At 38.8% G+C, this 288358-nt stretch overlaps 2 protein-coding genes, 1 long non-coding RNA gene and 2 pseudogenes across 6 annotated transcripts; 3 read left to right on the top strand and 2 right to left on the bottom strand.

Moving 5' to 3' along the window:
- The first annotated feature begins 38516 nt into the window (after positions 1 to 38516).
- On the top strand, positions 38517 to 52269 carry NFIL3 (nuclear factor, interleukin 3 regulated). Of its 2 annotated transcripts, none has more exons than XM_057549001.1 (2): positions 38517 to 38760; positions 50401 to 52269. In XM_057549001.1, exon 2 carries the CDS (start codon positions 50580 to 50582, stop codon positions 51966 to 51968), a length of 1389 nt encoding a protein of 462 aa, XP_057404984.1. In that variant the 5' UTR covers positions 38517 to 38760; positions 50401 to 50579; the 3' UTR covers positions 51969 to 52269. The 2 variants fall into 2 exon arrangements, with proteins under 2 accessions (XP_057404984.1, XP_007193486.2); XM_007193424.3 differs by lacking the exon at positions 38517 to 38760 and adding an exon at positions 40270 to 40408.
- Positions 52270 to 102686: 50417 nt separating this feature from the next.
- On the top strand, positions 102687 to 266289 carry AUH (AU RNA binding methylglutaconyl-CoA hydratase). Of its 3 annotated transcripts, none has more exons than XM_007193421.3 (10): positions 102687 to 102980; positions 122017 to 122084; positions 122196 to 122283; positions 158948 to 159034; positions 187762 to 187854; positions 189531 to 189587; positions 254034 to 254221; positions 257573 to 257623; positions 259322 to 259369; positions 263612 to 266289. In XM_007193421.3, exons 1-10 carry the CDS (start codon positions 102719 to 102721, stop codon positions 263687 to 263689), a joined length of 1020 nt encoding a protein of 339 aa, XP_007193483.2. In that variant the 5' UTR covers positions 102687 to 102718; the 3' UTR covers positions 263690 to 266289. The 3 variants fall into 3 exon arrangements, with proteins under 3 accessions (XP_007193483.2, XP_057404710.1, XP_007193485.2); XM_057548727.1 differs by having other exon boundaries at positions 263588 to 266289; XM_007193423.2 differs by lacking the exons at positions 122017 to 122084; positions 122196 to 122283.
- Positions 152176 to 152266, bottom strand: LOC114235460 (small nucleolar RNA SNORA70; annotated as a pseudogene).
- Positions 152277 to 152395, bottom strand: LOC114235462 (small nucleolar RNA SNORA70; annotated as a pseudogene).
- A 15227-nt stretch (positions 266290 to 281516) lies between the features above and the next one.
- On the top strand, positions 281517 to 284682 carry LOC103014063 (uncharacterized). The gene is made up of 3 exons (XR_452079.2): positions 281517 to 281580; positions 282213 to 282418; positions 284160 to 284682. It is a non-coding gene; the product is annotated as an uncharacterized LOC103014063 (long non-coding RNA).
- Positions 284683 to 288358: the final 3676 nt, after the last annotated feature.

Raw genomic sequence — 288358 nt, 5'->3', positions numbered from 1 at the left:
ATCCATTGATATAAAAGAGGTATTAACATCCCCTACAATTACTGTACTGCTGTCTATTTCTTCTGTTAGTTCTATTAATATTTGCTTTATATATTTAGGTGTTCCTCTGTTGGGTGCATAAATGATTAAAAATGTTATATGCTCTTGTTGGATTGACCCCTTTATCATTATGTAATGACCTTCTTTGTCTTTTGTTACAGTCTGTGTTTTCAAGTCTATTGTGGTTGATATGAAAATTGCTACCCCAGGTTTCTTTCCTTTTCCATCCCTTCATCCTCAGTCTATGTGTGTCTTTAGATCTGAGCTGAGTCTCTTATAAACAGCATATATATGGGTCTTGATTTTTTTATCCATTCAGCTGTGTTACACCTTTTGATTGCAGCATTTAGTCCACTTACATTTAAAGTAATTATTGGGATGCCTTCAAGATGGTGGAGGAGTAAGACGTGGAGATCACCTTCCTCCTCACAAATACAACAGAAATACATGTACAAGTGGAACAACTCCTACAGAACACCTACTGAATGCTGGCAGAAGACCACAGACCTCCCAAAAGACAAGAAACTCCCCATATACCTGGGTAGGGCAAAAGCAAAAAGGAAAAACAGACACAAAAGAATAGGGATGGGACTTGCACCTGGGGGAGGGAACTGTGAAAGAGGAAAAGTTTCCACACACTAGGAAGCCCCTTCACTGGTGCAGACAGGAGGTGGGCAGGGGGAATCTTCGGAGCCATGAAGGAGAGCACAGCAACAGGGGCGCAGAGGGCAAAGCAGAGAGATTCCCACACAGAGGATCAGTGCCTACCAGCACTCACCAGCCTGAGAGACTTGTCTGCTCACCTGCTAGGGTGGGTGGGGTCTGGGATCTGAGGCTTGGGTTTTGGGGGTCAGATCCCAGGGAGAGGACTGGGGTTGGCTGCATGAACACAGCCTGAAAGGGGCTAGTGAACCACAGCTAGCTGGGAAGGAGTCCAGGAAAAACTCTGGACTTGCCTAAGAGGCAAGAGACAATTGTTTCAGGATGTGCAAGGAGAGGGGATTCAGAGCACTGCCTAAATGAGCTCCAGAGATGGGCACGAGCTGCAGCTACCAGTGCGGACCCCATAGACAAGCATGAAATGCTAAGGCTGCTGCTACAGCCACCAAGAAGCCTGTGTGCAAGCACAGGTCACCATCCACACTTCCCTCCTGGGAGCCTGTGCAGCCCACCACTGCCAGGGTCCCGTGATACAGGGAAAACTTCCCTGGGAGAACACACGGCATGCCTCAGGCTGTTGCAATATCATGCCAGCCTCTGCCGCCTGCAGGCTCGACCCACATTCTGTATCCCTCCAACCCCCAGCCTGAGTGAGCCAGTCACCTAATCAGGTGCTACTTTAACCCCGTCCTGTCTGAGCAAAGAACAGATGCCCTCAGGCAACCTACATGCAGAGGTAGGGCCAAATCCAAAGCTGAATCCCAGGAGTTATGTGAACAAAGAAGAGAAAGGGAAATTTCTCCCAACAGCCTTAGGAGCAGCAGATTAAATCTCCACAATCAACTGGATGTACCCTGCATCTGTGGAATACCTGAATAGTCAATGAATCATCCCAAACTTGAGGCGGTGGAATTTAAGAGCAACTGTAGACTTGGGGTTTGCTTTCTGCATCTAAATTGTTTCTGGTTTTATGTTTATCTTAGTTTAGTATTTAGAGCTTATTATCATTGGTAGATTTGTTTATTGATTTGGTTGCTCTCTTCCTATTTTAATTTTATATATATATATTTTTTTCCTTTTTCTCTTTTTGTGAGTGTGTATGTGTATGCCTCTTTGTGTGATTTTGTCTGTATAGCTTTGGTTTTGCCATTTGTCCCAGGGTTCTGACTGTCTGGTTTTCTTTGTTTTGTTTTTATTTAAGTATAGTTTTTAGCACTTGTTATCACTGGAGGATTTGGTTTGTGTTTCATTGTTTTCTTCTTTCTTTGTCTCTTTTTTTATTTTAACTTTTTTATTTTTAATTTTTTTCTATATTAATACCTTTGTTTGATTTTACTTATTATTATTTTTTCTTTCTTTCTCTTCCTTTTCTTCTGAGCCGTGTGGCTGACAAGGTCTTGGTCCTCTGGCCGGGTGTCAGGCCTCAGCCTCTGAGGTGGGAGAGCCGAGTTCAGGACATTGGTCCACCAGAAACCTCCTGGCTGCATGTAATATCAAACAGCAAAAGTTCTTGCAGAGATCTCCATCTCAATGCTAACACTAAGCTCCACTCAACAACCAGCAAGATACAGTGCTGTGCTGGACATCCTATGCCAAACAACTAGCAAAACAGGAACACCAACCCACCTATTAGCAGAGAGCCTTCCTAAAATCATAATAAGTTCACAGACACACCAAAACACACCACCAGACGTGGTCCTGCCCACCAGAAAGACAAGATACAGCCTCATCCAGCAGAACACAAGCACCAGTCCCCTCCACCAGGAAGCCTACACAGTCCACTGAATCAACCTTATCCACAGGGAACAGACACCAAAAACAACAGGAACTACGAACCTGCAGCCTAAAAAGGGAGACCCCAAACACAGTAAGTTAAGCAAAATGAGAAGACAGAGAAATACACAGCAGGTGAAGGAGCAAGGTAAAAAACCCCCCAGACCAAACAAATGAAGAGGAAATAGGCAGTCTACCTGAAAAAGAATTCAGAGTAATTATACTAAAGATGATCCAAAGTAATTATAGAAAGATGATCCAAAACCCAGCCATAGAATGGAGAAAATACAAGAAATGTTTAACAAAGACCTAGAAGAACTAAAGAGCAAACAAACAGTGATGAACAATGCAATAAATGAAACTAAAAATTCTCTAGAAGAAATCAGTAGCAGAATAACTGAGGCAGAAGAACAGATAAGTGACCTGGAAGATAGAAAAGTGGAAATAACTACCACAGAGCAGAATAAAGAAAAAAGAATGAAAAGAATTGAGGACAGTCTCAGAGACCTCTGGGACAACATTAAACGCAGCAACACTCAAATTTTAGGGGTCCCAGAAGAAGAAGAGAAAAAGAAAGGGACTGAGAAAATATTTGAAGAGATTGTAGTTGAAAACTTCACTAATATGAGTAAGGACATAGTCAATAATGTCCAGGAAGTGCAGAGAGTCCCATACAGCATAAATCCAAGGAGAAACACGTCAAGACACATGTTAATCAAACTATCAAAAATTAAATACAAAGAAAAAATATTAAAAGCAGCAAGAGAAAATCAACAAATAACATACAAGGGAATCCCCATAAGTTTAACAGCTGATCGTTCAGCAGAAACTCTGCAAGCCAGAAGGCAGTGGTAGGACATATTTAAAGTGATGAAAGGAAAAAACCTACAACCAAGATTACTCTACCCAGCAAGGATCTCATTCAGATTCAACAGAGAAATTAAAACCTTTACAGACAAGCAAAAGTTAAGAGAATTCAGCACCATCAAACCAGCTCTACAACAAATGTTAAAGGAACTTCTCTAGGCAGGAAACACAAGAGAAGGGAAACACCTCCAAAAACAATTAAGAAAATGATAATAAGAATATACATATTGATAGTAACCTTAAATGTAAATGGATTAAATACTCCAACCAAAAGACATAGACTGGCTGAATGGATACAAAAACAAGACCTGTATATATGCTGTCTACAAGAGACCCACTTCAGACCTAGGGACATGTACAGACTGAAAGTGAGGGAATGGAAAAAGATACTCCATGCAAATTGAAATCAGAAGAAAGTTGGAGTAGCAATTCTCATATCAGACAAAATAGACTTTAAAATAAAGACTATTATAAGAGACAAAGAAGGACACTACATAATGATCAAGGGATCAATCCAAGAAGAAGATAAAACAATTGTGAATATTTATGCATCCAACATAGGAGCACCTCAACACATAAGAGAATTGGTAAGACCCATAAAAGGGGAAATTTGACAGTGACACGATAATATTAGGAGACTTTAACACTCCACTTTCACCAATGGACAGATCATCCAAAATGAAAATAAATAAGGAAACACAAGCTTTAAATGACACATTAAACAAAACGGACTTAATTGATATTTATAGGACATCCCATACAAAAACAACAGAATACACTTTCATCTCAGGTGCTCATGGAACATTATCTAGGATAGATCATATATTGGGTCACAAATCAAGCCTTGGTAAATTTAAGAAAATTGAAATCATATCAAGTATGCTTTCTGACCACAACACTTTGGGAATAGGTATCAATTACAGGAAAAAATCTGTAAAAAATACAAACACATGGTGGCTAAACAATACACTACTTAATAACCAAGAGATCACTGAGGAAATAAAAGAGGAAGTTAAAAAATACCTAGAAACAAAAGACAATGAAAACATGATGAGCCAAAACCTATGGGATGCAGCAAAAGCAGTTCTAAGAGGGAACTTTATAGCAATACAATCCTACCTCAAGAAACAAGAAACATCTCTAATAAACAACCTAACCTTACACCTAAAGCAACTAGAGAAGGAAGAAGAAGGACAACAACAAAAACCCCAACGTTAAGAGAAGGAAAGAAATGATAAAGATCAGATCAGAAATAAATGAAAAAGACATGAAGGAAACGATAACAAAGGTCATAAAACTAAAGGCTGATTCTCTGAGAAGATAAACAAAATTGATAAACCATTAGCTGGACTCATCAAGAAAAAAAGGGAGAAGACTAAATCAATAGAATTAAAAATGAAAAAGGAGAAGTAACAACTGACACTGTAGAAATACAAAGGACCATGAGAGGTTACTCCAAGCAACTATATGTCAATAAAATGGACAACCTGGAAGAAATGGGCAAATTCTTAGAAAAGCACAACGTTCTGGGCCAAAATCAAGAAGAAATAGTAAATATAAACAGACCAATTGCTAGTACTGAAATTGAGACTGTGATTAAAAATCTTCCAACAAACAAAGCCCAGGACCAGACGGCTTCACAGGCGAATTCTATCAAACATTTAGAGAAGAGCTAACACCTATCTTTCTCAAAGTCTTCCAAAATATAGCAGAGGGAGGAGCACTCCCAAACTCATTCTATGAGGCCACCATCACCCTGATACCAAAACCAGACAAAGATGTCACAAAGAAGGAAAACTACAGGCAATATCACTGATGAGCATAGACGGAAAAATCCTCAACAAAATACTAGCAAACAGGATCCAACAGCACATTAAAAGGATGATACACCATGATCAAGTGGGGTTTATCCCAGGATTGCAAGGATTCTTCAATAAACGCAAATCAGTAAATGTGATAAACCGTATTAACAAACTGAAGGAGAAAAACCATATGATCATCTCAATAGATGCAGAAAAAGCTTTTGACAAAATTCAACACCCATTTATGATAAAAACCCTCCAGAAAGTAGGCATAGAGGGAACTTACCTCAACATAATAAAGGCATTTATGACAAAACCACAGCCAACATTGTTCTCAATGTTGAAAAATTGAAACCATTTCCACTAAGATCAGGAACAAGACAAGGTTGCCCACTCTTACCAATATTATTCAACATAGTTTGGAAGTTTTAGCCACAACAATCAGAGAAGAAAAAGAAATAAAGGATTCCAAATCAGAAAAGAATAAGTAAAGCTGTTACTGTTTGCAGATGACATGATACTATACATAGAGAATCCAAAGATGCTACCAGAAAACTACTAAAGCTAATCAATGAATATGGTAAAGTAGCAGGATACAAAATTAATGCACAGGAAAATCTTGCATTCCTATACACTAATGATGAAAAGTCTGAAAGAGAAATTATGGAAACACTCCCATTTACCACTGCAACAAAAAGAATAAATTACCTAGGAATAAACCTACCTAAGGAGACAAAACACCTGTATGCAGAACACTATAAGACACTGATGAAAGAAATTAAAGATGATACAAACAGCTGGAGAGATATACCATGTTCTTGGATTGCAGGAAGCAACATTGTGAAAATGACTCTACTACCCAAAGCAATCTACAGATTCAATGCAATCCCTATCAAACTACCAATGGCATTTTTCACAGAAATAGAACAAAAAATTTCACAATTTGTATGGAAACAGAAAACATCCCGAGTAGCCAAAGCAATCTTGAGAAAGAAAAATGGAGCTGGAGGAATCAGACACCCTGACTTCAGACTATACTATAAAGCTACAGTAATCTAGCCAGTATGGTACTGACACAAAAAAAGATATATAGATCAATGGAACAGAATAGAAAGCCCAGAAATAAACCCATGCATATATCGGCACCTTATTTTTGATAAAGGAGGCAAGAATATACAACGAAGAAAAGACAGCCTCTTCAGTAAGTGGTTCTGGGAAAACAGGACAGCTACATGTAAAAGAATGAAATTAGAACAGTCCCTAACACCATACACAAAAATAAACTCAAAATGGATTAAACACCTAAATGTAAGGCCAGACACTATAAAACTCTTAGAGGAAAACCTAGGTAGAGCACTCCATGACATAAATCACAGCAAGATCCTTTTTGACCCACCTCCTAGAGAAATGGAAATAAAAACAAAAATAAACCAGTGGGACCTAATGAAACTTAAAAGCTTTTGCACAGCAAAGGAAACCATAAACAAAACGAAAAGAAAACCCTCAGAATGGGAGAAAATATTTTCAAATGAAGCAACTGACAAAGTATTAATCTCCAAAATTTACAAGCAGCTCATGCAGCTTAATATCAAAAAAACAAACAATGCAATCCAAAAATGGGCAGAAAACCTAAATAGACATTTCTCTGAAGAAGATATACAGATTGCCAACAAACACATGAAAGGATGCTCAACATCACGAATCATTAGAGAAATGCAAGTCAAAACTACAATGAGGTATCACCTCACACCAGTCAGAATGGCCATCATCAAAAAATCTACGGACAATAAATGCTGGAGAGAGTGTGGAGAAAAGGGAACTCTCTTGCACTGTTGGTGGGAATGTAAATTGATACAACCACTATGGAGAACAGTATGGAGGTTCCTTAAAAAAGTAAAAATAGAACTACTATATGACCCAGCAATCCCACTACTGGGCATATACCTTGAGAAAACCATAATTCAAAAAGAGTCATGTACCACAATGTTCATTGCAGCACTATTTATAATAGCCAGGACCTGGAAGCAACCTAAGTGTCCATCAACAGATGAATGGATAAAGAAGATGTGGCACATATATACAATGGAATATTACTGAGCCATAAAAAGAAATGAAATTGAGTTATTTGTAGTGAGGTGGATGGACCTAGAGACTGTCATACAGAGTGAAGTAATTCAGAAAGAGAAAAATAAATACTGTATGCTAACACATATATATGAAATCTAAGAAAAAAAAGAAAAAAAATCTAAAAAACCTGGGGGCAGGACAGGAATAAAGACGCAGATGTAGAGAATGGACTTGAGGACTCAGGGATGGGCAAGAGTAAGCTGGGACGAAGTGAGAGAGTGGCCTGTGCATATATACACTACCAAATGTAAAATAGATAGCTAGTGGGATGCAGCCGCATAGCACAGGGAGGTCAGCTCGGTGCTTTGTGACCACCTAGAGGGGTGGGATAGGGAGGATGGGAGGGAGATGCAAGAGGGAGGAGATATGGGGATGTATGTATATGTATAGCTGATTCACTTTGTTATACAGCAGAAACTAACACACCATTGTAAAGCAATTATACTCCAATAAAGATGTTAAAAATAAATAAATAAGCAAATAAAGTAATTATTGATACGTATATACTTATTGCCATTTTGTTAATTGTTTGTTGGTTGTTTTTATAGTTCTCTGTTTCTTTGTTTTTCTCTTGGACCCTTCCTTTGTGGTTTCATGGATTCCTTTAGTGTTATGTTAGGATTCCTCTTTATTTTTTGTGTGTCCATTATAGGTGTTTGAATTGTGGTTGTCATGAGTTTTATGTATATATTGACCCATATATATAGCCATCTATTTTTTTTTAATTAATTAATTTATTTATTCATTTACTTTTGGCTGCATTGGGTCTTCATTGCTGCCCGCAAGCTTTTCTCTAACTGTAGTGAGCTGGGCTACTGTTCATTGCAGTGCTTGGGCTTCTCATTGCAGTGGCTTCTCTTTTTGTGGAGGATGGGCTCTATGGTGCACAGGCTTCAGTAGTTGTCGCCCATGGGCTCTAGAGCGCAGGCTCCGTAGTTGTGGCACATGGGCTTGGTTGCTCCACAGCATGTGGGATCTTCCCAGACCAGTGCTCGAACCAATGTCCCCTGCATTGTCAGGAGGATTCTCAACCACTGTGCCACCAAGGAAGCCCTAGCCATCTATTTTAAGCTGATAGTCACTTAAGTTCAAAGGCATTCTAAAAGCACTACATTTTTACTCCGCCCCCCACATTTTATGTTTTTGATGCCATATTTTACATATTTTTATTCTGTGTATACAGAGTTACAGTTGATTGTACCCTTTTACCTTTTAACCTTCATACTAGATTTTTAAATGACTGATCCACTGCCATTACCATATATTTGCCTTTACCAGCAAGATTTTTCTTTTATATATTTCCTTGTTTCTAAGTGTGGCCTTTTTTGCTTAAAGAAGACCTTTTAATATTTCTTGTAAGGCCAGTTCAGTGGTGATGATCTCCTTTAGTTTCTGCTTGGCTAGAAGACTCATTTCTCCCTCAATTCTGAATGATAACATTTCCAGATAGAATATTCCAGGTTGTAAGTTTTTTTCCTTTAGCACTTTAAATATATTCTGCAGCTTCCTTCTGGCCTGTAAAATTTCCTCTGAAAAATCAGCTGATAATCTTATAGGGTTTCCCTTGTATGAGATTAGCTGTCTTTCTCTTGCTGCCTTTATGATTCTCTCTTTATTTTTAACTTTCCCCATTTTAATTACAATATATCTTGGTGTGGCTCTTTTTAGGCTCATCTTGTTTAGGACTCTCTGTGCTTCCTGTTCCTGATGTCTATTTCCTTTCATGGGTTAGGGAAGCTTTCAGTCATTAATTCTTCAAATAAGTTTTCTGTCTCTCTATTCTCTTTCTGGGACCCCTATAATGTGAATGTTAGTATGCCTGATGTTGTCCCAGAGACTCCTTAAATTTTCAGTTTAAAAATGTCTTTCTTCCTATCCTTCTGATAGAGTGATTTTTACTACTCTATCTTCCAGATCACCTATCTGCTCTTCTCTATCATCTTATCTGCTGCTTATCTCCTCTAGTATATTTTTTATTTCAGTGATTGTATACTTCAGTTCTGGTTGATTTTTCTTATTTTCTAAATCTTTGTTGAAGTTCTCACTGAGTTCCTCTTTTCTTCTCCTGAGTTTAGTGAGCATCCTTATGACCATTTCTTTGAATTCTTCATCAGGTAAATAAATTCCATTTCATTAGGGTTTTTTCTTGATTTTTTGTTGTTGTTGTTGTTCTTTCATTTGAAACATATTCCCCTATTTTGCTTGACTTTCCATTTTTATTTCTATGAATTAGGTGAAACAGCTACATCTCCTGATCTTGAAGGAGTGGACTTGTGTGGAACATTCCCTGTGTAGGCTACCTGCACATGGCAACTCTGTCAGACTGGCTGAGCTGGCATTGGCATGGGCCAGGAGCAATCCCTGGGGAGCACTGCGCCCAAGGCCACCTTGGCAGGGTGGCTGGAGCTGTAGTGAGTCCTAGCCAGGGGCAGTCCCTGCAGAATGCCACACTGAGGCTGCCTTGGAGGGGTAGCTGGAGTTAGAGTGGACTCAGTCTGGGGGGAGTCCTGGGGGAACTCAAACAATGGCACTCACCAGTGCCTCCAACTCCAAAGAAGGCTCTAGCAATGTCCTGCCTGTTTGGCAGAAGTTCTAAGGTTAGTAAATGGATTTCCTTCCTGTAGAGTCAAGATGCCCTATAAACTGCTGGGATATTCTTTTGCTGTGGCCCCAGGCAGGCAAGTGTGTGCTAGGACCTCTCAGCTATAACCCTCTCTCCTGCAGGCTGCTGCATCAGGGGTTGTGTTCCTGTGGATACTGTGTTTCTCTTTTTCCTACCCATTTCTATGTGGACCTTCTGAGTACAGTAGGTCCTACAGTTAGCCCTCAGGTCTTCTTCAGGGAAAATTGCTCTATATGTAGGTATAGATTTGTTGTGACTGTGGAAGAAAATGAGCTCAGGTTCTTCCTACTTGCCAGTTATCTTGGACCCCTCTTGAATTCTGATGTTTCTTATGGAAGTTTTTAGAAAGTAAAATTTGATTATTATTTTGGAGGTAAATGAATTATGGTCCTCTGTAGAAAATGTATGGATCTTCTATAAAACCAAAACACCATGGTTCTATCATAGGATTTCTTCAGAGACAAAGACCCTGTGTTTTGTAAACAAACAAACAAAACAAAAAACCAGCAAATGCTGTTGGGATAAAAAGACTTCCTAAAATATGTTGTTCATTGAATAGAAATAATGCTTCTTTTCCAACTGTCTTGTTTGCTTGTACTTAAGAAGCATAAGTTATGAGTTATTTTAATTATTCTATTCTTTAATTGTATTCCTCAAGGCTCATTTACTTGAGATCTCTTTTCCACAGCTAAAGCTAATGTTTAATTCTACTGAATAAACAAAACAAGCGATGAGATACTACAATCTATAAAGATAAATCTCAAGTCAATATAGACTGTCCTCATTTTATAACTACTTATAATGGTTTAATTCTATCAGTTCTCTTAATTAGATATCTACCAATACAAAATTCACTCTATTCCTATGTTTTAATTTCATAGAAAAATTTAGATTAATATGTGTAATAATTAATTGCTTTAGTGTACTGTCAGAAATGTCCCTGCTTTAAAACATAGTTTCAAACAGTCAAAAAGATTTATTTGTATGACCACATGAGAAAAATGTCAAGTTGCAAGGATTTAAGAACAAGTTTTGAAGTATCTAGGCAAAAATCAAGTTTGTATCTCTCCAAAATTATTTTTTGTTAATAATTCATTATATATAAAAAGGGGTGCTAGGCTATAAAACCTGATGAATGCATTCTGATTTGTTTATGGTGCTGTTATGGGCAGAATTGTATTATTCTCTAAATTCATATGTTGCAATCCAGCACCTCAGAATGTGACCATATTTGGAGATAAGGGTTTTACAGAGGTGATTAAGTTGTATGCAGTCATTAGGGTGAGCCCTAATCCAATATGACTGATGTCCTACTAAGAGGAAGTTTGGACACAGACATGTACAGGGAGAACACAATGTGAAAACACAAGAAGATAGCCATCTACAAGCCAAGGAGGGAGGCTTAGAGCAGATCCTCCTACACAGCCCTCAGAAGGAATTAAACTTTCCAACTCTTTGATCACAGATGTCTAACCTCATAGAACTGTGAGAAAATAAATTTCTGTTGTATATGCCATCTAGTATCTACTTCTTTGATGAGGCAGCCCTAGCAAACTAATACAGGTGTTAATTCCAGTTCTTGTTCTTATAGCCAATAAATATCTCTTGAGCTTATCAAGGACTGTGAATAGTCTATGATTTACTCTACTTGCAAGCTAACAAGCTAGTCTTTTAGTGTTTCTTGGCTGCCAGCAGAAGGCATGAGATTCCTGGGTCAGAGACAAGGACTTCATTACCAATGGCAAAAGCAGTGGGTGTACACGGGTTCCCTATTCCCTCCACATCACACAGGGCCAACACAAAGGGTTCATGATGAATGCCTGTAAGTACAATGAGTTGTGTTATAGGACAGGAGCACACAGAGCTTAGGTGAGTCATCACTATTACAGTAAGTGGAAAGAGACCTCCTCTTTGTCTGGGAAGAGATACTACCTCATCTCTCAGGATTACTCACTGCAAACAACTCTGAGAAGTGGCCCACATAAAGAGTGGTCAAGGCCTTATATCCTTGGCATACTCAGCAAGAACATGCAAAGATACTCAGGGTCAATTGTGGCTTGCCTCTCCAACAGAGTTATTATGTGTCAGGCACAATGCTGGAGGCTCTAGTTGTGGAGACCAACAAACTAAAAGATAACTCCAATATGGAACATTAGGTGCTATGATAAGTGTCAAAGTACATGGAAATGTGGAATTCTTTAAAAGTTGGGGGGGAGACTACCTGGTTTTATATAAGGTAGTCAGAGTGTGTTTTCTAGAGAATTTGATAGCTTAACTGATTCTTAAAGGATCAATAAGAATTCTGTATGTGAAGAGATAGAGAAGAAGAATGATAGGCAGTTCTAAGCAGCATAAAAAATTAAAGCAAAGGCCAGGAGGTGAAAAAAGGATTGGTGCAATTGGAAATATGCAACATTTAATATATCTGGAAGGTAACAAGTGAGGGGCTGTGCCATTAGATGCAAGGACTGATCTAAATTATCAAGGGGAAAGAAGGACGGTGTTACATATGGGAGGACGGTAGAGAGTATGGATGGACTCGAGGGATTTTCTGGGGATGCCTGATAACTCCTGACTTTTCTTTTCCAATGGTATAGAAAAGAAAGTCTGAAAGTCTATAAAAGCAGGACCACCAAAGGCTCAGATCTTTCAGAGATGACTGTTTTCATCCACCCACAGGATTAACTGAGGGATGACAAGAGAAAGGGCATAAGAATTTTAGGAATCGCTTACTAGATTTGCTTATTAGAACTTTGGAATGGTTGCAAAAGCAATGATCATAAAAGTTTCCTGTATTTTCTTCCTTATGCTTCAAGCATAAATAAAATTGTTTTAGATAAATTTTCTATTTTTTTCTTTTAAACCATTAAGAAGAGTTTTTTTTTCTTTTATTGAGATATAATTGACAATGTATAAGTTTAAGGTATAATTACTTGACTTACATATATTGTGGTATTTTTCTCTTTTTCAATCTTCTTTCTCCAACTTACAAAGGACATGTTGGTGCTCTGTTTAGTCCTTAGATTTCAGAAAACAGAGACGTGGTCATTTTAGAAATAGGGCAGAAATGGTCATTATCTAGAGATCCTGTATTTGGAGCTGCATGCAGAAAAAGATGACTTTGGAGAGACAACAGATGTGTGTGCTTGTGTGTGTGTGTGTGTGTGTGTGTGTGTGTGTGTGTGTGTTTAATGAGGGAGAACTGCACTATATTAGGAAGAAGCATTTTTTAAGAAGCATTTTGTAAAAATGTAAAGAGGGTATATTGAGAAGTCAAGGGATGGACCGTGGATATGTAGATAATATGTCCATTCTTTTTGGCCACCTGGTATCTGAGAGTCATTCCAATGTTTGGGGAATCTACCATCTTTTGATACAGACCACTACTTTCACTCCTAAAGCCAAAAGTGCCAGACACTTACTTCCCAACTCTCCTTGTAGTATAGATCACTTGCATGTGACCTATACACTGTTAGTCAAATGTACTGTTTTCCCCCCACCCCACTCCAATTTCTTGGTTGTAAACTGGCAGTAAAAATAATTGGGTACTACTTAGACTCTGTTCTCGTGAAGGTGTTAACAGTGGCATCAGTTGTGATTTTAGCAGTGGCATCCATGTTCGAGGATCAGAAATGTTAGTGATGCAAACAGAGGTATCTGTGCCCAGATTCAATGGCAATTCTAGTTGTTGACTGGGCATTGATTCTGGCTCTGTGGCTGCTAAGATGCACGGTTGTTCTCCAATCTTGCTGTAGAACCTGTGAGATATTGAAAGTCTTTTCACTAAAATCCTTCCGACTCAGATTAACCAGAGTTGGTTTCCCTGGCCAGCAGCTCAGAACCCTCACTGACATAGTAGGTGAGGGAAGAGTCACGGCTGAGAGTTAGGTACCCAGTGGCTCATGCAAGCTGGTAGATGGTGGTCCCCTTATTTGAGATAAGTACATAGGAATTGCTGCAGGTTTAAGTAGGGGTGATGATGAGATTAATTTTGGACAAGTTGAGTATGAGTTGTCTTAGAGACATCCAAATGGATATGTCCAGTAGGCACTGGATATGCCAATCTCATCCATGTGAGAGAGATTTGAACTGGACAAAGATTTGGATTCACCAGCATATAAAGGGCAAAGTGGAGCCTGGCAAGTGTATGAACTCTCCAGGGTAAGTGTATAGAATGAGGAGAGGGCCTAGGAATTCTATGACTAGATGATGGACCCTGCAAGAAAGATGCAAAGGTCAATGAACACTAAGATTGTGTGAGGGCACAGAAGCCAAGGCTCACCTGTGTTGAGCATCACCGACTGGACATCCAGTGGGAAGATGATGAGATGTGTGCCTGGATATGTACTGCTAACCCTGACAGGAACACTCTCAGAGAAATGGTGAGGCTGAAGGTAGCAGGCAGCGGAATGGGGCGAAAGGGATCCCACCCACAGAACTGCAGGACATCAGGGCAACCTACAGCAAGGATGGCAGGTAGATTCCTGAAGCTGCTCTTTCAGTCATGTGATTCTGTTCCTTTTTTATTGAAGTGAGTAGGAGGTGAGAAACCTAACCAGATTATAATCACCTGTTTCAAGAAGCTTGGGTGTGAAGGTAGGAGAGATATAGGAAAGGGGATGAAGAGAGAGTGTACGGTTGAGGGAGGATTAGTTCAAAATACGGGAGAAAATACGGTGACAAATTCATTCTGGTTTTCACACGGACAGTCCCATGAGCCCAGGAAACCCTCTCATTCTGCAGTAAACAGGATGGTTGGCCATTCTAAATTCAGGTGCTAGTGACATCTGGTTAATATTGAATGCTGGAGGCAGGAGCACCCAGTTACCAAGCAAGGTCCTGGGGGGATGAGGGGGATTGAGACAGAGCTCAAGAGGACAGCTTAGACAGGAGAAGCACCTCTTCCTTGGTGATGGAGAAACAGAAAGGAGTGTGTGTATTAGGGTAATGCTGCAGCGCTGGAAAGTGGTAGGAAATGGAGGGAGTTTATTCATCTTTTCTCTGTGAGATTGCAAGACATGAGGTCATTTCCTGGATCTGAGCAGGGAGGTGATGAGGAAGGAGGTCTGAGGAAAGCAGAAAAGGTTTGCAGTCATCTCCTGACAGGAGAGAATAAGAACTTTTAGGGACCCACCTGAAGTTGGATTTGATGATATATGGTCATTCTTCTTAAGTTTTCTTTTCTCCTTCCCTAGACTCCAGGAAAATGCCGAGAGGTGGATAAGTTTCTAAAGGTGTTAACCCTCCAAGACAAAGGAGATGAGAGCAGAATCATCCAAGGATGAAATATTTCAGCAAACTTAGTGGCGAGAGGAAACGTGCTTGCAGAGTGGAGTTGGCTACCCCACAGGTGTCCATAGAAGGGAGTTCAGTGAAAAGGGACTCAGTTTCCCTTTGCAGATGCCAGGAGACTCGGGATCAACAATAGGCATGTGGGGGTGAAGTAGGGAGCTATTGGCTGACAGTATTGGTTGCAAGTCTGGATATAAAGTCATTTTTATTCTTCAGGCTTCTCCCTGCCCCATCACCAGGATGCCTGAAGGATTCTTCTCTGGAGAAACTAAAAGAAAGACTTTCATATCTTCATATGTGCTGTACCTTGTGTGTCTTACCAGGTATAAGCCCCATTTCTACAAAGGAAATTTGGTGTGCTACTACACAAAAAAAATAGAAATAGGAATGGGATCTGGGCAGAAAACACCCATCTATCACTGGGGGGGGGGGGTGATATTTAAGCTAAACCTAAAGAAAGAGAAGGAGAAAGCCATACAAAGTATTGGGTAGAATGTTCCAGGCAGAGGGAACAGCATATGCAAAGGCCCTGGGGTGGGAAAGAGATTAAAATATTTTAAAAACTGAAGGAAGACAAGTGCTACTGGTGCCTAAGGACCAAGAAGAAAAGTGTGAGATGAATTTGAGAGACAGAAGGGACCAGGGTTTTGTAGACCCTTGTGGATCATAGTTAGAGTGTGGTTTCTTTCCTGAGTATGAAGAGAAGCCACTGAAGCAGGACTGACCAGAGCCTATTTTTTATTCTGTATGGAGTTAGGTTGTTGTGAAGATGAAGGTGGCTTGGACCAAGGTGATGGCAGTGAGGACAGAAGGACATGGTTAGATACAAGATGCGTTTTGGAGGCCCTCCTGCTATACTTTGGTTCCTCTAGAATCTGTCATTACCCAATAGCCAGGAGGATCTCCTTAAACTGTTAATCAGGTAATGTTTGTTGAATGAATGAAGGTCTGATATACAGGTGCTTTACTGATCAGAAAATTAAGCAAAAATACCATAATATGTTTTATTTAATGTCATAAGCACTCAATACAGAATTTATATATGAGGCAACTGAAGCCCAGAGAGGTCAAGCGATTTGCCTGAGGCCACACAGCTGGTAAGTGGCACAGCGGCTCCAGATGCATGCTCTCAATCAATACTCTGCTGCCTCTCTTCAGATACTGGGTTCAGCCATTTTGACAAATTTAAAATAAATGATTTTTTGATATAAATGGCTCATACAACTCAATAACAATAAAACAAACAACCCAATTGAAAAATGGTCAGAAGACCTAAATAGACATTTCTCCAAAGAAGACATACAGATGGCCAACAGGCACATGAAAAGATGCTCAACATTGCTTATTATTAGAGAAATGCAAATCAAAACTACAATGAGGTACCACCTCTCACTGGTCAGAATGGCCATCATTAAAAAGTCTACAAATAACAAATGCTGGAGAGAGTGTGGAGAAAAGGGAACCCCCTTGCCCTGTTGGTGGGAATGTAAGTTGGCACAGCCACTGTGGAGAACAGTATGGAGGTTCCTCAAAAAACTAAAAATAGAGTTGCCATATGATCCAGCAATCCCACTCCTGGGCATATCCAGACAAAATCATAATTCAATAAAGATACATGCACCCCAATGTAAATAGCAGCACTATTTACAATAGCCAAGACATAGAAAAAACCTAAATGTACATTGATAAATGGATGAATGGATAAAGAAGATGTGGTAAATATATACAATGGAATACTACTCAGCCATAAAAAAGAATGAAATAATGCCATTTGCAGCAACATGGATGGACCTAGAGATTATTACATTAAGTGAAATAAGTCAGAAAGGGAAAGACAAATACCATATGATATCTCTTATACATGGAAACTAAAATATGACACAAGTGAACATAGCTATGAAACAGAAATAGACTCACAGACATAGAGAACAGATTTGTGGTTGCCAAGAGGGAGGGGGATGAGCGAGGGATGGATTGGGAGTTTCGGATTAGCAGATGCAAACTGTTACATAGAGACTGGATAAACAGCAAGGTCCTATTGTATAGCACAGGGAACTATATTCAATATCCTGTGATAAACCAAATTGGAAAAGAATGTGAAAAAGAATGAATATATATGTATAACTGAATCACTTTGCTGTACAGCAGAAATTAACACGTTGGAAATCAACTATACTTCAATAAAATAAATTTAAAAATAAAATAAAATGATTTTTTATAAAACTGAAACATATTGGATATTGAATCATTTGTAAGAAAGAACCAAAGAATGGGTTTATAGAAGAGGCTGGGTTGAGAACAAAGGTTCAAGTACAAAATTTCAAAGGAAATTTTTAAGCAATGTAACATCTATGATTGTATTCAGGAAATTACAGCAATAGGCCAATTACAACAGCTTGCAGGGGCAAGCAACAAGCCAAGATAAGGTGACTAAGTTTAAGCAAAAAAAAAAAAAAAAAAAAAAAAAAATATATATATATATATATATATATATATATGCAAATTGGGCAAGCAAGAGGCAGACAATAAGTGCCAGAGGCAGTAACTACAGGTGTTAATCAGGAGAGAAATCCTGTACACAGCCTGCCTCAAGGCTGCCTGGCAGATGCTGGTCTTGCAGACAAGACAACTTGGCAAGGAAAGTTAATCACCCTAAGCCAGGAGCAGCAGTTTCTCTGGGGGATGGTGCAAAGGTGTAATGCAACTTTAAAATGCCAAAGCACTCTTTGATTCTAGTTTTAGAATTCAGAAATATGGCCTCAGGAAATAATGCAATTCCTTCCATTGAGACTCAGGACCAATGAGGCATGAGCCCCAGTTTCCACATCTGTCAACAAGTGGGCTCTAAGTTCCTTTTGGCTTTAATGGGGATCAGTCACCTTGCTGCCCTGCTTATATGTCAAATGACTGAATTGGGAGTTTGCTTGTTTACAGATCTTCATTTTTTAAAAACACAAGTCTTTTTGAGATATATGTCTTTTGTCAAATGATGTTAAATCTTGAAGTACATATAATAAAAAGTGAAAGTTTTGCCCACATTTGTAGCCCAGAAATGACCACCATGAACAACTGGAAGTGCCTCCCTCAAGAGTTTCTGCATACATAATACACGTGTTTTATCTTTAGAAACAAGTGGGATCATGTTACCTATACAGATCTATTTGACTTACTACAGTATTGCCATCTTTCAATATCAATATAAATAGAGCTACTTCTTTTTAATAGCTGCTAAGTAGCCCGTTGTATGAATGTATCATCATTTATTTAACTAATGACCTGCTTTCGGGCATTAAAAATTGTTTCCAATTTTTCCTTGTATGAAAATCGCTACAGTCAATATCCTTGCATCATGCGTCTTTGCTCATTTATGTGATTATTTCTGTTGGACAGAGTCTGAGAAGTGTGTTGCTAGTTCTGTGAGACAATTTCTAGGAAGTGTATTGTAGGTTAAAAGGTGGGGACCTTCTAATAGCTGATACATACTGCCAAAATTCGCTTTTAAAGTTTATATCCATCTGTACTAGATTCCCCTAACACTCCTCCCAACAATGGATATTATTGCACTCCATCGTTGCCAGTGGATAAGTATAAAATTTTCATTTTAATGTTATTTTCTTCATTATTAATGAAGTTACTCATGTTTCCACATGCTTCAAAGTTATTTGCATTTGATTTTTTCAAAAACGAGTTATTCATATCTTTTGCCTATTTTACTGTTGGATGTTGATCTTTTTCTTTGGCTGTATAAGAACTCAACATATTAAAAATATTAACCCTTTAACTAGAATAAGAGTTATAAATATTTCCCCAACTTTTTACTTTTAACTTTGTTTAGGGTGTCCTTTATCAAATAAAACTGCTTGATTTTCACTTAATTAAATATGTTTATCTTTTGGGTTTCATGTGTGCCCTACCACAAGATTATAAACCTTTTCTCCCATATTTTGTTTTAGTAATTTTATGTGTAATTGTACACTTCAATCTTCAATCACATGAGAATATTTTTATGTTTGGAACAAGGTGAGGGAATGACCAATGATCCCAATATGGTGCACTTTCCCATTATGAGTAGATACTTTGAATCAATTCTCTCAACCACCATGTATCTGGCTTCTATTTGGGGAGATTGGAATGCTAAAGAAAACAGTTCCTAGACTCCCTTGAAACTGAGGTTCTGGAAGCAAACTCTTTTCCATCATTTAGATGCACTCATGAGAGATTTTGGAAGGCAGAAGAGAGTCATCTTCCTACCGCTCTTGAATGTTTCCATTATCAAGGGAGCTCAGGAAATGTGAGGCTTTCTTGCATCAGTGCTCCAGGGTCTATCTACTAGCTTCCTGGGAATCAAAAAGCAATGTGATAAGGACAGCTTCTTAATGTGACTTCTTATTCCCAAACCAAGCTTTGGACACCATGGTCCAGTTTCCTGAATGTGAGAGGCAGTTGCAAAGGCAAGGCTTCCTGTCTCTGGCACAGCTTCGGTGGCAATGTCTAAGTTAGCTACAGTGGCTCCCATTGAATCAGTCCTGTTTCTGCTGAGTCATTCCAGGAGATCCAGCCTTAAAAATACTCCTGTAGCCCTCCCAACAGTGTTGTAAATATCTAATGTCCTATATTAAGTCACCTTCTGTCCAAAATACCAAGAGCAACTTCTGTTTCCTGAACTCAACCCTGACTGGTATGGTCTTTGATTTAAATGATCTTATTTATCGTATATGGTTTTACATTTAGATGTGAATCTATTTCTTAAAGTTCAGTTGCATTTCATTGATCAATTTGTCTTCCAATGATGTCACATTGTTTTAATTAGTACAGCTCTAATATCTGATTTAATAAATCAGATAAGTTCACCACATTTCTTCTTCTATTTCCAAGTCTATTCAGTTATTTTGGAATATTTATCCATCCAATGGAAAATGAGAATAAACTTTTCAAGTTTCTCAAAATATCCACTGGAATTTTGATTAAGTGGGGTTAGATTTACTGGCTAATTTGGAGATAATTGTCATCGTTATAATATTGACTCTTTTAATCCAGAAATGTGTTCAGTCTTTTCACTTATACGTCTTCTATCACACCATTATTCAGTGTTTAGTTTTCTTTATATAGATCAGCTTGTACCTTTCTGTTAGATGTAGTATTAATTATTTAATTGCTTTTTATTATGAATAAGACACTTTTCCCAATTATATTTTGAATATATTTAAATATAATATTTTAAAATGTAATAAAAAGAGTAACATTTATTAAATACTTTCTAGGAACCAGAAATGTTATTTGTTATGTTTTACATGTCATTCAGATACAAATGAAAAAATCTGTAGTTCACAAAATAGTCACCCATTAGCTTAAACAAATCCAGATTTGTTTTTCTCATGCTCAGGAAGCCCAGATGTGGGTAAACAGTTTCTGACATTGACCTTTTCCCTCAAGGTCAAATGAGTGACACAGTATCAGTGTTTCATCCATTTTTAAAAAGGCAGGAGGAAAGGAAAATAGGAGACACCTGTGGCTTCTTCCACCTCTTTGACCAGAATGGTGTCAAATAGCCACCCTACCTCCAAGGAAGTCTGTGAAAGTATGTGACACTTGCAAATCCCAAAGTAGACAAGGACTAGCTGGATGAGCTTGGAATTGCGTGTTGAGTGAGGAAAAAAAACTCCCACTCATGATATCCTCAGCAAAACCTCTGAGGGTAGCAGGATCGTCATCCTATGTTTACAGCTGAGGAAACCGAAGCACAAAGAGTCTTAGCAATTTGCCCGGGATCATGCAGCAGTGAGTGGCAGAGCGCATGCTTTTAGCCACTCTATTATAAATGTCCCCTTATATAGGAAAACCATCGTTTTTAAATACTAATATTTTGTCCAGCTACCTTGCTGAACTCTCCTTTTATTTCTACAAAGTTTAGTTTTCCTACCTACTTTAGGTAAACGGACATATTGAATCATAGCTTTCTTGTAATTGTGAGAATACCTTTTCTTCCTGTTTCATTGCTCATTGTTGTTGTCAAATAATAATGGTTATTCTTGTTTATTTTTCTATTTAAAGGGAAGATTTTATTGTTTCACTGTTAAGTGATTAAAGTTGTCCTGAAAAAGAATACTCTTCAAATAATCAATAGTAAAAATAGATATTTTTCAGTGACAAGAAATCTTTTCTAGTCGATACTTTAAAATGTTTTCCTTTTATCACAAGCATCCATATTTCTGACTAGTCTCCAGTAAACAAATGCATATCATACCCAAAAAGAGTGCTGGAGAGGACTTGTCGGACACTTTCCAGGCAAACCTCATGCTTTTTTTTTTTTTTTTTTTTCCAGCTCTGCTTACTTACAGCAGCATTATCTCCTGACAAGAAACGAAACAACATTGCTGGGTTATATAGGAGAGGACACTTCTAGTCCTGTAAGAGGTAGGAAAACTGGATACCAATTTCTCTGCAAGACTTAAATCATTGTTATTCTCTGTTTGCTACTTTCAGTGAGGTATATATTATCAGGAAACCTATCTTTGAGAATATTGCTGCATTTTATATCTTCTACAGTCTCTGGTAGAGAGAAAAAATGGGCTGTCTGGGTCTGGGTTTCTGAGAAATTGGAGCCTGAAGACTTTCTTGGGAGGTACAACCCTAGTACTGCAAGACTGGGGGAGGGGGGAAGAAAGGGATGCGGAGAAGCAGGGAAAGTAATAGGCGGTGATGTGTTACCAAGCTGGCTAGAGTCTCCCCAAGGAAACCCCGCCCTTGCTCAGTGATGCGGAGCAGCGTGCCGCGAAGCGTTGTGGGTTGCATGCCATCGCCTGCCTCTCACCGCTCAGAATTCACCATACGGTGCACCAACTCCCCTGCACTTTGGGGTTGTGTTATCTGCCCCACAGGCAGCCTCTGGGAAGAGCAGGTTTCGGCTTCTATGTTTGTCTGAGTTCCTAAGTGATGGAGCCCAGGCGCCTTTGGGACCTGCAGACCTGGTGCATGGAAGAAGCCAGCCACGCCCCCACGGGGGGCGGAGACAGTTGGTGGGTGGGAGAGAGAAAGGTCCCCCAGACAGGGCCTCTCCACGTGGCAAGCAGCCAAGGCTGGGGTACCTGAGGCGGAGGTAATCCAGAAGGAGCCCACACGGGGGCTTGTAGAGTGGCTGTTTTTCTAAGGGGAGTGGATATCTTCTTGTACTTTAGGTGAAAAGTCCTATGTGGCCCAAGTCAAGGGGCAGCATGAGTCCTTTGGGAACCACCCACAGATGGCCAGGAGCAAACAGGTCAAGGTACAGCACATCCCAAGTAAGAACATTGCCTGGAGGCAGAAGCCAGGTGGGCCTCGGCTTTGGTTAACCCTTTCAAGTCCAGTTCCTCACCGTACAGTCTCAGGCTTGGCTGTGTCCCCACGTGAGGTGAAGGCATATATTGTGTAACTGCACAGGATGGCGGGTTTCCCACGTGGCACTGAGCTCTTGGGCAGTCTAACGGGGGCAGCCTGAGTCTGACTCCTGGTCTCAACACCTCTCACCTCTGCACGGGTGAAATACCTTAAAACGGGTGACACCTGCCAAGCAGTGTGGGCACACTGTGTTGCCTTAGGGGACTCTGTTATTATTGTGGCCTTGAGAGGGACAGAAAAACTTGTATGACATTCACAAAGCATGGCACTGGGTGACTGGCATCTTGTAATGCACCATACACGTTAGTTCCTGCCTAGGTTTGGGACCTCTTTGAAGAATTTTCAGCTCTGGGACAGTAAACCAACTCATGCACCAAGATTTCACCCTCACAAGGACAAACCTCTTGATGAATTCAGGAAGCTCTGGGGAGGCGTAAATCCCTAGGGGGACCTCCTCCCTGCCCTAATGGTGGTGCCTGCACTCGCCCTCCAGAAACCACACAGCTTCCTTCCCTGGAGCAAAACAGGAGTGTCTCAGGGGAGACCCCACGTAGGAGGGAGGCCTCAAAACCCCAGGGTGCCTGACATCTGGCACTCCCTGGTCATCGGGGAGGACCACGCTCACCTGGCCACACTCCATGGGTCTCTGCCCCCGTGCTCCGTTCCTGCTGCGGGCAATGACTTGGGGAGGCCTGTCTCCTCCAGGTCCACTGTGTCATCTTCCTTGTCCCCATTTTTCCATGCCTTGCCACCTCAGCTCTCTATACCTGAATGAAGAACCCGTTTCTAGATTTCTCCCATCCGAGTTGACCCTGCTTGCCACTCCCAGCTGGCCCTGCCTAGTGCAGAGCTCTAAGCAAACGCCCATCCCTTTGTTTCCTTCAGAACTGCAGGTCTGGATGCCTGAGAGCCGAGAGGGGCTCTCCAGGGAGCAGTGAGGCCTGAGCGTTGTCTGCCACATTTGGGTAAGAAAGCCAGGGTGTAAACCAGAGCCCTGTGGCTTGGCATCCTAGGACACATCTTTATGTGTCTGCGTGTCTGAAGTTACTTCTATCCTGACCAATGCTAGTGGTCTGTATGCCAGGCACTGCACTCAGGGTTTTCCATCAATCCCCTCACTTCCTCCTGTCAACAACGTTACGATCAAGTACAATGTCACTATCGTACTACTTTCTAGATGAGAAAACTGAGGCACTGGGGTTTCACATGACTTGTTCAGGATTGCCCAGCATAAGGCAGAGACTTGTGGAATCCAGGGCTGTCGAGCTCTGGAAACCAGGTTTTCGACCACTTCCCCACACTGATTCTTCATGTGTGACATTTTGCACAAAAATGTGTGTAAAACGTTGTGTCACTTTTGTATAGACCTTGTTTCCCGAGCCATCTATGCTCCTGCCTGCCTGAATAACGCAGAAACCTTGTTGGTGTGGCCACTCGGGGTTCCCTGGGCCTGAGACTGGTCTGCCTTCCTCTCCTGCTCTCCCGCTGCCAGACTGCACACAACCCAGGCTCCCATCACGTTCTTCATGGCCTCGCAGCTCCCTTGGCCTCCCTGGATCACCTACCTCTGGGCCTTTGATAGACAAGTCCTTCCATTCAGTAATCTGACCTGTCTGTCAAACGCCCACCCATCTTTACAAACTTTGGTCATATTCCTCCTCTCTCAGGAAGCGTTACCATCTCCCTTCAGTGGGATGTGGGCTTCTCTCCTTGCAACTGCCTTGGCACATGGTCTGGACTTTCGAATGACAGTTATACGTTGTGATGCTTTTTAAGGTTTTTTTTTTTTTTTAATTGAATAGTACATTTATTTATTTATTTATTTATTCATTCGTTCTTGGCTGTGTTGGGTCTTCGTTTCTGTGCGAGGGCTTTCTCTAGTTGTGGCAAGCGGGGGCCACTCTTCATCGCGGTGTGCGGGCCTCTCACTATCGCGGTCTCTCTTGTTGCGGAGCACAGGCTCCAGACGTGCAGGCTCAGTAGCTGTGGCTCACGGTCCCATTTGCTCCATGGCATGTGTGATCTTCCCAGACCAGGGCTCGAACCCGTGTCCCCTGCATTAGCAGGCAGACTCTCAACCACTGAGCCACCAGGGAAACCCCGTTGTGATGCTTTTGGTGTGATGCTTCTAACCTTCCCACTGACCTCTAAGGCTCAATTCCTGGCCCCTGGTCAGGTAATGTGCTTTAAGTGGAGGAGTGCATGTTGACAGTAGTGAGAATTTATTGTTCTTGAGAAGTATATAATCGGTCGAGATAAAACCTAATGATCTGAGGGCACTGTGTTATTAACTACTGCTACAGTAAAGTTGTGTTACAACCCCTCCCCCCAAAAAATAAAATAAATGGAGGAGTGAGTGAATGAGCTCGTAGTCTAAGACAGGCACAGGACCTCACTCACCTTTTCCAGGAATGCCTCAATAAATGATGCTTAATTAATGGAAGAACTAATGAACTTCTGTCCCTATCCACCTCTGGTGTGCTCTCTTCAAGATGTAGGCAATCACTTGTTCAAGTGAATTGAATGAAGGACTGACTGTTCCTCAGAATTAATTGTCCATATTCAATTAATAGGAACCCACACCCTGCACACACACACTCAACAGTCACGGAGTCCCACATGTACATACATACACATCTTTGGTTGATGATACCGTTTCCCTGATGCAGGCTGATTTTGATTGGGTTAATAATAATCATACCTAATATGTATCACTACCTCATATTGGACACTTTCCTAAGCAGTTAGCAGATCTTAGCTCAGTTTATCCTCAGAACAACTTGTTGAGATTGATACTATTATTATCAATGGTTGCCAGAAGGAGAAACTGAGGCAGAATGCAGTTAAGGAAAGTATCTTGCCCCAGCCATACAGCTTGTGAGTGGTGGAGCTGGGACTCAGACACACCCATGTCTGCTCCTTACCACTGGTCTGGCTCGTCTGGGTGACTGTGTGACTGGCTGAGAGCCTGCTTTCCTGTCATCCTGACAGGTCACTGACAAGGCAAAACCCTCCACAAATGTGTGTGCACTGCTTGAGAAGATTCTCACACTGCAGGAGCTGAGCTATCATCTTAAGCACTTCTGCTCGGAGTCTATTAAACTGGAAGTTTCTCAGAAGACCAGAAATGTGGTCAAGCACCCAATTTCCGGGCTTCTAGTGCATTTACCGCACTGATAACATTCATTTTAACCTCTTGCTGAAACAAACCTCACCTGCAGAAGACAATTTTTGCCTCTAAATCCATCACTGTGTACATTTCACAGTGCAATTTCCTCTGGTGCACGCATGTGACAGTTAGGCAAAGTGAAGGTTATGGGTGAGCCAGCATTAACCTGGGGCTGCTTCTCTGTAAATGCCAAATTTGCAGGGTTCCCTTTCTGCACTGCATGGCTGTGTCCTGTGCTGAAGAATCACCCCATTGCAATGCCAGAAGGAATGCTATAGAGAATCTGTTTCAACTCCCTTGGGTCTCAGATGAAGGAACAAGGTTCATAGAGATGGAATGCTTCCCTCAGTGAGTCTGGGGTAAGGAATTCACTAGAATCCCATCCTCCTGAATTGCAGCCTTAGCTCTTCCCAGTGAACTACCCTGTGCATGACTTTGCAGAAATGTTTAGATAAGGTTTGCCTCAGTGGCTGAAGCTGCATTGCAATGTGGACGTGTCATCTCTTATTCTTAGTAAAATGACTTTTGTTAGAACACATTTCACAATTTTATATTTCACACTCTCGTAACTCTGCTAACTGTGTCCCAGTCGCCAGCTAACTGCTGCCACATGCTTGCTCCATCACTGGAGGTTTTGCAATGAACACAATTAGCTGCTTCCCAAGTCTTGACCACTTTTAGCATATTCCCCTGCCTATCATCCACTTTTTTGTCAGTTTCCTTTATTTTGACACCTTTACTCACATATACCATTTAATCTGAATGAACAAAAATGTTAATTGACGTGTGCCATCTGTGGTGGCTGAATTTAAAGACATGTTTCAATTTTTGTAATGGTGTACTTGCAACATTCTCTCTTCGTTTGCAAAATCACTTATTTCTGGTCTTTTCCTGAGTCTTTTTGGAAATGCTTTGAAATGTATTCAGACCATCCGCTGCTTTTGTCTGGGGAAATCATGTAGTCGGTGTAGAGATCCAATTTCTTTCTTAGCTTGAGCAAGCGCCATTTAATAGGACACATTTCAACTTGCCATACTATAAAGGCTGTACTTTTTGGGGAGTGTTATTTGACCATTTTCTATTACCCAATTTCCCACAAAAACTAGTTTTTGAAAAATAAGGCCAAGCATACTAATGGAACCATGTGGCAGAAGCTGGGGGACTCTTGCTGAGGCTGGAAGACAGAGTGGAAATTTTGAACACTCACAATATCTGGGTTGTGGCTGGGCCAGGTAGGGGGCGAGAGAAAACAGGGGGTGGAAATTTGGTAGAGGAAAGAATCCAAAGGAGTAATGGGGATTTGATGATTGAGGAAAGGTCAAAGGAAAAAAATAAGAATGAATCAAATAAATCAAAAGAAAATGCAAAAAGAAAAAAATGCAGAAAGAATAAAGTTCAATAACAGTGGGCGGATAAAAAGGGAAGGAGTAGAGCAAGGCTAAGAACTAGAAATAACATGAAGTGTAGAAATAAAACAAAGTACATGGGGGAAAGAAAGAAATACCATTCCAGGAAGTTTCTGCCCAAACACTCAATGACTCATTAGGTCAAAGCCAAAACACCAGCATAAATCACAAACTGATGGGTGGGGGCAGGCCTCCCATGGGTGACCAGCCTCGACAATCGCTGCCACACTCACATTTTAAAGCCTCAGTGCAAAAAGAAAACAGAGAGACCTTCCAGATTGTGGAGAAGTAAGACGTGGAGATCACCCTCCTCCCCACAAACATCAGAAATACATCTACATGTGGAACACCTCCTACAGAACACCTACTGAACGCTGGCAGAAGACCTCAGACCTCCCAAAAGGCAAGAAACTCCCCACGTACCTGGGTAGGGCAAAAGAAAAAAGAAAAAAACAGAGACAAAAGAATAGGGATGGAGCCTGCACTTACGGGAGGGAGGTGTGAAGGAGGAAAGGTGCCCACACACTATGAAGCCCCTTCATGGGCGGAGACAGGAGGGGTGGCGGGGGGGAAGCTTCGGAGCCACAGAGGAGAGCACAGCAACAGGGGTGCGGAGGGCAAAGCGGAGAGATTCCCGCACAGAGAATCCGTGCCGACCAGCACTCACCAGCCCGAGAGGCTTGTCTGCTCACCCGCTGGGGCGGATGGGGGCTGGGAGCTGAAGCTCGGGCTTCGGAGGTCAGATCCCAGGGAGAGGACTGGGGTTGGCGGCGTGAACACAGCCTGAAGGGGGCTAGTGCACCACAGCTAGTTGGGAGGGAGCCCGGGAAAAAGCCTGGAACTGCCTAAGAGGCAAGAGACCATTGTTTTTGGGTGTGCAAGGAGAGGGGATTCAGAGCACCGCCTAAACAAGCTTCAAGAGGGGCGTGAGCCACGGCTATCAGCACAGACACCAGAGATGGGCATGAAACACTAAGGCTGCTGCTGCAGCCACCAAGAAGCCTGTGTGCAAGCACAGGTCACTATCCACACCTCCCCTCCCGAGAGCCTGTGCAGCCCGCTACTGCCAGGGTCCCGTGATCCAGGGACAACTTCCCCAGGAGAACACAAGGCGCGCCTCAGGCTGTTGCAATGTCACGCCGGCCTCTGCGGCCCCAGGCTGGCCCCACATTCCATACCCCTCCCTACCCCCAGCCTGAGTGAGCCAGAGCCCCCTAATCAGCTGCTACTTTAACCCCATCCTGTCTGAGTGAAGAACAGATGCCCTCAGGTGACCTACACTCAGAGGCGGGGCCAAATCCAAAGCTGAACCCCAGGAGCTGTGCGAACAAAGAAGAGAAAGGGAAATTTCTTCCAGCAGCCTCAGGAGCAGTGGATTAAATCTCCATAATCAACTTGATGTACCCTGCATCTCTGGAATACCTGAATAGACAACAATCATCCCAAAATTGAGGCAGTGGACTTTGGGAACAATTGTAGACTTGGGGTTTGATTTCTGCATCTAATTTGTTTCTGGTTTTATGTTTATCTTAGTTTAGTATTTAGAGTTTATTATCACTGGTGTATTTGTTTCTTGATTTGGTTGCTCTCTTCCTTTTTTTTCTTATATATAGATATATATATATTTTCATTTTTCTCTTTTTGTGAGTATGTATGTGTATGCTTCTTTGTGTGAATTTGTCTGTATAGCTTTGCTTTTACCATTTGTCCTAGAGTCCTGTCTGTCCATTTATTTTTTTTCTTTGTATAGTTTTTAGCTCTTGTTATCACTGGTGGATTTGATTTTTGGTTTGATTGCTCTCATCTTTCTTTTTTTCATTCTTTTTTATTATGTTAAAATTGTCTTATTTTTAATAATTAAAAAATTTTTTTATTTTAATAACTTTTTAATTTAATTTCATTTTATTTTACTTTATGTTTTTCTTTCCTTCTTTCTTTTCTCTTTCTTTCTTTCTCTTTCTCTCTCTCTCTCTCTCTCTTTCTTTCTTTCTTTCTTTCTCATTCTTTTTCTCTCCCTTTTCTGCAGCTGTGTGGCTGACAGGGTCTTGGTGCTCCGGCTGGGTGTCAAGCCTGTGCCTCTGAGGTGGGAGAGCGGAGTTCAGGATATAGGTCCACCAGAGGCCTCCCAGCTCCACATAATATCAAATGGTGAACAACTCTCCCAGAGAGCTCCATCTCAACGCTAAGACCCAGCTCCACTCCATGACCAGCAAGCTACAGTGCTGGACAACCTAGGCCAAACAATTAGCAAGACAGGAACACAACCCCACCCATTAGCAGAGAGGCTGCCTAAAATCATAATAAGGTCAAGGACACCCAAAACACACCACTGGATGCGGTCCTGCCCACCAGAAAGACAAGATCCAGACTCATCCACCACAGCACAGGCACCAGTCCCCTCCACCAGGAAGCCTACACAACCCACTGAACCAACCCTAGTCACTGGGGGCAGACATCAAAAACAACGGGAACGAGGCTTCCCTGGTGGCGCAGTGGTTGAGAATCTGCCTGCCAATGCAGGGGACACGGGTTCGAGCCCTGGTCTGGGAAGATCCCACATACCGCAGAGCAACTGGGCCAGTGAGCCAAAATTGCTGAGCCTGCGCATCTGGAGCCTGTGCTCCGCAACAAGAGAAGCCGTGATAATGAGAGGCCCGCACACTGCGATGAAGAGTGGCCCCCACTTGCCGCAACTAGAGAAAGCCCTCACACAGAAACGAAGACCAACACAGACATAAATAAATAAATAATTAATAAATTTAAAAAAAAAAACAACAACGGGAACTATGAACCTGCAGTCTGCAAAAAGGAGACCCCAAACACAGTAAGTTAAGCAAAATGAGAAGACAGAGAAACACACAGCAGATGAAGGAGCAAGGTAAAAACCCACCAGACCAAACAAATGAAGAGGAAATAGGCAGTCTACCTGAAAAAGAATTCAGAGTAATGATAGTAAAGATGATACAAAATCTTGGAAATAGAGTGGAGGAAATGCAAAAAACTTTTAACAAGGACCTAGAAGAACTAAAGAGCAAACAAACAGTGATGAACAACACAATAAATGAAATTTAAAATTCTCTAGAAGGAATCAATAGCACAATAACTGAGGCAGAAGAATGGATACGTGACCTGGAAGATAAAATAGTGGAAATAACTACCATAGAGCAGAATAAAGAAAAAAGAATGAAAAGAATTGAGGACAGTCTCAGAGACCTCTGGGACAACATTAAACGCACCAACGTTCAAATTATAGGGGTCCCAGAAGAAGAAGAGAATAAAAAGGAGACTGAGAAAATATTTTAAAAGATTATAGTTGAAAACTTCCCTAATATGGGAAAGGAAATAGTCAATCAAGTCCAGGAAGCACAGAGAGTCCCATACAGGATAAATCCAAGGAGAAACACACCACAACACATGTTAGTCAAACTATCAAAAAATAAATACAAGGAAAAAATATTAAAAGCAGCAAGGGAAAAACAACAAATAACATACAAGGGAATCCCCATAAGGTTACAGCTGATCTTTCAGCAGAAACTCTGCAAGACAGAAGGGAGTGGCAGGACATATTTAAAGTGATGAAAGGGAAAAAACCAACAACGAATATTACTCTACCCAGCAAAGATCTCATTCAGATTCGACAGAGAAATTAAAACCTTTACAGACAAGCAAAAGCTAAGAGAATTCAGCACCACCAAACCAGCTTTACAACAAATGCTAAAGGAACTTCTCTAGGCAGGAAACACAAGAGAAGGAAAAGACCTACAATAACACACGCAAAACAATTAAGAAAATGGTAATAGGAACATACATACCGATAACTATCTTAAATGTAAATGGATTAAATGCTCCAACCAAAAGACATAGACTAACTGAATGGAAACAAAAACAAGACCCGTACATATGCTGTCTACAAGAGACCCACTTCAGACCTAGGGACACATACAGATTGAAAGTGAAGGGATGGAAAAAGATATTCCATGCAAATGGAAATCAAAAGAAAGCTGGAGTAGAAATTCTCATATCAGACAAAATAGACTTTAAAATAAAGACTATTACAAGAGACAAAGAAAGACACTACATAATGATCAAGGGATCAGTCCAAGAAGAAGATATAACAATTGTAAATATTTATGCACCCAACATAGGAGCACCTCAATACATAAGGCAAATGCCAACAGCCATAAAAGGGGAAATCAACAGTAATACAAAAATAATAGTAGGGGACTTTAACACCCCACTTTCACTAATGGACAGATCATCCAAAATGAAAATAAATAAGAAAACATAAGCTTTAAATGACCAATTAAACAAGATGTACTTAATTGATATTTATGGGACATTCCATCCAAAAACAATAGAATACACTTTCGTCTCAAGTGCTCATGGAACATTATCCAGGATAGATCATATCTTGGGTCACAAATCAAGCCTTGGTAAATTTAAGAAAATTGAAATTGTATCAAGTATCTATTCTGACCACAATGCTATGGGACTAGATATCAATTACAGGAAAAAATCTGTAAAAAATACAAACACATGGAGGCTAAACAATACACTACTAAATAACCAAGAGATCACTAAAGAAATCAAAGAGGAAGTTAAAAAATACCTAGAAACAAAAGACAATGAAAACATGATGAGCCAAAACCTATGGGATGCAGCAAAAGCAGTTCAAAGAGGGAAGTTTATAGCAATACAATCCTACCTCAAGAAACAAGAAACATCTCAAATAAACAACCTAAACTTGCACCTAAAGAAATTGGAGAAAGAACAACAAAAACCCCCCAATGTTAGCAGAAGGAAATAAATCATAAAGATCAGAGCAGAAGTAAATGGAAAAGAAATGTTGGAAACAATAACAAAGATCAATAAGACTAAAAACTGGATCTTTGCGAAGACAAACAAAATTGATAAACCATTAGCCAGACTCATCAAGAAAAAAAGGGAGAAGACTCAGATCAATAGAATCAGAAATTAAAAAAGGAGAAGTAACAACTGACACTACAGAAATACAAAGGATCATGAGAGATCACTACAAGCAACTCTATGCCAATAAAATGGACAACCTGGAAGAAATGGACAAATTCTTAGAAAAGCATAACGTGCTGACACAGAACCAGGAAGAAATAGAAAATATAAACAGACCAATCAAAACCACTGTAAATGAGACTGTGATTAAAAATCTTCCAACAAACAAAAGCTCAAGACCAGATGGCTTCACAGATGAATTCTATCAAACAGTTAGAGAAGAGCTAACACTTATCCTTCTCAAACTCTTCCAAGATATAGCAGAGGGAGGAACACTCCCAAATTCATTCTATGAGGCCACCATCACCCTGATACCAAAATCAGACAAAGATGTCACCAAAGAAGAAAACTACAGGCCAATATCACTGATGAACATAGATGCAAAAATCCTCAACAAAATACTAGCAAACAGAATCCAATAGCACATTAAAAGGATCATACACCATGATCAAGTGGGATTTATCCCAGGAATGCAAGGATTCTTCCATATACGTAAATCAATCAATGTGATAAACCATATTAACAAACTGAAGGAGAAAAACCATATGATCATCTCAATAGATGCAGAAAAAGCTTTTGACAAAATTCAACACCCATTTTTGATTAAAAAAACCCTCCAGAAAGTAGGCAAAGAGGGAACTTTCCTCAACATAATAAAGGCCATATATGACAAACCCACAGCAAACATCATTCTCAGTGGTGAAAAACTGAAACCATTCCTTTAAGATCAGGAACAAGACAAAGTTGTCCTCTCTCACCACTATTATTCAACATACTTTTGGAAGTTTTAGCCACAGCAATCAGAGAAGAAAAAGAAATAAAAGGAATCCAAATCAGAAAAGAAGAAGTAAAACAGTCACTCTTTGCAGATGATACAATACTATACATAGAGAATCCTAAAGACGCTACCAGAAAACTACTAGACCTAATCAATGAATTTGGTAAAGTAGCAGGATACAATATTAATGCACAGAAATCTCTTGCATTCCTATACACTAATGATGAAAAATCTGAAAGAGAAATTAAGGAAACACTCCCATTTACCATTGCAACAAAAAGAAGAAAATACATAGAAATAAACCTACCTAAGGAAACAAAAGACCTGTATGAAGAAAACTATAAGACACTCATGAAAGAAATTAAAGATGATACAAACAGATGGAGAGATATACCATGTTTTTGGATTGGAAGAATCAACATTGTGAAAAGGACTATACTACCCAAAGCAATTTACAGATTCAGTGCAATCCCTTTCAAACTACCAATGGCATTTTTCACAGAACTAGAACAAAAAATTTCACAATTTGTATGGAAACACAAAAGACCCCGAATAGCCAAAGCAATCTTGAGAAAGAAAAACCGAGCTGGAGGAATCAGGCTACCTGACTTCAGACTATACTACAAAGGTACAGTAATCAAGACAGTATGGTACTGGCACAGAAACAGAAATATAAATCAATGGAACAGGATAGAAAGCCCAGAGATAAACCCACGCACATATGGTAACCTTATTTTTGATAAAGGAGGCAAGAATATACAGTGGAGAAAAGACAGCCTCTTCAATAAGTGGTGCTGGGAAAACTGGACAGCTACATGTAAAAGAATGAAATTAGAACACTCCCTAACACCACACACAAAAAATAGACTCAAAATGGATTAAAGACCTAAATGTAAGGCCAGATACTTTAAAACTCTTAGAGGAAAACATAGGCAGAACACTCTGCCTTATGTCTCATTTATGACATAAATCACAGCAAGATCCTTTTTGATCCACCTCCTAGAGAAATGGAAATAAAAACAAAAATAAACAAATGGAACCTAATGAAACTTAAAAGGTTTTGCACAGCAAAGGAAAACATAAACAAGACAAAAAGACAGCCCTCAGAATGGGAGAAAATATTTGCAAATGAATCAACTGACAAAGGATTAATCTCCGAAATATAAAGTAGCTCATGCAGCTCAATATCCAAAAAACAAACAACCCCATCCAAAAATGGGCAAGACCTAAATAGACATTTCTCCAAAGAAGATATACAGATTGCCAACAAACACATGAATGGATGTTCAACAGCACTAATCATTAGAGAAATGCAAATCAAAAATACAATGAGGTATTACCTCACACTGGTCAGAACGGCCATCATCAAAAAAATCTATAAACAATAAACGCTGGAGAGGGTGTGGAGAAAAGGGGACCCTCTTGCACTGTTGGTGGGAAAGTAAATTGATACAGCCACTATGGAGAACAGTATGGAGGTTCCTCAAAAAACTAAAAATAGAACTACCATACGACCCAGCAATCCCACTACTGGGCATATACCCTGAGAAAACCATAATTCAAAAAGGGTCATGTACCAAAATGTTCATTGCAGTACTGTTTACAATAGCCAGGACATGGAAGCAACCTATGTGTCCATCAACAGATGAATGGATAAAGAAGATGTGGCACATATATACAATGGAATATTACTCAGCCATAAAAAGAAACAAAATTGAGTTACGTGTAGTGAGGTGGATGGACCTAGAGACTGTCATACAGAGTGAAGTAAGTCAGAAAGAGAAAAACAAATACCGTATGCTAACACATATATATGGAATCTAAAAAAAATGCTTCTGAAGAACCTAGGGGCAGGATAGGAATAAAGACACAGATGTAGAGAATGGACTGGAGGACACGCGGAGGGGGAAGGGTAAGCTGGGACGAAGTGAGAGAGTAGCACTGACATATATACACTACCAAATGTAAAATAGATAGCTAGTGGGAAGCAGCCGCATAGCACAGGGAGATCAGCTTGGTGCTTTGTGACCACCTAGAGGGGTGGGATAGGGAGGGTGGGAGGGAGACGCAAGAGGGAGGAGATATGGGGATGTATGTGTATGTATAGCTGATTCACTTTGTTATAAAGCAGAAACTAACACACCATTTTTAAGCAATTATACTCCAATAGAGATGTAAAAATAAATAAATAAATAAACAAACAAACAAATAAATAAATAAATAAATAAATATAACCTATGGGTTCCTAGAAATTTTGTCACCTTCTGTCCGTGAAATTTAATAAAAGGACAGAAGAGCCTCAAAAACCACAGTGCAGTGGAAAGACAAGGGTCATAGACACAGGGGCCCTGATGCTGCCCCTGGGGCCCCAGTGGTCACCAAAGGACTTTCAGTTGTGGAAAGTTTTCTGCAAAGAAATCCAGAAGCCACTATCTAGAACCCATGAGGTGGAGCTGTCCAATCTGGATCACTAGGTAGGGAGCCCGCCTTTCAGCCTCCAATGCCTCTCTTCCCCGGGGCATTGCTGCAGAACTGCTCCATCAGAGGGCAGACTGAGGGCAGACTCCATCTCCCTTAGATGGGGCATTTTCTCTCTCTCTGCCACAGTTCACATTTAGCGAAACTGAATTCTCATTAGATATCCCAGTTTGCAGCTACCCCTGCCTGAAGAGGCCCAGGGTAAAAACTTCTGGATAAATGTGTCCTCTTAGGTATTTTCTCCCTTGAAACATCTGCAGTCGTAGGGTGCTTCCCATCTCAAGAAGGAGAGGCCACATTCTTAGTCATTCCTCTCTCAAGTTATTGGTGTTATATTTACTTAATCAGAAAGCGTGTTGGTAGTGTAGTCAGGTAAGGCTGAATGTGGTTGATTGTCTTCTGCCAGAAGTTTCCATCACGGTCCTGACCTTCTCTTCCCTCATCCCTCCCCCACAGCACTGAGAGGAGCTGAGGGTAAGGAAGTTTTGACTTCATAACTTCAACCAGACCCCTCTTCCTCCTCCTCCCAGGGACGTGTAGCAACCCTGCTCTACACTCAGGCCCATGCTGATGTCTTACTGGAAGCCTCCCCAACCTGAGTAATTTGTTTCCTGTTTCAGGCTTTATGCTCCATTTACTCATATTAATCTGCAAGTGCTTGCCTAGTCTGTGAATGTTCTAGGATATAACATTGGACACATCACCTCTTGAGTCATGCAGACAGATCCATCGTCGTTTTGTTTGGTGGTTTCCTAATCACCAGGAGGAGCTAAAGAGTTATTTTCTAAGTTGGTATCACAGATGTCTTTTACACCTCACCTGATTTCCAAGTTAGATGGCAGTTTAAAATGATGCACAAATATGATAGAGGCACAATCTAGAATACCCTCAAGTAATTAGAGGAGCATCAGGTTTCAAAATTCAGCATAAAGAACCAGTTTCCAGGTTCAGAGAATTCCTCCACTATCACCAACTGGGGTGACTCCAAGCATGTTACCTACCTTTCTTGAATTTCTAAGTTGTTTTCTATAAAGCCATTTACTACTCATTCTACAACAGCTCTGGAATTCTATGAAATTATTTAAAAAGCAGAACAATGTGGAGACTATCTTTCGGGGGGGTATGCTCTGGGTGGCTCTGGATTTCTAGGAACTAGCTGCATTTCTAACCCTGAAAAGGTAACTGACATGCATATGGTTTTAATTTCATCTAAGAGAGATTTTCAAAGCTATAATGGGCATTGTGAGGATTTGGAAAAAAGGAAATGTATTAGTAAAAGTGAGAAAAGTGGAAAATATAAACCAAAATCAGGATTCATTTTCATCAAGGGAGTCAACTCTTTGGAATAAATGTCTAATAGAGGTGACTGACTCAAAAGCCATACAGAGATGTGCTTCTTGAATTGGCAAGCATCTGGAAAGGTGGATTTGGGAAAGACGCTAAAACTCATATTGCATGTCTACGTTTTCAGAGCCCTGTTGATAAATCTACACTTTATCAGATGAATTGTGAACATGGGTGTGTTCTGAACCACAACATTGTCCTTGGAGAACAGTTTGAAATGTGAAGCCTTCCAGAAACCTGATACGTGATAAGCATGTTTAAGCATCAGTCTTTGGGTACTTATAATTCTGTAATATGAGAATGGGGAAGATAGAAAAGAGACAAATTAGCAAGCATATTTTCTATTGATGATGTACTTCGGTGATGGTAACTGGGGGAGGGGGGTGTTCACTCTACTTTGGTGTTTAGTTCAAATTTTTCTTTTTTAAAAAAGTGTATTTTTATCATAGGAAAAAGAAGTGGAAAGTCATGGAAGGCATTCAGCCCAGCTCCCGCCTAGTCCAAGCAGAGCAGGAGGTCCTTCTGCACCTGCCACATTCTCTGTTTGGGCAAGTCTGTGCGTCACTGTCAGGAATATGGCTCCTTTAGCAAAGGCAGGCACTGCCGCTTTAGCTGTAAATGCGCCATGTGTGTGCCACGTGCCTTCACAGTCTTTAGCGCTATGATTTAAGTCGCCGCGAGGTGCCCTTTCTCCCATTTCTTTAGGTCTCTTACGTAGCCCGGGAATTTGGGGGAGAAGACAACCACATCCAGTTAGAGGGAGAAATGACAGACTTGCTCCTAGCTTCGAGATTAAGAAAAGAGATCCTGAGCGGCCGTCTCAAACCCCAGCAGCAAACGCCAGCGGGCGTTACCAGCTGGGCGAACCCCGCGGACCCGCACCCCGGGCAGCCACTCTCGGCGTGGCCGAGGAACGAGGTGGGTGGGTGCCGATGGACCTCAGCCAGCTTGGTTTGCCAGTCGTCTTACGCAACAACTTTGCAGCCATCATCTTCGTCCTAATAGTGGAGGGGGCGGTGTTCGTGCGTCGCGCTTTCTCCCCTCCATCCGCCCCCTCTCTCCGGGCAGTCGCGCTCTCAGGGGAGACGCGCCGGGCTTTGTAATCTCTGCCTACGCAGCACCGCGGGGCTCGGAACGGCCGCCCGGCCCTCTCCCCTCTGCTGCTCGCCCCGGCTTCTGGCCGTTCGCCAGCGCCCCCGCCTCCCCTCTCGCCCACCCCAAGGAGGAGGGGTCCTCCCGGAGTGTGAGGGGAGGGGGAAGGCGGAGGTCCCTGCCACGCCCGGGCCGCGGCAGCCTGCGGCCCTCGGCCCGGCACTCGGTCGGCAACAGGTAGCTTGGCCGGCTGCGCGCTCGGGGAGACGAAACGCGCGCCTCTGCGAGTGAGCGAGGGTCGCTGGGCTCAGAGAGGCACCTCGGTGACCGAGAGGGCGAAGGAGGCGGTGAGGGGAGCGGGAGAGTGAGGCGGGGGTCTCGGGCCCCTCCCCATGCTCGCTCCGGTCGAGACGGCCGCTCCGGCCGTTGCGCAATCCTGGAGCGGGGCGCAGAGCGCCGGGCGCTGGGCGTCCTGGCGCTCGGGCGGCGGCGGTGGCAGCGGCCGGGAAGGGACGCGGGCTGCCGGTGGCGCTGCCGGGATGGGGAGTGGGTGGGGGCGGGACGAGGGCGGGGCCTCGGAGAGCCTGCCTCCGCTGGCCGCGGCCATTGGCGGCGGGCTGGGGGCGGGTGCGGGCTCGGCGATTGGGGCCGGGGCCGCCCGTCACGGCGGGCTGGCGGTCGGCGACGTAGCACCGCGCTCGGAACTGACCTACTAACACACATCTCCCGGCGCGGCCACGGCGCCCGCGGACCCGGCGCGCCGCCCGCCTCCCGCGCCGCGCCCTCGCCTCCGCCTGCCGCCCCGGAGGCCCGGCCGGACCCTGATCCCCGAACGCCGCCGGCTTCGCTCACGGCCCCCGTTCTTTCTCCCCGCCACCCCAGCTCGCCGCCCTGAGAGCAGGAACACGGTAAGCGCTCCGCCCACCGCCGGCCCGGGCCCGGCGCCCCGCTCCCCGCCCGCTCCCGGGGCGCGCGGCCGGCTGGCGCGGGGCGCGGGCCAGGCTGTGCGCGGGGTTCGGCTGTGCGCGGGGCTGGCTGGCGGCTGCGAGTGTGCGCGGGGCATTCATTACATAAACTTTTGCTGCCTTGTCAGGAGGGGACTCGCCACCTTAAGGTGGCTGCTTTGATTGCAGCGCCCTCGCTCCGGCACGTAGTCCGGGCTGGCTTGCGCTCCCCCCGCTGCTGTTGCATAATGTCTCCTGATTTCAGGAAAATTGATGTTTTGATAGAGAAGAGCGCCGGGGAGGCTGAGCCGAGGCTGAGCCTTCTCGTGGGGAAGGGCAGCGCTCTTTCCTTTCTCGTCCCTTCTGCGGGGCTGGCGGCGCGGAGAGGAGGGGAGCTGAGTAATGGGGAAGAGTCTTGATTTTCTCGTTGAGAAAGAGCGTCGGTAGCGTGAATGGTGACGGCATTCGGAGAATGCCTGCGCTGCGTTTGTTTGTGTCCGGGGCTGAGTCTGCACAGACGTTTTCCACCCTGTTTGTCGTCAGCGTGTTTTACCAGCGCTCGGGGAGGTTGTGGGATTTGTACTTGCATACATTGCATAATCTGCCCACAGTGAAATATTGGCAAGGATTACGGGCTGATGTGGGAATGTGCGCGTACGTGTGCAATGATTTGGTAATTTTAGCGCCGCGTTGGATATTGGATCGTTACTTACCTGTATACTTACGTCCCAAATAAAAAAGATGTATTTTTAAACACTCCTACAAAACATAAAAGGAAGAATTCCTCGGTTTGTATTCTGATCTTGGATACTACCCGAGCTCGTCCCTTAGGTGTTCTGAGCTATTATCTTTAAACCTGGGACGAACCATTGTGACGTTCACCTCCCCACCTTCCTAATTTTAATGCATCCCATTCGATCAGCCCTTTTTCTCACCTTATTGTCATTGCTTTTTCAGACACAAGACAGATCACATAATAGTTTCCTGGAAATGTTGTATTATGTAACGGACGAATTTGCTGGCAGTGAGCACAGGAAGAGGGAGCTAATTACGTGATTTTATAATCTTGCTACAAAGAAAGTAGGACGATCTCAGCCTTTTAAAATGTCACTGTAACAGTTTTTTTTTTTTAAAGGATATTTTAAACAGGAAAGTAGACAACTGGGTAAGCATTGAGTTTGCTCATGCAGCCGAATGTGTGTCTTTTGCCCTAAATGAAATGTGCGTTCTTCTAAATTTAGCCCTATCACATTTTAACAATTGTGGCCTCACAGCGCTATTTCTGGCGTTTTCTCCAGGGCTGTGTGCAAATACAAGTTCAAGGCCATTTGCTGTAGTTTTAACTCCACGCCTTCGGAGACCTTTGATAAGATTGTATTTTTAGGAAGGCATTTCGCAGAGCCCGGTGACTTGCTGGATGCCGACTCCCATTTATCTTTTTAAAGGACACTTTAGGAAAGTGCTGTTCCCTGAGAACAGCAGGGGATGGCCGAGTGTCATCTTCTGGTCTTGGCTTTTGTAAATAACAGCAGTGAATGGGGTCACAGTATTTGTTTAACATCGTATTTTTATTTTCTCCAGACCAGATATGATTTATGGGAAACAGATATAGGTTAGTAGATTGTATTTTTTTGGTGGATATCCTAGTTTTATTCGTGTGAGGATTATATATAATGAATATATAATGTACCCAGATTTTAAATTTCTCCCTGGACTCTTACGTAGTGTGTATGTGAGTATATGTATATGATGGTGTGTGTATGTCAGATTTGTTTTCCCCTAATGTAATATTAAAATAACTAAAAATCAGGGTTGTGGACGGTTTTTCGGTGGGAGGGGGGCAGAGGAGGGGACGTAGTACAGAGATTCACCTCTGGAACAAATTTATCACCCCAAGTAATTGAAGTCGCTTTCCAAGAAGCTAATATTGCTCCAGGCCCTGAATGTCAGACCCCGACCTACTTTGGAGCGCAGGCCGGGAGCCCCGGGCCTGCAGGGGGCCGCGTAGCGCCACCTTCCGATCGCGACCTCAGGGGTGCTCCCTTGCCACCCGGCCCGCCCCTGCCTCCTGCGGGCCCCTGGGGTCTGGGGGCGATGTGGGGGTGGCGGGCGCGGACCTCGGTTAGCAGCAGGGAGCGCCCTTGGGCGGCGCTTGGACGGGGGCTGCAAGGCGGCCTGTGCTGCTCCTCCTCGCCCCCTCCTCACATTCCTTTGTTCTGGCGCGGGGGTCCTGGCGGCGCCAAGGCCCCGCTGCGCCGCCCACCCGGCGGGGGCGGGTCCTGGGGAGGCGCGGGGTGGGGGGGGGCGCGGAGGGACCGCCCGGGACCCGAGAGTGCGATGCGCTCTGGGTTCGCTTGGGCAGGAGGAGGGAGGGGGAGGACGGGAGGGCAGCCGGAGCAGCGGGAGGGGAGCCAGGAGAGCGGGAGGGACAGGAGGGACCCAGGGCGAGGCCGCTCCGCAGCTCCAGGGGCCTGCCTTATTGCTTTTTGCGCGCTGAGCTTCTGAGCACCGCAGGAACCTTTGTTCGGGGAGGCTTCATTGTATGTCGGAGCCGAGGGCTTCTGATTCTCGTGAAGTGAAAAAGACCTAAGAAAACCTCCAGATGTCAACAGACCACAAAAATTGGGGGGAGGGGCGGTCCAGTGTTGGTGGTGGTGACGAGGAGAACCCCATCTTGACTGTAGCCAGCCGAGTAGATGTATTTTTTTTTTTTTTGTAACCTTTATGTGGTCAAAGGCTAGAGTAGAGAGAACTCAAATCCCCCGAGTTCAAAATTTTAAAAAATCAAAACACTTGTGTGGATGCCGCTGTCCTGCTATATACGACTATAGTACTTTCATCCTGGCAATAAGTCTTCTGAGGCTGTGCTCATGCAATAAATCGCAGTGAATTCAGGGCAGCGTCACAGATGTTCTCTGAAAGCGCATCAGCGCAGAGCTTGTTGAAAAGTTGGCTTCTGTGGGATCAAATCCTACACCCGATCCCTAATGGTTTCTCTCTTAAGTTTCAGGCCAGTCAGTAGTTAGGAAACAGTGAAGTGCTAAATAAGAACACAGGCTGTGGGCTCAGAAGAGCTGGGTCCCAGGCCCCAGCCTGTGATCTTGGGCACTGCCCTGATTTCCATAGGCCTCCAGGGTAAACTGAGGGAATAAAACCTGTTTAGCTGGGCGGTTGTGGGGAGCTCAGTAAATGCTTCCTGTATAAGTGACCAGGAACTATATATATATATATATATATATATATATATATATATACACACACACACATATATATATACATATACATATTTTAATAAAGGTATTCACCTTCATTTTTCACTGCCTAAGTCTCTGTGCAATAAGGAATAAAGTTGGAACTAAGCCTATAGTTAATGATTCTTCTTGGGACTTCCGTGATAGTCCAGTGGTTAAGACTTCACCTTCCAATCCAGGAGGTGCAGGTTCCATCCCTGGCCAGGGAGCTAAGATCCCACATGCCTCGGGGCCAAAAAACCAAAACACAAAACAGAAGCAATATTGTAACAAATTCAATAAAGACTTTAAAAATGGTCCACATCAAAAAAATGTTTAAAAAAAAAGATTCTTCTTGAAATACTGTACTTTTTTGTTCTAATAATGATTAATTTTTTTCTCAAAACTATTTGCCATTACGTTTGATGGTAATTTTAGTTTGAAGGGAATTCCTGACAGGATTGCAGAACCTCAGACTACCCAAGTCATTCATTGGGTTAATGTTTGGGGGAATTGTTTAAAGGAACAGGGAGAGGTGAGTTGATGGTAGCAGGAATGGTGTAAAAAGTGCCAAACAGCTGCCTTTTTTCAGTTCCCTTTACCTCTCTGTGATGGTTTTCCTGGTCCTGGATAATCTCTGCATCTAAAAATCTAGTCTGAGATCAGAGGCTGGTTAGACCTCACAGATGAGCTATGTTGGGAGGGAGTGTGTGCAGCCTGTATGGTTAAAACGGTAGGACATGCCCCAACTGCTGATGGTTGGCCCTTTTGACTAACACAGAAGTAAATTTCGTTTGGTTTACCCTTACACTTGCAACATAGGGCAGTGCTTCACTAAGAATTACGAGAGGCAAAAATTAGGCCTAGAACTAATCATCATCATTGTTTCCTTGATGCTGCTCATTCTTCAGAAATGAGATGAAGAGCTAATATTTGCTAAACATGTACCCTGCCTGTGCCAGGCACTGTGTTGACTGTTCTGTTATCGTCCCCATTTTAGACATGAGGAAGTGGAGGCCAAGAGAAATTGATTAGCAGCCCAGGCCAGGAGCCTGAAAAGGGGATTGGGGGTGGGGGTGGGGTGACCCTCTGTCTCTGTCCCTTCCCTGAGTGTGAGTGCAAGCTCACTGGAGTTTTTGAAACAATTTCCTTTTCTGTGTTAAAGACTTATCTTTGCGAAGTGCAATTATAACATCACTATGATGCAACAAGCTGAAAATTAAAACCCTTTGTTCAGGCCCTTTCCCATGTTGAGCAATGTGCCTGACTCACCAGCTGAGTGGATATTTCTAGTTGACCTTGCTTTGGTCCATAGAGTCCGTTCTGAGACGTGAATGTGATTGCAGCATGGAATGGAAAAGGTGCAGTCATATTGCCGAGGCTTTATTTTTACCCTAGTAAAATCACACATACTTCATTATTTCCATTGTAATCCAGATGGCATTGATGCTGTTCAAAGTTGTTTATTTTTAATTTGTATTAAGGAATGAGAGCACACTTGGGATTCAGTTCAAAATATGACAGAAACAATGTAATTGAAGTTTCCTTTAATATTCATTTCTTGTTTTTGTAAGGTATGCCTGTATTTCACAGGGTTAACACATTGTTTGATATCCTGTTATTTTTCTAAATTATATTTGAGTTGATTTTTATCCAGATTGGACTTGTATAAGAATGTCGAAAGACATTGACCTTTGATCACAGACATTACATAAGAGTTTTCCAGTTTCAAAATGAGCTTGTATTGCCACCCCCCCCAATTATCTCTCAAATTTCATTACAAATACCTTTGTTGTAGTTAAAAAATTACTGTTTCTCATATGGTTTTAATTAGAGTATGCTAGCTTGTTTTTATGGTAAGAAAGTTTAGTAGGGATTTACTAGATGCCTTTCATAATAATCTGTGCTTTGAGGACTCATTTTCATTGGAAGCAGAATGATGTTTATAAGCCTTTTAGTTATCAGAACATGGTGTCTTTTATTAATTAACTTTCTAGGGATCTAAAGCTGGAGTTAAGTAGCCTTCAAATAAACACTAAAAATAAACATTTAAAATAATTTATTCTATTCATGAGGCACATAATAGATGACATTTGTAATCGTCTGCTCACTGGGAAGGAAAGTGAACAAGAAATTAAAAAGTCAAGCTGAGGAAAATTGGAATGATTCTTCAGTATAATTAGGGACATTCAAAACCTTGCCCTACCATACCATTTCCTCAACCAACTCTGCATGCACCCCATTTTTCCCATCATTATCCCATGTTGCATGTAGTCTGGTATTACTTACCTGTTGCAGAATTTCCTATAACTGGGTAACTTCATAATTACCCATGTCCCTTAAGATTTCAAATTAGTTGCTAGACTGATAAATTATCTTTTTGAAACTTTCAAGAAAACAAATGGTCCCCATTTTGAAGTGAATGCAGAATTTTTCATAAGGCATTAGTATTTCATCACCCCCATCCTCCCAGTTCCCCTCCCTCAAGCCTTGAAGTTGTTTGGATGTGTTAGCATCTATGCGTTTGCCCTGAGCAGTCTTCAGAATATTTTCATTGAGAGTTAGATTACAAACAGTAGCCTCTTTTTATAAAAGAACGTCAGGTCGGGGCTTCCCTGGTGGCACAGTGGTTGAGAATCTGCCTGCCAGTGCAGGGGACACGGGTTCGAGCCCTGGTCTGGGAGGATCCCACATACCGCGGAGCAACTAGGCCCGTGAGCCACAACTACTGAGCCTGCGCGTCTGGAGCCTGTGCTCCGCAACAAGAGAGGCCACAACAGTGAGAGCCCCGCGCGCCGCGATGAAGAGTGGCCCCCGCTTGCTGCAACTAGAGAAAGCCCTCGCACAGAAACGAAGACCCAACACAGCCAAAAATAAGAATAAATAAATAAATAAATAAATAAATAAATAAAATAATAATAATTTAAAAAGTCAGGTCATACTATTTCATATTTCAATCCCTTAAATTATATCAATGCTATAATAAAATGCAGTGTTGTCATCATATTTATTAAGTTTAAATCTAATTTTCAAGTAGTCCTTTGTTGAGGATGAAAGGGCAAGAAACTTGAAATATTTTCATTTATCATAAACTTGCTCTGGTTTTGACACATTCATTTGCAGAAGTACCCAAATAGAAAAAGTAGGCCAGTTTGTTGCTATGATAGGATAGATTTTGGCAAAGTGTGAAAGTCTGTTTATGTGTGTGTTCATAGCTTGATCAACTATACATTTCTCTCGGACTTCAGAGTCTGTGTTACTAGATACAGAATTATATTATTAATGGTAGGCACTTCACTGGCACTTAAAGAGGTTTAACATAGTTTTCTTAATTTAAAAAGCATTTTATTTTTCAGCCTGATTAGAAAATCCTCATGCAACTTCAGTGTTTCCTTAGTTTTTTTCATCCCCCACTCCCCCCTAGATTTTATTTTCATACATGAAAAGAAGTAAAGCATTTTATTGAAACAATCATGTCATAGATTTTACCCACAGGAAGAAAATGTAGGTTAGCATTTGCTAGTATTACTAGTTTAAAGAGCTGTGAATTGATTCATTAACTTTATTTTGTCACTAAAATGGCACTTATCTCAAAAATGAGCAACTGCCTCTTAGTAGAGAGATGGTTTGTAGTTGAACATAAAAGAATTTTTTTCTTTAATGGTATCTATACTATACCTCTGAGGGTGTAAACAGTACCTTCAGAGAGTAGAGGGAAAATGAGGTAGTTCTATGAAAATATTTCCAAATCATTGGGCACATCAAATAGTATTTCATCTTGTATTGGCAGAATGTTAAAATCAAAGTATAAAATAGAAGCAATTTGCAATCTCTTTAAAGAGATAATAAGGAATTTTTCTCATAGATTTTAGCGTCTAAGCTATTAGTAAGATTTTAGATGCTTGAAACAAAATGTTTCTCCTCTTCTTGTTTTGTAACAAGTTTGAATTGTCCACCAAGATTTCTCTGAGAGATGTGTTGGCAGCCAGAGAAGATACAGGTCTGTCATTGTAAACATAAGTCATAAGGTCCCTCCTCAAAAAGAAATTTGGGCTAGAATTTGTGTTGTAAAGCTTTATTCTTTTAGAGAATTTTCTAAACCAAATTTAGCTTAATTAAAAACAATATTTAGGTCATCTGACTTAAATAGACTTTAAAATCTGGGTTTATGGAACATAACTCCTGCCTGTAGAAATAGTGTGATGTACTACGAAAAAGCATGAATTAGCAATGGTACATCCGAGTTAGGTGTGGGAAAATATGTCATTAGAATGTGATGACTCCTCCTCTTAAAATTTCTCCTTTTATTTGTGTTTTTGAGAAGCACCCATATTATCTAATGCGTGTAATGAAGCTGATCGTGCTGAACACACCAGCATCATAGAATTGTCATTTAGTGTCAGTTACTCACCAGAAAGGAAACTAGTGGTGACTGATGTAACACAGCGTTAGTGGTGATCTGAAAACATGAGGCAGAGGTGAAATGACTGTTAAATTAATCATAAGGGAGAACACTGGAATCTGAAATAAAGTCATTAGTTAGTTGAGCATAAAAACTGATGTCTTTAGAAGGCATTGTAAACCACCTTTCCATTCACTTTAATTTAAATTTATTGTTGAAGGGCACAAATAGATTCTTTGCCCTCAACATCTCTGCCCTCTAGTGCCGCATGGTCTTGGGAAAGTCACTCAGTCTCTCTGTGTTTTAACTGCCCTCTCCCACCATGTTGAAAATGGATACATTTTGGTTGTGTACCAAAAAATCACAGGTGACAATGCTAATAGCTATAATTTTTTTCCTTCTAATTATTTCAGCATGTAGGTTTGCCCGGAGATTAAAATTTTAGCAGAGATATGAAAATTTAGAATGTTTTCTCAATTCATTAAATACTTGCAAGCTGTACAACAACTCTGTGGAAGCCGGAAAAAAGTTCCAGATGGTACCTTTGTTGTCTTAAAGAAGTTCTGGCAGCATCTAATAGTGCTTTACTGCCCCCAAAGTCACTTAGTAAATGGGGATATATTACCCAGAAACGAGAGTAACACAGAAAGGAACTGTATGTAAATGAGATGCATTGCAGGGATACACACCAGAACAACCCTCTGGGAGTACAGGAATTGGTGCTGTTAGAGGAATTGGACTGGGGTCAGGGCTGTCCTGGAATCTTAGCTGTGCCGCTTAACTAGCTGTGTGACACTGGGCAAGTTGCTTAACTTCTCTGAGCCTTAGTTTTCTCATCTGAAAGTGGTTATTATGAGGGCAGTGAAATAATGACAGGCCAGGCTCACAGTGCCTGTTGCATAGTCAGTGTTGAGTAAATGGCACCTGTTATAATTGTTTTTATTATCACCATACAAAGAAAAAAGCAGTGCGGCTAGAAACAATGTGATATGTGCACCAACCCCCCATGATGGCGGTGCTCCTAGCACACCCCTGGATGAGCGCTGTATTCACAAGCCTGTCTCCCACCAAAGACTAAGGGGTCCCTTGGCTCTTGGGAGTTTGATTCTTCCTTCCCTCTTTATGTGCCCACAGTCTTGCTCAGTGCCAGGTATATAGTAGGTGCTCCATATGTGTTGAATAAATCAAGTAATGAATAAGAGAAGCTCTCTGTTACTAAGTTAAATATCTTTTTTAGAATTTATGTAATATCAGATTTAAAAGAATGTATCAACAAAGTGTTTTTGGTGCAAAGCTCTCTTACATAAGGTAAATGAGTGACTGTCAATCAGATGTTGAGCACCTAATAGGTTCAGTTTGTTGCTAGGATACAAATATATTAATTTGCACCCTGAACTAATTTGCCGTCTAGTTGGACATACAAAACAAACATGTAGGAAGATACACATTGTACAAAATCAGCACCTCTCTCTACAGTTTCTCGCACTGCTGATAAACTCTTTTCAACACTGCAAGGTTATTTGATAAATAATATTACAGAAAATATCCTAATGTCGTTATGGGGTGATTTGCTGGTGGAATCATAGAGGCAGTTAATATGTGCACATGTAGGAAGAATCCAGATTCTAGTACAAATAGTGAAATTCAAATAGGAAGAAGATTAACTGAAAAGAAATGAGATTTTTCTGCAGGTTTTGAATGTACCAACAAAGTCGTAGAGATGACGAAGTGGACATACAGTACTTAGACACCCAGAAGAAATGGGTTAAGAGATCTTAGGACATTTTTGTTAAATGGAAGTAGTGTTATTTTCTCTATGCAGTGTGGCAAGGGCTGCCTGCCCGCCCTCACTCACACTGGGCTCAGCGCGATTCTTTGGACCAGGAGATTGAAAAGAGTCCCAACTCACTCAATGTAGGTTTGAAATGATGAAACTATATGAAATGATGAAAGAATGAAAAGTTTAGGAAGAGTAACTAACACAGAATGGTGGGGCATTTCAAAAGCACAACTGTAAAAACTCATAGGTGAGGTGAAATGTAAAAGGAATGTAATTTTTTTTTTCCAAGGAAGGGACAAATTAAAAAATGCATGGAAGAGTCTCAAGTGGAGAAAATACTCAGAATAATAGTGTGCAAGGAACTGCATAATGTTTTAAAAAACAGTAGTATCTGGGGATACAGTGGAGATTTAAAAACCATCTTGGAAAAGTTCAATGTAATTATCTTCCTGGAACTGGAATTTTTACTCTGCTTCAACATTCATTTGATTTCAGGGGGGAAGACTTAACTGAATTAGGGACTACAAATTCTTGACAGGAGGGAAGAATCCATTCAGTATATTGAGGGAAAAGGGGTTTTCATATCAGAACAAGAAACCTAACTTGAAATATAGGAAGCAGTGTTGTTTACTAAGTGATAACTAGGAAGCTCCCCTTTCTACACCATCACGGCCTGCTGTGGCAGACTCATTGCCTTCATTTCCCATTAAAGCTATATTTTCAAAAACAAACGGAAGCTCGGTATTTGTAATCACAAGTTTTGCTAAGTTGCAACTCACTGTTTCTATTGGCTCAATTTGATGGACAGAAACATGGCATTAAACCTTATTCTTGATGATCCTGAAATTATTACATCATTCCTTCTATTTCTTCTGGAAAAGACACAGGAAGCTGGCCGTCTTTTCCAGCTGATAAAATTAAACGTCATTAGTCATTATAAAACTATGCACAAGAAAGAAAGACATAAAACAAAAACATTAAATCTTTTTTAATAGGGCAGGAAGAGTGCCATATACAGATAGTGCCGAATGAACAGTTGTCTTACCATATCTCCTTTATGAAAGTATTACCTACTGGAAAATTAAGCAGAGAAGCCCTGTCCAGGAAGACAGATCCAAAATGACCACGAGAAGATTGTTATTGGAACTTAATATGGATTTATTATCTCCTGTCAGGCCAAGTTCAGATTATAAATATGTCATCAGTGGAAAAGGAAGCTAGTTGATGGTTCTATTTTTGAGTTCTTATATTTTGTTTGAAACTAATTAGTAAAATGGAAAGCAATTCTTTCCATAATTACATTCTCTTGGTTTAAAATAATTTTAAGTTTCAAGAAGGCAATGTACTTTAAAAAAAAAAATCCCTTTGAATAATAAGCATTTATTTTAGTCTGAAGCTACTTTATCAATGAAATCTATTGTGACAGAATTGTCAGGACCAAAAAAAGCACTGTGGATGCTTCAATCTTAAGTGAATGATAAATCAATTTGAAGGAACCAGAAAAAAAAGAACATTTCTAACCTCATAGCACAAATGCGTCAAAAGAGATGGCTTTATTGAAAAGAGTCCTTTTCAGGTGTGCTGAGTCACTTGGCAGAATGACCGTGACATCAGCCATATAAGAGATTAAACAACTACAACTCAGTTGTTTGTGTGGCTTTTATTTTTATTTTTGTGGCAATAAAAATTTAGCTCCATTTATATTTGAGTCCATGTAATTACAGAATTTGTTTACTGACATTAAAGGGGTTTACTTGGAAAAGTTCCTTTTATGAGGTGAGCTTGTTTGCTTGGCAGTGATATAAGTGCTATCTAAAAGTATTCAGAAGCCCCACAAGATGCAAGTACTATTTAAAAACTTACCAACCAGAGGCGATCTGTCATTTCCTTCCTGTAATGTCCTATCCCCACATGCCCCACCCCACCATTTTTTCTCCTGAAACACAGTCTTCCTCTGTTTTTCCCTGGGGCAGATGTGTTTTTTTCTCTCACTGTCCTGGACCACAGGTCTCACTGTGGACTTGTCCTTTACAACTTTGCCGTATAGGTATTTGAGTGCTTATTTTCTTTGCAAGATTGTAAACTCTTTGAAGGGCAGAAATATCAACCCTCAATGCTTCGTGTACTTTCTTGTACATAATTGGTAATAAATATTTACCAAATGGATAACTGTTTTTCTTCATGTATTGCAGGTAACCTAGAAGACCCCTACTCCGTTCAGTGAGAGGAGCCCAAGAGCTTTATCCTGGATGGTAGAACAAAAAGAAGAAGAATATTGATGGATTTTAAACCGCAGTTTTTAAAGCATTTGAGAATACTGAGGAAATAACTTCTTCTCCTGCACCGCATATATAGGTTAAGGTTGTTTCTGATGCAGCTGAGAAAAATGCAGAGCATCAAGAAGGAGCAGGCATCTCTTGATGCTGGTAGCAGCGTGGACAAGATGATGGTGCTTAATTCTGCCTTATCCGAAGTCTCCGAAGACTTGACGACAGGGGAAGAGCTCCTTCTCAATGAAGGAAGTGTGGGGAAAAACAAATCTTCAGCATGTCGGAGGAAACGGGAATTCATTCCCGACGAGAAGAAGGATGCCATGTATTGGGAAAAGAGGCGGAAAAATAACGAAGCTGCCAAGAGGTCTCGGGAGAAGCGTCGACTGAATGACCTGGTTTTGGAGAACAAACTCATTGCACTGGGAGAAGAAAACGCCACTTTAAAAGCTGAACTGCTTTCCCTAAAATTAAAGTTTGGTTTAATTAGCTCGACAGCCTACGCCCAGGAGATTCAGAAACTCAGTAATTCTACAGCTGTGTATTTTCAAGACTATCAGACTTCCAAATCCACCGTGAGCGCCTTTGTGGATGAGCACGAGCCCTCGATGGTGGCCAGCAGTTGCATTTCTGTCATCAAGCACTCTCCACAGAGCTCTCTGTCTGATGTTTCGGAAGTGTCTTCGCTAGAACATTCGCAGGAGGGCCCTGGGCAGAGTGGCTGCAGAAGCCCAGAAAGCAAGTTCCAGGTCATCAAGCAAGAGCCGATGGAACTGGAGAGCTATGCCAGGGAGCCCAGAGATGACCCGGGCGCCTACCGAGCGGCCGTGTATCAGAACTATATGGGGAGTTCTTTTCCTGGCTACTCACACTCTCCCCCTCTGCTGCAGGTCAACCGATCCTCCAGTAACTCTCCAAGGACATCAGAAACCGATGAAGGTGCAGTAGGAAAGTCATCCGATGGAGAAGATGAGCAGCAGGTTCCCAAGGGCCCAATCCACTCTCCCGTCGAACTTCAGCGTGTCCACGCCACAGTGGTTAAGGTTCCAGAAGTGAACTCCTCTGCCTTGCCACACAAGCTTCGGATTAAAGCCAAAGCCATGCAGATAAAAGTGGAAGCCTTCGATCACGAATTTGATGGCACGCAAAAACTTTCTTCGCCTGTTGACATGACGTCTAAGAGACATTTCGAACTTGAGAAGCATAATGCCCCCAATCTGGTACATTCTTCTCTCACTCCCTTTTCAGTGCAAGTGACTAACATTCAAGATTGGTCTCTCAAATCCGAACACTGGCATCAAAAAGAACTTAATGGCAAAACTCAGAATAGTTACAAAACTGGAGTGGTCGAAGTGAAAGACAATGGTTACAAAGTCTCTGACCCAGAGAATTTGTTTTTGAAGCAGGGGATAGCCAACTTGTCTGCAGAGGTGGTCTCACTTAAAAGACTTATAGCCACACACCAAATCTCTGCTTCGGACTCTGGGTAAAATTACTACTGAACAAGCTCTGGGCATTTAGAGATGTCATTTGCAATAGATAGTACATTTTGTATTAGGCTGAATTTTCACTGGACTTGTGATGTCATTTCACTGTAATGTTCACATGTTGACTGTTGGGTGTCTTTCTGTGCACAAATTATTATGAAGATTAGACTGTGTTATCACTCTGCCTTGTGTATAGTCAAATAGTCCATTGCAAAGGCTGTATATATTGAACATTATTTTTGTTGTTCTATTATAAAGTGTGTAAGTTACCAGTTTCAATAAAGGATTGGTGACAAACACAGAACTTCTGCTCCATTGCACTTAATTTTATGGGAAAGAAAGAGCAATTTAAGTTACAAAAGTAGATACTGTATTAAGATATTCTGCATTTTACTTATTTGGGGGAATTTTCTCCCATCTATAAGGGAAAACCAAAACATAAGTTCAACACATAATATTTCTTTTTCTAGTTTGGCCCAGACTATGATAAGTTTGAAAACCTTCCAAAGAGGGAGAGTAGCGAAGAGGGGGTGGGGAATGCATTTTCTTGCATTTGAGACTAGTAATTTACTAAATTACTCCATGGCCATGGTACCTCCCCTATTAATTGCTAATGATAGCTATTGTGGTGAGTATGTTATATTTGGATGCCCTCTTCCTTAGTCATTTTGTCTTATAATTTCAAGGATCTAAGATGTAGCTTGGATGATGTTTAAGATGTTACTCCTTAAAAATAAAGAGTGACATAAGCAATTCCAGACTCACTAGGAACCAAAGAAAAAGTCCAGTTATACTGTGACACTTCTGTTTCACGATGTCAACTGAGGAAATGCTACCGCCTCGCCCTCCCACTCACATGGTTCCCCAAAATGATGGAAAATGTGTTTGAAGCCAAATAAATCTATAACTGTACTAAAAAAGTAAGAGATGGAAGCCTTGGAGCACCATAATTTCGTAGGAATTCCCAGAAAGATGGCTATCAGGTAGGCCTCGATAGGGAGGAAGCTGCAGCCAGGAAAACACAGAGGCCCACATGAGTCACTGGACACAAGCAGAGGGAGGGGAGCCTGAATGGTCAGCAGTGGGGCTGATGGGGAGGCTGCAGCAGAAACAGCTGAATCTCCCGTCCACCAGCCCAGGACGAGGTGAGCAGGAGAAGGGACTGTGGTGGGGCAGATTCAGAGAGGCAGGCTGTGTCCCAGGGCCAACATGTAGAATACAGACCTGTGTGTCCCCTTGTAGCCCACCTACAGCACATCCCTCCTGTGTCCAGCAGTATCTCGTTATTCTTCTTATTTTATTATTGTACCGACTTTATAAAGGAGAATACTGAGACTCTGAGAGGTTAACTTGCCAAAAACTCTCGCAGCGCCCATGGGACCAGGACGAGGCAGGCCAGCCAAGTATTGTCTGACACTTTAGCTTTTCCCCTGATATAATCAAGGGAGATGAGACTAGAGAGTTTCTCTAGCCTGCTGGAAAGAAGGGGGCAATCAGAGGTGTCCAAGCTGTAAGTGCCTTTTCTATGCAAATTAGTGAAAGTGCTATGTAAGCATCTACTCTTGTCTGGCATCATAGCTGTGTAATAACTCTTTTCCATCTTCAAGGGGCAAATATTCCCAAATAAAAACAGCTAACATCTGGGTAGGTCTAAAAAGTTATGCTTGATTTTTTTAAAAAAAATGATAGCTATTGAACTCATTTTTGAAAACTAGAAATTACCTCTCAAAAATGAGAATCATTGGCAGCACCCATTTGCTTTTCGGTGTGTGTGTGTGTGCGTGTGTGCACCCTTTGAGGGGCAGGAACTGGGGCTTGTTTAGGAAGTAGTACAACCATTGGAGTGACATTGTACAGTGTCCACGAACTACTCGCACCAGAAAAATTTAAGAAAAACTTACCAAGGATGTGAAATTATGGGATACTCAAGATTCCAGTGAAGACAGAGAAATAAGAAACAATTCAGAATTATGAGCTATAGTTGAATTAGAAACGTGAACTAGGATGTCTTATGGGAAGGTAAGATAGTTTAAAGACTTTGGCAGCATTTTCTGCAGAGCTAGCTTACACTGATTCTAATGGATGTAAGGAAAAAACAAATTCAAGAACTAATGGAGATAAGTGGTAGCAGTCTTGGCAAAGGAGAACAGGTGACATTAGAAGGTGACAAAGAACATTACTTAAAAAGTCAAGAGGGCGTGCAGCTATCTCCACTGAGCCATCATGTTGGAGATTGCCAAGGCATCATTGCTGTTGTTGAGTATTGATAACGTTACTGGCAGACGAATAGAAGTACTTCATAAAGTAAACTAAATAAGCGAAGTAACCCAGACAGGTATCACTGCCATTTTTCATATCTCCATTTTGTCAGCCTTATCCACTTGAGAAGGAAAAGGTTACTTTGGGGAAAGTGCTTGAATAAAGTCCAAGGTTCTGGAGGTCAAGAATAAGGCCCTTTTGAAAGCGCACAGGAATGAAATCCTGAAGATAGGAAAGGCGGGGAGAGGAGGTCATTCAGTAACAATACACAGCAATTTAACAAAAGGGAAAGGAACAGCAGAAGCCTCAGAATGAATTACTCTTGAAGTGAGCAGATATTTCAATGTAACAAGTCTTTTAAAAAAGTTATTCTAACAGCTGTACCAGATTTCCCAGGAGAGAGAGAACTTTCTTCTTGAGAAAATAGCTTTGGTGCACTATTGGGGTCACAAGGGAAGCCCTAAAAGCAATGGTGTCGGTAGGTACTGGGCACCAAGAGGAAGAGATAGGTTGCTTTGCAGAGAAAGTGAAAGGAGATGGGGTTGGGGAGTGGTTTGCACTTCTCAGGGAGCTACTTTTGAAAGGATGGGGGTAGAGAGAAAAGAGGAAGGAGGGAGGAGAGAGGAGGCCCAGGTACGCCACTGATGAATATGTGTGTTAGAAAAAATGTTAGAAAAAACATTTCTAACGTTTCCTTCTCAAATTGTCAGTAAGTCCTGCTAGGCTCTCAGATGCTTTTGTGAATGGATTTTTGTTTGTTTGCTGGACTTTGTATCTGGATTAGCATTCTGCAGAGCAAGGCAGCTCACCTGGGAGTAGGGGGATGGGGAAGGTTGATGCCCCCAGGAACCTGCAGAATCTAGAAGGGGACTTGGACCTTGACCACCCACGTAACTGAGGCTGGGAGACCACCTTATTGGGATCTCGGGGGTTATGGAGGCCCTGCTAATTATCAATAAATACGATTTGCCTCTAGACACCCAGTTTTCTGCTGCGTTCTATGGAGGAAACATAGCAAAAAGAGACAGTATCTCCTCTTGAAGAGTTTTGAATTTGCTTGCGACGGAAAAACCAAGACACTAAAAGTGGAAACAACCAATAGACATTACCAAGAGGTAGAATGTGTGGGAAAGAGTGTGCCTGTGAGAGAAGGTGGACTGCAGCCACCTCGAGGGCCTGAGGGACATCCCAGCAAGAAAAGAACAGGCTGAAGGGGGAATTAGAACTCGGACCGCCGGGAATAGCTGAGAGCAGGAATCATCATCACCGCCACTGGGGGTGGTGGTGCAGGTATTCTGCATCCCCGGAGAAGTGAATTCATTTAGAAGATTGGTAAGAAATTAAGTTCCAGTCCTGGAATTACCCCTGATTCACTTAGGAGTGGCTGGAGGAAAACGTAATCTCCTAACTGCCCACTGAAAGACAAATTCAAGTGTGAGGTCAGGAGAGCAGGTGGGCGGGGGTGAAGGGAAAGATTTGAGGAAGGCCAGGATGAATGTGGGAGAGGGATTCATGGTCGGTGTGTAAAGGGTGAACAGGAAAGGGTGCTGTGGATAGACACGAGCAGAGATCTCCGAAGCTCCCAGGTTGGGGGCTGGGCTGAAGTCATGCAGAGCTGGGGTGTGGGCTCCCAGAGGTCCACTGGGCAGGTTAGAGTGGACAGTGTGAGCCTTCCCTGCTCCTGAACAGTTGCCGAGGTCACGACCTCACCTGCCGCTCTGAGCCGCCCTTGTGCCCAGCCTGGGCAGGGATTGAAAGTGACAGAGCATTTGCACGCATCTGTATCGCTGGGTTGGAAATGTCCTAAGGGTGCTGCGGAGCCACCAACTTCCACTCACTCTTGAAGTCTGGACTCATAGCTTCTCCCCGCAGGTCCCCTAGTCCTGCCCAGGTGTGCACTGAATTCTCTGGAGAAAGAGGATGGGAGAAAGTTTAGAAAATCTGACAGTGCTGGGAGGAAAAGAAGTAGTGCAGGACAGACAGAGACCCGAGAAAAACAGGAGGTTCTCTGCGAGGCAGTCGGTCCGGACCTGCCAAGAAGAAATGGACCAGGCAGCTCCTGGTAGGAGAAGGGGGCTATGGTCCTGCACTCCAGGAGGTAGTGGCAGTTGGGTGGGACACCAGGAAGCTCAGCAGGGATGGAGTCGGTGAGGTCAGCAGCAGCAGTTTTCCTCCTCAGAACTTATCCAGAACAGCTACATGTAAAAGAATGAAATTAGACCACTCCCTAACACCATACACAAAAATAAACTCAAAATGGATTAAAGACCTAAATGTAAGACTGGACACTATAAAACTCCTAGAGGAAAACATAGAAAGAACACTCCTTGACATAAATCAGAGCAAGATCCTTTTTGACCCAGCTCCTAGAGAAATGGAAATAAAAACAAACAAATGGGACCTAGTGAAACTTAAAAGCTTTTGCACAGCAAAGGAAACCATAAACAAGAAAAAAAAAGACAACCCTCAGAATGGGAGAAAATATTTGCAAACGAAGCAACTGACAAAGGAGTAATCTCCAAAATATACAAGCAGCTCATGCAACTCAATATCAAAAAAACAAACAACCCAATCCAAAAATGGGCAGAAAACCTAAAGAGACATTTCTCCAAAGAAGATATACAGATTGCCAACAAACACAGGAAAGGATGCTCAACATCGCTAATGATTAGAGAAATGCAAATCAAAACTACAATGAGGTATCACCTCACACTGGTCCGAATGACCATCATCAAAAAGTTTACAAACAATAAATACTGGAGAGGGTGTGGAGAAAGGGGAACCCTCTTGCACTGTTGGTGGGAATGTAAATTGATACAGCCACTATGGGGAACAATATGGAGGTTCCTTAAAAAACTAAAAATGGAATTACCATATGACCCAGCAATCCCACTACTGGGCATATACTCAGAGAAAAGCACATTCAAAAAACACATGCACCCCAATGTTCATTGCAGCATTATTTACAATAGCCAGGTCATGGAAGCAACCTAAATGCCCACTGACAGACAAATGGATAAAGAAGATGTGGTACAGGTGTACAATGGAATATTACTCAGCCATATAAAGGAACGAAATTGGGTCATTTGTAGAGACGTGGATGGACCTAGAGACTGTCATACAGAGTGAAGTAAGTCAGAATGAGAAAAACAAATATCGTATATTAACGCATATATGTGGAATCTAGAAAAATAGTACAGATGAACCGGTTTGCAAGGCAGAAATAGAGACACAGATGTAGAGAACAAACGTATGGACACCAAGGGGAGAAAGTGGGGGAGGGGTGGGATGAATTGGGAGACTGGGATTGACATTTATACACTAATATGTATACAATAGATAACTAATAAAAAATTTTTTTTTAAAAAGAACTTACCCAGAACTCCTAAGCTGCCACACCACCAGCCTTTTCCAGCAGGCAGTCATAAAATCGCTTCTTTTTTCTCCTACAATCTTAAAATCACATCACCAAACGATATGACAAATACAAGTCAGAAATTTAGCTGAAAAGCTCTGACATGACCACATATATCATCAGCACTTTCTGGATGCTTCACCAGTAATGAATTGACCCAACCAGGGTTACTGAGAAGGTGGATTGCAATGAATCTATTCTTGGTCTTGTATAAAGTAGGATAAATGTCACAATACATTATGTTTTGCTTCTTTGATTTGTAGTTGCTTTTGTATTGTAGGCCAAGTGGCATCTGGGATCACATCTACATCACCGCTGAGAGAAATTGTGATAATTATTTAGATAATTCAAGTGAAAGGATTCTGAATTTTTTGTTATTGTAAATGAATGTCTTCTTCAAAAATCAAGATAATTGCCTTTCCATGAATATGCAAATTAGGCCTAAAGCTTGCAAAACACACAGAAAACTCATTTTCCTCAGGGAGGAGGAATCATTTTAGCACCTCCTTAGAGTCATGCAATAAAGCAGAAATGAGGACAGTGTCACTCTTGTGTTCATTGAGTTTGAAAGTAAATTAACCTCAGGCCAGAATGTTCTGTGATGGAGAAAAGTGTAATGTAATAACCGATGAAAGCAATAAACAATGGCTAAGCAGAAGGAAATACAAGCAATTACTAGAAACTACTACTTTTTGTTTGTCACTGCCTACCATTTTTGCCAAGTTCTCTGATGCCTAAGTAACGTGAATAGGGTGCCAAAATTGAACTCTGCCTTAAAAATACAGTAATATGTATTTATGATGAAGGCATAATAGAGAACTAATAATAGGTCATTTTCCTGAGTATGCCTTTGTAAGAACTCAGGGTGTGCTTTAAACATATAAAATTATGGTGTGTGCCAAGCTAAAAGCACAAGCAGAATTTCCTCTGCACCCTCCTTTCTCATCCCCACCTCATCCTTCCCCACTCCCACCAAGACTGGAGAACAAGGTGATGAGGAAACCAGGGTTCAGTAACAGAAGATGCCAAAGCTCCATTCAGAGGCATTTTCTGCCTGTATTGACCGGAATTGTTTTGCCTCAGGAAATGTGGCTGGCCAGAGTAAGGATATGGGTGCTCTGGGCTTCCACACAACGCCATCAGTATTATCTGTACTTCTGAGAGCTCTTACTGTGTCCATCATAGAAATGTGGAGTTAACCTGCTGTACAGAACCAATAGGATTTAAGGATATCTATATCTATTTCTCTATCTATCTATCTATCTATCGAGAGAGATTGATTGAGACTTATTATGAGGAATTGGCTCATGAAATCATGGGGCCTGAGAAGTCCCACAGTCTGCTGTCTGCAAGCTTCAGACCCAGGAAAGCCAAGCCAGTTGTGTTGAATATAACCATCTGTTCCCAAGGCCTGAGAACCAGGAGAGCTGGTGAGGCAAATCCCAGTCCGAGGGCAGAAGAAAAGATGAGATGTCCCAGATCAAGCAATAAGGCAGAGAGAGAGAGAGAGAGAAAGAGAGAATTCTCCCTCTACCTTTTGCTCTAGTCAGGATCTCAGATTGGATGAGACCCATCCACACTGGGAAAGGCAATCTGCTCTACTCAGTTCACTGATTCAAATGTTAACCTCATCTGGAGATACCCTCAGAGACACAGTCAGAATTATGTTTAATCTGGGCACCCTGTGGCCAGTCAGTTGACACATAAAACTGACTATCACACCTGCCCAAGCTCACAGAATTGGCAGGTTGGGGAGCCAGGATGTGATTTCAGGAGCCATGTTCCTAACTGTGGTGCACACTGCCTTATATTCCAACTAGTCGTGCTTTATTATTTATTTATTTATTTATTTATTCATTTATTTATTTATGGCTGTGTTGGGTCTTCGTTTCTGTGCGAGGACTTTCTCTAGTTGCGGCAAGCGGGGGCCACTCTTCATCGCGGTGCACGGGCCCGAACCCATGTCCCCTGCATTGGCAGGCACATTCTCAACCACTGCGCCACCAGGGAAGCCCGCTAGTGGTGCTTTAAAAGGCAGAAAGAAGAAAGAGAGACTTCCCGGTGGTCCAGTGGTTAAGACTCTGTGCTTCCACTGCAGGGGGGCATGTGTTCAATCCCTGGTTGGGGAATCTAAGATCCTGCATGCTGCAGGGTATGACCAAAAAATTAAAAAAATTAAAAAAGAAAAAAAGAAAGAAAGAAAGAAGAAAAAAAACATAATAAATATTTTACCCCCTTGGTTTAGGGCTATTTGCCTCATATTTGTGTGGTACTACAACTGTCCCTTAACTTCCAACTCTTCTTTGTATATATATATATATATATATATATATATATATATATATATATATATAATTATACATATTACATATATATATATATATATATATATATATATATATATATACCTCATGCCCACTGCTGCAGATTGATCTCCACTCGCTTTTTAAAAACCTCAGTAGGCCCTCTCATTAACAAATAGTAAACGTCAAACTCTATTTGGCCCTCAACATTTTGGCCAATACTAATTTTCCAGGTTTATCTCCTAGTACCTGTGAATTTCAAACTGTGGGTTGCAACCATAATGGATTGTACCATTAATTTAATAGAAACTAGTCAACTTTTCAAAGGAAGGAATAGACAACATAACAATACAGCATATGTATAAGTGTAGCACTGGTTTTGTGAAACAGATATCCTTATAGGTTTCCATTCATGCTGTAAAATAGATCTCATTATAGGTCAAGTTAAAGCATTGTGAAGCCATGCCTTTGTACCACTGCTGTCAGCTATTCTTCCTGGAGCCCTGGGTCCCATGAAGAGGCTCGGGGCCCATGGGAGGCAAGGGAAGGGGAACAAGGCGACTAGGCCCCTTTAAGTAGTACACCGCTCCTCTTTCTCCTGGTGCTGAGCTTCTGCCTCATAAAACGGTCTGCTCTTCCTTCTTCTGTCGAATTTCTATAGCACTTATCTGCCCTGGTGTCAGTCACATCAAGTCTTATATTATTTATCTTTTCTCCAGCTGAAACAGGTGACCGCCATCGAAGTAGCATTATTCAAAATAAATTCTGATACAAGAAAATTAGAACTAAGTTTTCAAGACGATCACTTTTATCAATTAGATAATACCTATGATGTGCTATTACTGCTGTTACTGATTTTTCCATCTAAAAATTAGGTCTCATGTTGTACACTTAAAACTAATATAATATATCAATTATATCAATATCTCAATAAAAAATAAATTTTATTTTAAAAAAGATAAAAATTAATTCTTTGATATTGTACCCCTTAAGGAAAACTTGAGTAAATTAAGTAAACCGATCAGGCTCTGAAAATGCAAAACAAAACTGTTCTAGTACTGGGATGGCCAAAAAGTTCGTTCAGGTTTTTCCAGAAGATGTTAGGAAAAACCCGAACGAACTTTTTGGCCAACCCAATATTTTAGACCAGAGATTTCTGTTTATCTCATAGTCTTAGCTTTAAAAAAAAGTACATCCGTCCATCCATTTATCTATCTGTCTATCCATCCATCTGTCAATCCAATTCCGAGACACACACAAGCACACACACACACACACACACACACACACACTCAGAATGCATGTACTAGAGTCAGTTAAAACATTAAATGATAGTGAAGCTTAATGTAACTTATTTTGGACAAATAAAAGTAAAAAGAAATTCCATTATTTTCCCTGCATCACAGAGGATAATCTTGTAATATCCTGAGAATTATTACCCCACTTAAAGACCACTGCTCTGCGTGAGGGGGCACAGAGGTAGAGGGATAATAGCTCTTCATTTACTTGATGAATCAATTGGGAGTATCTTTTTAATTTTGTTTAAGGTATATTTTAGGACCTCAGTTCAAAACTCTTCGACGTTCTGAATTTTAAAGATATACACCCATCCCTATTTATTCTTCCCTCTATTTCTTCTCACTAGCCGGGATTTTAGGAGGTAATATAGCCTTATAAATATTTTAAAAGTTTGAACTATTTTGGATGCCTATACTATATTTTGGAATTGAAGCTGAGTTTCATAAGGTGCCTAAGACTGGTCTGTTAGTAAAGTGAGCAAGAGAGTCATGGGCCTGCCTGAGTCTCTCCCAGGGGTCAGGGAAAGGCTGCATCACTGAGTGAAATTTAATGAGGCAGTGGGAACTACATAAAGTCGGGCTTTGAATCCATCAGGAGTCGTGTTTATTCAAGGTACTGGACACCCAATTATGGAATAAAAGGCCAAAGAATATAAGGACCCCTTTAAAAGCTGTAAGTCCTCTGAGGGCTGATGTTCAAATAGGCTTTGGGAAAATAATCACCTATTAAAGATTTTTGCGGGGAGCATCTCTGAACTAATCTCTTAAAGAATACCATCTGGTCTCTGCACTTAGAGCTTCTGTAAAATGACAACTGACCCCAAAGTCATTCTCTTTTGCTATGTTCTGCTTTGGGTTCCAGCAGCCTTCCCAATAATTATAAGATATTTGTAAGATTCACCATCTGTTACTGTTCACTATATGTTAGGCTTCTGATGTCATAAAAATACTAGTTACTTTAAATAGTACAGTTTTAAACTTCCTATCCCCATTTGTGACTGTTTACTAAGGAATCCTTATTAAGCCATTAAGTAAGTATGATCATTTATTATTACATATTTGTTTTTCTATAAATGAGAGCAGCTTGTCTGTAATGGTAACAGAATCTTCAGGAACATCTGCTTTGGAGTTAACTTCTAATAGGCCTCACGTGTAACAATCTGTTCTTCATGTACGGGACTCAATCACTGCTTGAGTCCCTGAGAAAAGATGGCACCAAATCGACTACTGCTGCTTCAGTTTATACTATTTTTAAGTCACTTTATTTTTGGCTATAGATAGTCTCTTCTTGAAACATACAAGTTATAAGAATTCCCCAAAATTCCGTTTCTATAGTAAGGCTAAACTATTAAATTAGGGTAGACATATATAGTAAATTCAAAGGATGCATTTTTTGTGACTATTTGAGGTAATCTTGCCTCCTTGAGGAATTCCCACAAGGAATCAGCGGACCAGAAATCTAAATTAAAGTAATCTTTTATAACATACAGGACAAATATCTGCAGAACTTTTGTTGTGTGATTAACTGAAGTAGCAATTCATTTGCAAGCAATTTTACACACGGTTTAACTTCTGGTTTAACGTCTTAAAATACAAGTGTGATCAAGCCAGTATTCTGGTTTCTTGCTGTGTAGACTAAGCTTTGCTACTCAAAGTGTGGTCGAGGCTCCTGCAGCAAGGACCTGACATAGAAGCTTCTAGAACCACAGACTCTCAGGCCCCACCCAGAATTAGAATCTGCATTCTAACAAGATCCTCAGGTGATTCACGTATCCCCATTAAAGTTTGAGAAGTGTGATCTGTAGGGTGACCCCCCCAAACTCAGTCTTGGTGAAATGAGTGAAAAATGGAGAATACAGTGTGTTTTTCATAAAGCTAAATGTATTCAACTTTTTTTTTAGTAGAAATATGACTCGCCTATATTCTTGGTGTTGCTCCTTGTATAAAATGATGTTGAATTTCAGACGATAGAAGCTTGGTTTTTACTTAGTAAAATAAAAATTCAACGATCTTATGACAGATTTCCATTAACTCTTTACCTCGTAAGAGATGTGCAACAATCTTGAGAACCTCTGCTATATGGGGTGAAGGCCAAACTCCCTCACGTGCATAGAAGGCTCTTAGAATTGTCACCCCTCCCCGACACCCCCCCCCCCACCATTGTCCTCCAGTCTATTCTCCAGCCACCATGTTCTGGGCTCCAACTCACACAACTCTCAACTCCCCAAGTGAAGTTTCTGCTGGAAACCTGACCTCCACCTAACAAGCTCCTTCACTTTCTTTAAGCTCAGAACAAATTCCACCACACCTGTGAAGTCATCCTCAATGGTGTTGCTACAATGCTTTACTCACACTGTTATTGTAGTACTTTTCACACTGTATAAAATATTGCTCATTTAGGTGTCTATCTACACATCTATAGACTGCGTGCTCCTCAAAAGCAGACACCATGTTCTCTCCATCACTGTCTCCTCAGCTCCTAAGAAAGACTGACACACACACGTGCTCAATATGCATTTGCTGGGTGGCTTTGACGTACTTGGAAATAAGCCCCATTTGAGACAGTTATCATTAAATATTCCATTTGACAGGAAGAAAATGGTTAATGGAAAGGCTACAGGTCCAGGAGAACAAGCCTCTAAATCTGGTCTCTGTTTGCCCCTCACTTGTTATGTGACTTTGGTTGAATCATTTAATCCCTTTGTGCCTCAGTTTCCTTATTTGTAAGGCAAGAATACCTGCTTTAACTCGCTTCACTGAATTATCCCGACAGGGAAAAGCAAAGAATTATGAAAGAGTTTTTAAAAGTTAAAGGCTAATTCATCCCAATTCATCTTGGGATTGACATATATACACTATTGATACTATGTATAAAATAGATAACTAATGAGAACCTACTGTATAGCACAGGGAACCCTACTCACTGCTCTGTGGTGACCATTAAATGGGAAGGAAATCCAAAAAGAGGGGATATATGTATACATATTGCTGATTCCCTTTGCTGTACAGTAGAAACTAACACAATATTGTAAAGCAACTATACGCCAATAAAAAATTTTTTAAAAATGTTAAAAGCTAAAACATTAAACAAACACATAGTTAGATGTAAGTATGAAGCAGTACTCTTTCTTTTATCATCCCACTAGGATGAAGACATACCAAAGTTGAACTCACAGAAACAGAGTAGAAAAGTGGTTGCCTGGGCTGGAGGGTTGGGGGAAATAGAGAAAAGCTGGGAAAAGGGAACATACTTTCAGTTATAAGATGAATAAGGTCTGAGGATCTAATGAGTAATGTGGCAACTGTAGTTAATAATACTGTATTGTATAATTTTTTAATTTGCTAAGAGAGTAGAACTTAAGTGTTCTCACCAAAAAAAAAAAAAAAAGGTACATATGAAAGGTGATGGATGTGTTAATTAACTCGATGGTGGGAGTCCTTTCACAATGTATATGAATATCAAATCATCATATTGTATACGTTAAATATATTACTATTTTATTTATCAATTATACCTCAATAAAGCTGGGAAAAAAAGAATAGAAATATACCACATATGAATATTAAGTAATTGTACTAGTTTGTTAGGGCAGGCTGCACAACAAATACCACAGACTGAGTGGCCTAAACAACAGAAAGTTATTCTCTCACAGTTTGGAGGCTGGAAGTCTGAGTCAAGGTACAGACGAGGTTGGTTTCTTCTGAGGCCCTTCTCCTTGGCTTGTGGATGGCGTCTTCCCCCTGTGTCTTTACATGATCCTCTCTGTACATGTCTGTGTCCTAATTTCCTTTTCAGGTAAGGAAACCAGTCATATTGGATTAGGACCCACCCTAATAACCTCATTTTTACTTTATTACCTCTGTAAAGGCCCTATCTCCAAACACAGTCACATTCTCAGGTATGGGAGTTAGAACTTCAACTTATGCATTTTGGGACCATTCAGCCCATAAGTGACGTATTTAACTTTGCATAGTAAGAACTTGGTGGAGTTTTAATAAAGCTAAGGTATCGCCTATGTCGTTTATCCACTCCACAAATCCAGCCAATTGTTGGAGTTTCTAATTTTTTTCCAACAGTAGGTCATTTCAGAAATGCAGGCAATGTTAAATTAACAATGGTGAACCAAGGCAGTTCATCCTTGGTAAACGGGACTTGATTTTAACATGACTCAAATGTATGGGTTTTCACAATGTTTTTAAAGTTATAAAAATATAAGTTAAATATAGTATAGAAGTATAGAAAGAAAATGTTAAGGCTTCCCTCCACTAATAGGATCCTCCTAAGGTGACTGATGTTAAGTTTGTATTTTTTCATATTAAAAATGCTTCTATATGAAAATTTACACTAAAACAGATGCACATATGGAGATTCCATATGGAGGTATTTTCACACCCATTTCACTTTTATCAGTAACCCATCATAGTATCCCAGTTTCATAATGTAATTTCAGTGTAATTCATTTAATGGCTCAACATTACACAACACCTTTCAGTGGGGGGGGGGGGGGGGGGAGGGGCAAATAATGTGCCTTCCACTTGCCAGTAACAGCAGGAAACCCCAGCACTCAATTCCTTTCTTGTGTAGACTTTTGCCCATTGGCCTCCCAATGCCTATTTCCATTCCCTTCCCTCTTGCCATCCTCAAAATATAGAGTCAGTAACATAAGAGATGCTCACTTTTCTAGACTCCCTTGCAGCTAGGGGTGGAGATGTGACCCGATTTGTCAGTGAAATGTAAGAGAAGTCACTTATACTGCTGAGAGTGATCTGTTTCTCCTCCTGAGAAAAGGGAAGGTGCCCACAAATGCTCTTCCCTGTCATTAGATAAAGTCTCGTGAGGCTATCAGGCCCAGAGGGAGGGCCAAGAAAACCACAGTCATGCTCTGACATCCAAAAGAAGAATTCCCCAGCAATTGCACTATGTTGAAATTAGGAATGTCTGTTCATTAAAATACACCAGGTGAATGTACTGTCAATCCACAGGGGGGGAAGCTTTCTATCAGCACATACAACCAACAAGACAGTCATAGAATGTATTAAAAACTTCTGCAAATCTATAAGAAAAAGGACAGGCTTCACAAAAGAGGATATCCAATTGGCTCAAGTTCTTAGTTATCTGAGAAATGCAAATTAAAACCACAATGAGACACACTATACACCCACCAGAATGGCTAAAATTTTAAAGCTGAAAATACCAAGTATGGTCAAAGATATGGAGCAAGCGAAACGTTCATACATTGTTGGTAGGACTGTAAATTGGTACAATCACTTTGAAAATGACTTGTCAGTAGCTGCTAAAGATGGGCATATACATACCTTATGACCAGCAATTGTGCTCCTAGATACATCCCCAATATAAATGAAGATATCATCCACAAAAAAAACCCTGTACATGAATACATAGCAACACAACTCACAACATCTAAAAACTGAAAATAACCCAAATATCCCTCAATGGTGGAACAGATCAATTAATCCCAGTATATTCATACAGTGAAGACACATGAACAACCTGGATGAAACTTACAAATATAATATTGCACAAAAGAAACCAGACTTAAAAAAATACATACTGTGTATTTCCATTTACATACAGTTTTTTTGAAAGGGGCAAAACTACTCTATGGTGTTAGAAGTCAGGAGAGTGGTGGTGGACTTTGGGGAGGAAGGAGAGGTAGCACCTGGGAGAAGAAATGAGGAGGGCTTCTGGGATGTTGACAAAGCTCTGTTTCCTGACCTGGGTAGGTTCACTTTGTGAAGACTGATGGACTGTGCACTTATGACTCTGCACTTTCCTATACACTTGTTATACTTCAACTAACAAAGTTTATTGATAAAGACACTACACTGAAAAACAGAGGAGGGAAAGTTTGTGCCCCAAGAAAATATTTAAACTTGCCCTGTAAGAAATGAGGAGCTGGTAAAGATTTTTCAGCAGAAGAGTGATGTGATTAGGCCGTAAGAGCCCGTAGGATAAACCAGAGTGGTGGTGAAGGGGAAGAGATCGGTAGGGAGACACATGAGGAGCAATACTGTAGGAAAGAGAAAAAGGGTGCTGTACCTGGCAGGAGGTGGCAAGCACAGCCTCCTATGGGTGAAGCTGGATTTGCTGTCTTTGCTTCTTGATGTTACCACTCTCTTGTTCTCTTTACATCCCAGCTTTTTAACAACCAGAAATGTTTACGTTTCTATCAAAGGAATGCCAATCGAGCAACACAACAAAGAAGCAAATATAAACCTCCCATAGTCAAGTGATCAAACAGCAGCAGCAGAGTGAGGCAGGGTGAAGTTATGAGCCTCCTAATGTGACCCAAGAGCAAGTACCCAGATGACAGCACTGCCATAGGATTCTTGCCTAAGTACGCAGCCTGAACCTCACCCTCAGGAAATAACCAGTGGAAACTGAAATCCAGACATTCTACAGGACAACTGGCCTGCTGGACTCCTTAAAAAAAGTCAACGTTCTAAATTAAAAGAGACTGAAGAGGCATCACCAAGTGCAATGTGTGAATTTTAAATAGGAAAAAGCTATGGATGACATGCTCAGAAATTCTAAGTATATATGATCTTTTGGAATAGTTATTAGGTTTGAGGTGTGATATTGGATACATATATGGAGACAGAAGAATTTCCTCACTCTTAAGGAATGCATGTTTAAACATTTAGCGGTAAGTGTCATGATGTCTATAATTTACTTTGAAAAACAAATTCAAACAACTGGTGAATATACCTTTTACCAGTTAACGAACTGGTAAAAGGTATACTTTTACCAGTTAACAAACTGGTAAAAGGTATATTCAGGTGTTTGTTGTACTTTTCTTTCAACTTTATTCAGGTGTTGGTTGTACTCTTCTTTTAACTTTTCTGTAGATTTTAAATTTTTCAAAAGAGAATTAGAAAGAAGAATCTCGAAGTACCATATGATTAAAAATAAAACTTAGTTTAAGAAATAAATATGGTTTAGAAACAATATGGGCCATAACACCCTATTTGAGAAATATTTCACAGGGCCAAATATATGACTGAGTTCCACGTTCTGATCAGTTAATGAAGCAAAATGTAGAGAAATGGGGTATAAAACCAGAGAAGGTAAGAGATGGCAAGTAAATGGATAAAAGCGGAGGAGAGAAGGTGAGAACAGATCCCAAATGCATGTACAGAGGCACAGGGCTCTCACGCTAAGCGAGAAGGAGACAGTACCGTACTCTGGAAAACTACCACTGAAAATGTTTAGTGATCAGAAGCAGCACAGTTCAGGAGCTCAGGCACCAGCTCTGGGATTCACTGGCTATAGAACTGTGGGCACGTTTCTTCCCTTTAATTTTTCCAGTTTCCTTTTCTTTATCAAAAATGAGGATTAAAATACAAACATCCATAGGTTGCTGAGAGAGGTACATCAAACACTTAGCAAAGTACCCTGAATCATAAGTGTGTAACAGTCACTGCTGTTATGATCACAGATATATTTTACAAAGTTAGGCAGAAATGGGTACTCTGGAGTTACGGCTCCATGCAAGCTATATCAAATGAGGGTAATAGCCTGCCTGGTGGGAGAGGCAGCCTGGAGAAATCATAATCAAAAGGGGGGTATTCGAGGAAAGTACAACCTTGGTAATCAAACAGGTCTGGGATACAATTCTAGCTCCGTCACTTTTTACTTATGTGTCTTTGGGTAACTTATTTCATCTTTCAAAGTCTCAGTTTTCTTGTGGGGTGCCTAAGAAGTTAAAATAATGAATGCCCTGAATAAATGGTAGCAACTTTTATTAAAATCTGAACAAATATGTGTAAAACATTCTTCATGATGTTATATTGTTTTAAAAAAGATTGATTGAACTGAATTAAGTAAGAATTTTTACCTTCATATATAAACAGCAAAGATGTTTTATTTGTGGGGGAAAAGACATAGATAAAGTAGATGACCTCTGTCTCAAAATTTTTTATTTAAAACAAAAACTGACCAGCTCTCCATTAGATTTTAGATAAGAAAGATGCTGAAAAGATAAGAAAATGCATCTGCATGTTACCGCATCCCTTTGACATCCTGATCACCTTTCTCTTCAGTTTGGGTTTTTTTTTAGCCTTCTCTTCAGTTTGCTATATTTTAGATGAAGTGAGGTAACACATAGTCATCCAGGTATGGCTGCTCCTTGGCATGATTACGTTCTATCTTGTGCCTAATACCTTCTTTTTTTTCAAGAAGGAACTTAGGAGGTCAACAAGGGCACCCACATAAAGCACAGTAGAGAAGACCGGCGAGTTTCTGGAGAAGAACACCACTCCAAACACCAGAAGAGACTGAGGACTACCACGGCCAACCTCAGCGCTTTCCTCTGCCGTGACTTCTGGAGATCTCTCCCCACTTGGGATGCCATGTTGGCAGAACGGAGGAGATGGTAATCCAAGAGGCTAAGAAGGACTGTTCAGATTATTGGATTCGGCTAATTTTTTTTCTAGTTTTTGAAAATAGAGTATTTTTTAGAGCAGTTTTTCAGAGCAGCTACATCACAGCAAAGTTTAGCAGAAAGTACAGAGAGTTTTCCCATATACCCTCTGACCCCACACAGCACAGGTTCCCATACTATCAACATTCCCTATCAGAGAGGTACATTTGTTACAATGAGTGAACCTATATGAACACATCATTATCAACCAAAGTCTGTAGTTTACCTTAGGGCTTATTCTTGGTTTTGTACATTCTGTGGGTTTGAACTAATGTCTAATGACATGTATCCGCCATTATAGTACCATACAAAATAGTTTCAATCCCCTAAAAATCCTCTGTGCTCTGCCTATTCATTGTTCCCTATCCCTTAACCCCTGAAAACCACTGATCTTTTTACTGTCTCTATAGTTTTGTGGATCAGGCTAAATTTAACATGGAGTAGATATTTGGTTACTTTTTTTCGCTGCTAATAAGTAGAAAGAAGCTTGAGAGAAACACCGGAGTAGTTATACACAATTGGAAGGAGCTATTCTTGGAAAGATCTGAGTTACAAAGTGAGTTCAGTTTTTCAATGTTGCTACATGGTTTTGAACAAGTTGAAGGTGGGGAGGCCACTGTATTAGCCTAGTGGTCAGGTATACTGAGCGTGGTGGTTAATATTATTGTCAACTTGACTGAATCATAGGGCACCCAGGTATTCGGCTAAACGTTATTTCTGGGTGTATCTGTGAGGGTGCCTTTGGATGAGATTAATATTTGTATCAGAGGACTAAGTAAAGCAGATTGCCCTCCCCAATGCAGGTGGGCCTCAGCCAATCCATTGAGGGCCTGAATAGAACAAAAAGGAGGAGGAAGGGAGAATCTGCTCTCTGCCTGACTACCTAAGCTGGGGTTGTTCTACTGTCTTCAGAATGGGAATTGTACCATCAGCTTCTCTGATTCTCAGGCCTTTGGACTCGGACTGGAATTTATACCACTGGCTTTGCTGGGTCTTCAACTTGCAGACAGCCTATCTTGGGGCTTCTCAGCCTCCATAATTGCGTGGGTCAATTCTTATAATAAATCTCTATCTCCCTCCATATGTGTGTGTATATGTGTGTATATATATACGTATACTTCCTATTGGTTCTGTTTCTGTTTCTCCAGAGAATCCTGACTAATACACCGAAATGTGTGACTTACCAGTGCAAAGGCTGCAGTTAAAGCCACGGATGTGGATAATATCTGCCCAAGAGGGTATGTCAGGAACAAAGAGACAGCACCTAGGTCAGCACCCTGAGGTGCCCACTCAGCATCAGGAGGAAGTCTGTAAATAACACTAGAAGGAGAGGCCAGAGCGGGAGGAGCAAAACCAAGAGGCCTGGGTGTCACAAAAGCCAGAGCACAGCCACATGAGAAAACTGGACAGAGAGGCATTTAAAATAGAATTTAGATCTTTCCCCTTGCTGACTTGAGACTTTCAAACAGCGAGTTCTCTACTTTGACTTGCTTAATTTTCAGCAAATAAATAAATACAGCTTCTCTGTATTTCTTTGAAATGTCACTCCCTGGGAGAGTTGAAAATGGAAATGAATATTGCACCTTAAATCGTTTTCCTGTGAGGCTTAGTGGGGAACTGACATGGTGCCAAAACATCACTGTGCAGATTTCTTTTTGGAAAGGGCGCAACGCAGCACTCAGTGGAAGGACCTGGCTGTGATCTGCGTTAGCATCGCTGAGAGTGGGCAACCAGAGAGTGGCTCCTCCTTTGGTGGAACAATATGAACTTTATGCTATTACTTGGGAGGTGTCCTCGTCCAAAATGGTTAACCTGAGTTGAATGAAGCCTTTCTACTTACCATCTGGTTTATGGATAAATACAGGTAAGGGAGAAAGGGAAGTGACTCCACAGGAAACAAACAGATGAAATCAGGAGGTGGGACCTTCTACAGTACAACTATATCCAGTACACAGGACACAGTATAACTGTGGGCACAGGAGGGGACTATGTTTTATTAAGAGAGATTATTCTAGACATAATAATGCAATGTACAGTCCTTAACTGGATCCTAGTGTGTACCCAAAAAGGCAGGTTTTGAGATCATTGGAAAACTTAACTATGAATTGATATTGGAGATACTGGGGAGTTATTAATTTTGTTAGGTATGATAATAATTATGTGATTATAAAGTGAAAGCTTAATTTTAAAAAAAATGCATACTGAAGTATTTAGAGGTGACTTGCCATAATGACTATAATTCACATTGTAATACTGTAGAAAAAATGGGGAGATGTCCTTATTCTCTAGAATATTTAGGGGCAAATGCTATGTCTATAGCTTACATTAAAATATTCCAACCTGCTCCCTACAAATTAGTAAAGCAAATAGAGCAGAATCAGACAGCACTAATGTTCACCAATATCTGGTTGCCCCTACTTTCTAATGCTTGGAGAATTACACTCCCCCACGTTCTTGAAGCTAATATATTAGTGGCCAAGTTATTAGATCTGGCAGATGGAAAGTGTGCAGAAGTAATGAGGTACTTCAGAGGCAAATATTAATCACCTGTATCGACTCTCCAGACTGCTCTTAGCCTGTGTCACAGCAAACCCAGAAGCCTCTTGTTTTAATGCTGGTATCATAACATTATGGAGTCTCTGTCAACCTGGGCCCCCAAGTGATGCCTAAATGAAGTACAAAGCCCCGATCTTCCCACCAACCTATGTTGAACATATAGCAGAATGTGCTTTAAAGGCCACTGTAAACCCACTGTGGTTGTTTGTTACTAAAGTATAAGGTAGCCTTTTCTGACTCTTACAGTTAACAAGTATTAAAACTAAGTGATGGGTGTATTTTATTACTCTCTCTACTTTTCTGAAATTTTTTACAATAAAAAGTCTAAATAATAATTTTCTTTGAAAATGAGTGTCTATCGCTGGCATTAGTTCTTTTGAGATTTTTGCTTATTCACGCCTTGCTTTGTGATGCTGGAGCCAACTCCATAGTCAGAGTAAATATTTTGGTAAATTGGAAAGAGTCAGGACCACATACTGCTTCTCAAATTTATTCTGATTGACAAGAATCAGATTCTTTAGATTTCAGTTTCCTTCCTTATAAACTAAAGGGCTTAGGCAATTCCTTGGTTGTCCAGTGGTTAGGACTCCGTGCTTCCACTTCAGGTGGCACAGGTTCGATCCCTGGTTGGGGGAACTGAGATCTGAGATCCTGCAAGCAGACAGGTACAGCAAAAAAAAAAAAAAAAAAGAATGAAGAGTTTAGACAAGACAGCCCCTAAGGTACTTTCCATTTACAAAATGGCATGACTAAACAATTTATGTACTTAATACCAATTATTTTTAAGTGGATATACACATATATACATGTATTATTCACAGTTGATTTTAAAGCTATTTCCTTTTCCTTGAACTTAAATTTCATTCTTGATCGTATTAACTTTATTTCTTGTGTAGATGCACTGCTTAAGGAACAAAGTTTTAAGAAACTTAGGGGGAGGAGAGCAAGTAAATTCTGTTTTACCATCTCAAGACATTGGCCAGAAATAATAGGCCATATGAAGAACCAGTGCCTACAAAGCACTCAAAGAGGCACAGAGCCAGAGGGGAGAACTCAGTACATGGTACACTTAGAGAGATAAGGCTATTTAAAGCTCTTATTCTTTTTTTTTTTTTAACATCTTTATTGGAGTATAGTTGCTTTACAATGGTGTGTTAGTTTCTGCTTTGTAACAAAGTGAATCAGCTATACATATATACACATCCCCATATGTCCTCCCTCTTGTGTCTCCCTCCCACCCTCCCTATCCCACCCCTCTAGGTGGTCACAAAGCACCGAGCTGATCTCCCTGTGCTATGTGGCTGCTTCCCACTAGCTATCTGTTTTACATTTGGTAGTGTATATATGCACATGCCACTCTCTCCCTTTGGCCCAGCTTACCTTCCCCTTCCCCGTGTCCTCAAGTCCATTCTCTACATCTGCATCTTTATTCCTGTCCTGCCCCTAGGTTCTTCAGAACCTTTTTTTTTTTTTTTTTTTTTTAGATTCCATATATATGTGTTAGCATACGGTATTTGTTTTTCTCTTTCTAACTTACTTCACTCTGTATGACAGACTCTAGGTCCATCCACCTCACTACAAATAACTCAATTTCATTTCTTTTTATGGTGGAGTAATATTCCATTGCATATATGTGCCACATCTTCTTTATCCATTCATCTGTCGATGGACACTTAGGTTGCTTCCATGTCCTGGCTATTGTAAGTAGAACTGCAATGAACATTGTGGTACATGACTCTTTTTGAATTATGGTTTTCTCAGGGTATATGCCCAGTAGTGGGATTGCTGGGTCGTATGGTAGTTCTATTTTTAGTTTTTTAAGGAACCTCCATATTGTTCTCCATAGTGGCTGTATCAATTTACATTCCCACCAACAGTGCAAGAGGGTTCCCTTTTCTCCACACCCTCTCCAGCATTTATTGTTTGTAGATTTTTTTGATGATGGCCATTCTGACTGGTGTGAGGTGATACCTCACTGTAGTTTTGATTTGCATTTCTCTAATGATTAGTGATGCTGAAAGCTCTTATTCTTAAGAAGAAAGCTGGAGCTATTTTAAATGTCAAAATAAGGACTTGAATGCTATTTTCAGGCAATAAATGAAATACTTGAACAGAAATAGCAATCAATAAAATACCTCAGTGGAATAATATGATTTGATAAGACTCTGTGGTGACTAAGGGCCAGAGGTTGGAAGCAAACACTTCCCATCATCACTCCTCTGGTCTCTACGTGGAGAGAGCTCCCTGGGATGACACACCCGGCCTCTCTCACCTCCCCACTCTTTCCTTCGCCCCAGGGAAGAGGAGGAACCCACCTGATGGTCATTTGGGAAGAAGAAACTAAGGGTTTGTGTCTTAGCCCCATCCTTTTCTGTCTCTCTTTAGGATCTACCTATATGAGAAGTGTGCTTTCTCTGCTTCTAAGTTCCTTGAGTGTTAGGGGACCAGGTTTCCCCCAAAGATGGGGAGGCAAATAGTTATAACAGCCAACCAGTTGTCCAGTACTGACAGGTAAGTAGGTCTCATTCTGGAGCCCAGCACTGGCAAGCCTATTGGGTTGCAGATGGAAAGCCATATTTGCTAATAGCCCTAACAGTGATCTGTAACAGAGGAAAACCCGAGGTAACACGAACATGGACATTGACTCCCTACCCCCTGCCCCATGTCTCAACAGGTGGGGCTGCGGGCAATGTAGTGCAATGTGCACTTTTGTATTGTTTGTTAATATTCAATGATGCTATAGAAGACAAGAAAATAAATGGAGAGGGGGAAAGAAGTAAGGTAGACAAGTAAGTAAAGATGTAAGACATAAGTATAGACAAGTAGCTAGTAAGCAAGTAGAGTGGAAGATATTGGCAAACTTCCTAGGATATGTAGATAACGAGAAGAAGTTCCCAAGCAGAGTCTGTGTGTACTAAACACAGATAGAGAAGGAATGGAAAGACTCAGAGAAACCTAAAATTCATGACTATAAATATCCATGAGGGCCTGAGGCATGAAAGATTCATGAGGTTTTATAGCTTTATAGCTCTATGTGTCCTCCGTCTAAGAAATGCAACTAAAACCTGTAGCTGCTCAGCAAACTAACTGGCAAACAGTAATGGGGACAGACATCCTTGTCCCACTGGCCACAGCCACCTTCTCTGATTGCACCTCCTTGCTCAACTCTCGATTCCAGTCCTCTAGCATCACAACAGGAACACTGACACCACAGAGACAGACAGGCAACATGAACATTGTGTCAGCAGGATTCAGAGTATGGCCTTCCCAACTTGTTTGCTCCTTACCCCGAGTCCGTTAACTAACCCTCTATCTTCCCCCTTGCTTCTCCCTGTGTGTTTTAAACTGACTCAATAAACGAAGTGCTTGGAGTAGTTACATTTGGCACCTTCTGTGCCAGGACCTCTGGGACCACTTGGCTGGTAGTATCCAGTTGGCAATGAATATGGGATGACTCTCCGTGAAGTTAACCAGCTCACACTGGAGAAATGTTCTCTGAAATTAAAGCAATACTTAAGAGGAAAACATTATGATCGAGCAAAATCACTTCTGCAAAACCTGAAAACACTGCTCATGATCCATCACTCATCAGAAAAGTGAGGAACTTATACCAGATCAGAATTAAATGAATAAAGAATTTAGTCAAATCTTAAGCAACATACTGAATTAGCAGAGTGAAAGAAACAAATTCTACTCCAAGGCAAGCCATCACTATAGTTTTTGTCGTTTCAAGGATGTCTTACGAGTGGAATCACACCATATTTAACCTCTTGAGCCAGGCTACTTTCACTCAGCATAATGCCTTTGAGATCGACCCCAGTCCTCTGTGTATCAGTCATGTGTTTCTTCTCATCGCTGAGCACAATTCCATGGTATGTTTGTACCACAGTCTGTTTATCCACTCACTTACTGAAAGACACTTAGGTCGTTTCCAGTTTTTGGCTATTACAGGTAAAGCTTTGTGCAAGTTTTGGTGTGAAAAGAAGTGTTTATTTTCCTAGGGTAAAAAACCAGGAGTGAGGTTGCCAACCAAGAGTGGGAAGTATGTGTTTAACTATACGAGAAACTGTCAAACCCTTTTCCACAGCAGCTGCACCATTCTGCGTCCCCAGCAATGTCTGAGGGTTCCAGTTGCTCTGTATCCTCACCAGCGCTTAGTGGTGTCAGTATTTTTTATTTCAATTATTCTAATAGGTATATAGTAGTTCCTTCTTATTCTTTTTCTCTCTTTCTTGGGAAACTTTGGAGATCCATTGGTCATCAAAAAAAAACTCTTTCATTTATTACATACCTGGAAGAAAAAGAATGGAAAGGGACTGAGGGAAAAAAATCCAAACAAGTGGGGCTTACCTGGTGGTCCAGTGGTAAAGAATCTGCCTTCCAATGCAGGGGACACAGGTTCAATCCCTGGTCAGGGAACTAAGATTCCACGTGCTGCGGGGCAATAAGTCTGTGCGCCGCATTTACTGAGCCCACGGGCCTCAACTAGAGAGAGGCCTGCGAGCTGGAACAAAGAGAGCCTGCGCTGTAACGAAAGATCCTGCATGCTGCAACGAAGATCCCGAGTGCCGCAATTAAGATCTGACACAGCCAAAAAAAAAAAAAAAAAAAAATTCAAACAACCAAAACAGCAATAAAAATTTCAGACATCATCAGAAGAAGGGGTTTGGTACCGGATGTTATACAATAAAAATAAAAATAAAGGCTCTTCCACTCTGACAAGAAGACCACACAAAGCCAACAGTACATTCAGATGTTGGAGATATATATCTAACCTCTGGCCACCCCTCTGTTATGGGAAGATCCAGGAAACTTGAACCTCACAACAGCAAGATGGCCTTTGAATGAGCTAAGCAAGCCCTTCACCCCCACCAGTCCCTTCCCTTGAGTTGGAAGACACTATGCTTGATGACCATGTTTTCTTGTCTCGGTTTCACATCAGCAAATAGGCTTTAGGACTAAAAATCTGTCCCGCTCTGAATCTAAATAGACACCAATTTCTCGCATGTGTGCACACTTGCTCTGACAACATATTGGGTGTTAGAACAACCTGAGATGATAACTTGAAACTATCCAAAACACTGACGAATGCTAGTGCAATGGGCTAGATGTACCCCAGTCCAGACTTGTGGGGAGCCAGGCTCTTTACTCACACAAAATTAAGAGGTACATCATAGAGCAGGCCAAACCAGAACCTGGGCCACTGCATTCCTGTGCGAAGCCACGTCCTCCTTGAAAGGGGGCTTGCTGCTGTCTCAAAGAGCTCATAGTGGGAGAGGGGAGGGCCCACTGGGCACCTGGGCCCTCTCTGGCCTGGCTTACTGACGGAAGTGCTGGGCTGATACTCCACGGGGTTGCCTGGAAGGCCCCTGCTCTCCACCCACCACTGAGACCACAGTCAACCAAAGGTTGGGGAAATGTATCAAGTTTGCTCAATTACAAGCTATAACTGAAGATGTAATTGGCAACATATTTACACTTATTTCTAAACAATACCAAGCACTGTCACTATTTGGTCTGCAACGGGCAGACTATAAACTGAGAAGTTGATGGCAATAGGGCAGAGAAGTATAACTAAAAATCACAGCGGTTCCAAGTAATGGTAGGGTAGTCCAATTAACACCTTAAAGGAAATATCTGGAGCCATATAACAGGAAGTAATGGTCAAAGTAACTCAGAGAGTAAGTACACTAATCAGACAAGAACACATTATCTCCAAGAAAATAACAAATTGAGTTCCGAAAGCCTTAGGAAACTCAGGAACAAATTCTTTGATAACAAGAGCAGAACACAGACACATTCCTTTAAATAAGGAAGCTGGTCTACAGCCACACCATCCTGAACACATCCGACCTTGTCTAAACAAGGAAGCTGTATTAACAGCTATCCAAGGAAGTAAGCCCTTCATCCGTCAAGGGAGAAATGAAATTATCAGAGGAGGTAAACTGAGCCAGAGACAGCAGACGGATTACAGACAGATACTATACAGAGTGAAGGAATATTGTCTCACCACCGTGGTTATAAACTCAGGGTTAGCAATTGCTGTCCCACTAGGTCTGCAATGTCAAGGCCACTCCTGCAGGTATCCAGCCATCTCTCTCCAGTAATGGGACCCGCTGACACACAAAAAATGACAGAGACACACTGGACAGTTAAGCTGTCAAGTGCAGGAAGGGACAGAGGATCTGGCTCATGCACTCAGATGAGGTGTCTCCCTCCCCTCCTTTCCAGGCAAGAGGTACATGAAGTTCCTTTGACTCATTTGTCTATGGAGATTTCTTTTTCTTAGAGATTGCTGGTTTTAAATTGAAGTATAGTTGATGCACAATATTATATAAGGTACAGGTGTATAATATAGTGATTCACAATTTTTAAGGTTATACTCCATTAATCGTTATAAAATATTGGGTATATCCCCTGTGTTGTACAATATATCTTGTTGCTTATTTTATACATAATAGTTTGTAGTTCTTAATCCCCTCCCCCTATGTTTCCCCTCCCCCTTTCCCTTTCTGAACCCAACCTCTAATTTGTTCTCCATGTCTGTGAGTCTGTTTTCTTTTTTTAATATTCACTAGTTTGTTGTATTTTGGGCCAATAGAGATTTAAGAAGCACCAATTAAAAACAGGTCAGAGTACAAAAATGAAAAACAAAAATAAAAAATAGGGTGTGTAACAAAATAAACTTCCAAGGTTTGAAGAGTGCTGGTGTTTCAAGATAAGCCATTCTCTAACAAAAGTGGCCAAGAGAGAGCCCATAACAATGACAAATTCATTCCATAACTAGATAAATCAAAAAGCAGAGAAAAAACTTTTAAAAGTTAGTACTATTAAACATAGGTTAAATCGGCTCTAAAATTTGTTCTGTAAATGCAGAAGTTTATAAATGGTACTGAAAATTGCATGAATAATACTCCTATTTTACATGAATCCTTGGACAAATTTATTAGTTTGGCAAATTTGGGTTCAAAAATTGCTGTATATCATATCTCTAATCTTATTATTTTAAACTTTCTAAATTTCCTCTGTTGGTCTTATGGGTCAGATAAATTATTGTTTACAAAAAATATTTTAAGGCATGAAAATATAAACATATGTATTTAACTAAATTAAAGAATAACTGTTGTTTTATAAAAGAATTGGTTCTTATAAACTTCAAATAATAGTGCCAATCATTTTTTTTTTTTAATTTTATTTATTTATTTATGGCTGTGTTGGGTCTTCGTTTCTGTGCGAGGGCTTTCTCTAGTTGTGGCGAGCGGGGGTCACTCTTCATCACGGTGCGTGAGCCTCTCACTATCGCGGCCTCTCTTGTTGCGGAGCACAGGCTCCAGACGTGCAGGCTCAGCAACTGTGGCTCACGGGCCCAGCCGCTCCGCGGCATGTGGGATCCTCCCAGACCAGGGCTTGAACCCGTGTCCCCTGCATTGGCAGGCAGATTCTCAACCACTGCGCCACCAGGGAAGCCCCTAGTGCCAATCATTTTAACTTGGCTATTTCACTTCCACTATCTGTATATGATTTTTAAACGTCATCCTTTTGATTTTTAAAATCAACAATGATTATATTTATACTTTAAATATAATTTTTAAGATATCTTTAAAATTGAAGTATAATTGATTTATAATATTATGTCAGTTTCAGGTGTATCACATAGTGATTCAAAATTTTATAGATTATACTCCATTTATAGTTATTATAAAACATTGACTATATTCACTGTGCTGTGAATATACTATATATCCTTGTAGCTTATTTATTTTATACATAGTAATTTGTACCTCTTGAGCTCCTACCCCTTCCTTGCCCCTCCCCACTTCCCTCTCATGACTGGTAACCACTAGTTTGTTCTCTATATCTGTAAGCTAGTTTCTTTTTTGTCATAGTCCCTAGTTTGTTTAATTTTTTTGGTACCATATATAAGTGATAACACACAGTATTTGTCTTTGTCTGACATATTTTACGAAGTATAAAATAAGTCCATCCATGTTGTTGCAAATGGTAAAATTTCATTCATTTTTATGGCCGAGTAGTATTCCATTGTATATATATACCACACCTTCTTTATCCATTCATCTGTTGATAGACACTAGGGTTGCTTCCATATCTTTGCTATTGTAAATAATGCTGCTATGAACATTGGGGTTCATGTATCTTTTCAAAATAGTGTGTTCATTTTCTTCAAATATGTACCCAGGAGTGGAATTGCTGGATCATATGATAGTTCTATGTTTAGTTTCTTTGAGGAAACTTTATATTGTTTTCCACAGTGGCTGCACAAATTTACATTTCCATCAACAGTGTACAAGGACTCCCTTTTCTCTACATTCTAGCAAGCATTAGCTATTTGTGTTTTGTTTTGTTTTGTTTTTTGATATCAACCATTCTGACACGTGTGAGGTGATATCTCATTGTGGTTTTGATTTGCATTTCTCTTATGATTCGCAATGTCGAGCACCTTTTCATGTGCCTGTTGGCCATCTGTATGTATTCTTTGGAGAAATGTTATTCAGGTCTTCTGCCCATTTTTTAATCAGGTTGTTTGCTTGTTTGATATTGAGTTGTATGAGCTGTTAATATATTTATGTATATTAATATATTTTGGATAATAATCCCTTATCGGTCATATCATTTGCAAATATTTTCCCTCATTCAGTAGGTTATCTTTTCAAGTTATCAATGGTTTCCTTTGCTGTGCAAAACTTTTACGTTTAATTAGGTCCCATTTGTTTATTTTTGCTTTTGTTTCCTTTGCCTTAGGAGACAGATCAAAAAAAAAATTGCTACAGTTTATGTCAAAGAGCGTTCTGCCTTTGTTTCCCTTTAGGAGTTTTGTGGTTTCAGGTCTTACATACAGGTCAGTAATCCATTTTGAGTTTATTTTTGTATATGGTGTGACTAATTTCATTCTTTTACATTATCTGTCCAATTTTCCCAGCACCATTTATTGAAAAGACTGTCTTTTCTCCATTGTATATTCTTTCCTCCTTTATCATAGATTAATTGACCATAAGTGCATGGGTTTATTTCTGGTCTCTCTATTCTGTTTCATTGATCTATATATCTTTTTGTGCTAGTACCATGCTGTTTTGATTACTATAGCTTTGTAGTATAGCCTGAAGTCAGAGAGCATGATACTCCAAGTTTGTTCTTTTTTCTCAAGATTGCTTTGGCAAATTGGGGTCTTTTGTGGTTCCATATAAATTTTAGGATTATTTGTTCTAGTTCTATGAAAAATGACATTAATATTTTGATAGACATTGTACCAAATCCATAGATTGCCTTGGGGAGTAAGTTCATTTAAATAATATTAATTCTGCAAATTCATGAACATGGTATATCTTTTAATCTGTTTGTGTCATCTTCAATCTCTTTCATCAGTGGTTTTCCCAGTACAGGTATTTTGATGCGATTGTATATGGGATTGTTTCCTTAATTTCTCTTTCTGATAGTTCATTGCTAGTGTATAGAAATACAACAGATTTCTGTATATTAATTTTGTATCCTACAGCTTCACTGAATTCATTGATAAACTCCAGTAGTTTTTGGTGACATCTTTAGGATTTACTATGTGTAGTATCATGTCATCTGCAAACAGTGAGAGTTTTACTTCTTTCCTTCCAATTTGGATTCCTTTTATTTCTTTTTCTTGTCTGATTGCCGTGGCTAGGACTTCCAATACTATGTTGAATAAAAGTGGTGAGAGTGGGTATCCTTGTCTTGTGCCTGATCTTAGAGGAAATGCTTTCAGTTTTTTCACCATTGAGTATAATGTTAGCTGTGGGTTTGTCATATATGGCCTTTATTATATTGAGGTATGTTCCCTCTATGGCCACTTACTGAAGAGTTTTTATGATAAATGGATGTTGAATTTTATCAAAAGCTTTTTCTGCCTCTATTGAGATGATCATATGGTTTTTATTCTTCAATGTGTTTATGTGGTGTATCACATTGATTTATTTGCAGATATTGAATCATTCTTGCATCCCTAGGATAAATCCCAGTTGATTGTGGTGCATGATCCTTTTTCTTTTTTTCTTTACATTATTTTGTGTCCCTCATAACTTTTAAAAAGGGCTCTTTTTTTAAAAAATTTATTTATTTTTGGCTGCGTTGGGTCTTTGTTGCAGTGCACGGGCTTCTCACTGTGGTGGCTTCTCTTGTTGTGGAGCACGGGCTCTAGGTGCACGGGCTTCAGTAGTTGTGGCTTGCAGGCTCTAGAGCGCAGGCTCAGTAGTTGTGGCACACGGGCTTAGTTGCTCCGTGGCATGTGGGATCTTCCTGGACCAGGGCTCGAACCAGTGTCCCCTGCATCGGCAGGGGGATTCTTAACCACTGCCCCACCAGGGAAGTCTGCATGATCCTTTTAATGTGTTGTTGGATTCTATTTGCTAATATTTTGTTGAGGATTTTGGCATCTGTGTTCATTAGTGATATTGGCCTGAAATTTCCTTTTTCATGTGATATTTTTGTCTGATTTTGGTATTAGGGTGATGCCGGCTTCATAGAATGAGTTCAGAAGTGTTCCTTCCTCTGCAATTTTTTTAGAATAGTATGAGGACAGGTGTTAACTCTTCTCTAAATATTTGGTAAAATTCACCTGTAAAGCCATCTCGTCTTGGACTTTTGTTTGCTGGGAGTATTTTTGTTTGTTTTTGTTTTTGTTTTTGTTTTATTGCTGGTACAATTTCATTACTGGTAATTGGTCTGTTCATATTTTCTATTTCTTCCTGGTTCAGTCTTGGGCAAGTGTACATTTCTAGGAATTTGTCCATTTCTTCTAGGCTGTCCATTTTACTAACATATAGCTGTTTGTAGTAATCACTCATGATCCTTTGTATTTCTGTGGTGTTAGTTGTAACTTCTACTTTTTCATTTCTGATTTTATTGATTTGGGTCCTCTCCTTTTCTTGATGAGTCTGGCTAAAGTTTTATAAATTTTGTTTATCTTTTTAAAGAATTTAGCTCTTAGTTTCATTGATCTTTTCTATTTTTGTTTTGTCTTTATTTCATTTATTTCTGCTTGGATCTTTATAATTTTTTCCTCCTATTAGCTTTGGGCTTTGTTTGTTCTTTTTCTATTTCATGTAGGGTAAGCTTAGGTTGTTTGAGATTTTTCTTTTTTCCCCAGGTAAGCTTATATAGCTATAAACTTCCCTCTTAGAACTGCTTTTGCTGCATCCCACGGATTTTGGATCATTGTGTTTTTGTTTTCATTTTTATCCAGGTATTTTTTTTTTTAATTTCTTCTTTGATTTCTTCAGTGACCCATTGGTTGTTTAGTAGCATATTTTTTGGTGTCCACATATTTGTGTTTTAATATATAGCAATCTTTATGTGTATATATGTGATTAGTTTAAGCTGCTAATCTCTTAATTTCAAACACATTTTAATAACCCTGCTTTAGTACTCTCCTGCCTTCATGATTACTGTTTTTGACATCACATTTTATATCCATTTGTTTTGTGAATACTTAACTGCTTATTGTGGATATAGATGATTTTACTACTTTTGTCTTTTAACCTTCCTACTAGCTTTGTATGTGGTTGATTTATTACCATTACTGTATATATGCCTTTACTGATGAGCTTTTTCCTTTCCTAATTTTCATGTTTCTGGTTGTGGCCTTTTCTTTTTTGTTTAGAGAAGTCCCTTTAACATTTCTTGTAAAGCTGGTTTGGTGGTGCTGAACTCTCTTAGCTTCTGTTCGCCTGTAAAACTTTTGATCTCTCCATCAAATCTGAATGAGAGCTTTGTCGGGTAAAGTAGTCTTGATTGTAGGCTTTTCCCTTTCAACATTTTAAATATATCATGCTACTCCCTTCTGGCCTGCAGAGTTTCTGCTGAAAAGTCAGCGATAGAATTATGGGAGTTCCTTAGCTTGTAACTTGTTGCTTTCCATTGCTGTTTTTAATATTCTCTTTTTATCTTTAATTTTTTGCCATTTTCATTACAATATGTCTTGGTGTGGTCCTTTTTGTGTTGATCCTGTTTGGAACTCTCTGTGCTTCCTGAACTTGGATGTCTGTTCCCTTTCCCAGGTTAGGGAAGTTTTCAGCTATTATGTCTTCAAATATGTTCTCTGCCTCTTTCTCTCTTCTCCTTCTTGGATCCCTATAATGTGAATGTTAGTACAGCTGATGTTGTCCCAGTGATCTCTGAAATTGTCCTCATTTCTTTTTAGTCTCTGGCCCTCTCACTTGTCTCGTTATGGTTCCTTCTTTATATCTTTAGTTGTAGATTTTTCAGGTAGGTTACAGTCTTTTTCATCAATAGCTGTTCTGTAAATAGTTGTAATTTTGGTGTGCCAGTGAGTAGAGATGAGCTCAGGGTCTTTCTACTCTGCCATCTTAGGAACTCTCCCAATTTTTGAGATCTTTAACTGACTTTAAGATGTGTGACTAATATTAAATTAACTTAATGAATAACATTGTCACCCAAAATCTTTGGTGATTAGACTACATAAATATAGATGGATTATAAAAGTGATCAATCATTCTATAATGCATATTTGTTTTCTGCAAAGCTCCAATTAAGATGGTAAATTTATGTGAAATATATTACCTTTTATACTACACTCATGAAGTTAATTTATTTTAAAAAGCTGAAGTTAAAATTTAAAAATTTTAACTAACTACATATATGTATTTGTGTGTATTTCAACAAGAATGCATATAAAATGTTTTAAACTGAAAAAGCTTATGAATAATAAAGAGAAGAGCAAATAGTTCAGATAAAAATTATTTTGATCTTTGAATATACAGTCTACTCTTTAAAGAAAAAGGAAACAATTTTGTTCTTTGTCTTCTGTGGAGGACACAAACCCACAGCTAACTCTTATCTTCCAAAAAGTCAACCTTCCAAGAAAGTGTTCTCTATTGCTAGCTTTGCACTAAATTTCTTGAATCTTTTTAAACAAAAATATCTCATTTCTAAAAAGCTAAATTAAATAAATAAATAAATAAATAAAAAATAAAAAGCTAAATTTTAAACCTTGGTTTTCTGGCTTAGTAATTTCCTGTCTTTAAAAAATATGACATGTATTCATATCCTACTGTGATTAAATATTTGACCACTTTCTTTTGATAGTTCCTTTCCTTAATCTAAGTCCACAGTTAAAACAAAACTGTCAGATCCAAAAAGAGAAGTCTGATTAATTATGTGGTGATAAAATGTTGTCAATATGTTTTAGTAATTGTTTACTTTTCAGGTTGAATAGAACATACTTGGATTCATGTATAATGATTGAGGCAAAACTGTTCAAAAATTGATGCTTTTATTTAGACACAAAACTCTTGTAATTTGGTAACAACTATAATACATACTTCATGAAAAAATTAAAGGTCCTGGACATTTGTCAATATCCTCATTGATTGCAAGTCTCTTCTCTCTGGATCATTATTGGCTAGATATACCCCAATAGAGGCTTCCACTCTTCTACATTCTGATTTAAATACCATCAACTAATCAGAGCTATTCAGTATTATCACCCACAGGTGGTTTCATAAACTATAGATCAAAAAATGAGTTTTCTAGAACTGGCAAAAAAAAAAACCTCAATAGAAAATGGTACCAGGTAACAAACAGACTTCCTAAGGGACGGTTAGGATTTCTAGTACTCTTTCTATCTAGAAAGAGATGTCATGTGTCTTATGCTTTTTTTTTTTTTTTCTTTTAAAGCTTCCTAGGTAATTCTTATGTTCAGCTATGGCTGAGAACTACTGACACGAAGTGTGAATTGTCTATCAGTTTTGCAAAGTCACCCAATATTGAGAGTAGAAAGACATTCTTAATATTAATAAGTGGTGTTCTGATCTGCTTGGAGCTCTTGAATGTGGGGTCTATCTGTACCTGGGTACTGGAGCCCCGTGTTCTGCTTGCATACATAATGTTGAGATAGTTAGTCATTGCATTTTTTAGGAACAAAGTTTTAGCAGAACTTTCTGAGTAATTCAATTTTATTATGAGAGATCACATTATTAAATTACTTTCAGAAGAATATACTGACCATAGAATTTAGGTTGTCAGACATACTTATAGGTAAACAAATCCGTGATATTAAAACTAAAAAATTAAATTAATTTTTAACTTAAAAATACCTTAAAATGAGAAGTTTGCCCATGCTTGCCTGCTTGAAGTGGTGGTTTTCAGTTTATTTAAATGAGACTCAGAGAAGTTCTTTAACTTGAAATATTGTCATTTAATTAATGGATCCCATTGAAGAATGAAGTATTTAAAATATATGACTAAAGAAATGATGATATAATTATTTATTCTATAAGGATTAGCACAGCAGTAACAGATTAATATTATCTGCTCTACAATTCTAATTGAAAAATCAAATGCTGAATCTTGAGATACTTCTAAAATTAATTAGTAATTTGGGGGATTTTATCCTAGCTCTAAGTAACTTCATGGAAAGCCATAGACCTTATTTTTATTTGTTCAACAAGAAGAACAAATATTATCAAGAATCTAATTTGTATTAGGCATTGTAGTGGCCCTTGGGATACCACGGCCAATAAAGTGTACAAGGCGCTGTTCTCCTGGATCTTACAATGTAGCAGTAATTGGGTGTTGATCCTGGGAGAATACATAAAGGCCACAGACAGTCTTCAAAGTAATTGAGAATTCAGTCCTGGCCTATAGACTTGAAAAAGAAGAGCGCTCAGCCCCAGCTATCAAAATTTGACATGTGGCTCTGGATTACATTTTACCTAATTAAACTTCTGCACCAGTAGCATAACCTCAGTGGTGTGCTTGTTAAAAACACATGTTCTTACTCTCATATTTCCTATGAAACAAGTCAGCTTTCTCTTTGGAGCTGAAAATGTCTTTTGACTCCAAAGGCCAGAAGATTCCAGGGTATTTGCTGGGCTCTGGTAGATTGACTATCACAGAACTGATGTCAGTCACAAGGCGTTCCAGACTCTCCACCCCCTCCCTTAGGATCCACACCCCAAAGCACCTAATACTTGAAGGGGACATCTCTATTGTTCCAAAAAATAATGTGTGTAATATGTATGATATTCTTGGGTCTTTCTCCTTCTCTTTCTCTTTCAATGTGATTAATTTATTACTTCCAGCAAAACTTTGATGATGTCTTCCTTTTCTCCTCAACAACAACCACTGCCATTTTCTTAGAAAAAAGTCAGAGGCTCCACCACGGTGGGTACTCTGGGGCAGCCTCCTGAGTGGTAGCCTTTCACAAATGTAACACATGACAAACTTGTGGGAAAACACAGAATGTCCCACACTGTTGCTGATTATCAGGGATTGATTCTTTTTTTCATGTCTCCCAAGGCCCAATTTAACTTAACTAGGTTTTCTATATTGGAGATACATAATTATCAAATGACTTCAGATGAGATGACATGTACGGTTTTTCTACAGGACACATTTAGAGTAAAGTTGCTGATCAAAACAAAGTCTGTCTCATTTTCTGAATTATTGATAAATTCAGTTGCTTAACATAAACTAAGCATCCCAGGCAACACACTGCCCTTGGTGTGGTGGTTAGAAACAGGAACCTGCATTGAGTGTTGGGGTTGCAGATAAATGTAGCACACTGACTTTTGTGACCTTGGTCCAAAATGGGAATATTCTCATCCCACACTACAGGCTGGCAAACTTTAAATAATTAACTAATGATTTGAAAATGTTTTGTGGTCTACATGAAAGAAACTTCGTTTTGAAAACGAAAATGCTGTAAATATATGCTTCTGTGTTTTGGTTAAAACTCTGAGCCAATAGTCTCCAATTTTTAAAAGATCACACATACCATTAGGAATAGGGTAAAAATTTTAAACATGTAACTTTTTGTGTGTATGTACATATATATATATATATATATATATATACATGTGTGTATGCATACATATAAACATACACAAATAAAAGTTATAGGAAGAGGTAAAAATATAAGCAGAGGTCCTAATGTTTTTTTTCCTACCACAATATATATTCTCTTACACATCATTGTTCAATGCTAAAGTTATTGTATCTTAAAAGTGATAATAACAGCTAAGGTTTATAGAATTTTTATAATATGCTCTTTTATAATGTGCTCTAAGTGCCTTACATATATTATCTCATTTAATCTTCAAACAACTGTAGAGAGCAAATAATATTATTTCTTCCATTTTACATATGAAACTCCATTTCTCAAGGACACACTGCTAAGAGGCATCATTGAGACTGAAATGTATTTAGTTTGAGTCCAGAGACCACACTTTTAATCAATCACCATGCTGTTACCTGCAAACGTGACCTTAGTTTCTGCAACGTCTTTTAAATTTCACTTCATTTTTTTCTTCCCTTACATCTAAAAATTGTCAAATAATAAATTAATATGATTTTTTAAAAATCCTAAGGGTAGAGTATATACAAAAGGAACAGGAAAAGTTTCCCTTCCCTCCTAACTCTATTTTCTAAGTGACTTGCTAAAAGATCTTAGGTGTTCTGATATGAAACATAGGAAGCATTTTTTTTCTCAGAAGTACAATTGAGTCTTTTTTGCCTCTTGTTTGGAATTCTGTTTCTGGTAATGGCAGAATAGCTCATATTGGACCAAATTTCTTACAGATAATAATTGTAACCTCTGGACAAAAACAAACAAACAGCTACTACTACAACAACAACGACAAAACCCACAGAAAAAAACTAAATGAAGGCACTGGAGAGGTAAGAACAGAAAGAAACTGGAGGGGAATTGACACTTAGAAGAAAGGTACAGCACTGGGTTATTCTTCCGCTTTTATGGGTTTCTGCCTAGGGCAAGCCTCAGTTTGTATGGTGGATAAAACTCAGAAACCTGCACATGTACTGGCTGAGGAAGCAGAGGAGAAAGTTTGGGGCAACCACAAAAGCTAAAAGTTAAGGGGCGAAATCTCAGAAAGGAGAGAGTTACAGAGCAGATGCCCCAAATTATCTGTGTAAACACTGCCCAAATCTCTGGCTGGCCTCTGAATGGTGCATGAGCTTGGCAGACTCCAAGCAGCACAGATCAGGCTAAAAGAGCTAACAGGAGATCTCAGCTACCGCCCACGGCAGGAGAGGCAGAGTTTGTGTTCAGACAAGTTAATCGCCTGCTAAAACAAAATAATCAGTGCTATTCAGAGCAACAATAGAATCCAGAGTCTCTATAATATATCACCACAATGTCCAGAATATAATCCAGAATTATTAGATACATGAAGAAACAGAGGAACGTGACCCATACTAAAAGCGGTGCTTCTTAAACATTTTGGTCTGAGGATCTCTTGTACTTTTTAAAATTATTGAGGACCTCAACAGGGTTTTACTATGCATATTATACCTATTGATATTACCTTATTAAAAATCAAAGTTGACATTTTATAAAATTTATTATTTTAAAATTGGATTTATTATTTAATAAATCCAATACATGTCAGCATAAGTAACATATTTTCATGAAAAATAACCATGTTTTCCAAAATAAAAGCAATTAATGAAAAGAGTGGCATTGTTTATATTTTTTCATATCTCTTTAATGTCTGATGATAGAAAAATAACAAGAGTCTCAGGTTTGCTTCTGCATCCAATCTATTGCAATATTATAGTTTGGTTTACATTATGAAGATAATCTGGCCTCACATAGTTGGAGAGATAGAAATATTTTAATAGCCTTCACAGATAATTGTGGATATTCTTTACTACTATACTAAAATTTGACAGATGATAGTTTCTCAAAGGTTTGTTGCAATGTGGAATCTGAAACTATATCATAGTCTGTTAAATTTCATGTTCTATTATATTAAAATCCATTGTTCTATATTGTATTTTTATTGGATATTTAATCCACGCATGATTTTACAACATTAGCTTTGGTCATTTATAAAATCCTGGTTCATTAAGTTATGCAGACCTTTCAAATGTTGACTCATTTCATTGTTCAATATTAAAAACCACAGTCATTAATATCATTACTGATCTCATTAGGCAAGTCTTTAAATATCAGGAAATCTTACACTCATGATGGTAGATACAAGTTTTTAAAAATTCCAATTTTCACTTGAAATTTCAAATTTTACTGTGGGCAATAAATATTGTCAATTTTCTTGAAGTGACAAACTCTCATTCATATTTTAGAAAATACTGAATTCTGAATAACTAGTGTGTCTACTCATTGTCCTTTCAACTAAAAATGGTGTTTCATGAAAGAATCAGCTAGTTCTGCTCACAACTCAACCAACCACACAAGTACTTTTTCGATCTGCTTCATTATGCAGCAAAAGTGATTTATGCATGATTCACATCTTGTTAAAGAGAATATTAAAAAGACATGTATTTAAAGGTTGAGATTTGAAGAAAGTCATAGTTTATCTGGCTTCATCAAGGCAATTCTTAAATAACTAGCCACTAGTACAGCTTGGGTCCACTACCTTGATTTATTCTAAAATGTTAGGAGTTTTACTGACAACTGCTTTTGTACCATCATTGCAAATGTTGACGTATTGAAGAAGGCAAATAACATGTTAGTATCATTAGGAAAATAGTTGTGACCTTTCAAACCCCTAGAAAGCATCTTAGGAACCTTAGGAGTCTGCTAACCATACTTTGAGAACTGCCGCAGAAGAGAAAATATAAACAATGAAGATTGACCTCAAGACCACCCAGATATTTTGATTAGCAGACCATGAGTTTAAAGCAGCTATCAAAAGAATGCTCAAATTTTTAAATGGAAATATGTTCAAAATGAATGATCAAATAAGAAATCTCAGCAATAGAAACTACTCAAAAGAATCAAATGGAAAATTATGGAACTGAAAAATACAATTCTGAAATTAAAAAAATTCACTGGATGGGCTTAATAGCGGATTGGAAAGGAAAGAAGAAAAAGTCAGTAATTGGAAGGTAAATCCATAGAAACTATCAAATCTAAAACACAGAGAAAAAAAGATTAAAGAAAAAGAACAGAGGCACAAGACTTTAGAACTAGGAGACAACATCAAAATGTTTAACAAACTTGTAGCTAGAATCCAAGAAAAAGAGAAAGAGTGAGGCGGAGAGAAGTATATAAGTAAAAAATGGCCCAACATTCAAAGATTATGGAAAGACATAAATTTATAGATTCAAGGTGCTCAGAAAACCCCAAGTATAAATACAAAGAAAGCCAACCTAGGTGCATGATAGTCAAACTGCTAAAAGCAAAAGATAAAGAGAAAATCTTAAAAGCAGTCAGAGAAACATAACATAACACACTATGTACAGGGAACAATAACAAAAGAAAATGGGTTTCTCATCAGAAACATGAAGACCAGAAGATAGAAGAACTACATTTTTAAAATGCTGAAGGAAAAAAAAAATCTCAACCCAGAATTTTATATGCAGTGAAAATGTCCTTGAAAAATGAAGCTGAAATAAAGACATTTTCAGATAAAGGAAAGCTGAAAGTATTCATGACTAGCAAATGTACAGTTTGAGAATTGCCAAATAAGTTCTTTAGGTCAAAGGGAAATGATACCAGGTAGAAATTCTGATTTGCAGGATGGAATGAAGAGTACCAGAAATAATAAATATGGGGGAAAATATAAAAAACTATTTTCCTCTTGATTTCTTTAAAATACATATTGCTGTATAAAGCAAAAATTGTAACAAGTATTGTGTGTTTGTTATGGATGTAATATATATGACAACTATAGCATAAAAGATGAGTAAAGATATAAAGAGACCTATATAGTTGCAATTTTTTTTAACATTTTATTTGGAACAGTACAAAATTAATTCTAAATAGACTATATGAAGAATGTATATTGTAATCCATAGGTAACTGTTCAGGGGGAAAAAGAAGTACAGTTAAAAAGCCAATAGGGAAATTTAAATGGAATTCTAAGAAATTCAGTTAGCCAAAAGAAGGCAGGAAAACAAGACCAGAGGAATAAAATCAGATGCAACAAACAGAAAACAAATAGCCATATGGGAGGCCTAAATCAAACCATATCAATAGTTACAATAAATATAAATGGAGCGGCTTCCCTGGTGGCGCAGTGGTTAAGAATCCACCTGCCAATGCAGGTGACATGGTTTCGAGCCCTGGTACGGGAAGATCCCACATGCCGAGGAGCAACTAAGTCCGTGTGCCACAACTACTGAGCCTGCGTGTTGCAACTACTGAAGCCCGTGCGTCTAGAGCCCGCGCTCTGCAATAAGAGAAGCCACCGCAATGAGAAGCCCATGCATCGCAACGAAGAGTAGCCCCCACTCGCCCCAACTAGAGAAAGGCCACATGCAGCAACAAAGACCCAACACAGCCAAAAATAAATAAATAAAATAAATTAATTAAAAAAATATATAAATGGAGCAAACATTCTACTTGATGTCAGAGATTGTTACAGTAGATTTTAAGAAAGCAAAACTCAACTATTTGCTGTCTACAAGAGACACACCTTAAGTATCTGTCTTTTGTTTATAACATTTGAAGGTATACTTCACCTTCTTACATGGGCAGGAGAATAATAAACCCTATAGATTCCTTGCTCTGCAGCAAAATCCTGACAACCAGCCGAACTGGCTATAGTTAAAAATTAAGACAGAAGTGTGCTTTGCTTGTGGCATCTGTCCACCCCTGTTTGAGTGCTCCCCCAACCCCCACCCAACCAAAAGCCCACTTCCTGTGTTTTGCCTTCTAACTTAAAGCAGTCTATGCTCTGTGCTTCTGCTGGGTGTAGCTTTGTTCCATTCCAGTATCTCCAAGTCCAGGTGTCTGTGAATTACTTAATTTGATAAAATAATTCAAGCTAATGTGTTATTCACTAACAATATATTACTGTTCCATGGCATGGCTATAACAAGGGCAGCCAGTGTCTTAATCATAATAACTAATATTTATTTAGTAATTAGAGAAGGACCACGCTCAGTGCTGAGCACCTCACAGGTGCCATCCCATTTAGTCCTCCCCAGGAACTTTATGAGGCAGACGTTGTAACTGTTAACATTTCCCAATCAGGAAAAATAAGGTGTGTCCCCCCTGCCACATACGCACCCAGTTACATGTTTACAGTTAAAGTGTTAAAAACAGGTTTTAAACTCAGTGTGTCCAATTCTAATATCCAGTCCCTTAAATCTAAGGAATAGTGCTGGCATAATGACAGGCATGAGAAAAGAGACATGGGGGCAAAGTAGCCTTTTCGTCCTTCAAAACTGCCTTAAGTAGCCCCCGCCCCTATCTACACATTGACCATGTAACCAGCATCTTTGTGGGGGAAATGAAAAGGCACTCTGAATGCCGATGATGCAGGTCTTTTATGTAAGTTATCTCATTTATTCTTTGCCACCTGGAAAGGCGGGCTCTTCTTACCCCGGTATGGCAGATGAGAAAATATAAATGTTTTAAACGTTATAAAATAAGGTGTACTGATCCTTGGTTTCAGTCATGAGAGTAACAGATTAAAAAAACAAAACACATATATCAGTTGTGAGTTCATTACTACAAACCTCTGTTTGCTTTGATCACTTCTTACATCAAGCTTGTATTCAGATATCATTAGTATAATGAAAATAACAAGAACAAATGTGATTCAAAAACACTTTCTGAGGGTAGAAAAATCTTCTTCTAACATACTGGAGACTTGGCCTCTGAAAAGCTTGATGGCTAGCCTCACAAATGTGGGGACACCCAGAGGCACTACACAGGGCTCTGAATATACATTACTTGCCTTACAGCCTCTCTGTCCATGAAGAAACCATTATGACCCTGATACGACAGTGCAAAAAGAGCAGCATCACAAAGTCTTGCAAAGTAGTATCTGTTTGGTTGCTTTTTAAATTTTTTTTGTTTGTTTCTGGATAGCCACTAATCAAAAAGATAGATGAACTGCACTGTCATCCGTTGTTTTCCTCTGAAGCTGTTGAAAGCCCTAATGGCCAGGGCTTAGCTAATACCTATTCTTTGAAAGTATTAAGCTATCAGCGCCTCCACTATCACTGCCACCTGCTTAGATATGACAAGGACATTAATGAGGTTAACTAGGTGTCCTGGGGAAAGAAGAGAACTTGAATAGAGAGGTAGGACATTATGACAAAATTCCTTGTGCTGATTTGCACAGGACTCTGCAGCTTACTAGTTTTTTGACCTTCGACAAATTGGTTTACAAGCCAGAGTCCTCCTCTTGAGCTTGCTCTGAGGACGAGAGGGGAGAGCTGCTGGCACTGTTTGAGAAGAAAAACTTGCCCCCTATCCTCTTACTTCAGTGCCTGGGGCCCTGCAAATTAAACTGGCAAAAGACATATCAATAGGAGAAAAAAGGTTTATTTCTATGTGTGTGCATACAGGAACTAACAAAAGAAGTAGCTAGCTCCCTAAATGGTTCAAGTTAGAGGCTTTAGACCTAACTTAGCAGGGGAAAGGGAGGGGACCTCTATGAGAAGAACAAAAAAGTTTCATTAAGAAAGACAAATGGATTTTAAGGAGAACAAACCAAAGATAAGAACATTTTTGATAATGTTGTTTTAAGCAGGTGTGAGTGGTCTTTTCTTCTTCATGGCTGTGAAACTTCCCAAGGAAGGGATTTACAGTATGTTTATCTTGGTCTGTCTCCTGGGAGTAGACCCACCTCCAAGAGGGGATTTATGACAGCCTCATTTCTCAGCAGCTCCTGCTTAGTCAGATAAAGGAAGTTCTTAGAAAGCTTCTTTCTGCATCTGTTGAATCTCAAATATCTTCAGCTTAAAATCAGGAGGCTGGTGTGGAGCTGGGTTAAGGGGACGTAGGTCAGCAGAGCTGGTTACAGGGAACTGAGGAAGAAGAGTCTCTGTTATAGACTCTATTGTGCCTACCCAAATTCATATGTTGAAGCCCTGACCTCTAATGAAACTGTACTTGGATATATGGCCTTTAAAGGGGTAATTAAGATTAATAACATAATAAAAGTGGGGCCCTAATTCAATAGGACTGCTGTCCTTAGAAGAAGAGGCAGAGACGCCAAGGAAGCATACACACAAAGGAGAGGCTGTATGAGGACATAGCTAGAAAATGACCATCTGTAAGCCAAGGAGTGAGGCCTCAGGAGAGACCAAACCTGCTGACACCTTGATCTTGGACTTCGAGCCCAGTTTGTGGTATTTGCTATGGCAGCCCAAGCTGACTAATAAACCTTCTTTAGACTCCTTTACTGATGTAGAAGACAGAATAAACTCCTACCTACTTGAAAAGTGTATAAGGAACAAGGCACAAGAACCCCAAGACCTGAAGAGGATGGGCTAAATCACAGCTTTCCAGTCGCACTCTGACAGAGTGGGAACCCTTTCTACCTGGCTGAGAGGTAAGAGAGAGACACTATAACTTTGAGGGCTAAAAGAGGTAAAGAGCAATGGTGTTGGCCTTCAAATCTTAGAATTTTATGGCCAATTCTCATCCTAGACATGCTCATAGCCAAGCAGAGATTTAGGGCTCAGTGGGGAAGGCACCATTATTCAAATGTTCCCTGGGTTTGTCTGGGGAAACTTGATGGAGGAAGGGAATTTCGAAGGATCTGAGGGGCAGGGTAAGGCAAACGGGTGCTTAGAATAGAAGGCTGGCTGAGAGGCATGGAGTTCTTACAGAAGTGTCAATGACCAGTTGACCAAGGCAGGTTTCCAGCTCAGTCCAGGGCAGCACAGGCTCATTGGCTTTGAATTAGGGTCCAGGTGGACTGTGGCATCGGTCTTCTATTTTGTTTTAATAATTTTTTAAAAATTCTGTAACTGTTTTAGATTTACAGAAAAATCGAGAACATAGGACAGAAAATTCCCATATACCCTACTCCCAGTTTCTCCTATTATTCACATCCTACATTAGTATGGTACATTTGTTACAACCAATGAACCTGCATTGACATGTTATTGTTAATTAAAGTCTATACTTTATTTGGATTCCCTTAATTTTTACCTAATGTTCATTTTCTGTTGCAGGATCCAGCCAGAATCCCACACTACATTTAGCTGTCATGTCTCCTTAGGCTCCTCTTGGCTGTGACAGTTTCTCAGACTTATTTTTGATGATCTTGACAGTTTTAAGAAGTATTGGTTAGGTATTTTCTAGATTGTCCCTCAATTGGGATTTGTCTGATATATTTTGTCATGATTAGAATGTGGTTATGGGTTTTGGGAGGAAGACCATGGAGGGAAGATGCCATTTTCATCACATCATATCAAGAATGCATACTATCAACATGGCTTATCGCTGTTTATGTTAACCTTGATCACTTGGCTGTGGTGGTGTTTGTCAGGTTTCTCCACTGTAAAATTAGTCTTTCTATTCCCCTTTCCATACTGTACCTTTTGGAAGGAAGTTACTACATGCAGCCAACACTTAAGTAGTGGAGAGTAATGCTCTCCCTCCTCGAGGACAGAGTATGTACATAAATTATTTGAAATTCTTTTGCTTGGGTGATATGTCTCTTCTCTCCTTATTTATTTACTTATATCAGTGAGTATTCATGGATATTTATTTTATGCTTTGAGTTATAATCCTATACCCCTTTCTTCCTTCCTTCCTTTTTCCTTCCTTCCTTCCTCTTTCTCTCTCTTTCTTTCTTTCTATCCAGATTTGGCTATTGGCAACATCCTTCAGGCTTATCTTGTATATTTCCTATGCTATCACAGTCCTAGAATCAGCCATTTCAACAGGGACCACTTTTGCTGAAGAATGGTATTAGAAACCAAGATCTGGGCACTAAGTGTGCTCATTGCTACTGGGATGTCATTGCTTCTAAGTCACTCAGCTGAGAGAGCAAGGAAATATATGTGTGTATACTAACCCATGTACATAAACTTTTCTAAATATTTCTATATGTAACCATCTGTATCTTTACTAAGCTAAATATGAGTTTATACTGATGTCTCCAACTCTATTCCCTTATCACATACATCTTTCTAGCACCTCCCCTGGCTTATCTGTATTCTCCCACTCCAAGAATGAGAAACTGGCAGCCGCCATCTGCCATCCATTTACTTAGTTTTTCATTGGCTTAAAAAAAATTCGAAATGTAGTATCATTACTGGCATTATTCCTTTTGATGCTGCAGTTGTCCCAGATTTGGCTGGTGGGATTCCTTTCAAGCTGTGTCCTTTCACTGATGGAGATCCACCAATCTTTGAGCAACTCATCGTTTGCTGGCACAAGAAGATATTCTGGACTGTCCTTGTATTTTCTCTGTCTCAGATATAGAATCAGCCATATCTTCAAGGAGTCCTAATCTACCCCGTCTTTTACTGAGATATAATTCACATACAATTCACCCATTCAAAATGTACAATTCAATGGTTTTTAGTATATTCTCAGAGTTGTGCTACCATCATCACTATTTTAGAACATATTCATCACCCCCAAAAGAAGCCACATATTCTTTAGTTATCACCCCCCAATGGCCCCATCTCTCCCATCCCTAGACAATGATGGCATGTATCTTCAGAGTCTGGTGTGTATGTCTGTGTGTATGAGTGCATATGCCATTGACAATTATGGGGTTGGCAGGGGGAAGAGGCAATATCTGGGAAATCATGATCACACAGAATCTAATGCAGAGGGTGAAATTTCCAAATGAGAGGATAAGAAGGGATTGGCCAAATTCCCCAAAGAAGGGAATGGGGATAAGGATGGGTAGGGTAAAGCCCTGGTGATTATTTGGGAAAAGTAGATAATACAAGGTAATAATTAAGAACTCAGTTTCTGGAGTCAAGTGTTTGAGTCTCAGCTGTGTAACATATAGCTATGTAACTCTCAGTAATTTAAACCCTCAGTTTCCATGTCTATGCAACACCTACTCTCTGCCTCATAGGTCTCAGGAACTCACAGGCACACATGGTTGTAGTTGGCACCTATAAATGTGACCTACATAATCTTGGTGGGGGATAGAGTGTGGTGTCTGGTCAAGGAGACCTCTTCAGGGCAGAATGAAAGAGGGTGTCCTCTGCCATACTTTTTCTCTGGGGACAATGTCCTTGGGAGAGGTTCACTAAAAACCTCCAAGAGTCTGGGGATTAAAAAGAGACCCAAAGAAATTCAGGGGGCTGTTGTTTTAATTTTTATTTTGGGACTAAGCATGAGTAAAACTTTGCATCCTTCTTGAAATGTACTCTGTCCATTCTTTGTACTGTAAATTAAAGTTACAAGTATTTAAAATGCCTATTTAATACTTAAAAAGATTTATAGAAAATTACACAGACAACTATCTTACCATGAACACAATTATATGTATATATTTCTATCATTTTCTGATCATTGTCAATGTGCACAGTTTCTCATAGTTTTATATCATAGAACACGTGGATTACAATTGTTCCCATGTGTCACTGTATATGTAGATCCTCATAGATTTAACATGACTGTAATTGTATACACAATTTCATACACTTGTCTTTTATATTATCGTTCAATTCTGAACATATAATTAGCAATTGCTCCTAGATAGCTTATGTGGAAAGACAGTCTTCAGTTTGTAGTTCCAGCTCTTTCTTGTGAAACTTATCATACTTTAGGGCTGTGAATCTTTACCTTAGGATTCATGAAAGTTTTGGTTTAAAAGTGAAAAATGAAAAGACTCTGTAGCAGGGACTTCCCTGGTGGCGCAGGGTTTGATCCCCACCTGCCAGGGTTCGATCCCTGGTGCGGGAAGATCCCACATGCCACGGAGCAACTAAGCCTGTGTGCCACAACTATTGAGCCTGCGTTCTAGAGCCTGCAAGCCACAATTGCTGAGCCTATGCACCACAACTACTGAAGCCCGCGTGCCTAGAGCCCGTGCTCCGCAACAAGAGAAGCCACCGCAATGAGAAGCCCGCGCACCACAACGAAGAGTAGCCCTCGCTTGCCACAACTAGAGAAAGTCCACACACAGCAATGATGACCCAATGCAGCCAAAAAAAAAAGGAAAAGAAAAAAGACTCTGTAGCGGATTGTGCTCCTGAATATCTGTAATCCCCCTTTTATATAGTAATAGAATTGTAGTTGGGTATATGGCTGCCTAGCACAAGGTTATGTTTTTGGGCCCCCTTTGCTGTGGAGACTGTGTGGTTGCAGGAGGTGAGTAGAAGGAACAGGTGCCTTGATGGAATTGGGTGCTCCCTTCATCTTTTCTGTCTTGCTGGTGGCAGGGAGCAGCCACTCTAGGCCCAGAGCCAGAAGTGAAGTCCCATGTCGAAGATGGTAGAGCCATCTTACCATGTCTGGATGGTTAACCTTCTCTCTTATTTAAGCCATCATATTCATGGGTGGTCCAGCCTTTACTCTGATATACCACTTTCCCATTGATTGTTTCAGGTAAGACAGTTTAAAAATATACCCTCGTTTTGAAAAAGCCCAGAAGTTTTGCTTTGTTCCTCGCCTAGTGTTTGCTAAGCTATTTTTGTCTCTCCACTTGTGGTTGGTCACATGTTGGTAAGTGTTTCATTTTACTGGTGACACCTATGCCCTCCTATGTGTTCTGTGAACAGAGCTGTATTCTAGGAGGAATGGCTCCTGCCACTGGGGGTTGGCTGTATTCCAGGAGCTCAGTGTTGGTCATCCTGTATTGCACACGTTTAATATTACATAGAAGTAAGCATTAGAAAAATGTCAGGATGTGGTAGAATAAAAAGACTGTTAGCTGAGAGCTAGCTGGAGGAAAGATCCCAAATCCTGTAAACCAATGGTAGTAATTGTAGTAGTAATAGAATTCCGCAAACACAAGCCCTACCTTCCTCTCCCAACTGATACTCATTGTTCCCAGATCACATCTTTTACTGAAAAGTAGAAGGAACCAAAGGAAATTAAATTTTATTGGACATCTTAAGATTTATTGAGAGGTTGTGCAAAACAGTGATTAAGAACATGGGGACTGAGGTCAGATATATCAGGGTTCAAATTCCAGCTTCATGACTTATTAGCTGTAGGGTTTGGTAAGTAACTTAATCTCAGTGTCCTCATCTGCAAAACTGAAATAATAATACCAACTTTGAAGTTTTCTGGACATTAAATAACATATCTAAAGCCTGGAATGGATTAAAAAGGAAGTTGATAAATGGTCATTAACATTATCTATTCTGTTCCCATTTCTTGATGTCAAGTGCTTTACATACTTATGCCATCAACCCTATAAAATGGGCATAACGTATTAAAAAACAAAATTTAACTGAGTAAATTTGAAGATCTAATTGGCTTTATGAAATCTAGCAAACCAAGAGCTACTTGGAGAGGTTACACAACAAAGAAGGCTTTTATAGTAAGGAGGGTGGGACAAGGAAAAGAAGTCATCAGCAAAGAAAAAATAAAATTTCATTGCAGTAAAGTAAAAGTTCAGGTGACACTGGCTCCTCATTGGCTGAGCTATGGTGTTTTCTATTGGTTGGGCTTGTTGCTGGGCAAGAAGGAAGTTTTCCTTCCTCCCCTGTGGTAGTAAAGTAGTTGTACTTCCTGTTTGGGAGTGCAGGTTACTTCCTGGGGTAAGTAACTGACCAGCTTCCTGTTGGGGTAATTGTCCTCTTCCTGCTTGGGGTAATTGACAATGAATGGTAGGATGTGAGGGTTCCCTCCATAGGCCTTCCAGACTCCTATTTTACTTGTGGTTTCCTTTTATTAATTTTCACACATACTTATGTTGTCAACCCTATAAAATGGGCATAATCCTTCCCATTCTATAGATGAAGAAATTGAAGTTAAAGAACTTGTGAGGTGAAATAGATATCATACTAGCTGTTTTGCAGATGAAGAAATGGAAGCATGGAGTATTTAAATAACTCACGGATGTCTCAAAGCAAAGCAATTGTGGAGAGACCATCCAAACCCATGTCCGACCTGATATTTGGCAATTCTCTATTAGTTGTCACCCCTGACAAGTTGTCACAGTTATGGTGATATTTGTTACTTGCACTAACTTTCAAGAATCAATTTTCTTCACAGATGGTCATATCCGCATGACTCCTTTCAATAAAGACCAGAGTCACAACTCTTAGGGAAGAAGCAAGTGTCTCTAAGTGGTGTTTTCTCAACTGGCTCTGGGCTCATCAAAACCATAGGCCGTCCTTCTTACTCCGATTTCTAATATAACATAAACAATCTATGATTAGCCTTCTGCAGTTGTCCTAATCAATCACAAGTATTTTCTGAGGTTGTATTATTTCAAATAGTACTGTGTCAAGTGTTCTGTAACTCCTTTATTTGAATTTACAATCTCTTGATGAGCCAACGTAAAGATATCAAAACAATTAGCAACTAATACAAGGGAACAGTAATTAAATAGATATTTAATTAAATAGCTATTGATTAAATAATAAAATATTAAATTAATATTTAATAATTAAATATTTAAACAGTAAATAAATATTGCAATTATTGCAGTAGTTGAACTGTAAATAGAATTCTGAGTTTCTTAGCAGAAAAAGTGAACATGATTATAAGAAAAGGGGAAAGATACAAGAGGAAGCAAAGTTTTTCCTTGTCTTCAACTTCAAGAGATTTCACAAGTGGCACTTTACATAAGATAGAATAAAAGACGCCCTCAACAACGTTCTCACAGGAGACACAGAAATGGAACCCAACTGGCTTTTTGTTTTCATTTTGGATAAAGCTGAGCGTCTAACATTGGAGGAAGTTTTCCTTAATACTCAAAAATGTAATCAGGGCACAACAGCAGAAATTTGTGTGGCAGTGGGAATATTCTCATAGCAGCATGTTTTTCAAACAATATTCCCAAGCATGCCTTTTCTCCGTTGAGATTTGATAAAAGCTAGGTAGGAGAAAATTGTATACAGTGTGCTTTGATGGCCACCTACACTCTAAGTTGATATTCTGCGTTTCTGGTTGAGGGAAGGGCCTCTGTGCTCTAAATCCCACCTCAGCACGAGGTTTGGCTGAGCCTCTTTGTTAAAATGGTGGTTCCTGATTAGGACTAGACTCCAGGACGGGCCGTGCCACCTGCTTGAGTTGGTGGGCTGAGGACCCTTGTTTTTATTGGCTGTTCTCATTCCCTTCCTGAAGTCTGTATGGTAAGCCTCATGTATGTTTATAGGCATGTTTAACCGATAACCCTTGGCCCTTATATATATGAGTAGACCGGAGCCCCACGCAGAGCTGCTACCCTGTCAGCCAAACCTGAGACCAAACATTTTAGTTCACCTTTGCAGCTAACTCATGACCCCAGGGCATGGCCCAGGGAGTGTAGGGAGGCGACTCTCTCCGGGGAGTTCTTATAGAATATGTTCCCCCTACAACATTCCACAGCCTTGGAGAATTACTTTCTCCCTGCCTTTGCTGTACAAGCCATTACACCTCCTGTCAGGCAAGGGAGGCCTGAGAAAGTGGAACGTGGAACGCTCAGTCATCGGTGTTGGGCGGGGCGAGGATTCGGGGGCGGAGCCTGGCGCGAGAGGGAGGCTCTGGGGGCGTGGCCGTGTGGGGCGTGCTGGGGGCGGGGCCTGGGCATGCCCTGCGGCGTGCGGGGGGCTGGCCTGCGCGCGGCGGGGGCGGGGCAGCAGCCGCAGGCCCACGCCGTAAACAGTCAACATGGCGGCGGCGGCGGCAGCGGCACCCGGGGCCTTGGGCACCTTGCAGGCCGGCCGCGCTCGCTTGGTGGCCGCTTGCTGTGCGCGGCTCGGCCCTGGGTGGAGGCTGTCTGGCTCCTGGACGGTCCCGCGGGTCGACCCGGCGATCTGGGCTCGGGGCTGGACACACGCGGCCGTGGGGGCGGCCTGGCGGAGGGGCTACAGCTCTGAGGTGAAGACGGAGGACGAGCTGCGGGTGCGGTATCTGGAGGAGGAGAACCGAGGTGAGGGGCGCGACGCGGGCGGCCGCCGGTCCTAGGAAGGGGTTGCAAGGTCGAGTGTCCGGGCTGACGTCAGTGTCCGCCGAGAGGCTTGGGGGCCCTTCCCCTCCCCCACCCAAGCATTGCAGCTATATAGTGCTCTCCATGCCTAAAGGTGCCCTACGGAGCAGCTTACCTGTAAAAGTGGCCCTACTCGGCGCCGAAGACAGAAATGCGGCTTACGTCCTCATCTCTAGACGAGCCAAGGTCAATAAACCGGGTGTGTGATATTTGCTTCCAGATTTTGTTCTTGCTCTGTGATTGCTTTCTGTCAACTCAGCTATCAGGCAGAGAGTTTTGGAAGCTGCCTTGAGAATGCACCTTATTATTCTGAGTCTTCTTCAGTTTAAAGCGGTGCATCTGGAACAATTATTCCCCTTGCCCATTTTATCTTAGAAAGTTAGTTTTGTGGACTATTTCAGTTCAGCTAGACAATTTTGAGCATTTTTTTGGTCTTCCAATTCCCTTGCTAAGCCCTGGGGGACACAATTGTGGATGATGTTGATCTTGCCCTTGAGCTACCTCCCTGGGAGGAGATAGATGCATTAGCAGTACAATACAGTGGGAGGAAGGGTTGTGTTAGAGGATGTGTGCCAGTCGGTGGGATTGCTGTTAAAGCTCAATTCCTTTCACTTGCCTTGTTGGGAGAAGTTAAATGGATCATGAAAGGTGGAAATAGCAGTTTGCCAGAAGAATAGTCATTGAATTTTGACATGCAGTTATTGAGCACCTATAATCGGTTAAGCAGAAGTGCAAAACGAGTTAAGTCATGATTGCTATCTTTAAGCAGCACCCAGTATAGCGAGGAAGATAGTGGTGATTAAAAGGTTATGCTAACTTTAAAGGCTTGGTGAGAGCAAAGGGCTGTAATACCCCCAAGGGGCATATGATCAGCTATATCTGGGGAGATTGGAAGACTGCAGAAGGGGATTCTGAGGGTTAAGTTAGGGTTTTGCCAGATGAAAAGGGGTCCAAGGCATTCTTTGCAATGGAATGTGACATTAGTGAGGGTTCCTAGGCAAACTTCTCTGTGCTTCAATTTTCTTCTGTGTAAAAATAGGAAAAATAATACCAACTTTGTATGGCTACTGTGGAGATTAGACGAGAGTGTAATATAAATTGCCCACTGAGTATCGATCTAGCTCATAGGGGGTCTTCTGGAGTATGATGAGTTATTTCTTTTATTTGTTTATTATTTCAGACAGACAAGAGCATCGTGAAAGGCATGGCATGGGAACATGTGTGATGTTTTGGGGAAATGGCATAAAGCAAGTGTGGTTGTAGTATGGCATGACAGGCAGAATATTGAGAAATTCAGCTGGAAAGTAGATTGGCACTGGAGTGATTAGAGCCATGAATGCTACCATCTTTTGGGTAAGCTTAGTCTTGCCAGGATTTCAGTTACATTAGATGAACCAGCAGTACATTAGATACAAATGCATTGCAGGTACAGCTAGTAATATGCACCATATTCTGTATTTTTTTGACCTAAATGAATGCACATTGAAAGTAAATTTTTACAAAATGTCTGGAAAGCCCTTCAGTTAGGTTTCAAATGGGTCAAGGAAAAGAAATCAGAATATAAGTCAATTTGATAAATTCAGAATGTTTTCAGTCACTTGAAATGTAAAAATCAGCTATTAGGGAATATGGGTTCTTAAGAAAATTGATCCACTTCCTTTCAGGATTGGCAAGGTGACAACTCAGTTTTGTCTAACATTATATGTGCTTTGCTTTGCTTTGCTTTACTGTCATACCAGCAATAAGCAGTGCAAAGAAAAACATGAGTTCAAGGCTGGTGCAGGTGAAGGAATCTCCCTGGTGCCTTTGCTTATTAGAGGCGAGTCCAAAATTTGGTGCTCTTAGCAGCCTGCAGGGAATATGACAACTCCACTGGGTCAGAGGAGCCCCAGACTGCTCTCTGCCCTGTAGGCCTCTTTAGGCTGGTGGAGGTGGGTAAATGCAGAATACATCGGTACTCACTGGTTGCCTGGGTTCCATACTTGTAATTTGTTGTGGAAGCACAGTTAGACAACCAGCTTTCTTTAGTCGTTATATCTTGCATTGTTGTCCAGCCTACTCAGGGTTTTAGAGCAGCAGTCCCGGTCATGGTTTACAGAGGTCTCTCCTGGTTTCCTGCAGTGGCTGCCTTTATAGGTCAACTGGTCTGCAGTCATTCTCCTTCCCAGTTTGTTCTTTGCACTGGTGCTGGGGTTATTTTTTCAAGGCCAAGCAAGAATCACATCTCTGCTCAGTTAAAAACCTCTAGTGGTCTCTAATGCCTACAAGCCCTCACAGCTGCAGGCCTTTACAGACCATCCGTTTCCCTTCTGCTGCGCCTAAGCTTTACCTCTTCTTGCTCTTATGTGTCTGTGCTTTTGCACACACCTTCTGGAATGACCTCTCCCTTCTCCCTACCAACCTTCTCCCAGTCTTGCAGGCTTCTACTCATAATTGTGACCCATTTTAAAGATCATTTTTGTGAACCTTATACCAACTTCTGGTAGAAGTAGAGCAAACAAGCAAATGCATAATTCAAGTTATTCTTAATGCCTGCTCCTACCTCATCATTCACATCTGGCTTATTATCAGGTCTTCCCAAGTGCCTTTGTAGTCTTTCCATTTTTATCCATGTTCTTCTTTACCAACACTGCTCTTGTCCAAGCCTGTATCATGTCTCAGGTGGCCTGTTGCAGAGGTCAGCTAGCTCATCTTCCTACTACATGCTTTTTTTTTTTTTTTTTTAAAACGGGTTGATTCCTTTCACATTTTCCTCATGTTTTAAAGAATACATTCTTTAATGCCATATATTTTATGGCATGTGAATTCTGTCTCAATAAAGCTATATATTTAGATAGATGTATATATTTTAAAATTTTATTGAGATTAATTCACATACAAAATTAAAAATGTACAGTTGTTTTTAGCATATTTACAGAGTTGTGCAACCATCACCACAATCCAATTTTAGAACATTTTTATCAATCTAGAAAGAAACCCTGTTCTCTTTGGCAGTGTCTCCCCGTTCTCAATACTCCCTCTCCCCCCAGACTAAGACCCATTTATCATCTACTTTCTGTCTCAATAGATTTTTCTACTTTGGACATTTCACATAAAGAAATCATATGTGGTTATTTATGGCTTCTTTAACTTAGCATTTGGCTTTCAAGATTCTATTATGTTGTGGCATGTATCAGTACTTCATTTGTTTTTATGACTGAGTAGTATTCCATTGTTTGGATTTTTTTGTCTGTTCATTATTGATGTACATTTGGATCATTTCCACTTTCTGGATCTTGTGAACAATGCTGCTTAGAACATTCATGTATAAATTTTTATGGACATCCTTCTTTATTTCCACTTAGGAGTGCAATTGCTGGATCATATGGTAGTTGTACTTTTATGATTAACATTTTGAGGAACTGCCAAAGTTTTCCAAGGTGGCTGCAGCATTTTACATTCCCACCAGCAAAGTATAAGGGCTCTAATTTCTTCACATCATGAACAGTACTTGTTTGGTTTTTGATTATACCCATCGGGTGTGTTGGGAAGTGATATCTCATTGTGGCTTTGATTTGGACTTCCCTAATAGTTAAAGATGTTGAGTATCTTTTCATGTGCTTATTGGCCATGTGTATTTCTTCTTTAGAGAAATGTCTTCTCAAATCCTTTTTAATTGGGTTGTTTGTCTTTTTGTTGTTGAATTGTAAGAGTTCTTTATATATTCTGGATGCAAGTCTCTAATCAGATACATGACTTGAATATATTTTCTCCTGTGGATTCTTTTTATTCTTGTTAATTTTGAAGACCCTAGGTTTTTAATTGTGATGTAGTACAATTTATTTGTTTCTTTTGTTGCTGAGCTTTTGGATCATATCTAAGAAAACTGTTGCCTAACCCAGGATCACAAAGATTTATAACTGTTTCCTTCCAACAGTTTTATGGTTTTAGCTCTTCACGTTTGTGTCTGTGATCGATTGTGAGTTAGTTTTTGTGTATGATGTGAGGTAAGAGGTCACCTTCATTCTTTTGCTTTGGATATCCAGTGTACCAGTGCTATTGATGAGACTTATTGTTCACCACAGAATTGTGTTGGCACCCTTGTTGAAAATTAATTGACTGTAAACATAGAGTTTGTTTCTGTACTTTCAGTTCTATTCCATTTATCTACATGTCTGTCTTTATGTCGGTACCATTTCTGAAGAATTTATACCAGAATTTCTAAAGAATTCTCAGTTTTTTCAAGGAATTCAACTGGTATTTTGATAGGAATTGCATTGAATAGGTAGATCAATTTGGGGAATATTGCCTTTTTAACAACGTAAAATTTAACATTCCATGAACATGGAATATCTTTTCATTCAGCAGTATTTTGTAGTTTCCATTGTATAAGTCTTAACACTATTTTTGTTAAATTTATTTCTAGCTCTTTCATTCTTTTTGGATACTATTGTAAATGGAATTGTTTTCTTAGTTTTGTTTTCAGATTGTTCATTGCTAGCGTACAGTAATACAGTTGTTTTTGTATGTTGATCTTGTATCATGCAATTTTCCTGAACTTGATGATTTTTTTTCATAGTTTTTTAGTGGGTTTCTTAATATTTTCTATATAAAGGATCCATGTCATTTGCACACAGAAAAATTTTACTTATTCTTTTCCAATCTGGATGCCTTTTATTTCTTTCTCTTCTGTAATCTCCCCCGTTGGACCCTCTGTACAGTGTAGAATAAAAGTATCAAGAACAGACATCCCAGTCTTTTTCCTGATCTGAGGGGAAGGCATTCAGTCTTTCACCATTAAGTATGTTGTTAGCTATGGGTTTTTTGGTAGGTGTCCTTTATCAGGTTGAAGAAGCCTCTGTTTATTCATAGTTTAAGTGTTTTTATCTGGTTGAATTTTGTCAAATTCTTTTTCTGCATCTATTGAGATGATTGTATGACTTTTCGTGTTGAGCCTATTGATATGATGTATTACGTTAATTGATTTTCAAATATTGAACCAGTCTTTCACACCTGGAATAAATCCCACTTGATTTTGGGATGTAATTATTTTTATACATTGCTGGATTTAATTTGCTAACATTTTGTTGAGGATTTTTGCATTTATGTTTATGAGAAATAGTGGTCTTTAGTTTTCCGTTCCTGTGATGTCTTTGTCTGGTTTTGGTATACAGGTAATGCTGACTTCATAAAATGAGCTAGGACGTGCCCCTTCTGCTTCTATTTTCTGGAAGAGATTGTAGAGAAATTGCATCATTTTTTTCTTTGAATGTTTTGGTAGAATTCACTGGTGAAACCATCTGCATCTGATGCTTTCTGATTTAGAAGCTTATTAATTACTAATTCAGTTTCTTTAATATCAATAGATTTAGCCTATTCAGCTTATCTATTTCTTGTCCTGGTAGCTTGTGCCTTTCTCTTTAATAAAGAACTAACTTTTGATTTGATTGATTTTTCTCTACTGATTTTTCTACTTTCAATTTCATTGATTTCTGCTGATTTTTACTTTTCTTCCCACTTATTTTAATTTAATTTGTTGTTTGTTTTCTAGTTTCTTAAGGTGGAAGCTTAGATCACCAATTGTAGACGTTTCTTAATATGTGCATTCAATGCTGTAACTTTTCCCCAAGCACTGCTTTTGCTGCGTCACATGTATTTTGATAAGTTGTATTTTCAATTTCATATAGTTACAAGTATTTTAAATTTCTCTTGAGATTTCTTCATTTACTTATATTTTACTTAAATACCTTATTTAATCTCTAACTATTTTGAGGTTTTTCAGCTGTCTTTCTGTTATTGATTTCTAGGTTTATTTCCATTGTCATCTAGGAGCATACTTCAGTATGATTTCTTTTTTTTTTTTAATTATTTATTTTATTTATTTTTGGCTGTGTTGGGTCTTCCTTGCTGTGTGCGTGCTTTCTCTAGTTGCGGAGAGCGGAGGCTACTTTTCGTTGTGGTGCGTGGGCTTCTCATTGCGTTGGCTTCTCTTGTTTGGGAACACGGGCTCTAGGCACGCGGGCGTCTGTACTTGTGGCTCGTGGGCTCTAGAGCACAGGCTCAGTAGTTGTGGTGCACGGGCTTCGTTGCTCCTCGGCATGTGGGATCTTCCTGGACCAGGGCTCAAACCCATGTCCCCTGCATTGGCAGGCGGATTCTTAACCATTGCACCACCAGGGAAGCCCTGATTTCTATTTTAAATTTGTTGAGGTGTGTTTTTGGCCCAGAATGTGGTCTGTCATGGTGAATATCAGTATGACCTTGGGAAGAATGAGTAGTCTGCTGTTGTTGGATGCAGTATTCTATATTCAAGTAGATCTAGTATTCAGTTAGATTTAGTTGATTTTCTGTTGGTGTTCAGTTAAGCTATACTCTTAATTGATTTTCTGCCTACTGGATCTATAAGTGATAGAGGTGAGTTGAAATTTGCAACTATGCTAGTGGATTTGTTTATTTCTCCTTGTAATTCTATCAGTTTTTAAATCATGCAATTTGATGCTCTATTGTTAGGTGGATACGCATGGGTTATTATGTTGGAGAAATGACCCCTCCAGCATTATGTAATGCCCCTTTTTCTCCCTGAGACTATTCCTTGTTCTGAGATCTGCTGTCTCTGAAATTAATGTAGCTACTCCAGGTTTTATTAGTGTTAGCATGGTTTATCTTTCTTCATCTCTTCATTTTTAATCAGTCTGTGTCTTTATATTTAAAGTGGATTTTTTGTACACAACTTATAGTTGGGTTTTGTTTTTAATCCACCCTGACAGTATCTGTCTTTTAATTAGTGTACTTTAGACCATTCATACTTAAAGTGATTACTTAAATAGTTGGATTATTATGTATTTGTAACTGTTGTCGGTTACCCTGTTGTTTGCAATATATATTTACAACTAATCCACGCCCGCTTTTTAATAACACTATACTGCTTCATGGTGGTAATGGTATAAATGCATATTCCTATTTCTTTCCTCCCATTCCTTATAACATTGCTGTCATTTATTACCCTTTTCTGTAAGCTACAGTCACCACATACATGGTTGGCATTATTGTTTTGAATAAGTTGTTATCATTTAGATCAATTAGTTATGAGTCTAAAAGAATCTTGAAATTTACTTAGTAGTCTGTTGTTAGCAGTAGTTGGGCTTAATAATTCTGAATATGTTTTCTTTTTATTGTAGGATAGAGTAAATGAAAAAAATGTTGTTCTTGGGAAACAGACTTTTCATTATGGTAGGAGAGAGAAAGTACAAATATGGGATGGGGGAAGGTGAGGAAGAAACCTGTTACCTTGGATTTGAATTAGAGTTATCGGGACAAACTTACAAAAACCATAAGTATATTGTATGTGTACGTGTTTATATTTATTTCCTATTCTGACCATTGAAACAGTCTAAAAGGAATGATACCACAGTAGCAGTGAACATATCTAATGTCCAGATTTTGTTTCTAAAGACTGTTCCCCCACTGAAAGAAGCCAGAGCTCTTTGGAGAAATGTCTGATTTTAGGTCTGGAGCAGGGAAAGTGAAAGGTGAGCCTGGAATATCTTTGTGAGTCAAAAAACAAGGAAGTGTTCAAATACTAAAAGGAACATGTCAGAAGGACATAGAAACATGTTAAATACTAAAAGGAACATGTCAGGATATAACCTTACAAGGACTTTGAACATTAAAAAGTACAGTGATAATGGATTATAGCACCTTGAATAAAGAATCCATGAAGCCATGGTGATTACTCAAGATGGTGGGGTAGGGAAGAAGATGTTTTTATAGAAAAATAGTAGGAATGATAGAAAATCACCATTTTTGAAACCACCAATGTAAAAATAAAGGAATTATCACGGCCGTGTGAGATACAGGCCCTTTATCTTTTTCCAAATGGGTATCCCGTTGTCCCAAAATCACTTATTCATCTTTACCCCACTGATTTGAAGGGCCATTTTTATCATGAGCTAAATTTCCATCTGGTCTTTCTGTTCTGTTTTATGGTCTCTGTAGATGTTACACTTCTACATTATTTTATGATTAAAGCTGTGTTGTGTTTTAGTGTATGGTAGGGCTAGGTATTCCCTCCTTCACCTTTGCTCTTTCTTTTTTTTTTTTTTTTTTTCTTGGTTCTTCCTGCATGGTTATTTTTCCACATGAGTTTTGGAATCTCCATGTATAGTTTCAGAAAAAGGCTTGTTGGTATTTTTATTGACATTGTGTTGGATTTAAAACTAGGGAAATATTTATGATACTGCTTTTTTCCACCTAAAAACATGGTATGTGTTTCCATTTTTGCAATTCTATTTTGTTTTTTTTTTTTAAGGGGAGTTTTAGAAGTGCCCACCAATAGGGTTTGCACATTTATGTTAAGTGTACCCCAGGTCATCCTGTCTCCTGTCTGGTTGTTCATAAAAATGAGATGATTTCTTTCAATATATCTTCTGTGTGTTTGCCTTTCTTCCTCCCTCCCCCCCCCCCCCCCCCCCCTCCCTCTCTCTTTTCTTCCTTGTATATGAAGGCTATTGTATCTGGATATTTAATTTCATGTCTTTTAAATAATGCTCTTTTGTTGCAGTAGTTTTTTATTTGATTGTTTTGGGTTTTCTAGGTTTACAATCATCATCTGTTAATGATTTTCCAAGTTGTTTCTAAAATTTGGGTATTATAAAAATTGCATATCTCTTTTTGTTCATGTGAAGGAGTTCTGGGTTAGTTCATTATGTTTTTATTGTAGGTTCTTACTACTTTTGTAGTATTTTAAGGAACCTGAATTATATATGGTTTATCAAAAGTATTCTGTCAGTGGTTTTCAGTTCTTTGTGTATTACAAGGGATTTGTTAGTAAAAATAGTTAAATTATTGAGGTCTACAGAATTCTAAAGTAACAATATATGCTCATGGTAAAATAAAAAAACAAACAAACAAACAAAAAACACTGTGGAAGGGTGTCATCTCTTCACTTTCAAACCGTTTCATCAAAAGTAAAGACTTTAAACTTATATTTTGAGTCTTTGCTGTGAATGATAATTTTATTCACTTTCTGGTTTGTGTTACCTTTATAATTATTTTTATAGACAGTATCTGGACTTTTTTGGTGTAAGGTCAGAAAATGTTTGCTGTTCTATATCTTTCATCTTCTAACTATACAATTTCTGTCATGTGTAACTTTATATCATCAAAGTTTATGATAGTTACATTTTGTTCTCTTACAGTTGTCCACTGCTGTATCTATAGATTGAATATAAACAGGGTTTATAATATTATTGATAATAGTTATGTTGGTACTGCTTTCAGTATATCTCTAGAAGCAGTCTGCTTTCCATCTCCACTCCACAGCGTGAAGCCTGTGTGCTGTCATCTCTCATCTGGATCTCTGCAGTAGCCTCTTGTTTGGTATCCCCCACTATACTTTTTTTTTTTTTTTCTTTTTTGTAACTGTAGGTGAAATTCACATAATACAAAGTTTACCGTTTTAATTTTTCAAAGTGTACATTCAGTAGTTTTTAGGTTATTCACCATGTTGTACAGCCATCATCACTGTCTTAATTCCAGAACACTTTTATTACTTTCAGAACAAGCCCATACTCTTTAGTCAGTTCCTCCACATTCCCCCTCCCCCCAGTTTCCAGAAACCACTAATTTCCTTTCTGTCTTTACAGGTTTGCCTATACTAGGTATTTCACAGAAGTAGAAACATACAATATGTGGCTTTTTGTGTCTGGGTTCTTTCAGCCTAATGTTTTCAGAGTTCGTCTGTGTTATAGCATGCATCAGCACTTCATTCCTTTTTATGGCTGAATAATATTCCATTGACTGGATATAGCACATTTTGTATTTTTACTTTTTAGATATTATGAGTAATGCTGCTAAATACTTGTGTACAATTATTTGTTTGAGCATAGGTTTTCATTCTTTTGGATAGATATCTAGGAGTAGAATCATTGGGTCATATGGTAATTTTATGTTTAGTGTTTGGAGGAACTACCAAACTGTATGAGAATATGAGAGTATGTATGAGAGCTCCTGTGTCTCCACACCTTGTCAATGCTTGTTTGTTTCCTTTTTTAAATTACAGCCATCTTATTGGGTATGAAGTGACACCTCATTGTGGTTTTGATTTGCATTCCTCTAATAACAAATTATGTTGAGCCTCATTTCATTTATATATCTTCTTTGGAGAAATATCTATTCAACTCCTTTGCCTGTTTTTCAGTTGGGTTGTCTTTTTGTTGTGAATAGTAAGAATTCTGTATATAATCTGAATATAAACCCCATATCAGATGTATGATTTGCAGATATTTTCTGTGGCTTGTTTTTTCACTTCCTTGGTAATTTTGAGGAAGTCTGGTTTATCTGTTTTTTCTTTTGTTGCTTGTCCTTTTGTTGTCGTATTTAGGACACTGTTGCCTAATCCAGGATCATGAAGATTTATACCTTTGCTTCCTTCTAAGAGTGTTATAGTTTTAGCTCTTAGATCCATTTTGAGATAATTTTTGTATGTGGTGCGAGGAAAGGGTCCAACTCCATTCCTTTGTGGCTGAGTGTCTAGTTGTCCCACCACTATTTGTTGAAAAGTCTTGCACCGTTGAATGGTCTTGGTATCCTTGTCAAAAACCAATTGATCATAAATTTTTATTTACTTAGGTCTTCCTTAATTTCTTTCAGTGGTGTTTTATAGTTTTCAGTGTACAGTCTTGAACTTTCTTGATTAAGTTTATTCCTAAGTATTGTCTTTTTTTGGTGTTATTACAAATTGAATTGTTTTCCTAATCTCATTTTTGAAATGTTTATTGATAGTTATAGAAATATAACTGATTTTTATATATTGATATTGTATCATGCAACTTTATTGAGTTCATTTATTAGCTCTAATAGTTTTTGGTGGATTCATTGGGATTTTCTGTGTATAAGATCATGTTATTTGTGAATGGAAATTGTTTTACTTCTTTTTTTTTCCTATCTGGATGCCTTTTATTTCTTTTTCTTGCCTAATTACCCTGGCTAGAACTTCCAGTACAACATTGAATAGAAGTGGTGAAAACAGACATCCTTATCTAGTTATTTATCCTAAGGAGAAGACTTTCAGTCTTTTAACATTAAGTATGATGTTAGTTGTGGGTTTTCTATAAATGCCCATTATTAGGTTGAAGAAGTTTCCTTCTGTTACTAGTTTGTTGAGGTTTTTAAATTATTATTTTTTTAAAAAATCATTTAAAGCATGTTGGATTTTGTCCAGTGTTTCTTCTGCATCAGTTGAGATGATCATGTAGCTTTCAAATGTTTTCTTTTATTCCATTCGTTTGATGTATTACTTTGATTGATTTTTGTGCTGAACCAGCCTTGCATTCCTGGGATAAGTCCCTCTTGGTCATGGCTGCTAGATTTGGCTTGCTAGTATTTTGTTGAGGATTTTTACATCTGTATGCATAAGAGAAATTGGTCTAGTATATTCTAGTATATTCTTGCTTGTTTCTAATCTGTTTTCTGCACTGTGGCCTGAGTGATCTTTTTAAAATGCAAGTTTGAACGTAGAAGTACATTTCCCCAACTTGAAAAAAAGCTATTAGAAATGCATAGCAAACATTATGCTAAATGGTGAAATACTTAGAAACATTTTCATTAAAGGCATTGATAAAGTAAGGGAACTTATTATTTTTGCTAATATTATGTTGGACTTGAAGTCCTAGCTAAAGTAAAACAGCAAGAGAAGGAAATGAAAAATTAACATTGGAGCAGAAAATGTAACTGCCAGTATTTCTAGATAATGATTGTTGTCTTAGAAAATTGAAGAGAACCACTTGTTAAGTCTATTAATATTTCATAAATTTGCCAGGAAAAGTTCATATAAAATAGCACGAAACTTTCCATGTACTCTCTATTTGTGATTAGAAAATATAACTGATATAGAAATAAAAGCATTCACAAGGGGCAACAGATAGCCTTTGGAGATATGCAAGTTGAAAAAGTCTCAAGTCTTTATTGAGGAAAAAACCAAGACCTGAAAACTTGGAGCATTGCACCATGTTATAAAGGGAAAGAGTTAATACTTTAAATATGTCAGTTTCCTAAATATTAAACAACAAATATCCTAACAGTGTATTTTAAATTTCATTGAAAAGAGTTGTGTTTAAGAATATTTAAGACATTTTGAAAAATAATAGCTGGTAGATGTGGTGCTTACTGGACATTAGATAACAAAACATACAATATTGTTATAATAATTAAAGTAGCAGAACATTAGAATAAGAGTGGACCAAGAAATTGACAGTAAAACAGAGTAGAGAGTCCAGAGAGTGATTTTTATAGTTATTTAGTATACAGTTGTTTGATTTTTGAAATCAGAAAGAAAATAGGGTACTATTTTATGAATGGTGCTAGCCGAAAATGTTTATGCATTTTAGAGAAAATAAGACACCTGCGGAGTTGAGAACAGCAGAAATGAAAGTAATCAATGTTAGGAGAAAGTATTAGAGAATTGTTTCAAAACATTAGGGTAGAGAGATCCTTGATTTTATTTTAATTGGTTTAGTTTTCCTTTTTCTTAATTACCTATACAGTTAGTATTGTGACCAATATTTAACATGGTTTGTTTTGAGAACTAGCAGTGCCTTCCTCCACCCCATTTCCCATACTCCAGAAGCAGTTATTTAAAACCCTTTGGCTGATTCTTTGGGGTATATGTTATTTCATTTGAAATAACATACATGTATTTCTACTTCTGTAATTTTCAAATTTAGGTATTACCTATCTATTGACTTTTTGCAATGGAGGGTAAGTGTTTGGCCCCCTTTCACACTCCACCACAAATGTGTCCCTTCTCTTTTGCCCTCATCCTCACTCCATGGTTCTCTGGTAATTTGGCTCTATTTCTAGGTCTAAGTGAATGTTGCCATGTTTTTTTTTAAAATTTTTTTAAAAAAATAGCTTTATTGAGATATAATTCATATACCTTAAAATTCTCCTATTGAAATGTAAAGTTTAATGGCTTTTAGTATATTTACAGAGTTGTGCATCTATCACCACAATCAATTATTGAACATTTTCATTGCTCCGAAAAGAAACTTAACACTTTTTAGCTGTCGCTGCTCAATCCCTCCATCTCTACCAGTCCTTGACAACCACTAATCGACCTTTTTTCTCCCGTCTGATTTGTCTCCTCTCAACATTTCATATAAATGGAATTATAAGGTATGTGCTCCCTTGTGACTGGCTTCTTTCACTCAGCGTGTTTTCAGGGTTCATCCATGTTGTACGTGTATTGATACTTCGTTGTTTTTTTTAGGCCAAATATTACACTGCGTGGATATACTACATTTTGTTTATCTGTTCATCAGCTGATGGATATTTGGGTTGTATCCACCTTTTGAGTATTTTGGATAATGCTGCTCTGATCATTTTGGTGTATTTGTGTGGACGTGTGTTTTCATTGTAAACCCTTTTTAAGGAAGATACTAAGCCCGAAAGTTGCAAAGGCAATAATATACTATATAAAAAGTTAAAACTATGGTGCAAAAAAATACCATAAATAAGTTGAATTTTAAAAGTGAATCATAGGGAAAAGATCTGTTTTATAAATAATGAATTAATGTCTGTAACCTAAAAATTTATTAATTGAGATGCAAAAGACAAGTTTGATAAGATAAGCAAACAATAAGAACAGTTAATTCAGAAAACAAATGACAAATGATTATTAAACTTAGTTAACTCAACTTTGGTTCGTAAGATTAGGTGAAACTTGATACATAATGATGTTATTTTCCCATATATTGTCAGAGATTTATAATATTCAGTGTTGAGTGGTAGACCAGTGATTCTCAATAACATGTTTAATGAGGTCCCCTTACTGACCTGAGATGAAATGTATAGATAATGTAAGCAGCTCACACACATAATTTAAAAAATCTTTAATAAAACAAAAGGAAGGTAATTTATGGCAAAATAACTTATTTAAATATATAATTTTCCTGCTGTGATCATTAAAATATAAATAAGTTAGGATTTAAGAGAAGTAAGAAGACTAGAAGCCATTTCACAAAGTAAGTAGCGGAAAATAAAAAACAGGTGGTATAAGAGGATATTAGAATAAAACCTAGTATTGGGTTAGTAATAACAGACCAAACTTATTTGTATATGATAAGAGACTGAGACAATAGCCTGAACTGAAGAAAGGATAGTATGCCAAGGTAAATTTTCAACTGAGTGGAAGTGGTATTCTCACAAATGAGCCGTGCCTTATTTATTTATTTATTTTGAGTCAAAATCTCTGCTGGGATGCGGGAGAGGGTGGTGACAGAGTAACTTGTAAGATTCAGTTCTCATTGACACCAAGTCAAACGGAAGTTCTCTCTTACCAGTAATATACTTGAAAATGCAGTGAATGTAATTAGACTTAACATAATTTTTTTTTTCTTTGTTTGATGGGTACCATGTAAAACGGAATTTATTATAATTCCTCTAATTTTAGGGCAAAAACCTTGTACTCGAAAAGAGCATATGTATCTGTGTGTAAAGTTATGAGTTTTGTGTGTTCCAGTGTAATAGATCCTATGCTAGTGTGTCTCATACATCTTTTCTAACAAAGTCTGGTGGTTCCACACCAAGCGGTACACAGAATTGCCACAGAAAGTTCTAAATGGCCTGAAGGAGCTGAGTTCCAGTGTCCTAACGTCTGTATTTCTTTATAGATAAGTTAATGTGTATAATGTAAGACTAATTTGTTGGTACAGTTGTGTCTTAGTACAATGTAGAGGTAGTTTAAAAATATATTAGAAGTGATCTTAATTTCAGATTGATTTTGTATATTTTTTGAGAATTAGTGATAATATAAATATTAAAATATGTGGGCAAGGAAGTGTCGTTTTGCAGGTAATACATATAATTGGAGCTCTATTAAGATGTGCTACTGTGAATAAATACGTACTGGTGATTTGGCTGGACAGTATCTGTATTTTTGAGAGTTATCTGTTAAAATTTAAGAATACACATTCTGGGGGCTTCCCTGGTGGCGCAGTGGTTGAGAGTCTGCCTGCCAATGCAGGGGACACGGGTTCGAGCCCTGGTCTGGGAAAATCCCACATGCCGCGGAGCAACTGGGCCCGTGAGCCACAACTACTGAGCCTGCGCGTCTGGAGCCTGTGCTCCGCAACAGGAGAGGCCGCGATAGTGAGAGGCCCGCGCACCGCGATGAAGAGTGGCCCCCGCTTGCCGCGACTAGAGAAAGCCCTCGCACAGAAACGAAGACCCAACACAGCCAAAAATAAATAAATAAATAAATTAATTTAAAAAAAAAGATATTCAGTCTTTAAAAAAAAAAAAAAAAGAATACACATTCTGTTGGACCTAGAAATTCCACTTCTTGATAGCTGTCAGAGAAATATTTATTGTACAGAAAAGAAATCTTCAAGAATGTTGATTGCAGCATTGCAGTATTTTAGGAAAATGCTCATGAAAAGGAAACGAAATAATGGAAATTCATTTCACAGAATATTATGAATTAAAAGGAATGTCTTGATGTAGAAAGATCTTTAAGGCCAAATTAAGTAAATAAAGGAAATATGTATGAAACTATTTACGTAGAACAGCGTCAACAGAAAATACTCTGTGGTCCCATTTATGTAAAATAGCAACAATAAGCAAAACTATAGTCCCAACTCTATTTCTGTATGTAAATATATTTTGTGGAAGGTTACATATCAGCAGATTACTATGGCTACCTCTGGGGAGGAGAATGGAATGGGTCCAGGGAAGGAGGACTTTCACTTGGGGTGTATCACTTCAATTTTGTATGAGCAAAGTGTATTCATATATATATATATTTTTAAGTCCCAGCTGAGTCACTTTGTTCATCTTTCAGTTTTGTGAGCTCTCTAGAGCAGGGTTGATGCTGTAATATGAACTTGTTGAAGATTCACCAAGAATTTTATGATATTTTGTCAAAAGACAGGAAAAGTCTGAAACAGGAATTTAATAACCTTAATAACCTAGCAAACTTGTTTTGGCTAGGCTATGTGATGAGGATGCATGATAATTGAGTTATTGAGAAGTTGTTAATTGTGAAATAAAGTGGGGCAGTTACAAAATGAAAACAATAGGCCCTGCAGAATAAAGTAAGGTTTTATTCCATTTTGGGGTATCAGTAACTTACTGATACATTTGGTGGGACAGTTGTTAGGCACAGGATGATTCGTTTTAAATTACAGAGCTGATTTCCAACTGTTTGAGGTAGAAGTGCTCAAAACATCAGGCCTCAAACATGGGACCAAAACCACTGGAATTAACTATGGTAGAAGCATTTTGATGGCACTTTACAATTTAGTAATAATGTCAACAGTATCCTATCTAGCATCTATTCATTATGGTAACACTTTAATTATTGCATCAAAGTGTTTGCAGAAGGGACAATAATAATTAAATGCTTATGTTGAAAGCTTTTCATATGTTTTACCATATGATCCTCACAACCGTCCCACAGAGTTTGGAACTATTAGTATCTTCACTTAACAGGGTAAGAAACTGAGGGTCAGAGAGGTTAAGTGACTGTCCAGTGTCACATAGCTAGTGGCAGACTGGGATTTCAGTCCCAGCAGTCCGACCTCAGAGCCTGCATTCTTAGCCTGTACCCTTAGAGTTGATAACCAGCTTGGGTGTCTCAAAGGCACTTCAGATTCACTTTAATTCAAAACTGAACTCATGAACCTTATCCCCCGGCACCCTCACCTTGGTGTTTTTTATGGTTCTCTGTCTCATTGAATGTCATCTTCTTTTCATCCAGTTGCTGAAGCCAAAACTTTATTAGACACTCCTAATACCTCCTTTCAATGCATTCAGTCCTCAATCCAGTCAATCATTAACTCATTTTACATTTACCTCTTGAATAGCTCTTGAATCCTTTCACTTCCTTCTACTTCTAACTCAGCTAACCTCAGCCAAACCTATTATCTGTTGACTGGACTGCAGCTTGTGCCTGTACACTTTGGCATGGTCTCCAAATATAGAAACGAATCCTCCCCACTGGTTGTATATGTGTGTTTATACAATACTTAAAACTCTCTCAGTGGTTACTCCTTATTTTTTAACAGGGCCTGTAATGACAATATCTGGCTGGTGCTGACCTCTCCTGTCATTGGGTACTCTTCTCCTCCTTCTGGCATGACTATTTTATGATTTCTCCTATGTTGTTCCTGCCTGTAATCCAGCACCCCCATCTCCCCCAATACTCATCTTCCCAATCTCAACTCAGATAGCACTGTCTTGGATAAGCTTTCCCTGACTATCCCTGTTTGCCCCCAGACCATATCAATTCTGGTTACAAATTACTGTAACACCGTTCAGAGCATGTAAACCATTTTGAATTGTATATTTCTATGATTTTTTTTATTGATGTTTGTCTTTCCTTTTTAGACTATAGTTCCTTGAAGGCTGAGCACCATAATGTGTACTCAGTACATTTGAATGAATTAATATCTAGTCTTAACCACTTGGTTTTCTTCTGAGGAAACTAAAGCATGAACAGTGTAGCACATTCTCATTTTTCCTTCAAGTGTGGAGTTAGATTGCTATTTACTAGCTGAAGGTAGTTACTTAACCTCCTCAAGTCCCAATTATTTTATCTGTTCCACAAGGATAAAAACAGTACCTACCTCTTAGGTTGCTTTGGGGATTACGTAAGTCAATAAATGTAAAGTGCTGGGAACAGTGTTCAGCACATAATAAAGGACTCAATTAGTGGTAGCTGTTGTTATTAGTATTGGGACCTACCCAAGGTCATTCAGCTGTTTAATGCAGAGCCTGCCCTAGAAACCAGTTCTCCTTCATGATTTTCTCCTTACTGATATCATTGGGATTTCTTGTAAATTTATTCTGCTGTGAGCCTAAGTTCGTTGAAAAATGGGTTTGCAGTTTCTTGCATAGAGAAGGCATGAGCACATTTTGTTGTCTTTGGTTTAACCCAATTACAAATAAGGATTACCCCTTTCCCTCTGCCCCTCAACCCCCTCTCCCTCCCCACCTCAATCCGCCCCCCCCCCGCTCCCCCCCCCCCCCCCCCCCCCCCGCACAACCTTGCCCCATCTGGTGGAAGGCATGTTTGTTATACAAGGAAAATTTGAGCTTCCTTGGGGGACAAGAAGGTCGGGTACAAGTTTTAGAGGACTTTGAATATCAAATTAAGGTCTTTGAACTCGGGTATTTTGGAAATAAGAAATAATTAAAGGATTTTAAACAGGGGGTGAATTCTATGCATGGAATTGGTTTTAGAAAATTGATCCGACTACAGCAATTGGAATGGGAGGCTGGATTTAGATGATGCTCTCTGATAAGATTAGGGAAGTTAGGAGGGAGAGCTGGGCTTTGTAGGAGAAAGAATGAACTTCCTGTAGATTCAGGTTGAATTGCTTGTTGGAATTCTAAGTGGAGGTGACTTCAGGTTAAGTACATGGGACAGAGCCAGGAGAGAAACCTAGGATGAAAATACTGAAAGCTATGTAGTAGGACAAAAAGAGTATTAATAGCTGGTGTACTAGCAAAAAAGCTGATCCCACAATGCTTGCCTGTGAGAAGGAATTGTTAGCTATTGTGTACTTCTGTATATATTGAAGATGAAAAACTATATTTTAAATAGTATTCTGTAATTTAGAATTTTCACCAGTAAGCGTGGCCTTGGTGAATCAGTTAGTCTGATTTAATGATGTAAAATTTAGTAAAATGTGGCAGATTACCTTGGTGGTGTTTAAGGAGAGAGGAGTTGAAGGGAACATGCTGTTATAAAGTTCTTCTCTAAAAGGCTGTAGAAAAGTGAATATTAGGCATCAGATTGATTTTATAAATATATATACCACTTCTTCAAAATTATGCTTGAAAAGGAAGGTAAACATGAAAATTAGGATAAAGCTCTTGAAGTGTACCTCAAGGTGGTGTTAGATTCCTAAGTCCCAAGTCAACTAGCTGTGTATACGGGAGTCTGTACCCTGAATACGTCACTAACTCAAATGACTTTTTTTTTTTTCCCCTTAACTAGGAATTGTGGTGCTTGGAATAAACAGAGCTTATGCCAAAAATTCATTGAGTACAAATCTTATAAAAATGGTGAGTGTAAAGATTAAACTATTTGCTTCTAATATTAAGATACAGTGTTGATATCAATCTGAAAATGATTTTTTCCCCCTTTTCCTTCTTACCCTCCCTGTTTCTGTTTAGCTTTCAAAAGCTGTGGATGCTTTAAAATCTGATAAGAAAGTACGGACCATAATAGTCAGAAGTGAAGTCCCAGGCATATTCTGTGCTGGTATGTAAATAGATTAAAATTTTAAAACGAGTCTAATTTTTCCTTAGTAGTAGCCTATTTTCCATTATAAAGTGTTCCGTGGTTTGAATTCCATTAGCAACAATTCCTTTTTGTTTTTTTTACTGTTTTACAAGAAAAAAAAATGCTTTGTCAGTATTAGAAAGAAACCTTTGCAGCGTGTGGAAAAGTTGTTTTGGAAGTTGAACAATAATTTGAGCCATTAAAATATATGTTTGTAGTACATGAATAATATTTATGAAAGATGAGCTGTGCAGGAAGAATCACGTCTCCTGCTCCCAGGTGTGCTTTGTATGAAAAAAATGCTTTAATTGACTAGCAGTAGCTACCCCAGTATGGAATGTTACATATAGACACATGCTTTCTTGTTTGTAGTAGTGCCCACTCAAGTATGTGTCCACAAAGTGTACTTTTAAATTGGTATCTACAGCAGCGAAATGTTTTTTCTGCTTGTACTGTGTTACCAAAAGCCAAAGATTAAGTTGTCTTGCATTTTCCATATTTGCAAATATTTCTAAGTCTTGAGATTGAATGAATCTGTTTCAGTTAGTCAAAAATGTAGATGGTTAAATGATAAAAGATAAAAAATACTGACAACATACAGGATCATTATACTTTACTAATAAGTAAATGAAGGCAGACATTGAGGTGTAAAAAAGTTTTTTTTTCAGTAAAAATATAAATGGGATAATCCATTTGAGATAATCAGACATTTGAGGGAACAACATACAGTATTTTATTCATTCAACAAGTATTTTTTGAGCATTTAGAGTATACCCAGAGCAATGCTGGGACTGGAGGAGTATTTCTAGACAGAATGTTTTTAGTGTCTTCGTTGAGGCTGATGTTCTTCAGTTTCATTGTTAAAGGTCCTCAGGTTTTCCAAGCTTCCAACTCCATAGCTTCCCCCTTAAAATATTGCAAAGTTTTATGGTATTTAGGAACATTCAGTGTAAATGAGTTATATTTTAGCTTTTGATATAGTGTACCATACGTAAAAGGATTAGTTTTAACTTGTTTGGCAGTCAAAGAGAGTAGGATTATTATGCTCAACTGCCTGGGTGATGACAATTTGCAGTACAATCTTCTGCTTTTACATCTGTCCAACTCGAGTAACACTATCCTCCTGGTAGGATTGTTGGAGGCTTGATGTGACAATGTACATAAACACAGTGCAGTAGTCAATAAATTATAGCTGTTAATAGTTTTTATAAGGGCTTTACATATATTTAAACATTTTTTCTTAAACAATATGAAAAACTTACACTGAATTAGAATTCTTGTATCTGTGACCTTAGGATCAGGTGACTGAGTGACTGAGTCTAACTTTGTGACCGATGGCTCTGAGGTCACTGCACTCAGGTCCTCTGAGGGCTGCTGAGGGGCTTATTGGGAAGACGTTGAGTAGTTTGGGAGCTTTTAAGGAAGGCCCAATTATGTGAATGTTTGAGGAGTGATAGTGATAGTGGCAGAATGACGCTTCAGAAAGAAGAGTTGATTATAACTAGCATTACTGTCTTTTTGTTGGTAATGGGTTTTGTAATTATAACACTATAATGACTGGTAGAATTCTTTTTGTTTTACCTGTTGCTTTGCTGCCCATTGGTTTTGTGTCTCCACATTACCGATGTTCTTTGCAAAAGGCTTTAATGCTTTAGCACAGTTTACAACTATCTTTTATAGGTTGCCTTTTTGGGGACATACTAGGTAATATACCAAATGCTTTACCAGATTAACAAGTTAGCCTTGAATAGTTTTTTCCAAGGGCTTATCAAATCTATTTTCTTTGTTCTGTGTGCTTTTGCATGATCAGGATAATTTTTTCCTATGTTTTAACATAAGATTTTTTACCGTATTTTGTCCAAAAATAAAAGTTTGAATTATAGAAAAATTGGGGCAAATCATTTTAGTAACTTAGAGTATATAAATAAAACCATTCTTTCAAATTTCTCTGAAAGGTTTTCTTACGTACATTTGAAACAGGCAGTGTAGTATGTCTGTCTTTATTAATATGTACACGTTAAGTGTATTGTATGTTTAGATACACAGAATCTCTTTACATACTTAAAACGAATATTTAAACTTATTATAGCCTATAAAAATAGTAGTATAAAAATTCTAATTTTTTTCTTTTGACATTTGTTTTCTTTTATCAACATAGATGTCAGTTTCTTTTTTTTTTTTTTTATGCAGCAGGTTCTTATTAGTCATCAATTTTATACACATCAGTGTATACATGTCAATCCCAATCATCCAATTCATCACACTGCCCCCCTCCCCACCCCCCCACCCCCGCCACTTTCCCCCCTTGGTGTCCATACGTTTGTTCTCTACATCTGTGTCTCAATTTCTGCCCTGCAAACTGGTTCATCTGTACCATTTTTCTAGGTTCCACATATATGCATTAATATACGATATTTGTCTCTCTCTTTCTGACTTACTTCACTCTGTATGAGAGTCTCTAGATCCATCCATGTCTCTACAAATGACCCAATTTCATTCCTTTTTATGGCTGAGTAATATTCCATTGTACATATGTACCACATCTTCTTTATCCATTCGTCTGTCAGTGGGCATTTAGGTTGCTTCCATGATCTGGCTATTGTAAATAGTGCTGCAATGAACATTGGGGTGCATGTGTCTTTTTGAATTATTGTTTTCTCTGGGTATATGCCCAATAGTGGGATTGCTGGGTCATGAATACCAGTGATTTTTAATCTTTTGGGGTATAAGGTCTCCTTTTTAAGTTCTTAAAATTTCATGCGCTTACACATTGTAGTGGTCCTATGTTGATTGAGAAGATGTGTAATGTCAAAATGCCACTCTGGTTACAGTAATGTATTTAAATGAATTTTCTTTTACTAACCACAATGATAATCTAGATACAGAAAAATTTGTATCATAGTTATCATGGCTGTAGATGAAGTTTTCTATACATATATGCTTTCAGATACCATGCCATACCCTAGGCATGACTCCAGGTTGGGAATCGATGTTACGTTTTCTTTCTTGTGGGTTCGAACATTGCTTCTGGGTTTTTGGCTTACCTATACTTCTCTTAGAATGCTGAGAAATATCATTTTGATAGTCAAAGCTCATTGTGAAGCACTGGCTACATAGATTATATTAGAGATTGGCCTGAATGTGTGCTGTCTCCCCTGAATACTCTAGAAATTATTTTTTTATTCATTTAAAAATTTTATCTTGTTTCTTACATACACACAAACACACACACAAAGAAAAACTGAAATAATTTTGCTATTTCAAAATATTTTGGAGTCAAAATTTTAATATATTACCTACAATGAAATTATGAAAAAGACCTTTTGACTAGGCTACTGCATTGTATGTAAACGTTTAATCCTAATCATCTGTTTATTTTTGTTCTTTCAGTGTTCTAACACTAAGTAGCAAAGTAGATGTGTATTGTTTTTATCATGAAAATTTTATGAGAAATTACTGAGACGGAGGATTTTTTCTCTTGAAATTCCTGAAATAGAGTATAAACAATTCTTGGTAATTGATTCCTGTGTGTAGAACTCTAAATTGAATGTTTCACTGAATTATACTAGTGTGGGTTTTTTAAAAAGTAAAGGTACTTTTGCTTCTGCTTTTGAGTTCTAGTAAATTATGTTCTGACTAAAAACTTCTCACTAAAATTGTCAATGTGCTTTATTGAATGTTGTGTTGTTCACATGGATGTAGATGTCATGACATGGTTAGATATATGGAGGCCTCTGACAAAGTTATCTAGTCAGTATTGTTTCAGAATCTTAGGTTAAGTTACATTTGTGTATTTGAATGTTAGTCCCTTAGAGAGTTTGATAAGTAAACTGAAAGGATAGATAATCCACAAATTTGTATTAGTTTAGCATAGGGTTCTTTTCTTGGAAATAAAAAAAAAAAAATCTGTGTTATAGAGGTATGAATTACTTGCAGTAAAATGTACCAGTTTTAGTACATATGTAATTGATTAGTTTTGACATGTTTATACCATGATGACAGTTGTGATATAGAACATGTTTATCCCTTAAAAAGCTTTCTTTTTTTGTTTTTAATTGAAGTATAATTGACCTATAATACTATGTTAGGTCCAGGTGCACAACATAGTGATTCATTCTATCTATATACAAAATGATCACCATGATAAGTCTAGTTACCAGTTATTAAATATTATTGACTATATTCCCCATGGTGTACATTTCATCCCTGTGACTCATTCATTTTGTAACTGGAAGTTTATACCTCTTAATCTCCCTCACCTATTTCATTCATCTCCCTACCCTCGTCCCCTTTGGCAACCACTTGTTTGTTTTCTATCTATGACTCTGTTTTTGTTTGGTTATGTTTGTTTATTTGTTTTATAGATTCTACATATAAGTGAAATCATGCAGTATTTGTCTTTCTTTATCTAACTTATTTCACTTAGCATAATGCCCTCTAGGTCTATCCATGTTCTTGCAAATGGCAAGATTTCATTCTTTTTCATGGCTGAGTAATACTCTGCTGAACATATAGGTATATGTATCACATTTTCTTTATCCATTCATTTATCAGTGGACACTTAGGTTGCTTCCATATCTTGGCTGTTGTAAATAATACTGCAATGAACATATGGGTGCATATATCTTTTTGAATTAGTGTTTTTGTTTTCTTTGGAAGGATACCAAGGAGTGAAATTGCTGGATGGTATGATAGCTCTGTTTTTAGTTTTTTGAGGAACGTCCATACTGTTTTTCATAGTGGTTGCATGAATTTATATTCTCACCAGCAGTGCACAAGGGTTCCCTTTTCTCCACATTCTCACCAACACTTGTTATTTGTTTTTTTGTTTTTTTAAAAATAATAGCCATTCTGACAGGTGTGAGGTAATATCTCACTGTGGTTTTGATTTATGTTTCCTTAATCATTAATGATTTCATGAATCTGTTGGCCATCTGTATATCTTTTTGGAAAAATGTCTATTCAGGTTCTCTGCCCATTTTTTAATCAGGGTGTTTGTGTTTTTGATGCTGAGTTGTATGAGTTCTTTGTATATTTTGGATATTAACCCATTATCAGATATATCCTTTGCAAATATATTTTCCCATTCAGTAGTTGGTCTTTTCGTTTTGTTGATAGTTTCCTTCACTGTGCAAAAGCTTTTTAGTTTGATGTAGTATCATTTGTTTATATTTGCTTTTGTTTCCTTTACCTGAGGAGACATATCCAAAAAAATATTGCTAAGACCAATGTCAAAGAGCATACCACCTATGTTTTCTTCTAGTTTTATGGTTTCAGGTATTATATTTAAGTCTTTAATTCATTTTGTGTTTATTTTTATATGTGGTGTGAGAATGTAGTCCAGTTTGATTCTTTTGCATTAGCTGTCCAGTTTTCCTGACACCATTTATTCCTACATCTTGTATTCTTTCCTCCGTTGTTGTCGATTAATTGCTAATAAAAGTGTGGGTTCATTTCTGTGCTCTCTGTTTTGTTCCATTAACCTGTGTATGTGTTTTTGTGCAGGTACCATATTGTTTTGATTACTGTAGCTTTGTAATATAGTTTGAAATCAGAGCCTGTGATACCTCTAGCTCTGTTCTTCTTTCTGAAGGTTGTATTGGCTGTTTGGGGTCTTTTGTGTTTCCATACAAATTTTAGAATTATTTGTTCTAGTTCAAATGCCATGGGGATTTTGATAGGGATTGCACTGTATCTGTAGATTGCCTTCGGTAGTATGGTCATTGTAACAATATTCTTCAAATCCATTAGCACAGTATATCTTTCCATTTGTTGGTGTTGTCTTCAATTTCTTACAGTTTTCCGAGTATAGGTCTTTTACCTCCTTGTTTAGATTTATTCCTAGATATTTTTGATGCAATTGTACATGGGATTGTTTTCTTAACTTCTCTTTCTGATAGTTTGTTGTTAGTTTATAGAAAGGTAACAGATTTCAGTATATTCATTTTGTACCCTGAAACTTTATTGAATTCACTGATGAGTTCTAATAGTTTTTTGGTGGTGTCTTTAGGACTTTCTATATATAGTATCATGTCATCTGCAAACAGTGACAGTAAATTTCTTTACATCTATTCTCCTCAGTTCACTGAACAGCTTTATGATCTATCTTGAACTCTTTATCAGATAGTTTGCTTATCTCCACTTTTCTTAATTCTTCTGGCATTTTAATTTGTTTCTTTGAAACATATTCCTTTGTTGCCTCATTTTTCTCAGTTCTCTATTTTTATTTCTGTGTATTAGGTGGGTTGGTTACATTTCCTGATCTTGGATAAGTAGCTTTATGTAGGCAATGTCCTATGGGGTCCAGCAGCACACTCCCCTCTGGTCACCAGAGCTGTATGTTCTAGGGATGCTCCCTATGTGGCAGGGCTAACTACTGTGCTGGTAGGTGGTGCAGGCCTCTGGCCTGGTTGGCTGCCAGGCTCTGCCTCATGGGTGGGGTTGGGTTCTGGGGCACCTGGTTTCAGGGCCAGGTTGTCTTAGGGCTTGTACCAGCCTGCTGGTAGGTGGTGCTGTAAAAAAATCTTTCTTATGCCCATTTGTAGTCAGTCTTTTCCCCTATTCTGACCCCCTTAAAACACTGATCTCGTTGCTCTTACCATAGTTTTTCCTCTTCTAGAATGTCCCACATATGGAATCATTCTATAGGTGGCCTTTTGTATCTGGCTTCCTTCACTTAGCATAATGCTTTGAGATTCACCCATGATATATGTTTCAGTAGTTTCACTTTATTGCTGAGTATGATTTTCATTATATTGCTCAGTATTCATTTTATATACTCATTTTATATGCTGAGTATGATTTTCATTATATTGCTCAGTATTTATTTTATATACTCATTTTATATGCTGAGTATGATTTTCATTATATTGCTCAGTATTCATTTTACATGCTGAGGAGTCCATTGCATGGATACACCACAATTTGTTTATCTGTTTAGCTGTTCATGGTCATCTGGGTTTTTCCAGTATTTTGGCTTTTATAAATATTGCTTCCATGAACAGTCACATATAAGTCATTTTGTGAACATATTTTCATTTCTCTTGGGTAAATACTTAAGAGTGGAATTATTGGGTTTTATAATAACTGTACATTTTGTTTTGTAAGAAACTCCTACTGTTTTCTAGCCGTTTTGCATTCCTGCCAGCAATGTATGAGCCTTCCAGGTGTTCCACATCCTTGTCAACACTTGATATTGTCAGTTTTTAATCTTAAACAACCTAGTGGGTATGTAGTTATATTCAGTATATCATTGTGGTTTTAGACATCATTTCTCTAATGAGTAATGATTTTGAGCATCTTTTCTGGTGCTTTTTTGTCACCTGTTTATCTTTTTTGGAGAGTGTTTATTCAGATCTTTTGCCCATGTTTTAATAGAAGTAAAAGTTTTATTAGTTATAGAGTTTCTAATATATTCTTAATACAAGACCTTTTGCTGATACATGTTTTTTAAGTATTTTTTTCTACTCTTTGGCTTGTCTTTTTTGTAACAGTTTGTTTTGAAGAACAAAAGTTTTTCAGTTGAAGTCCAATTTACTCAATTTGTTTTCTTTTATGGTTTGTTTCTGTTTTGTGACCTAAGAAATCTTGTCCTACTCCCAAGTCACAAAGACTTTCTCACACTATGTTTTCTTTCAGAATGTTTTTAGTTTTTACGTTTTATATTTAAACCTATGTTGCATTCTTAGTTAATTTTTGTTGCAAGGTGTGGATTTAGGTAATGTGGTATAATAAAATATGTATTTGATTTTTGCCTTGGGTGTCTGGCACAGAGCTCCTAAAATCCTGGGAATTTCTCTGGCATAATAGGAGTATCTTTTGCAAGTGAATGAGATGGTTCAAAGCAGGAGCCTTAGATAACCTTAAGATGGGGCTGGTTGACAGAAAAATCAATCATGGGATTAGAGGGTTAGAACTTTCAGCCCCAGTCCTCCAACTCGAGAAAGTAGAGGGGCCAAAGATGAGTTCAATCACCACTGGCCAATGATTTAATCAATTGTGCCTATAGAGTGAAAACTCCATAGAAACCTATAAACAGTGGGGTTTGGGGGAATTACCAAGTTGGTGAATGCATGGAAGTGTTGGGAGGGTGAAACCTTTGTGTCCCTCCTCCTCCATACCTTGTGCCATGTATCTCTTCCATTTGGCTGTTCCTGAGTTGTATTTTAATAATAAACTGGTAAATGTAAGTAAAGTGATTTCTTAAGTTTTGTGAGTTATTCTAATGAATTATTGAATCTGATGAGGGGTTTGTGGGGAACTCTTGAATTTATAGCTGGTTGGTCAGAAGTATGGGTGATCTCTGGGACTTATTAACTGGCATCTAAAGTGAAAGAAGTCTCATGGGACTGAGCCTTTAACCTGTAGGGTCTATGCTAATTTAGGGCGTTAGCATCGGAATTGAAGTGAATTGTTGGACATCCAGTTGTTGTCAGAGAATTGGTGAATTGGCGTAGGGGCTCCCTCCCGCCCCCCGCATTTAGTGTCAGGAATAGGATTTGCTAGACTGACTCATAGACCTCAGGGAAGTGCTTTATTTACTATTACTGGTTTATTATAAAGGCTACAACTCAGGAACATCCAAAATGGTAGAATGCATAGGGCAAGATTGAGCTGGAGGGGGTTAAGGAGCTTCCATGCCCTCTTGGACATGACACCCTCCCAAACATGTGTTCAACAGTCTAGAAGCTTCTTGAACCCAGTCGTTAATGAGTTTTTATGTAGGTTTCATTACATAGCCACAGTTGATTAAATCATTGGCCATTAGTGATTGAACTCAATCTCTGGTTCCTCTACCCTCCCCAGAGACTGAGGGGTAGGGATAAAAGTTCCAACCTCTAATCATGGCTTGGTCCTTTTCGTGACCAGCCTCCATCCTAAAACTATTAAGGGGCCCTCTAGCAGTTATCTCATTAACATAAGCTCAGGTATGTTTGAGAGGGGCTCAGTATGAATAAAAATAAAAAATACTTCTATCACTCAGGAAATTCCAAGCGTTTTAAGAGCTCTGTGCCAGGATCTCATGACAAAGACCAAATATATTTTTATTATATATTATAAAGTATATCCAATTCTTTCAGCACCATTTATTGAAGACTAACTTTTCATCCATTGAATTATCTTAGGACCTTTCTAAAAAAATCAGTTGACCATATATGTTTGAGTTATACCCAGGCTCTCTGTGCTCTTCACTGCCTCAATTACTGTGTACAGTCTTGAACATGCTTGGCTAAATTTATTCCTAAATATTGCATATTTTTGATGATACTGTAAAGTGACCTTTCTTAATTTAGACTCCTGATTTTTATTGCCAGGCTATGGAAATACAATTGATTTTTATATGTTGACTGTATCCTGCAACCATATTAAACTCACTTTTTAGTTCTAGGAATTTTTTTGTAGATTCCTTGGGGTTTTCTATGTAGATATTCAAGTCATATGCAAATTAAAAGACAGTTTTACTTTTTCCTTTCCATTATGTTGGCCTTTTGTTTTATTCTTATCTTATTACATCAGTTAGAACCTTTATTACAGTGTTGAATAAAAGTGGTGAGAATGTTAGGGGGAAGGCATTTAGTCTCTCACCACTAAGTATAATTTAGCTGTAGTTTTTTCACTTATGTACTTTACTAGGGTGAAAAAGTTTCTATTCCCAATTTTGTGAGGGTTTTTTTTTGTTTGTTTTTTAAATCATGAATTGGTGTTGAATTTTATCAAATCTTTTTTTGTTTTTGCTTTTATTAAGATGATCATATCATTTTTCAGTCTTTTAATATGGTGAATTGATTGATCTTCAAATATGAAACAACCTTGTATTCCTGGAATGCACCCTTCTTGATCATGATGTATTATTGTTTTTATATATTGCCAGAGTTGGTTTGCCAAAATTTTATTGAGGAATTTTGCAACTTTGCTCATAAGGGAAATTTGTTTGTAGCTTTCTTTTCTTGCACTGTTTGTGTCTGTTTTTGGTGTCAAGGTATTGCTGGTCTCATAAAATGAATTGGAAAATGTTGCAATTTTGTTTCTTCTATTTTGCTGGAAGAACTTGTGTAGAATTGGTATTATTTCTTTGTTTGGTAAAAAGCACCAACAAAACCATCTGGTCTAGGAGTTTTCTTTGTGGGAAGATTTTTAACTATGAATTTAATTTCTTTAGTAAATATAGGACTATTCAAGTGATCCATTTCTTTTTAAGTTTTGATAAATTATGTCTTTTAAGGAAATCATCTGTTTTATCCAAGTTTCCAAATTTATTGGCATGAAGTTGTTCATAATATTCACTTATTATCCTTTTAATGTCTATTGAATCTAAATATAGTGATGGTTCCTTTTTCTTTTTTTTTTAAAATTTATTTATTTATTTTTGGCTGTGTTGGGTCTTCGTTTCTGTGCGAGGGCTTTCTCTAGTTGCGGCGAGCGGGGGCCACTCTTCATCGCGGTGCACGGGTCTCTCACTATCACGGCCTCTCTTGTTGCGGAGCACAGGCTCCAGACGTGCAGGCTCAGCTATTGTGGCTCACGGGCCTAGCTGCTCCGCGGCATATAGGATCTTCCCAGACCAGGGCTCGAACCCGTGTCCCCTGCATTGGCAGGCAGATTCTCAACCACTGCGCCACCAGGGAAGCCCTCATTTTTGATATTGATAACTTGTGTCTTTTTTCTTAAAAGTTCTGTCAAAACATTTATTGTTTTTCTTGATCCTTTCAAAGAACTGGCTTTGGTTTCATTGATTTTTTATTTTCTTTTCTGTTTTCTATTTCATTAATTTCTTTATTATTTTCTTTCCTCTATTTTCTTTGGGTTAAATTTACTTCTCATTTTATAGCTTTGTAAGGTGGAAGCTTAGATCATTGATTTTAGTTCTTCTTTCCTAATACAAACTTTTAGTATTATAATTTTAATTTCTTCATTTCATCATGCCAGAGATGCCATTAAAAATGACTCAGAGTACTCATGGCCTTTTTGTGGAACTAATAATTATTGGTTGTTGCTAATTCATTTCTGACCTTATTTCCATTTTAAAAAATACTACTGAAATAATATTTTATGTTCTGTAGATATTATTTTCTTTTTAAGAAACAGGAAGTATATGTTAGTAATAACCTGCTGACTCATCTCTCTGCTTCCCTTCTTGCCCCACTGTATATAGTACATTCCCCACAGTGCAGCCCAAGTAATCTAAAAAATAATCACTTCATTCCCCTACTTCAAATAATTCTCAGAAATAAAGTGTGATGGGCTGAATAGTGACTCCCAAAGATGTCCATGTCCTAATCCCTGAAACCTGTGTATATGTGATCTTACAATGCAAAAGGGACATCACAGGTATGAATAAATAAAAGATCTTGAAGAGGTTATCCTGGATTATCTATTGGGGCCAATATAAAGACAGGTTCTGAATAAGGGAGAGGCAGGAGGATTAGAATTTGAGAAGAGAAATGAGAATGGGAAGAAGTTTGCAGGGAAGAGGCCCTGAGCCAAGGAATGTGGACAGCTTCTGGAAGCAGGGAAAGGCAAGGAAACTCATTCTCTAGAGCCTCAGGAATACAGCCCTGCCAACCCATTTTAGACTTCTGACCTAGAACTGTAGGATAATTCCACTAAGTTTGTAGTTATTTGTAGGGAAACTGATACCAAATGTATAAGGTCTTGCTGCTCTGGCTGCCGCACCTTCTCCTGCTTCATCTCTCACCTTTCTTGCCCTTGTCCATCCCACTTGGTCCTGCAGCCCTTGTTCTCTGTTAGACAACGCTCATTCTCCTCGCAGACTACTCAGTGTTCCCTTTGCTTGGTCTCTGCTCAAATGTCATCTCCATAGACAGTTGTTACCTTGTCATTTTAACCAAAACAGCCCTCCTTACTTCTCACTCTCTGTTACATTTTCCTATTTTAGCCTCATCTTTGTACTTCTTAGTTCCTGAATTTATTTTTTACTTGTTTGTCATCAATCTGCTTCTTCTGCAGATAAGCTCATTCCCTGGAATTGGGGCAGGTGCCCATTATCAGAAGAGTGCCTAGTCCATTGACAAATAGTTCATGGGATGAAGAATTGAAAAATTTTGGTTGTTGAGAAAGTAACATTGGCAAAGATTAAATAAAACAAGCTTATTTTTGGATTCAGTACATATACAGGTGGCTTATAGGATAAAGAGGCAGCTGGCCTTGGCTGTTCTCCCTTTGTCCCCTCTCCAGGCCTGCCCAGTTAGGTCATGCAGCCTTTGGTGGGGAGGGGGCATTGGAAGGCACTGAAGGCCACAAGAGGTCCTCAGTGTAGAAGGCCCCTCTTCTACAGGGGAGGGGCCAGGGGAGTATAAAATTAGCCCGTGACCCTGGGTCAGGTTCGGTAGAGCATCAGCAGCTAGAAAGGCAGAGCTGGAAATATTAGAAAGAAAACTGAATTTTTATCAGTCTGCTTCTGGCAATTGATATTTAGCAGCACAGTTTGCTTTCTGAGAGGGTCGCTTGGGAGCCAGAGTTAGCCTAGACTAGGGTTAGGGAAACTTTTTCAGTAAAGGGCCAGATATTTTAGGCTTTGTGGACCTCTTACAGTCTTTGCCATACTTTATTTAAAAAGATTAAAAAAATTTTTTTTACAGTGCTTTAGAAAAAAGTAGACTGTTTTTAGCTTGAGAGCCAAGTAACAACTGGGTGCAGAGTGGTCTGCAGGCTGTACTATTCTTACCCCTGGTCCAGACTCGATTCCTTTTTCTCCTCTGCTTGGCTGAGTCCATTTCCTGAGACCTGGCCCCTCACCTGTAGCTGGAGAAGCCAGGCTGAGTTCTGTTGAGCTCCACAGGAAGATGTTAAGATGCCTGACCTGTGGAAGCTGTGTTGTGTCTCTTAACATACTTTAAAAGTGCCTTTTTCTCTTGTGCGATCGATGAATGATCCTGCAGACAACTCTGCAACTCACAGTTGTACAAATATTTTTTTCACTGATATCATCATTTGGATGAATGCTAGATTTGAAGGCTACGACCAGTTAGGATTATTTTGAGGTTTAGGGTTCCTGGAAACCTCCTGATTAGAATTTCCATTTGAATAACTTAGGACTTTGGGGGGCAAAATAAGATTTGAGAGATGGAGGTAGTCAGTATTTTCACATTCTCTAAAATAAAAATAAAGCCAACATGATTAACACATTAAGTAACAATATAATTTATTCATTTTAAATATCTGTGATACTATTATAGACTTGTTATCTCTTCCTGACTGTAAACCTCTGGTCATTCTCTTCTCTTGAATTCTATGAAATACCTCTGTAAATTGGTTTTGTTTTTCTACAGATAGGACAGCCCTTACTGGGTGTCTTTCTTAAAGTGTCGTTTTGTTCTAGCAGGCAATTATTCTCCTGGAGGATCTGCTTGACCCTTTTAAGGCTCGTTTTTAAAGTTTCTGATGTCTTTACTAAATGCCTGGGGTGTTCTGTACATTTTCATGCTTCTTGCTGGTCATACGTGAACATCAGGAGTTGTTCAGACCACAGCTCCCTGTTGATGTTCTTTCTTTGATAATTACCTATGAAATGATAATTGCCTCAGCTTAAAGCTTAAGGGAACCCCATACAGATTATTAGAGCTCTCTCTGTGAGAGGCTGTCTTCTCTCTGGTTCCCTGTCCTTCAAATTCCAGCCACCCAGCCTCCCCTGCCCTCTCATGTCCGTGTATCAGCAAGACCAGTGTTGTTCTGTTTAGATCTCCCTGCCTTGCACCCCAGCCTGTAAAGTGCCTTCAGAAAGAAAGCTGGAACAGTCAGTGGGCTCCCAGATCAGTCTGTCACTACCTGTTGATCAACATCTGAAAGATATTTCATATATATTGAACGAAGAAGGGCTAGTAGTCCAGTACCACTCACTCCACCATAGTCAGAAATGGAAGTCTCCAGTTCCTCTAATGGGGAATGCTATTTAAGAACCAACATCTGGGGCTAAACATGCTCATTGTTCCTTGGGTGTCTGCTTCTTGGCCCTTTTACTGGGCAGAGCTAAGAAATATGTAGATAAATAAATTAGATTTTATATATATATATATACACATACTTATGTCAAGGTCTGTATTTATATATTGAAAGCCATGAGTTCATACTGATAACTCCATTTCCAGTTCACCACAGGATTCATTCTCATTCTCTCCCATTCTGTATATGTATTATATGCAGTATATTTACTCATTTGCTCAGTCCTCTTGTAATGCAGAAAATAGTTTCAAAATTGCTGATCCATACCACTGTGATAAACACACTTTCTAACTAGAGTTTGATAGAGTATTTATGTCTTTAGACTGAGGGTATAGAGTAAAAATACTGTGTTGAAAAGTTATTTACATTATTTCCCCTTCAGTTAATTATGTTCGATTCATATGAAGTAAAATTAGATTTCCTCACTCTTGTTTGAGTATGTGAAGTATCAAAACAATTTCAAAAGTCAAAACTATTCATGGAAGTGTTACTACTCACTTCCTCCCTCTAATCCCTTCCGATTCCCACCCTTGAGGGTGTTAATGAATCTCATTAGTTTCTAGTTTATCCATCATATGTTTCTTGTTGCAAAATTAAGGGTGTACTTGTTTACCTATTTCCATTCTTGTACAAGTAGGATTCTATACGTACTCTTTTGCACTTTACTTTTTTTCAGTTAACAATATATCCTAGAAATCATTACATATTAGTTCGTAGAAGTGTCATGATAGCTAGAAGTGGGTTAATGAGACTTTTTCAAGATGGAGATACTCTCCCAGTTTGCTTGCTGATGAAACTGATCCTGATCCTGTTGAGAGGGAGAAGTGACATGACTTTAGAAGAGAAGCCTTCAAGGACTTCCCTGGTGGTCCAGTGGTTAAGACGCCATGCTTCCACTGTAGGGGGCGTGGGTTCCATCCCTGGTGGGGGAGCTAAGATCCCACATGCCATGCAGTGCAGCTTAGGAAAAAAAAAAAAAAAAGTCTTCAAGCAAGCCAGGGGTCCTGGGATGCTGGGCAGAATGGAGGTTTTGGGTTTTGGTTCGTGAAAGGACACTTCGCTGTGAGGAAGAATGAAGCCCTATTTATTAGAGCCTCGAATTCTGATAAAATCCTTTTCTTTAAATGGGGAGTTGCTATAAATGACTTTGAGGAAAATTTGCTATGTAGATTTTAAAAAACTAAATATTTTTTTAGAGCAGTTTTGGGTTCACAGCAAAATTGAGGGGAAAGTACAGAGATTTCCAGTATACCCCCTGCCTCCACTTATGAATAGCCTCTCTCACTAGCAACATCCTCCACCTGAGTGGTACATTTGTTACAACTGATTAACCTACATGGTTACAAGTGAGTAACTTTACACAAGGGTTCACTCTTGGTGTTGTGCATTCTATGGGCTTAGACAGATGTAAAATGAAATGTATCCACCATTATAGTATCATACATAGTATTTTCACTGCCCTAAAAGTCCTCTGTGCTCTGCCTATTCATCCCCTTCACCCTCACAACTGCTGATCTTTCTACTGTCTTCATGCTTTTACCTTTCCCAGAGTGTCCTATAGCTGTTATCATACAGTATGCAGCTTTTTCAGATTGTCTTCTTTCAGTTAGTACTATTCATTGACATTTTCTTCATGTCGTTTCATGCCTTGATAACTCATTTCTTTTTATTGCTGAATAATATTCCACTGTATAGACGTATCACAATTTGTTTATCCATTTACCTACTGAAGGACACCTGGGTTGCTTCCAAGTGTTGGTGATTGTGAATAAAGCTACTGTACACAACTGTGTGCAGATTTTTAAGTGGACATAGTTTTCAACTCCTTTGGGTAACTGCCAAGGAGCACGATTGCTGGACCGTATGATGAGAGTCTGTTTAGTTTTATAAGAATTTGCCAAACTATCTTCCAAAGTGGCTGTACCATTTTGCCTTCCTACTGGCAATGAAAGAATTTCTGTTGCTCTACATCCTCGCCAGCATTTGGTGTTGTCAGTGTTCCAGATTTTGGCTATTCTAATGAGTGTGTAGTGGTATCTCTGTTGTTTTAATTTGCATTTCTATGATGACATATATGTGGAGCATCTTGTCATAGGCTTATTTACCATGTACATATCTTCTTTGGTGAGGTGTCAAGGTTTTTGGCTCAGTTTTTAAATGAATTGTTTTTTCTTATTGTTGAGTTTTAAGAGTTCTTTGTATATTTTAGATAATATTCCTTTATCAGATGTGTCTTTTGCGAATAGTTTGTCGCAGTCTGTTGCTTGTCTTCTCATTCTCTTGACTTCTTTTTTTGCATAGCATAAATTTTTTGTTTTGATGAAGTCCAGCTTATCCATTATTTCTTTCAAGGATTGTGCCTTTAATGTCATATCTGTACATTGAATTTATAGATCAAATTGGGGAGAACTGACATCTTAACCATACTGAGTTGTCCTATCCATGAACGTGGACTATCTCTCCGCTTATTTAGTTCTTCTTTGATTTTTTTTCATAAGTTTTGTAGTTTTCCTTGTGTGGATCTTGTACATATTTTGTTAGATTTATATCTAAGTGTTTCATTTTTTGAGATGCTGATGTAAGCATTTTTAATTTCAAATTTCACCTGTGTATTGTTGATTATAGAAAAGCAGTTGATTTTTATATATTAACCCTGAATTCTGCAACCTTGGTATAATTGCTTATTAGTTCCAGGAATTTTTTTGTTGATTATTTTGGATTTTCTACGTAGTAGACAATCGTATCATCTGAACAATGACAGTTTTATGTCTTCCTTCCCAGTCTGTATTACCTTTTATTTCCTTTTCCTGCCTTATTGCATTAATAAGGATTTCCAGTATGACATTGAAAAGGAGTGCCTTTTACCTGATCGTAGTGCAGAAGCTTCTAGTGTCTCATCTTTAATTATGATGTTAGCTGTAGGTGTTTAATAAATATTCTTTATCAAGTTGAGGAAGTTCCCTTGTATTCCTAGTTTATTGAGATTGGGTATCATGAATGGGTATTAAATTTTGTCAAATGCTTTTCTTGCATTTATTAATATGATCATGTAATTTTTTTTTTAAGCCTGCTGATGTAATGGATTCTTTTAATTGATTTTTGAGTGCTGAGCAGCCTAGTATACCTGGGATAAATCCCACTTAGTTGTGTTGTTTAATTCTTTTTATACACTGTTGGTTTCAATTTGCTAATACTTTATTGAGGATGTTTGCATCTGTGTTCATGAGAGATACGGGTTTGTAGTTTTCTTGTAATGTCCTTCTGGTTTTGGTATTAAGGTGTTGCTGGTCTCATAGAATGAGTTAGGAACTATTCCTTATGCTTCTGTACTGTGAAAGAGATTGTAGAAAATTGGAATACAGTTAACCCTTGAACAACACGGGTTTGAACTGTACAGATCCACTTATACACAGATATTTTTTGGTAGTAAATAGTAAAACCCTATGTGGTCCGTGGTTGGTTGAATCCATGGATGCATAGGAACTGTGGGTCCAGAGGGCTGACTATAAATTATACACAGATTAACCTCTGTGTTGTTCAAGGGTCAACTGTAATTTCTTCCTAAAATTTTTGGTAGAAATTTACCACTGAACCCTTCTGGACCTGGTGCTTTCTGTTTTGGAAGGTTATTTATTGATTCAATTTTTTAAATAGACATAGTCACATTCAGATTATCTGTTTCTTCTTGTGTGACTTTGGGCAGTTTGCATCTTTAAAGGAATTGGTTCATTTCATATAGCTTATCAAATGTGTGGGCATAGAATTGTTCATAGTATTCTTTTTTGTTATTCTTTTAACATCTGTGGGATCTGTAGCAGTGTCACCTCTTTCATTTCTGATACTAAAAATCATTTGTGTCCTCTTTCCTTTTTCCTTCATAAGTATGGCTAGAAGCTTATTTATTATATTGATCTTAAGGAACCAGCGTTTTTTGTTGTTGTTGATTTTCTCTGTTGTTTTTTGTTTTCAATTTCATAATTTCTGTTTTATTATTATTTCTTTCTTCCGCTTACTTTGGATTTGATTTGCTCTTTTTCTAGTGTATTGATTTTAGATATTCTTTCATAACATATGCATTCAGTGGTGTATAAATTTTCCTCTAAGCGCTGCTTTTTCTGTATACCACAGATTTCGATAAATTGTGTTTTCGTTTTCATTTACTTCAAAATATTTTAAAATTTCTCTTGAGATTTCTTTTATTTATTTATTCATTTATTTTTATTGAATGAAATATTTTTTAAAATTGTATAGTGCTTGAGATTTCTTCTTTGACTCGTATTATTTAGAAGTGTGTTGTTTAATCTCTGAGTGTTTTGGGATTTTCCGGTTATTTTTCTGTTCTTGATTTCTTGTTGAATTCTCTTGTGGACTGAGAGTAGACATTGTATGATTTTTTTCTTTAAAATTTGTTAAGGTGTGCTTTATGGCCCCAAATGGGGCCTATCTTGGTGAATGTTCCATGTGAGCTTCAGAAGAATGTGTATCCTGCTGTTGTTGGATGAAATAGGCTATAAATGTCAGTTATATCCAGTTGATTGATGGTGTTGTTGAGTTCAATTACGTCTGTACTGGTTCTCTGCTTACTGGATCTGTCCATTTCTGATAGAGATATATTGAAATTTTAATTATGATAATGGATTCTTCTGTTTTTCCTTGCAGTTCTATCAGTTTTTGCCTCACGTAGTTTGATGCTTGGTTGTTATATGTGTTAAGGATTGGGATGTGTTCTTGGAGATTTGACCCCTTTATCATTATGTAATGCCCTTCTTTATTGCTGATAGCTTTCTTGGCTTTGAAGTATGTGTGTCTGAAATTAATATAGCTATTCTTGCTTTCGATTAGTGTTAGCATGGTATGTTTTTCTCTATCAATTTATATGTGTGTTTATATTTAAAGTGGATTTCTTGTAGTCATATGTAGTTCAGTGTTTTTTTTAATCAGCTCTGACAATCTCTGTCTTTTTATTGCTGCATTTAGACATTGATATTCAGAGTGATCATTGATATAGTTGAATTAATATCTACCAAATTAGTTACTGTTTTCTATTTGTTGCCCTTGTTCTTTGTTCCTTTTTATTTCTTCTTCTCTTTTTTGCCTTTTGTGGTTTTCAAAAGGCATTGAGCATTTTATGTAATTCCATTTTCTCTCATTTCTTAGCATGTCAGTTATATTTCCTTTTTTTACTTTTTTTTTATTGTTGCTCTAGAGTTTGCAATATACATTTATGGTTAATCTGAGTCCACTTTCAAATAATACTGCTTTATGGGTAGTGTGATACATTATAATAACAAAATAATCCTAATTCTTCCCTTCCATCCTGTGTAGTAGCTATTAATTGTTTCTCTTATATATGTTTATACATATATAGGCACACATACACATATATATGTAAGATATATCCAAAGGTAAACATAATCAAATACTATTATTATTTTGAACACATTGTTCCCTGTTAGGTCAATTAAGAATAAGAAAAGTAAAACTTTTTATTTTACCTTCACTTATTCTTCTTTGATGCACTTTCTTTATGTAGATACAAGTTTCTGACTATAATTTTCCTTCCCTCTAAAGAACTTTTTTTTTTTTAATATTTCTTGCAAGGCAGGTCTGTTGGCAACATATTTCCTCAGTTTTTGTTTATCTGATAAAGTTTTTTTTTAATAAATTTATTTAATTTTATTTTTGGCTGCATTGGGTCTTCGTTGCTGCATGTGGGCTTTCTCTAGTTGCAGCAAGTGGGGGCTACTCTTCGTTGTGGTGCGTGGACTTCTCATTGCAGTGGCTTCTTTTGTTGCAGAGCACTGGCTCTAGGCGCGCGGGCTCAGTAGTTGCGGCTCATGGGCTCTAGAGAGGTGCAGGCTTAGTAGTTGTGGCGCACGGGCTTAGTTGCTCTGTGGCATGTGGGATCTTCCTGGACTAGGGCTCGAACCTGTGTCCCCTGCATTGGCAGGCAGACTCTTAACCACTGTGCCACCAGGGAAGCCCCTCTGATAAAGTTTTTATTTCTCCTTCGCTTTTGAAGGATAATTTCACAGGTACAGAATTCTAGGTTTGGTATTCTTTTTCTCTCAACACTTTAAATATTTCACTCCACTCCTTGCTTGCATGGTTTCTGAGGAGATGTCAGATGTAATTCTTATCTTTGTTCTTTTATAGGTAAGATGTATTTTTCCTCTGGCTTCTTTCAGAATTTATGTTTGACTTTTTGGTAGTTTGAAAATATGCCTAGGTGGTTTTTTTTTTAATTTGTTGGTTGCTTGGTTTTTGCATTGGTGTTCTTGGTGTTCTCTGCCTGGTTTTCGCTGAGCTTTCTGGATCTGTGGTTTGGTGTCTGACATAAATCTGGGGAAATTCTCAGTCATAATTGTTCCAGATTATACCTTTTGTAGTTGTCCCTCAGTCCTTTGATGTTGGTGTTTTTGTTTTTGTTTTTTGTTTTTCAGTCTTTGTTCCCTTTTTCAGCTTTGGAATCTATTGTGACATCCTCAAGCTCAGAGATTGCTTCCTCAGCTCTGTCCTGTCTACTGAGAAGATCATCAAAGCCAGTGTTCATTTCTTTTACAAAGTTTTTGATCTCTAGCATCTCTTTTTTGTTTCTTTCTTAGGGTTTCCATCTCTGCTTGCATTGCCCATCTGTTCTTGCATGCTGCCTGCTTTATTCATTGGAGCCCTTGCATGCTGTCTGCTTTATTCATTATAACCCTTAACAATTTGTTTCAAATTCCTGGTTTATAATTCCAACATGTCTGCTACATATGGTTCTGGTGCTTGGTCTGTCTCTTTAAATCGTGTTTTTGTGATTTGGTATGCCTTTTAATATTTTCTTGATAGCCTGTCATGATGTACTGGGTAAAGGCTGTGAATAGGCCTTTAGTAATGTGGTAAGGTGCTGCGGGGAGGGGAAGTGTTCTATTGTGCTATGATTAGTTCTCAGGCTTTTAGTGAGCCTATGCCTCTGAACTGTGAACTTCACAAGTGTTTCTCAGGGTTTTTTTGCCCCCTTAGGTGGGACTGGATGACTAGAGTGGGCTAGAGTTTGATATTTCCCTTCCTCCAGGTCAGTTAGGCTTTGGTTTATCAGTTTTCCCTGAAGGCAGGCCTTGTTAAGAATAGAGTGCTCTGGTATTTCAAAATGGTTCCTTTGCCCCTTCCTCTGTCAGAAGGAGGAGGGGATTTTTCACCAGTATTTATTTTGAGAAGCTGGTTAGGCTCTTGGAGGTAAATCTCAGAAAACTGTGGGGTACCCCTAGAGTTTTTAACCCTCAGAGTTGTTCCTACTGAGCCTCCAGCAGTTCATCAATTACAGTTCAGGTTTTCTGACCCTGGCACTGGTTTCCACTGCTCCTGAGTCTCTGCTCTGGTATGTTGTGATTCTCTGTATCTGCCTGTTTGTTTCTTCAGTCTTGGGAGCAGTGGTTTGCCCTGTGTCCTCCTCACCTCTCTTTCAGATCCTAGAAGAGTTGTTGATTCAGTCTATTCAGCTTTTTACTTGTTGTTAGGACAGAGTGACAACTTCCAAGCTCCTTGTATGTGGAACCAGAAACTGTAAGTCCCTGTAACTTTTTATAGATTGAAATTTTATGTTTAATTTGATAAAAGGTGGTTTCAGATCCAGGATGAAGAAATCTAAGCTAAAAGTACTTGAGAATTTAGTGTTGCTATTAAAGTTTTAGAAGCTATGAAGGTAGTCATAACAAGAAGATTATGCTCCTGAACCTTATTTGGTTCTCTCCCATGCTAAACCTTGGCTAGAAATTCCCTGTAATAATTAGGGCTAACCAATGCCCTCACCAATCAAGATCCCGTTCCTTGAGAACAGATGTAGAGTGAATCTGACCCATTTGTTATCATTTGTAATACATCATCTAGTAGATAATAAGCATCAGATGGGAATCTCTCAGCTTCAGGTTACAGAAAAATTGATTCAAGTTGACTTAAACTACAAGGTAGTTAGGATTGCTCTAATTCAGTGATTCTGGGCTGTTATGAAATTCCTTTGGCTTCACTGTCTTCTATATGCCACCTTCATCCAGTTTGGTAGCCTGAAGCTTCAGTAGTTCAGGGCCTCCTATCCATGTATGACCATGTTGAAATGAAGAGAAGAGAACACTTTTGCCCAAATCCAAGCTGGAACCCTCAGATTGATCTTGATTTGACTTCTCAGGGGAAGAAACTGTGCTGATTTGCTATGGGAATGGATTTAACTTCTTTCAAAGTACATGCAATGTGGGGGGGGGGCGGTAGAGGCAGACAGCAGAACAAAAATAAGGCCACCTTTAGGAAGTAGGAGGAGGGCGGTAGATGCTAAGTAAACAGCCAATATTCATGAGTTTTAAAATTCCTACTATAAACTGTCTTCATTAGGGTCCAGCTATAAAGAAAACAACACATGGATTTCTTTCATTTATTCATTTATTTATCAGATTTCTTGGAGGAGAGCCTGTCACGGGCTAGGTACTATTCTAGGATCTGGGAATAGAGCAGTAAGTAAGACAGAAATCACCTGCTCTTGTGGAGCCTCCATAGGCATGGGGGTAGGGGAGGCAGTGAAAAAAAAATTAACGTAAATGTGTACTGTGTCAGATGAATGCTCTGAATCCAGATAAAACTGGACCAGAAAAATGAGTTCTTGTGGCTGGCATGGAGGATTGCTGTTCCATATATGGTGAAGAGGGAAGACCTCTCTGAGAAGGAGATAAATAAGTAGAGTCCTGGAAGAAGTGAACTAGTCCTGAAGAAGTTCACTGGAAGAAGTGAACTTCCCTTGTGGATACCTGGGGAAGAGTGTTTTAGGCAGAGAGGTAAGCAAGAACGGAGCCTGGAGGCAACATCATACGTTGCAAGATAATGGGAGAGCAAGAAGGTTAGTGTCTCTGGAGCCGAGTGGACAAGATGAGTTCTAGGAGGTGATGTCACAGAAGTAGTAGGAGTCCAAGTGACATAGAATTTTCACTTATACTTCGAGTGAAAAGAGAATCTGGGGTGTTTTAAGCTAAGGAGTGACCTGAAAAGACTAAGTTTTAAAAGGCTTGCTCTGGCTGTGTGTTGAGAATAGACTGTTCCAGAACTTCTGTCTTTGATCCCCTGCAATTATGATCATACTTGGACCAGTGTAGTAGTGGAGGTGGTGAAAAATTGTTGGATTCTACATGTATTTTGAAGGTGGAGACATGGATTTACTGATGAAAAGGAAGGGGTATGAGGGAGAAGAATCAAGGTTGACTCTATTTTGATTGGAACATTGGAAGGATGGGGTTACCATTAACTGAGGAGTGGAAGAATGCAAGAGGAGCATATTCTGGGGAGGAAATTTAATAGTTGGGGGAGGGGAGCATTTATTGTGTTTATAAGATGCATATTAGACATTCAACTGGATATGTCTAATAGGCAGCTGAATTTAGGAGTCTGTAGTTAGTTCAGGGTAGAGGTCTGGGCTTGAGGTAAAATTTTTGACATCATTGGTATACAGGTGGTATTTAAACTTCTGAATAAATGAAATAAGAACAAGTAAAGCAGTCAATCCAGAAGATGGTTAAAAAATAGGGAGGGAGATGGAGGGAGAAAAAAAAGAACTAATGGGCTAAATATCCTAAAATGCAATTGTAGAAATAAATTCAAATTTATTACTTATCATAGTGAATGTAAGTGTACTAAATTCTTGAATTAGAAGACAAGCAACGGCTGGCTTCAGAAAAGTTATCACTAAGCTGCTTATAAGAAACACCTAAAGCATAAGGACATTGAAAGTTGAAGAGTAGAAAAAGATATACCAGTCTAATGCTGACTAAAAAAAAGCTGGTATAACTATATTGATATCAAATGAAATAGACTTTAAAACAAATTTTTATTAGAGATAGTAATTATTAGAGATAAAGAAGGTCACTACATAATCATAAAAGATTCAATTTCCCTTGTAGATATGATGATTCCCAGCTTTTTTGCTGTTAGAAACAGCCTCAAAATATATAGTGCAAAAATTGATATCACCCTGAGGAAAAATGGACAAATCCACCACCATAATGGGAAGTTTTAGCACTTTTCTTAGTTGATGATAGATTAAACAAGGAAAAAGTAAGTCTATAGGAGATTTGAATATGTCAGTTAGTAAACATAACCCTTATATCGTCAGAGTCCCCTGGACCCAGATTTGACTAGTTTCTTTTTTGAACAATTTTGCTTGTATGGATTGATGTTTTATGACTTTGATTCTTTCTTAGAGGTCTTCTGAAGAACAGAAAATTTACTTTAAAAAAGAAAATTAAAACTCCTTTTCTCTTGCAGTTACTGTATGGGTTCATTGGAACTTTTTATGAATCTAAGATGCTGTGGGTTCTTATCTCATATCACTGTATCTTTATATTGGTAATTTCATCATCCTAGGAATGATTTTTATCATTACTCTTTAATTATTCCCAACTATGCTAAGAAAAACTAAAATAAGAAAATGGAAGAAAGACGGAATTGTCTAGAAAGATGTTGTAGAGGTCAAATCATTGCTATTGCATTATCTTTTTTTTTTTATTGCATTGCCTCAAGAGTTGCACATATTTTAAGAAAATATAACTGAAGTCTGGAGGTACCATCTTTGTAGTCATTCTTTTAGTTATCACTGAACACAGTTGAGAATTTAGAATTTTTCATTTTCTACACATAATGGTACAAGAGTAGAAAAGTTGACAGAGGAAGACATTTCACAGTTATTAGATGGGTAAAATAATGGTCAAAAGAGACAGCAGACTGTAGGCCCTAATCATGATGGTGAACTTGATCGTATGAGTGAAATCTTAGACTGTGAGTCATCAGATGACAATATCCTAGATGAATTTTCTTGAACTCAAGAACTGATGAGTGAGCAGTATATTTCTGTGGTTTCTATAAAGGAAGTATGGAATTTGCATCCAATTAGTCATTAGGTAGGAAGGACTTCACCACGCAGTATTTTGTGTATTTTGTGACAAGAAGTTGGGCTATTCAGTTTTTCCGAAAGGATATGTGACATATTCTTGCATTTCATATGATGATGTACCTGAGCATTTACTTGATACAGCTTGTAATTGAAGAGTGTTGAAGGCAGGTGTGTATACAGAGGTGACAGGAAGGGACTATATGGTATAGAAAAGAAAACAAACCATTGATCATTCTGATGGATGTTTATAAATCTAAAAATTAATATTTACAATCAGGGAACAATGAATATGGCTGTCCTCAACAAGTTTATGAGCCATCCAAATTTTCAAAAGCACAGCATTTCTACAATGCAAGTTCAAGAAGAAGCAGAAGTAATGATCATTTAGTAGAGCTATATTTGAAATCTGGAATCAGATTTTATAAAACTATATGTCCCAGGTTCATGTGTGTCAGTTGATGACCAGTTTCATTCAAATGATATAACCCTTTTCATATGTGTTCATGTGTGTATGTGTGTGTGATATATGTAAGTATGTGAGTGTATATATGCATACACTATGCATTTGTAGGTATGTATATGTATAATACACATGTGCACATACCAGGAAAATATAAAAATATATAGATTTTATGTATTTAAATTTTGACTGAAATTTCCAACTAATTTGATTTTTTATCGTCCTTTTATTTTTCTGTAAATTATTTATAAAATGACCTAAATATTAAATAAAATATTAATACAAAGAGTCTATCAGCCCAGCTGATAAAGCGTGTTGATTATTTTTCCTGGCCTACTGAGGGTTAATGTAATGTACCTGTGTGGATCATTGCCCTCAGCAGTTGATGACTGTGCATCTCTTTTAAGCACACATGGAATATTCATGAAAATTAACCATCTGCTTGGCTGTAAAACCTGCACAGATTTCAAAGGCTGAATTCTGTGACTACAGGCAGTTAAGATACAAGTCATTTACAAAAGGTAATTATTAGAAAAAGTCCCCTACAGTGGGGAATTTAAAATAACTTCTAAATAACTTACAGCTCAACAAAGGAATCTTAATGGAAATTAGAACATATTCAGAATTAAATTCTAACAAAATACTTTAAAAGTTGTGTAATATAGTTTAGATTGTACTTTAAGAATAAATGCTCAAGATGAATAAACTAAGAATCCAATTTTTTAAAATGACAAAAGTGACTACAGAATAAACCCAGATAGGGTAGAAGGAAAGAACTGAAGATGAACATAAACTTATGACTTGGAAAAATAAACAGTAAGTAATAGGATAATAAAGTCCAAAGTTGGTTCTTCAAAAGTCAAATAGTCAAATTTCTGACAAGATTTATCAAGGGTGAGGGAATAACTAAACAATATTCAGATTGAAAAAGGATCTCATAGGTATAAACTTCACAGAGATTAATCTGGTAAGATAATATTAAGAATAACTGATGTCAGTGAATTTGAAATTTTAAGTGGAATAGGTAAATTATTAGAAAATAAAACTTAACCAAAACTGACTTAAGAAATCGAAAACCTGACTAGTCCCGTAACAATGAAAACACGTGGTCTCCATGACTGCAGAGGAACATTCTATCCAGACATTTCATGGAACAGATAATTCCAGTCTCACATATATTCTTTGATAAGTTAAAAAAAGAAAGACCCTTTCTCAGCTGCTTTTCTGAGGCTAGAATAACCCTGATACAACCACCATACAAGAGCAGTACAGGAGAGGAGAACAGACACATCTTCTGGTTTTAGATAGACACCTCCCCAGGACACAGGGAGCATCTGTTCCGTCTGGTGCTTTTTGGAGGTTAAGATGCAGATGAGCCACCTGGAAATCCTGGCTTATCTTGACCTGATGTTTTGGTTGGATGGAGGAGATGAAAGCCTAATTGGAGTGGGAGCAAAAAAGACTAGGGTGCTTTGGATTGATAGTACATGTACATAAACTGGAACAATTCTGAAATGATGACTTTGTTCACTGCACAGTAATGTTCTACAAAACTGAGACATTTCATCTTTTACTACTAAGAAAAATGCAGCTTAAAGCTACCATTTCTCACCCGTTAGATGAGCAGAACTTACTAAGTGTGGCAGTACCAGGCACTGGTAATGATGTGGAGCAATGCACTGCTGGTGATAATATATGGAGGTGGAATTACTTTGGAAAAACAATTTGGTATTAACTTTTTTTTTTTTTTTTTTTTTAAAGTATTTATTTATTTATTTTTATGGCTGTGTTGGGTCTTCGTTTCTGTGCGCGGGCTTTCTCTAGTTGCGGCGAGCGGAGACCACTCTTCATCGCGGTGCGCGGGCCTCTCACTATCGCGGCCTCTCCTGTTCCGGAGCGCAGGCTCCAGACGCGCTGGCTCAGTAGTTGTGGCTCACGGGCCCAGCTGCTCCGCGGCATGTGGGATCTTCCCAGACCAGGGCTCGAACCCCTGTCCCCTGCATTAGCAGGCAGATTCTCAACCACTGCGCCACCAGGGAAGCCCTGGTATTAACTTTTAAAGATCATTTTCACTTCACATGACCCAGCACCTGCACTCCGAGGGAAATGACTTAAAGCAATTATCCCCCAGACTGAGGTTGGGTTCTCCTCTAGGCATTCAGGAGATACAGATTGTTTAAAAGGGACCTAGCTGATAACTTATATGTACTTTTTTGTAGAACTTTTCAGGCTGATCTGCAGGTTAAGTTACTCTTTACCATCTTCTCTTTCATAGTTGCTCTTCTTGCACTTTACAGTAGTCAATCCTGATTTTGCCTTTTTTTGCTTCTTTGACCCAGGGAGGAAGAAAGCTCTGAATTGCTACAAAAGGGGTATTTTAAAATACTAATGTTGAGAATTTCAACTAGGATCCTATTCTTACTCTGGCAGTTTCCAATTCATTGCTTTCAGCATAATTTAAGGACAGTAAAGTTTTTATGGAATTGTTAAATGCTTCTTGATTACTATGTGATTTTTCAAGAGCTGGCTCTAAAGGAGTTGAAAGAATTGGGTGACATTGCTGAAGTATTCTAGCAATAAATGATTTTCATGCATAGATATATGAAATGATAGAAGGAGGGAAGGTAGTCTTATCTATCTCATTGAGATACATTTCCCAGAAAAGTTTACTTTTAATATCTAGTTGTTATCAGATTTGTAATATATTTATGCTTCAATGAATTTTATGCTAATAATACTTGCAATGAAAAGTCAGTCCAGAGGAAAACTTCTAAACTTAGTGCTTCATGGTTACAGGGAATTTAATAAAAATTAATTCAGTTTAAACAATATATATGTTTTGTTGCAAAGAAATATGACAGTGGTCAAAAGAAAAATTTTAAGCATAAAAGCTGATTGCATCAGAAAAAAATCGCAGCAAAGTGTTGTAGAAATACAACACTTCATAAAGTTGTTCATAAAGAAAATAAATGACGTAGTATTTCTTATCGTTAAGCAAGGATTTGTTTCTTGTTTCAAACATGAATGATGTTGAGAGTCAAGTCACTGTGGTATGTAGATTGCACTGGATGCACTGACAGTGGTATATATCAGTTGTATTTTAAGCTGCCAGTGTTGATAGTGTACTGCAATCCTTGCAACTATTTAAATTATGAAAAATTTTAGATGTCAATATAAAACTGTTCAAGGGAGTGCATCGTTTTTCAAAATTCTTTTCAGCTGTAATGGAAACAAAAAATGTTGAAGACCACTGACTTGGAGCATTAGCTCTTGAGCATTAGCTCAAGGGGGATGGTAACACTCATTGGGGAAGATATTAGAATTTAGGGGACATTTTTGCTTGTCACAAAGACTGAGGGGCTTTACTCTCATTTGGTTATTGGGGGCCAAGGAAGCTAGGTATCCTGCAATGTACAACAAAGAATATTATCATTGTTTTCCATAACTTTTCTACTCACTGGACTAGTCCGCGGCAAAGATAAATAGGTAGAAATTTACTACATAGTAATCCTAAAGCATATTCAAAAGAAGGAATTTATAAAAAAAAAGTCCACGTATTTTAGGAGAGGACCATTTTAGTGGGCAATATTTAAATGAACTATATTCTCTCAGAATTGTTAAATAATATATTAACTCCATGCATTGTCTACTTGGGGTATTACGTTTCTGATCACTACATATTTAGTTGAAAAGAGTTTGAGGTAGATACTGCAAAAGCAATGCAAATAATTAAAAATATGTAACTTAGACCCAAATATTAAATTATCAGGAATATATGGACTACAGAGATCTTACTGAATTTTATTATACTTTCTCAGTAAGACCAGTGTGATCATACTATTTAATATTGTAATGTGGTTCACAACTTTACTTCCCTCTGCACTCTAGATTCACACTTTCCTGTTATTTTTACTCCCAAACATTTATCACTTTTTATCTTGGTTATTTATTATATTTATTTTTTAGTATCTTTTTGTCCCCCTTGTTTAGAGACATAGTGTAAGAGGAGAGGGTGGGAGACAGAAAGAGCAGCCCTTTTGAGGAGTTTGGCTTTAAAAAAAAAGAGGAGAGAAATTGGTGATAGCTGGAGCAGGTAATGTGTATGGAGTCAGGATTTTTTTTTGTCATTTTTTTTCATTTGTGTTTTGGGCAGGAAAGTTGGATTTATTGGTGGGCGTGAGTAAGGAAGAGAAAGCACCACGGCTTTCATGAGTGCAGGGTCTGCCATTTGTCCAGGGGGCCCACGATTAGGGATGTATTTGACCCATAGTCATCCAGGATGATCCACTTTTCTGCCACCGTGTCTTCAGATTCATCCACTTCTTGGAGATGTGGATCTTCTGGGGCCCAGAAACTTGAACTTGGCCCTGTGTGGGGCCTTAATCACTTGCTCCTTGTTCTGCAGTTTGGTGCAGATGGATGTGATGACTTGGCCAGTGTGGACCCTGGCCACTGCGTGCTGGGGCTTTCCAAAGGCACCCTGCATACCTGTCTGGAGCCTAGACTGGGGACAGCATGATGCCAGACATGAATGTCCACTGGTAAGGGCTGTCTCGAAGGTCCTTAAGGGCAACCCATGCAAGCAACAGGCTGCATGCACCACCAGGGAAGCTGCTTTTTTTTTTTTTTTTTTTTAGTGCCTAAGTTATCTGTTTTTTTTTTTAACATCTTTATTGGAGTATTGCTTTACAGTGGTGTGTGAGGCTGCTTTTTGCAGCCATTGCACACCAGGCCTCCACAGAGAAAAGAGGCCTGATTGGCTGCAGAAGGAATTTTTTTTTAATGTAAATTTTTAAATTGAATTATAATGTACATAGGGAAAATTGCACAAACTGTAAGTAATAAATCTCTGCAAAATGAACTCACCTGTGCAGTCACCACCCAAATTAAGAAATGAACACTGCCATCACCAGCACACCGTAATTCATCCCTTATGCTTCTTCCTATCGTTAACCATCTCTCACCCAAAAGATAGTGGGGGTTTTTCTGATTTTTATTACCAAATACTAATTTTGCCTGTTTTCAAACTTTATGTAACTGGAATTATCCAGCATGTATCTTTTAAGGTTGACTTCTTCTCAACACATTTGTGGGATTCAGTATGTATTGTTCATGTAGGAATAGTATATTCGTATTTGTGGGAATATTTCACAGTTTATTCATTTTGCTGTTGATGAATGTTTGGGTTATTGCTGGTTTCAGCTATTCTGAATAATGCTTCTGTGAATATGCTTATATGTGTCCTTTAGTGTACATATCACGTGTTTCTGTTGGGTGTGTATACTTGGGGTGGAATTGCTTTCCAAAGTGATTTTTTTTTTACCAATTTTACTCCCAGCAGCATTAAATCAGAGTTCTCATTGCTCTATACCTTCACCAACACTTTAGCACTGTACTGCTTATAAAACTATCTGTGTTTGTAATCGGTGTTTCCTTGATGATTAGTCATGTTATATTCCTTTTCATCTCTTTTTAGCCAATGTTATATTCTCTTCTGTGAATTATCTGTATGAATCTTTTGCCTATATTTTATAGTTGGGTTATTTATATTTTTCTTCCTGATTTATAGTTCTTTACATGCACAGGACAGATGTATTTAAGATACCATTTCCCACTCTTTTACTTGTATATTCACTCGCTGAATGATGTCCTTTGATGAACAGAAGTTTTTAATTTTAAAGAACTCTATTGTTTTCCTTTTAAAAGTGTTGGAAAAACCTTTTAAAAATCTTTGTCTATACCAAAATCTTGAAGATATCTGGATATTTTCATTTAGAAGTTATTTGTTTTACCTTTCAAATTTAGGCTGTAATGCACCATTAACTGATTTGTTTGTGTATATGATACGAAGGGTCAAGAATTGTTTTTCCCCATATGAACCTTCAGTGGTCCCAGCCCCATTTATTGGAATGTTCCAGAAGTGCCATCTTTGTCATAAATCAAGCAGGTCTTTTCTGAACTTGCTATTCTGTTCCATTGCTCTGTTTCTCTATCTTTGAGCCAGTGTCACGTTTTCTTAATTACTGTAGTTTTATAATACATCTTATTTTAATATAAATTCTCCAGCTTTTTCTTCTTCAAGATTATCTTGACTATTATTGGGCCTTTGCATATCCACTTTGTCAATTTCTAAAAAAGCGTTGGGATTTTGATTGGAACCACATCGAATCTATTAATTTGGAGAGAATTTACATCTTTTAGTATGGAATCTTCTAACATGAAATGATATATTCCTCCATTTATTTAGGACTTCTTTAATTTAGATTTTGTAGGTTTTTGTGTCAAGATTTTATACAACTTTTATTAGATTTATTCCTTGGCTCTTTGATTTTTGAATGTTAATATAAATGGTATCTTTTTAAAACTTCACAAATTTCTTTTGCTAGTACATAGAAAGTTGATTTTTTTATATTGAACCTATATCCAGCAACCTTACTAAATTCACTTATTTTTATGATTTGTAAATTCTTTTGGATATTCTTCATGTATAATTGAGTCATCTGCTAATGATGGAAGTTTTATTTTTTTCCTTCTGTTCCTTGTAATTAAAAAATTTTTCTTATTACACAAACTAGTACATCTGTTCCCATCTGTAGAAGTGATAGAGAATACTTGTCTCGTTCTTGATCTCTGAGAGGAAGTAATTGACCATTAAAGGTGGTGTTAGCTATAGGTATTTTGTAATTACTCTTTATAAAATCAAAAAGATTCTTTTCTTTGCTATGAATTTTTAATTAATAATGAGTGTTAATTAGAGAGGACACCAAAAGTACAAGTAATAAAAGAGAAAAATTGATAAATTGGACTTCATTAAAATTAAACTTCAAAAAACCATCAAGAATCATCATAAGATCAGCCACAGATAGGGAGAAAATATTGTGAATCGTATTTCTGAAAAAGGACTTGTATCCAAGATATAACTCTTACAACCCAGTAAGAATAAAATAAATTATCCATCAAAAAAATGAGCAAAAGATTTGAATAGACATTTCACTCAAGAAACTGTATGAATGGCTAATAAGCACCTTGAAAAGATGCTGACCTCATTAGTCATTAGGGAAATGCAAATTTAAAACCATAATAAATACCACTTCATGTCCACTAAAATGGCTATGATAAAAGGGCAGACTAGTGTTGGTGACCTTGTAGGACAACAGAGACCCTTAGGCATTGCTGATAGGAATGTAAAGTGGTGCAGCCACTATGGAAAACAGTGGCAGGTTTTTTTTCTTCTTTCCTTTTTTAAGTTAAATAGAAATTTACAATATAGCCCAGCAATTTCACTCTATCCAAGACAAGTGAAAAAGTTTCTTTACACAAAGACTTGTATGCAGACGTTCATGGTAGTATTTTTCATAATAGCCAAAAAAGTAGAAACAACCCAAATGTCCATCAGCCAATGAATGGATAAACAAAATGTCTGTCCCTACAATGAAATACTATTTGGTAATAAAAAGATAAAAAGTACTGATGCATCTTTATATCATGGATGAACCTGAAAAACACTACGCTATGTGAAAGAAAGAAACAGAAGACCATATATTATATGAGTTTATTTATATGAAATGTTCAGAAAAGGCAAAATTATAGGAAAATATCAGTAGATTAGTTTGGGGCTAGAGGTGAGAACAGGGAGTGACTGCATATGGGTGTTAGGGATCTTTTTTGTGATAATGGAAATGTTCTAAAACTGGGTTGTGGTGATGGTTGTACAACTCTGTAAATTTACTTAAAAAATATTGAATTGTGTATTTTAAATGACTGAATTTTATTTTATGTAAATTATACCTCAGTGAAGATGTTAAAGAATGAGTGTTGAATTTTATCAACTACTTTTCTGCAACCTACTGAAAATTTATATGATTTTCACCTTTCTCAATTACGTAAATTAAAAATTTCATAAATTAAAAAATTTAATGTTAAAAATTTAAGTCCATTCGTAAATCTTGGACTGAGTATAAATTGGTCGTGATATATTTTATTTATGTTACTACTAAGTATGATACACTGATACTTTGTTTAGGATTTTTTGAGACTTTATTTATGAGAAAAATTGGCCTGTCATGTTTTTTTCTTACAATGTTCTTTTCAAGTTTTTGTTTTGCTGTTCTCCATGTAAGCATTTTTAAGATTGATGGTAAATGTTTTTCATTATATGTTTGGAAGAATTTACTATTGGAGCCATATGGGCATGCAGTTTTCTTTGTAGGAAAGTTTTTAATTACATATTCAATTTCTTTAATATGTATTTGTGTTTTCAGATTTTCTATTTCTTTGTCAGTTTTAATAAGTTGTGTTTTCCTAGGAATTTGTTCATTTCCTGTCGCTTTTCAAATCCATTGGGCCAAAATTTTTAATAATATTGTTTTATTGTCTGTAAAATCCTTAGTATTACCCTCCTTTTCATTCTCGATTGGGACTTGTGCCTTCTCTGATTATCTATGATGAGTCTTGCTAAAAGGTCTATCATTTATTTTAGTTTTTTTTCAAAGAACCAACTATTTTGATTTTTCTCTCGCACATTTGTTTTCTATTTAAAAGTTTTTTTTGCTCCAGTTTCTACTTTGGGATTAATTTTTTCCTATTTTTTACTTCTTGATAGGAATATTTGAAAGGATATTTGAGTGCTTGCTTTATCAGTTACTGTGAAAGGTCTGCTAAAATCCACTATGGTTGTAGACCTGGCAGTTTTTCATTTTAGTTCTGTTAGTTTTTGCTTTATGTATTTTGGGGCTGTCTTTTTTATGTATGCCAATTTAGAATTCTTATGGCTTTTTTAATGGATCATCATATTTATTATTATAAAATAACCCTCTAGCTTGAGTGATGTTTCTTGTCTTACTTCTCTTTTGTCAGAGATGAAGATAACTTTACAAGTTTTCTTTTGCTTAGTGTTTGCAAGTTTTTTACCCTTTTACTTTAACCAGTCTGTGCCCTTGTATTTTAAGACATATCACTTGTAAGGAGTATAAAATAAGATTTAAAACTCTACTCTCATAATCTGCTTGAAGAATTCCCTGTAGTGTTTCTTTTCGCGTGGGTCTACCGGGGACAAATTGTTGTTTGTGGATGTGTGTGTCTGTGAGTGGGTGTGTAAAATGTCTTTATTTCACCATCATTTTGAAGGATAGGTTTGATTTGTTTGGAATTCTAGATTGGCAGTCATTTTCTTTCTTCACTTTAAAGATACTCATTTTCTGTCTCATACCATTGTGTGGATAAAGCTGCATTCCATAACGAGACACATCTTCTACACTTCTCTGCTGGGACTAGTGTGCAGTTAATGGGCCACACGTGTTAAGAGCAAACCTTGATTCCCTTTAGGTCCTGGCATGACTTCCAGCAGCCTAGTCTCTTTAACCTGAGTGTGGTTTTCAAAGCCTGCTTTGTGGTCACAGGGGCAGAATGTTGGTAAAGACCCCCCATTGGAGCTCTAGTTAGTGTGTTAGAGGGTACCCTAATGGTGCCCTGAGGCCGGAGGATGTGATGGATCCCATGATGCAGTTACAGGGGCTCCTTCAGGACCACCTCATCCAGCGTCCCTATCTGTCCCATCAGCTTTCACTTCTTCATTGCTTTGGCTCCTCTTTCGTCTATTCCCTTCCCCCATACCACACTACATTTAGCTACTTTTATTAACCAATATGTATTAGCTAACATGCACTAGGCAACATTTTATATTCTCAATTTAAAATTATATTCTTAATGTTAAATGACAGTGAGTTGAACCATTATTTCTTTAACAAATACATCCTACTAGTTTAGAATTCTTTTGACACTACTAACATTTTTCTTCCATGCTAAATTTTAATTCTTCATGGAAAAAATTAATTATGAAGACATATATCAGACATCCAAAAATCATGACTACCTACCATATTGAGTACCCACCACTTAGCAACACAGTATTACAAATAAGATTGAAGTTCTTTGTGTCTATTGCCAATCACATCTCTCTCCCTCCCCCACAGAGGTCACCACCAATTGAATTTGGAATTTATCATTTCCATGTATGTTTTATATCCCTACATAGCATTCTTCTTTTAAAAACTTATTTAAATGGTTATTATCCTGTGTATCTTTCAGTAATTATATATAATGATAAATATATATTGTATTTATTTATATAATTATAAATCCTTCAACATCATTAGATTTATCCATATTTATACTCTAATTCCTTCATTTTCATGCTGTGCATATAACATTTTGTTGTATAAATATGTCCCAGTTTTATTATTAATCCTTTTGGTGGATTTAGGTTTTTTCCATTTTTTTTGCTATTTTTATACATGTTGCATTGAATGTTGTATGTATTTCCTTGGGCATATATTTGAGAGATTTTCTAGGGTATATATACCTAAGAACTGATGGGTTGTAGGATATGTGTTTTGTCAACTGCAGTTCTCACTTCCACAGGAAGTATATGGGCTCAGCATCAGCTGCTACTTGATGTTACGTCTAGTCATGATCAATTTATAATGGGCTAATAAGAGAATAAGTAGCTGAGTATATACCATCTATGCTGTAATTTTACTTTGTTTTTTATTTGTTTGTTTATTTTAATGGGGACCTACCTTTTCTCAGTGAGTTTAATTTTATTAAAAAGAATGTCTTTGTTGAGCCACAGAGTAAACAATCCCTTAAGGAATTCCTTATGTTTATTTTTATCTGTTCCAAAGTTATGATTCTGTGATAAACTCGTAATTATGAAATTGTCAATTTGCATATACTTTCAAGCCAGTGATTCTCAAATGTGATCTGCAGTCACCAAGGTGGGCATCCATGAAGTCACAATGATTTTCATAGCAGGAAGGTGTGATTTGCCCTTTTCACTGGGTTGGCATTTGCACTGATGGGACAGAAGCAGTGGTGGATAGAACTGCCAGCATCTTTTCAAGAACCAAGAAAGTGGCATCAGTCTGTAATCATTTATGTTAACAGGAATGGGTTTATTTGTATTATTCAATGAATAAATAAATATTTTAAAAATTTTGTTGTTTCATTTTCTAATAGAATAACTATTGGTAGATATATATAATCATAACAATGCCTCCTTCTCTAAGAGTATAACGGGGTTCTGAGACCATGAAGTTTGAGAAGCATTACTTTAAGCACATGGTAGATACATGAACAAACAAATATTTTATTCAATCTGGTGCTGGTCTTTGGGAAGGAAAACTTAGATACTGTAATTCCTTTGATAGATAAATCTAGTCTGTCTTCAAGTTATATATGAATCTTAAGTAAATGTTCAGTTTGTTGCCTTAAAATTTTGTTTATAACTAGATTATATTTGTAAATAAAATACTTTGCAGGTGCTGACCTTAAGGAAAGAGTCAAAATGAATTCCAGTGAAGTTGGTCCTTTTGTCTCCAAAATAAGAGCAGTGATTAATGAAATCGGTAAGCACAATGAAATTCTCCTTTTAGCATGCTGAAGGTGACCTTAAATGTCAGATTTTAAAAGTTGCACACTGTCTTTATGTATAAGCTTTGGCTAAAATATTTATATAGTTAGATAATCATGACCTATAGCTGGTTGTAAAACAGCATGTAATATATTTAATTTGAAAAGTTGTGAAAATTTTTTTTATAATTAAAGATGCCTCCTATTTATGATGACATGGCATATAGAGTTAATTATTAGAAAACAAAGAATAATTTGGCATAAGCCTTTGACATAAGTATTTATATTTCTTAAATAATTGCATACACAGACATATTTATAGATAGGGAATTTTTTTGTTTTTTACATAAATGGGATACTATCTCCTTAGAATTATAAATTTCTGTGTAATGTTTATATTTCAGTACATATCAATTTATTATTAATACTTTTTAATACATTACTACATAGTAATCCATAGCATAGCCTTATCCAAAATTTTAAATTATTTCTTCATTAATGAACGCTTAGGATGTTTTTGTTGTTTTGGTTTTTTGTTTTTGTGGGTTTTTTTGCTATTTTTGTTATTTATAATAAAGCAGTGATTATCTTTGTACAAAGTCTTTTAGAACATTAGTATGTATATTTATAAGATAGATTCCTAAACATGGTATTGCAGTTCTAAGTATCATGTGTTCATTTTACATTTTAATAAATCCTACCAGATTATGTTGCAAAAAGATGGTAATAATTTATATTCCTGTCAATCACATGACAGTACCTGTTTCCTTATAGTCCTATAGCATTTAATGTTGCTATTTTTTAAGTTTGCCAAAGTTAAGGAAAAAAATAATCTTAGCATTTTAATTTTCACTTTCTCAAATGCTAGTATATCTTTTCAGATTAGACTTGCCTTTCCCCTCCTGTAAATTGCCTTTTCACATTCTTTATCCTCTTTTCTATAGCATTATTTAATAACTATTTACCTAAAGCCAATTTTGTATTAATCTTTTGTTGTTAAATGTATTACAGGTATTGCCTCTTAATGTTCCACCCTAATTCAATTCTAGGAGCTTTAATATCTAGAGGGTACTAAGTTCCTGTCATTGTTATTTTTCTTTTATCCTTGAAGATTTTCTTTGCTAATTCTCACACATCAATTCTTCCAAACGAATTTAGAATTATTAATTTTGAAGTGAAGAAGAGAAATACTCTCTTGAGACTGTGATTGGAATTTCTATAAATCTTGTTTATAAAGAATTGACATTTTTATGATACTAAATCTTTCCATCCATGATATGCATGGCTCTCATTTTGGGGGGGTGGTCATTCATGTTTTAATGTTCATCAAGAAAGTTTTCTTCACATTGGCTTTGTCTTGTATCTTTTTTCCCCCTCCGATTTATCCCTAGCTATTTTATAGCATTTATTCCTTTGAATGGAATCTTTTCCCCGTATTTCTGTTGAAGTCTGGTTATTGTTGTAGGTCTGTAGGAAATGTGGTAAATTTTATGTGCTTGTACTTGTATAAGTGATTGTTTTCTCTCAATTAATTTTCTTGTGTTTTCCAGAAAGCAAAAAAAGTTCATTACACATAAAAAATGCAATTTTTATCTCTTCTTTTTCCAACATTTTAATCTTAACATATTTTTCATATATTCTCACATTGGCTAAGGTTCTTGGTACAATATTCAGTTGTTGAAGAGATCATGTTCATCCTTTATTTGAGTTTAATGAATGCTTTTAATATTTTGCCAGTAAATATCAAGTTCAGGGAGTTTTCTTCTATTTCAACTTGTTTAGGAGTTTGTTATTCTTTTCTAATCGAGAATAAGGGTTAAAGTTTGTCAACTGCCTTTTTGTTATGTGTCAGGATGGTATATATTAAAATTTGTCTCAGATTTTATTATACTGAGTTGTATTAATAGACTTACTGATGCTGCACTGGCCTTGTATTACTAGAATAAACACTACCTGGTCATTGGGGTTTGTGGTTATGGTGGTTTTTAATATATACTGCTGGATTTAATTTTATATATTTTGATATAAACATAAATGAGATGGGAATCTTCTAATTTTGTTTTTTGTGTTACCCTTTCTGGTTTGGTATCATGTTTATACAACCTTCATAGAATGAAGTGAAAAGTTTTTCATCTTTTTCTGTACTATACAGAGAAATCATCTGTTATCTGAAAGATTAGAATTTGACCATGTGGCATCTTTTGGGGTCTCGTGTGGTTTTGTTATTGTTGTTTCCTTTTTTTTTTAGAGCTAAATTTTTAAAAAATATATGTGTTTTGATTTCTAGAATGTTTCTTGTCACCTTCATAACTTTTGTTTATCCTCTGCCAGTGTTATTGAAGGCTCTCCTCTGCTTCTCTCTCCAGCTTCAACCACATGGTAAGATAGATGTCTTCTGAGGCTGAGCATGGATTTGGTTTCTATGTTGGTCAGAGAACTTGATCTTGGAAGTAAAAGTTGATGCTGTCTGTAACTCTCTATATATGCTAGGATGAATGGCTAAGACTGGTTCAGTTAAACATTACGTTGATGTTTGTTCCCAGCCTCTTTCTATTTTATTGAATCTGAAATTGGATTTTTTCTGATGCTTTTTAAATGAAGAACTACTTTTTTTGTAGTGGATTTTTCTTTTCAGTGGTTGAAGCTGTACTATTTCTGTTATGGATCCTGATCCAGTACTCTTTTTCCTCTTCCATGAGTTCTCCAATATTAGGTAATGATACTTTTCACTACAGCATTACAATGGACATAAAATTTTTAAGATGTCTTTGGTGGTGACTTAGTGAGATTTTGAAGGGCAGGTAAAAACTGTCGTGATCAAATCTGTTTGTTTAGCACATTAAACCAGGGGCTAGGAAACTTTTTCTTAAAGGGACAGATAGCAGTTATTTTAGGCTTTGCAGGGCTATTATGGTCTCTGTTGCAGTAACTCAACTTTTCTTTTTTTTAAAGACTTTATTTTTCAGGAGCAGTTTTAGGTTCACATCAAAATTGAGGGGTGGGTAAAGAGATTTCTCATATATCCCCTGCCACCACAATATGCATAGTCTCCCCCCCGCCATTATTAATATCTCATACCAGAGTGGCACATTGGTTACAATTGATGAACGTATGTTGACACATTATAATTACCCAAGTCCATAGTTTATGTTAGGGTTCACTCTTGGTGTTTTACATTCCATGGGTTTGAACAAATGTAAAATGACATGTACCCATCATTATAGTGTTTTGCAGAGTGTTTTCACTGCCCTAAAAATCCTCTGTGCTTGGCCTATCCATCCCTTCTGCCCTCTCTGGCAACCATGTTTTACTGTCTCCATATTTTTCCATCATATGGTTGGAATCATGTAATATGTAGCTTTTTCAGATTGGCTTCTTTCACTTAGTAACATGCATTAAAGTTTTCTCTATGTCGTTTTATGCCTTGATAGCTAATTTCTTTTTATTGCTGAAAAATATTCCACTGTATGGATGTATCACAGTTTCTCCATATACCTACTGAAGGACACCTTGGTTACTTCCAGGTGTTGGCGACTATGAATAAAGCTGCTGTATACATCTGTGTGCAGATTTTTGAGTGGACGTGTTTTCAACTCCTTTGGGTAACTACCAAGGAGCACGATTGGTGGATCATGTGGTAAGAGTCTGTTTAGTTTTATAGGAATTTGCCAAACTGTCTTCCTAAGTGGCTGTACTATTTTGCCTTCCTACTGGCAGTAAATGAGTTTCTGTTGCTCTGCATCCTTGCCAGCATTTGGTACTGTCAGTGTGCCAGATTTTGGCTATTCTAATAGGTGTGTAGTGGTAGATCTTAGTTGATTTAATTTGCATTTCTGTGATGACATATGATGTGGAGTGTCTTTTCATAGGCTTACTTACCATCTGTATATATTCTTTGGTGAGGTGTTTATTAAGGTCTTTGGCTCAGTTTTTAATTGGATTGTTTTCTTATTGTTGAGTTTTAAGAGTTCTTTGTATATTTTAGATAATATTCCTATATCAGATGTGTCTTTTGCAATTACTTTGTCCTAATCTGTTGCTTGTCTTCTCATTCTCTTGACATTATCTTTCGTAGTGCAGAAGTTTTTTATTTTAATAGGGTCAAACATCCATTATTTCTTTCATAGATTGTGCCTTTGGTGCTGTATTTAAAGAGTCATTGTCATACCCAAGGTTTCTAGGTTTTCTCCTACGTTATCTTATAGGGGTTTGATGGTTTTGTGCTTTACAGTTAGATCTGTGATCCATTTTAAGTTAATTGTTGTGGGGTGTAGGTCTGTGGCTAGATTCATGTTTTTGCCTCTGGATGTCCAGTTGTTTCAGCACTGTTTATTGAAAAGACTGTCAGTGTTCCATTATATTACCTTTATTCCTTTGTCAGAGATCAGTTGACTGTATTTATGGGATCTGTTTCTGGGCTCTGTGTTCTGTTCCTTTATTTATCTGTCTATTCTTTTGCCAGTAACCACACTGTCTTCAATTACTGTAACTTTATAGTGATTCTTGACATTGGTTGCTGTCAGTCCTCCAATTTTGTTCTTTTTCAATATTGTGTTGGTTATTCTGGCTCTTTTGCCTCTCCATATAAATTTTAGAATCAGTTTGTGAATATCCACAAAATAACTTGCTGTGCTTTTGATTGAGAATTGCATTGCATAGATTAAATTGGGAAGAATCTACATCTTGACAATATTGAGTTTTCCTATCCATGAACACAGAATATCTTCTCTCTATTTAGTTCTTCCTTGATTTCAAGCATTAGTTTAATTTCCTCATATAGATCTTGTACATATTTTGTTAGATTTATATCTTAAGTATTTCATTATTTGGGGTCTTAGTGTAAGTGATATTGTGTCTTTAATTTCAAATTCCACTTGTTTGTTGTTGGTATATAAAAGAATGATTGACTTTTGTATATTTACCCTGTGTCCTGCAACCTTGGTATAATTGCTTATTTGTTCCAGGAATGTTTTTGTTAATTCTTTCAGGTTTCTGCACATCATGCATGAAAATATCTTTTGCAAACAAAGCCAGTTTAATGTCTTCCTTCCCAGTCTGTATTACCTTTTATTTCCTTTTCTTGTCTAATTGCATTAGTAAGGACCTCTAGTATGATGTTGAAAAGGACTAGTGACAGGAGACATCCTTGTCTTGTACCAGCTACTCAACTTTGACATACAGTGCTCAAGCAGCCACAATGTGTAAACAAATGTGTGTTTTTCTGTTACAATAAAACTTCATGCACAGTGAAATTTGAATTCCATATAATTTTTATAGTTTATGAAATAGTATTTTAAATAGATATTTTTCTACCTGTTTAAAGATAGAAAAACCATATTAGCTCACAGGTTGTACTGAAGCAGACACACAGCCTGATTTCTTTCCTTTCTCCCTCTCACCTGCCCTTTCTCTCTCTCTCCCTCCCTCCCTCACTGCCATCCATCTATCCATCCATCTCAGATGTCTTCTATCTTTTTTATTTTTTCTATTTTTTAGAATTAATTCTAGTCTTCCACTTTTTTAATTTATATATTTAAAAAAATCTACTGACTTTCAGTTCTAATTTGGATACATTGCTTCACGCTTGGCTCAGGGCTTTTCATTGGTTTTTGCTTTTCAGAGATTAAAGGTTTTAAGGCCTATGTATCCTTTGATAGGGGTCCTAAGATATTCTTCATGGAAACGGAGCATAAAGCTTACAGATGAGTTGGAGGGTGAAGGGAGTAGTAAGAAAAACAAAACAAAACAAAAACCAAAAGAAAGTTCATCAGATCCATAAAAAATATAAAAAGAAGCATAACCTTAGGACAAATTAAATAGTAAGATGTTGAAATAAGTAATTACCATTAATGTCAGTTGATTAAACTTGCTGTTGAAAGACATAGATGTTTAGATCTGATTAAAAAACATAAATAGGCTGTGTATTGTTAATAATAGCCACATCTGGTATAGTTCTTTTTATACCAGGAGATGACTAACCAAAGGAAAGAGGTATGTAGATATATACTTTGCGATAAAAAGGATTATTAGTAATATAGTCACTGCATATGATAAAAGTTTAAATTTTTTAGGAGATGTCATACTGAACTTGTATGTACCTGAAAACAAAGATCTCAAAATGTACAAATAAAGCTATATTGGATGTATATAGGAGAAATTGTCAAATCCTCCATCATTGTGGATAATTTCAACCCATCTCTCCCAACTTAACAATGAGGTCAAAAGACAAAGCTTAAAAATAAAGATTTGAACAACCTGAGTATCAAGTTTGGTTTAATATACTCTTAACCCCAAATTAGAGCGTATGTATGCTTCTCATGAACATGTGAAACGTTTATAAAAAGGTATCATGTGCTGGACCCTAAAATCTTCATTAAATTTCATAATGCAGTCTACAGCAACATGGATGGACCTAGGAATTATCATACTAAGTGAAGTTAAGTCAGAAAGAGAAAGACAAATATCATATGATATCACTTATATATGGAATCTGAAATGTGATACAAATGAACTTACTTACAAAACAGACTCACAGACATGGAAGAGAAACTTACGGTTACCAAAGGGGAAGGGAGTGGGAGGTATAAATTAGGAGGTTGGGATTAGCAGATACAAACTGTTGTTTGTAAAATAGATAAACAACAAGGCCCTACTGTATAGCACAGGGAGCTTTATTCAATACCCTTTAATAAGCCATAATGGATAAGAATATGAAAAAGAATATATATATATGTTTACAATGTTGTGTTAGTTTCTGGTGTACAGCCATCCTACACTGGGAAGACAAGTCCCCAGAATGTTTGGCTTTGAAGGCCAGCAGTGCTTACTTTTGGGAGAGCCAGAGGGCTGTGGGAAATAGACTCCACTCTTAAAGGATACACACACAATCTTGCATCCTCCAGGACCTAAGGCAGAAGCAGTAGTTTGAGAAGAGTGTGATTCAGACGCAACTGCTGATCTTGGAGAGCCTCCTGGAGAGGCAGGAGGCAACTGCAGCTCACTCTGGGGACATAGACGCTGGTGGTAGAGATTTCTGGGAACTCATTCTACCATTAGGACACTGATGCTGGCAAGCACCATTTTGGAATTCTCCCTTTAGCTTATTAGCTCCAGGACCTGGCCCCACCCACCAGCTTTTCACAGCCAGTACTGGGATGCCTCAGGCAAAGCAACTAGCTGGGCTGGACACAGCCACACCCACCAGCATGCCAGCTGCCTTAAGACTCCCTGAGACCACAGCCATCCTGGGAGCCGGCCCTGTCCACCAGAGGGCCCAGGACCAAGCCCTGCACAGTAGTAAGCCGGCACTAGTCCCCCCACCTGAGGGCCCTGCAGCTAGAGACCCTAGGACTTGGCTGTACACACCAGTTGGCCAGCACTAACCCTAGACCAACATCACCAGCCAGTGGGCAGGCACCAGCCCCAGGTCACCTTGGGCCCCAGCCCTGCCCACCAGCAGGTTGATACACCAACTCCAGGACCTCCAGGACCCTGCAGCCAGAGACTCTGGGACCTGGCTTTGCCCACCAGTGGGCTGGCACTAGCCCCAGACTGACTTCACCAACTCGTTTGCAGGACCTGCCCTGGTACACCTCACGCCCCATCCCGCCCTAGGCCCTGGTACTGGTCCTGCCCACTAGCAAGCCAACACCAGCTCCAAGACACCTTGGACCCCTCAGGAGGCCTCCCTAGGATCCAGCCCCACTCACGAACAGGATGACATCATCTTTGGGACACCCTGGGCCCTGGAGCCAGGTGTGTCAAGAACTGGCGCTACCCACCAGCAGATCAACATTAGATCCAGGGACCCAGGCCCTGTAACCACCCACACCGAAACCTGGCTCTGCCCACCAGTGAGCCAACACTAGCCTCGGGACCCCTTGGGGATCCACAGCCAGCTGCCTTGTGACCCAGCCCTACCCAGCAGCAGCCGACAGCCTCTACATAAGGCAGGACCTGGCAACCAACAGAACTGGGGGTCAGCCATGCCTGCCAGACCATTCATAGTGGTCAGCTTGCTATAGCAGAAGGGCCCATGCAGTCTCCATAAGGGGCACCCCTAGAGCATACAGCTCTGGTGACCAGATAGGAGTGTGCTGCTGGAACAGATAGGCCATTTCCTACTAAAGGGCAGTTCTCCAAGGTCAGGAAATGTAACCAAGCTACCAAATATTGATACATAGCAAAGAAATCAGGAGAAGATTGGATGAACAGAGTGAAAAGGTAGAAGTTTTTAACAAAGAGTTATAAAATATAAAATGACTAAACAGAGGTTAAGAATGCAATAACTGAAAGAAAAAATACACTAGAAGGAATCAGCAGTAGATTAGATGATACAGAGGAACAGATTAGCTAGAAGATGGAGTAGTGGAAATCAGTGAAGCTGAAGAAAAAGAAAAAAAGAATAAAAAGAAATGAGGACAGTTTAAGAGACTTGTAGGACAGCATCAAGCATACTAACATTTGCATTATAGGTGTCCCAGAAGGAGAAGAAAGGGGAAGAGAACGTATTTGAAGACATAATAGCTGAAAACCTCCCTAACCTGGGAAAGGAAACAGACATCCCCAGGCCCAGGAAGCACAGAGAGCCCCAAACAGCATCAACCCAAAAAAGGACCACACCAAGATACAATTCATTGTATAATTAAAATAGCAAAAACTAAAGCTAAAGAGAGAATAGAGAATATTAAAAGCAGCAAGGAAGAGTAACAAGTTACCTAAAAGGGAACTTCCATAAGATTATCAGCTGACTTCAGCAGAAACCCTGCAGAGCAGAAAGTAGTGGCATGATATACTTAAAGTGATGCAAGGGAAAAACCTACAACCTAAAATACTCTACCCACAAGGCTTTCATTCAGATTTGATGTAGAGGTCAAAACTTTTACAGACAAGAAAAGCTTTTAGCACTACCAAACCAACTTCACAAGAAACGTTAAAGGGATTTCTCTAAGCGAAAAAGAAAAGGCCATTTTTTTTTTAACATCTTTATTGGAGTATAATTGCTTACAAGGGTGTGTTAGTTTCTGCTGTATAACCAAGTGAATCAGCTATACGTATACATATATCCCCATATCTCCTCCCTCTTGCGTCTCCCTCCCACCCTCCCTATCCCACCCCTCTAGGTGGACACAAAGCACCGAGCTGATCTCCCTGTGCTATGTGGCTGCTTCCCACTAGCTATCTAGTTTTTATCATGATGGATGATGGAATAAAAACAACCATCTAGAGAAATAACAGTATATTTGAGAAGGGGAAAAATTGTAACCTGGAGTGATTTTCACTGCAAGAATAAACATTTCAGGCATGATAAAATTTTAATATGATAATGTCAACAGATAAAAGAATGTTAGAGAATTCAAGATAATTAAGTTATAAGAATGTCATCTGATCTGTATTTCAGAATTCCAAGACCCTTTGCTCAGTTCTCTGCAGCCACCGTCCAAAGGGCAGTTGTTCAACTATCTGTCAGGGCTCATCCTGAAAAGACACTGGGAAAAATGAAGACATGAGGAGAGGGTTTTGGGCAGTACTTTTTTTTTGTTTTTAGCTAGATTAGTAAGGGAAAGGGGTTGCTGATTTAGCATTGTCTGGGACTCTAATAATATCCCCTCGATCCTGGAGACCACATTAGCTGGTTTTGGAATTTACCTACAAGAAAACAAATTTACTTTTCTAAAATAGACCCAACCAGCAGGCCTGTATGTTCATTGATCCATGAACATTGTCACTCCAGGGAACCTCCTTAGTTAGATCCTTGTTAAATTTCCATATATGACTCACTGTCTTCCTCTAAAGCCAGCTCTGACCATCCCTCCTTGAATCTTGGTCAGTTGGACGTTCTGCTTACTTGTCCAAAGGGTAATAAACACACCTCAAAATAAATTAAAAAAAAAAAAAAAGAAAAGGTCACAACTAGAAATATGAAAATTATGAAAGAAAAAAATATCATTGGTAAAGGCAACTATATAGTAAAGGTAGTAAATCAACCAAATACAAAACTAGTAGGAAAGTTAACAGATGAAAGTAGTAAAATTACCTATATCCACAATAAGTAGTAAAGGGATACATAAAACAAAAAGATGTAAAATATGATGTCAAAACAGTAAATATTGGGGTGGATGGAAATGCAGGGTTGTTAAAATGCATTTGAACTTAAGAGGTGAGCAGCTTAAAATAAATTACTTAATACATATATAATGGTATATATAAACCTCATGGTAACCACAAACCAAAAATTTATAATAGATACACACACACAAAACAAGAAAGGAATCCAATTATAACACTAAAGATAATCATCAAATCACAAGGGAAGAGAGTAAAAAAAGAACAAAAAACAACTACAAAAACAACCCAAACACAATTTAAAAAATGGCAGCAATTACTTACCCATCAATAATTACTTTACATGTAAGTCAAAAGATATAGATAAACAAAATTGATAAACCTTTAGCCAGACTCATCAAGAAAAAAAAAGAGGGGCCAAATCAATAAAGTCAGAAATGAAAAAGGTGAATTTATAACTGACACCACAGAGATACAAAGGATCATAAGAGATTACTATGAACAGTTTTTCACCAATAAAATGGACAACCTAGAAGAAATGGAAAAATTCCTATAACTGTACAATCTCCCAACATTGAACCAGGAAGAAATAGGAAATATCAACAGACTAGTTACCAGTAATGATATTGAATCCATAATAAAAAAAACTCCCAACAAACTATAGTCCAGGACTAGACAACTTCACAGGTGAATTCTACCAAACATTTAGAAAAGCACTAGCACCTACTCTTTGTGAACAATTCCAAATTATTTGCAAAGGAAGGAATGCTTCTGAACACATTCTACGAAGCCAGCATCACCCTGATACCAAAACCAGACAAAGATATCACATTAAAGTCATATGTTTTTCTCAATAGATTGATAAAAAGAATGAGAGATGTCAAATCTATCATAGATAAAGCTAAAGGTAAACTGGGAATAGAAGGGAGCTTTCTTAGCCTGGTATTTCTTAGTAAAATGTAAAAGTGGTCTCCTAAAATCAGGAAAAAGGCAGGAGGCCTGCAATCACCACCTCTGTTCAACATTGTCCTGAAAATCCTGGCATGTGTGGAAAGGCAGGAAATAGAAATAAAATAATGACTGAAAAAGAAGAAATATAACACTGTCTTTCTCAAGTGATTGTCTCTATTGAAAATCTAAAAGGATCCACAAATTATTAGAAATAACGAGTGTCGCAAGATGGCTGAATCTAAGATCCATATTAAAAAATAATTTTAAAAAATTAAATTAAAATTTAATTTAAATTTAAATTAAATTAATTAAAAATTATTAAAAAATAATCAATTTTTTCCAACAGCAACAGACAAAAGATATCAGTCAGAAAAAGATACTATTGACAGTAGGAACAAAAATGAATCTAGAAACATATGCAGGTTGTATGGAAAGATTATGAAACATTATTGTAAGACATTTAAAAAATTAAATAGAGACATTATCTTCTTGAATAGGAAGATTCAGTATCTAAAAGATGATTCTCACAAATGATTCAATGTACAGATTTAACTTAAAAGTACATTAATTTTGTGAGGAACTTGATGAGCATAAAGAGGCCCCAAAATAGCCGAACATTTCTAAAGAAGAAGAAAATGAGGGTCCTTGCCTTATTAGTACTCAAGACTTTTTTTAAAGATATGGAGATTAAGATGGTATATTACTAGCTTTGGGATAGACAAATTGACCAATGGAGCGGAATATAGAACCCAAAACAGACCCATAGAAGTAGGGGAACTGATAAGGAGAGAGAAGGCATTGAGATCACTGGGGGACGGCAAAGATTTGACTACATTTATGAGGTAAAACAAACTTATATGATCTTGATGGAGTGAAAAATTTCTTAAACACAAAATACAAAAGGAAAGGTTGATAAGTTCTACGAAATTAAGAACATCCGTTCGTTAAAAGACACTGTGAAGAAAGGAGAAAGAAAAGCCACAAACTGGGAGGAAAGACTTGAAACACATAGCTGCCAAAGGATTCGTGTATATATACACGCAGACATGGATCAACACATGCATACATACATGCAGCCGGGAAATCAATAAGACAGAAAAATGTTTCACACAAGAGGAAAGGGAAATGGGAAGTAAACATATGGAAGGATGATCAACCTCATATGCAATCATAGAAATGCAAATTAATACCACAGTGGGATGCTATTTTGTATTTACCAGATTAGCCAAAAATTCTTATGTCTGACATTACCAAAATTAGCGGGGAAGTGGATCAACAGGAAGTTTTATACACTTTCAATGGGAGTATAAATTGGTGTAACTGTTTAGGCAAAATTTGGAGTTATCTTACAAAGTTGAGCATCCACATCCCAAAAGGCTCAATAGTTCACATTTTTATGGGGTATTTACCTAGAAGGGTGACTTTAAGACTGTTTTTACTAGGCAGATAATAACAAATATACTTACAGTTTGGTCCAGTAAACACATAGGGGTGGGTGGGTATCAAAGATTCATGAAATAATTACCTTTCTTTATGCATTGCATTTTGATACTATCCTATTTTATTTTTAAAACTTCCTGATTTTGGTCTTCTGTTGAGTGGTTTGCTACTTAGAGTTTGAAATAGCACTATTCTATAGGCATTTTGCACCTGTGTCCAGGGAAACTACTTATACCAGGATATAAGAAAAATACTGTTTATAGTAGCAATATTGTTCATAGTAAAAAGCTAAAAACAAACAAATTTCAATGACAGGAGAATGGATAGATGTTTTGGTATATTTGTACAATTGGACATGGACAGCCTTGCAAATAAATAACTTACACATATAACAGCAAAGATAAATCTTTGAAAAATATTGAATTAAAACAACATAATTTTTTGTAAAACTAAAAGCAATGCAAAACAGTGTATAGTTTAGAGATGTGTAAATGCAATGAAATCACATACATATGCATGCACACACAGAGGAAAAATATGAGAATGATAAACACAGACTTCGGTGATTACCTTTGGGTTTGAGAAGGCAGGTGGAAGAATAGGTGAAGAACACCTGGGCAGATAGGGTATTAGTTCTGACCTGTTTCTTACTTCGGTGATTTTAAGGGAGTTTGTTATAATTATGCTTCATTATATATACATGCTACATATATTCTTTATATTTGTCAAATTAGATCAATGTTTTTAGTAGCTTCATATATCTTGAGTTCTGCAAACCTTTCTTACGTTATTTCTTGAATAATTTTCTGCATTTTTTCTTATATTCTTTTTTCTTGTTTATTTTCAAGAGAAGCCAGAATTCTGGATTTTTAGAAAATATCTCCTAGTTTTAAGGTTTTTCTTGAGAAGAAACCCTTTGAATGTCAAACAAAATTGGTTTATGGACCAGATTTGCACATAGGCCTCCAGCTTTCTTCTTGGTCCTTATGCTATAGTTCTCCTAGAGGAGGGCTTCCTGGGGCTATTTTTTCCATGGGAGGAAATGGTTTGTCTGGTGGATGTTAATGGATGCTGGTGGAGGAGGATCCTGCATTGTACTCTTGGGGCTGTTTTATATGTACATGTGCTGGCGCCTGTTCATATGGACTCGAGGATTGTTAAATTTTCAGGAATTTTGTGAGCTGGTTTTCAACAACCATACGTATCTTGAAATTGGTCATTGTAGCAGTATCAGTAATAGTACAAATCAGAATATATCCTACCTGTTTGATACCACTTTCCCCTTTTGTTTCATTATATTGTCCTTTTCCACATTTAGAGTATCTTTCTCTGTGGCCTGAAGGGTGAATGGAGTTTATTCTTGGCCTTAGTGACTATTATGCTGTGCTTGTTTTTAATAAAAGAGAGTCTATAAGGAACTTAGAGGTACTAGACTCATTTGAAAGCTATTTTATTGAAATAGAGGTCAGAAAGAAGTTCTGTATTTTGAGTCACTGAATTCCTTACTTTACTTTTCCTAGCTTCTTAGAAAGCGTCTTCTTAAAAAGTAACTCAAAAATCCTAGAACAAAATTTAGGTCTTTTGCTCTTTTCAAAGGAAAAAAAAAAAAAACTCTTATGGCTGTTTTTGAGATGTTTTATTCTAAAGAAATTCTCATTGTTAGAAGTCCTCACTGCCCCCCTTCAGGTATGGGATGTGTAGGTTGAAAGCAGTTAACTGACTATTTTGAAATATTAGGCATCAGCAAGTCAGCATGGATGCACAAACATGAGATGATCCCAGTCTAATAACGGCTGTTGTTCCTGAACTTACCATCCCTCCTCCAGGTGCATGATGTGGGTTCCTCACTACTGGGACCTCCATTGTGCAAATTAACAGCATAGAATATGCTGTTCTAGAGCAGAGGTGTTTATCTACTTATGACTAGTCTTTCTGTAATTAGATGGTATTTCATGAAGAGCTAGAAAACATTTTTAGAATTCTTTGTGAAGTAGAAACTCTGAGGGGGCAGGCCCAGTTCTCTCAAGTTGAGGCCTCAAGGAGTTGCTATCTAATAAAAAAGAAATATTTAAAATAGGTTTTCACCAGAATTTTAAATTGTGGAATCTAGTGTGATGTGGATGATATTTTTGTAAATGATCTTCCACAGTAATTCTTTAAAATGCCAGGCATTTCTGGCTTCCTTTTCCTTTTTTTCTCTGATGAAATAAAATTGCAGAAGCTTTAATTTAGCTATGTAAATGCAGAGCTGAATTTGCATTGAAGTACAGGTAATTATGTTAAAAGGCTGGATCACAAAATTCATCTGTCTAACAAACATCTTTTTTTCCTTAAGATTTTGTTATACTGTAAAGTTTTATAAAAGGAAATAATTTAATTTTGAAAGTTTTCAAATTTCTGATTAGCCTTTCTTCATGTGATTGAAAAATCTCCGGTTCTTATGCATATTTCTATTAGAAAAAACTGTCTCTCTGGGTCAAATACATAGAAAATATTTTTGTACAACAGAAGAGAGAAATTTTGTATGAAAAAATCTTATGTAAATTTTATGGGATAAACCTCATCTCAAGTAGTGCTTCTCATTCATTTTACTTTTGTTGGCATGATTTTGAATTTTAGAATTGAGACACACTTCACTTGAATTTTAGAATTGAAAGGCTCAAAGCAATACAAAACAAGTCACTCATAATTTAAAAATAAAGAAAAACCCACCACAATATAGTGGAAACACATTTCTGTCAGACTTTTATCTTTGCTGCCTTTCTGCAGGGGTTTGTTATTGGAATCAAACTCTTTGCCTGTCCCAGCCTAGCTAGCTTTGTACAAGAGAGTATTTAATGTTTTGGTAACTACGTGATCTGTCTTTCTTTCTGTCATATTTATCTTAAACTAGAAGTTACATTCTATTTCATAATATAAAGTTTTTCTTATGTAAGAATATCAGCTCAGCATAACATTTTCTCAGAGACATTGCCATAGATGTTTATTTTGTTGTAGAAAAGTTAAATTGTGTACATTCCCCAAATTCAGTGAGTTTCTATGAATTGTTTTGATGTATGTTTATTGAGGCATACCATGGGTAAATCTCAGAAGATGTGGATTCTAGTCCTCTCTCTACTGTATGGTACTTTTGCTATCTCCTCTCTGTTGTGAGAGCATAGTGGGTTTTTTCCTCCACCTGTACCTGGTATGTAGCATAGTAACTGGCACGGTAGATCCCCAGTTGAAAGAGTAAATTGACTGGGATCCCATTGGTGTAGACAGATGACCCAAGCTGTACTGCTTTCCTCTCATCTTCAGATTGGATTCTCTCCTGGAATACCTTTCTGTCTACCTGTACCTAAAATTCAAAGAATTATGCCTGTACTGGCCTGAGTTCGATTCTCTCTCTTCTATCCGAGTTCATGTTGCTTCCAGGATGTGACTGAGGATGATAGAAGGAACATGGATGGAGCAGTTTGATTAGTTATTGTGATTCGTAAATTAGGATAGCTGCCCCTTTGCTGGTTTAGAGTTGGAGGTGTAGCTTAGGAGTTCAAGTTTGGAATGTGAAGTTAGTTGATGCTTAGTAGACATCCAAGTGCAGATGTCAAGGAGGCAACAAGATAGGAGCTTGGAGTTTAGGCAGGTAGTCCAGGCTTGAGATGTAAAGTTTGGAGTCATCAGAATGTTGGTGCTATGTGAAGACTTGATAATGGATGAGGCACCTAGAAAGTTACTGTAGAGAGGAAAGAAGTCTGCCAAACCTGAGACATTATAATGTGTCAAGTCTGGGATGAAAAAGAAGAACCATAAAGGAGACTGAGAAGGATCAGCCAGGGTAGGGAGGTAGGAAGAAAACAGTATTCTGAAAACCCAACGGAAGAAAGTCTTTCATAAAGACTGATTGATCAAAAGATGCTGATAGGTCAGGTAAGGTGAATGCTAAAGAATTGACTTGGATTTTGCAACATGGTCGTTACTGGTGACTTTAACCATGTACCCTTTCGGAAACAAGTGTTGAGGCTACTATGGGCAGCTGCTTATTTGGCTGGCAAATGATGAAAAATCTCCATCGCTTAGCAAAGCTCCCAAAGCAATTTTGGGAGGCACCCTAATTTGACTTGCTGGGCTTTTTGGTTATAAATCCATTTAGAAAAAACTAGTTATCTGAACTTATCCTGGTTATGGAAAATACTTCCCCTAATTTGATTTCTTGTAAGTAAACTACAAATGAGAGTATTTGGAAAAGTTTTCCTCAAAAAAAAAAAAAAAAATATATATATATATACCTTTCTGTGAAGCATAATATCTGATTTATCGTGGCTTAATATTAGTCTCTGATGCTAATTTATCATGGTTTAATAATAATCTCTGGTGTAAATTCAGAGTTTTTGAATATGAATAAAGTATGAATAATTTTTTGCCAAAGTTTAAAGTGTTGTATTTGTCACTTCATGCATTTAGTCATTATAATAAAACGTTAAACTAAGAAATGTGCTTGTAAAGCTATAAATCCACCTAAAACTCTTTCTAGTATCCCATTTTAGGATTTAGAGATTCTTTTTTAAAGCAAATGGATCTTTTAAAAAATATATTTATTTATTTAGTTGTGTTAGGTCTTAGTTGCAGCAGGCGGGCTCCTCAGCTGTGGCATGTGAACTCTTAGTTGCAGCATGCATGTGGGATCCAGCTCCCTGGCCAGGAATCGAACCCCGGCCCCATGCATTGGGAGTGCGGAGTCTTAGCTACTGCACCACCAGGGAATTCCCAGGGTTTAGAGATTCTTGAGTAATGAATACAAAAGAGCTTTCATAAATTCTAGGTATATCCGTTTTAAGCTTTCCATTTGATTTAGAGGCATCTGATACTTATTCACAAAAAATCCAGAGGGTTTTTTTTTTTTTTCCTGCAGTTTAAGTTTTCACCATTATAGAATGCAGAGCTTTTTCAGATTTCTTTTTTGTTTTACTTTATCTGAAATAAAGCTGATTCTGAAAATACTTAATTGTTACCACAGTGACTGTTATAATACAATTTGAGAGATTATGCACTTGTTATATTTTCTTTGCTATTGCCTAAATGATTATTTGATTTTTATTTTAGATGTAGTGTGTTAAGAATTGATAAGTAAAGAACATTTTCAAAGTTTGCAGAATTGTTTGTTGGTCAGCGGGTTGAACTGTTTAAAAATCAGTAATTAATTTAAATTGGATGCAATCCAGTTTATATTTTACTCTCCCCCCCCACCATTTGATGTTATTATAAATTAGAAATTGGAAGTACTGAATTATGGTATGTGAAAGATTGATTAATGAAATACTCTAGTTAGCTACCTTTATTAGTTTTCCAAGTAGTAACTTATAGATCTCAATTTTAGTTTCCTTTATCCTCTTGCCAAGAATGATGGAAAACTGACACAGGTATCTAGGAATCAGTTGTTTTCCCTTATGAGTTGTTAACATCCCCTATTTATTGATTTGTAATCTAGAATAGAGTAGTTACACATCACAGTTTGCAACTGATGGTTTTTCTTCTCTTTTTGGAATTTTATTGCCTTTGCTGACTTTCATTGGGTGTTAATTACATTATGACTGGACAGTTTTGTGAAAATTACAGTGTTTTCCTAACTATAGCAGGAGTAATGGGCTTATCAACCAAGCTCTGTCACTTACTCTAAAATATTACCCTAGAATATTCTAGAATTTGACAAGCCCCCCCAAAAAAATCATTAAAAATTTTTTTTTGTCTTTTTCATGGTTGTTAGCTTTTAATTCCACAGGCAATATCTGAGTATGTGTTTAATGTAAAAATTTAAAACTCTTTTCAGCAGCTTTCCCTCATTCCTTTTCTCTCCACATAAGTAATTACTGCTAATATGCTAATTTAATATGTATATTTTGGGGCCTTTTCCTGGCTTTTACTTGAATATATATTTGCATGCATACATTGATATATAGATTATGTACAAACATATATGTATATATGAAAAGAACCACATAAACAGGTTTTTTAATTTTATTTTTGGAAATTTATAGTTTTCTAGGAATTTATCAATTTCATTTAGATTTTCAAATGCATTGGTTTAAAGTCATCCATAATATTCTTTTATCTGTTAAATATCAGAAGAACCAACAATGATGTCCCCTTTTCATTCCTGATATTGGTAATTCATGTCTTCTCTTTTTTTTTTGATCAGTCTCTCCAGACGCTTTTCAGTTTCATTATACATTAAAAAAAATCTTTATTGGGCTTTGTTCTCTATTGTTTCTGTTTTATTAATCCCTATTCTGGTTTTTATTAATTCCTTTCTTTTTTATTCAGGTTTAATTTGCTGCTTTATTTTTTTTTAATTGAAGTATAGTTGATTTACAATGTTGTGTTAGTTTTTGGTGTACAGCAAAGTGATTCAGTTATATGTTAATATATACACGTGTGTGTGTGTGTGTGTGTGTGTGTGTGTGTGTATTCTTATTCTTACGGACATAGAAAACAAACTTATGGTTACCAAAGGGGAAAGGGGGTGGGGGAGGGATAAATTGGGAGTTTGGGATTAGTAGATATAAACCACTGCTTTATTTTATACTCATTCAGATGGATGTTTATTTCATTTATCTTCTGCCAATTAGACATATATTAGACCTTCTTACTATATCCTTTATCTCTGTATTTTCCATCTGTTTGGTTTTCCTTATCTCTCTGAATAGTTTCTTGTCACCCATCTACCAGCTCACTAGTTTTCTTGTAAGCTGCACCTGATTTGTTATAAACATTGAGTTATTTTATTTCATTTTAAAATACTTTTTCATTCTTTATGAAATCTGTTTTGTCACTTTTTATAGTTTACAGTTTCCTGCTTGGCTTTATGTCTTTGACAATCAGTGTTTGGTGATTTTGGATCTCAATTTTACATGGATCTTTTTCTTCTTAATTGTTTTTTTCTACTGGTTCTTACTGTATCTTGTTTCCTTGGTTATTCTTTGGCTGTGTGGTAGACACTGTATTTGAAAAATTATTTCTGGGAATAGTTTAGAATCTAGTTTTCTTCAATGTGGATTTTTATCACTGCAATTTAAAAAATGACTTCCTGGTATTGTTTGCTATGGATATACCATAATGTATATAATTATTCCTTTATTGATGGGTTTATATGTAGTTTTTAGTTTTTTACTATTATAAACAACAATGCAGAAAATATCATTATACATATTACTAGGGTATCTGAGGGAGACTTAATAAATAGAAATCATCATTCTCTCTGAGGTTTGGAATAAATTGAAAAATAAAATAAAAAGTAGAAAAAAAGGCAAAATGTTGTCTTTATTACTGATATGATCTTTATTACTTCATTACTGTTCAGTTGAAGGTTGTGGCTTTAGATCTGTTGACGAGATTTGCTCATTTGGATCTCCAGCGTTAGACCACCTTACCCCAGTCAGAGCTACACTGAAGCTCTGGCCACCTCCCACAGCAGTTGGCCCAGATGCAGCGTCGCATAACTCACAGGGCACTTTTCACGTAGGCATGGAGGAGAACCTGTGTTCTTGGAGGCCAGGTGCATTTCCAAAAGGAGGAAGAAGGAGGGAGTAGTTGAGCCAAGAATATGCCCATTTATTCATTTTTGAATTAGCCATTTAGATAAAAAATAATTTGTTAGGGTAGAAGAAATTTGGAGGCAGAAGTTATAGGAGAGTAGAACCCACCTCTGTAATGCTGTATATATTTAGTATGTCAGGGAAGAAGAGAACATCTGTATGACCATGTACACGGACACTTTCCAGTTGGGAAAGTGAGTGGCTTTGTTAGAAAGTACCTCTGGAGGCAGGTGGCTGGAGCCTGCACTCCTGCCAAACTGATCCTCACACGTCGAGCGAGCTCTCTGCTAGGTTACTAAAGTGGGGAAGAAAATGTGCCTCCAGGCCACCCGTATGTGTTTGTCTATAATTAGCTAGCAGTTTTGTTGTTATTTTCTAGTTTACTTATTGCATATTGGTCAAAGAATGGCTGTGACATTTGTACTGTTTTGAATTTACTGTGTTTTTGCTTTGTGGATGCTGTGTTATTTGGTGTATAGGTATTTTATCACTGCAACATCCTTATTGTGGATTTTTGCTTTATTAAGCCTTAATAAGTACCTTTTTTTGTTTGTTTATTTAATGATTACCCCAGTGTTGCCCTTAATTATTAAGGTTATGAGATGTTTTCTTTGTATTTGACTGTGTATTTGACATCTTTCATATTTTTAAAATATTATTTTCTGTTTTGTTTTAGATGTTTCTCTGTTCTGCTTGTTAGCTGGGTTTCGTTTTGTGATCCCGTTGGAGTCGTTTTCTTACTTGATGGTTATAGCTTCTTAACTGTATTGCTACGTTTGGTGTTAGGTCTGTCATTATGATTTCCTATACCTTCCGATTTTGGTGATTTTACATTAAAAAAAAATCTTAAATATGCTGTGTGTTTTCATGGTTCTGTTTATAGGTTTATTCTGATAATGGGAAAGGGTTGTATTTTTGTGTCACCTGGTTATCTTTATTATTAGAACTTTATGTAGTGTAGTCCTCTGTTCCTTTAGGAAGTTCTGTTGACTTCTTACTATGAGCAGTGATGGAATTGGCATACTTCCAGTTTTAAATTCTTTCCTCCCACCTTTCTCTTATCCCATCATATTTTCTTACTGTTTTCTTTATACTTCTAAATTGAATCATATCTGTATTACTTGATTTATCAATTTTAAATTATATCTCTCATTTATAAAAGATCAGGGAACTAGTGTACTTTCTTTTGTTTATCATTTTTGTATTAAGTCATACACTTTTTTTTTTTTTTTTTACAGTTTGATGAGTTTTTACTAATCTAGACAGTCATATAATCACAACCACCACAATCATAATAAAAAATATTTCTATCTCCCCAAAAGTTTCCCATGCTCCTTTGAGGTCAATCTCCTCCCTCTACACCCTGTCCCTGACAAACACTGATCTGGTTTCTATCACTATAGTTTTGCCTTCTCTAAAATGTCATATAAATTGAATCATACAGATATAGTCTTGTAAATCATACACTTTTTAAAAACAGGTTTATTGATGTATAATTGACATACAATAAATTGCAACTTTGAAGTGTACAGTGTGGTAACTGCGACCTGTGAAAACATAACCATAATCAAGATGGTAAACATATCCATCACCCCCAGAAGTTTCCTTATGGCCCTTGGTAATCCTTTTCTTCTTCTTCCCCTCCCTGCCCTGCACCTGTCCCCAGAAAACTGCTGAACTGCTTTGTAACACTAGAGAGTAGTTTCCACTTTTGAGAATTTTTTATAAATGGAACACAGTATGCATTAATTTTGTATGTTGTCTTTTAGTCAGCATACTTTCTTTTTGAGATTCATCCGTGTTTATCATGGATCAGTATTTGGTTCACTTTTATTGTTGAGTAGTGTTCCCTTGTATGGATGTACCACATGCTGACATTAGGGTTGTGTCCAGTTTGGGGCAGTTACACATAAAGCTGTTACAAATATTTGTATGTAAATCTTGACCATCTTTACCTTTACTACTCTTAGGCAAAGAATTAAGGCCCTTACTGCTTCTTTCTTTCAGTTTTGTGGATTGATGAGATTGTCAGGTTCTCTGGGGATTAGGGGAGGTATCCAGAGCTTTGCCTGGGAATCTTCTTTTAAAATGCAAATCCTGGCTTTAGTAGGTCTAGGTGGGACCTGGCATTCTTCATTTTTAACAAGCTTCCATGCGATGCTAACGCTGCTGGTCCACAGCCCCACTCTGAAGAGCAAGGATATAGACCCTGAGAGGTAACGAAGCAAGGCAATAACGCTCTTTTCTTCCTACAGATCAAAAAGTAAACTACTTCTAGTGTTATATTTTATTAGCAACAAAATAACTACATTTGCCCTGTCAAGCAGCATTTGAAGTGCCAGGAGCTCTATTCCATCTGAAGTAGCAGTTGACAGTGGAAGTCATTACTCAGTTACACTTACTATAATCTCCCAGACAAGGCTGTTGAGTGGGAGCACGTGGGGATTTAACCTCAGCAGCATCCGCTCTCTGCATGTCCCCTAGGGAGGCTTTATTTGTTTTGGAATTTTGGTAGGAAGGGGCTGCTCAGGTATTGGCTCTTCCTACTTTAATAACCTATATAGTCATATACTGGGGACAGTCTGGGTTGGGGGTTCCCAGGGAAAACTCAAGTCAGAACTCTGTTATAGTCACCTGACTGGTGCCTTGCATCTGGTTCCTGAGGTTTCCCCAGTTGGCTCCACTGAACTGTGGTGTTGCTCTAGGTTTCCAAGAGTTAGAAGAGCACAGAACCAGTGTGCTTGTCAGAGCTTCTTAGGAGTCTCAGCATTTCCCTTTCCTCAGGTACATGGTTGCACGTCCTTTGGAAAGGATGGCTAACAATGCTGAGTCCTTCCTCAGGGACTCTGGGTCTGGGCCGTAAGAACTGGTGATAGGCAATAATGGGTACAGGGGAGAGCCTGGAGCCAGACCACCTGTGCTCCAGTTGTGGCTCTCCTGGGCATCCAGCAGCAACTCCTCAACCCAGTAATAGTTCTGATGTCATAAGGCTGGTAGGAGGTTTAAATAATATTTCTGAGGTGCTTAAGAGAGTGGCCAGACATAGTAAGCACTTTCTACTATTTTGCTAGATCCATAGGTAGCTACGTAGAAAGATAGGAAGGCAGGTGCGTAAGTGGTAGGCTTAGAAAAATCAGGCAGCTTTTCTCAGATTGCACAGTGGTCACTTTTCTGAGTCCTGGGAAGGGTGGCTCCCATTTGTGGGCCTCCAGCCCCCGGTGTGATGAGGTGAGTGTGTTTGTTGGCGTCTCGTCAGGCCTGTTTCTCTCTCAGTGGCCCCGGCTGGACCTCCGGAGAGCCAGTGTGCAGCCAGCATGCAAGCTTTGGGCAGGAGTGGTTTTGTTTTGTTTTTTTGTGGTTTCTTTGAAACTTGATGATGGCAACTTAACCTGAAGGTAAAGTTTTAGCTGAAATTAAGGATAATTTGGAATTTATTATAACTTTCAGTTAACTTTGATTTTATTTCTATTCTCCTTGAATGATTTCAATAAAGTCAGACTTCTGGTATTACTAGATGGGCATTTGTTTTGAAATATTTAATTCTGTGTTTTCTATAAGAACACTATTCTTCAAGCAAAACCAAATTTAAAACTCATGACTGACACTAGCAGTCCCTTAATAATCGCATTGTTTATATTTTTCTAGAAACATCTGAAAACCTACATTATGTACTGTATTTATCTCAGAGCTGAAAGGAGCCCCTCACTTGCCTTTCCCCCACGTTCGTGGCCTCTGACTCCAGTTATGCTCGCAGAGGCTGTCCTGCAGACTCTGGAGTAGACAGGGCCTGCCTTGTAGCTCATTTATTTTCTCTTAAAATAGCAAAACTTTAATTGTTTGCTTTAATTATATTTTTAGGAGAATTCAAAGGATTATTATCTTCTTTGTCATACCTGGCTCATTTCCTGGTGCTAAACTCAAAATAGTATCTAATCCTGTTGATTACATAACACATTGAGTCATCATTTCTTCCTATTGCTGTTGGGAATAGCCACTGCTCGTGGCGGTTCCCATTTCATTCAGTCGCACTCTGATACAACTGCCAATTTGATATTTCTCGGTTCTTTGAAACTGATAATCTGCCTTTCAGATGTTTGTTTTATTGAGTTTTCTCTAAGATTATTAAGTGCTCCCAAGTAGAAGAAATACTATGTATAAAAACAAGCATATTAGGTAACTATGAAACTAGCATGCACTTTGAGGTCACTTATATTTTCCTGAAAAAAGTTTATAAGAAAAACATCTTTCAGGGAAAAATTAGGTTTATATAGAACTTCAGGACTTATAATATTATAAAATGATTGAAATTTAATTACTCATTGAATGCTAATTCAGTTCTATTTAAATAATTATTTTAGTAGGAAAAATTTTATAGTCAGCTTTACAGAATGCTAATTTATGTTAATATTCAAAAGTACCAAGTAGTTTACCTATTTAATGATTTGAGAGTATTAATACCCTATTTTCCGTGTTCTTTGTAATATAAGGACCCCACATTTCTTGTCATTTTTATTATATATTTTTATATAAGTTGCAATGTTAAAAACTTTTATCTCCTTGAGAAAATATCTTAAGTTCTTAACTGTCACATTTAAAAATAATTTTCTTTACTTCCAGAAAGTAAAACGTATAGCAGAAAAGTATTATATTCTCTAACTTCAGAATTAAGAAAAACTTTAGCATGAGATGATTCATTTTAGCCCTTTCCCACCAATGCCCTCATCTCCCAGGTCAGCATGTTTGTATTTGTTTATTTCTTCTCCTTTCCTACCACTGCATTATATAAACCCCATCCTCATACTTCAAGTCATGTAGAACCTGAAACCTGTCTGTTGAACATGCCCCTTCCCCCATCATTTTATTTTATCAAAGTAATGTTTGTTATAGACTTCTCACAATGAAGGGAAAGGGTATATATTCATTAATCAATTTCATTTGTGTTTTTACTTTTTTTCTTTTAGTGACATTTTATACTTCTGAAAAAATGGTGCTTTTTAACTTTCTATTGGCTAAGTGTGATTTTTAAGTGTAATATTTATTTGAGAATATTAACTAATAAAAATGTAGAGCAAAGCCTTATGTCTTTTTGAGGCAATTGTTGCCTTTGTGTTGCAGTATTAAGAACATTACAGATGACCAGGAATTTTTCCTGTGTTCTTTCCATTATGCTTTAGAGATTATGAAGTGATAGAGTATTTCTTTTGTAATTTACAGTCATTTTATTCCTTTTACCCTTCTATTTAGTCTACATTTTCAATGTAGTTTGATGTGAAGAAAAATTCCTTTCATATATATCACATCAATTTGTTCCTATTTTTAGGGAAAAAAATCTAAGGAATATGAAATAACTCCTATTTACCATGAGTTGAAATTTTCAGAAAGTGGAACTTGGTGGTACACATATTTCAGGCCTGGGTTTGATTTTGGAAGCCCTTTAAACTCATTTTTGTTAATTTGTTTTCTGACACGTCAGCTTCCAGCAGATATTTAGTGAGTGCTGAAGACACTCACTGTTGACCAGCATTTTCACACAGGAAGGAGAGACTACCCCACTCTCTTCCTGTTGCTCTCTCCATCTTAGGAACTCTGCAGTTTTTCTTTTCTGTAGCTCCATAGGGCTGCATATATTCATGTTGTTCCATTAAAGTATTAAATGAAAGAAGTTAATAACAAGAAGAAAAGTAGAGAGAATACCAGAATTAATGGAGTTAGAAGAGGCAATGAAAAATCTTGCAGTTTGTTCCAGAGTGGTAAGAAGGATGTTACTGAGCAGCATTGATGTGATGTTAATCTTTACTTCTGAATGGACAGTAAGGTGGTGTGAATGCTCTTCTGGAAAAGTGTGTACAGAGTGCCATGGAAGCGTAAAACAAGGGGCTTTTGAGCATTGCCTTGAAAGATAATTAGGGACTAGCTAGGCGTTCCAGGCAGAGGTCAGCTTGTACACAGGTTTGGATGCAAATGACTTCTGAAGGTGCTTCAAGTAGTTTGGGGCTGGAACACAGAGTAGGTGTGCGAGGTTGGAGAAGGGGTTGGGCAGGTGGGCAGACTTAGTTCATCAGGTGCCTCCTGTGCCATGCTAAAATTTTCACAATTTTTACCCTGAATGTGGAATAAATCATTGTACTGTTTTAAGTAGGGGAAGAGCATGACCCTGTTTGCACTTTAGAAAGATTATCCTGCAAGAAATATGGAAGATGCATTGGAAGGGGCACATTGCAGGTGAAGGAGGTCAATTAGAGATCTCCTGCTGGTGTGAAATGAGGGGGCCCAGAACTTTGGCTGTATAAAAGGGAGGGAGATTTGCCAAATTGTGACCTGTTAGACAGGACTTAGAAAACAATTAGATGTAAGATCATTGGAAAAGAGGACATCTGGGATGACTTCTGGTGTCTGTGTTGAGTAACTTGGTGAATGGAGATGCTTGGTGAATGTGAAATAGAATCTAGAAGAAGGATTGACAAGAAGTTGATTTGAACATGATAAAGTATTTAAGTAGAGATGTCCAACAGGCAGGTAACTGTAGAGATACAGTTTAGAGAGAAGTTTGGGTTTGAAGTGGTGATTTGTATATCATTGGTATTACAGATGGTAAAAGTTAAGGATAGGAAAGAGACCTACTGGGCAGAGCTTCTATTGAGAGGGGAAGAAGGCTGAGATATAACCAGAGGCAGAAAGAAAGGCAGGAAAAATGAGGGGGAGGCACCCAGAAGGCAAATGAAGAGAGGAATTCAAGGAGGAGGAGTGTTCAGGATTTATGTCTCTGATCTTCAGAGGCAACGAGTTTAATAGGGACTGGTGCCCATTGGTTATGGGGCAGTATCACGGCGTCACTGGTAAGCGGAGCAAGAACGGTCTCGGTGAGATGAGTGGGACTAGAGCTGTGAGGTGGAGATGAGTGGGAGTGATGAAACGCGTTTACTCTGTTCCCTCTGGACGCTTGTCTTAGATGGAGGTGAGCCAAGGCCGTAGTGAGGTCTAGGGAAAGATTTTGATGGGAGAGACTTGAGAATGGGGAGGTAGCAGATTGAAGGAGTCTAGAAATATGACAATTTCTATAGCTACCTTTGTAGAAAGGAAGGAGGATTGGGAGCTGTGTAACAGTAATTCCATTGTACTTGTAGTGGCTTGAGGTGACCTTGGGAGCCAGTCGGATTAATTTGCCATTATATTACTTTATTAATTTTTCTTTTTTGTCAGATAAAATAACTAGATTTTATTTTTTCATTAAACTCATCTCCTGACTGTAAACACTGACATAGCTGTCTATTCATTTTTTTACCAGGTGTGCTGTAAAGCACATTGTGTGGAGCGTCTTTGAATTTTTCCTGTCCTTTCAAGCTTCCACCTCCCCCCAAAATGCTCAGACAGGTACAAATAGTGAAACATGCCCTGTTCCAAAGCCCTGTTCATCCCTGCTCTATCAGTAATGCTTTTGCCTCAGGTGGCAGCATCTATATGTGCCCTATCCCAGCCATTTCAACTTTGCTCTTAGAATAAATTTGATAAATTTCTTCATGTATGAAGAAAACTCAGTGTACTTCAACAAATTTGAATAAAGCTCTCTATCTGAGGAATTTCACATATCAGAATACCTATGGAAGAGAGACTTCTAGGGATGGTATTTTTTAATTTTATTTTTATTTATTCATTTTTATTTTATATATTTATTTTAAATTGATATATAATTGGCATATAACTTGTGTAAGTTTAAGGTGAATGTGTTGATTTGATGTATTTATATATTGTAATATGATTACCACTGTAGCATTAGCTAACACCTCCATCATGTCACACAATTATTATTTCTTTTTTGTGGTGAGAACAAATTAGGAGATGGTACCTTTTTAATATCCACATTTTACTCATATGTTAAGGTTGTTCAGCCTAACTTCACATTCCCATAGTCAAAATAAAATTTACAGAAAGGATTCTGCTTCACAGAATAATTAACCAGTTAGTTTTTGAACTACTTATAAAAAATGAAATCTGTATATTTACAAAAGTTTCATTAAAATAGTAGTGTTTCTGGACTAAAGAAAATCTGGCTTTGAGTTTTGTGATTGGCTGACCCCTTCCCAGTCATGCTTTTGGGCAGGTTCTCAGTGTCTCTTCCATCTGAAGTGCGCGGTATTTGATAGAGCCTGGTCACTTTCTAGCTACTGTTCATCATACCCATTGCCAGATGGCAGAACTAGCGGGTTGACGCCCAGCAACCACTTGGACTGCTTCTGTCTTGTTTGAGTAGATGTATGACTTCTTTGAATGAGGCTCTGTCATTCTGAGCACCAAGGTAACCTGTAAAGGGTCATGAATTTTGCATTATACCTAAGTCATTTGAACTTGAAATTTGTGTGAACCACAACATCTCATAAAAGACTTCAGGCTTGAAGATTACAGAATCAGAACTGTGATTCTGTTAATTCAACAGAAAATATTTATGAATGTATTTCAATAATATGGTAAGAATTAAAGATATTACTGCATATTTATGTGATGAAACCCTATACGATCATTACATTTTCTAGAATAACGAAGAATGAAGTGCTTATTTAGTTAAAAGTAAAAGGGATACAAAAGTCTATAGACGATATTCCATTTAAAATTATATTCACAGAAAAAAATGTAAAATAAATTGCATAGTAAGGTAACACTCATACTGAAGAAGCATAAAATCTTTCTTTCTATTTCAGCTAATCTTCCAGTGCCAACCATTGCAGCAATAGATGGGCTCGCTTTAGGTGGTGGACTTGAACTGGCTTTAGCATGTGATATAAGAGTAGCAGGTGAGAATTAATCCTATATAAAAACATAACTTTTTAAAAATGAGGTTTGTGCTTACTCTTCAGATCGTTCCAAATATTTTATTTTTTTCCTGTTGTTGAATAGAACATGTAGAAAAAATCACCTGTTGGCTTAATGAAGTATTTAAAATTCCCAGTTAAGAAAACAGTCTTTTGTAGTATCTTGTTCAGTCTTAGCAGGAGGAAAGGAGAACAGGAATTGGGTCAGACAGAACTGAATTTGGATCTTAGGTCCTGCCCTTTTTAGATCAGTTTCCTCCTCTGAAATGGGGGAAATGACGGTTACTGTTGTGAAGATTAAATGAGTTCGTGTACAGCATATGACTAGTCCAAGCACATAATTATTGTTAGCTATAGTAGTAATAACTTAATCTCTTTGAGGCTCACTTTCTTCCTGCATGGTTTTCTGAAGACTGGATGAAGTGTTTATGAAAATAATGAAGGAAACAATTAGTGCTAACCATGTGCTGAGTATTGACTTGGTGTTCAGCTAATACTTGACACATATTAGCTCACTTAATCTGCCTAACAGCCCTGTGAGATAGGTACATATTGTGGTGCTTGAGGAAGCTAGTGCAGAGACAGGTGAGGAAACAAGACCCAGATCCATGATGAGCTGGATTTGAACCCAGGCAGTCTGGCCTCACGGCTGTCATTTCTGTTATCCTGCCAGCGTACTGCATGCTGCCAGTGCTGTCCTCAGCACTATCTTTTGTATGGTCACAGTGCTGTCTGTATCCTTGTCCCTTACAGGGGTGACATACAGGGGCTCTGGGATCAAGGGCTGGGCGAAGTGGGCAGCAAATATTTGTCACGGTTCTTCCCCTGGTTCCCACTGTCTCTTCTGATGGAGCTGCCTGTTAAATGTAGAGTCAATATAATTATGTTTTTACTAATTTTATGGTAACTGGCTCTTGGAATTTACAGTTGCTAATCCACGTGTACCTTTCCCCCTTTTCACTTTATGTTAGATCTCTGTTTTCTTGACTGAGATGATTGGGTTTTAAACTGAAAAGCCAAGTTACACGCAATCCATTTCTGAAAGAATGCAAGTTCTGGGAATCAGGATATGGGAAGTAGTCCAAGTACATTTGGATATGCAAATAAAGAAATAATTAAGATGTTTTAAAGTAGCCGTGAAAACAAACATGGAAAGAGGAACCCTGTCCAGCTGTCAGAACAGCAAAGCCATTTGTCAGAAGTAACTAGAGATTTGGTCTTGAAAAGTTGCCATATCTGATATGATATATTAAGCTGTTTGATCTGGAGGACTGTTCAGGCAGCTAAAGAATTCATACTTGTCAGGCACAGCCTCTCTCCTCATCCTGAATAATTAATGAGATCTAAGCCTTCAAACATGACTTGGCAGTATCAGGTCAAATTATGTAGTCACAACCCTGGTCTTTCTGCATCAAAAATTAATTCTCTGCCAAGCAGTTTTTAACAGAAAATGTCGTGTGAATCTCTTAATATATATCATTTAGAATGTTTACTTATTTCCATAACTGAATGCCTTCTGAAGTGATTTTTAAAAAGATTTGTGACACAAATTTAATTAGTAAACAGAATATTTGTAGCTTATTTTCCTAACTTTTTCAGGTCATCATATTTGAATTTGATGAAGTGGATGTTACTTAATTTTCTTCTTTCCTTTTTAGCTTCTTCTGCAAAAATGGGCCTGGTTGAAACAAAGTTGGCAATTATTCCTGGTGGAGGTATGAATTGTTCATGCCCATCTTGATTTGTTCCTCAAAACAGAGCATAGGGCAAAAAGATGTTAGTTGAAAAGGCAACATTTTGGGTAAAGAGACTCATGCTGTGTTGTTTGCTTCTGTAGCAGAGTCCTTATTCAAAATGCATTCTTTAGCTTCCGTAGGTGTGAAGATTGCAGACGTGTTGCCTGTTGCTCTCTTTTTGTGCTGTGTCCTGTGCTTTTCTGTTAGATTTCTGAACTTTAAAATTATCGCATCAGTCACATTATTCTTGAAGGATAACACCGATATTTTGAAACTTTTATGTGAGTATGTAAATGTGTGCGCCCTCAGAGAGCTTTATACACACAGTCAGACCCCAGTGGAGGAGGGGGCAGGGCTTCCCAGGCTTCGTGCCAGCTTGCTTGTGTTTCTCTGCAGCTGGACAAAGGTTAGGGTCGGTGGGTAGCCTGAATTTGGAGCTGAGGAGGTGTTGTTTCTTCTGTTACTACAAAAAAGGTGAGCAGCTTCTGTTGGAAGACTCATTTAAGAAAGTACCTTTCCATCATTGATAATGAAATCTGCATCACCAGATAAATGTGAAATTTTTGTTCTTTCGTCTGATGCAGAGGATTTGGAGACATTCCCATTCTGTGAAGTCGTTCTTTCAAAAAGTTGACTTCACCTGAGGATGTGCACATTGATAACTTATTAGTTTATGAATGAAATAACAGTAATAATGTAAAAATTAAAGGCAGTGTTCGAACACTTCCTTTGTACCTAAGTTAAAATTATATATTTAACCTTATCATTATAAGAATATTTGTCCTGGTTAAGGTGTATAGGTAGAGATTAAAACATAATTCAGTGAAACTGAAGACTACCCAGATCAATATATAAGACTCACTGAGTTTTCTACTTTGGTAATCCACAAAAATAATATTCTTGTAGGTAAAAGCATTTACGGTCTACCTGTTTTACCATGCCGGTCTTTTTCACAGTGACTCATGAAAACGCTAAAAGGATTTATAAGAAAATAGACCCAATTGAAAAGAATTATCAGATAAAAATATGTGAAATAATACAAGGTTTAGAAAAAGGATGATATGACATGTTTCTGAAATTCTTTTGAAGAAGTAAGCATTTATTCATAATTAGGATATGACTGAGCCTAGAAAGATAGTGACTGTAATTGAATGGTGGGCCCCCTGAGAGATATGTCAATCTGGAACCTATGAATGTGACCTTATTTGGAAAAGGGGTCTTTGCAGATATAATTAACTTAAGGATCTTGAGATGAGATCATCCTGGATTATCTGAATGAACCTCAGATTCAATGACAAGTATCTTTATAAGAAGAGGGGAAGATTCAAAAAAGAGAAAAAACAAAGAGAAGAAGGTCTTGTGAAGACAAAGACAGCAGAGATTGGAGAGATGCATTTGCAAGTCAAGGAAGAAAAAGGATTGCTGGCAGCCATCAGAAGCTAGGGGATTCTTCCTCAGAGCCTCCAGGAGGAACCAACCCTGCCAACATCTTAATTTTGGACTTCTGGCCTCCAGAACTATGAGAGAATAAATTTCTGTTGTTGTAAGCCACCAAGTTTGGTAATTTTGTTACAGCAGCCATAGGAAACTAATACAGTGGTTTTTAATGTTTAAGTAAGTTTTTTGGAAAGGGAATTAGTAGGTGGCAGAGATAGGGGATGGAAGGAAAATGAACTTGATAATTTGAATATTTACCAAGTCCCGGATATGAAATGTTTTGTATTAAAACCACCAGAAGATAATACTGTTGTGTGAGAGTATAGTTGGGTTTGATTAGATGCAAAAAGCTTAATTGATTATACTAAGAAATGAAGGTGGTAGCTTTAGCTCCTTCTGTCTTCCCTTGGGAGCTGCCTGTGTCATATTAGGTCTAGAAATAAGCATTTTCTTCCCAGTGTACTTAAGTTCTCTGGGGTCCTTAACAAATTTATTTGTTATAAAACTCAGAATGCTTTAACATTTTCCATTTGTTTATAAAGGATAGTTTTCTGTCTTTTTGTTTTCTTCCCTTTTTTTCTAAGTGAGTCTGAAGGAATATTAGTTGCTCCTTTAATATAATGAAGCTTTCAAGTTTATAGCTCATAGTGCATGTAATTATGTAGTACTGAATTTTTTATTGAAAATGAATCTAATTTTGTATAAGGCCACATACTCACATTTAGATAATAAGAGGTACATGCACAATTTTTGCTTCAGTCTTATATTAGCAGTATGGCTATTAAAATACCCCAAGTAAAGCCTGTTTTTTTTTGTTGTTGTTGTTGTTTTTAATAATAGCAGAACAGTTTGTTTTAAGTAAGGATTTTTTTTTAAGTATATCTAAAGAAGCTATTTCTGAAAATTTTATGGAGAAAATCCTCTTCTGTCCTATGCATAGAAGAAGTTTTTTAATCCGCAGATATTTTCTCCAATTTCATTTCTCTCCTCCCCTTTCTCTTAGATCAGGGGTCCTCAACCCCCGGGCCATGAACCGTCACTGGTCCATGGCCTGTTAGGAACCAGGCGATACAGCAGGAGGTGAACAGCGGGGCAACCGAGCGAAGCTTCATCTGTGTTTACAGCCACTCCCCATTGCTCGCGTACCGCCTCAGCGACGGCATTAGATTCTCATAGGAGTGCAGACCCTTCTGTGAACTGCGCATGCGAGGGATGTAGGTTGCGCGCTCCTTATGAGAATCTAATGCCTGATGATCTGAGGTGGAGCTGAGGTGGTAATGCTAGCACTGGGGAGAGGCTGCAAATACAGATTATCATTAGCAGAGAGGTCTGACTGCACAGAGACCATAATAAATCAGTTGCTTGCAGACTCATATCAAAACCCTATCAGTGAGTGGCAAGTGACAATTAAGCTGCATCTGGTAGCAGGCTTTATAGTGGCAAGTGAGTTGATGTACTTCAGCTGTATCTGGTGGCAGGCTTGAAGTCGAATCCGATACTTATTTTAGTCTGTGTGTGGCCTGCCCATTATTTTATTTACCACTTCCGTCTGCATCTCTTTCCCACACTGCGCACTTGTCTCAGTCACACGTAAGCCCACAAGCTAACCCTAGCCAAAATGAGTAAAAAACAAACATCACTGGAGAGCTGCTTTGAAAAGGGGGAGAAACCTAATGAGGAGACAGCAGAAGACTCTAAGACTGCCAACAAAAAGAAAGCTGCATTTAAAAGAAAATACCAAGAGTCCTACTTAAATTATGGGTTCATTGCAACAGGTGATTCACATTCTCCAAGCCCGCTTTGTATAATATGTGGTGACTGGCTATCCAGCAAAGCCATGAAACCTTCAAAACTGCTTCGCCACATGGAGACCAAGCACCCTGCATCAAAAGACAAGCCTTTGGAATTTTTCAAAAGAAAAAAAAATGTGCACACGAAGGACAGAAGCAATTATTGAAGGCCGCAACTTCATCAAATGTGTCTGCTCTGAGAGCACCATTCTTAGTGGCTAACTGCATTGCTATAGCTAAGAAGCCCTTTACTATTGGTGAAGAGTTGATCCTGCCTGCTGCTAAGGACATTTGTCGTGAACTTTTAGGAGAGGCTGCATTTCAAAAGGTGGCACATGTTCCTCTTTCGGCTAGCACCATAACTAGATGAATTGATGAAATAGCAGAGGATATTGAGGCACAATAGTTAGAGAGGATTAATGAGTCACCGTGGTATGCAATCCAGGCTGACGAGTCTACTGATGTTGACAACAAGGCAACAATGCTTGTTTTTATGCGATATATTTTTCAGGAGGATGTGCATGAGGATATGTTATGTGCACTTTTGTTGCCAACCAACACCACAGCTGCAAAACTATGTCTTTGAATGATTACATATCAGGAAAACTGAATTGGTCATTTTGTGTTGGTATATGCATGGACAGAGCGGCTGCCATGACTGGACGGCTTTCTGGTTTTACTGCTCGGGTCAAAGAGGTCACTTCTGAATGTAAGGCTACGTACTGTGTCATCCATAGAGAAATGCTGGCTAGCCAAAAAATGTCACCTGAAGTTAACAGTGTTTTGCAGGATGTGATTAAAATTACCAGCCACATTAAAGTACGTGCCCTTAACTCACGTCTGTTCGTGCAGCTCTGTGAGGAGATGGGCGCAGAGCACACACGTCTTCTCTTATACCCAGAAGTGAGATGGCTTTCTGAAGGTAGATCACTGGCCAGAGTTTCTGAGTTACGAGAGCCGTTCCAGAGATTTCTTTTAGGAAAACAGTCACCACTGGCAGCACATTTCAGTGACACAGAATGGGTTGCAAAACTTGCTTACTTGTGTGACATATTCAACCTGCTCAACGAACTCACTCTGTCACTTCAGGGGAGAACGACAACTGTGTTCAAGTCGGCAGATAAAGTGGCTGCATTCAAAGCCAAACTGGAATTATGGGGGCAACGAGTGCACATTGGAATTTTTGACGTGTTTCCTACATTAGCAGAGATTTTGGAAGAGACTGAGCCAGGGCCTTCTTTCTCCCAGCTGGTACGTGATCACCTATCTCACCTTTCAGAATAGTTTGAGCATTACTTCCCAACCACAGAAGACCCCCGAACTGGGAAGGAATAGATCTGCAACCCATTTGTGAACAAGCCAGGTGAATCGACTTTGTGCGTGCTAGAAGAGGATCAACTGCTTGAGGTCACAAATGACGGTGGCCTCAAAAGTATGTCTGAGACAACTTCAAATCTCCATACATTCTGGATTAAAGTCAAGGCGGAATATCCTGAGATTGCCACAAAAACACTGAAAACCCTGCTTCCATTTCCAACCACCTATCTTTGTGAAGCAGGGTTTTCTGTGGTGACAGCAACCAAAAAGAGATTACGGAGTAGATTGGGCATAAGCAACACATTTTGGGTGTCCCTGTCTCCCATCACCCCCAGATGGGACCATCTAGTGGCAGGAAAACAGGCTCAGGGCTCCCACTGATTCTGCATTATGGTGAGTTGTATAATTATTTCATTATATATTACAATGTAATAATAATAGAAATAAAGTGCACAATAAATGTAATGTACTTGAATCATCCTGAAACCATCCCCCCACCTCACCCTGGTCCGTGGAAAAATTGTCTTCCACGAAACCGGTCCCTGGTGCCAAAAAGGTTGGGGACTGCTGTCTTAGGTGATCCTCATATGAAAATACTGCTAATTTTTTTCTTAAAACTGTTTTTAAATTGGTGAATTTGCTATGTCTAAAATGATCTCTGAGATGTCCTTTTTTTTTTTTTTTTTTGACTGTAAACATTGCGGTTAAGTGTTATAAAGAGCTTACTATAATAGACGTAGTAGACTACACTGAATTTTTTTTCTCCCTTCCTGGTGGTGCCTAACTTGCTTCCTGTCGTAGATGCTCATTGAGCAGCCAGGTGCTCGTGACCCTCATCAGTGAGCCTTTCTTCACTGTCAGTGGTCCCAGCCTTTCATCTGTTTCAGACAAGGGTGGTTGCGAATAGAAGATGGGTAGAATGTAAGTGGGGAGAATTCAAATACAGGGAGAGTATTGTGGAAAGAAATAATGCTTTGCTTTCCTTTTTAATACTATGGATGAAATAAATATTTTGGGGGAAAATGTGTGAACTCCATCCAGTCTAGAAGACATATGAAAATAAGTCTAACAAAGAATGCTCTTCTAAGTTATTACAGGCTCATGGTTCCATATGTTAATCCAGGTGAAACTATCTCCCCACTTGGATTTACTGTATGTTTGATCAGCCACAAAAGAGTTAACCTGATGCTCTTAGTTGTCATATTATCATCACTTCTGCACTTTTGTGATAACAGTTTACTGGGAAACTGTAATCAAAACCTGGCATTTAGTTTTCTTTCTTTCTTTCTTTTTTTTTTTTTAACTTGAACTTGAGTCTGAATAACAATGTGATTATTTTTAAGGTATATTTTGTAAATTTTCTTAAAATAAAACAAGTTAAATTATAAAGCGATTGTTTTGCAGATATAGTAATAGTCCTAATGAGCGTATTAATGGACCATTACTATAATGTAAGTTTTAGATTACTGTTCTAAATTTCAGTTTTTACTTGATCATTAAAATTACATAGTTAATGAAAAGTAAGATGTGAAGGAAGGTGGAAACATACTAAAGCCAAATTGAACTTCTTTAAGTTGTATTATATCAGATATAATAAAAATGGAATGTAATTGACTGTCATATACTTAAACCAGTACTTTTATTTGTAATATATATATATATATATATTTAAGTATAGACAGATATTATAAAATACGATGTTAATGATTTAAAGCCAGTTTAAAAATCCTTAATATTGTTACCCTAGGATCTTCCTGTAATATTCTTAGATTATATTAAGGATTTTTATACACTAAATAGCCCTACTCTGTTCTTTATTATTTTCACCTTTAAGAAAACAGCTAAACTTCCTATCTTCTTCCCAACTGAGAGAATGCTCCAGTACTAGAAAATAAAATTCTCTTTTGGAAATAGCTCCCCAAACAATACCACCCTTTAACACATTTATAAGAGTGCAGTAAAACAAGTTCAGAGGATTAGAATTCTGTTATTTGACAGTTTAGGAAATTTCTGGAAGTTTGCACAGAAAATGGTGGCAGATTCTTTTATTCCTGGCCTCTGTTTCTTACATCTTCTACTAGAGGATTTGGGGTATATGTCAAGAAACCTTATTATATCTAAGAAAACTGTTAAGGCTTCTTGCTTGGGTATACATCACTGTGGACAAGATGTCTAGTATTTCCATTGCTCTGTGGTTCTCTTTCATTCTCTCTAGCTTTTTATTTCGGAAATATTCAAACTTTAGGAAATGTGAAAGGCAGTAAAAGGAAACTCTTTATACCCTTTGCCAAGATCTGTCCCCCCCCCCCATGCCCCTCTCCTTCCACTCTCCACCTCCCTCTCTCATATGCACATCCATTGTGTTCTTGCCAAACCATTTCGAAATAACAAGGTGAACCTTTAAATATTTCAGTATGCTTTTCATAAGAATAAGAAAGGACTCATACAACCACAACACTGTTATAACACCTAACATATTAACATTATTATTAATATTCGGATTACCTCAGGTTCAAAATGTTGTTTGTAGTGGTCTTTTTGTTTTGCTTTTCCAATTCAGGATTCATTTAAATGCCACACATTGCAATTTTGTTTGTTTGTTGTTTTAATCTCAGTAAGTTTTCCATCTCTTTTTGTTTTTGTTTTTTTAACACTAATCTTTTTAAAAAGAAGTCAAGCAAATTATTTAAGTTTGCTCATTCTGGATTTGACTGAGTTATTTCCTCACGTTTAGGCTTATGATAAAAAATTTTTGCCAAGAATGCTAAATGGGCCATGCTCTATATTTTCTTTTCTTTTCATTTGATGGCACTTAAAGTTAGGTTGTCCCATTTTGGGTGACAATAACTTTGATCACTTGGTTAAGGTGGTGACTAACTGTGGGTATACTTTTAGTATTCTCTTCTTGGAACGTTTTCAGGAAAAGAATCTTTAATAATTATCATTGGTATTGACTATTTCCCAAATTAAAAAAGAAAGGAAGAAAGAAAAATGGGTTTTTTTATGAAAAAAAAAAGGAAGGAAGGAAATGAGAGCACTCAGGTTTCACAGGACCAGAATGAGAGTCCCCAGTCTTGTCTTTTTCTCCTCCCCAGGGTGAGGGGTTTGGGGCGTCACTGCATGTCTCACTGTAGGCTGTGTTTAGCAATAAGGCAGTCTCTTGGCATGGTGTCCAGGAACTCTATTTTAAGGTGCATCTATGAAGTAATGACAGATTTTTAAATCCAGTGTGTGTGTTGTCCTGAACACAGTTGTCATTTTGGAAAGTTTTGTTTATAACTTTTGTTGAAATCTTCCTAGAACATACATCAGAATCTGAGCTTATTCTTTTGAATATCTTCAGCAGTGACTCATCTTGATCCTGTGAGGGTGAATTTGATTTTCATAAATAGCAAGAGACCTTTTGGTGCCAAATCTGATTAATAAGGTCATACTATTTCAGGAAGAAGAAAAGTATAACAATAAAAATAAGACTGCTTTTCTTAAGAGGCTTATATAATGTCAAACATTTACCAGTGTTGTGAGCAATGGATAGCACTGCTGGATTTAATGGACTGATTCCTAAGTGACCTGTAAAGGCCAGCACTCGTTCTGCTCTCTGAAGTCTGGTACATTTACGAACACACCTCATACATTGTGCAGTCTCATTTCTTTGTACTTTTAAAATGTATTCAGTGACCACTTTACTTTTTTCTAATTAGGGGGTTTTGGAAGTTATTTGTCGACAGGACGTATTGTTAGTTGTTGTAGAGGAAACAGATAGATATATCAATAGATGTAGATACAGGTATAGATATAGATGACTCAGCAGTGTTCCTTTAAAATGCCCATCTAAAATCTGGTAGGAGAGCTTAAACGTGTACAAGTATCATAACTGCTCTATTATAAAGTTGTTGGAATCAAACATGAATAAAGCAGTTGAAACTGGGAATTGTGAGTTTGAGAAAATAGTGTGGATTCTGTCAGCTGTAAGCCTCAGTTTATAAGGCATGTAACGTGGGTCCCCAGCACTTCTCTAACCTTCTCTCCTATTGCTGCCCCCTTTGCTCACACGCTGGGTTCCAGGTATATTTATTCACTTAATTTGCAAATACTTGTTGACCCATGCACTGGTGTAGACACTGGGTGTATAGTCGTAAACAAACATGGAAAGATCACTGGGGACTCTGGGGATGGCCAAGCACATGACATGATGCCTGACACTAGACAGATGTGATTGATAGCAGTTTCTTAGTCACATGTACTCAGAGCTCAGGGGAAGCCACCACATGGCACACAGGACCACATGGAGGTTGTGCTTGGGAACAGTGAAAAAACAGAGTGTGGGAGGCAGGCTTTGTAGTGATGAGAGGGTGGTGTGCCCCCTGGTTCCTTAGGGAGGATGTGATTGGTTTTGTTTGAATAATTTCACAATCTGGCAGGAACCTGGAACCCTCTCCCCAGAAATAAGTAGGAACCATGCCTAGTCTTCCTGATGAGAGGAAGGTTGTTTGTCTAGGGGACTTAGTTCATTGGAGCAAAGTTGGGAGGAGAACTTGTAGTCAGGCCATTTGTGGTTCACCTGATATCCCTAGGTGTTAGCCAGCACATGATATTGGGGCTTCAAAATTTTAGGCCTTACCCACATGAACAAATGGAAATATAGAAAGTTTCAGAATAGAGACAACAGAAGAAAGAGTGAGTGAACTTTACGATTAATGAACAGGAGTTACTCAATCTAAGTAACAGAGAAACAAACAAACAAAAAACCTGAATAAATGAACTGAACCTCGGGGACCTATAGGACAATACTGAAATGTTTAATATTTGTGTCACAAGAGTCTCAGAAGGAAAGGAGAAAGAGTGTGGTTCAGAAAAAAAATATTTGAAGAAATAGTGGCTGAAGATTTCACAAATTTGGTGAAAGACATAAACTAAGGGTTTAAGAAACTGAGTGAACCCAAACAAGATAAGCCCAGAGAAATCCAGGACCAGACACGTCATAATCAAAACGCTTAAAACTAAAGACCAAATACTACTACTACTAATAATGATAATTAAAGCCAAAGGAAAATAACATTATTTACAGGAAAACAATGATTTGAGTGATTAGATTCCTTATCAGACACAATGGATTCCAGAAATAAGTGGAATGATATTTCTAAATTGCTAAAAGGAAAGAACTGTCAACCCAGAATTCTGTATCAAGATAAAGTGTCCTTTAGGAATGAAGGTGAAGTAAGGATATTCTCAGATTAAGGAAAACTAAGAGAATTTATGGCCTGCAGACCCAGTGTGGTATTGGGGAAAAGATAGACACTTTGATCTGTGGAACACAACAGAATCCAGAAATAGACCTGTGCAAGTATGGCTGGTTGATAATTGATAATTCACACAAGCAATTCAGTGGAGAAAGTATGGTGGTGGAAAAGTTGGATATCCATATGCAAAAGAAAAGAGAAAAAAAAAACCCACTTCAACCTAAATCTCACAATTTGTACAAAATGAACTCAAAATCATAAATTTAAATGTAAATGTAAAATATAAAACGGTACAAATCTTTGAAGCTTCATGAAGCCAGAGACTGTCTCTCTCATTCCCACAGTTTGAGACCACAGGTCTGGTAGTCATCCATCGAGTATTACTAAATGTGTAAATTATAGTTGTCCCTTGGTATCAAGGGGGATTGGTTCCAGAACCCCCTGCGGATACCAAAATCCGTGGATGCTCAAAATGGCATAGTACACCTTATAAAATGGTGTAGTATTTGCATATAACCTATGCACATCCTTCCATATATTTTAAATCGTCTCTAGATTACTTATAATACCTAATACAATGTAAATGCTAAGTAAATAGTTATAAATACAATGTAAGGGCTATGTAAAGACAGTTGGCCCTTGAATAACATGGATTTGAACTGCCCGGGTGCACTTATATACAGATATTTTTCAATAAATATACAGTTGGCCCTCTGTATTCGTGGGTTTTGCATCCATGGATTCAACAACTATGTATGGAAATTTCTGCCCGAAGTTGGTTGAATCCGAGGATGTGAAACCCACGGATACAGAGGGCCAACTGTATTCATTGTACTATGCCATTTTATATAAGGAACTTGAACATCTGCAGATTTTGGTGTATGTGAGAGCTCCTGGAACCAATACCTCCTGCATACCAAGGGATGACTATAGTTGGCAGCATGAGGCAAATTCAAGTCTTGCTCTTTGGAACTTTCTGGAATTTGCTTTTTCTGAATACTTTTGGTTGGAGAAGGTTGGATGAATCCGTGGATTTGGAGGGCTGGTTGTACTGCTCCTGGAGGAGATAGAATGAAATTAACTTCAAAGATGGGTTACACAAAGTAAATTAGAGATTAACTATTACAGGAGTATTTTGTTTACTTGTACTGCATGCTTTTCTTCATTAAAATTCACCTTATTGCTTTATATATCCAAAGTGTATAAGTAATGGGATTGAATTAATCAGCGATTTTGACTGACCTCAGATTGATGTCTATCATTCTCATTTTTGTTTTTTTTCTTTTTTTTTTTTTAATAACTAGTAACTTGGTATTTTAAGAAACCAGATTATTCATTTTGTGAGCAGCATGTTACTTTCCTGTTGTCCAGCTGTACTCAAGATAGCCTTATTTGCATACTACAAAATCTGCTCAGGATCTTAATGGGGGTTCCTTTGTATGTAGCAAGTTGTTTTTCTTTTGCTGCTTTTGAGATTCTCTAAAGAGACTCCTAAAAAGGTCTTTTTAACTTTTGCCACTTTAATTATAATGTGTCTTAGTGTGAGTCTTTCTTGGTTTATCTTTATCAGAATTCTCTGGGCTTCCTGGACCTTGATGTCTTTTTTATCCTCTAGGTTAGGGATGTTTTTAGCCATTATTTTTTCAAACAAGTTTTCTGCCCTTTTTTCATTCTCTTCTTCTTCTGGGACCCCTATAATGGGAATATCAGTCCACTTAATGTTGTCCCATAAGTCTCTTAAGCTTCACTCTTTTTCATTCTTTTTTTTGTTGCTTTGATTGGATGAGTTCCACTGTCTTGTCTGTGAGTTCCCTGATTCTTTTTTCTACTTCATCTAGCCTGTTGTTGAACCCCTCTATTGTATTTTTCAGTCCAGTTATTGTATTCTTTAACTTTGTCACTTTTGTTTGCACTGTCTTACATTTTCTGTCTCTTTGTGGGAATTCCTTTTTGTTCATGCATTCTTTTCCTGTCCTCAGTGAGCATTTTTATGACTGTTATTTTGAACTCTTTTTCATATAAATCACTTGTCTTTGTTTTGTTAAGGTTTTTTTCTGAGGTTTTATCTTGGCCTTTTTTTGGGAATATATTCCTATGTTTCTTTATTTTCCTTGATTATCTGTGTTAGTTTTTGTGCATTAGATAAAACAGCTAACTCTCCCAGTCTTGGAGATGAACCTTATTGTTCAGCCCTGCCCTAGCTCTTTATTGTCTGTCAAACCTTTGGTTTTGTGCAAGCATGTAGCTGTCAGTAGTTGAGGGTGTGCCAGGACCTTTCTGTGTCTCAGAGGGGAGGACCTCAGCATCTGGATTCAGGCTGATTGGAAGCCAGACCCTTAGGCAGCAGCTTTTAAGGTATGCAAACATATTTCTTTCGGGGGAAGACTGGGAGATGGGCATTTCTGTTTGTTCCCTCTACACTGACCCTTTGGTGATAGCCAGTTAAGAAATGTTTCTTTGTCTGCTGTTGTCCTTTTCAACTGTTAACACAAGACCAGCTGGTCAGCACATCCAGACTATCAAGGGATATGTCCTCTAGGCAGCAGCTACAAAAGCTGGGGTGACGGATGTGCGCACAAGGTTCTTTCTCAGAGACAACAGCTACCTGGGGCAGGGCAGATGGAGGGTGGGAAGGTATGCGGCTTCCTTGTCTCCAGAGAAGATTGTAGTAGGCCCTTTGATGTGTGTTTAATTAGAAGCTGGCCCTCGGGGCCCAGCTATGAAGGTAAGCTAATTGGCTTCTTTCACAGAAATACTAGGCCTTTTATTCAGCTACCTCTCCATTGTGCCGTGGGGTGTATAGCTGGTTAAAAACTCTTTCTGTATTTGTTATAGTCTCGTGGGACCCGTGAACATAAGCTCCATTGGCCTCCAGAGCCTAGTGATCAAGGGGTATCTCCTGAGCAGCAAAAGTCAGGGTGCCAGATTTGTGTATACAAACTCATTTTTAGGAGATTCTGGTGACTTGGAGTGAGGCAGAGGGAGAGTGCAAAGGTGGCGCCCAGTGGTCTCAGCTGTCTTCAGATAGGATTTCAGGAGGCCTCTAGATGTGTATCGAATTAGATGCTTGTTCCTTAAATCGGCCTCCTTCACAGAAAGAGTGGGCACTTTTCAGGCAGCTGCTTCTGTGCTGGCTTTGGTAGGGGGGAGCCGGGTGAGTCTGTGCGAGGTCAGAACTGCTTCTCAGTTTGCTGTAGCTGTCACTCTCGTTGATATGAGCCTGTTGACTTTCAAAGCTAGATATTTTGGTGTTTCATTTCTCAGGTGCAGGGCTTAAAAGTTGGTGTGCCTGATGTGGGATTCTAACACTTTGCTCCTCAGGGAGAAGCTTGGATTTTTGAGTTCCCTCCGGATTGTGTGTCACCGCACTGGGGGTAGGGTTAATGGTGAGATTGTGCCTCAGCCTCTTCTACCTGTTTCAATGTGGGTTGTTTCCTAATTTGCCCAATGTGGAGGAATTCATTGCTCGGGTAGTTTTGGGCTGTCTATTAGAGGACATTGTTTCTTATTTAGCTGTAGATTTGGTGTGTCTATGGGAAGGGGTGGTTTCAGGATCCTCCTGTGTTGTCACCTTGAACTAGAACTCAGTTGCATTATTTTGGTCGAACGACTGAAAGCATAATCAGAAAAGTTCTATACACCCAGAATGATTGTTGTTATTTTTCCATGCACTGAAATCTCCCCAAACTACTTCCAGGATCTATTACCCACAAAGATGAAATCAAACTTAGGAGTACCAGTCCTAAAAGGCATTTTGGCATGGGTATTTGAAAGGACCACCTTTCCTTTGAAACAGATTCACCAATGTTTATAGTTATTTGTTACTCGGAGATGTGCATCATCTGTCATGATTGTGGTTGAACTGAAAAACATCCTGTTAACATTCAGATTTCTTATCTTTGTTTGTAAAATTGGCTGCTATTAAATAAGCTTTTTGCATGTAGGATTACACTGCTAAACTAGGATGTGTTTTTACAATCACCTGTCTCACTTTGCGCTTTTTTTTTTTTCATTTTACCGTGGCACTTTGTGAATATACCCTTGTGACCCTTTTGATCACTATTTATGGCAACCTTTCGTGGCATCCCTTTTGTTGATCCTATTACGTGTAGCCAATTACCAGCAGCCAGGTTTGTTCTTTTCCTACTCTTTCTTCCCCTTCTACCTTCTGCTGTCTCTTTCCTGATATCTCACCATTAGAAAATCACCTACTCCTTCCACCATGCCTCCTCCAGTGGAGAAATCTTGAACTACCCCATCCCCAGAGCCCATGTCCCTTTGGGGAAGTCTTCTGTGAGAGGTGGTATAACCTCAGTCAATAAGAAAGTAATGGTATTACTTTAAAATTTAACTCCTAGAACATTTGAACACAAAAGTAATATTGCTATTTTTTTAAAAGGAAAACATATAATCACTAATAATGTATGATTAGAGATAAAAATAATAATGGGAAGCAGTTTGGGGCAGTTTCACAGTTGAATTAATCTTTTAGCAGTTGACAGATTTCTTAAAAGCAATTGCTTATGTTGTCTCATGTCACATAATTTTGATGAAAACAATAGGGAACTATTAGTCCCAATAAGTAATTATTATTAATGGTTTGTTGCCTGTCATTTCAGACTTTTAAAAGTGCATCTACCAACGTATTAATACAGCTCTGTGTAGATTTTTTTCCCCTAAAAATATGATCATATTATACATTTTGTTCTATGACTTGCTATTTTTGATTTAATGGTATATTTTAGATAATCGCTCCTTCTTGTCTTATTTATAACTAGTACAGAGAAACTTCTGGTGTTTCACTATAAAGCATTCTCCTGGCTTTAACTGAGATATGTATCCATAATCCTATGAAGGAAAGAAATATCTTGACATATTGATAGTGTTGAATTTTTTGATACCTGAATTATTTAGATAGATTTTTTATTATAGAGAGATTCTAGTTTTCTTAGAATGAACTACTCTGGTAATGGTATATTATTCTTTCATGCTTAATGATTCTTCTGGATTGTATATACCTATATTGAAATGGTACTTTTTGCATCCATTTTTATAGAAGAGATTAGTTTGAAGTTTTGTTTTATATGTTACCTTGTGAGATTTTGGTAGCAGTTAAATATTAGCATCTTAAAAATGATTTGGAAGCCTTATTAATTTTCTGCTTTCTGGTATACTTGAAATAATACTGGAATTAAATAATACCCTTGAAATTTTGTATTAATTTTACTTTTGTGTCCTGATATATTTTGAGATTTTAAAATTCCCTTTTAATAATTGACAATTCTTGGGAAATATAGTTACCCAGATTTTCAGATATACTGACATAGACTTGTATATCGTGTGTTCTTATAATTCTTTTAATTTTCTTTCATATTTGGGTGTTTGCCCTTATTAATTCCTTAATTTGTATTTTTGTTCTCTTCTGTTTTTCATGATTTGTTTTTCCACAGAAAGAACCAGCTTTTAGGTTTATGGGTTTTTTTCCCCCCTTTTACTGTTTTTTTCTTTTCTGATTTATGACTTCCTGCTTTTGTGATAATTCTACCTTTTCTTTGTCTCAGTGCTTTCATTGCTCTTTTTTAACTTAAAAATTTGGTTGGTTTATCTTCATTTTTAGTGATGAAAAAGTTTGTATTTTAAAGCTAATTTTAGCTGTTTAACATTCATTTTCATATAGCACTTATATTATTTTCTAGATTTGTATTTTTTTCTTTAAGAGTAGGGTTTTTGTTTGCTTGTGTGTTTTTTTGTTTTTGTTTTTTTTTAGTTTCCAAGTTATTTTTGGTATTTTCTATTAAAAATTTCTAGTTTCATTATAACATATTCAGATAATGTTTTCTGTAGTACTACTTATAGGAAGTGATTACAGTTTCATTTTGTATATAACAATTGCATTGGCCAGTATTTGTAAATATATTCCATGGCCTTTGAAAAGAAAGTATCCTTTTTGATTGTAGGGTTTAGACATAGTTTTATGTAATATATTTATTAATTACATTCTTTTCTAGTTTTTCTGTATTTTGTCTGTCAGATTGGAGAGAGGTATGTTAATGTATCCACTGCTATTGTATTTCTGTCAGTTTCTTGTTTTTTTCTCAGATTTTCTTAAACACTTGACCCTTGAACTGCTCAGGGGTTAGGGGTGCCAACCCCCCATGCAGTCAGAAATCTGTGTATAACTTTATAGTTGGCCCTCCATACCCACAGTTCTGTATCCAGAGATTCAACCAACCACGGATTGTGTAATACGGTATTACACATTTATTGAAAAAAAATCCTCATGTAAGTGGACCCATACAATTCAAACCTGTGTTATTCAAGGGTCAACTGTATTATATATATTTCAGTTCCATGTTTTTTGGTGCCTAAAGAGGTCATATGTATCTTCATTATGGTTTATACCACTTCTTCAGTATGACATACCCCTATTTTCCCATTAAATGTTTTTACATTGAATTCTGTTTTACCTGGTTGTGATACTATGAACCCCTAACTCATTCTTTATTTCAGGAAGAAAATCCCATAGTAAATAGGTTTCATAGGCCCAGCGTCTTTCAGACTTGTTTCGTGCCCAGCTCTTCTTAAAGTAATTGTTCTTCATTTTTTCCAGTGTATATTGTGCCAGATTTTGTTTCTATGGTACTGTGCCTAAGTTCAGTATTTCTTTATATTTTTAAATACATATAATACAAAGATACTTCTTCTAAAAAAGTATTGTGTTTTATTACTTGCATTTTTCTTTGGGTGTGGCATTGGCAAAGTCAGCCAATTATCTTTATGGAGTTTCTCAAAAATAATCTTAGTCTACTGGTGTGGTATGATTGCCTATATTAGGCAATTATTAGATGTTGAAACAACTTATTACTTAATTTTTCTGATCCTTAATTTTTTCCAAGCTTTGAAAATATTGATAACATTATGAGAGCTAGCATTAACTTATGGGGGTACGTAAAGGAAATTCATATTTGATACTGGCTCTGGCTATTATTTTTGCCCTTGCATGAAAAGATTATTTAAAACTTTTAAAAAGCATGAAGCTGTGCTTTAAGGAAGCTATTTTGGTACTAGTCTCAAAGGACAGATTGCTATTCCTTTCCCACCCTAATGAAACTAGGTCACTGGCTTTTGGCATATCTCCATGATGTGATATTTATTTGATGTTGAAGTGCACTGTCTAGAAATAGTGATGCAATGTCAGCAAGGCCACTTTTCATTTCATGAACATAATTTCCAGTGCCCTGGAATTAATTTATTTCTTGACCTGTTTATAGTTACACTTGGTCATGAGCATTTCAGAGGCAGAGGAAGTATCTGGAAATGGTCATAGTCACCCTGTTAGGTGATAAATTATGGGGTTTCTGTTCAGCTTGAAGGTTTGGCTTGTTGAAGTAGTTGATATCTTATGAAAAGCAAGGAGCTATTTATTAAACAAACTTTTCCCTGATGCCATGGTAGGATTTGCTGGCTCCAGGGGTTGAGAAGACTCATCTAATATATGTATTTTTGAATTCTGTTTTACTTTGACCAACTTTAAACACGATTCGGGGAGTTCCCTGTTCCATTCACTGGCCAGGAGCAAGTACTTGAAAAATAAGGGGTAACCATAGGACTCCTCTAAAATTAATTATCTGTAGGTTCTGAAATTTCAAATGAGCTACTTTGAAGTCAGTTATGTATCAGTTCAGTGTCTGAGAAAGAGATTGAGGAAAACCTGACTGAGTGTGGACTCTGGAGTAGGTTTATGGCTTGCCTCTCTGTGCTTTCATCTCCTAATCCATAAAGTGTGATAATAGTCATGAGTATTTTATAACAGCATTGTGGGGATGAAAGCAGTAAATGGACATGCATTAAAAGTGTTCTGGTAGATAATGAGCATGCAATACATTCATTATCATCAGTATCCTTTTAATGTGTTTGTGTTTATAAATGTCCTTTTTTCTCTTGCTACCCCTGCCCCTTCCTTGCCGGATATATTGTCACTCTCTTCCGTGTGGTTAGGGAGGGGTACCTGCTTCACTTTAATTCTGCCAAGAGGGCAAGTCTTGGGAATAGCATCATTTGACCTGCTCAGGAAATGTATTCCAGTAGGATTTTCTATATAGCCTAGCTTAATTGAGCAGGAGCTTTTCCAAACTGTAGAATTAAAGGATAAAGCTTGGTAAGGAAGTTTGCAGATTTAGGGTATTTTCTGTGCTTCAGTTTCATTATTTGTTTAGTAGATGTTTTTCTTCTCTGCATTATTTAAAGTCCACTTTCATCTTATTGTTAATTTACATAGATTTATTTAATATGAGTTTAAGTTCTTTATTTTTCAGAAACATAAAGAGTTGCCAGTCTGATATTTACTTCATTCTCCCTTCGTTTTCATACACTTTGCAATTATAAAAGTTTTGTTAATTTTTTATTCATAAATTTCACAACTTTGAGAATTCAGTGAAAAATAAGTTATAAAATCTGAAAGGATTTGAATGTTTTTATATAACCTGTATACAATCACATCATTAGGTATTGAAATAAGAACTTTATAATATCCTGTCCTCTTCCAGTTTGTAATTTTTAAAAGATAAACTGAGGCATATTAAAATTTTAAGAGTCTATTTGAGCAGAAATCAATTTGAATTGGGCAGCACCAAAGCAGAAGTGGTTAGGAGTGCTCCACCAACAGGAGGTTAGGGAGAGACTTTTATAGAGAAAAGGTGGAAGCAAAGGAAGGAAATTATTGCTTGGCTCTATAGCTGAAAGCCTAGTTGGCTTTTTGTGATTAATTGTTCTTAGCGTTTTGATTTTGTAACTTTGAGGCACTTACGGCTTAGATTTTGGTTTGCTTACATAGGCTACCAAGGCATTTACAGCCACCTAGTCTAATGGGCTCCTTGTTTACTTAATTTAACAAGTTATATCTCTTTGCTGGTTTGATTATGTACTCCATGCATCTTCAGCACCGACTGCTACCAGGGAAGGAACTGGTCGATTTTGTTGACTTGTGTCAGCAACAGCTATCTAGCCCAGTGTTTGTGGAATGATAGGTGCTTAGTAAATATTCCTTGAATGAAATAAATTGGTTTTCTTTGAATGTTTTATTTCTAGACAGTATACCCAGAAATTATGTTTATATGTTTTTTGGATGCGTTTGGATGCGTTTCTGCTGGTTAACAGTGTGTTTAGTACATTTGTTTTTGGCTTCTGTTGCTTTCCTTATTGTAGTTTGTTTTTAACGAGGCATGTTTCAGTGCACTTTGGGGACAGATTCTTCAGATTCCAGGGAGCTTGTAAAAACTGTTTCCCTGCTCTGAATAGCAGACCGTGAGAGGGGCTTCAAATGCCTATCATTTGAGCCTAAGGAGGCTGAAGAAGAAAGGAACAGATTGTCTTTCTAAAACTCAAGCATACCTGGCCAGCCCTTTCACACCTCTGAGAAGAGAGAAAAGAAAATAGATTAAGATTCAGGAGTTTTTAAAAATTTTGTGGCTGCACAAAATAAAGCTGCAGAAAAAAACCAGAGTGTGTTAGTCAAAGAGCTAAGACCCTTTTAAAATGCAAACAACTGAATTTTCATGAGTCAGTGGTTGCTCTGTAACTAGAGCAGTCAGCCCCTCCCAGTCCCTGTTATTTGGGTCACTGTGCAATTATTTTTTGCTGATTTGCCTCATGAACGTACACACATGCATGTTATTTTTGATGCCTTAAAAAAAAATTTCAGTTGAGTTATAGGGATGTAGAGGATTTAAAATACTTGAGTTTGGTGCCTTTATTTTGTGCACTTTTAAGTAAGTAACATTTCTAATGCCAGTTGATATTGCAGAAATCTAAATTGTTCAAATATGTGAAGTTTAGCATATTCGTTTTAAACTATTGTCACACACAGTGTTAATGAACAGCCACCTCACTAACATGTTCACACAAGTATAGTAGAGTCCTTTTTAACGCAGATATTAGGAGATACATGCGTTCCAGAGAACTTTCTCCTTTGGTATTTATACCAAGTGAAGTTTGTTTTACACCACTATTCTAATGTACCTTTTTATCTGTTTTTTTTGGCCTTCCCAGCGTACGAACCCCTCTTTCGAGGTCTGTGGGTCCCTGCTAGCAGAGGTTTCTGCCGAGGAGTTTGAAGTTGAAACTTGACCTTCAGAGGTAGGGACAGTGAAGGTTTCCTTTCGGCAGTGGTGGGGGCTTTGTCCAAGTCCCGGGAGACAGTGTCCTTACCAGTTGCAAGCCTCTCTGGTGTGGGCTGGGGCTGCCATCCTGGCTCACGGTGACTCTTGGTTCTGTTTATTAAGCATAGTTCTTTAGCATTCTTGGTAATTCTTGGAGTGGTCCAGAAAGCTTTCAGTAAATTTCTATTGTGTGCAAATCAGCCAAAGTTCATTTACATTGCCAACAGCTAAGAAGTCTGACTGATACAGTTTACCATTATTCTATCCATCTGCCTCCACGTCAGTGAGGTATAGTTGATGGTCAAGTGCAAGTGTTAATGTACTCAGACTTTTGTTCTCTTTTTTCTTCAGAATATGTTCTATGCCTAGTATGTCTGACCTGATTTTTCCAGTAAGTATTCTTTTTGGTTTATAGGTCTGTGAGACGTATTCATTTATTCATCTTTTTGGTATTTTATTGAGTGCTTATTATGTCCCAGGTGTTTGTAGTGGCTGAAAAAATATAGCAGGAAGTAAAAGAGACCAAACCCCTGCCTTCATGGAGTTTACATTTGAGGAGACTGTTGAATAAATAAAATATGTAGTTATGTAGATGGTGATAAATGTGATGACAAAATTAAGCAAGAGAGGAGAGAAGGCGCTGTGAACCAAGAGGCCATTACAATGAGATGTCCTGGTTGGTCTTACCAACAGAGGTAGGGCGAGTGCTGGCACCCCAGCTCCATTTCTGGTGGAACAATTTGGAGGCCCAGGAAAGAGCAAGACTCACTCAGAGCACTCATAGCTTCTGGACCACTTTGATTCTTGAGATGTGCTGGTTGGTCCAGGGCAGTTATGGCAGATGCACAGAGAGCAGATAGGCAGAATTTTAAAAGAGCAGCCTAAATTCATTTCAGCAAGTATATGTGTAATGAGATTGAATATATATATGCAGTTTTTTGTAGAATATTGTTTTAAAAGTACATTCAGATATGAGTTAGCATTTGAAATACTTTACTATAAAAATTTAAGCACCTGTTCTATTAAATCTAGACCATGTGCTCATCATCCTAGTGTCTTTTTAGCTGTCCTACCACACACAAAGAATGTGTAGGAGCACGGGGTTTTAGAATAGCATAACCTCCGGAGGAGCTGCTGTGGTTTTTTCTTAGTGAACATACAGAAGTATTTCACACTGCTGCTTATATGCTAGTACAATATATGTTGAAAAGTCTGGGCATTGCAGAAAATGAGAAGCATAGTGAAGATGTATTTCATTATGGAAGGACTAATATATAATTATGCAGAAAAGCTATAAATACATCATTTGTTGAAGTGATTGTCATAGGAAAAATTCTACTGAATGTCAGGTCTTTTTCCCCACCTATACTTTCGCTAAATGCCTTACGATTGAATATTTATTTTTGTCAGTGTGAAGATTAAAGAAAAGCTAAGCAGAAGCAATCTTAATATCTTGTTGATTACATTCCGGAAAGAAGAAGAAATGGCAGAACATTAAGCCTAAATGCCATTTGCTATAATTACCCTGTGTGAAATATAACTGGTAGCTGTCAAGCTTTGATTGAAACTTACTGAAGGTTAGCACCAGCTGCATGCAATAATTGTCTCTGAGCAAATGCACATAACACAGCCACCATTTGGAAGCATCCTTTCTGGTATTTAATTTGTTGTAAAGTATTTCATGATTGAGTTTGGATGAATGCTGCTGTAACTTCCGATTTATTTTTTGCATCATTTCCAACAAACAAACAAACAGAAGTCCTTTCAGTTAAATTCTAAGTACTCTATGAAGTGGTGTTTCCAAATTTCATAATACTGGGTATTTAGAGAAGGGGAACTTATGAATATTATTATTTTAAAGAAGTGTTTTGAAACATTTTGCTAATAAAGATTTATGTATCTACCCTTTTTGAACTATTAATATTTAACTTTTTCTAGATATATGAAATCCAATTTATACATTAATATTTTTTTACTTAAGGTGGTTTGATCATCATGTTAGAATGTCTACTTTTACTTTCTTTTTTATCCTTTTTAGTTGGAAGGTAGCAACCTTCAATTGAGTTTTCTATAAACACTAACAGTTAAGCTTCATAAAGTTTAGGTCTTTTGAAAAGTGTTGCGGCACACCTATTTTCTGTATCAAAGTGGAGAATCGTTTGCGAGTTGATTTGGAAATTACAAGTGTATTTTCCTGGTGAACAGCTACAGTGTTTGATTTGACAGGTGCCATATATGGCAACAGGGATAGGCCTCACTAGGGTCTGTCACAGGGTGATTCTTTATTTACATTGATCATAATCTGAATTGAACAAAAATTCTATGTAGAGCCCAAACAGAAGGTGTTTATTCCTTTATTGCCCTATAGGGCACATTTCGCGTGAGTCCTCCGAGAGCCATAGCCACGCGAATATGGCTTCAATTCATCCGGTATCACTGAGAAATATTGCAGTATTGCTAGACTGACTGTTGACGATCTGCGGTAGACTGTTGTTGCTTTTTGGCTGCCTAGCGTCCATTCTCCTTTCTCAAAACACTCCAGTTTCCATGAAGAGCTCACTGGGCCTGTTCCCACTAGGGAGGGAGCCAGAGTGCCCCCCCCCCCGCTCCTCTCTCTTGGGCAGGGACCCTTGAGCTCCTGCAGCGTGGGTTCTCTCCCACGGGACCCTCCAGCGGGAGGTGGAGCTCCCGCAGCATGACCCTGACTGTGGCATGGCCAGTTGGTCTTGGCTGGTGTCTGCCTGTTATCTTTCAGAGCCTCCCTTGAGAGCCTTCCGGAAATCCCCTTTTCCTTATGCTAATCAGAGTCAATTTTAGTTCCTTATCACCTTCACCAGAATTTTAATTGGCTAAAGAAGCATATCCTTTTCAAGTCTAAAGTGATACTTTAATTTTAGTAAACGTGTCCTGCTCTCTCATATTATACCGTTGGTGGCAGTTTCAGACTCCATCGCTCAGAGACAGTCCTAACACTTGCCCTGTAGACCCTGCCAGGTGATCACTTTTTGTCTCTTTTTAGTTAGTGTTTGAAGACATGGTTTGCACAGGTCTGGATAGCAGGCTATAAAGGTATTTGGCAGTATTTTTCTGTTTGCTGAATTGTATTTAAAATTGTAGGAATGTTACCCAGTGCCCTAGTGTTTAAAGCCAGTTAGTTACTGGATGGTGTATGTCGTAAAAGGGCAGCCGAAATAAAATGTTTCCTCAACTGATTTTTATATAATGTAGGTTTTTAAAAAAGATAAGCGAAATAAGTACTTCATTTTCTCTCTTGTAATTTTAAAGTGACAGTTTCAGGGTTAGAAGATGGCTAAACTTGAAGCATTACATTTTCAAATTCACTCATATAGAATAAAATATACTTTTATCATTGAAGACATTTGTTTTCTATAAAAATTAAAATATTGCTGGATGAATTATGTATTGAAAAGAAATTGAATTTTTTTCAGTCACTGTGAACTAGTGAAACGGAAGATTTGAGCATTTATATTTAGATCTGTCACTACATGCTTTTTGTATTAGATCACTCTCTGACTCTGTCACATCCTTTTGCATTTGGTCTTCTGTACAGTTAAGCATTTCTGTAGCTAATCCATCTCTTAGGAGGGCAGTTTCTCAGCATTTGGAAAGGGTTAATTATCTGAATCATATCACCTTAATAGGATAAACCTGGTGAAAGGGTAGTCAGACCAGCATCTTGTTTTGTACTCTTGTTTATTAAATATATGCTTCTAGTCTCTATGCTTAGATGTATTATGTACAATAGTTTTGAATATAGACTCATCACAACTGAGTATGTATGGATTTACCTCAAAAGACCTAGATTTAGCAATGCATATGGTAGAAAGTTATCCCAGCTTTCAAAAGAAAACCGAAATAGTTGCAACTGGTATATTAGCATAAAAATAGAAGCTTGGGGTTTTAAAAAATATGTATATGGAGTGTCATTTTTTTCTCAGTGTAAGTGTACTGGTTCTTTGCATATTCATAGGTTTTGCACACACTTTACATTTTGTCCCCTTCCTGACACAAGAGTGAGTTATGTTGGAATGAGTTTAACCCAGGGGATGTTCGTTTTGTAGAAATGTTACATGGGATGAGGAGGCCCATGGTATAGTGTTGAAGCCTAATTTAATCCAAAGTTTGGATGAAGTACTTTGTGCTTTCAAGTATAAAAGAAAACAGTGTTCTGTGAGTAAACTTTCAATGGTAATGTTGTCAAGAGGAGGTTGACTTCATGGACTTTTCGTCTTCATTTTACCTTCCTGGAGGGCATCCTCAGAGTCATCTGGAGTTGATGTTTGGTGACCAGAGCTTTCGTAGCTAAAGCTGGCAGTTAGTGGGACAGACTTGTGAGTCCAGGAATAGGGGTTCGGGCAGGAATGTGATATTTGTGGGTGGAGGGCAAACCACACTATTGTCTGTCTTCTGAGAACTAGTATGGAGCAGGTGGTAGTAGCCTTAGGGGAGGAAAGCATTTATAGAGTAGGGAAAAGAGACTAGGAAGGGGGAATGTGATTTCTTCTATCACTCCTCTATCTTGCCTGCCTGGAGTACCCACTGCACCAGAGAAGGGGTGACCAAATATCACCCATGTGAGACTCGGCCTCCCTTGAACCACTGAGAGCAGGAATGGGACATGGCAGTTGAAGGTGCTGTTCACTTCAGTTGAAGCCACAACCAAGGGAGGAGGGTGCGTGCTCCTAGCAGTAGCTTCACATCCGCTTTCCACTTGTGGAGGACTGTGTGGGGCAAGTAGATGAGGGCCAAAGGAATAAAAAATGCAGGCAACTGAAAATATACATCTGAAAACCTCGGATTATTCTACTTGGCTGTTACAGCCATTAAACAAGAACCAGACACCACGAAAAGGGAGCAGGTGAACAGTCAAGGGAAAGAGAGGCCACGTTCTACATTGTGAAGGTTTGGAGTTAAAAGAGACTGGGTTAAGTCATTTACTAATTGTGTGGCAGGTTATTAATTACGGCAGGTTACTTAAATCTCTGAGCTTTTCTTTCTTTGTGAATGAGAGTGATGATAAATCTCTATTACAAAGCTGTTGTAAGGTTTATTATATTTGTTACCTTCTTAACCTTTGCTTTGTACACTGCGAAGTGCCGTGCAAATGCTAGTTGTTCCATGGAGTTTTACATTTGGAAGCTGGGGTACCTTTCTAGCACATGCATTGCTAACTCTGGGTCTTAGTGATACAGCAGTGGGTTAGGGGGACACTTCCTTTTCTGCTATCTGGACTGATACTAAAGAGACCTGCGTCGTGATGCTGGAGAGCTGGCTTTACTCCTGACTAGCTTTGTGCTTCTAAAACTTCCCACCAAAGTGGACCTAAAAGGGAACACATGCACTCAGGGCTCCCAAACAGTCTGTCACATGCTCATAGTGTCTCTAAAATCTCATTTTATTTTACATTTTTATGTAAAGTTTGCAGTTTAGCCTATACAATATATGAAACTAGATATACCTTTTAAGTTACCTATGAATAAGATGTTAAAAAGAGGGAAGGGGTCCTTCCTGTTCTATTAATTGGTGGGCAAGATGGGGTTGCCCCAGCCTGTGACTTGCATGTCCCCAGACATAGCACACATACCCAACTCTTGGGCTCCTCTTACTCGTTAAAGAAGAGGATTGGGGCTTCCCTGGTGGCGCAATGGTTAAGAATACTCCTGCCAGTGCAGGGGACACGGGTTCAAGCCCTGGTCCGGGAAGATCCCACATGCCGCGGAGCAACTAAGCCCGTGCGCCACAACTACTGAGCCTGCACTCTAGAGCCCGCACGCCACAACTACTGAAGCCCTTGCTCCACAACAAGAGAAGCCACTGCAATGAGAAGCCCGTGCACCGCAACAAAGAGTAGCCCCCACTCGCCGCAACTAGAGAAAGCCCGCGTGCAGCAACGAAGACCCAACTCAGGCAAAAATAAATAAGTAAATAAATTTATTGAAAAAAAGAGGAAAAAGAAGAGGATTGACTCTGCGGGGCCTATGTCCCCTTCTGGGCAATTATTCTGTGAAATCCCGTGTAGCAGATATTGTAAGGAACTCTTGCCCTGATTACAAGATCAAATTATATGACAAACTCATTCTTCAAAATGGTTTTTAGATATTGTGTAATTCTTATCCATATAGGCCAGTCACAGAGGACTTTGCTCAACAGAATTTATTATTATAGAAGCTGCAAATGATCAAATTTTGCTTGCTTAAAATATCCTTGAAAGTTAGTCATCAGTGCATGGCATTTCATTATGCTGGTCTCTCTACTTTTGTATGTGAGTATAACTTTCCACATAAGCTTAAAAATGTTTAAGCCTTCTGGTCAAGAAGGTAGACTAGGCACTGAGCACTATCATTTGCCATCTGCCCGTTTTAAGGCCTCATCAAAATGAAAGCACAGACTGTAAAAGAGAAAAAAACGTTTAATCATTAACCAGTAAATAGCAAAAGCAAAGAGAGAGGGGTCATCAACAAACGAGATTTTAACAACTTTTTTGTAATGTAGGAGATGAGACAGATTGAAAAACTCTAACCTAGATGTACTACAGGGGTGCCTCCAAAGAAGTGGAAGGCAGTCTTTCTAAGGGAATCCCAGAGGGGCTGAGAGTCAGCAGCTGTTTCAGAGGTTGTAACTTAGATATGAGATTTCCAGAAACAGCATACAGTTGAAGGGCTGTTTGTTAAATTGTAGTACAGATTATTCCCCTGCCCCACTCTCCCAATGCACAGTGCACATGCTCACGTGCACACGTTCACACGTGTGTGCACACACACAAACAGCTGGCATGTACTATTAGGCAAAACAGGCAAAAACTGATTCTGCTTCAGATATGAAACTAAATTCAGAAAACTAAGACTTCTGATAAGGATTTTACCACAGTAAAGCTCTACTTATTTTGGGGGGTTTTCTGCTCAGCAGTCAGGTTCTTTTCTGTTCACATCAAGTAAAGCCTGCCTATCCTGGTTAAGCATAGAGTTAGAATTTCCAATTAGCGAAGAAGCCTTTCTAAAAGAAAAAAATAGACCAACTGACAGAGAAGAGGAGAGCAGTTCCCATCTTCCTGTATTTCCATCTTAAGTGAACAGACAACCAAGGGGTCATTGGGTTTATGAGGAAAATTTGAAAGGAAAAAAAATGGAGCCTTAAGGAAGCGGCTAATACAGAAGCAGTGATATTACAAGAAAGAGCTATTAGATTTATGTATTTATTTTTAAAAAGGATTGCTGAAATGAAAATCTAAGAAAATAAAGTTGAAGTAATCTTCCAAAATGTAGAGCAAAGACCAAAAAAATGTAAGAAGAGATGCATGGGAAATTAATCTTTGAGGTTTGACATTTGGCTTAATAGAAGTAAGAAAAAAGGAAAAAGAGGGGAGGAAATTATCAAAAAAGAAAGGGAATATAATCCCAGAGGCAGAAAAGACACGTCTTTAAATTAAAAGGACCCATTGAGAGCCAGCACAATTAATGAAAACAAGTCACCCATGGGTATATATTTGTGAAGTTTCAGTGCTTCAAGGATTAAGAGAGGATTGTAAAAATTTTCAGAGAGGAAGGAAAACAGATTGTCCAAGTATGAAGAAGTGTCAAACTCACATCAACAATGTTTTATCAGTTTCAACACTGGATGCTGTAAGTATTGCCGACAAAATCCAAAGGCAAACACACTTTTAACCCCAAATTCTGTACCTGACAAACTACCATTCAGTTGTAACAGCAGAATAAAGACATTTTCAGATGTACAAGGACTAGAAAAATTAGCTTCCCAAGTACCCTTATTAAGAAATAACTTGGCCTTCAGGAAATAGAGGAATTGGGCATCAAAGCAAATCCACAAATAATGGCAATAAAATAGGTCCAGACAACAACCATTCCAAATTAGAGGAGTATAAGACACATGAGGGAAAGCAAGGATTGATAGCTTGGGGATAACCTCTGTCACTGCCCCCCTCCTCCTGCCCCCACCAAATCAACCCTCCCAGAAAGAAAACAATTAGAAACCGCAGGGAAAACTCCTCTTGTGGCCTAAATATGGGAGGAAAGGCCATGCTTTTAAGCAATCAGTGAGAAAAATGGGTCTATTTAATTTTAAAACTAGAATTTTTTAAATTTCTTGGCATGGTCAGGAGATCATGACATTGGATTTATAAAGAATGAAGTGTAATTTTAGCTGACCTCTTGCCTGACATTAAATAATATTTATACATCACAATGTAGATGCTGGTTGTTGATTTTCAACTTTTAGAACCAACCTGTGGTAAAGAAGGTTTGGTTACTGTTTACTTCAAGATACGAATGATTACAGTCTTGATTTCATTAAAGAAAAAGTATAGCTGACCCAACGTGAGTTGTGGAAGGGCAGAGAAAAGTGTATTGTACATAATGAATTAACCTCTGTCCTCTGCATCTAAGAGCAGTGTACTGTCATTGGGACATTTAAAAACACTCATTCTTGTCACTTCCTGTTAGCTTTGTTCTCTCACAAAACCCTACTTGAGAAAGGCTACCACCCACTTAAAAAAAAAAATTAAATGTTAATAAACTAGTACTGAAGATAGAATGGAATACTAAAATGCTCAATCTTGAAGATAAGAACAGGTAATAAAGGTCAGATGAGAAAAATAGAAAGCAAATATCAAGGTGGTAAATTTAAACCTAACCATATTGATACTTATATTAAATGTAAAATTTTCTTTATAATGTCATTAAAAACAGATTGGTTAAAAAAGTAAGATTCAATTATATGCTGTTTATAAGAACCATGCTTTAACTATAAAGATACAGATAGGTTAAAACTAAAAGAATGGAAGAAGATATATGCTAGCAATAGATAAGAAAGCTGGAATAGCTATATTAATAGTTTGCAGATTAAAAAATCTTACTAGTGACAAAGAAGGACATTTTATAATAACAGAACTTCAAAATAATGGAAGCGGAAATCCTCAAAACAGAAAGGAGAGTAAAGAAACCCACTGTTTTTTGCTGGAGATTCCATAATTAATGAAGCAAATGGAAAGAAAATCAGTGAGTATATAGAAAACTTGAACTATGCTATGAAACAGCTTGGCCTAATTGATCTTTTCAGAGTACTCCACCCAACAATTATAAAATTCACATCCTTTTTTAAAGTTGTACATGGAATATTCATCAAAATAGACAGAAAGGTGGACCATAAAATAAATTTTAAAGGATTGAAATAATGCAGGCTATATTTTCTGACCTCAACAGAGTTATATTAGAAATCAGTAACTGAAAAATATGAGAAAAGCCTCTACATACTTGGAAATTAAAAGAATACGAAGTAAATCCATGTGTCAAAGAAGAAATCACAAGAGAAAATCAGAAAATATTTTGAACTTAAAGAAAATGAAAACAACATTAAATTTTGTGAGATGTAGCTAAAGCAATGCTTGGAGAGAAAATACAGTTTTAAAAGCTTATATTAGAAAGCAAAAAGAAAGATCTAGAATCAGTGAACTGAACTTCTACTTCTAATAAAGAGAGGAAATTAGTGAAAAAGACTTTGTGCAAACAACAGAGAAAAATCAGTAAAACCAAAAGCCAGTAACACTGCTAGCTAATCTGATAATCAAGAAACAAAGAAACAAAAAAAGGAAGACACAAATTACCAATATCAGGATTAAAAGATAGGTCATCCCTACAAATCCTACAGATATTAAAGGATTATAAGAGAATATTATAAACAACTTTATACCAGGAAACACACCAAAACTAACACTAGAAGAAATAGAAAATCTGAATACCTCTACTTTTTTTTTTTTTTTTTAAAGAAATTGAATTTGTAATGAAAATTTTTTCCAGAAAGAAAACTCTGGGCATGATGGCTTCACTGGTGAAATCTATCGACCATTTGTGGAAGAATGATTACCGATCCTACCTAAGTTCTTTCAGAAAATAGAGAAGGAGAGAACAGGTCCCAAGTCATTTTATGGGGCCCTCATTACTTTCCTGCCAAACCAAACAAAGGTATTGAAAGGGATCTATAGACTAGTATCCCTCATGAAAACAGACATAAAATTCTTTTTTTAAATTTAATTTTTATTGGAGTATAGTTGCTTTACAGTGTTGTGTTTCTGCTGTATGGCAAAATGAAACAGCTATATGTATATATATATCCCCTCTTTTTTAGATTTCCTTCCCATTTAGGTCACCACAGAGCACTGATTAGAATTCCCTGTGCTATACAGTAGGTTCTCATTAGTTATCTATTTTATACAGAGTAGTGTATATATGTCAATCCCAATCTCCCAATTCATTCTACCCCCCGTTCCCCTTGGTATCCCTACGTTTGTTCTCTATGTGTCTCTATTTCTGTTTTGCAAATACGTTCATCTGTATCATTTTTCTAGATTCCACATATAAGCGATATTATACGATACTTGTTTTTTTGACTTACTTCACTCTGTATGACAGTCTCTAGATCCATCCATGTCTCTACAAATGACCCAACTTCATTCCTTTTTATGGATGGGTAATATTCCACTGTATATATGTACCATATCTTCTTCATCCATTCCTCTGTTGATGGACATTTAGGTTGCTTCCATGTCCTGGCTATGAGAAATAGTGCTGCAGTGAACATTGGGGTGCATGTGTCTTTAGGAATTATGGTTTTCTCCAGGTATATGCCCAGGAGTGGGATTGCTGGGTCATATGGTAGTTCTATTTTTAGTTTTTTAAGGAACCTCCATACCATTCTCCATAGTGGCTGTATCAATTTACATTCCCACCAACAGTGTAGGAGGGTTCCCTTTTCTCCACACCCTATCCAGGATTTATTGTTTGTAGATTTTTTGATGATGCCCATTCTAACTGCTGTGAGGTGACACCTCTTTGTAGTTTTGATTTGTATTTCTCTAATAATTAGTGATATTGAGCAGCTTTTCATGTGTTTCTTGTCCATCTGTATGTCTTCTTTGGAGAAATGTCTATTTAGGTCTTCTGCCCATTTTTGATTGGGTTGTTTTTTTGATATTGAGCTGCATGAGCTGTTTGTATATTTTGGAGATTAATCCCTTGTCAGTTGCTTCATTTGCAAATATTTTCTCCTATTCTGAGGGTTGTCTTCGTTTTGTTTATGGTTTCCTTTGCGTGCAAAAGCTTTTAAGTTTCATTAGGTCCCATTTGTTTATTTTTGTTTTTATTTCCATTTCTCTAGGAGGTGGGTCAAAAAAGATCTTGCTGTGATTTCTGCCAAAGAATGTTCTGCCTATGTTTTCCTCTAAGAGTTTTATAGTGTCCGGCCTTACATTTAGGTCTTTAATCCATTTTGAGTTTATTTTTGTGTGTGGTGTTAGGGAGTGTTCTAATTTCATTCTTCTGCATGTAGCTGTCCAGTTTTCCCAGCACCACTTATTTAAGAGACTGTCGTTTCTCCATTGTATATTCATGCCTTCTTTGTCATAGATTAGCTGACCTTACGTGCATGGGTTTATCTCTGGGCTTTCTGTACTGTTCCATTGATCTATATTTCTGTTTTTGTTCCAGTAACATACTATCTTGATTACTGTAGCTTTGTAGTATAGTCTGAAGTCAGGGAGCCTGATTCCTCCAGCTCCGTTTTTCTTTCTTAAGATTGCTTTGTTTATTCGGGGTCTTTTGTTTTTCCATACAAATAGTAAAATTTTTTGTTATAATTCTGTGAAAAATGCCATTGGTAATTTGATAGGGATTGTATTGAATCTGTAGATTGCTTTAGGTAGTATAGTCATTTTCACAATATTGATTCTTCCAATCCAAGAACATGGTGTATCTCTCCATGTGTTTGTGTCATCTTTGATTTCTTTCATCAGTGTCTTATATTTTTCGGCATACGGGTCTTTTGCCTCCTTAGGTAGGTTTATTCTATTCTTTTTGTTGCAGTTGTGAATGGGATTGTTTCCTTAATTTCTCTTTCTGATCTTTCATTGTTAGTGTATAGGAATGCAAGAGATTTCTGTGTATTAATTTTGTATCTTGCAACTTTACCAGATTCATTGATTAGCTCTAGTAGTTTTCTGGTGGCGTCTTTTTCTATGTATAGTAACACAGACTTAAAAATTCTTAACAAAATTTTAGCACATTAAACCCAATAATAAATAAAAAGGTAAGTTGGGTATAGGAGGTAAACTGCCTGTTACAGAAGCGCCTGATGGATGTTCCATTCAGGAATGTTACTGCGAATGCTGGGAAGAAGGACTTCTGCTTCTCTGAGTCAGGAATCTATGGTTGTATTTGTTCTATCTTTTGCTTTCCTGTGTCTGAAATGCCAAGAGGCTGGGGGAAAGGTGCGGGAGTAGGGAGATATGACTCTGACTTGAGCAACTCTGATGTAATGCTACAGGAGCTTGAAGACCTCCTATCCGCCCTGCTCTGCCACTTTTTTGTTGTATGAACTGTAGCTCCATCACTTACCCACCCTGATTAAATTGCATAACATTATATTGAACTAAGTGACATGGACTGTTCTACATGGATCCAGTCCTCAGTCAGTAGTCAATAAACATTAATTAATTTTTTTTTAATTTAGAAAAGATAATGTAACTAAGTGGAATTTAATCCAATTTATGAAACAATACAATTCCTCATATTAACAGAATAAAAGAAAAATTCTGCGATCATCTCAATATTTGCAGAAAAAGCATTTGATAGAACTCAATATTGATTCATTATTTAAAAAAAAAACTCTTTGTAAATTAGAATAGCAGGGTACTTCCTCATTCTGAAAAAAGGCCTTTGTAAAATACCTATAGCTAACATATTCAATGATGAGAAGCTGAACCCCTTCCCACAAATAATGAAAACAAGGCAAGAATGTCCAGTCTCATCACTTCTATTCAACATTGTACGTATAAGTTCTAGCCAGTACAGTAAGAAAAGAAGAAGAAATAAAAGGCATACAGATTGGAAAGAAGAACTCTCTATTCAGAGGTGCCATATGATTGTGTTCAGAGAGAATCCTAAGAAGTTTACCAAAAACATTATTAGAACTAGTAATCGAATTGAGCAGAGTCACTGAATATAAGATCAACATATAAACACCAACTGTGCTGTACACTAGCAATGAACAATTGCGAAATGAAATTTAAAAATCACTCCCATTTATAGTAGCATCAAAAAACATGAAGTATTTAGGAATAAATTTAACAAAGTATATATAAGATCTGTACACTCAAAACTATCAAACATGGTAGAGAGAAATGAAAGAAGACTGGAGTAAATGGAGAGACATAACATGTTCATGTATCAGAAGATGCAGTATTGTTATGATGTCGCTTCTCCCCTAATTGATCTATACACTTAGGTCAATCTTAGCTAAAATCCTAGCAGCTTTTTTTTTTTTTTTTTTAAATAAAATGGCAAGGTGATTCTAAAATTTATATGGAAAGGCTAAGAACAAAGTTGGCTGAATTACACTGCCTGATTTCAAGACTTACTATAAAGAAATCAAGACAGCATGATACTGGTACGAGAACAGACATACAGAATAGAAATTCCAGAAATAGACTCACGCATACATGGTCAGGGAACAGAAGTGGGGAGGGGCAGCAATAGAAGTCCCACTTGTCATCTCATTATAAGAAGTGTAGAATTTCAGAATAATCTTGGTCATAGTTTTATTAGCAAATGTTATTTTAGGATGGATTTTATGAAGTGTTATTTTATGCCACTAAATAAATCATAAGCTTAATTGCTGCAATCTGGGTAGATGTATATTTGTTTTACAGTTCAAGCCTCACTAACTGATTTAATAGACTGGCCAAAAGCAATTTCAAATACTTCTAGATATTACAAATGATCATTCCTTATTGTTTCTAAAATAAGATGAAAGTGAAATAAAATGTTTATATGACATTACTTACATTGAATTATATTTAGTTTCTGTAAAACAGCAGATAAAATGCCAGATCTTAGAACTTGTCTTTCATTTATTTTTTAAATAGAGCTGCATAATTTATAGTGCTTTAATTCATGAGCAGTTAGCTTGTTTTTGGAAATTAAAAAAGGACATTTTCTAAGTTGTCACATTATACTTTTGATTTTAAATAATAAAGGTTATTTCTAAATGATAACTTCACTGTGTATCAAGTTAGCATTTGATAGTTTAAAATAAGAAATTCTACTTTATGATTCTGTAAGGAGGGAGCATTATAAATAGCTTTTAGATACAAAACATGTACATATACATGCATAGGCATATTTAATCATTAAAAATTGCTTGTCAGGATAGTCATGGAAATGTCCTCTGTAACAATTTTTCTCAGATCTATTTCAGACTTATGCATGTGTTACTATATTTATCTTTATCTAATCAGCCCTTGCTGCGCGGTTTTGTTATTTTATTACAAGCAGCTGTGTAAAGCTTTTTCTTTTAAAAACTACATTCTTTTGTAGTGCTGCCATCACTCATATTACACATTTGGGCAGCAAATTAAAGGCAAGTAAACTGTAGAACTAGTTGAAATACATGATGTCAGTATAATTCATACATTCTTAGAAAAACTACTCTTTCGGGCCAATTAAATTGAAGGTACTATTTTTTTTTTAATCATAACAAAAGATATGCTCAGGATTTTGTATTATCACTCTTAGGTGTTTTCCACCATGAAACTTCTTATGCTGGGTTTAACTATGACTGTATTTACTATTCTGAGAGTTAATAGCATGCCAACATTTAATTAGTTTGCTCTGATACTGAGAAATGTATACATATTAGTTTATACATTTAGTGAATTTATAAGACTGTCAGAAGTCTAAAATTCCAAACCTTTGGCCCAAATGGGAACTTTTGGAATATATAAACTCTTTATAAGCCTAAACTTAAAATCTCACTGCAAGTTTTGTGTGACAGTTTGGAACATTACGGTTTGCAGGCTATAAACATCAGATTTAGTTGACCTTTGAGTTTGTGCTAGATTCCAGGTCCATTTGTGGCATCTACAAATGGGATAGGCATTATCCCATTGTCTCGTATTTCTCCATCAAGCCTAAGAGGTAAATTACTCCTATATCATAGATGTGGAAACTGAATCTTAGAACCTTCTCCAAGGTCACATAGCTAATTAAGGATATTTGATCCTAGTAAATGTATTGATTACCTCACTCCAACATTTAGGATTGTTGTCAGTTAAGAGAAGTTCTCCGATATTCAGGAAATAATCTTCACAGTGGAAACATACTGCATTGACAGCACATAAATGGTCATCAATATAGACAGGTCTTTACTTTTTGTATTAACTGAAGAGATACTTGAACAATTTGCTATTTTAGATTAACCATCTTTTAATTCATTTTTGTTTCTGCTGCCACTCTGTTAATTCAGATTTCCATTACCTGCCGCCTGAGCTAATCCAGCATTTTGTAATTAGTCTCTGGGATTCTAGCCTCTCTTCGGTATGTTTATGTCCATATGATGTTTGGTAGATTAATTTTACTCCAAAACCTTCAGTACCTCACATTGCTTAATCAAAGGAAGCAGAAACTCATCCTGGCACTGAAGACTTGAATTTTGCTTCTCAGTTTTGCCCTTCCCATCCCATATCTGTGCCCCATGTGAGACCTCACCTGTTGTTGGGAGGGCCTTGAGTTGAGCTACAGGCGGATGACCTCCCTCCTTGCTCCCCATCTCAGCGCAGCCCCTTTGCCCCCTCCTCCCGGAAGATTTTCCCTGCTCCCTGATTAGAGTACCTAATAATTTTAGCTCCAAATCACAAAATCTAGGAAATTAAGGTAAACAGAATAAGTGTGTGCACACCATCCAGAGATTACCTTCTTCACACTTCTGCACTTTTTTCTTGTCTGGTTTCTACTATAGGCCTGTGCACTTAAGGCAAAGCACATTTCTTGTGTTACCTCCTTCCCACTAATTTATTTGTATATGGATCTTTAAGAATACCAAAAAGGACATTAGTTTTATTTCCATTTTAATTAGTTTGAAATGTAATTCTTTTCACTCTTTAGCTTCTTGACTTTCTTATGCTAATTTTTTTACATATTTATAGTTTGTTTCTTTGAATTATGCTTTATTTAATACCATTAAAATGTGATTTATATGCAGGAGAATTACTTGTCTTACTTAACTTTAAGGAATACAAAGATTATCCAGTGTATAGTGATGTATTTAGATAACCTTGATGGGCTGGTCAGAAAAGAGGTTCTGAGTGTTCATTCACTCGCAGCCCGCATGGGGATAAGGAAACTGCTTTAGTAAGCAGCTTGCAAAGCTACCTGCTGCCTGCAGTCCTCCTTGGCTCTCCAGCACCAAGATTTAGGATCACAGAAGAGCCACGAAGTCCCGAAAGCCAGCTCCTCACCATACTTGACAAGAATCTAGTTCAACTGAAGCAGAGAGATGCCTGTTGTGGGTGAGAAGCCGCTGCGATAAGGCATACAGGGCCATCTCCATCCCGTTAATAACAATCTCACAGATTTCTTTCTGACTGCATCTTTGATCATACCCCATAATTTATTTCTGCTTTGACAGATATTCTGTGAAATGTGTTTATAAACTTAACATAATACAGAGGAAGATATTATTTACAGACTTAGTTTTTAGGAGATATAAGTCATGATTTATTGATAAGTATGAATATCTGAAATCAGAATATCTGATAAATTCTGAGAGTTGTAGTTTGCTCATTTCACATTATACCATGTGGAGAGCCCTAACGTGTGCATTCTGTGGAACGTGAGAATGGTGCCTGCCAAATTCATTTTTCCAAATTTCTCTTGGAGAAGAAATCACTTACATGTAATCTGAGGTTGAAATGTTCATTCAGTACAGGCTTGCTTTTCATTCTGTATTTCTGAAGGTCTGTTGTAGTCTTTGTAAACTTAATAATTTCAAGCAATGAAAAGGACCTTGTTTAAGGAATTGTATGATGAATTATTTTCTGAAGAGTAATAGACCCTGGTATACTTTTAAAAATTATAAATCGTACAGTGGATTTAAAGTAAAAAAAATAAATAAATAACAAAAAACCACTAGTAATAAAAACTGGTATAGAAACAAAAAGTTTGACTGTTCTCATTAAATATTCATCTATACCATATGTGATTAAAGTATAGCCCTGTAGTAAAAATGTGAAAATTAAAAGATTGTTTTGCTACCTCCATATTAAAAGGTCAATATTAATGGCTTTATTTCTTTGCCTTTAGGGTTTTATGATACCTTTGTTCCAATTTAGTCAAAACATGTATTACATCCATATCCAGTGGTATCTTATTCCTAATAATGTTGACTTCAAGTATTCCTTTGCTTTTTATTTCCAGTATGTGACCTCCTTGGTAACCCAGGTGTCCTCTGTCCTTTGTGCTCCTGCAGCCCATCGGAGCTGGAATTCAGCGAGGACAGCTGCCCAGTCTTTGTGGCCATCAGAGACACAGAAGAGATAGGGAAATAGCCCCTAGCCATCAGAGAATCATTTAAGAGCACAGAGGACTTTGAAGGAACTGGAATAGTGACAATATTTATATAACCCCTTACCAGTTACAGTTGCATAATCATGGCATTTAGCGGGGCAGTGTGAAATATTCTTTGCTTGAGCAGTATAAGAATTTATCAAAAGATTTACTGAATGGAATGTATGCGGGGGCTGTGGATTATCAGGGAATGAGGTCGAATGTTGAGGAGGAGCAGAAACACAGGGAAAGTTGACTCGATCTTAGCCTGCAGTCGACATTTGGCTCCCTTTTCCTTTTTCTTTTACAGGCTCATTGGGAGCTTATATCAGTGGAAACCACAGCTTCTGGCTTTTATAGTGAATACACGATCAGCCAGTGACTGACTTGTATTTCCCATTCTCCAGTGACTCCTCTCAGAAACCCAGCTACTTTGTAAGTAGTAAAGATCCAACATGAGTAAATCTATGAGTATTCACACTCCAAAAAGCATGATACCTTGGCAGCCTCTGCATTATAGAAGGACCTATGAGAGGAGGAGAAAGTTCTGTACTGGAGAGGGAATTAGAAGAGAAGAACTCATTTTCATGTTTTGGCTGAGAGCCCAGCACTTAGACGCGTGTTGGTGCACCCCAAACTTCGCGAGGCCCTTCCTGTTGCTGTGGGGCCTTGGAACACCACTGCTACACTTAGGGCGACTGGCCAGGAGCCGATGTGTTTGATCTTGAAGAATATTTACAGCAGCAGGGTCATCCATCTTCTTCCCCTAAAAGATGATGAAACTGAGATTCACTAAAGTAAAATGCCATCCCTTCGGGGACCCTGCAACCCCCTGTCCCCAGACCCCAGGACCGTGCCCTCTCACTTGGGTCATTGCAGACACGTTGATGGGCTCACAGCTTCTCCATATACTGAGGAAAATCATCATTTTGTTTACTAGTGTTTTCTTCTTTTTATGAGACACAGCTTGGCCTTCACCCAGAGGAGCATGCCGATGTATCATATTAGGAGTCCTCTAGAACTGAAATCTGTATCCCTTTCTGAGTTGACGGAAACAAAGAGCTCTTGGGTGGCATGTCAGCACATCTCAGTCCACAGTCAGTCCACAGTCTGTTAGGCTTGTCTTAGGGGGTGACTGTCAGTCTGCCATCGAGGAGAAAATCAGTGATTCATTAGATATTGGAAACTTGAAATCGTATCCTGTTTAATGAGATTACAGTTACAGATACTGTTTTCCGGAGAGAAAAAAGCATAATGAATATGCTATCAACATTTTCTTTTAGATTTTTAGTGATTTAAAATCACATACTCTTTTTTAAGCATGGGTCAGGCATCTGGCAGCTCGGGGGGAAGAGAGGGGAGTGGGGGAGAGCGGGGGGTGGTTGTCAGGAGATTCGACTGCATCTGTGTGTGGAAACAGTGAGGAGAAAGTTCTCCTGTTGTTTCTGACCCTTACACCAGACCTGGAAGAGAAAGAACTTTAAAAACTTAATAAATGTTCGCTAAGTGATACAGTAACCTTTATGTCCCTTTGTAGAATGCTTTGATATGATTGTGGTATTAAAACAATTTTGCAGAGGAGTGAGAAAACCTGTACACCATGACAGGCTGAGATAGCCCAGTCCTGAGGAGGGGGTGGGGCGCATTGGGGAGGTTGAATTTTGAAGGGCGCCCTGGGTCACCGCGTGGTGGGGTGGCCATGTATTGCCTACCTTCTCAGGGAGACAATATTTTTATTTCCCCACTTTTTGAGAGAAGAGGTGAGTGGGGACTGCAACTCCCAAGGAACCCCTGATTTTTTTTTTTAATTTAAATAACTTTCTTGTTTAAAATTAAGAAAAAGAGTGGTTGATAAACATATTTTGAACATGGTCATTAAGTATACTTTTATCTGTCACATTCATAATCATGAGCAAAGATATAAAAGATATTTGAGCATTAAGTATATATTAATATATTTGTTACATTGCTGATTTTATGTTACTGCTAGGGAAAAAAATCTACTGAACAAACAGCTTTTGTGTAATCAGCTGAAAGAATAGCCTCAGGGGGTAAGGTAACAGGAAAAGGGGGATTGACATGATGGTTTGTGAGATATTGTTTCCTTAGTTGTGTCTCAGAGCCACTGTGGCTTTAGTCTTCCCAGAGCCACCAGAGCTCTTACAGAACTCTAGGCCTGTGTTCAGAAGTATTGTGTTCTTTACTTATTTCCATTTTTCTCTCTTTCATCAGTTACACGGAGCTCTCCACTACAGACATAGAGCTTTGTTACACTATTGACCATGAGCAAAAAAATGCCATGCTAGCCTGCTAATTATAACATGTGTGTACAAGTGTATAGCTACATTTTAACGTGAAGCAATGAAGACAATAACTAGTATTGTGTAAGTGAGAGGCGGTCAGAACGTAAGGCTTACCTGGCAGCTCTTGAAATTCCTGTGTCCTAACCCATAGTGCTGACGGTGTCCTAGGCTACATATCTCCTACCTCTGGAGCAATTCCCAACTCTCACAGGTGTCCTTTGTATTATAGCTTTTAGGCTAGGGTGTCCTCTGTCAAAAATCCAACATTGTTAAGAATTTATGCTTTTAGTTTTTCTTTCTTATATTACTATATTTCTACACATTTTTAGGAAGGAGATATGTATTTGAGACATTCTCAGTAGGCCCCTTAAAGACAAAAATAATAAATAATACAAATTTAAATCTTTAAAAATAAGGCTTGGTATAAAGGCAGTTCATTGAGGGAAAGAATGGTTTTTCAACTATTGGTTGTCCATATGCAAAAAATTAACTCCAATCCATATCTCTTGCCATATATAAAAATGAACTCAAAATGGATCATAGACCAAAATATGAAAACTAAAAATATAAAACTTCAACAACAAATTTAGGAAAAGAAGGTTTATGCTCTTGGTTAGATATCTAAGATTTCTTAGGGAAGTTACCAAAAGCACAATCCATACGAGAAAAAAAAAAGAAATATTAGACTTGATCAAAATGAAGAGTATCGGTTGTCAAAAGACACTGTTAATAGCATAGATAATCCAGTCCCAGACTGGGAGAAAATATGTGCAAATCATATATCTGATAAAGGACCTGTATCTAAAATATGTAAAAAACTCTCAGAACTCAATAGTGAGAAAACAAAACACCCTAATTTAAAAAAAGTTATTTGAGAAGGCTCTTCACCAAAGAAGATGTATGAATGGCAAATAAGCACATGAAGAGATGTTCAAAGTCATAAGGGAAATGCAAATTAAAACCATAATGGGACACCATTAAATACCTAGTAGAATGGCTAAAATTAAAATGACTAACTATACCAAGTGTTGACAAGGTTGAGGAGCATCTGGAACTCTCATACACCACACATAGGAATGTAAAAAAATGGTACAGTCAATTTAGAAAACAGTTTGGCATTTTCTTAAAAGGTTAAGTATACACCTACCATATGACCCATATGGTAAGACATGATAGCAGTTTATATATATATATATATATATATATATATTAATATATATATCTAACAGTTATTTTTACAGCTGCATTGATGTTTTCCTGTTTTCCCCTCCATTGTGTATGTGTACTGTAGTCCATTCAGCCTATGCCTTATTGATAAACATTTAGCTTGTTTTTGTTCTTTTGTAATTACAAATAATGTCACAATGAAAAACCTCATGCATATGTCATGCCATTTCACATTTTTATTAGACTGTCTTTGAGTAAAATCCTAGAAGTGAGATAGTAGCTGGGGCTAAGGGTAGCTACTCATAGATATTGCCAGACCTTCCTGTCATAGGGGTTATAACAGTTTGCAGGATAGCAGCCCCCCTCACTAACGGAATTGTTGGTCTTTGGGATATTTGCCAGTCAGACAGGTGAGGTAGGGCATTTTGAGGTTGTGTAACTTGCATTTCTCTTTATAAGCAGGGTTGGTAGTTTTCACATATTTAAGGGCCTGTGGGGGAGGAGAAACACTTTTCCTCTACCCTCTAGGTTCTCTGGCTAGGGTCCTGGAAATTAACAAAAGACAGATTAATAATAATAAACAGTTCTAATAATTAATAATAAACAGTTTATTAACATGTGCAGCACGCATACATGTAGGAGAAACTCAGTGATGAGTAACTCAGGGAGGCAGTTAGAATTTGGGGACATATGTACCATCATAGGCTGAAGATGGTACTCTTTTTTTTTTGCCTAGTTGTTTTAACAATTTTTTTCTTCATGTCTGGCTTCCTGGAGTTCCATTTTATTTCTTAAGGTGTGGATTTTCATTTTATTTCCTAGAAAAAGGAAACGGGGATTGGGGTTTCTGGTGGGGGGTGGAGGTAGGTTATGGAAAGTGACCAGGAAATGCATGGTAAACTGGGGTGTTTGGTCAGGTTCATAATGCATATCTAAGTCTGTGCCTTCTCCACTGGTAAGCGTTGTAAAAGGTTGTCCTCCTTTTCCTGGTACTGGAGAGGGAGACATCTTTACAAATGGAAATTTCCTTTATAAATGTACATTTCCTTTGCAAAAGAAAAACGTATGCTTTATTTTTAGATCTTTCTTATGTCTGCTGTTCCTCAGTTGCCTTCAGCTCAGAATAATCCTTATGTCAAAGAGACATATTTTGGAGTAGTATATTCTGGTTTCCTTCAGGCCATTTGAATTTTCAATTGTCTAACTTTTGCCTTTTTCCTTTATTAAATTATCAGTCTCGATTTTTATTAAGAATTATATATTAAGAATTAGCTCTTTAGCTGTGATTTTTTTTCTAATTGCAAATATTATTTTTCCCTTTTTGCCATTTGTCTCTTAACTTTCCTTAGGATTTTTCTCTTTTCTTTTTTTCCTTATGAAGTTCTTTTTTTTTTTTTAACTCAGTAATGTTTTTATTACCTATAGATATTGAGATATAGCCTCAGGTTATTAATAATTCATCCTATTTTTTTAGCCCTTAGTTGGCTTCATTTTTTACTTCTAGATCTCAGTCTGTTTGGAATTTAACCTGGTACATGTTGAGAGAAATAAATGCAGTTTTATCTTTCTTCTCATGTTTTTGCCTTCATTCTTGAAGAATATGTTCATGGAGTATAGGCTTCTAGGTTGGCATTTATTTTCTTTCAGCACAGTGAAGATATCCCACTCTCTTTTGGCTCCTACCGTACCAGAGAAGTTGGCTCTGGTCTATCTTTTGTTCCTTTGAAGATAATCTACCTTTTTTTTTTTTTTTTTTTTGCCTAGCTGTTTTAACAATATTTTTCTTCATGTCTGGCTTCCTGGAGTTCCATTTTATTTATTAAGGTGTGGATTTTCATTTTATTTATCTTGCTTCTAATTCACTGGCACTCTTGCTGCGAATTGGTATCCTTCAGTGTTTTGGAAATACCCAGCCATTATCTTTTGAAATATTGTCTCTGCCTATTCCTTCTTTCCTTTCTTCTTATACTCTGATCAAATTTATGTTAGACCTAATCACTGTTTTTCTTTCTTCTCTTTATGCTGCATTTTGGATAATTCTTCAGATCCATTTTCCAGTTTATTTATGCTTTGTTTTGCTGCGTTCTGTCTGCTGCCAAATACATCTGTCAAGTTTTTCATTTTGGTTACTAAGTTTTCGCTTTCTAGAAATTGTTTGGTTCATTTTTAAATCTGCCATGTCACTTTTTCTAGTTTTCTGTTCCCTAAGAATATGTTCAAGTTTGTCATTTATTTACATATGATAAACGTAGTTGCTTTAAAGTATGTATCTGATCATTCAGATTCTGAAGTGTGTGTGAGTCTTTTTACTCCGTTTATTGTTTCTATTGGTTCTTATTTGTATCTTTTTCTTTCTGCGTCTGAATAGTTTAGACTGCTTGCTGACCATTCCCCTTGAAAAATTACTCACACGCTCTCTGATGGAGAATGAATGTGTGTCTCCCTGTCCCCCCCTCCTCCCAGAGGTTTGCATCTGTTCTGCCATTTGCCCTAGGACAATGCCAGTTGGATCCCTCAGATCACATTCAGTTCAGGGTACACAAGTATCCAAGTTCTGTGGCACTGGTATACAGAACTACACAGTGGCAGGGAGTTTTTCTCTCTTTCTTTTTCCCCTCCCTCTCTTGCTCTGTTCAGCACCAAGGCGGCCTTTTATGCAGTCCTTGGTGGTTATAAGGATAGAGATCTGGTTTACCTTCCCCTTGGAACAGTGCCCTCTGAAGTCCCACCTCTGTAGTGAATGGGTCTCCTCTAGCCTCCTTGTTCAGGCTCTGAGCCCTGACTTCTCTTCTTCTCCATCCCTGTGGCTCTGGAACCTTGGAACCAGAGCCTGAATTGTAATAGCTGTAAGTTACCTGAGACATACATGACTTGGGGGCTTCTGTATTCTGCTCACTTCAGTGATCCCTGGTTTTCATCCTTAAAATGGCCTGAAAGTTCATTGCTGTTCTTTTGGCTCTCCACTGCTTTTAACTTGATAATCTTTTTTTTTTTTTTAAACCGGAAACCTAACATTTTTGTGTGTTTGTTTTTGTTGGGAAAATTATCTGATCCAAATAACCTAGTTCCTATCTCACAGCTATAGTCAACCTGTTATACTTTTTAAATTTGTTTTTTATTAAATTTATAGATAAATTTTAGAAGGATTGAGATATCACCATGTTAGGTACTTTCTCATACATAAGTCAGTTGTTTAGAAGTTTTATATGGCTTTTAACTGTCTTATTTATTATACTTACCTGTCATTTAATGTATCTGTATGCTTTGTAGATGACTTTGGAGGCTATTTTTGTTTGATATCTGATCCTTGAAAGAATACAGACTGTCTAGTATGAATTATTTTGTATTTTTTAAGATTTTCTCTGTGACCTAGCATACAGTTAGGTTTCATACATATTGCCTATACATTGGAAAGTAATAAATGGGGTGCAGTGTTCTTTGGATCAAACTTGTTATTTGTATTTTTTCCAATAATGTATATCACGGGTGGAGAGACTTTTTCTGTGAAGGACCAGGTGGTAAATTCGTCAAGCCTTGCAGGCCATGCAGTCTCTGTCTCAGCTGCTAATGGTGACTGTGTCCCAGTAAGACTAAAGTGTTCAAAGCAAGTGGCAGTGAAGATCGGGACTCTGTCTATGTCCTTACCAGTGTTTTGTCTTCTTCATCTATTGGCTTCTGATAGGATGGATCAAAACTTCCCTTGCTTACTGTGGATTTACTCTCTATATTCTCAGTATGTTTCAGAAAAATTAAATACAGTTGTGCCTCTCTTTATATCTAGCGATTGTTCCTCCAAGAGATTTTGTCTGTGTTCCAGCTGTCTTTTGCCACAATAATGCTGTGTAACAATCCACTCGGAAAGTAAGTGGCTCAGAACAATAACCATTTATTTAGCTCATGTGCCCATGCGCGCGAGAGATTTAGGTTGGGAGACTTGGGCACGTCTGGTCCTGCAGGCCCTCCCACATGCCTGGTAGCTAGCCCACTTATTTGGTCCAGGATGGACCCCCTGGGATGACTAGGGTGACTCAGTCTTTCCCCTCCATCCTTCGTCTTCCATCCTCCGCAGGCTGGCTGGTTCCAGCATGTTCTGAGTGTAGGCGGAGACCTGCAGGTGCTCGTGAATCCCCTGCTTTCTGCACCACTGGCCAATGTAGGTCACAGGACTGGCCTTGCCTGGGGTGGAGGGCAGAGGGGGTAGGTGGGGAAGGTGTGGCGCTTGGACTCAGACCCTCAGGATAGCAGCCGAAGTTCTTTTACTTTACTTCTTTTACTTGGACACCCCTTATTAAACATTTCTTTTACACCATTCTTGCTTTTAATCCAGAGTTAATTGTTGGTATACTTCTTTGTTTTGAGGGAAAACTTTTCAGAATTATTTGAGAAATCTAATTTAAAAAAAAAAAATTTTATTTTTTTTTTTAGCCAACATTTTCCTGTCCCTGAAACAGGTGCTTTTTTTTCAACCGGAGATATTTCATGTGTCTTGTTATCATGACAGATCATATATTAAAATCAACAGTTAAAACACATGAATTTAGTTTTTAGTAAATTAGCTTACTTAAAGGAAAACGTGTGATATTGCTGTCAGGTAGACAAGCAAAAATCATTCTTGAAATGTTGATTTGTGCCATTATGTTTTAAGTGTTTGTCAGGTTTCCTGTAACTGAAGGACAGTGTTTTAGCGAATCTTTTATCTGTGGAAATGAAGGGACCATGCTTACCGTCAGAGAAAGAAGACACAGTAAGCAGGAGGGGTCGATAATACAGAGAGAATAATTACAGTATGGTGACCCTAGGTCTCCGATCCTGGAGGAAATAGAGGGATTCCTTTTAGACTGGTGAAGGAGTACTTCCTTCTTCTGAGACCAGTGGTGTCGGTGGATGAGGAAAGGGGCAGGAGATGGAGAAGCCGGGAATTGAGGTATTGCCTGCATGTGTGTGTGTGTGTGACCAAGAGGGAGGGAGGAGATCCTTCGGGGGGGGGGTGTGACCAGAGAGAAGAGATGAGAGATGCTTGCCTGTGCTGAGGCGGGGCAAGGGAGCAGTCCCATGTGGGTCCATCTGTACAGGAACAAGAGAGTTAGCTGCCCACCAGGACTTCCCTTGACCAGGGTTGTTCCCTGGCACTGGGGACTGAACTCTGAGTACCATTCCGTAGATCTCATGATGCCATGCAGGGTGTGGTACTGTTCAGATGCAGAATCAGAGAAGGTAAAAGGGTGGCTTAGAGCACAGTTGAGAGTTGCCAGTTGGATACAGTGAAAGATTAAGGGAATGGCAAGATTAAGGAGAAGATTTGCAATAAGATTAAGGATCCTGGCAAGAATGTGTCTGAAGGGTTCTGGCAATGGGAAGAGTAGCCGCATGGAAAGGAAGAACAGTGTGAGGAGGCTGAAGGAGTGGGGAGGGCTGAGAGGAGGAGTCAGGTGATAGAGAACCTGGTTTAAATGACGGCTTAGGTGTTTTCATGTAAGAAGTTTGGGGGAGGCGGTTGGTGGCATTGTTCAGCTGTTTATGGATGACTTTGAGGTTCCCACACTTGTTCCAGCTTTCTGTTTTGCCATCATCATGTGGCTTTTCATCCATAGCCTCGTTGTCTTATGTTGTGTTAGGAACAGCATTTTTCTTTGTTATATAGTGTCTATTTGTTTAGACATTATTTTTTTTTAAACATCTTTATTGAAGTATAATTGCCTTACAATAGTGTGTTAGCTTCTGCTTTATAACAAAGTGAATCAGTTATACATATACAATATGTTCCCATTTCTCTTCCCTCTTGCATCTCCCTCCCTCCCACCCTCCCCATCCCACCCCTCTAGGTGGTCACAAAGCAACGAGCTGATTTCCCTGTGCTATGCGGCTGCTTCCCACTAGTTATCTATTTTACATTTGGTAGTGTATATATGTCCATGACACTCTCTTACCCTGTCACATCTCACCCCACCCCCTCCCCATATCCTCAAGTCCATTCTCTAGTAGGTCTGTGTCTTTATTCCCGTCTTGCCACTAGGTTCTTCATGGCCTTTTTTTTTTTTTTCCCTTAGATTCCGTATATATGTGTTAGCATACTGTATTTGTTTTTCTCTTTCTGACTTACTTCACTGTGTATGACAGACTCTAACTCCGTCCACCTCATTACAAATACCTCCATTTCATTTCTTTTTATGGCTGAGTAATATTCCATTGTATATATGTGCCACATCTTCTTTATCCATTCATCTGTCGATGGACATTTAGGTTGCTTCCATGTCCTGGCTATTGTAAATAGAGCTGCAATGAACATTTTGGTACATGACTCTTTTTGACCTATGGTTTTCTCAGGGTATATGCCCAGTAGTGGGATGGAGTGAGAGGGTTGTAGGTGGAACAGCTGCCCAGGCTTACTTTCTGACTCCTGCATTACTAGCCCTGACTTGGGGCCTCTGTTATCCTGCCTACATGGAGGATAATGATAGTCCGACTTCATAAGGAGGTTGGAAGGATTAAATGAGGTAATACCTGTAAGTCACTTAACACCAGAGTTTGCTGCTCTGAGCAGGTGTCAACTCCAAGTACAGGTATACCCCACTTTTTGAAAGTTCCATTTATGCCACTTCACTTTTATGAAAGACCTACATTAGTACCTGTTTTCGCTCACCAAAAGAAATCTGAAGAGGGTTTTCACTTTTATGAAAAAAGATGAAAAATGAAAATAGCGCTCAGGGTTTGTTTTGCAGCAGCCGTGACCGAGGTGGCGCGTACCCCGAGCAGCGAGAGCGGCCCCGCCAAGCTCCTTCCTCAGGAACCTCCCTCCGCATCGCAGCATCAAGCTGCCATGGCTGTCAGCTGTGTCTGTGGGCATCTGTGCTTTATCTCGATTGATTTTGTGCATCGGTTAGCATAATGCGTCCTAAGGTAACTGCTTCTTTGCTTTATGAAGCCATTTTGGTTTATGAGAGGTCTCATGGGAACACTCTACTTCTGGATAGCCGGTAAACCTGAAATTGATATCTCATAGATTTCTCACTTCGGCACTTTCCCTACTCAGTTACCCTGATCTCTGTGATCTTATTTTCACTTTTGCCTTCCTTTTTACTAAATCCTTGCTAATTGTTGAAGGTGATTAATGGTTAGATGAGTATGATAACTTCTGCCTTCTTTCTCCAGCTTTCCTCTTACCAGATAAAAACCAAAATGGCTCTCTCCCTATTCTGTAGGACAGCCTGATGAGAAGAGGGACCCTGTCCCTCAAAAAGTGCTGATTAGATTTTTAAAATTTTCTTGGGGTGCTTTTTCTTCAAATGGAAAGGGGTTTGTGGTAGTATTGACACAAGGTTTTGTCCATTCGCCGTCATTGCCCACATGGCTTCTATGTTGAGATTTGTTCAGAGTCCCACCATGCTGCGGCCATACTTGAAATCTATAGTGTGCGTTGCCTGGCCTCTGCTTTTCGGTGACTGTGCCACTTCCTCTCTCTCATTGGTCTTTCCGTCCCCGCTTCTCATTCCCTCCCTCACTGGTTTTCAGCTCTTTTTGTTGCTTTTTAAAGAGAGTTGAGGAATTAGCTCTGAGCTAGCCAAATATCTACCCTAGAAAAATCTGCAATGTATATCAATTTGTAATCAATGCATATCATGTCTCCAGTGTGTATAGAGTTTTTCATTTAAAATACTGACAGTATGGCTTAATTTTAATATTTGTATCTCAAACTTAGTTTTTCAGAACAACACCTTTGTCAATCCATTGTTGACATAAGCCATGTATTGTAGAGTGGTTGTGACAGAACTTTTATTGTTCTTGCTGGGATGGCAACAGTTAATACCTGTTTTGTCTGAAAGTTCCCTTCAAATGTTCTCCTGGAACAGGGAGGGGACAGAAATTGCCTCTGGAGCCTCCCATGTGTGGGCGTGTAATCAGGACATGCCAGAAAGAGTAAAAGGCAGTGGCCAACCTGTCTCATCCTGGTCATTTGCCCACATACTCAACAGTTGTGAGATGCAGGTAAGAAGGAAAGGAGTGTCAGCCTTTAGACAAGTTAATTTCACATATATTTTACACCCAGTGGTGCCTTAGTGTAGTTTGAAATATGAAACTCTTAATATGTAAAAAACATGTTTATTAAAACTGCAGCTGAGGTTTTTGTTCATTTATGAAAAAGCTGAGTAACTACGAGCAAGATGGGTAACCAAGAAGTCTACAGGTGGCCAACGTTTGGGGGGTTCCCCAGTATTTTATTATGACAGATTTCTTATTTTAATTGATGTTCTATTGATCCTATATAGTGACCATTTAAAAAATACATATCAGATAATTGTAAATTAGCCTACTGGACATGAAAAAGCAATAGACGTGAGTGAATACATATCTGTTATTATAATATGTTGTGGGTGGTTTCTGTCCCTCATTTAGGGAGGGATTTTAGTTGTTTTGTAGCATATGTTTGTTTTATTTTGTTTCGGGTGTGGGGAGAAGGTTATTTATTTTTTTACAGGTTTTCTGTTTTTCTTGCGACATGACTTAGAATTATGAAAAACTGACTAGATGTTGGATATATTTTGTAAAAGTAATTTGTTTCCAGTAAGTTAGAGTTGCTTCATCTTGCTTGGATATGCTCTGAAGAATGGTTCATCCCACTTTCTTAATATGAAACAGTTGTTGACTAGTTCTCTAAATAATAAAATCTTACACTATCATTTCACAAAATGTTTCATGGTTCTCCCAGTGAGGAATAATGCTAGTTAGTTCGTCATTATAGTTTTAGCCACTGTGAAATATCTTTTTTTTTTTTTAATTTATTTTGCTCATTATGCTGTTTTTCTGTTCAGTTTAAAAAAAAAAAAAAAAAAAAAAGTGGGCTGTTCCCTACAGGAGACCTCAGAAAGGGCCAGGGTGGAGGCATGGCCACACTGGCCGAGGCACCTTCATCTCAGGGTTTGTGCCTTGTGGTCAGTTCCACATCTTTTATGCCTCTGGCCTTTTCCTATATAACACTAGCCCTAAAAAACATAGGATAAAGTAGAGACAGGCCAGTATCAGAGAGCAGAGAGTGAGGGGGAGGAAGATCTGCCACCAAAATGGAAGGATGGCAGAAGTGTGTGTGCCTTCCATCCTGTGGGCCTTGTGTTGTAATTGGTTTCTCTTCAGCAGCATTTTCCCACTGGGAATTGACCACTGTGTGGTGCTTTTGATTTGAAGCTTTCTGCCATTGTTCATTGCCTCTGATACCAGACCCAGTGGGTTCATTTTTCCTTTTGTTCCAGTTATCCAGTTATCTTGTTATGCTAACTAACTCCCACCAAGGCCTTGCATTACCAGAGGATAACTATTTGAGGAGCTGTGCATCTGGCCTCTTCTAGGGGGAGGTAGCTTGCCATTAGGAAAAGCAGGTGGGCTGCAGAATCAGCCATACCGAATTCACTCACACCCGCTGGTTACTTTACCTCTCTGATCCTCTGATTTCCTGATTTATCAAATAAGAATAGTAATAGCAGTGGCCTCATAGGATTCTTGCAAAAATTATAAGAAATAATTTGTTAAATTACATAGTACATAGTAAATTCTCAGTAAATAATGGTGCTGCTGTGCCAGAATCTTCACATGTTTATCATGTGACCTGCTTTTGATAAGAAAAATCAAAAGTATTCAGATCTTCATGTTCACTCCATTGCTTAGTCATTTAGTCAAATATTTATACATATTGTTTCTTTTATCAATACGTTTCTACTTTTCTTTACTTGTCCAGAAGTTTCCTGTTATCCAGAGAGAAAACATCTGGATATTGAAGATCTTTAGCCATTTATTAGATCCCCCCCCCATTTAATGAAAATGTCAGGGTCCAATTTTTATGAAGTACAGAGTGTCCACTCTTTTTGCTGATCAGTTAAATCAGTGCATTTTAGAAAGTCTAGAAATACCTTTGATATGTGGGTGTCACTTTCTTTGCTGATCGTAGTTGGCAGAGACTGTGTTTTTAATGGAGTGAGCTTTACAGAAGGAACATCTTCCATTTTATACTCTCCTTACTCCTCCCCCCCCCATTATTTTTTCAAGGTATTGGTTAACATGTTCTGTTCATCTCCTTGATTTTGAAATAATGAAAGATGATTTTAAAGTTTTGGGAAATAGTCTGAATGTGCTCTGGGAAAAAACCTGCTTTTTGGTAAAGGAAAGATGGGCGGAAGCAAAGATGACCTTTTTACAGTGTGTGTTGCTTAATCAATGTTAGACCTTGTGGTAGGCAGCCTCTAAATGTTCATGCTGTGTGCGATTCCTCTCCTCGTGAAGGCTGGGCACTTCGACTCCCTTCTGTCTAATAGAATATGGCAAAAGAGGTGGGAAATCACCTCTCAGGTAGGTTATTGGAAGTCTGTGGCTTCTATCTTGTGCATTCTCTCTCTTGAAGTACTCACTTTGGGCGGAGCCACCTGCCTTGTCAAAAGGTAGCCCTGTGGAGCGGCTCATGTGGAGGGAACCAAGGGAATCTGCCAACAGCCACGTGAATGAGCCTGGAAGCAGAGGACTGCGGCCTCACGAGGAACCCAGAGCCAGTCCTGGCCCACAGAAAGAGTAAATGTTTGTAGTCTTAAGCCACTGAGTTTTGAGGTGACTTGCAATGCACATGAAATAACTAATACAGTCCATATTTAATGAAATAACTAATACAGTCCATATTTAATCGTTAGAGATGATGAAACTGTTTCTTCTTAAACGCAGACTGCCTGGTTTGTGCTTTACCATAGTCACCATCCATTTGGGTCAGGGAACGTTACTGCGTAATTGGTTTGTTTTTGTGTTTGAGAGATATCAAGCTGTTAAATTTGATTTCATTTATACTTGATTTAATTTATATCACATGATTCATCCACTGAGGTAAACGTGAAACATTGTATTTTTAGTAAATATCACTGTATTAAAGAAAGTTAATCAAGAATTTTCTTTAAGGCTGTCACATATATACATATACATATATGTATATGTATTTATATTCATTTGACGCCACGATTATATGCGTATATTTATAAGTAATCTCAAGAGGGAGGAGATAACCAGCCGAGTCATAATCCTTGTGATATACTTGTAAATAACTATTGTGGCTAAACCAAATATGATATATTTATCATATGTAATATGTAAAGCATACTTATATAAATAGCTAGGGATAAAATGGAAAATATGTTACATATAGAACAGTCATGTGTAAGTGGCATATTATGGCACAAAGTTTTTACTATAGGTAGGAAATTTCTGTTACTGTGGCAATAGTAAATTATCTAATAAATGTATGCCACGAGGTGGAAATCAAAATACGGAAGAGTTCATTGGATCACTTCTTTCTTTTAGTTTTATTTTCTCTGAGCGATTACTATATTTAACTTTAATCAAGCCTAGGATAGGTTTATGTTGAAGGCTGTTAGCAATATCTCTGTTACAGTCTCATTTGTGATACCCACTTTTCTTGCATACGGCTCAGCAGTATTGTAAGAACAGATGAATCATTTGGTTTCTGGCTCTTTTTGGCATGACAGGTGACCTAGACTGTAGAACACACGTCTTTCACTAGCCATGTGCTGCCTCTTCTCTTCCTGCGGGAAAGGTGAGCTGTGGGGAAGTCGGCAGACCTTGCACCTCAGCTGCTTCACTAAGACTCTGTACATGTTGCAATGAACTGTAGATTGTATCAAAGTTTCTTTGGTTTTGCAACAGAAACAAATATTGCAACCAGAAATGAGCTCAGGAGAAGCTGAAGGGCAGGAAACTCTATACTTGGACTATCCAGTACTGTGGCTGCTGACCACACGTGCTATTTAAATTTCAATTGATTAAAATGAACTAAAATTAAAACTTAAAATTGAAGCTAGTCACGTTTCAGGTGCTCAGTAGCTGCGTGTGGCTAGTGACTCCCATGTTGGACAGCCCAGAATCATCACAGAAAGTTATATCTGGCAGCACAACTTTAGATAAGCTTGCCTGGAAGCCTTTGTTTGAGTTGATGAACCCAACCATTTCCTCCATTCTTCCATTGCTCCATTCGTGATCCAAGTTGCAAGAGATAGTTTGATTGGCCTGACTTAAGTCGTTTGCCTACCCCTTGTCTATGCCGGGGTGGGAGAGAGGTTCCTGTAAAGGAAGCCTCCAGCAACCCCCTTGGAGCCACCAGGGGACCTGAGTTCAGAACCCCTGCAGCTGCAGAGAGCGGCAGAGGAGCATGCAGCGCTGTTGGTGGACATTGGGTGGCCCAAAATGGACAAGTCATTTTAAAAAGTAAGGCACTTTGTTTCATGCAGCATATAACAATATATTCTTTGGAATTTAAAAAATATATAATAATGCTTCAGATACTTGATGTAAAAAGTATATGTAAACATTTAAAAATAAACTTTTGTTCTTAATCTGTTTCTCTAACAGTAAATGGGATAATAGTCAAGAAAACTTTCTAGAATAAATATTAATGAAAGCTATATCGCAAAGGCTTTAATTTGTTGCTAGTCAGCTTAATTTGCTCTGGAAAAAAAAAATGTTTGATGTACAATTTTTCTTTCTGTGCCCCAGTTCTTAAGAAGTTTTTAAGATTTTGCTAAGTGCTCCTTTAGCATAAGCCAAGCAGAGCTCAAACCGATGTATTTTAGGTAGGTTCTGCTGGGGTTTAGCCAGTCAGGTTTTCCTTCTCATTTATTCCTGTCTTGTTCATTTTCTGTGTGTGTGTGTGTGTGTGTGTGTGTGTGTGTGTGTGTGTGTGTGTGTGTGTGTGTGTGTTCTCTCATTGTTTTGCAACATGGTAAAAAGTAAAAAGCCTCAGGAAACAAAGTATTACAACACTTTAAACATTGGTCACAAATTGAAGAATAGATATTTTTATGCTTTTTTATGATTGTGACATGATCTATTATGAGACCAGTAATCATGCCATGTTTGTTCACATAGCACACTTCTCTTTCTTAGTAAAAGTGAGAGGAAGTCAGTTTTGTAAGCATCCTGCCCAGATCTGTCAAGAAAGCTCTTGCCTAAAGCCCTCTGACAGAGTTCCACAGTAATCAGTTGAAACAGGCATTTTAATCCAAAGTTAACATTTTACTGTAATGTTTCCTCCACAATTCAAGGAAAATATAACCTTAAGTGGAACTTCCTGTTTATGAGAGGGGATTTAGAAATAATCAAAAGCGATATTTACTTAAGAAGTAAGAGTCAGAGATCACTGCTAATTGTATCAACAAAATGCCCTGAATGCAGTATCTATATAACTTTCCAACTTAAAAGTATTTGTTGTAAGCATCCCCCTTTATTAGCATGGCTTCTTTCTCCATGAATTCATAAGAGGAGGGAAATACAAAGGCTAAAAGGAAACCCAGAGACAAAAACAAAAAAACTTGGAATTTTCTACCTTATACATATTACTAAAACATAATTTATAATCCAAAACTATAAATTATGTTCAGTTATTTACATATTACATTATAATTGATTGTGAAATGTCAAAGCTTGCTTTAAATTATTTAAATACATGTAAATATACAAAAGGAAAGTAGCATCTGTACTTGGCTTAATCAGTTTAGGACTTTGGTCTGGAAGGAGAGGGGTGGCAGTCCCAGATTGTTGCCAGCAGGGAATACAGAGGAGTGGGAGGAGACCAGATAGTTTTCCTTTCTTGTCTTCTCTGGCAAAAACAGGCTTTCTGTGCTTAAGCCACTGCTGATATAGAGGTTGCTACTTTAAGCTTATTTTAATAAAAGTGCTATAATCCCAGGAGAGGATTACCTCGCCTGGGGGGGGGGGGTGGGGGGAGCGACGGTTCTTGATGCCTTCTCAAAATGATAGATTAAAATGATGGAAATTTTTTTAAAAGGAATATGATATTTCAAATATATTTTCATTCTGTCTAAATAATACATAGAGATGAAAACATTTTGTTACATGATTAAAACAGTTTTACCACTTGAGGTAGCACCCATTTTCATTTTTCCATTATAATAGAGCCCCAGTTTTATTCCCTATGCGATGGCAAACACTCTGCAAGAAGTGCAGCCTTGAGAAAACTGGCCCCCAGGTTTTGTGGTTGACTTCTAATGGTATCAAGGAAGTGGTTAAATCAAAGTAATAAAATTAAAGCTCTTTTTAAAGAGGCTGGCTTTAATAAAGTGGACAGTGAAAAGTTTAAAGATCTGTTAGCATTACATAGCGAATTCCTGACTACCAGAGAACTCACTCCCGTGTTCATTTGTTAATGCTCTTCCTTGATGCTCATTTGTTTGAAGAAGCAGAATCTTGAAACTCAATGCAAAATCGTTAAAAGAATATACAGAACATGCATATGAAATCATGGCTATTTTAGGTAAGCTTGGTCACGATATGAGTAGAAGTGTTAAATTTTTAAATGCAGCTCCACTGAAAGGAATCAGGGCTCTGGGAAAGTGACTGATTCAAGGTCTGGGGAGGAGATGCTCAAGTTGAGCTTAGAACATTCTTGTGATACCAGGTAACAAGTTATCAAAGACTATTAAGGTCATGTCAGTAGGACCCTAGAGCCAATCTAAGCAAGTTCCCACTGACCAAAGATGGGGTAGTTTGAGCATCAATAAAGATAAAAACTGCAGTGGAGTCTAATACTTCAACTATGTTAAAAGTTGTCAGTTTTGTGGTAGTTTCAAAGATTAAAAATTTCTTGGTCACCTTTGGAGGATGCTAGGGAACCGCCTTTTGATTTTGAAAATTAATAAATAAAGGGAAAGAATCAACTACTTAAAAACTGTAGTTACAAACTCATTTTTGTATTATCGATAGATCACATGCAAAAGATAGGACAGACACCATTTTGAGTGTTTTCATCCCCTGTTAGTTTGTCTGTGGCTTCAGACAGTGGTTCAGAGCTACCTGCTTCCCAAGTTTGAGTGCCAAAAAGAGAATTAGATTTGTACGTGAACAAACCCCAGGCATTTGAAGATCTGCTTGCTCCGTCATCAGCACGCTGTTGTTGACTTCCATGCTCGTCAGGTGGCAGCAGTGACTCTCACTATTCCTCCTGTCACGACCCAACTTATCTCTTAACTCACCTCCTACCATCTATCTTAGCCCAGTACTCTCATGGTTGTACCCTAGATTTCAGCGTCATCAGTCATGGCTCCATTCTGAATCTAGATTCCTGCATGTCACGCTGCAACATCCTAACTTTCCAGTTCTTTTTGGACCTCATCGAATCATCACGTCCATGGACATTTTCACTCTCAGCCAAGTCCTTCCTCTCCTCATCCAATTTAGATTTCATGGTCTTTTGTGGCATGACTTACTTACAAATGACCTTAACTACCTTTGCACCCACCTCATAGGGGAATTATAAGGATTAAATGAGCTAATTAAATACCTATGAAGTGCTTAAGACAGTTGACCAGGTGTTATTACATAGTGTCTGCACAATACATGTCAACTATTGCTATTGCCCAGCTCCTCGTCTTTTCTTGTACTTGTCTCGTGAAGCTCCAGCTTACATGCCTGCTCTGTGCCTGCCCCCAAATGGCTAGGAGTTTCTAGAAAAAACCATGCTAATCATCTCATGGCCACAAATCTCCAGTGTGTAATTAGTTTTGCCCAGCAGCCTTGCCATTACTTCCCTAGTGTGTTTGCTTTCTACTCTCCAAAATGTGTGTTCAGATCTCTTTCCTTAATCCATCTACACTTGCAGACATTTTTGGTACAGATAACAGGAAACTGTATTTCAGGAGGCCTAAACAATAAGAAAATACAGTGTAATATCACAGGAAGTCACAGCATAGGGCAGTCTCAGGATTGGTAAGTTCAGCAGCTTAGTGACGTCTTTCTGCTGTGCCATCTTTAGTTTGACGATCCTGCCCTTGCTGGCTTCCATTATGGTCACAAGGTGGCTGCCATTGCTCCAACTGTCACATGTAGACATGGAAGCCTCCTGGGAGAAGGCCTGTTTATTCCTGGGAGTCTTTATTTCAGTGAGGAAAGTCTTTCCTAGAAGACACCTACAGACTTGACTTCACTGGAAGAAGGCTGGGGGAGTAGCGGTGGGGTAGGTGTCCAGCTGAGCAGCACCTTCCTCCTGCGTTTCTGCTGCCTCACTCACTTCAGTGGGCACTTCTCAGCGTCTTGCTGACTCCTCCTCTGCGCCATTCTATCTAAATAGTCTCCCTAGGTGATCACATCCAGGCCCCTGGCTTTGAACACCATCTGTATGATAGTGATTATTAATGAACATTAGACTGCATATCCAGTCACGTGCTCGACTGCTCCATTTATGTATCTAAAAGACACCCCACCCTTAACATGACCAGAGTGCACCCCTGCTGCCTCCTTTTTCCAGTGTCAGTAAACAGCACTGCTTACTAATTACACTCTAACCCGAAATGGAGGCATTAGATTGATTTCCTTTTCTCCCTACATCCATTTTACTGGCAGTTTTGGACACTCACCCCAAATCCCTCCCCCTCTCCCTGCCTATGCTGCCCTAGTTCAGTCCAAGCTGCTATCATACCTCACTCGGAGGACAGCAGTAGTCTCCAACTGGGCACCCCACTTTGATCTTGCCCCTACAATCTGTTCTCTGCCAGCCTTACAGAGGATCTTTTAAAACACAAATCGAATTATGTCACTTTCCTCTCAAAACCCTCCAGTGTCTTTACATAACACATAGAGTAAGATGTAAAACTACACTGTGTCTGTGTGATCTGAACCCTGCTTGTCCAACTTCACTTCTGCCACTTCCCTCACAGCCTTCTCCCCATAGCTACAGTGGCCTCCTTCTCGTCCTCAGTGCTAAGCTTGGCTTCCCCTTAGGGCCCTTGCATGGCTGATCTCATCACTGGGCATTGTCTGATCTTCATGTCGCTGCCCTGTTAGCATTTAGACGTGGGCCTCCCCAGCCACCCACTCTAAATGAGTCGTCTTATGATTATCTCAGAACCTTTTTCCCTGCCTTAAATTCTCTTCGTAACACTCACCACAACCTCAGTTCTCTCTTGTCCATGTGCTTGTTTATTGCTCTTGTTCTTCCCTTTCTTTATCTGAGATGTACGCTTTGTAAGGTCTAGGACGGCCTGTCTGGTTCACTGCTGTTTGTTCAGCACCTGAGACAGCGTCTGGCACATACTAGGTCACTTGACCAATAAATTAAGAGGTTGAACGGATGGATTTTATCTGGGAAAAGTTAGAACAAATAAACTCCCATCCAGCTTCATCTAACTGTTTTTGAAAGAGAGAGAAAAACAAAACTCCTAGTATGTCACTGTATCATTCATGATATTGGAAAGCCCACAGTAGAAATTGACTTTGGCTACCCTACATGAAGAGGAAGTTTATTGCAAGGTTCCCAGAATCAATAGCTGGCTAGAGAATAAGGCTTAGAGCCCAAACCAGACCTTAGGAGCCCTGGAAACACACAGTCTGCACCATTGCGAGAACACAAGCCAAGAATCATCAGGTTGGCACATCACTGCCCCTGCACTGCCTGTAAGCTTGGAAAGTCTGCATGTTACAAGGTCACCCACTCAGGACTCGTAGCCCTGAGAAGTAACATCCAGTGGGCCAGACGTGACTCGGATGCCTGCCCTGCTGTTCCAGGGCGGAGAGAAGGAGGATCTTGGTCTCCACTGGAGGGATTCTTTACTGTCCCAGGCTGAATACAGCGGGGTGTATGTGGGGGAGTGTTCTCCAAAAGCAAGACCAGGATTTTAATGGGCTCAGTGGGTGTTGGGCAGCGGAAACATGACAGACATCGAAAGCATGTGAGTAGTTGTTCTGAAATTTCTCTTTGAGCCTGTTGGAGCCCTGCCACACGTAGTAGAACATCTACCTACCTCCTCCATCTTCTTGGCTCATAATGACCATAGCTTGTCCTCAAACCCAAATCTTCGCTAGTGATTGATGTTCCTACACCAGTGTTTTCAGAAGACGCTCTCAGATGCCCCGTGGTTTTTTTTGTCGTCCTCACAGTAGTCCGTAGGTCCTTCCAGGCCCAGGGGACCTATGGGATCTGGACCCGCTCCAGCCATTCTGCTCTCCCTGTGCTGCTCTGTGAGTCAGACACGGTCCCCACAAGACCTGTGCAGTATCCACTCCTTGGTTCCTTTTGTTCTTGGCTCTAGTGTCACCTCCTCCGAGCCCCTCCTTGGCCATCCTGTCTAAACTGTGTACACCCCACACCCTGATACACTCTACTCTCCAACTAACAGTATGCATTTATTTTCTTATTGTGGGCTTCCCCACAGGAATGTCAGCTCCTGGGAGCAGGGGTTTGTTTAGTTCACAGCTGTATCTGTCTGCCCAGAACAGGAAGCTGCAGTAACTACTTGAATGAGTGAATAAATGTGTCATTTTGGAAATGAGTTCCAAAAGAGGAATTCCAAAATGGTCCTGAATAACAAGTATACAGCATTTGGGGTGACTGTTCTGAAATGGCGCATGTTCACTTGGTTATGTAAATTCTGTTGCCTCATTAAAAATGAGTCATCTCCTACCTCATGTTTTATAGCAGTGGGTCAACAGAGCCCACCGAATCAGAATCTCCTTGATGACAGAGCCAAAGCAAAAAGCCTTAGAAAACAACTGGCATTTTCTGAGCATTCCCACATTAGAAAGGGAAGGGTCAAGTGTCCAAGATGCTTCCTCTTCATAACATAGTAATGCGGCTTTGGCACGCTGTTTCTGCTTATTACTCTGATGGATCTTCATGAGGATTCATGGGACACCACAGAATGCCTTTTTCTGGTAGATGATGAAGTGACTCAACAGTAGTTGTTTTTTTTTGTGGAAGCAAAACATGCTCTGAATTTACTGCCCCTGGAAAGGGTTAAATTACTTGTATTTTAGCAGGAGCCTTGTGAGTTATTGTGGAAACTGACAGAAATACAGCTGATTCAGCTTCCGTTCATACTTCTCCTCGTATTTGGTAGTACCGTGGGGTACCTGCAGGAGTGTCACGGGAGTGTATGACCTCCGGATACCATGGTCCCTTAGTGTTAACATTGCAACCCAGGAGAGCTGAGGCTTCCCAGGTCCTGGAGAACTTCCTGGGAACACAGGCAGGAAGTGGCCTGGGAGGCGTTTACCCAGTGGTTGGCTCTTTGTCTCCTTGTACTGTGCTCTTCAAAAATAGTGTAGCACTTTTATTCCTATTACAGTGTCATATTACTGTTGCAGACCATTTTTGAAATACAACCAGGCAAAATGAATAAAAGCTGATCATTATCTATCAGCTGATCCCACAGAGACAACTTTCTGAATACATTTGATATATGTATATGCCTACTTATATTATGTACCTACTTGCATATACCTTACCTTTTATCAAGCAGCTTACAAGCTTATTTCGTAAGTTGCTCTTTACTGTCTTACCACATAGTAGATAAGAATCAGGCAGAGGTAGGTTTGGATCCTATTTCTACAACCTAACTTTGTGACTTTGGGCAAGTTACCAAAACTCTGTGAGTCTCAGAGCAGGGCCCAACTAGGAGTCAGGGCTCCGTGCTGGAAGCTCTTGGGATGGACAGTAGTGTAAGTTTGAATAGAGTCTCAGACCTGTGTGATTTTGAATACATTAGGGCGGCTGTCAGAGTGGAATGATTTTAATTCCACTGGGGACAACCCTGTTTTTAGTTCTACTGTTTAATTTCTCCAGTCATCAAGACTGTGTCTAGAGATGGCACTTTAGTGATCCTGCACTCAAACCCCTATTGGAACTAAGCAGGTTGTGTGACCTACAGAAGCAAGCCTGGTGTAAGAAAATCAACCGACAGAAATACAGCGCACTGTCTTCACTTTTACCTAACTCTAAGCTAATATTGGAATTTAGTATTCAGAATTAATAAAAGAAGAATTGAAATAAATTCTCCCTAGTACTTCTTTTTGTATTTGGAACTTAAAATATCTGATGCCTTTTCTTCCCCACCAGGTCTCGGGGGCACATCTTGTGTCTCGGGCAGCAGGATGCAATGCTGTAGTGAGCCTTGCGTCCCTAATGAGCTAATTGCTTTATTCCACAATAGGAAATAGCTGTTCATAAACAGAAGTACCTCCAAACTGGACTAGAATGTTGGCATAAAAAGGTCTTCTGTTTGGAGTAACTATTCCTGAGATGGTTGTAGAAGTCTGAGATTCCACATCAATCATGTTTAGTTTTTTGTTGTCGTATTGCACTGCAGTTCAGTAACTTCCATTTGTACGGCTCGTTGCTCACACTACCCGTATTAATTGACAAAGGCAAACTGAACAGGTCACATCATTTCTATAAAGGTTGAAATTATATACCTGGAGCTATCGAAGGGTCAGTTACCTTTAATTCCATAAAGTAAAAATATAGTTCAAACTATCAGTCTTTGATTTCTGCAAACTGAATGCAGCATATGAAAGTGAGCCAGATAATTTCTTGCCAAACAGGTTTCCTAACAATGAAGTTTTGGTAAGAATGAGCAAATTAAGTCACATATTTGTGTAACTATTTAAGAATGCCCCTTTTGACAAGTAGTGTTAGGGAAACTGGATTTCTGCCCGCAAGAGAGTGAAGTTGGACCCTTACCTTATACTATATACAAAAATTACCTCGAAATGGATCAGATACCTTAATGTAAGAGTTGAAAGTACAAAACTTAGAAGAAAACAGTGGAAAAACTTATGACGTTAGATTTGGCAATTATTTCTTGGCCATGACACCAAAAGCAAAGTCAGCAAAAGAAAAAATAGATAAACTGGATTTCATCAAAATTAAAAACTTGCATGCCTCAAAGGATACTGTCAACAGTGAAAAAGTAACCCGTGAATTGCGAGAAAATATTTGCAAGTCACGTATCTGATAAGGAATTGATATCCAGAATATATAAAGAACTCCTTCAACTCAACCACAGCAGAACAACCCAATTAAAAAGAAGATATACAAATGGCCGATAAGCACATGAAAAGATGCTCAGCATCACTAGTTGTTAGGGAAATGCAAATCAGAAACCACAATGAGATTCCACTTCACACCCATCAGGATGGCTACCATCAGAAAACAAAAAGTAACAAGTGTTGGTAAGAATGTGGAGAAGTTAGAACACTTGTGCCCTATTGGTGGGAGTATAAAATGGTGAAACTGCTATGGAAAACAGTGTGGCTCTTTCTCAGAAAAATTGAACATGCATTTACTGTATGTTCCAGCAATTCCACTTCTGGGTATCTACTCAAAAGAATTGAAAGCAGGGTCTTGAAGAGATATTTGTGTACACGTATTCATAGCAGTATTATTCCTCATAGCCAAAGATGGAAGCAGCCCAAGTGTTCCTCAATAGATTAATGAATAAACAAAACATATTCATATAACGGAGTATTATTCAGCCTTACAAAGGAAAGAAGTTCTGACACATACCTTCTGTCCATCATACAGAAGGACAAATACTATATGATTGCACTTACATGAGGTTCCTAGAGTAGATAGCTTGTGATGTCAACCAAAAAAGCCAAATCTTGGATGCAGTGTTAGTTGATGAGCCAAGCTGAGGATTTTTTCCTTGGATCCTATGATGCAGTGCTTTCAGCAGAACAGAAAGGTCTCTTCAGCACCAGGCCTGTCACACTCACATCGTGCCCTGCAGCAGACAGTTAGGTTTGCATCCGTTTCATCCATCAAAGCTTAGAGTTCAGTGCCATTCAGTTCTGTTTCATGGTGTTAGTTTCATGACTGTTCCTTTGTTAAATATTTATAAAATCTTTATTCCTGGAGAGAATCATGCCATAAACAAAATAATATGATGAATGGGCTTAAGTGGACTTGCAAAATATTGAGTTTCCCTTGAATAAAAAGCGCAGCACTAACAATGACTGTTGAGGGTCACATTTGTTAATTTTGACCAATCTACATTAAACTTTTCACAGAACACAACAGAGAATCATTTCCTAACGTGTGCTTATCATGAATACTATATCCGTAAGTACTTTAGTCTCATGAAAATCCTCATCAGCTCCATGAGTAAATATAGCTATCTGGGTTGTATTATTTATATCTCTGTTCTAATCAGCTGCCACTGGAAACACTGTAAATAACTTTTCTTTTCCATATAGCTTGTTCCGTAAGTTTTCAGACCTATCTTTACTACACTGAGCAATATCATTGTTTACAGTTAGATTTAAATTTGTCAGTGCTTCGTTTTTTCACACGCGTTTGTTGCCACGTTGTGTAAAATACCTTTACACTTACCATCTAGAACTGCTTGGGCTGTGTGAGCAATAAGTAACTGCAATTTACAGAAGCAGTACTCATTTAATGTTCAAAAACAATCCCTACTGAAAATGTCAATCCTTTTGAGGTTTATTTTTGTTTCTTTTTTTTTTTAATCACCTATGTTTTCAAAACATGGTCATCATTCTCAACATGGTTGCTTAATAATAGCATCCTAAACTATGTTCTTCCAATGCTGGCGTGCTTTGTTTGTTGAACATGTAGGAATATACTTAATTACTGAAGGGAAGTATGCTTTCTTGAAACTTGTCTCCCCACCACTTTTGGTTGAGATGTGAATAAGAGTATATTTTGCCTGCCTTTTAATGTTGCTTAAAGAAAATCAAAACTTCTCAGTCTGTAGTACTGGAGTAGCAGGAAGGGGTGGAGGCTGTGGCAGACTCGAGTGCATTGCATCTAAAAGGTGCAGCTACAGTTAACTTCCAGGTACAAGTCAGCTTTTATATGAAATCACCCACCCAGTTTATAAATGTTGGTAACTAGTGCAGAAAAAAAAGTTTAAACTTTATGGGCCAGAGAAACACAGTGAGCTTGTTCAGATGTTTGGCCATCAGTTTGCTTTTTGTCCTCTGAACCTTCGCGGTCAGCCTTTCCTTGGCCTCCTGGGCAGTCCAGCCGCCACTTTCAGGATAAGACTTACAAGATAAGATTTAGGATTTGCAGCTGTTTTCATATTCTTATTGGTAGAAATTGAAGCTCCCAGTCAGAATATTACCTGCTTTTGTCCAGCTTTCTATTTATTGAGATCCCAGTCTCTTCCCTCAAAGATATTGGGGTGAGCAGATAGATGGATCTAATGGATTAATGCATCAGGGGATGATTAGTACTTGCACTGAAAAATAAAACCCCGGGACGAAGCCTGTTTTCATGAGTAATTATCTGTTTTTATTTTCGTTAAATTAAAATTAGTTTACGGTTCATTTACTGTAAATGAGTCTTCAAAAAAGCACATGAGTTGAATTGCTCAGAATTTGATGTTTTATCTAAACTGAAAGGGAAATGCCAAGCTTGATGGACCTGTCATTCCTCTGGTGAACCGGCTGAGGGAGAGAAAACTCCTTCCCCAACCAGCCCCTGAGCCCCGCAACTGCGGTGCACCCTGTGGTTCCTGACGTGGTAATGATTGTGGATTGGATTCAGGAACACACCAGCCATGGTGCAAGTAATGGTCAGTGTCAGGATCACTTAATGATACAAGGTTCTTAAGTGCTTTTGGGGTATTACTAATTTTATAAACTAATTAAGAAATTAGATTCTGTCTTGAAGTAGTTTTCCAGTTACTCATTTTGACATATAAACTTCTGGCCCTGGTTTGTTTTTATAAAAGAAGAAATGAAACATTGAAATGTTAAAAGGAAAGGGTGTCAAATCACTGCCTGCATTTTCTGTCTCATCCCCTCTGCAGGGGGCACGCAGCGACTGCCGCGTGCCATTGGGATGTCCCTGGCCAAAGAGCTCATCTTCTCTGCACGTGTGCTCGATGGCCAAGCAGCCAAAGCAGTGGGCTTGATCAGCCATGTTCTGGAACAGAACCAGGAGGGGGACGCTGCCTATAGAAAGGCCTTGGACCTAGCAAGAGAGTTTTTACCTCAGGTATTTTAATTGCGTTTCCTTTTTTTTACTCTTTTTAGATAACTTTATAACAAATTGACTAGATTAATATTAAGAGCCTTCAGAATTAAAGTTAAGATTTGAAGATAATCTGAGGCCCCTATTGTAGCCATACGTTGATAATATATATCACATACATGTTTATCACGTGGGACAGAACTTCCCAGCAACTTAAGTTGTTCGCCAGCTAGCCCTTCTGACCTGAACTGTACACATGAAGAGAAACAGTGACGGATGGGCTGTCACACTGGATTGCCCCCAAACTGAAACACAAGTAAGGAGCCCAGAGTCAGTTATGCCAAGTGAGCTTTCATTGAGATCCCATAACCTGAGATAACCTGCTTGAACAGCACCAGTTGTGTGTCTTACTGTGTTTGTTTTTATGGTGATGTAGGCATGGTTTTAACTCCTTTGTGCACAGTATGCTTCCTCACAATTACACTTCAAATCTGGGACTCACTGCACATTTACTCACAGATCATAATCCTCATGAGTAATATTAATAACAGCGCATCGAGGGACCTGTATTAAGGGTTTCTTGGTTCTCTCACTCTTTTAGGAGTATTTTTCAAATATTCCTTTCTTCTGAAATCATGGATTAAAGGATTTTTGCTATGTAAACAGTTAGTGACTTGTCTTTATTCCTAATGGCGTATAAAGTTTTATAACTTCTGGAGTCAAAATTACTTCCTCTCTAACTCAAACAGCATTTGTAACCAAAGGCCATGGGTCCTTTTGGGAAATCTCTCTCTAGAAAAATGCATGCACCCTCCACATTTGTCTGGAGTTTCGCATCCAGTTTCAGGAGACATCCTTGGAGTTCTTTGTTGTAAGACAAAGCCCAGGTCTGCTGTGATGTACCTGTCCCCTGAGAGCTGTCAGACGGGTCCTCTCATTTGAGTTGGTTTCTAAAACCACACTGCCTGCTGTTGATGCTACTTCAGTCCTTCTCAGTTAAGTTATGAGCTATAAGCTCTTCCAGGGCAGGGACCTTATATAGTTTATTCCCCATATGAGGTAACACAGAGTCTTATACTCTGAACTGATGGAGAGAGAGCAAGTGGAAAAGACTTTTACTAGTTTAAGAAAAAAAAACAGCTCCCGAGTTCTGAGATTCACAGCCTCTCCTGATCCTTGGATGGGAGCATTCAGCTCCCTGTTCCAGAGCTCTGCCCAGGTGGCTCATTAGCCCCCCTGGCACCTCTGTGGTTCAGGTTCCTTATCTCACTCCTGGGAACTGGCTCTTTCTCCTGTGACTGCAGTGCTGTTAATGCCATCACTGCCCACAGCTCACCCCGCCCGAGAGCCCCCTTCTCCCCACCTCCAACCTGACATCTGGCTGCACCCTACCACGTGGTAAACCAGGCTGAACTCATCGTCTCTTTCATCTGAAGGACACGCCTCTGAGAACATTAATTGCTGAAATTAATTTTTCCCCAAGTGAAGGGAGATGTCAAATGACTTTGGAAAATGTGTAACTGTGAAACTGTATACAAAAGTTACAAAACAGAACTTGAGGTGGAATAATCTTCATTTTTACAGACCTTGTTACAGAATGATTAGTCTTCTTAATAATTAGAAAGCTTCTATAAAATTAGTATTTCTAGGTGATTTCTGTATTATATGTTACTTCCATTTTTCTATCTTAGGAAAAAAGTTTGTATATAAAGAAGAGGCACTGGTTTTATATTTCAAAAGAGAAACTAATTAAGCGTTACATCTAATAGCATTTTCACTTTCCTGTTTCTCCAGTTTTATAAACCTTGCTGCCCAAAGTGTGGTCTGTGGTCTAGCAGTCCAGGCGTCCGCGGGGAACATGTTAGACATGCAGAATCCCCAGCGCATGCCAGACCCCTGAATCTGCATCTCCATTTCAACCAGGGGCTTGGGGAGTTGTGTGCATATGCAAGTTTGACTAGCACTTGTCTGGGTCAACTGGTAATAAAAGTGAATGGAGGGGCTTCCCTGGTGGTGCAGTGGTTGAGAATCTTCCTGCCAATGCAGGGGACACGGGTTCGAGCCCTGGTCTGGGAAGATCCCACATGCCGCGGAGCAGCTAGGCCCGTGAGCCACAATTACTGAGCCTGCGCGTCTGGAGCCTGTGCTCCGCAACAAGAGAGGCCGCGATAGTGAGAGGCCCGCGCACCGCGATGAAGAGTGGCCCCCGCTTGCCACAACTAGAGAAAGCCCTCGCACAGAAACGAAGACCCAACACAGCCATAAATAAATAAATAAATAAATAAAATTTTAAAAAGTGAATGGATAAGTTTCCTGTGGAGAGGAGCACTCTGTTAAAAAAAAATGAATTGATGATCTTGAAAGAAAAAAAAAAAAAACTAGTATGTGTAACATACATACAAATCACATCTGGAAGGATTCTAACTGAGATACTTGCCTAAGCCTCGGAAAATTGCAGTCTCTGAAAAAGATTTTTCAGCACGTGATTTAGGAAGAGAATTTAGATAGGTTAAAATAGATAACCGAAAAATGGCATTTTTCATGCCATCCTACATTTATCCATTCACTTATTGGAGTCCTTTGTTGTGCCTGTTATTTAGAGCCTCTTGCATTTTAATTCAAAAGATGCTTTAAAACATGCCATTGAATTCTAATTCATCACCCAATAAACAATTTTCAGGAATTTAAAATGTGATCAAATAATTAAATTCCATCTGGAGGGTTATGGTTTCTAAGACAAAGTTATGTGTCCCTTCTCACAGAGGACTCCTAATTCTTTCCTCTATGACCCTCACACATCCTGAAGGACTTATTTGGACTTGAAGCTTTTGTGTGATGTGGGAGCACTGCCTGGAGGACGCGTCTTTACTAATACATCATCATCGTGGTTAGTTACTGATGCCCAGGGAAGAAAGATACAGCTCCACTGCCTGAAACAGATGATATCTGAATCCCATGTTAATCCATAGTGTCAGCCTCATCTCCAGCCCAGGGTTCTGTCGAACCACTAATGGGGGTGTTATTGTGCCAAACACTTTATCTCCTTTTCTTTTTCCTACTTAACTTGTAGGGAAATTTGCTGAGCAATGAAAAGCCCTCTACTGGACACATACCACCTGCTGACCTCCAAGCATATAGTTTGTTGTGCCACAGCGTGCTGTGAAATCTGCATAACATGCTGGTGCAATAGATTGTTACACTTGCTGTTTAATTAAGGCCTTGCAAGGCTCCTAAAATACATTTTCCATCAACTGTCTTACAGCCATTGTTGCCTGTATGCCACGGATCCAGCAAAGGGAATTTCTGAATTTGACTGAGATGTACAACATGATTTGCATAAATAATTAAAATATGTTTCTTTAATTTGAATTTTAGGGACCTGTTGCAATGAGAGTGGCAAAATTAGCCATTAATCAAGGGATGGAGGTAAGTGCCTTAAGTTTGAGTTTCTTGTTGGAATAGGTAGTGGAGATTTAACTTAAATGAACCATTATTTTTTAATATTCTAAAATATAGCTGTTTCACTGCTATGATTACTGAAAGCTACTGAGGTTCTTTTTCGCTACATCAGTGATTGCATTCTGCTTGTATCTGTTGTTGCTTCAGTATCATAATCACAGAATTCAGTAATTTCACTGATGCCCTGCAGCATATGACATGCTTATTATTTATGCCATTGAGTTAATAGATTTATTGGCTAGTAGTTCATAGAAAACCAAAAGAAAAGGGCATTCTGTGTATTCTCAGCACCAGTATCATATTATAAAAAAAATGTTCTAAGGAGAACTTCCTGGCTCAAAGCTCCTCCTAAAGATGGAGACCATCTTTAACTTCTTGATGTGCTTTTTGCAGTGAGACACACATAAACCCTGCAGGGAGCCCTGGGGTTACTCTGGAGAGAGAGCTCCAAAGGAGTGGAGGCCCCAGGACAGGGGAGAAGTAAGCAGGGCAAGGGAGCAATGCAGGTACCCATTTACATTGGGCTTTTCATTACAGTAGTTGTATTTTGGATAATTAATTACAGGAATTTTGAAGAAAGATATTTCTTCCTTGCAGACCCAGAGGCCACTATATTTTCCTGGCCTTCACAGCAGTAAAAAGAGGTTAAATATGTTAGTAATAAATACATTCTTAAAAATTTACAAAGTATTTGGTTTTTAAAAATTCTTACATAATAGTAACAATGCTGGAACTTCCCTGGTGGTGCAGAGGTTAAGAATCCGCCTGCCAATGCAGGGAACACGGGTTCGAGCCCTGGTCCAGGAAGATCCCACATGCCGTGAAGCAACTAAGCCCGTGCGCCACAACTACTGAGCCTGCGCTCTAGAGCCCGCGAGCCACAACTACTAAGCCTACGTGCCACAACTACTGAAGCCCACGCGCCTAGAGCCCGTGCTCCGCAACAAGAGAAGCCATCGCAATGAGAAGCGCACGCACCACAACGAAGAGTAGCCCCCGCTCGCCACAGCTAGAGAAAGCCCACGCGCAGCAACGAAGGCTCAACACAGCCAAAAATAAAATAAATAAAATGAATTAATTAGAAAAAATTCTCAAAAAAAAAAATAGTAACAATGCTAATAGCAAAAATCTTATATGACCCTAAACAGCTAGAGAAAGCCCATGCGCAGCAACGAAGATTCAACACAGCCAAAAATAAAATAAGTAAAATGAATTAATTAAAAAAAAAAATTCTCTAAAAAAAGAAATAGTAACAATGCTAATAGCAAAAACCTTATATGACCCTAACTATGTGCCAACCCAATGTATAGCTTATGTAGTTTATAAAGACTTCACCTAGATTAACTCATTTGATCCTCACAATAACCCCATTTGGTAGATAACTGTAATTAGCTCCTTGTTCAGGTGCACCTCTCTGAGACAAGAGAGGTTAAATAACCTGGGTAACTAAAGTTACACAGCTCCCATATGATAGAGTCAGAATTTGAACCCAGGCAACCTGGTTCCAGAGTTTCTCGTGCTGGTCATACTTCTGATTTGCTGTATTACATCAAAGAATTCTGTTCTTTTGGAATAAGGTTATTAAATTTGAATTTATATTTGTATTGAGTATACCATATTTTAAAAAGTAATTCTTGCTGAAATGAATTATATTTTTATCCTCAGGTCGATTTAATAACAGGATTAGCCATAGAAGAAGCTTGTTATGCTCAGGTATGTAATACAACCACGAATTCAATGCAGATACCCCTTACCTTCTGTATAAGTCAACTAAATTATATATCACTGAACCATGATATAGATACACTATTACAAAATCATACAGATGGGTTGAAATTATTTGTTTCTGCTGTTTGACTGTTACCAGCTCTTACGACTGATTCTGTTCCACATACTAATGACTCCTGTCTATGTAATTTAGAAAATGCTTAGAATAGTTAAGTTAGTACCATTTGTGCTGTAGCTGTCTCTCTGGCTCATGTTGTGTTTTCTGGGTGTGGTCTTGAACCCTCACTCCAGTGTAGAGAGGTGTGAGGAAGGCAGTTGTGAGCACGTGCCTCCAGGAAACATCAGTATTTGAGACTCATTGGCTTTTCCTGATGTTCTGAGCCTTTCCTCCTACCCACTGAAAGTTCACTAGTTCAATTACATATACAGTTTTCTTTTTTGTACACAAATTAATAGGGCTTTTTATAGAGGAACAAATCTTCCTTCCTCCCTTCCTTTCTTCCATCCTTTTTTAAATGAAAGATACTTTAGATGCTTGTTCTAAGGCATCTAAAGTAGCACAAGAGTTTTGTTCTACCTTTTCTGAGAATTGGAAACTGTGTCAGCTCCCATTTAAGCATGGCAGTATCATGAATTAGGAGCAATAGCTAGAGTGTTACTCTGCGCCTGGTCTGTATATATAAATTACCACCTGTCATTGATGAGCACATACCATGAATGAACTAAATTACAAACCTCTTACAAATGGACAACCTCAGAGTCTGAAGAAAAATTTTAAAAGCATATTTGGCCACACCTTATCAAATGTAACAGGAATCATACAAAGTATTCCATCAGACCACAATGGAATTAAACTAGAAGTCAATAACAGAAAGATAGATGGAACCCCACCTATTAATGGTGAGATGTAATCTTTTTAATAAGGTTAAGCAGTGTACTTCTAAATAACATTTGTCAAAGAGAAAGTCTCAAGAGGAATTAAAATATATTTTGAACTAAATCAAAACGAAAATACAACTTATCAAAATTTGTGGGAATATCTGAAAAACAATGTTTAGAGAGAAATTTATAGCATTAAATATGTATATTAGAAAAGAAGAAAGATCTAAAATCAATAATAACTTTCCACCTTTCAAAAGTGGATAAAGAAGAGCAAATTAAATCCCAAATCAGAAGAATACAAATAATACTTTAGAGCAGAAATCAGTGAAATTGAAAAAGGGGAAACAATAGATAGAAAACAAAATCAAAAGTTGGTTCTTTGTAAAGATCTATGAAATTGACAGACTTCTAGTCAGGATAATCAATGAAAAAGGAAGACAAAAATTATATCAGAAATGCAAGAAAGGTTGTTACTACTGATCTTATGGACATTGAAAGGATAAAGGAATACTGTGAACTATATATGCCCACAAATCTGATAACCTAGATGAAATGGACCAATTCCTTGAAAGACAAAATATACCAAAATTCATCCAAGGAGAAACAGCTAATATGAATAGTCCTATGTTTGTTATAGAGATTAAATCAATAATTAACAAACTTCCGAAATAGGAAGCACCAGGCACAGATGGTTTCACTGGTGAATTCTACCAAACATTTAAGGAAGAAATTACACCAATTATCTACAATCTTTTCCAGAAAATAGAAGCAGAAGGAATACTTCCTAACTCATTCCATGAGGACGGTATTAGACTGATAACAAAACTAAAGACATTACAAGAAAGGAAAACTATAAACCATTATCTCTCATCAACATAGATATAGAAATCCTCAATGAAATATTAGCAAGCTACATCCAACAATATATAAAAGGAATTACATGCCACAACCAAGTGAGATTTTTCCCCAGATATGCAAGGCTTGTTCAACACTCAAAAATCAGTTAATATAATTCATCACATCAACAGGCTAAAGAGGGAACTCTGGTGAAAGAAATCACAATTTAAACAAATAGATATCCCATATTCATGGATAGTAAGACTCAGTATTATTAAGATGTCACTTCTTCCCAACTTGATCATAGATTCAATGCAATCCCAATAAAAATTCCAGAAAGTTATTTTCTTAATATTGGCAAACCAGTTCTAAAGTTTATATGGAAAGTCCAAAGACCCAGATTAGCCAATACACTATTAAAGAACAGGGTTGGGGCTTCCCTGGTGGCGCAGTGGTTGAGAATCTGCCTGCTAATGCAGGGGACACGGGTTCGAGCCCTGGTCTGGGAAGATCCCACATGCCACGGAGCAGCTGGGCCCGTGAGCCACAATTGCTGAGCCTGCGCGTCTGGAGCCTGTGCCCCGCGACGGGAGGGGCCACGATAGAGAAAGGCCCGCGCACCGTGATGAAGAGCGGTCCCCGCACCGCGATGAAGAGTGGCCCCCGCTTGCCGCAACTGGAGAAAGCCCTCGCACGAACCGAAGACCCAACACAGCCAAAAATAAATAAATAAATAAATAAATAAATAAATAAATAAGAAAATCCTTTAAAAAAAAAAGTTTAAAAAAAAAATAAAATAAAAAAATAAAATACAGTGTGTGTGTGTGAAAAAATAAATAAAATAATAAAAGATTCTTTAAAAAAAAAAAAAAAAAAAGAACAGGGTTGGAGGAATGACACTACTTGACTTCAAGACTTACAATTAAGCTACAATAATCAAAATAGTGTGGTACTAGCAAAAGAAAAGACACATAGATCAATGGAACAGAATAGGGAGCCCAGAAGTAGATTCATACAAATATAGTCAACTGATCTTTGACAAAAGAGGAAAGGCAATTCAATGAAGAAAAGATAGTCTTAAAAAGGAATAGTACTGAAGCATCTGGACATTCAACTACAAAAAAAAAAAAATCTAGACACTGACCTTACACCCTTCACAAAAATTAACTCAAAATGTGCCATAGACCTACATGTAAAATGAAAAACTATAAAACATCTTGAAGATAATATAGTAGAAATTCTAGGTGACCTTGAGTTTGGCAATGGCTTTTTAGATACAACACCATAAGTGTAATTCATGAAAGAAAAAATTGATCTTTGACTTTATTAAGATTAACTTCTACTCTGCAAAAGACACTGTGAAGAGAATGAAAAGACAAGCCACAGACTGGGAAAAATATCTTTGCAAAACATATATCTGATAAAGGACATGTATCCAAGACATACAAAGAGTTTTTAAAACTCAACAGTAAGAAAATAACCCATTAAAAAAAAAAAAAAAAGAAAAGAACCCATTAAAAACTGGGTATAATGTCTGAAGAGATACCTCACCAAAGTAGATGTACAGATGGCAAATAATCATAGGTAAATATGCTCCACATCATATGTCATTAAGAAATGCAAATAAAAACAAGATGCCGCAGTTTGGCCATTTCTTACATAGTCTTACCACATGATCTAGCAGTCATGTTACATATTTACCCAAATGAGTTGAAAACTTATGTCCACGCAAAAGCCTACACACCGGTGTTTACAGCAGCTTCATTCCTAATTGCAAAACTTGCAAACAACCAAGATGTCCTTCAGTAGGTGAATGGATAAGCTGTAGTACATGTATAAGTGGGGTGTTATTCAGCAATGAAAGGAAATGAGCTATCCTACCAGGAAGAGACAGGAAGGAACCTTAAATACATATTGCTAAGTGAAGGATTTCAGTCTTAAAAGCCTGCATACTATATGATTCCAACTCTATGACGTTCTGGAAAAGACACTGGGGTGGGGGATAAGGGATGACTAGGCGGCCCATTAGGGATGTTGAGGGCAGTGAAACTATCCTCTGTGATACTGTAATGGTGGATACGTGACATTATGCATTTGTCAAAACCCATGGAACATCCCTAATATAAACTATGGGCTAGTTAATAATATTGTGTTAATATTGGCTCATTAGTTGTAACAAATGTATCACATTAATGCAGGATGTTAATAATAGGGGAAACAGTGGGGGGGCTTGAGGGAGTATATGGGAACTCTGAACTTTCTACTCAGTTTTTTGGTAGACCTAAAATTGTCTAAAAAAAATAAAGTCAATTTTATTGAAGTATATTTGAAATGGGAAAAAAAGCATCTTAAGAGTTAGAATGATAAATTTGGTCACATAATTTAAATTGTTCAAATGATTTCAAAATTTTCGATTGTCTTCTAATTAGTTTCCTTAATTAAAGCTCATTAAACTTTCACAGTTGTCTTTATTTTTTGGCATAGATAACAATGTTTTGCTTCTCTTAGACCATTCCAACGAAAGACAGACTTGAAGGTCTTCTTGCTTTTAAAGAGAAAAGGACCCCTCGTTATAAAGGAGAGTAGAAGGAAGAGAAATCTTTAAAATGCCAGTGTAATAAATATACTTCTGGAAGTATCTTTCAGATTCACGTATGCCTCAGCATCTGGAATCCCAGAGACCAAAGTGAAGAGCGAGTTATCCACATACTGAATTAAGTATCTGGAGTGGACCCCTATGTGTACTTGTTCAAATGTGTATCATCATTTTCATTTAGATTTATAAAGCTAATAGTGTATACTGTCAAAAACGCCAATTCAAAATTAGGTATACATTTTTAAATACCTCCTGCATATGAGGCTTTCTGTTCTTAATTTTTTTAATGTGAATAATGTATATATTGCACACGCTAGGAAAAAATATTGATTGTATGTCTCCTGTGCTACAGTATGAAAATAAAATTATTTCTTTGTACCAAAAATGTGAAGTTATACCAAATAAAGTTTCCAAGGGATTGTACACATACACCCGCACACATACATCTCATACTGAAAAAGGAGCTGATAGAATTCTGAGTGAAAATTATCAAATATAAGTAAAATTCGTGAAAAGAAAACATGGAAATTTTTCTCTTACCCCATTCTTTTTGTATTGAATAAATCATTGCATGTTGGATTTTAGAAGAAACCACCTTTCCATTGCTGATTCTGTCAGGTGACCTCTTTACGTAGTCAGTCTTAGAATACAGTATGGATGGTGGAGAATTAATCCAGTCAGAGACTGGGACCAAAGGCCTTGTGGAGGCCAACTGGAGGCCTGGAACTGTTGTACCTCTAAGCCCTCCTAGCAAGTGGCCTGGCCCCCTGGCCTAACCCAGAAATAAAATGGTGCAGCCAAGGTTGGCCCTTAGAAGTGGCTTGGTCCTGGATTAAGGGTGAAGTAGAGCCTGCTTTCTGCTTCCTTCTCCCCAGCTATTTGCAGCTGATTTCAGTAAGGAAAGGAGGTGAACACAGCACCCCTCTCTCCCTGTTCTAACAAACATCATGCCCTTCTACCCCTGGCCAAATAAGCAACTAGAAATGGAGGAGCTCCAGGGGTGTGTGAGTTTATATAGCCTTGCCTGGGGGACAGACAGGAAGTGTGTGGGAAATAGTCAGCTGTAGAATTCAGTGTGCAAAAGGGAGCGGAACAGTACAGCTCTCTGAACGGATTTGGGCTAGCTTTATTTTGTGTTCATTTGATCAAACCACACTGCCTTTTGAGGCTGCATCCAGGGCTGAGTCCAGCAGTGCTGGAGAAACCCCCCTTTTCCAGGACCCGCGCCTGTTACTTGCCAGCTCCAGGGGTCCCCCACTGTCCCCGAACACTGCAGCTGTGCTTCATTGCAGTGAAGTCAAGTTCGACACGTGGGTGACTGCCTGTTTCATGCATTCCCATGCTCCGCACCACAGCTTCCTTGCTCTTTTAAAGCATATAGACTTGGAATTTTTTAAATCACCGAAACTTTTGTTTTTTAATTTGAGAAATTGAACTCTCAACCTCAATTCTAAAATCCTTGAAAGAGATAAGCGTGGACTTAACCTCAGCTGATGGGCACCCTGCCAGGGGGCAGGCCTGCTTACTGTGCGCGTCCTTGTACTACAGCAAGCGCTGTGCTCTTTGTCACCTTTGCTGCTGACTCTGTTCAGACTATGATGTTTGCTCAGCTGATCACCATCATATGAAAGGAGCTTGTTAAAATTTACATTCGGCTCTGTGGTGATTGTATCTGGTGGTGTGTACACTTTGCTGATAAACTTGTACCATTCATTTCCTGCAGGATAATTTGCAAATAAAGTGCTGGTCCTAGTTTTCATGATCCTTCAGACGTTTCAGGACCCCTTGGCTCTGTCCGTGACGTGCAAATGCCACTTCCATTCTAACTGAGTAGGAAATAATTATGTTTATGGGGAAAAATATTGAGTGTGTTGAGTGACTTGTCTCTCCTAACTTGGATTCGTAGTCTGCTGCTGATTGAACACCATTTAATTTCCTAACAAGTTCTGATTAAGTCCCTGGAGTGATTAAGTCAATGGAGTGTATCTGAAAGCAAAGACATCATCCGGTAGTCACTTCAACGTGTCTGCGCAGCTGTCTGTATAGATGTTTGCCTTTCCCTTGCTTTTCTCTTCAGCAGGGCAGTCTTGCTGGAGGGTGGTCCTAACACTCCCCATGGGTTGAAGCCCAGTGGCTGGGTGCTGGGGGGGCGTGCTCGTCCCTGAGGGAGTGCCTGCATTAGCACGTGGGCCAGAAGCTCCTTTTGTTTTCCTCCAGGGCTTGGAGTGTTTTCAAGTCCTTACACTGAAACCACATGATGCAAGCTGGTAACACAGTGGATGTATCCATATGTTCAGATGAATTAAAGGCGACCAAGAGGGAAGATGATTAACCGGGCACACTTACAGTTCAGGGGAAAAACATTTCACGTTATCTCAGAGCAGGAAACCTACTAGTCTTGAGGTAATGTAGTGCTGGTTAATTTATAACTTATCTCTGAAAGAAAAAGAGGTCTCCAAGTGACAGAGATTCTGAGTCAAGAGAGGACTTGTAGTCACGGCCAAAAGAAGACTCAGATTTCCTGTGATTCATTTTCTGTGATTTAAGGGTCATTTCAACTTTGTGTTGTTTTCAATAAAAAATAGACATGGTTTTCCTGTCTTTTTTTTCCCCCCTCTGGCTGTCAAGAAATTTGGCGTGTCACACAGTGTTACTTTTCTGACGATACTTACAATAGCGCTCTGGACATGGACTGGAGAAGTGGGGTGTCATTTCGTGTAAGCCACACTTACAGAAAATGCTTAATTTTCATGTGGACTCATAGCTGGCTACCCACTGACCCTTTTCCTCACTTAACCCTAACTCCCTCTTCTGGTTAAGTGAGGCCCTACATTTGCTCTGATTTGGGGTCCAAAAATCCTGGCAGGCAGGCAGACTTCTTAAATGGTTAATCCTGCCGTTATTATTTGTCTACTTACCTAGTTAAATAGTGTATGTCAGCATTTATTGGGCTTTATCAAAAGACAGTCAAAATTTTCTTATATTTGAAAAGAATGTGTACGTGTGTCACAAAAGAAAAAACGGCATTTTAAAGTTACTTGGTAATATGTTGGTAAAATGAGAGCCACTCTTCTGCAGAGATGAGACGCTACAGATTGTGGTTGGGGGTATTTTGGCAGATAGGGGGATCAAACACCCTGCTCAAAATATTTGTGGGTCTCAAGCCCTAAAAACTGTTTCAAATGCCTTTTCTTTGGGAACCTCCCAAAATTCAGTTACCCCTCAGAGGGATAGGCACAATTTGGTGTGTCATAGTTCTCAAACCAATCCTCAGGGCAGTGTGAACCAGCTGGGCACCTGACAGAATAAAGGACAGACCCCAAGGACAGACCAAGACATGCACCTCTCGAGTGGTCAGGGCCAGCCCTCATGACGGTCGTCCGCACACCAGCTTAAAGGAGGCAAGGTAGAAATATAGCCCTTCCTCAGTGAGCTGACAATTCCCCGGGACCAGCAAAGTGAGCTCATAGCCACCAGCATGTCAGTCCCATCTTAAAAGTGTAGAAAACACAGTATTATGTGTTTTGATCAAGGGGACATTTTGACAATATCATTGAAGATACTAATGTGAATACGATGAGAGAATTAGGGCCGGGTATTGTTATGATAATAATGACTACCATTTATGAAGCCCTAAATACTTCCAGGTGTTTCCATGCGCTATATTGTATTTACTCTTCATAGCATCCAGGAAAGAAGAGGCACTGGTTATTCCTGGGACCTAGAGCAGGAGGCTGGAGCATAGCCTGATTACAGGTGGGTGGTGGAGTCAGGAATTGAACCTGGAGCTGTTGACCTGTCATTACTCTTAAGCCTGAAAACAGCTGAACAACACAGCCAAAGGCTACCGATACATGTGTATGTCAACCTTTGCCCAGATCGGTTCTAGTTTTCTCATGACTTGGCAAGAGATAGTGTGCGTATCGAATGATCTGACGATGGGCAAGCAGTGTGACAGTTACAGCGATGCCTGCTCAGCGTCTCCTTTAAACCGAGCCCTTTGCCTGCATGTTCACATCCAATACTCAAAAACCTTAGGAAATGGGTTTGTCATTTTCTAGCTTAAGAAGCTGAGGCCAGAGTTGGATTTGTGTCAGGCATTCTGAATTCAGAGCCCTGACGTTCATTACGACACCTGGAGAATACAGAGCCCATCTTGGCAGCTGTGAGCAGTGAGTCTGAGGACTCGTGTTTGATAGGGATACCCATCAGAAAGGAAGCATGTGTGGGTGAAGAGCACCCCATGCTTCTTTTGGGGAAGCATAATGTGCATCTTGCTCTATTCTGCACTGGTCAAACTCACCTAGAGTCTTGTATTCACTTCTCAGTGTCACAGTTTCCGGTGGCTGTAGATTCCCTCTGTGCTTTTCTGGAAAGCACACAGGAGTTCTTTTTTTTTTCGTTATATTTTTTGGCTGCATTGGGTCTTCATCGCGGCACACGGGATCTTTGTTGAAGCACGCAGGATCCTTTTTCGTTACAGTGCGAGGTCAGCTGGGGGTCTGTTTGGGTTTCTCTCTAGTTGCAGCGCTCGGACTTCTCTCTTGTCACACAGGCATTCTTTGCCCAAGTTTCAACTCTTCTGAAACCAGTGATGAGACCAGGTAAAGCATCTCCTCCCTCTGAACCTGTTTCTTCATCTGTGAAGGAATCGTAGTCATTTGTGATAACTGCAAAGACAGACTGGATGTGTCCAGGCAAAAGGGCTTTGGAATCAGTAAGGTTGCCTTCTACAGAAGTGGTGGTGATATTTTACTTGTTTCATGTTTCAGAAGAGAACTGTTGGGACAGGGAGGTGGGTCTCACAACCACGTCCAGTTCGGGGCCGTGTTCAGGAACCTGGGCGTTCACTCAGGAGCCAAGAGGTCAGGGGAAACCTGGTGGCTGGCTTTTTTAGAACCACAGTGTGAAACTGGAAACTTCAAGGCTGCCAGGGGCCAGAGGAAGGCACACAGGCCCCCCACTCCCAAAACCCCTCTTCCGCTCTGCTCTGCGTCTGTCCACAAACAGAGATGAGGGCTCTGGTCAGTAGGGGAAGCTGCTTCCACTCTCCCAGGCCCAGGAGCAGCTCCCTGACACTGAGGTTGAAGCAGAAAGTGGGCAAGGGGGTGGGACAGAGGACAGTTCCTCTAACTCATCTCTGTCCCTGAAGTGATCCAGATGACACCCGTTCAGCTCCCACACGGGCTGAATAGGTGGGAAATATGTGGCTGCAGAGGCAGCTCACTTGTTGGGCTGGGTCGTAAAGAAGCACAGAAAGCAGTAATCTGCCTAAGTGGGGCTGTGGTTAATAACAACTCTGGTCCTTGGGATAATCCATAGTTTAAGCAGTAGTTCTTTTAATATTTTAAGAAAAATTACCCTTCGGCCTGAATGCCATGTTTATAGTACCAATTTTGAGGGCTGGGAAGGAAGGATTGCCCATTTTCTCATCACCCTGTTGGCTTTCACATGGCTGCCCGGTGGCCTCCCTGTCACAGAGGAGATGCTGGAGGATGCAGTCCCTGCGGCGGGTGAGCCGTGACCAGGCCAGGGACAAGGTGGGCTGCCTGCACCATCCGCCCACCGCATCTCACTGCCAAGTTTCGGTCCTAATACGTTTCCAAAGACTGCCTGTCGGATGTTCTCCAAACAGTCTCTCGTGAACCCATTTCACAGAGTGGGGCCTGAACTCTTCTGAGAGAAAGAGTAAAATCACCGCGGCGCTGAGGGACAGCTCAGGAGGGAACTGTGTTCTTCTAGTTGTGATGTTCACAGGCCAGGGTTTCAGAGGAATTGGAAGATGGGCAAATGTGCTTCTTGACCTTTCTGAAAATAGTCTGAGTCACTTTCACTTTCAGCCTCCGAAGCGTGTTAAATGAATCCTTTGTGCAGTTTACAGAAAAGTGAAGAGCGGTTTGGCAACCGAGAAAAGTTCCAACTCCTCACAGCCTCTCCTACCTTGAGTAACATTTCTTCTGAGTCGTCTATTAACACTGTTCTGAAACAGACTTTTTACGAAGCCTAGAGCTTGCTCATGAGTGGCCCTAATTTGAGTGCTTTAAAAATACAAGAAATGTGTGGCATGCCACAAAACACGGGAAATGACAGCCCACATCTGACTTGGTGGAAAGAAATTGTAATTATTGGAAAGGTGCGATTGGTATATTTATTCGTATTACCTGTCAGTGACTCTATGAGATGCTTGCAGAACACAGACAGAGGTCTGCACATAACACGAAAGGTACTTTCTTTTGCTCTGGTCTTTGTGGGAATGTGTATGTGGCTTGTGATTGTCCAACCACCCTTCTAAAAAGACTGACCATCCGCAGGCCTGGTACTCCTGAGTTCAGGTAGAGTGCGTGAGCTCTCATTCGCTATGTGCGTATTAAAAAAAAAAAAAAAAGTTCACCTGTGTAGATCTGAAAATGTATGTTGAATTTCCTGAAAAACTCGACAGACCTGACATTTTTAATCTACCCCAGGATAAGCTAGTCTTGGAAAGTGAACGTGAGGAGGAGTGTGGTGGTTAAGAGAACCAGGGAAAGGAGTCAGCCAAGTCCTGGCCTGGACCAGTCCTACCTGGCCGTGACCGTCGGCGGATGCAGAATGGAGGGAGGCCACATCTATAAGAAAAAAAAGACCTCATCTTGTCTATTCATTAACCTGAGGGCAGGGATTCTCAAAGCTGCTGGCACCTGGAAAAAGTACCCTCAAGATATATTTTGGAACTCCATTCCATAACTTCTGAATTGATTCTGTGTTTGGAGCCCTAAAATTGCTATTGAGATAAAAGCCACCTTGGTAAATTTTTTTTTTTTTTTGAGCTATAATTCACATACAATAAAAGTCACCCTTTCTAGTGTACAAGTCAGTGGTTTTAGCATATTCACAGGGTTGTACAAGCATGACCACTATCTAATTGTAGATATTTTCATCACGCCAAAAAGAAGCCCTGTACCCATTACCAGTCAACCCTGATTGCCCCTCCCCCCAGCCCCTAGCAATCACTAATCTACTAATCTACTTTCTGTCTCTGGATTTGCCTACTTTAAATATTTCATATAAATAGAATTATACAATATATAGCCTTTTATGTCTTGCTTTTTTCACTCAGCATAATATTTTCAAAGCAGATCCATGGTGTAACATGTATCAGTACTTCATTTCTCCTTATGGCTGAAAATATTCCACTCTATGTATATACCACATTTTTTTTTAATCCATTCATCAATTGATGAACATCTGGGTTGCTTCCACTTTGGGGCTATTATAAATAATGCTGTTATGAGCCTATCTGTACAACTATTTGTAGGGATATATGTTATCATTTCTCTTGGGTATATACCTAGAAGTGGAATTACTAGGGCATAAAACAACTTTATGTTTAACTTTTTTTTTTTTTTTTTATGTTTAACTTTTTGAGGAACTACAAAACTGGTTTCCAGAGTGGCTGCACGATTTTACAATCCTACCAGCATATATGAGGGTTCTAATTTCTCTACCTTCCACCAACACTTGTTATCGGCCTTCTTTTTGTTTATAGCCATCCTAGTGGGTGTGAAGTAGTATCTCATTGTGCTTTTGATTTGCATTTCCCTAGGGACTAATGATATTGAACATCTTTTCATGTGTTTGTTGGCCATTTATATATCTTCTTTAGAGAAATGTCCATTCAAACCCTTTGCCCATATTTAATTGGGTTATGTGTCATTTTATTATTGAGTTGTAAGTGTTCTTTATATATTCTGGATATAAGTCCCTTATTGGATATGTGATTTGTAAGTAAGTCTTTCTTCTGTGGGTTGCCTTTTCACTTTCTTGATGGTGTCCTTTGACCATTTCAAAGTTTTAAATTTTGATGAAGTTTGGTTTATCAATTTTTCCTTTTGTCTGTGCTTGTGGTATCATATCTAAGAAACCATTGCCAATACAAGGTGGTGAAGATCTAAGTTTTTGTCTAAGAGTTTTATAGTTTTAGCTTTTACATTTAGATTTTTGATCCACGTTGGTTAATTTTTGTATACCATGTAAGACCCAACTTCCTTTTTTGTATATTGATATCCAGTTGTCCCAACACTCTTGTTGAAAAGACTGTTCTTTCCTCCATTGTATTATCTTGGTAACCTTGCAAAAATAAGTTAACCGTAATGTAAGGGTTTATTTCTAAACTCTTAATTCTATTTCATTGTCTCTCCTTATGCCATCATCTATTCATTTGATCATGTGGTTGCTGTTTTTTATTCTATTGATATGGTTATTATATTGACTTATTTTCAGATGTTAAACCAACCTTGCATTCCTGGGATAAATTGCTTGGTCATGGTGTATACTCCTTTTTTTTTTCTTCTTTTTTTATGTTGCTGGATGTGGCTTGCTAGTATTTTGTTCAGGATTTTGGGGTCTATGTTAATAAGGAATATTATTGTGTAGTTTTCTTTTCTTATGATGTCTTTGACTTTGACTGATTTGGATGTCAGCATAATACTGGCTTCATAGAATGATTTAGAAAGTGTGAAAGTGTTCCCTTCTTCCTCCTCTCTTCCTCCCCCTCCTGTCAGATGTCAATACCTCCCTTGAGGTATTCACATCTGCAACTATTGTTGTTGAACTGTGTATTTCTCCCTTCAATTCTGTTAGTTTTTCTTCATTTATTTTGGACTCTGCTGTTATGCGTATATATTTATAATTATTATGTCTTCTTGATGGATTAACACTTTTATCATAATAAGATGTGCTTTTTTATCTATAGTAACTGTTTTTATCTTAAAATCTGGTTTGTCTGATATTAGTGTAGACACTCCAATTTTCTTTTGGTTGTTCTTTGCATGGCATATTTTTCCTATCATTTTGCTTTCAACCTACTTATACCTTTGAATCTAAAGCATGTCTCTTGTAGACAGCACAAAGTTGGATTATGTTATTTTAATTCATTCTGCTCCTTCTGCCTTTTGATGGAGTTTAACCATTTACATTTAATATAATTATTGATAAGGTAGTATTTACATCTGCCATTTTGCTATTTTTCTACATGTCACGTCTCTTTTTTCTCTCTTACTTCTTTGTGTTTAACAGATATTTTCTAGTGTATCATTTTAATTCCCTGGTCATTTCATTTGCTGTATATATCTTTGGACTTGTTTTCTTAATGGTTTTTTGGGGAAGTACAATTACCATCTTAACTTATAAATCTATTTTGGATTGATACCGACTTAATTCCAATAGTACATAAAAACTTTGCTCTAATGTAGCTTTGTACCCTTCCCTCCCTCTGTGCTATTATTATCATATAAATTAAATCTTTATGCATTATAAATCTGTGAGAATAGCTTTATAATGATTAATTTATGCAGTTGTCTTTGAATTCCAATTGGAGGGAAAAAGTTACAGATGAAAAATACATTTCTACTGTCTTTTATGTATGTAATTAACTTTATCAGTACACCTCATTTTTTCATGTGGATTTGAATTACTCTCTAGTGTCCTTTCATTTCAACCAGAAGTCCTCCCTTTATAATATTTATTTTAAGAAAGTTCTGCTAGTGACAAATTCTTTATGTTTTTGTTTGTCTTGGAATATCTTAATTTTTCCTTCATTTTTGAAGTGTAATTTTGTTAGACATAGGGTTATTGGTTGACAGTCTGTTTTTTTCCAGCACTTTGAATATGTCATGCCACTGCCTTTTGGCCTTTATGGTTTCTGATGAGAAATTAGCTGTTAATCTTATTGAGAACCCCTTGTAAATAACAAGTTCCTTCTCTCCTGCTACTTTCAGGATTCTCCGGTTTTAGCACACATTATAATGTGTTTCGGTGTGGATCTCTTTGAGTTGATCCTGACTGGATTTCATTGAGCTTTTTGGATGTGTGGTTCATGTCTTTTGTCAAATTTGAGAAGTTTTTGGTCATTATCTCTTTAAATATTCTTTCTACTCCTTTCTGTCCTCTCCTTCTGGAACTCCCGTTATACATATATTAGTACATTTGATGATATCCCACAGGTCTTTGAGGGTCTGTTCATTTTTCTTTGATCTTTTTCTCTCTACTTTTCAAATTTGATGATTTCTATTGATATGTTTTCAAGCTTACTGATTCCTCTGCTGTGTCAAAACTGCTCTTGAGACTGTGTAGGGAATTTTTTGTTTCAGTTTATATTTTTGACTTTAGAATGGTTCTTTAGTTCCCTTTTTACAATATCTCTTTATTAAGTGTCCTTGTCTGGTGAGACATTGTTCTCATACTTTCGTTCTTTGAACATATTTAAAAGAGCTGATTTAAAATCTTTTCTAGTAAGTTCAGAGTCTTGGCTTTTTCAGGGACAGTTCCTATTTATTGCTTCTTTTCCTTGTATTGGTCACACTTTCTTATTTCTTTGCATGTCATAATATCTTGTTGAATTATGGACATTTAAAATAATATAATGTCCAACTCTGAAAATCAGATCCTTGCATCCCCTTCCCGCATTTATAGTTGCTGTCCATTATTGTTGTTATTTGTTTATTTATAGATTTGCCTGAAATAATAATGTATTCTTTGTTATGTGTGGTCACTGAAATCTCTGCTTGGTTAGTTCAGTGGTCAGCTATTAGCTGGACTGATATTCCTTTAAATTCCTTGAACCGATAAGTCTCCGGCTCTTGCAGAAGGGCTCTGTGTGCATGTTGGGGCATGTCATCAATGCTTTGTCAGGGAATTGGCAACCCTGGTTTATTTGTTCAGAGCCTCAAGGTCAACCAGAGGTAAGAGTTAGGGCCTTCTCAGGTCTCTCCTGAGTGTACATACAGCCCTGCACATGCATATTGCCTTCTAGATTCCTAGGAATATGTTAGAGCTTTTCATAGCCCCTGTGGACATCTCATTCCCCATTTTCTCCTTTTCAGTGTTTTGGTCAGCTTCTTATTTATGCCAATTGTAATCACTGCCTCAGACAATTTGGATGCTAAACAATTGTCAATGGTTGTTTTCCACAAATACTCTACAGACAAATCTGTTCACAGTGAGGGAGCTCTGAGTCAGGTCAGATAAAGGCAAGACCTTTGATTTGAATGGGGTTTTCCCACTAGTTGATTCTCCAAGGAGCTGCCAGACAGGTCGGATAATGACAAATTCCTAGGAATAGAGCTGTGGGGAGCTCTGTCATGGTGGTAGTCTGGTCATGGCTACACTGACTTTGAGGCTGTTGGATTTCAAGCTGTACAAGGAGTTTGGAAAGGAGGCTGGATATACAGCAATTTAAAAACCACAGAGCTTGATGTTCTTATTGAGATTCAGTCATTTTTCTTGAATAAATGCTCCTTAGATTGTTGCAAGCTTTTGGTTGAATTCCAGGGTTCTGTAAAAGTTGATTTTGATAATTATTGCTTACATAGAGGAGCAGATTTTTGGAGATTCTCCTTGCACCATTCCCACTGATGACACTTGCCCAGCTGATTCTAATGCAACCATGTGTATCATGGGATGTTATTGATAAATAAGGTATTCAGAGTAGCTTTCTGACTTCTGGTACATCAGAACTGATGTCTATTGAATAAACTGATGTTTGTTGAATAACAGTGATAATAGAACAATGATAATATATTGATCATTAATTATTAATATTAACAATATATTAATCATTATTATTAATATAATATTTATTATTATTATTCCACCAGGGAGTTCCCTGGTGGCCTAGTGGTTAGGATTCTGAGCTTTCACTGCTGTAGCCTGGGTTCAATCCCTGGTTGGGGAACTGAGATCCCACAAGCTGCACAGTGTAGCCAAATATATATATATATATATATAGATCATTAATTGTTAATATAAATAATATATTAATAATTATTATTAATATAAAATTTATTATTATTACAGCCCCAAATACTTTCAGTCAAAATGTAAAGTTTATTTTTAGTCAAAAAAGAGTAGGCTTTACTGCTGTGTTGTCTTTTAAATGTGTTCTCTGAGGATGGACCCAGGAAACTGAAATTTGCTGCTCCAGCTGAGGCTGCCCCTGCCTAGTCATAAGGTTGGCTTGGTCTGTGGAGGATTTGTGTTCATTCAACCACCAGTGGCTAAACTGAAAGCCATAGATCAAAGCAAATCAATACATAAATGCAGAATTGAAGGAGTAAAAATCAGAAGTTAATTACTGAGTCCTAGCATTTATAAGTGTTTTATGTTTTAGGAGAAGTATAAACTTTTCTTCCATGCTGTTAAATTCATGTTCCATTGTTGGACATGAAGACCATGATGACCAAACAGTTTATTAATTTGAACTTGTCAGAGATCTTGGGCAGGATTTCAAATACAGTAAGAGTTTGCTAGTGATGGAATCCAAGAGTTCTTTTCTTAAAAAGAAAAAAGTAAAATGAAAATAATCAAGATTAAATTTGATGATTGACTATTTCTAATATAGGCTAGGGAGCCAGATATATTCTAGTTGGTTCCTAGAATGCATAACTGGCCCTCGGTTAAGTTTCAGAAGAATTTTTCAGTTACGGTGTTGTTGAGAACAACAGGTCGTTTCGCAGAGTCCTCACACCGCCACTGGCACTGTTAACTCTCAGAGCTCCTCAAATACATTGGCCAATGTTGTTAACATGGCTAATTACTGGTGTGCTCCCCTAGAGTCTGCGTTGATGTTACAAAAACAGTTTAGGCTACACAGACTCTTTATTCATGTAGTAATTACAGCTTATTTGTCTTGAGTATTTCGCAAGTGTTCTCTTTGGATAATACTGGCAAGATTAAGTAATAGTTTCTCGCTAACAGTATTTCTCAAGAACATCAGACATGATGGATTGAGATTTGATGTATTACTGGTATGTCTTTGGCTCCTGGCATCTTCGACCTTTTACTTTTCTTACGTATAAAATAATTTTATGGTGGGGTTATGTCTATTGTTTCTAACACAAATGCCAGGAACTATTTGAGCAAAATATTTGATTTTCATTTTATTGGGTAGTTTTTACAATGATCAAGTGTAACACATCCCAGCCAGCCACAACACTGTGCTAGAAACCAGGGACTTCAAAGAGTCTTCTTTTTAGAATTCTGAAGGAACTGAAACGCTATTTCTCCATATCATCCGACTTAATTATTGGCAATAAGTGACGGTTGGCAGGAAGCCTGCATCACGTGGTTCCAGTTCTGCTTCAGAAAATGTCAATAAGAGGCACAAACCCTGGCCTGCGTTGTGCAGCCGTGGGCTCGGATCCCCTGACACATGATTCAGAGCCCATTATGCAATGTGATGCTCACTGATTCATGGCCGCTTGCACAAGAAGTTTTTCATTACCCCGAATGCAAGCATCCTGGGAATGATTAACTTTGTGACATAACTCTCATCATACAACTATGGAAGATTCTAACAGAGCTTCAAGATCATGTGCTTCAGAAATAACCAAATGTGTTTTGGCTCCTTAATGGGTCCATGATTAACAACTGCTTTAAAGCCACTGAGTAAAACAGAGAAACCTATTAGGGATTTTTGTTTGGATTGGGGGTTTCGTGAGATTGGTTCATGTGTGAATGCTCTTCTACCATATTTTAATTTTAACTTTATGTATTCTAGTTTGCTGTGGAAAAAGTCAGATCTATTTTATAGTGCTGCATCTTGTGAGCTCAATATTGAACATAAGGTCACTTTTATTTTTCTTTATTTTTTATATTGGAGTGCATTTGATTTACAATGTTGTGTTAGTTTCAGGTGTACAGCAAAGTGATTCAGTTATACATATACACATATTTATTCTTTTTCAGATTATTTTCCCATATAGGTTATTACAGAGTACTGAGTAGAGTTCCCTGTGCTATACAGTAGGTCCTTGTTGATTATCTATTTTACATATAGTAGTATGACTATACAGTTGCTTTTATTCAACATTTTTGGGCCGCAAAGCTATGCCTCTTATATCCCCATGCATGATGGAGAGTTACTGTGATGGTTATTATTGATTTCATATGACTAAAATGGTAAATTAAAATTTTGCATTTTGTTAAAGATTTTCGAATCTTGGTTGAGTACAGTATGACATGCTTGGTGTATTAGGACTCTTTGATGTGAGTGGCAGAAAATCAACCGAAGTTGCTTAGGCACAAGGGAGCTTCGTGGCTCTCAGCGTGGACAGGACAGGGGAGCCAGGGTCTTAGAGCTGCAGGGACACTCTCCATTTCTCATCAAGTGTCCTCTGGCATGTGGCTTCATCCTCTGGGCCTGACTTCAGCTCCAGGCTGCCAACCTTACCACCAGGGAGGAAGGGGAACCCTCCTTGCTCAGTTCCAACTCAAAATCTCCCAGGAATGGCCTCTGCTGGGCCTCACAGATCACATGTCCTCTCTATGGCCACAGAAGTGGGCATTATGAGTGGGGGAGGGGGACCTCTCCAACAGAAGGGAGGGCTGCTGTCTGGCCCGAAAAGTCACAGCAGCCACCGAGGGCCAACCTTGACCCAACTGGTCATCCATTCACCATGATGCCCCCACATCACCTTAAAGCATTTCCTCCTTGTCAATCCACAACTTGCCTTAAAGCATTTTCTCCTTTACGTCTACAACTTATGTTAAACATTCCTACTTATATGTCCACAAACGCAGGTGTCTTGCTAAGAGCAACCCCAGGTTCTGCCCAGCAGCTGCGCCCAGCTCTAACCCCATACCTCTAGGTCACATCCATTGCTCTCGAGGTCAGGTTTGGCTGCACAGAACCAGGTAGCCTGTGGCCTCCATACTGTTCAGCCCCCTCAGCACACTGTACCCAGTGAGGGAGGGAACCCGTTTACAAATGGGGACAAAGCACACTGAGCTCTCTATCCCCACAATATCTATGTCACAGGGGGGACATAACAGGGCTGGCAGGTCTCAGACATCCATTTTCCGACCCCCTTCCCTGACAGTAGATTAAGACCCTTAGGCAATCTTCCCACCAGGTTCCTGCTGATAGGCTTTTCTCCTGAAGGATGATTGGAGAGAACTTCGTGGGCGTCTTTATCCCTCACTGATTCACTTTTGTCAGTGCTGTTGCAGAGCGTCCTGGAGGTTGTCACGGGCTGGGGATAGACCCCTGGAAACTGCATCTGGCTTTTCATAGATTGAATGCAGGGGAGGCAGTCCATTATCCAATAACTGATAACATGATCCTGGTCAAATGACTACTTTGGGACTTGAACTGGGTGGAATCTAAGGACTTTGCCTCCTAAGCTGTGTGCTTGCGGATTCTGCTCTCTCTAGACCTCAGCCTAACGACATCTGCTTTAGACCAACAGCATATCAAACGCTTGGGAGAGGGTGATGGTTACTAACGAGCTCCAGCGTGTGCCCTGTCAGCAAGCACCTAAATTAGCGAGGTAGGTAAAGAACACAATCCACTGGCAGGGAAGGGGGTCAGGTGACAAAGGGGGCTCAGTCGGGATAAGACACCCAGGCCTGTGTCAGAACTCTTTTGGTGGCAAGAAACACAAACCCAACTTGAACTAAACTAGACAGGAAAAGAGAATCTGCTGACCAGACAGCTTCTGTGACAACTAGACCTGTAGTCTCAGTCTTTTCTGGTCTCTCCCTCTCGCCTACCAACTGGTTCTCCATGCAGGAGAGGACGTGCCCCTGATGGTCCCCAGCTTGCATCTTTCCAGCCTTTCTACCAAAGTGGAGGGTGATCTTACCTCCATATTTTGGGAAGATATTTTGGGAAGGACTTGGGCCCTGGGGCGGGGGTGAGGTCCTGTAATTGACAGCCCTCATTAGGACTCCATGCTTGGAGTTGGGGAGACAATGCAGGAGACCCCCACCACACTTGGTTTTAATGACAGCAGACGGCCGTGTGGTGTATCATTGGGCAGGTCCCTGTGACTATGTCTCCAATTATTAATGCATTTTTTTCTTCACCTCTGCACTTGCACTGTGGTCAAACACCCAGGAAACCACTTGGTTATTACGAGGGTCTACAAATCCATGTTGCCACCAACTGGGTAAATATGCTTGGCACAGATATGCCAATGCTTGCCCAGTGTTTTAAGAGTTGCTGTGTTTAACAAAGTGCTGGTTCATCTTAAGTTGGTTCATCTTAAGTCACCACTTAATCCACATTTGTTATTCGTCATTTTATTTGTTTCTTAAGAGGATGATAAATGTCCAGTTACTTTCATGTAGGGCTCCTCAAAATATGATGATGTCCACACTCAGAAACACAGGAGCCCTGTTTTTTTTATTGCACTTGGAGCAGTTCTGCAATTTCCTGCTGCAAGATGACTAGGCAACACCAGTGGACTTTTTCTAAATAACACGTCCTAACATACACATACTACTATATATAAAATAGATAACCAACAAGGACCTATTGTATAGCACAGGGAATTATACTCAATATTTTGTAACAATCTATAAGGGAAAAGAATCTGAAAAAGAACAGATATATATAAATGTATAACTGAATCACTTTGCTGTTCACCTGAAACTAACACAGCATTGTAAATCAACTATACTTCAATTTAAAAAAGAGAGACAGAGAGAGAGAAATAAATCACACGTCCTGTTCTGTAAATAAAACTTCTAAAGAAGAGAATGCTTGGTTTTCTTTCTCACGAACAATGTACACAGTGTCTGCATGTGTGGTGAGACACTTAGAAGGGATGTAAGATTAGCTAGCTTGCGGTGCAGCCACATGTTCTCATGAGAAAAATGAGAAAAGGGAGAAGGAGGTGAAGCAGGAATCCAGCAGCCTCCCCACTGCCCATACACTCTCCTCCAAAGCCCTGATTCCCTTCTCTGCGAAGAGCAGGTGGTACAATAACCTTGTTCTCTTGGCTTCGCGGGACGGCGGTGACAGGCAGGTGTCTTAATGCAGACGGGACCCAAGCTGTGTGAAATTCAGGCTACGGCCCTACTCTCATGGCCCTTTCTTTCCACTTCAGCTGAGGAGCCTGGCCTGTTCTAGTTTTAGCTTCATTGCTAAGGGGACGCATTTGTCCACCAGTCGAGCTTCGGAGAGGCTCCAGTCCACGCGACCTCCCACACTCTGGCTTCATTGAAAGCCAAGAGGGTGGGTAAACATTGACTTAGGAGTCATCCCGGAGCCAGTGCAAAGGTGCAAGAAGCAGGTCCCCGGGCTGCCCGATGCTGCCTACGTGCCCGGCGGCTCTGGAGAGGGCGGTAACAAGGACAGAGCTGCTTCCTGGAACAAGGTGCTGATAAGAGGCAACTTGTTGTGCTTAAGTTTCAGTTGAACTCCACTGCGGGTTAGGAAATCCTATGTCATAACTACTGCACTTAGGATTTTGAGTACTGGTTTCCCCAAGAAGGACTCTGTATTTGGAGAGAGAGAGAGAGAGAGAGAGAGAGAGAGAGAAAGGGAGTGCATGTGAGCAAGCATGACTTCCTTTCAGTATTTATTTTGGAAAACGTTCAGAGAGGCCAAAAATAATGACCAGCAAGGGGGCTTCCTCGCTGTGCTCTGTGCGGGTCTCGGGGTCTCTGTGCAGACAGACAGCACCCCCAGTGCTGGGCACATGGGCAGTCCTGCTGAGAAACCTCCGGAGCCACTGCATGATGACCACGGGGTCCCCGAACCCATGGGGTGGGCTCGCTGGGATGGGTTTATCATCTTTGTTGTCACGCCTTCCACGCCTGTACTGACCACCTAAATCTACAGCCTTCCTTGCAGATGTCTTCTGGCTTGTAGGAGAAAAATGGCATTTAGATCTAGGTTATTCCAGAGGGTGGAGTGAGCTAAGTCCAGTGGAGGCTAAAAATAGCCAGAGCCCAGCCGGCCTGGTCAAGCCTGTGGGCCTGGGGCCTGCCTGCTGTCACCCTGGCCCTCCCTGGACGCGCCACATGCCAGTACTGTTTCCAGAGCCCGTTACTCATATGTCAGATTCCCACTGTCGTGATGGTATTGCATGCACCAACTGCATTTCCACAGAAAAGCGTGAGTCACTCCCAAGTGGGGCTTCGAGAAAGAACTCGGCTAGAGAGGCAGGGAACGGCTCTCATAAACCGGAAAATTAGGCGGGGAAGGGGCCTTTTATAGCATCGAGCGTTGGCTCTTTTTCCGTAGGTTAATTTTTATCTTAACAACCAAGATAAGGTTGGATGGTCTTTTCATAAGAAATCTATTTAAATACAAAGGATTATTTGAACTTCTTTTTAAAAGCCGAGGGCATTTTTTTTTGTGGTGCTCAATTTATAAATAAAATAGATTGGGGTTGTTTGATGGACATTTACGACGCCGACTGCCAGTGACTCTTGCCAGGGCGCTCTCTCCGCACCACTCTGGGGACAAAAAATACCCTTTGTTCTTGTCCGCGGGGACGGCCCTGATCAGCCAGGCATGCCCACCCCAGACCCCATGAGACGGGGCTTACTGCTCGGAACAGATGGTGATTTTTCAAACTGAATGCTATTCTGGTGCACTTACTTAGGAAAAAGATCTAAAAATAGACTTGAATGAGTATAACCTGCAAAAATAAGTTGTCAGCTTCTTTTTACTCCTGCTGGGTTGAAAACAAAGCTGTCAGCAATTTCTGTGCATTGAGGAATCTGTGTGCTTTCTTATTTTAGAGAAAGCTTTTTCAGTAGACTGCGATTGAGTCCCCTTAAATCTCTCAGTGTCAACAAATTACCATCTGTTGTTCTGGAGACTTTCAAGCTGATGACTGCTGCTCCTCGCTTGAAGCTGGGGGCAGGCATCTGCCCCTCTGAGAAATACAGCCTGAGGATGGGAACCAGCGCTGCGCCCCTGGAGGGGCTGGTTGCAGGATCTCGAGGTCAGCCAGAACCCTTGAAGCCTGATGCAGGGAGCAGTCGCCCCCCTCAGTGAAGACACTGGGCTTGGAGATGAGGTGGAGATGAGGTCCCGGCCGGGGAGGCCTGATGCCTGTTGTGACTTAGGGAGAAATGGCCAGAGCACTGGACTTTGAGGGGATGGGCCAAGAGCTCAGCCTCCCTCACAAAGTACCCGGTGCTGTCTGGCCTGGCGGGCGATGTGCACCAGGCTTGTAGAGGCTCTCCACGCCCCTGTGCAGCATTATTGTCTGTGAAATGACTCCCATGCTAACAGGGTGATGTAAAGCCTAGAGAAGTCAGGGGGTGGATGGAGCCCTTGCTCATCCTGGGAGAGACTGGCTTGAGTCTGAGAAATAAAATGAAGCTGGAAACGACACCTCTCCTGGAGGAGAATTGTGCTGGTGGCCCCCAGACTCGGTCTAGGCCCGAGCAAGCGCAGGCTCTTGGGGCTGTGCCTCCCCGCTGAGCGCTCGCCGTGGTCTCCAGGGAGTGGTACCCAGCCGGGGAGCAGGCTCTGCCAGCGCAGGAAGGAAATGGACACCCCCAGGAAGCCCTCTCGGCCTCTGCTCACTGAGCACGCCCTTCCTAATGCCAAGCAGTTTTTAAAACGGTTTCCCCCCAAATCCAGACTACTCACCAATAGGATTTGGGGTTCTGCTGCTTAGAAACTTTCTCCGCTCAGTCTTCACTGTATTTTAACCCGCACGTGCTTTCTCGAAATAAGGGAAACAGCTCGCAGTTCTCACCTCACACGTGCCCGACACACAGGTACACACATGGGTACACAATCCCCCCTGCACACACCACAAACACACACATACCCCCTCATACACAAACACCACACATACACACACCAAACACACACGCACCACAAACAAACACTCTACATACACACACACACACACACACACACACACGCACGCACACACACACTGTGCTGAGGAAAAGAGTGCTTTCTCTTGGGATGGGCATGGTGACGTATCAGAGGAGAAAAAGGAAGATGAGCGTGATTCTCCAGGGGCGGGAGGGCATGGAGAGAGCGAGGCTGGGCAGGCCAGTGTCAGAGGACTGCCGGGGCTCGAAGAACCTCCAGTCTGGCTCCATCAGGCTGTCAGAGAGGGTGCAGGGGACGGTCAGGCCAGGACAGTGTTGGAGGCTCTGGGAAACTGCCCAGCCGGTTTCTGTTTGATGAAATGATCTCAATAGCCCATGAATGAATGTAGCCTGTGTGTGCTAAGGGAGGAGGCTAGACTCCCACTAGCACTTTCCCCAAAGGCTGAGCTGGGACGGAAGCCCTTGCGCCTGCCCCACCTCTCCACTGTGCGCACACTTTTTCAAAGGGGGCATCAGTCCATTTGCCAACCAGAGGCTCCAGGTTCCCGAGGGCCCTAAAGGGTGCACTCCCCGGCTTTTAGCAGGGGACTCTAAGAAAGACCATGGTGAACTTGCGTGTGTGTTTCTGACCCTGCATGACAATTCTTACAGCACTTTCTTCTGGCCAAAAGCACATTGGAGAATCAAAAGTTTTGAGTATTTCAAAATAATTTGAAAGGGTGCTAGTGACAAGTCTAGGGCCCAAATGCATTGTCTGGAAAGGGAATGAAGTCTTAAAAGGAATAGAAAGGATGAAGTACTTCAAAAATTAAGTGGAACAGATGAATGAAACTTAATGGCCTTTAAACCTTGGAAGAATGACTGTCTTACCCTTGGGCTGCTTCCTAGGGTCCAGAGAGCTCTGCACCCCAGCTCACCCAGCTGTGCCCCCAGCAATGGGATCCCCAAGAGAAAGTATCTGGCAATGAAGCGAGGAGGCATGGGAGGAGGACCTCTCAGAAGAAACCATCTCGCTGAGCCCCCTAAAAAGTCATGTAAGTCTATGGTCACCACCCTGTGTCAGAGAGGATCCAGGGCTGAAGGAGTGGTTGCATAGCAATGACGTTAGATATCTAAAGCCACACATTTAGAAAAGAAGTTCCTGTTCTTTGGCAAAGCAACTGAAGTCCTGGGGATTCGTCCTGAGGAACTAATCAAGGATGTGCGCACAGAATGTTAACCTCTGAAACAACCCTCAGCAATAGGAAGATGGGACAAATACATTCTAGCACTTGCACTCCCTGTACTGAAGATCGTGTTGTAGAAGTATGTATATAATAGTCAGAGAAAAATGTTTACTGTGTGCTGTTACGTTGAAAAAACCAGTTACAATTCAGTTGGCACAATATAATCCAGTTTTCACGTAACGATACATACACCTTTTCCAATTTTTTTACAGTTGTATTAGTTTTCTATTGCTGCTGTAACAAATCATCACAAACTTGGTGGCTTCAGACAACACACATTTGTTATGTTACAGTTTGGTGGTTCCAAAGGCTGACATGGGTCTCCCGGAGCTGAGATCATAGCGTCAGTATGGCTATTCTGCCTGCAGGCTCCAGGGGAGGATGGCTTCATTGCCTTTCGAGCTGCTGGCGGCCGCCTGCACTCCTGGGCTCAGATCCTCACCCACCTCTGCAGAGTAGCAACAGCAGGTCAAGTTCTTTTCCTGCACCTGTGGTCTCTCCTGTCCTCCTCACCCACAGCTGGGACCTGTGACCAAGTTGGACACACCCAGCCTGTCCGGGAAAATCTCCCTATTTTAAGGTCAGCTGATTAGCATCTTTCATCTTAATTTCCTTCATTTCATCTGCTACCCTACCCCCTTTACCATGTAACCTAATGTATTTACAGGTTCCGTAGATTAGGGCACAGACATCTTCCCGAGATTAGAGCAGGTACCGGGTGAGCCGCTATTCTGCTCACCACAACATGTGTACTTTACTGTAATTAGCCAAGAAGAGCCCAGAAAAGCAGGAGGCTTGGGGCACTTTGTATTAGTTTTCCTCCCAGTTTTAAAGATTCACTTTCATTTCTGTAACCATAAATCCTATGGTTCTCAGCTCTAGTTCTAAATGGACATTAATTCGATGTCATCATCATTCATTTCATATCATGGTTTTTCCATTTCTATGTTCTTGATTGGTCAGGCAGATTTATTTTATTTTTGTTTTCCTAAAAGGTTCTGTATTTCCTGAAACCTGGCGAGGTTGAAACGTGTGTCTATTGGGTTTGACTAGAGTGATGACTTAACTGGGTCCACCGTTCCTGGGCGCACCCATTTCCCTCTCGTATCCTCCGGGAGAGTTTCTTCTGCTAGTGGCAGTAAACGCTGCTGGTAAGGTGCTGTTAAGAACCCCCCAACAAGCCTTCCGCAGATGTGTCGTCATAAGCCCCTCAGAGCATTGCACTGGAAAACCAGCACATTGTTGGAGATGCCCCTCTGTCTCTGCCCAGGCAATCCCAAGCTGGGTTGAGGAATTCAAAGTGTGCACCATTTCAGGGTGAGATGAGACGTCCCCTCCTGGGAGCTTCCTGGCCCCCGGTGGGTTTCTGGGGGGCCCACAACTACTCCCACTCCCTTTCTAGCCCGAGGAGGAAAGGGCAGAGGACGCTGAGGGTTTAGCACAGCTGTGACTCTTCCGTGGTCAAAGGGCCCCTTAGAATGCCGTGTTTGGCCCTCCAATCTCCTGCTCACGCCACTTACTGACACACCCTGCCGGGGGGCACAAAGGCACAAGACTCCCGTGGGACAGCCTCTGGGGACACAAAGCAGGACAGAAAATGGGTCTGGGGTCCAGGTAATCAGAGAACAGGTGCACGTCCAGACCAGGGCATACCTGCCTGGTCCCTCATGGCTCTTCACCTTGGTGGGGTGAGGACACATCACCTCAGGCTGCTGGAGATCATTCCGTGAATAAAGTCCCAGCATCTGGCTCGACCTAGCACTTCCGAGATGGGACACTGACCATGACCCCGGGTCATCTTCTCGACCAGAGAAGCTGTGTTTTCTCATTTCTCGCTTCATCGATGGAACTCTAATCCTTCAAGTATGATTTCTCTGTTGGAGGGGGGACAAGTCTGCTCCTAAATTCATTTCAAACTCTTACTCACAGAAAGCCCTGCCTCTGAACGGAAGAAATGGCTTTTCTTTGGAGACACTCAGGCTTTGCGGACATTAAGTACATGTATATAAAGTTGCTGGGCCAGACAGAGGCTTGAGGCAAAGGGGCAGGGAACCCCTCCGCCTGGCTTGCTGAGCGCAAGGCCACTTCCTTCTGTCAGTGGAGAAGCCCACCTGTGGTGTGGCCCAAGGTAGCCTCCTGCCCGAAAGCCATTGACGGCCTCGGTGCCTAAACCTTCAGCCCCTCCAGGTGACTGTGCTGAGACAGCGGCTTCGAGAATGTCTAGGATGCCTGGAAGACAGAAAAGTGAGCTCTGTGCCCTGGCAAGTGGTGAACAACACCGAGGTCACAGGATGAGACCCTTTGCTGTGGCCCAGGCTGGCTTCACAGAAACCAGGCTGCTGTGTACATTTAGGAGAGCAGCTAATTCCATATTTTAAATGGTTTTATGAATCCCTTTTGGGGGCTTGCTTTTTGTTGTGGGATTTTTTTTTACTTAATTTATTTATTTATATTTACTTTTGGCTGTGTTGGGTCTTCGTTTCTGTGCGAGGGCTTTCTCCAGTTGCGGCAAGCGGGGGCCACTCTTCATCGCGGCGCACGGGCCTCTCTCGTTGCTGAGCACAGGCTCCAGATGCGCAGGCTCAGTAGTTGTGGCTCACGGGCTTAGTTGCTCCGCGGCATGTGGGATCTTCCCAGACCAGGGCTCGAACCCGTGTGCCCTGCATTGGCAGGCAGATTCTCAACCACTGCACCACCAGGGAAGCCCCTTGTTGTGGGATTTTAAAAATAGTATATCTAAAATAAAGCACTTGGGATTTTTCTCTTTCCCCTCCAGAGTTTAAGGAGTTTAGCAGTATTTTTCTTTTTTTCAAGCTTCAACCAGTCCTATTAAGAGTCAAAATCAGTTTTCTGTCATTTAATCTTGAAGGTGAGACAGCCATTGCCCCTGAAGGTCACCCCTGCGCTGCCATCTCGCTCACCTGCAGGGCTCTCGAGAATGTCACCCAGGACACCTCCACATTGCAAGCCTCCTCAAGGGACATGCGTGTCTGTGTTCTGGGCACTCGGGGTCAGCAGAGCCCCTGTAGTACAGAGGTGCCTGCGTGTGGTTCAGTTATTGCCAGGAAACAAGCCATCCCCAAATCTGGTGCTCAGCACAACACAACTTTTATTTCTTGCAATTCTGTGGATCAGGGTTTGGACAGGGCTCAGCGGGGCGGCTCTTCTCCGGTGGCATCGGCTGGGGTGGCACCTGGGGCTACGTTCAGCTGGGAATTCCACCGGCGGGAATGTCCTGCAGGGTGTCCCGTCTCCAGAGCCTCTCCTCGGGGCCTCTGGTCAATTGTGTGTCCAGCCTGGACCTCCTGGTAACACAGTGCTCCGTCTCTACTTGGGAGAAAGTAGATGCTCAAACCGTCTCAAGGACTGGATGCAAAATCTCAGAAGGTCACTTCTACTGTAGCCTGTGGTCAAAGCAATAGCCAGGCTGGTCCAGTTTCAAGGGGAGAGGAAGTGGCTCTAGGCCTGTGGGCCAGAGCAGGGATGCAATGAGGTCACGTTTGGACAAAGAGCGGCATGTGCCAGTATTGGTCAGTATTCCCTGCACAGCAGCTATTTTCATTGCCGTGACCCCCTTTGGTCCTCAGCTGGTATTCATGGTGGTCCCCTGTGTCCACCCTGTCCTAGGGAGCTTGCGTGTGGGGTGCGTGCAGTGTGTGCTTGGTGGGCATGGCCACACATCCGTGGTGCCTCTCGTTCCCTTGAAATCTAGAAACAACGCAGCCCACACCCCACACTGTGAAGAAGGCCAGATCCTGCCCCCCAGGTTATGCAAATCCCTGAAATCGTTCTGGACCCCGATTCCCCTGAAATGTTTCAGTCTGTACGGACACACAACCTAGCAGGACACCTGCCCACCCC

The sequence above is a fragment of the Balaenoptera acutorostrata genome, chromosome 6, assembly GCF_949987535.1.
Source record: "Balaenoptera acutorostrata chromosome 6, mBalAcu1.1, whole genome shotgun sequence".
Classification (NCBI taxonomy): domain Eukaryota; kingdom Metazoa; phylum Chordata; class Mammalia; order Artiodactyla; family Balaenopteridae; genus Balaenoptera; species Balaenoptera acutorostrata.
Note: the sequence above shows the minus strand (reverse complement) of the source record. Positions and strands in the feature narration are given on the sequence as shown.

What these genes read in the sequence shown, in the direction of transcription:
- NFIL3 (XM_057549001.1), top strand. Translation starts at nt 50,580, where the DNA reads ATGCAGCTGAGAAAAATGCAGAGCATCAAGAAGGAGCAGGCATCTCTT.
- AUH (XM_007193421.3), top strand. Translation starts at nt 102,719, where the DNA reads ATGGCGGCGGCGGCGGCAGCGGCACCCGGGGCCTTGGGCACCTTGCAG. An exon ending in TCTGGAGGAGGAGAACCGAG is followed by an intron (nt 102,981 to 122,016) that starts GTGAGGGGCGCG and finishes CCCCTTAACTAG; the next exon opens with GAATTGTGGTGCTTGGAATA. An exon ending in GGCAATTATTCCTGGTGGAG is followed by an intron (nt 189,588 to 254,033) that starts GTATGAATTGTT and finishes TCCCCTCTGCAG; the next exon opens with GGGGCACGCAGCGACTGCCG.